We start from the raw sequence: 288,358 nt of genomic DNA, 5'->3' as shown, positions 1-288,358 counted from the left end.
TTCCACAGGTAAATCATTCCAAAGGGCAGGCGCGCCCACAGAGAATGCCCTCCCTCTGGGGATCACCCGCCGGCATTCCCTGACCAGCGGCACCCTAAGGAGGCCCTCCCTATGGGAGCGCACAGGACGATGGGAAGTTGATGCCGGCAGCAGGTGTTCCCTTAGATAGTCCGGACCCAAGCCATTTAGGGCTTTATAGGTCATCACCAGCACCTTGAATCTCACATGGAGGGCAACTGGAAGCCAATGCAGCTCACAGAGAAGAGGTGTTACACGGGAGTATCGGGAGACTCCCATCACAACTCGCGCAGCCGCATTCTGCACCAGCTGAAGCCTCCGAGTGGTCCTCAAGGGCAGCCCCATGTAGAGAGCGTTGCAGTAGTCTAACCGGGAGGTCACGAGTGCATGAGTGACTGTGCGTAGGGCATCTCGGTCCAAATAGGGGTGCAACTGGCGCACCAGGCGAACCTGGGCAAAAGCCCCCCTGGTCACGGCTCCTATATGATCTTCCAAACTGAGCCGTGAATCCAGGAGAACACCCAAGTTGCGAGCCTTATCAATGGGGGGTAACACCTCACCCCCCATAGTTAACAATGGACAAAACTGGTTAATTAAGTCCAGAATTTATGTTGCTACGTTTTGCACCATTTTATGACTTTTCTTTGCCACCCACATTTGTTAAGCGAATCACCGCAGTTGTTAAATTAGTCACATGGTTGTTAAGTGAATCTGTCTTCCCCATTGACTTTGCCTGTCAGAAGGTCGCAAAAATGGATCACGTGACCCTGGGACACTGCAATGCGAGTCAGTTGTCAAGCACCTGAATGTAAATCATGTGACCCCGGGGATGCTGCAACAGTCATACGTGTGAAAAATGGTGATAAGTCACTTTTTTTCAGTGCCATTGTGTCTTCAAATGGTCACTAAATGAACTGCTGTAAGTCGAGGACTACCTGTATTGGTGTACAATTCTTATTACATCTTCTTACCCATCTCTTTAATTTACACACAAGCTGATTTATGACCATAGCCGAGATAACAATTTCTGTTGCTAAGCAAAGCGGTTGTTAAGTGACTTGTGCCCAATTTTATGACCATTTTTGCCACAGTTGTTAAGCAAATCACTGCAGTTGTTAAGAGAATCACATGGTCCTTAAGTGAACTCAGCTTCCCCCATTGACTTTGCTTGTCAGAAGCCAGCTGGGACGGTCTCAAATGGTGATTGTGTGACTTTGGGATGCTGCAACCTGTTATGGTTCCGATTGATGAGACCAGTAAAACAAAACAAAAAAGCAAAACAGTTTCTTTAAAGAACATATTTATTGGGCTACATAGTATGGGCATGATCAAAAGTGAAACCAAGACTCCCAAAGGTTACAATGCTACGAAGTAGAACTTCCCACCCCAGTAATATGTCATAAATCATATTCCCCAATTAACTACTTTATCGGGCTTTCTAACAGAAGCTTCAGCTTCCCGCCAAAATGCAAGCAGCAATGACCTTGGTTCCCACAGAACAATTTATTGTTTTGACTAAGCTAAAAAACACTCATTTCCCCCCTCCCAACTCTGTGGCAACCGAAAACGAAAGGAAAATGGCTTCAGCCAAATTCGTTTGCAGTGTTGACACAACCATTGTAAATACATGCTGGTTGCCAAGCTTTTTGATTGTCTCCTCTGAATGGTGTGTACATGTTGTTTATCTCTATGTGCCTGTTGATGGCTGATTTGTCTGAGTCCAGGCTTCTAAGAATTCTCTAGAGTTTTTCAATTTAGCTTGGTCTAGACAATGCTCAGTTTCCCCATTGGAACTAGGGTTAAGTCTCTCCATGTACCATAAAATTAAGTTTTCATCATATCTTCTTACTGCTAAGTGGTATTCATGGATGTGCTCTATAGCTTTTCTTAGTTTGTTGGTTTCCTTCCTGGACTATTTTACTACATGTTCTTACTGATATTTGGGGGATCCTGGGGGGGGAGTATTTAGTTGCCCACATTTGCATGCCCCTTGCTCTCTGTGACTCTTTATTTAATTTTTTATTTAATGTAGTTATCTATTCATTGATTACATTTGTATTTCACCCATCTCGTTGTCCAAGGCAAGGTTGCTCTGGTGTGGATAGATCCCACCAAATCAGGGACCATTCCAGGAATAATATGATGTTAACGTTTGAGAGAGCCAATCGGATTCCTGCAAGCGATGACCTCAGCGAGGGTTGGCAGAAGCAATGCCCTTGTGGCCATTATATATGGAAGAAGCATTAGCTGAATGGAGAGTGATATATTCTGCTGAAAAAAAGAAAGCCATTCTCACGGATACTGGAAAGATGAGCAAAACGTATCTTCGCTCTACTGACCTCTCTTTATTCATGCTTATTTGGCAGGCATCCAGTCTGATTTTTTTCCAGGAGGCTTAAGAAAAGAGGATATCTTAATAGGAAAACAGTAGGACAGAAATGAATAGAAATGATGGCTGCTGGAAGTGATGGTTTTGAACCAATGTGTGCCAGCCATATTTATCTCTGCTTGTATTAATGATGGATAAACCTCTCACCACTCACGTTAAGGATGTCTTTGATATTTATCAGCTCCAAGCATGATAACAGTCACATGGAAACAGAGAAGCAAGATGGATTCATAGCTAGCCGAACAACTATAGCTGAAGTGTCACCCTCAACTGATCTTGGTACATATGGAGGGAACAAAGCAATGCGGCGCCACAAGGTTCTGTCGTTTCCACACACCCCACACCCCCAAATAATACACTATGTCATTATACCAAATAAACAGTTACATTTATTTAGTACAGTTCTATACGGAGCCCTTGATGCTTTCTGAGCTTGCTTGTTTTCTTCCAGATATTTCATTACCCAACTAGGTAACACAATCAGGGCTGGAGAGGGAGTGAGGCTTGCCTTCTGTTTATATAAAAGTGGTTTGCCCTGTCCATGTTGGTGGGAGTATTCCTGATGATTCCTTGATTAGATTGTTTATTGTTGGGCTGTTTGTTTGAATTCGTAGTACTTTGATTGGAATATTGTTTATTGCTTTATTGTTGGTCCTTTATTAACCTTGGTGTTAATCTCTGTTTATTGGGGCGTTAATTACTGGCAAGATGTTTTGGTCTTTTGTCTCCTTATTAGCTTTTTTATTTATCTCTTTTGAACGGTGTGTAGATGTTGTTTATCTCTGTGTGCCTGCTGATGGCCAATTTGTCTGAGTACCAGGCTTCTAGGATGCTCAGTTTCCCAGTTGTATTTATCCCAGCTGTAAGAGTGCAGTTATATTTTTTCACTTTTTTGTCGTTGTTACAGCAGTTTTTATGTTTTCTTGTCTTCTCTTTGCCACTGTATGCATCACTATCACTATTATTTTGGGGTTTCGTTCTTTCGTTCTTTTTCCTTATTAGTTTAAAAAGGAATTAAAAATAAATAAGGTTCTCTCCTAGGCCCAGTGCTTTTCAACGTCTTCATGAGTGATTTAGATGAGGGAACAAAAGGGAAGTTTTGCAGATGACACCAAGTTGGGGATTGTAAATACACCAGAAGACAGGCTCAAGATTCAAAAGGATCTTGACAGACTTGTACATTGGCCTCCTCAGGGTGCCTCCAGTCAGGGAATGTCGACTGGTGGCCCCCAGGGGGAGGGCCTTCTCTGTGGGTGCCCCGGCACTATGGAACCAACTGCCGGTTGAGCTCCGGATGGCATCGGACCTCCGATCCTTCCGTCGCGGGTTGAAGACCCACTTGTTTGAGTTAGCTGGTCTGGCCTGAAGGGGAATATGGGTTTTTTTAATTGGTTTTATTATTTTACTATTGTTGTATTTTAATTGGGCATGGTTTAATTTTCTTTTAATTTTTGTATACCTATTTATATATGCCCTGTGAACCGCCCTGAGTCCCTAGGGAGAAGGGCGGTATAGAAATCCAATAAATGAATGAATGAATGAATCTAACAAAGGTCACTGAGAAAAACGTTGTAAATAAATTACTTCTACTACTCCTTCCAGATTCTTCTTGCTGTTTCTGTAGCACTTATAATTTTTACCCCCTCTTCTCTGTGGCAGCCTCTCAAATACTGGAATATTGCTATCATGTCATATCCTAGTTCTTCTTTTCTCTAGCTTAGCCATATCCAATTCCTGCAACTGTTCTTCATATGTTTTAATCTCCAGGCCTTTTATCATATGAGTTGCTCTCCTCTGCACTTTTTCCAAAATCTACAGCAGGGATCTTCAAACCTGGCCCTTTTATGACTTGTGGACTTCAACTCCCAGAATTCCTCAGCCAGGCATGCTGGCTGAGGAATTCTGGGAGTTGAAGCCCGCAAGTCAGAAAAGGGCCAAGTTTGAAGACCTCTGATCTACAGTAATAAGCCACAAGCATGACTTTCCTTGAAACAGAGCAATGAAGGAGTCTTCCTACACAGTAGCCTATTGCACGTTGGGGGTTAGTAATCACCGTTTTGCCTTTTTAAAGGATGAATTCACACATTATGCTAAGCATGGGTGGATAACTGGGACATAGGCCCCAAACCAGTTGAAGGACCATGGATTGGGTGGCTTTCTGATGATACAATGACATCCCCCAGAAAAGCTCAGAAAGAAATCAAAGAAAAAGCAAAACATGCATGAAAAAAAAGTGGAAGAAAAACAGAAAAGAAAGATGGCTTCCGATATTCTTCACGGCAGTTATAAAGTACAGATATATTTTAACCTCTCTCTCTAAAGTTACAGCATCATTACTTTTCTTCCTGTAATCTCTCCTGTCTAATCCTCCAAATCATAAATCACAAGTCCATTTTTTTTTCATTTTTTAACGCAAAAATCCACAGGAGGCTTCCAGTCAGTAATAAATGGAGATAGTGCCTTTTCTCTAATCAAAGAAATCAATTTATAAAATCTGTCAGCTTCAGTAACCGTCCCTCCATAGAGGATGGTGTCAGATCTTTCCATTTTGGTGCACAGCAGTGTTTCTCTACCTTCGTGACTTAAAGATGTGTGGACTTCAATCCCCATAATTCCCTACTCACCCAGGCTGGCTGGGGAATTCTGGGAGTTGAAGTCCACACATCTTCAAGTGGCAAAGTTGAGAAAGACTGACATACAGTAATCTTGCCAGAGTATTCATATATTGGAATAATCTTCCATGAAATAATTTCAGCCTGTTTTGTGTGTTATCTTTCAGCAAAAGACTAGAAGTGAACTGGGGTTTTGGCCTCCCTTAAGTCCTGTATTGATTCCCATTCATAATTTTGAGAAACAAGCCTTTATTACTCTATAGGACAGGCTATCCTGCCTTTGTTACTTTGTTACTTTATAAGTAACAAAGAGCAGTGAACACACTACTACTCCTTCCTCCTATTTTCCCCACAGCAACAACCATGTGAATGGTTGGGCTGAGAGAGAAGCGCTGGCCTAAAGTCACCCAGCCAGCTATCATATCTAAGGTCGGACTAGAATTCACAGTCTCCTGGTGATTGGCCCAAAATCACCCAGCTGGCTTCCATGCCTACGTTGGGACTAGAACTCACAGTCTCCTGGTGATTGGAATAAAGTCATCCAGCTGGCTTTCATGCCTAAGGTAGGACTAGAACTCACAGTCTCCTAGTGTTCGGCCCACAGTCACTCAGCTGACTTTCATGCCTAAGTTGGGACTAGAACTTATACTCTCCTGGTTTCCAGGCCAACGCCTTAACTACTACACCATTTGTCTGCTCATTTGTTTTTTTTTACAAATAAGAAGAAAAAGATGAGCAAATCACATATCATGCGGTGTTTCTCAACCCTGGCAGTTTTAAGATGTGTGGACTTCAACTCCCAGAATTCTCCAGCCTGCAATGGGATGACAGCCTGCCACTAGGTCGATTTGGTGCTGCCGCATCACCTTCTGTTCCCTGGGGGGGGGCGGCCTTTGGAAGGAGATCAACCTAAATCCCAGCCTTTCAATAGGAAGATCCCATAATTCTCTTTTTTTTCCCTTTTAAAAATGCCCTTACGCAGAATTCCTTGATCCTCAAAGGGACTGATCCAGAGAATTTGCAGGAATTTCTACTCTGGTTGTTCCTCTTCATCATTGCAGCTGCGTTTCTGAAATCCCATTTTTCCCTGATTTGTTTTGCTCGGTGGCACCATGTCGACAGAATGCTAATGCAACAAAGTTATTTCGTCGAGGGAATGAGTTTTGTCCTCCTTGTCATGTTGGACTTATCTGCTCTTTCCATAGCCACTCAGTCGTGATTTTATCTTGTCAAGTAACAGCTCCCCGTAGACTTCAAGTTAAGTACGCTTTTTTTTAAAAAAAAAAAGAGAGACAGAGAGAGATAGCTTTTCTTTTCTTTCCTCTTTTCCTTCCTTTGAAGGGTGAAAGAAAAATCACGCCGTTGTTACCATCCAAAGGGCAAGCTGTATCTAAGACAGCAAATTATCTACGTATTTTTATTTATGTTCAGGCTTCATAGCTCTCCCGTTCCCTCAATAGATAGGGCTTAATTACTTTGGCATTTACTGATCCAACACAATGCATTAGCAGAATCTTAAAACATCTTAAGGCTATTAAGCGAGCTGAAGATTTAGCCTAATAATGTGTCAGCATTTGAGTTTCCAAGAACTTATCATCGGAATCGTGGCTACAAATTCAGAGAGAGAGAAAACTCCAATAGAAAAGAATATTTGTAGCTCAGGGCTGAACACCAGGAATCCTTGGTGCTCTCTGAACAGGTGTTTTGTTACCCAACTAGATAGTATCATCAGTGTGAGTGTGGAGCTTGTTCTGCTGATACTCAGCAGCTTTCCCTGCCCATTTTGTGGCATTATGGTTTTCTCCTTGGTAATTCCTTGATCAGGATATTGTTTTCTGCTTGATTGTTTGTCTGGTGATAAGCAGGAATTAGCAGTTCGTTGTTGGCTGCTGAGGAGGATTGTTCTGGTATTTTTTGTGTCCTTTGCATCTTTTTTATTGTCTCTACTGAAAGGTGTGTAAATGCGCTTTATCTCTATGTGTCTGTCGATGGATGATTTGTCTGAATGCCAAGCTTCCAAGAATTCCCAGGTCAGATAAAACAGAGAACAAACCCCACACTCCCTCACACTGGTGAAATTAACTAGCGGGGTAATGAAACAAGCAAACCACCAGACTCAGATTCCAAAACCAGCTTCCTTCATCTCTTGCATATGAATTGAATAATTTGACTGACATCTTCTGTATCCTTCAAAACTCCCAGAACTTCTAATATGGGATCATATGGCCAATGGTGATAAAGGACTTACCAATAGAAGAGAATATTTGTAACTCAGGGTTGAACTATGGAGTCCTTGGTGTTGTCTGAGATGTGTGGTTTTCTTGCAGATGTTTTATTACCCAGCTAGGTAACATCCCTAAAAGGGATGGTTGTGTGTGGAGAGGAAGAGGAGGGGGACGACGAGGAGGAGGAGGACAATTGTGGGGTCCTTGGTGCTCTCTGAGCTTGGTTGTTTTTTTGCACATGTAACATCATCAGTACCAGAAGGGAGTGGGGTTTGCAGAGAGGAGAAAAGGGTGGGATCCTTGGTGCTCTCTGAGCTGGGTGGTTTTCTTGCAGACATTTCATTACCCAAGTAGGTAACATCATCAATGCTAGAAAGGAGGAGGAGGAGGAGGAGGAGGAAGAGGAGGAGGAAGGAAGGAAGGAAGGAAGGAAGGAAGGAAGGAAGGAAGGAAGGAAGGAAGGAAGAAAAGGAAGGAAGGAAGGAAGGAAGGAAGGAAGGAAGGAAGGAAGGAAGGAAGAAAGAAAGAAAGAAAGAAAGAAAGAAAGAAAGAAAGAAAGAAAGAAAGAAAGAAAGAAAGAACGAACTATGGGGTCCTTGGTATAATAATAATAATAATAATAATAATAATAATAATAATAATAATAATAATAATAATAATAATAATAATAATAATAATAATGTTGGAAGGGACCTTGGAGGTCATCTAGTCCAACCCCCTGCTGCAGGCAGGAAACCTTATACCATTTCAGGCAAATGGCTGTCCAGTCTCTTCTTAAAAACCTCCAGTGTTGGAGCATTCACCACCTCTGGAGGCAGGTTGTTCCACTGGTTAATTGTTCTAACTGTCAGGAAGTTTCTCCTTAGTTCTAGATTGCCTCTCTCCTTGACTAGTTTCCATCCGTTGCTTCTTGTCCTGCTCTCAGGTGCTTTGGCGAATAGCTTGTCTCCCTCTTCTTTGTGGTAGCCCCTGAGATATTGGAAGACTGCTATCATGTCACCCCTCACCCTTCTCTTCTTTAAACTACACATACCCAATTCCAGCAACCGTTCCCTATATGTTTTAGCCTCCAGCCCCCTAATCATCTTTGTTGCTCTTCTCTGTACCCTTTCTAGAGTCTCGACATCTTTTTTACATCGTGGTGACCAAAACTCGATGCAGTATTCCAGGTGTGGCCTTACCAAAGCATTGTAAAGTGGTATTAGTACTTCACTTGATCTTGATTCTATCCCTCTGTTAATGCAGCCTAGCACTGTGTTGGCTTTTTTGGCAGCTGCAGCACACTGCTGGCTCATATTGAAGTGATTGTCTACTAAGACTCCGAGATCCCTCTCACAGTTACTACTATTGAGCAAGGTACCACCTATACTATACCTATGCATTTGATTTTTCCTGCCTAAATGTAGAACCTTACTTTTTTCACCATTGAATTTCATTTTGTTAGTGCCCAGTGTTCGAGTCTGTCCAGATCCTTCTGTATCTTAAGCCTATCTTCTGAAGTATTAGCTATTCCTGCCAGCTTGGTGTCGTCTGCAAATTTGATGAGTTCCCCATCTATCCCCTCGTCCAAATTGTTGATGAAGATGTTGAAGAGCACTGGGCCCAGAACAGAGCCCTGGGGCACCCCACTACACACTTCCTTCCATGTAGATGCAGTTCCATTGAGGACCACACACTGAGTACGGCTTGTCAGCCAGCTACGAATCCATCTGGTGGTGATGCTAACCCACATTTTTCTATCTTATCAAGTAGTAGGTTGTGATCTACTTTATCAAATGCCTTACTGAAGTCCAAGTAAATTATATCTACAGCATTCCTCTGGTCCACTAGTTTTGTCACTTGGTCAAAGAATGTAATAAGGCTTGTCTGGCATGATCTGTTTTTGACAAACCCATGTTGACTTTTAGTGATGACTTTGTGTGCATCAAGGTGTTCGCTGATTTGTTGTTTGATTATCTTTTCCAGAATCTTCCCAGGTATTGAGGTCAGGCTGATAGGTCTGTAGTTTCCTGGATCTATTTTTTCCCCTTTTTTGAAGATGGGAACTACATCAGCTCTCTTCCAGTCCTCTGGTAGTTCCCCAGTGCTCCAGGATCTTTGAAAAATATAGTTCAGTGGTTCTGAGATCACGTCTGCCAGTTCCTTGAGAACCTTGGGGTGTATTCCATCTGGTCCTGGTGATTTGAACTCGTCTAGCCTGGACAGGTGCTCACTTACCATTTTCTTGCCTATCTTAACTTGCGTTTCTATTCTGTTTTTTATGGCACTGATTTGGGTAGGTTGGACTGTTTTTTCCCTTTGTGTAAAGACAGATGCAAAAAACGAATTAAATAGTTCTGCTTTCTCCCTATTGCTTATCACCTTCTTGCCACTTTCCCCCACTAATGGACCCCCACTTGCAGACATTTCATTATCCAACTAGGTAACATCATCAGTGCTAGAAAGGAGGAGGAGGAGGAGGAAGAGGAGGGAACTGTGGAGTCCTTGGAGCTCTCTGAGTTGGTGGGTTTTTTGCAGGCGTTTCATTACCAAATTAGATAACATCATTGGTGCAAACCCCACTCCTTTCTAGAACTGATGATGTTACCTAATGTGGTAATGAAATGCCTGAAAGAAAACAAGCAAGCTCAGAGAGCACCAAGGACCTCACATAACGGCATTAAAATGATTTCTAGAAGCACCCCTTGAACCTTTTCCCTCTTTCTTTTTAAAAGAGGTTGGGACTTGGCAAAAATGCAGCTGAAAGAGCTTTTTCTGGCCTGGGAGCAAAGATTGGGAGAGGTTCCCATGTTAATATCTACAGTACTAGTCACCCACAGCTTCTGTCTCAGGAGATTCCTCTACTGCACACACCAGGAGAACTGCCTGCTGGTTTGGAAGAATTTGAGAGACAATCAGTGGTTTTAAAAATAGAAAGGGACCCGGGAGAGAAGGCAAATACAGTGACTGAACGATCAGTTGGATCGAGTCTGTCTAACACGTTGTTGTTGTTGTTAGCTGCGAAGTCGTGTCTGACCCATCGCGACCCTATGGACAACGTTCCTCCAGGCTTTCCTGTCCTCTACCATCTTCTGGAGTCCATTTAGGATCACGCCTACTGCTTCAGTGACTCCATCCAGCCACCTCATTCTCTGTCGTCCCCTTCTTCTCTTGCCCTCAATCTTTCCCAGCATTAGGCTCTTCTCCAGTGAGTCTTTCCTTCTCATTAGGTGTTGTGATTCAGGGTCAGCCTGTGGGTTCGGCATTTGGGTCGGATGATTCAGAGGAGGAGGAGGGGGGTGTTGGAGAGGTTGCTGAGGGTGTTGGAGAACTTGCTGATGAGAGCCCTCAGCCAGGCCCCTCCCACCTGGTTACAACGCAGACCCAGCTGTGTGAGCCTGACAGCGTGGATGAAGATGACCCACAGCTGGCCCTGTTCAAGGACGCCCGACGCAGGAGGCAGTCAATCAGGAGTAAACAGAGGAAGGCAATGGGGCACCTCGGAAGGAGGCAGAGAGAAGCCACGCCCTGAACTGTTTAAAAGGGTAATGCGTGGGAGGGTTGGTTTGCTGAAGGCAACCGTTTGAATAGCTCCTGTTTCATGGTTCGTGTCTTGTTTTGCTCTATTTGCTTTTGTGTTCATAAATTTGGCAGGCTTAGTTCCAGCCTCTTGCCTTCTTGTAAAAGGGTTGTCCCTGCCTTATCTGCAGGGGCGGTAGTAGGCTGGTACAGAACATTAGGTGGCCAAAGTATTTGAGTTTTAGCTTCAGGATCTGGTCTAACACATACAGCACTTCAAACAATTTCATTTGGGGATCTACTTTAAAACTCATTTGGGATTCAACAAACCTATCTTTGGAAAAGAAAGGATTCTGTTTTGCATCCTTTCGAGACTCTTAAAAAGTGCAAGCAAGGACCTTAGTACTTCTAGCGCGAAGACACACAGATGTTTTCCAGATACACAACCCCAAGCTTACACAAAAGGAGGGATACAGCTGAGTAACAATAAGTTTTGAAATCACACACAGTCCTTTCCAAAGGAAGCACCAACACTAATAGGTGCAGAAAGGACCTTGGAGGTCATCTAGTCCAACCCCTCTCCTATAGGTAGGAGATCCTACCTATACAAATGGTTGTCCAATCTCTTCTTGAAAACTTCCAGTGTTGGAGCATTCACAACTTCTGGAGGCAGGTGGTTCCACTGATTAATTGTTCTGATTGTCAGGAAATTCCTCCTTAGTTCCAGGTTGTGTCTCTCCTTGATTAGTTTCCATCCGTTGCTTCTTGTCCTGCCTTCAGGTGCTTTGGAGAATAGCTTGACTCCCTCTTCTTTGGGGCAGCCCCTGAGATATTGGAAGACTGCTCTCATGTCACCCCCAAGGCTTCTCTTCAAATTAGACTAGACCTACCCAGTTCCTGCAACTGTTCATCATATATTTTAGCCTCCAGCCCCCTAATCATCTTTGTTGCTCTTCTCTGCACTCTTTCCAGAGTCTCAATATTATTTTCGTATTATGGTGAGTGATAGAAGTAAAGGAAAAGTCTTCAAAAATTTAATATTGAAAGAGAAATTTAAAACTGAAATTGTTGCAGTGGAAATTTACTGAGTGGAGAAGCAATTACAATTGCTGGGAATAAGGAAAAAATAACATAAAAGGAAGAAGTAAGATAAACACGTATGCAAAAATTAGCTGGGTCTTAGAGTGGAAAAAGGAAGAAGACAAACTGCTGTGTCCGGTCGGTTGGGCGAGTGAACACGCTGAGACGGACTGCTGTTAACTTGTTTATTCAGGTACATGTGGCCGAACTGGCCCTACCTGCCCCGTCGCTGGTATTTATATGCCCGGCGTGCCCGGCGCTGTCCAACCCGCAGCCTCAGGTTTCCCACGCTGTCCCTGGTCACCCAACCCGATGTCCAGGAATTCCCGCCGTGCGGCTCGGCCAATCAGCTGGCCGGACAGGTGTGTACCTTACACAAACAAACAAACAAAAAAAAACCAGCTGTAAGAGGAAATGGCTAGCCAGGAAAGGCATGCTGAACTGAAAAACAGAAAATAACCTATTGTTCTAAAAAGGGGACATAAATATCCACAGAGTTTAAAATAACCATTTAATTTTTGTCATTATTATTGTATATGTGAATATAATTTAGTATGTTAGCAGGAAATGTGTAAGAAGCGAACGGAAAGAGTGTAACCTCATAGTACCTCAGCCAGTGGGGAAAGAGGAGGGATGTGGCGGCCGGGGCAGGGCTGTATAAAGAAGGGAATATTTTGGGTTGAAACTTTGGAGAGAACCAAGCTTTGATAGCTTCTCTCCCCGCTTGTTGCAATAAACGAAACAAAAGGCCTTCACTGTGTCTTGGCTGGTTATCGGTCAAGCGAGCTTGACTCTGGTCACGAAGGAAAGTAGCCAGGAGCACATAACAGTGACAAAAAAAGCCCTGAGAATTTATTGAAGCTGCACGCTTCCAGCTATAATATCCATCAGTTACTACGAGGGTCATCTCTCTTTATAAAACAGAAAACCATTAATTTTTTTTCAAAAATCATCAACCAATGACAAGGCCTTTAAGATGTCAAGGAAACCCAGCCTCCTGACACCAATTATTTACTGAGTTTGCATTCATTTATTACAACTGATGACATTCCAACAGATCCCCCTGTGATTCTCTTGAGATATGTGTTTATCTCGGGTTTTCTCCTGGCGCTGTGGTTAATTCTGAAATGAGTTCCCATCCATGTCAGTTTCTCTGCCTCTCCTATACAAACACGCATATGCAATGTCTGCTTTGAAAATTTAGATAGCAAATTTTCCAGAATGGAAGAAAGTTGTGATAAACATTCCTGAGGATATAGGTAATGCACCAACCATATGAAATATTAAACCTAAATGATCTCATCATCTACGTGAGAGAGCCATTTTGGTTTAGTGGTTAAGACACCTGGCCACAAACCTGGAGATAGTGAGTTCTAGTCCCACCTTAGACATAAAAGCCAGCTGGGTAACTTTGGGTCAACCACCAGGAAATGGTGAGTTCTAGTCCCAACTTTGGCATGAAAGCCAGCTGACTTTGAGCCAATCACCAGGAGACTGTGAGTTCTAGACCTGCTTTAGGCATGAAAGCCAGCTGGGTGACTTTGGGCCAATGACCAGGAGACTGTGAGTTCTAGTCCCGCCTTCGGCATGAAAGCCAACTGCATGAGTTTGAGCCAACCACCAGGAGACTGTGAGTTCTAGTCCTGCTTTAGGCATGAAAGCCAGCTGAGTGACTTTGGGCCAATGACCAGGAGACTGTGAGTTCTAGTCCTGCCTTAGACATAAAAGCCAGCTGGGTGACTTTGGGTCAACCATCAGGAGATTGTGACTTCTAGTCCTGCCTTCGGCATGAAAGCTAACTGGGTGAGTTTGAGCCAACCACCAGGAGATTGTGAGTTGTAGTCCCGCCTTTGGCATGAAAGCCAACTGGATGACTTTGAGCCAATCACTGTCTCTCAGCCCAACCCACCTCACAGGGCTCTTGTTGTGGGAAAAATGAGGAGAAAGCATGGACTATTATGTATGTTCATCAGCTTGAGTTACTTACAAAGTAATAAAAGTGGGATAAAAGTCTTTAATAAGTAAATAATATATGTATTGAATATTGATGTAAGGTGCAGCAAGAAGAAAGTGGGATACTTAAATAATGATTTATTTAATTCAAAATCCTTGCTGGTTCTCCCTGAGTCATAAAGGGTCCCTCTGAAGACCTACTTGGTCTACACTCAGTTTGAAATTCACAAGAAGATAACTTTTAGTATCCGAATATCCATTTAAAGTGACTTGTTCTTCTACCTTCTTTATGGAATCCATTAGTCAATCTTAAACCCATTCTGAGTCGCCTCCGGAAGGGGGCTATAAAATGAAAAATATTGAGATGTTGCCAAAAAGTGGCAACAGCCTCTGAAAAGGTTCGGGGGAAAAACATACACACTGAAAGGTGGAATGGAAAAAAAAACGGGGAGAGGTAAGGTAATAAATCATTCACACAGAAAGATTTTGGAGGAAGAGATAAGAGTTATATAGGAGCTGAAAAGAGCTGATTGGCATCTCATGGACTCCGGGAAGCAAAAGGCTCTACTACAAAGTGGAGAGTCAGCAGGCTTTTCTTTGATGGTTTAGCAATCAACCTGTTCTGTGGGAACAAAGTAAATCAGCCCAGCACCTTAGTTCCAACAGCTTTTATGTTAGAATCTGAACTCTGAACCCAGACTACTGGTTGCTGAAACCGGCAGCACGGTGGTTTCAAAACCTGAAAGACGTCCAGGTTCCCATGTGCAACTTTGCCTCACAGGACACACATATAAAAAGGAGTGAGGCCTTCAGTTGCATGAGTTTCGCCTGCCATCTTTTCAGACTTTCCTGCTGAAATTTTAGGAGTACGCTTGCGGTAGTTGTACACCTAATAAAGAAAGAAAAAAAAAGAGTGCAGGCTTTGTCAGCTTTCTCCAGCAGACCAGGCAGGAAACATGAGCAGATGAGCTAATTCTACTTTACTATGAGGCTGTGTTTGTTGTGATTCAGGGTCAGCCTGTGGGTTCGGCAGTTGAGTCGGACGATTCAGAGGAGGAGGAGGAGGGGGGTGTTGGAGAGGTTGCTGAGGGGGTTGGAGAGCTTGCTGATGAGAGCCCTCAGCCAGGTCCCTCCCACCTGGTCACGAGGCAGACCCAGCTGTGTGAGCCTGACAGCGTGGATGAAGATGACCCACAGCTGGCCCTGTTCAAGGACGCCCAACGCAGGAGGCAGTCAATCAGGAGTAAACAGAGGAAGGCAATGGGGCACCTCAGAAGGAGGCAGAGAGAAGCCACACCCTGAACTGTATAAAAGGGGAATGCGTGGGAGGGCTGGTTTGCTGAAGGCAACCGCTTGAATAGCTCCTGTTTCATGGTTCGTGTCTTGTTCTGTTTGCTTTTGTATTCATAAATTTGGCAGGCTTAGTTCCAGCCTCTTGCCTTCTTGTAAAAGGGGTTGTCCCTGCCTTTTCTGCAGGGCCGGAAGCAGGCTGGTACAGAACAGTGTTAACAAAATCTTGCAAGTCTGAAAGTGCAAATCTCCCAATGTCTCTTTTACAAACTGAGGAACTAGAGAAGGTCCCACCTGAGTTTCTTTCTCTGCCTCTTATGCAGCTTCAGGTTATGCCTTCTCTTCTCTGACTGTTCCTTCATCCCATCTTTACAGAGTTACGGAATAACAGAGTCGGAAGGGACCTTGGAGGTCTTCTGGTGCAACTCCTGGCTGAAGCAGGGGACCGTACCACTTCATTTTGGATAAACAGCTGCCCTGTCCCTTCTTAAAAAAGAACCTCCAGTGATGGAGCACCTGCAACTTCTGGATCTTCCAAGATCTTCCCCACCTAACTTTACAGTCCTTGATCTTGGAACAAATGTTCTTTGCAGGTGATTATATCTTACCAACCATGGTAGATTTTGATAACGCTAAGCAAAACTGCCACTGGTTGGGACTTGAATGTGCCAGGGCAAGAATGGTTTCCCCTGTTGTTCTTTACCTTTAGACAGAATCTTGGCAGATTAAAGCAACTATCAGCATAACTATAGGTAGCCTCTGGGAACAGCTAGGGAAAAACCGTTTTAACTCTCTTCCTGTTGACCAAATTTTCGAAGCTCTGCTGCCTATATGCCCTCAGGACTGCAGCCCCCTCCTACCAGGAATCCAGACTACATTCCACCACAGAAGGTAATAATAATAATAATAATAATAATAATAATAATAATAATAATAATAATAATAATAATAATAATAATAATAGTAATAGTAATAGTAATAATAATAATAAGTTGGAAGGGACCTTGGAGGTCATCTAGTCCAACCCCCTGCTAAGGCAGGAAACCCTATACCATTTCAGACAAATGGCTGTCCAGTCTCTTCTTAAAAACTTCCAGTGTTGGAGCATTCACCAACACTGGAGACCACTGGAGACCACCAAGAACTCCCAAGGCTGTGGATTATATTGGAAATTGGAGGGGGAGAAACCCACACACACCACACTTGAAGAAGCCACTGACTAGTCACTTCTATGTTACTCCCCAGAAAACATGCAGATGTATCCACCTGACTCATAGTTATGATGATTGCAGTGTCCCAGGGGGTCATGTGATCCCCTTTTGCGACCTTTTGACAAGCAAAGTCAACGAGGAAGCCAAATTCACTTAACAACCGTGTTACTAACTTAACAACTGTAGTGATTCACTTAACAACTGTGGCAGGAAAAATCATAAAACGGGGCAAAAACCAGTGGTGGGTTTTAGCCGGTTTGCACCAATTTGGCAGAACCGGTAGCTAATATTTTGTTGCCCAGGTCCAGAATGGACTTCCGGAAGCAGCATCCACACAGAGAACTGGTTGTTCACATATCTAAATCCCACCACTGGGCAAAACACACTTTGCTGTCTTGGTTAACAACAGAAATTTTCAGCTCCATTGTGGCCGTAAGCTGAGGACTCCCTGTAATAGGTTAACAATTTCTATTTCTTGCCCCTCGAAGTTTTCAGGACGCTTAAAATTGGCTGGAATCACATGACTGACATCTAAATGGGGCGAAAGCCACTTGGGAACTGTCTTACTTACTGACAGAAATTTTGAGCTCGATTGTGGTCGTAAACCGAGGACTGTCTGTCATTTCTTTCTTTTCGTCCTTTTTGAGAAATAAGAATTCAAGCCTGATCTGTGGGATTTTGTAAATTAAATGCCAGCCAGGGGAGGAAATTCACCAGAGAGCAAACCGGTGCAAAAGTGAAAGAATATCAGCGATCTTCTTGCGGTGAAGGCTCAACGTTTATTTCCTGTGGAAGAGATCAAACCCATAACGAGATCAATGCAAGGAGAGACCCCCTCAGCATTATAAGGGGTCAAACTTCGAAGTGACTATTGTTAACAAAAGCAGGTAATAAATGCCCTGGTTTATTTGCCCTGTCTGGTCACCCTTTAAAGCTTGAATTTGGTTAAGTTAGAGAATATGTCAAATTACAGCCATTTTAACAATGGGAGGCTTCCGCTGGAAGCCTTTTGCCATTCTCCTATTGAAATTGGAACAGAAAGGAATAAATGTCTTTTTTTTTCTTAATGTGGCCTAGCTTGTGCCCTGGAGGTGGGGGAAAGGGGTTACATTATGATGAAAACTGGAAACTGAACAGGGACATAAAGAATCAAAAACCTTCGCCCACTCTTGAACGAAGACCATAATTCAGGCATTGGAAAAAATAATTTAGGGTTTTTTGTGTTTTTTTAACAAGGTACCCTAAGGAGGGTGACAGGGTTATCCACAAGGGAGAGATTTTTTTGTCCAGAAAAAAGTCAGCATGGTAGGTGCAGTCTTGCAGACAGCCCCAAGCTTTTTAAAAAAAATATATTTATATCCCGCTTTTATTATTATTATATAAAAAAAACCCTCAAAACACAGTTTTGATATTCTGATATCAAAAAGTCATATTCCTTCCTCTTCTTATTTTCTCCACAACAACAACCCTGCCAAGTGGGTTGGGGGGTGGGGAGAGAGAGGGACTGGCCCAAAGTCACATAGGTGGCTTTCATGTCTAAAGCAGTGTTAAGGAATTTGTTGTGCAGAGGTCTCCTTGTGCTACCAAAGAGTTGCACAGACAAGGAAGGGCACTGAGAGCAGTAAAAGTCACACACAGAAATACACTGAGTTCTAAAGGCAAAAAGTATTTTACTTTGAGGTGGTGTAAGAACAAAAATGCACAGTCAAAAATAAACAGTCCAAGTCATACACAATAGCAACAGTCCAAGGAGTAATCCAAACTACAAAGTCTTCTTACCGGTCCAGAGGTCAATACACAGTTCAGCTTACAACAGTAGTAAACCAACAGCAGAGCAAAAACAGTAACAGTAGAAAGCAGTGAATTCAGAGAGAGAGAGAGAAGCTACGTTCCTAGCTTCCTCTTATGGCCATGAGAACACTTACACACCCATTGGCCAATTAACTTCTTAAAGCCATAGCATTATGGTTAATATATTTTCAACCCAACATTGTAGGCTAACACCATATGCCTAACATTCTCCCCTTTGGGTAGAATAATATATAACTCTTACAATCTTATGCACATTCTTTCACAATTAGCATTGTGTTTCACAGCACTTTGTACCTTCGTAAAATGATCTGCAATATTTACATCAGATGAACAATACTCTAGCTGTATTAATTTATCTTTGACACATTGTCTGACATTTAAATAACGAAGATCAGTATGTTTAGATCTTGTTCTTACTGCAGCACTATTAGCCATCTTTATCGCAGCTTGATTGTCCTCATACACAATAAATGGATCATTTACATTTAAACCCATATCTAACAATAATTGTTTGTACACTAGCAGTTCTGTACATAACACTGATAGACATGAAAATTCAGCCTCCATTGTAGATAAGCTTATGTGTTTTTGTCTAATAGACTTCCATTCAATCAAAGAATCACCCAACATTACAGCCAACCCTGAGGTAGATTTACGACTGTTTGAATCAGAGGCAAAACTCGCATCTGCATATGCAGTAAGGATTAACTCACGATTTGGCTCTAGATATAACGAGTAGTGAATAGTTTGCTTCAAATACCTTAATACTCGTTTAGCTGATTGCCAGTGTCTAACAGTAGGATTATTGTTGTACCTAGCTAATTGATTTACACAGTAAGAAATATCAGGTCTAGTCCAATTACTCAGATACATAAGACTTCCTATCAAAGATTGGTACATAGTCTTATCAAATACAGGACTCTCAACATTAGTGTCCTTAAAATCCATAGCCATCGGAGTTTTTGCTGGTTTACACATTTCCATATTGTATCTCTTTAATAACTGAGATATCTTACTGGCTTGCGACACCTTAAAACCCCTATTTGTTTTCACAATATCTAACCCCAAATAGTGGCTAATTTCTCCAAGATTTCTAATTGTGAATTTATTTTGCAATCTTGAAATGATAGTTTGTGCTTCTAACTCAGTTTTTGTTATTATTGCAATATCATCTGTGAATAATAAAATAAAAGATAATGCTCCGTTGTGTTCTCTTCTAAACAAACAAGGATCAGCATTACTGGCTACAAAACCTAATGCACTTAACTCATTAACTAAACATGTATTACACTCATAGCCTGATTGTTTCAATCCATAGAGGCTTTTCTTTAATTCCCAACAATCATGGTTTCTATCATTGGTCAATCCTGGTGGTATTCTTCAATAAATAGTATGTTGCAATGGAGCATGTAAATATGCAGTTTCAACATCTACATGGTTAACCATATATTGGTTTTTAGCCGCCCATACTAAAGCTGCTCTTAAAGTAGTTGCCCTTAGACTGGGTGCAAACACCTCGTCATAATCCTCAGTAGTTTGGGCAAAACCTTGTGCAACCAAACGTGCCTTATGGGTTATAGTTCCATCTACTCCCTTCTTTATTTTATATATCCATTTACAACCTATAGCTTGCTCACCAGGTGGCAGTTTTGCTTTCTGATAAACCTTAAGATTCTGCAAAGACTTCAACTCCCTGTTCATTGCAGCTTTCCATGATGCCTGTTCCTTTTCAGGATACATCCTGATCTCATCATAGTTAGAAGGTACTGAACTAACTTGACATATTACACTGGCTTCATAGCGATCAGGTGGATGTCTGATGCGCGTTGAACGCCAAGGAATTACAGGGTTTTGAGTTTCTGACTCCTTTCCTTCCTCTGATTCATCTATTATCTCCCCTATCTCCTCTTCATCTTTTATATTTACAGGAGATGTATTATCATTACTAGTTACGTTATCAGAGGAGTCCTCAAACACTAGAGGATCAGTATTAACAGTTACTTGCTCTAACCTATCCCAACCAACGTGCTCAAGGAATTTTGCACTAGCACTGTTATATACATTAGTTGTGCCTCGTTCCCAGAAACGATAGGATCTGTGGTTAGCTTCATAACCTACGAAGTATAATTGCCTAGCCCTATGTTGGCCTTTACTCCTGAGTTGTGCAGGAATGTGGACCCAAGCTGGGGTGCCAAATGTGTGCAGGTAATCAAGGTTTGGTTTTTTACCATGCCATATAGTATATGGTATTTTACCAGTAGAAGTATTAACAACTATATTCAGAACATGGTTTGCACATTTTGCTGCCTCCCCCCACAGTCTATCTGTTAAGCCAGAATCTCTTAACATCGTTCTCATCATGGCTTGTAACGTTTGCCCACGTCTCTCAACAAATGCATTATGTTGAGGCCTATAAGGGGCTGAACGTTTATGCTCAATGCCAGCTGATTGTAGCATATCAACAAAACACTTATTTGTAAATTCAGTACCATTATCAGTAATTATGCACTGAACCTTTCTCTTTGTTTTTCTCTCCACGAACTTCAGCCAGTTTGCAAATTGTTGGAAAGTATCTGCCTTTGACTTAAGCAGATAACAAAATCCATAACGAGAGTAGTGGTCCAATATACTTAACATATAGCATGACCCTCCTAAACTTGGTTTCATGGGTCCAATTAACTCAGCAAACACAACTTCCAAAGGTACAGTTGTTTTGAAGCCGTTTATCCTGTTTGCAGGAGTTGCCTTGCTCTTTTCCTGATTACAGGCATTGCAATTCAAATACTTACTACATGGCTTCAGTTTAACTCCCTCTACTAATTCCACTGTTTTACGTAGTGAGTTAAAGTTTACATGCCCTAACCGCCTATGCAATAAATGTATACATTCATCATGTGGCTTCTTGTTCTCACATATCGAGTTAGCTTTAACTGTACTAACCTGGTTACTTGTGAGAACGAATAAACCATTTTTCAAATTTGCAGTTACACAGGTTCCATTCCTCTCAATAGTGCATTGCTCCCCTCTGAATGTTACCACAAACCCAACCTTAACCAATTCCCTTACAGATAACAAGTTGAATCTTAGTTTAGGTATATATAACATAGGTAACTGTTCATCAATGCATGGACAATAGGAATTACCTTCACCAGAGGCCTTCATCCTCCAACCATTGGCCAGTGAAACATATTGGTTGCTATTTTTCATATTAACAAACCTCTCTTTCACTTTAGTAATGCATTGTGAAGCCCCACTATCAACAACCCACAATTCATTGTTTCTGGATGTTGGTTCACCAGAAATAGCCAAACCAATGCCCTTCTTAGCCTTCCCACTGCTATTCACATTCTGTTTTTTACCCTTTCTACAGTATTTAGCAATATGCCCTTTAGCCCCACAAGAATAACATTTCTTGACGTTGTAAGCAGTGGTGAATTGCTGCTTCTCTCGTGGCTGTGTCTCTCTCAGCTGGTCTCTGTCACGCCTCCTTCTGGACTCTTCCAGCAGTCTCCCAGTAATGTTAGTCAATGTCAGTTCCTCTCTGGTCAGGAGTGTAAGGTGTATATGTGCACCCACACTGTCACGAACATAAAGCCTTCGCAAAACGCCCCAACACCTAGCAGCAGACTCCTCACCACGAATATGGACAAGCTGCTGGTCATTCAGTGTTAGTCCAATAATGCAAAGAGCTTTCTCGTTGCTTCGTTTAAAGTTGTCTAACTTCTGTGCATCCTCTTCGTCATCTGGATCCCAAGCAGTAGTATCTGGTGGGTTATTTACAACAGCCCATAGTCCTTCCTTGCGCAAAAGCAAGCAGCATTTTGTGGACCAGGAAACATAGTTTGTCCCATCCAACCGGGTTATCCAGGAGATGCCTGACAACAGTTCCTGTGCCATTTTACACCAAATACAAACTCAGCTAGGAATACTGTGTGTACTAACTCTCAGTACAGGCCTGGGCCCATAACCAGTGTTAAGGAATTTGTTGTGCAGAGGTCTCCTTGTGCTACCAAAGAGTTGCACAGACAAGGAAGGGCACTGAGAGCAGTAAAAGTCACACACAGAAATACACTGAGTTCTAAAGGCAAAAAGTATTTTACTTTGAGGTGGTGTAAGAACAAAAATGCACAGTCAAAAATAAACAGTCCAAGTCATACACAATAGCAACAGTCCAAGGAGTAATCCAAACTACAAAGTCTTCTTACCGGTCCAGAGGTCAATACACAGTTCAGCTTACAACAGTAGTAAACCAACAGCAGAGCAAAAACAGTAACAGTAGAAAGCAGTGAATTCAGAGAGAGAGAGAGAAGCTACGTTCCTAGCTTCCTCTTATGGCCATGAGAACACTTACACACCCATTGGCCAATTAACTTCTTAAAGCCATAGCATTATGGTTAATATATTTTCAACCCAACATTGTAGGCTAACACCATATGCCTAACAAGCAGGACTAGAACAAACAGCCTCCTGGTGATTGATCCAAAATCATCCAGCCGGCTTTCATGCCTTAAGGTGGGACTAGAACTCACAGTCTCCTAGTGACTGGCCTTAAGTCATCCGACTAGCTTGCATGCCTAAGGTACTACTAGAACTCGCAGCCTCCTGGTGATTGGCCCCAAATCATCCAGCCAGCTTTCATTCCTAAGGTGGAACTAGAACTCACAGTCTCCTGGTGGTTGGTTCAAAGTCACCTGACTGGCTTTCAAGCCTAAGGTGCAACTAGAATTCACAGCCTCATGGTAATTGGCCTCAAATCACCCAGCCGGCTTTCATGCCTAAGGTGGGACTAGAACTCACAGTCTCCTGGTGATCAGCCCGAACTCACCAGCTGGCTTTGATGGCTAAGGCAGGACTAGAGCTCACAGTAGCCTGGTTTCTAGGAGTATCCACAGGTAAGAGTCAATAAGATCCAAATGGTGATCATACCTGTCAACTGACGCCTGCTCCTTCCTAGCCATGAGTGACATCAATGTATGTGCAAATACAATGAGGTGTCAATTACAAAGTTGTGACCCACGTCTGGATTTTCTTGACACCCCCTACAAACAGCCTTAATGGACATGTTTCAGGAGAGGCCTACTCTGAAACTCTCTTAAAGATGTTTTGGTTTGGATTTGTCAGAAAAATAATTTGGGATTCCAACGTGAGCCAGGGTTGCACAAGAATAAATAAAAATGAAATCCAAAGAGCTATGAGTAATTGAGAAATATTTATTCCCCAAAGCACAGAGGTTTGCCTTGGGGAGCAGATGTGGAGAAATGGGGGTACAGAGACATTGTTTTATAAGGGAGCTTGTGCTGGGAGTGGAAGTATGTACGTGCTGATTCTAGGGCAGACATGTCAAACTCGTGACATCACATGATGTCGTGCCGGCAATGGGGTGGGGGCAGCTTCCGCATGACACATCAGGCCTGTGGGCTGGCAGTTTGACACCCCTGTTCTAGGGTGACCCTTGAGGGGCATGGATGTGTGTAGGCATGGGTCGTCTATGATGTTTATTCTTGTAAACATGTGAGACCATTTTAATTCTTGTCGATCAGAAGGTCGGCAGTTTGGCAGGTCGAATCCCGAGTGCCGCGTAACAGAGTGAGCGCCTGTTACTCGTCCCAGCTTCTGCCAACCTAGCAGTTCGAAAGCACGTAAAAAATGCAAGTAGAAAAATAGGGACCACTACGGTGGGAAGGTAACAGCGTTCCGTGCGCCTTTGGCGTCTAGTCATGCCGGCCACATGACCACGGAGACGTCCTCGGACAAGCGCTGGCTCTTCGGCTTTGAAACGGAGATGAGCACCGGCCCCTGGAGTTGGAAACGACTAGCACACATGTGCGGGGGAACCTTTACCTTTACCTTTTTTTTAGTCTTTACAGACCTTCTCCTTTGCTATGTGGATTAGGTCTGGGTAACTTATTTGGGGGGTTGAGGAAGTTTGAGTAAAAGATTCTCCCCCCATTTGCTATATTTACTGGACTGTCAGTTTCAGCTTGACTGTCAGCTTTCTAGACATTCTCAGTCCATTGTGGAGTCTGATAACGTTTTAAGGGAAGATGGAACGTATAAAGAATAATATACGTGTTGGTCCTAAAACTTCCCACAGATTCCTACACTGAGGTAGAGATTGGACCTGAGGGTCCAGACAGGCTTCCAACTCTATGATTTATGGCTTCCGCCCTTGAGGGCTCAGCTGAGGCCTCCTGGAATCCATTCCTTTCAAAGAAATACATATCCTAGCTCAGGGTAGGCAACCTTGACTCTTTTATGACTCGTGGACTTCAACTCCCAGAATTCCTGAGCCAGTCATGCTGAGGGGAAAGGGAGAGGTTTCCATACTGAGCCATGCTGGCTCAGGAATTCTGGGAGTTGAAGTCCACAAGTCATAAAAGAGCCAAGGTGGCCTACCCCTGGCCTAGGTGTTTTCAAAAGGCGATGACAGATCACACTTCCGAAGCACAGCCCTCATAATCATGAATTTGAAGAGTGTAACCTCTCCAGAGAACCTCATGTGGAGCTTCTAAGTGCTTATAGAGTACAAGTTGGAAATATGTGCTGGCTTTTTGAGGGGTTTTTTTTTCCCCTTTTTTTCTTTTAACATCTTCCCCTGGTGTCAGGTCAGTCTGCTGTTGAGTATCACCTTGAAAGAGAAAGTGCCAAGCAGCGGTAGTTTCCCTGCCAGCATTTTTAGTCCACCAGCTCTGTCTTCCAAAAAGGTAATAATTCTTTGTCAAGTCTAGCCGCTTTCAATGGCATGAAAGCCATTTATCAGATGACTCGTGTCAGGAGCCATTTCTTGCTTGTACAAGGAAGATGAATACTCCTTGTGTCCGGCTCCTCATCTATGCTGGCTTGATGTATTGGAAAGCAACCCAGATCTCCAGCAAACTTAACACGTTTTGAGTTTTTCTCCTCCCTTTCTCCGCTTCTACCTCGTCACTGGAAGTTTTCAAGAAGAGATCGGACAGCCATTTGTGCAGAATGGTATAGGACGGTGATGGCAAACCTTTTAGAGACCCAGTGCCCCAAAACCGCCCCGCCCTGCCCCCCGCCTCGCCCACAGGGACACCCACCACCTCCACGGCCCACTGCAGCAGATTTCCCAGGTGGCCCTGCAGCGCCACGGCGGCCACACCCTCCGCCCGCGCTCCGCAGCATCATCTGCGCACGACGGGGCGCGAGGGTGGAGTCTTGTCCCTGCTGCCCGGCTGCCATATCTTTGGCTGCGCTGCTCCGCGTGGGCCGCGCCCGGGGACAACTCTCCTCTGGGGGGGGGTGCTGCTGGTGAGGAAGGGGCTGCAGGAGTAGGCGGGGTTGGGCGACGGCACGCATGCCCACAGAGAGGGCTCTGAGTGTCGCCTCTGGCACACGTGCCATAGGTTCGCCACCACTGGTATAAGATCTCCTGCTTTTGGACTAGATACCTCCAACCATGGGGTTCTGCAGCGGTCGTAAGTATAAAAAAAACGGTCATGTCACTTTTTTCAATGCCGCTGTACTTTCGAACGGCCGCTAAAACAGTTGTCAGTCGAGGACCATCTGTATTCTGCGTGGTGATTCCTCCATCCGTTACCTTTTCTGCTTCTGTCGGAGCTTGGAAAGGGGAAAAACACAAAAAAAAAACCATAATTGCTTCCCTTTCCCTTTTCCTCCAGCAGCAAGGAGAAGGTGACAATTTGTCTTCTCTACCCCTGAAGGAATGTCTGCCATTTCCTTTTACATCAAAGGTAACACTACCGGCTTAGCATCCCTTGAGAAACCGACTCCAGCTGCGGGCGGGATCCAGAGAACCTTTTCCCGCCCTTCCCCGATCTATTTCTCTGCTCAAATGGCATTGCCTGTCCTTGGAGGGTGTGATTCATGATCATTAAATCATGCTGCGGTGTGCAGAGAATGTCATTAGGCTTTGTTGCCCACGCAGAGGCCACAAGGGTAGGGGTTAGTGAGTAATCACTGCTGGAGATGTTTTCCCAAATGGCTATTTCTTCTCGGAGGGACATCCCTTTCCGTTAATTGAGCGGATGGCGGATGGCGTCGCTCAACCCACGGCAAACACACATTTCTGGGTGTTGGGAGAGATGGTTTGCCTTTCTGGACATCTGACTCATCCTTACTCATCTTGTAAACGAGAAGCCTCTGGCAATTTTGGCAGCTCAGCTTTGCGGATGGGTTCATAAATAATGTTTGATCTTCCCCCTGTACCCCCCTCAGGGTCCAGTGCAAGGACTTGTCCGGGGAGAAAATGTATTCGTTCCTTCTGCTTGTCCTGTCTTCAAACCCAACTTTTCTTGGCTTTTATACTTTATAATTATATGCAACTTGCCTTCAGAAATCGTGGGCACTCCTTCACTGGAGGTTTTTAAGAAGAGGCTATGCTGGCTCAGGAATTCTGGGAGTTGAAGTCCACGAGTCATAAAAGAGCCAAGGATGCCTACCCCTGGGCTAGACAGGCACTTGTCTGAAATAGTATAGGTCTGTGGTGGCGAACCTATGGCACGCGTGCCACAGGTGGCACACAGAGCCCTCTCTGTAGGCACGTGCACCATCGCCCCATTCTTAGGCCTTCAGCTGGGTTTTATAAAACCTTTTTCCTTTAGGCCTCCGCCGACGTGTGCAAAAAAAATAATACCGTATATACTTGAGTATAAGCCGACTCGAGTATAAGCCGAGACCCCCAATTTCACCCCCCAAAACTGGAAAAAGTTATTGACTCGAGTATAAGCCGATCCGCCGTTCTGCAAGCCTGAATACACAGGAATACCCTGTGTGGCCGCGGCTCGTCGGCAGGTCTCCGTTCCTCCTGCCGACCTTTGGGGAGGTTTGGGCGCCTCCCCAAACCTCCCCAAACGTCGGCAGGTCTCCGTTCCTCCTGCCGACCTTTGGGGAGGTTTGGGCGCCTCCCCAAACCTCCCCAAACCTCGGCAGGTCTCCGTTCCTCCTGCCGACCTTTGGGGAGGTTTGGGCGCCTCCCCAAACCTCCCCAAACCTCGGCAAGTCTCCGTTCCTCCTGCCGACCTTTGGGGAGGTTTGGGCGCCTCCCCAAACCTCGGCAGGTCTCCGTTCCTCCGCGCAGACCTGCCGACCTTTGGGGAGGTTTGGGCGCCTCCCCAAACGTCCCCAAACCTCGGCAGGTCTCCGTTCCTGTTTGGGGAGGTTTGGGCGCCTCCCCAAACCTCCCCAAACCTCGGCAGGTCTCCGTTCCTCCGCGCAGACCTGCCGACCTTTGGGGAGGTTTGGGCGCCTCCCCAAACGTCCCCAAACCTCGGCAGGTCTCCGTTCCTGTTTGGGGAGGTTTGGGCGCCTCCCCAAACCTCCCCAAACGTCGGCAGGTCTCCGTTCCTCCGCGCAGACCTGCCGAGGTTTGGGGAGGTTTGGGCGCCTCCCCAAACGTCCCCAAACCTCGGCAGGTCTCCATTCCTGTTTGGGGAGGTTTGGGCGCCTCCCCAAACCTCCCCAAACCTCGGCAGGTCTCCGTTCCTCCGCGCAGACCTGCCGACGTTTGGGGAGGTTTGGGCGCCTCCCCAAACCTCCCCAAACCTCGGCAGGTCTCCGTTCCTGTTTGGGGAGGTTTGGGCGCCTCCCCAAACCTCCCCAAACCTCGGCAGGTCTCCGTTCCTCCGCGCAGACCTGCCGACCTTTGGGGAGGTTTGGGGAGGCGCCCAAACCTCCCCAAAGGTCGGCAGGAAGAACGGAGACCTGCCGAGGTTTGGGGACGTTTGGGGAGGCGCCCAAACCTCCCCAAAGGTCGGCAGGTCTGCGCGGAGGAACGGAGACCTGCCGAGGTTTGGGGAGGTTTGGGGAGGCGCCCAAACCTCCCCAAACAGGAACGGAGACCTGCCGAGGTTTGGGGAGGCGCCCAAACCTCCCCAAAGGTCGGCAGGAGGAACGGAGACCTGCCGAGGTTTGGGGAGGCGCCCAAACCTCCCCAAAGGTCGGCAGGAGGAACGGAGACCTGGGGAGGTTTGGGGAGGCGCCCAAACCTCCCCAAAGGTCGGCAGGAGGAACGGAGACCTGCCGAGGTTTGGGGAGGCGCCCAAACCTCCCCAAAGGTCGGCAGGAGGAACGGAGACCTGCCGAGGTTTGGGGAGGCGCCCAAACCTCCCCAAAGGTCGGCAGGAGGAACGGAGACCTGCCGAGGTTTGGGGAGGCGCCCAAACCTCCCCAAAGGTCGGCAGGAGGAACGGAGACCTGCCGAGGTTTGGGGAGGTTTGGGGAGGCGCCCAAACCTCCCCAAAGGTCGGCAGGAGGAACGGAGACCTGCCGACGTTTGGGGAGGTTTGGGGAGGCGCCCAAACCTCCCCAAACGTCGGCAGGTCTGCGCGGAGGAACGGAGACCTGCCGAGGTTTGGGGAGGCGCCCAAACCTCCCCAAACGTCGGCAAGTCTCCGTTCCTCCGCGCCCTGCCTGCCTGCTTCTTTCCGCTGCGGAAAGAAGCAGGCAGGCAAGGCGCGGAGTTTGGGGAGGTGCGCGCGCACCTCCCCAAACCTCCCCAAACTTCGGCAGGTCTCGGACGGCGGTGGCTTGGGAGAGGTGCGGGCGATCCCGGAAGCACCAAAGCCTCGGCCGCGCACAAGTCCTCGGTAAGTTTTTTTTGTTGACTGGAGTATAAGCCGAAGTGGAATTTTTCAGCCCAAAAAGTGGGCTGAAAAATTCGGCTTATACTCAAGTATATACGGTAATTCAATCAATCAATTTCAATTTCTCACGGGGAAAAAAAAGATCTTGCAAAGTTGGAATTGATTGATTGAACTTTTTAGTCCCACCAAGTCTGCTGTTACTACCTGTCACGACGTCCTCTGCCAGGAAACAAAAGCACTTCCAAAGGAACGGGCAACAAGGTGAATCACTTGGAAAGGGCCAAGGAACTTGGGGCCTAGCTTCTTGCTTGGTACCCGTAAGCGCAGATATTTGGTTGACAGATACACCCACTCCCCGACCTTGGGGGTGGCGAAGGGCTCCCTTTTCCTGTCTGCCTGCTCCTTCACCCGTGCCTGCGCTTTCACCATCGCCTCCCTAGCGGTTTTCCAGGCGGCCCCCATGTGGTGCATCCATTCCTCAAGCCCGGTGGGTGTCGCCGATCCCTGTCCATACTCCGGAACAGGGACAAAATCATACCCCGCCACCACTCGGTATGGTGTCAAACCCGTGCTGCTATGCACGGCGTTATTGTGGGCGACTTCCGCGAACACCAGGAGGTCTGCCCAGTCTGTTTGCTGAAACGACACATAACTCCTGAGTAACCTTTCCACCGTGGCGTTGGCCCTTTCAGCGGCCCCGTTAGTGCTTGGGTGGTAACCGGAGCTGAGGCCCTGGGTAGAGCCGATGTGTCGTAGAAACTCTCGCCAGAACTGTGCTGTAAACTGGACCCCGCGGTCCGAAATAATCCGTCGGGGAACCCCGTGCAGCCGGTAGATGTGAGTCATGAACAGTCGTGCCAACCGTTTGGCGGACGGCAACCCCTTGCAGGGAACGAAGTGCGCCTGTCTGGAAAATAGGTCGATGACCGTCCAGATTACTGAATACCCTCTGCTGTCCGGCAGCCCGACAATGAAGTCCATGGCGATGTCTTGCCATGGTCGTACGGGGTCTGAAACCGTCTGTAGCAAACCCAATGGCTTCCCGACGCGGGGTTTTGCTGTGGCGCATACGTGGCATCCCCGAACGTGGTGTTCCACGTCCGCCTTCATGCATGGCCACCAGAATTGACGGCGTGCTAAGTGTAACGTTTTCAGGAAGCCGAAGTGACCGGCCTGCCTGGCGTCGTGACAACGGCGCAAAATGGCGGGGCGTAGTGCCTGAGGCACATACAGCTTATCCCCGTGCCAGGCCAAGCCGTCACGCATAGTCAGAAGTCCAGGATGCTCCTTCAGCCAGGCGTCTGTAGCTAAGGCCTCGTCCATGGCACGGGACAAATCGTCCCCCACGCTGCAGACTGCCTGGGACACGCTCGGGGATGCACTGGGCGGAATGAGTTCTTGTATAACCGCTTCTCGTTTGGTGTCGTATTGCGGCAGCCGTGAGAGTGCGTCAGCAAGGAAGTTCCGCCCCCCCGGTACGTACTTCAGGACGAAATTAAAGCGCCGGAAAAAGAGAGCCCATCTGACGTGCTTGGGCGCCAGTTTCCTCGGGGACTGCAGAACCTCCAGGTTCTTGTGGTCTGTCCAGACCTCGAAGGGATGGACAGCCCCCTCCAGAAGGTGTCGCCACGTCTCCAAGGCCGCGCGCACAGCGAACGCCTCCTTCTCCCAGATTGCCCATGAACGTTCCGCCGATGACAGTTTTTTGGAAGAATAGGCACAGGGTTGCAACACGCCCTTCGTGTTCCGTTGCAACAGCACAGCCCCTACCGCGACATCGCTGGCGTCAACTTGGACCACATACGGACGGTCGGGATCAGGATGTACCAACACCGGCTCCTTCGCAAACAGGGCCTTCAATGTCTCGAACGCCCGTTGACACGTGGTGGTCCATGCCAGCTTCAACCCTGGACGTGGTTTCACCCCGGAGTCCCACGTCCGCAACAGGTCCGTCAGCGGCAGGGCTGTTGCTGCAAAACCTGGAATAAACTGGCGGTAAAAGTTCGCGAACCCCAGGAAACTCTGAAGCTGTCGCCGCGTCCGCGGCGCCTGCCATTGCAGGACGGCTTCCACCTTGCGAGGGTCCATTTCTATACCGCTCGCCGACACGCGGTACCCCAGATAATCCAGCCTCGTCTTGTGGAACTCGCACTTGGTGAGCTTCACATAGAGGCGGGCAGCCAGCAGCTTTCGAAGCACCTGGCGCACGAGGGCAACGTGCTCCTCCATAGTCTTAGTGTATATCAGAATGTCATCCAGGTACACTAACACCCCGCGGTACAGGTGCTTGTGAAGCACCTGGTTTATCATTTGCATAAAAACGGCTGGGGCCCCCTGGAGTCCGAACGGCATGACACGGAACTGGAAACTGCCCAGCGGACAGTTAAACGCCGTTTTCCACTCATCCCCAGCTTTGATCCGCACCCGGTAATACGCCTCCCGTAGGTCTAGCTTCGTGAAGATGCGTCCCGTCGACAGGTGTGCCAGAAGATCTTTCATGAGTGGCAGCGGATACAGATGTTCAACGCAGACCGCGTTGACGCCTCGGAAGTCGACACACAAGCGAAGCGTGCCATCCTTCTTCTCCCGAAACAGTATTGGCGCTGCTATCTTGGATCGGGCAGGTTGGATAAACCCCCTCGCGAGGTTTTTGTCGACGTAACGACGTAGCTCTTGCATCTCGCGAGGCGTTAGCGCGTACATGCGCGGTTTCGGCAGTTTTACGCCCGGCTCCAGCTCGATAGCACAATCCGTCGTTCGGTGGGGAGGCAGAGCGTCGCACTCTTTCTCGTCGAAAACCTCTGCTAGGTCGGTGTACACCTGTGGGAAGCAGGCTTCCGCCACCCCCTCTGCCCCTTGGACCCGCTCACCACCAGGCCGCTCTGCAGGGCCCACATATGCGTGTGGTGGTGGTTGTGGCCCTGTCCCCAACCGCAAGTGCCGGCAACCCTCCCCCCACCAGATTGTGGGACCCCACTTGTCGAGCCATGTCAGTCCCAGAATCACTGTCTCCGTCATTGATGGTACGACAAGGAAGCGCAAAGTCTCCCAGTGGGTCCCCATCTCTAATCGAATAGGACCCGTCACCCGAGTGACTGGAGCCCCCCCCAAAAGGGATCCGTCCACTTGCTGGAAACGAAGAGGAGTTGGCAGGCGGCGTACCTCCAATCCCAGCCGAGCAACCACCACTTGGCTGATAAGGCACCGGGTGCTGCCTGTGTCGATCAGTGCTGGGCAAGCCTCCCTACGTCCCGTACGCGGGTTGATGAGTACGACCGGTACTGTGAAGGGCACCACTGGGTCACTCACCATAGGGTCCTCCTCCTCCTCCAGGCTCTCGTAGGGCTCTGGGTCGATGGCCTCGGGTGGTTCTGTGCCGATTGCTGCTGTGGTCATCAGGGATGCCAGCTGGTGAGCTGCTCTTGATCGCTCCAGCGACTTCCGTGCGGTAGGGCCTTTTCCGGTGGGAGTTGCTGCGGCGGCACGAGGTGCCGGCAGGGGGCAAGCGGCCACTCGGTGCCCCGGCTGATCGCACCGGAAACACCTTATAGCCGGTCTTGGAGGCGGCACAGGTGGGCTTGCCGTTGGGGCCACGGCCTTTCGGCCCTCCTCCTTCGGCCTTTCGGGGGTCCTACGGGTCCCGACCACCCCCTCCGCCTTACCCCTGCATTCGCGCAGCCGGACGTCCAGTTCCACGGTGACCCGGTACCACTCCAGCAGTCGCTCGGGCACTCCACGCACCACGCACGCCCTCCGCAGCGCGCCGTCCAGCCCCGACTGGAAGTGGTGAACCAGCAAGCGTTCCGGCCAAGAGCGGAGCTTACGAGCCACCCGGCGGAACTCAGCAACATACTCCGCTGCGGGCCTGCCTTGTTGTCGCAGCCCCACCACCTCCGCCTCGGCTCTGTGGGTACGGGCCACATCCTCGAACTGCGTCCGCAGTGACTCCAGGAACAACCCGACGTCAGCAAGCTCCCGGGCATGCTCGCCGTACAGGTCAGCCGCCCATGCCGCGGCCTCTCCCTGCAGGCTTGCTGTGATGGCCACCACCATGGCCCATTGGGAGGTATAGGCTGCACCATACTGGTCCAGGTGGTGGATGGTGTGGCTTAGGAACATGGCAAGCCGGTCAGGATGGCCGTCGTACGTAACCGGCAGTGGTGGAGGGCCCCAGAACACTCCCGGGCCCCAGGGGTCCCCCTGGGCCCTGGGCCCCCTTGTACCTGGCGCTTGGTGCCGCCCGCTCCATGGCCGGGCGGAAGCCCCGGCCGTTGTTGCCCACCTGGTGGCCTCTGCCCGGTCTGACACCCCGGGGCGTTGTCGTTCGGCCTGAACAGCTCCCACCTCCGTCAGCCGTGATGGCGGGGCCCGAAACCTTGGGCCTGCCAGGCGGAAACTGGGCTGGCCCGCCTGGCCGGGTGTCAGCCTCTGTAGTGACCAGCGCCGCGACTCCTGAGCCGGTCCCGCAGGTGACCAAGGTGCAGTGTCTTGATAGCCAAACTCCCCAAAACGGTCCCGCAACACGTCCATCGTGTAGGCCCCTGGGGCCGTAGAGTAGCTCCACTCCTCGCCTTCCTCCTCCGTCAGCCGCCGTTCCCTCCAAGCCGGCACACCAGCCCGTGGACGGCCCTCACCACGGTCTTGGTCCCAACGCTCCAAGGGAGGGCTTTGCCACCCTCCCCCGCTTTGAGCCAGAGACCCTACCTCCCAGCTGTCACCAGCTTCAGCCGAGGCTATAACCCCCTTGGTCTTCGGCCGCACTGCTGGCCCCTCTGGCTCGCCAGGATCAGGGGGAGTTGCATCTGCAGCCCCAACAGCCCCTTCCTCCTCGGCTGCCAGATCAAGCCCCGATGGATCCTCTGCCATGCCCAAAGCGTGAGTAACAGCAGTAGGTATCCTAGAATAACGCTGACTTACTGTCACGACGTCCTCTGCCAGGAAACAAAAGCACTTCCAAAGGAACGGGCAACAAGGTTTATTCTTTCTCCAAAACAAACTGCGGTAAAGTCAGCGTTGAGGCTCCTAGCCTCACCGCTCTTTTAACATGTTACCACACCCTAACCCCACCCCTTCAAAGCAAACCGGCATCCGCCCGCCTCCCCATAAAAACCCCACCCATCACCGTGCATAGCCACCACCCACCGTGTGCGCTGCTGCAGCCTGTCAAGCCCCCTTCCAGGTAAGTATTGTCCTTCCGCTCCCTCGCGAGCCCCATGCCGTGCTGGCGTTGCGGTCGTTAAGCCCCCCCCATGTCCAGTAACAGAGCGTGGCAAAACGGGCACAGTCGCACCCCCCTCCACAGTAAGCTGGGGCGTGCCCATCTGCTGGGGCGAGTCCAACTGTTCGCTGGGTGCAGCCTGTTGCCGCCCGGGCGCCATCCGCAGTCCAGGGTCCGGCTGCCGCAGTCCAGGGCCCGGCGCCGGGCCGATGGGCGCTTGGCGTCGTCCCCGGTGACAAGGTGAACGCGCGCCCGCTGACCGTCCGGGGCTGGGCGCGCTAAACAGCTGTGCGCCGGGCAGCTGCTCGGCGGAATCGCGGCAGCGCGCTTCGCGTAGCCCGGACGAAGCCACGCCCTCCAGGTAAGCGTCCGAGGTCCGGGAAAGGTGCCGCCTGGGCGCGCCGGTCAGCCGAAGACTGGCCAGCTGTTCGGCGGAGCTGCGGCGGCTCGATGTGGCGGAGGATGAAGCCACGCCGTCCAGGGAAGGAGGGGGGTGCCGCTCGGGCGCGCCGATCAGCTGGGGACCGGCCAGCTGTTCGGCGGAGCTGCGGCGGCTCGATGTGGAGGAGGATGGAGCCACGCGGTCCAGGAGAGGAGGGGGGTGCCGCTCGGGCGCGCCGATCAGCTGGGGTCCGGACAGCTGCTCGGCGCGGCTGCGGCTGCGGCGGCACAGCCAGTGTTGAGGCCCGAGCGGACGGGAGGCCGGCGGGGCTCGACACTACCACAGTTATGCCCACCCAATGGGACACACCCACCCAATGGGCCATGCCCACCTGGCACCTGACAATGCATAAGTGGGTTTGGGGTTGCAGTTTGGGCACTCGGTCGCTAAAAGGTTCGCCATCACTGGTATAGGCTCTCCTGCTCAAACAAGAGTTTGGTCTAGAAAACCTCCAAGGTCCCTTCCAACTGTATTCTATTCTATACATCGGTCAGGGTATATGAGCTAATTACAAAGGAAACACATATTGTCTGTGGAATAAAGAAATTACTAAAATATCCTTTTCACATTCTCCCCTTAGTGAATATAAGCTATTTCAGCAAAGTTTGTTTAAAGAAACTAATGTGTTTTCAAGGTGTTTTCCAGAGAGGCCAGAGCAATTTCCTTTTAAAAAATGTGTTGATGTCCTGACAAGCCATCGTCACACCTAGAAACCAGAAGATCGTAAGTTCTAGTCCCTCCTTAGGCATGAAACTCAGCTGGATGATTTTGAGCAGGAGACAGTGAGTTCTAGTTCCCTTCTTAGGCATGAAATCTGGCTGGGTGCCTTTGTGCTAATCACTTTCTCTCAGTCCGACCCACCTCACAGGGTGGTTGTTGTGGAGGAAGAAAATGTCTTGGATATGTTTGCCACCTCAAGTTATTTGTAAAAGTAACAAAGGCAAAATTACAAACACATAGTAAATAAACCCAGGCTATCCTTGTACTATATTACAGTTTCTTCCAGAATTCTCCAGACTGCAGCCCTGGGCTGGTTGTAAATTCTAGAAAGTTTCCTTCGTTAAGAGCAGCAGTTTAAAAGCAGTTTGATCCCAAGCAAATATTGCCCTTGACTACGACACAATGAGGATGCAGACTTCACAACTGTGAGAAGATCTGTTGACAGGGCCAAGCCAGGGCATTGTAATCACAGCAGTCGAGCCAGGCCTTGTTTTGCAGCCCCCTTCTTCCAAAGCGAAGGTGAGGTGCCAATCACATTAGCAGGGGGCTTCAAACTTGGCCCTTTTATGACTTGTGGACCACAACTCCCAGAATTCCTCAGCCAGGCATGCTGGCTGAGGAAATTCTGGGAGTTGAAGTCCACAAGTCATAAAAGGGCCAAGTTTGAAGGCCCGCTGACATTAGCATTCCCAGAAGACCATCAGGTAAGATTCTCTTCCCACTTTAGACAACACCTGGCATTAATCTTGAGACTGGTGTGTGTGTGTGTGTGTGTGTGTGTGTGTGTGTGTGTGTGTGTGTGTGATCTGTCAAGCCGTTAATTTCTTCTGACAATGTCGGAGAAGGCTACTATCTGTCTCCATCATCGCCACCCCCAAGCCTTTAGTTACTCGAGCAATTGAAATAGCTGATCGTTGCACCTGCCCTTCCAAAATTTAAAATAAAGCAGAGGGAAGGGGGAGGAAAGCTGGGCGAGGACACGTAAGTTGCTTATTTTTGCATCCTGCCCGTCAGATATCTGCTCAGCTCTGTAATTGCCAATGCTTTTGTGGAATTGATGTGCCAGTGGCTACAACTCCATTGGGAACATTTAACGAGAGCCGCTTAGACTGTATATTTCCAGAGCTGGGGTGGGGTGGAGCAGGGTGTGTGTGTGTGTGTGTGTGTGTGTGTGTGTGTGTGTGTGTAGATAATTTCCTTTAAGGGAATGACCACTTCTAGAGAAAGCTCTTAGAAAAAGGGAAGCCTTGAATGCAAAAGTAGGACTGTTCGGCCAGGAATACATAAATATTTATTTGTTTGGATGTTTGTTTATATCCCGCCTTCATTATTTTTGCAAATAACCCACAGCAGCAAACATATCCAAACCACCTGCCTGCTCCTATTTTCCCAACAACAACCCTGCAAAGCAAGTTGGGCAGAGAGAGAATGACTGGCCTAAAGTCACCCAGTGTGCTTTCATGCCTAAGGCAGGACTAGAACTCATCATCGCCTGGTGATTGGCCCAAAGTCACTGAGCTGGCTTTTAGGGCTATGGTGGGACTAGAACTCACCATCTCCTAGATATTGCCCAAGGTCACCCAGCAGGACTATAACTTACTCTCTCCTAAAGATTGGTAGAAGGTCACCTAGCTGGCTTTCATGGCTAAGGCAGGACTAGAACTCCCAGTCTCTTAGTGCTTGGCCCAAGAGCATGCAGATTCATGTCCAAGGTGGGACTAGAACTCACCATCTCCCGGTTTCTAGCCTGGATACCTTAACCACCAGGTTAAAATACCCGAAAGATTCTGAAGAGCATATAAAGTAAATTTTAATCATGAAGTATAAAGTCCGCCGTCACACACGGGATGGAGGACTTTTGCTTCGAATGGCTATAAAATAGAATAGGAAGAGGGCACAGTGGAGAAGATGTTAGACCAGGGGTCTTCAAACTCGGCCCTTTTATGACTCATGGACTTCAACTCCCAGAATTCCTCAGCCAGCATGCCTGGCTGAGAAATTCTGGGAGTTGAAGTCCATGAGTCATAAAAGGGCCGAGTTTGAAGACCTCTGTGTTAGACGGTTAGAACAATTAACCAGTGGAACAACCTGCCTCCAGAGGTGGTGAATGCTCCAACACTGGAGGTTTTTAAGAAGAGACTGGACAGCCATTTGCCTGAAATGGTATAAGGTTTCCTCCCTGAGCAGGGGGTTGGACTAGATGACCTCCAAGGTCCCTTCCAACATCATCATCATCATCATTATTATTATTATTATTATTATTATTATTATTATTATTATTATTATTATTATTATTATTATTATTATTATTATTATTATTAATCTTGTTTACATGTCCAGGGATTATATTTGTTTATGTGGTATTTGCCTTCTGTTTTGCAACCATCGTGAGTCTCAAAGAGGCACACATTAGTCATAGTAAAAGAAGTGAAAGATCGTTTGACACAAGCTTTCTGGAGGTGGTTGGATGTATGCACATGACAGGATTATCTTGGCTACCAGTCAGGAAGATTTATTGTTTGCTTGTTTATCACATTCATATGGTGGGCCATCTCACACAAAACGACTCTCGGCAGCATACAACAATTACAGGCGGTTCTCGACTTACGACCACAATGGAGCCCAAAATTTCTGTTGCTAAGCAAGAGATTTGTTAAGTGAGCTTTGCCCCATTTATGAGCCTTCTTGCCACAGTTGTTAAGCGAATCATTGTTGTTATTAAGTTAATAACGGTTGTTAAGTGAATCTGGCTTCCCCAGATTTTGTGGCTTCTCCGAAAGGCACAAGATATGATCCTTTGACCCCGGGACACTGCAGCCGTCATAAATGTGAGTCAGTGGCAAATCATCTGAATTTTGATCGCATGGCTGTGGGGATGCTTCAACGGTCGTAAGTGTGAAAAATGATCATAAGTCACTTTTTTCAGTGTCACCGTAACTTAGAATAGTCACTAAACGAACTGTCATAAGTCAAGGACTACCTGTAACAAAAGCAATAAATATGACGTGATCTGTGCTTGGTCACTCAGTGATCGTTCAAAGTTATGACAGACCTCCCTGCGGCTACTTATGACCCAGATTCAAAGTTCCAATGAGCAACTCAACCCCACTTGGATGTTGAGTGATTGTGCCAAATTTAAGGCCATTTACAACATCCCAGGGTTCCAGAGTCACATGACCACGGTTTATGATGGTTTTGCTGAAAACCAGCATTTACTTCCAATTTTTGGCAAAAGCGCACCCATAGCAAGCCATCAGTGTGCTTAACGACCATGGATTTGATTTACAGTATGATCACAATGATTATGACGTTATTATCCATTCAGTCATGTCCAACCCTTGGCGATTCTATGGCCCAAGATCTCTCCACATCTTCCGATCTTTTACTGCAGGGGTCTTCAAACTTGGCCCTTTTATGACTTGCGGACTTCAACTCCCAGAATTCCTCAGCCAGGCACGCTTGCTGAGGAATTCTCGGAGTTGAAGTCCACAAGTCTTAAAAGGGCCAAGTTTGAAGACCCCTGTTTTACTGCTTTTTTGAGTTGATCTATGCTCCGCCTGTCGTCAGCTTTGATGGTGTCCAGCCACCGTGTTCTTCGGTGGTTTCCTTTTACCGCTAACTTTTTCCAACATAATTGCTTTCTGCAGTGACTTCCTTCACGAGACATGGCCAAAATAAATGGGACGCAATTTTGTGATTTTGCCTTCCACTGCAAAAAAAAAAGTCGCAAAATGAAGTCAGTTGTGTGAATAACCAGATTTACAACCATGATGGGCAGTCACCATTATGGTAATAAGTTGAGGGCTATCCCAGTGGTGCTTTTTCAAGAAGCAACTGGACTTTCTTGTTTTTCTTTGAAGACCTTTCGCTTCTCACCCAAGAAGCTTCTTCAGCTCCAGCTTCTTGGATGAGAAGCGAAACGTCTTCAAGGAAAAACAAAGAAATTCCAGTTGCCTCTTGAAAAAACACCTTTGGGACAACCATGGCCTGGATGACTGAGAACCTCCATAGACAAGTTGTGGACTACCTCTAATCTAGAAGTATCTGGTTGGCCACTGTAAGAAACGAAATATAGTAGAATTGTGTCCCTGGCTTGATTCAGTAGGACTAAGACCATCAACAGAGAAGAAAACGAAGTCACCAACAAGGTCCACCAGAAAAGATCCTTGTCTGCAGTGGATACTTCTATGACAGTGGCTGACCTGTCAATCTTCCGGCAATAGGATAATTCGGAGATTTGTCTGTAATTGCTGAGATATCATAGATGTCCTCATTCTTTTGACAGGTCCTAGATGTTTTGCTAATTCAAGAGACGTCTAGTAAATTCTCCTCTGTTGGGAGGAGGGACAGTGATGGAGGACAAAATGAAAATAGTTGGGGTGCTTCTGTTCTGCTTTCTCTCCTGAGTCCAGTGGTTGTTCTAGAGTGAATTTTTCACAGTCCAGAAACACAATATTTTTATTCCAAGTAAATAATTTGGGCCCACAATCAGCAAGTAATATGAAATTCCAAAGCCATCCTTGAAGTCAAGAAAAAAGTAAAGTTAAAAAAAGTAAAAAAAACAAACACACACATACAAGGACATATTTGCACTTTAAACAAAAAATCAACACAAAAAAACCCCACAGAAGGTCAAAGGAACCACACTGCTCTAAAGCAATTCATGAAAATTGATGGATTGTAGATCAGGGCTTGAAGAATACGTATTAATGACCTGGCACCTTTAGAAGCCTCTAAATCAGAAATAGATTTTGGAATGGTGAAAGGGAGCATTTTCCAATATGGAGATCCTGACAGGCAAGGTAAATTCTTCATCCCCTTTTTTTGCACAAATAGGTTTTGTGTGTGTGTGTGTGTGTGTGTGTGTGAAATCTGGACTACCTAAGAAGGAACATAAATCTCCCTTCAGGTTTCTAGTTGTTACAAAATATAGTGATAACTCATGAAGTTGAAGCCTTGGGAGTGACCTTCTAAAAATGTAAAGAGAATCAGAATCAGAATAGAGTCGGAAGGGGACCTTGGAGGTCTTCTAGTCCAACCCCCTTCTCAAGCAGGGAACCGCATACTATTTCAGACAAACGGTGGTTGTTCTTAAAAACCTCCAGCAAGGAAGCACCCATAACTTCTAAAGGCAGACTGTTCCACTTGTTAATTGTTCCCACTGTCAGGAAGTTTCTCCCTCCCTTCCTTCCCCTCACTCTGTCTTTCTCTCTCACACACACAAATGCGTGCATACCACCTACAGTATAGGAAAGTCCCAAACTACAAACCCATTCACTTTTATCACAGCAAACACATTGTGTTTTTAGGATTGTTGTGCTGGTTCTTCCAGAGAGTTCCTTTATCATTTCATTCCTTCATTTCCTCATCAGATTCATACCCCACATCTTTTCAAGAGGGGAAAGGAAATGAATGGAGTGCTTCAATTCCTCACCACCTCACCGCCTCACAGGTAAGGGGTCCAAAATCAGGAAGCATACATGACTAAGGGAAGACTTGAAATCCTAGGCCAGGGGTAGGCTGCCTTGGCTCTTTTATGACTCGTGGACTTCAACTCCCAGAATTCCTGAGCCAGCTGTGCTGAGGGGAAAGGGAGAGGTTTCCAAGCTGAGCCACGCTGCCTCAGGAATTCTGGGAGTTGAAGTCCACCAGTCTTAAAAGAGCCAAGGTTGCCTACTGCTGTGACCTCCTAGCCCAGGGGTAGGCAGCCTCAGCTCTTTTATGACTCATGGACTTCAACTCCCAGAATTCCTGAGTCAGCTGACTCAGGAATTCTGGGAGTTGAAGTCCATGAGTCATAAAAGAGCCGAGGTTGCCTACCCCTGTCCTAGCCCAACACTTTTATCATGACAAATAATATCTAAAATAACAACAAATGCCCATGTAGTCTGTCATTTCTGAAATGGTGTCACCAGTGCTATACAGGCAGTCCTTGACTTACAACAGGTTAGTGACGACAATGCTGAAAAATGTGACTTATGACTGCTTTTCATACTTAACAATCATTGCAGCATCCCCATGGTCACCTCATCCAAATTCAGATGCTTGGCATCTGAATGACTGACTCATATTTATGACCATTGCAGCGTCCGGAGGGGATCATGTGATCCCCTTTTGCCACCTTCCGACAAGCATAGTCAATGGGAAAGCCAGATTCACTTAACAACCGTCGTGCTAACTTAACAACTGCAGAAATTCACTTAAGAACTGTGTCAAGAAAGGTCATAAAATGGAGCAAAACTCAAGAACCGTCTCGCCTAGCAATAGAAATTTTGGGCTCAATTGTGGCCATAAATCAAGGACTACCTGTACTTTTCCACCATGAAATACTTCTATTCAAGGGGAGGGCAGAGAGAGACAGAGAGAGAGAGTTCCCAATTTCCATCCTTGTGTTGTTTCTGGTTAGGGATGCAACCCAACCACTCAGAAGCCTAAAGAGCTGGAATTCGCAGGGCCCAACTCAGTTCCTTAAGCTCCATCATTGCCGTTAATCCAAAGTGATTGCTGTCAGACAACATTCTTTTGCCTCAGCTCCCTATTGCCACTGGGACACTCCACTTCCTGATCCTGCTTCCCATCCTGTCTGAACAGATCCTGCATTCGAGAAGATTTCAAAAACGCCCCGAGCGAGTCGCTCGGGCTTCTGCACTGCAGACCGTCTTTTATTACAAAGTCATGAGTCAGCATCTCCAGAGAGAGAAGGGGGTTTTTTGGGGAGAGAGAGAGAGAGAGAGAGAGAGAGAGAGAGAGAGAGAGAGAGAGAGAGAGAGAGAGAGAAGGGAGGGAAGTTTTTTTTAGAGATGGGGAAGTTGTGGGGAAGGGAGGGGAGAGAGGCTAGTGGGATAATTCTCCACTGAGATGTCCCAGCTACTAAAATCGTGATAATATTGTGGCCACGGAGTCCGTAAATGTAAACAATGGTCTTTAAATTCATGGTCGCACATCTGAAGCATCCAGATTTCTGAAACGAAGAATGAATACTTTGGGCGAGCTTTTTTTGTTTTTTTGTTTTTTTTTTCTATTTTCTGCCTCTCCTGATCAGACTGGCTGAGAACCACGATTTTCTCCCCAATTGAAATAATTGTAGATTTAAAGATTGTGCTCTACTCAACAGATGGAAGCAGGTCAGCTTAAGAACAGCTGTGCTCATACAACATGCCCCGTGGGTAGAGATAATAACAATAACAACAACAACAATAATGATGATGATGATGATGTTGGGAGGGACCTTGGAGGTCATCTAGTCCAACCCCCTGCTCAGGCAGGAAATCCTACACCATTTCAGGCAAATGGCTGTCCAGTCTCTTCTTAAAAACCTCCAGTGTTGGAGCATTCATCGCTTCTGGAGGCAGGTTGTTCCACTGGTTAGTTGTTCTAACTGTCAAGAAGTTTCTCCTTAGTTCTAGGTTGCTTCTCTCCTTGACTAGTTTCCATCTGTTGCTTCTTGTCCTGCTTTCAGGTGCTTTGGAGAATAGCTTGACTCCCTCTTCTTTGGGGCAGCCCCTGAGATATTGGAACACTGCTATCATGTCAGCCCTCACCCTTCTCTTTGTTAAACTACACATACCCAATTCCAGCAACTGTTCCCTATATGTTTTAGTCTCCAGTCCCCTCTTCTCTGTACTCTTTCTAGAGTCTCAACATCTTTTTTACATCGTGGTGACCAAAACTGGATGCAGTATTCCAGGTGTGGCCTTACCAAGGCATTGTAAAGTGGTATTAGTACTTCACGTGATCTTGATTCTATCCCTCTGTTAATGTAGCCTAGAACTGTGTTGGCTTTTTTGGCAGCTGCAGCACACTGCTGGCTCATATTTAAGTGATTGTCCACTAGGACTCCGAGATCTCTCTCACAGTTACTACTATCGAGCAAGGTACCACCTATACTATACCTGTGCATTTGATTTTTCCTGCCTAAATGTAGAACCTTACTTTTTTCACCATTGAATTTCATTTTGTTAGATAGCGCCCAGTGTTCGAGTCTGTCCAGATCCTCCTGTATCTTAAGCCTATCTTCTGGAGTATTGGCTATTCCTGCCAGCTTGGTGTCGTCTGCAAATTTGATGAGTTCCCCATCTATCCCCTCGTCCAAATTGTTGATGAAGATGTTGAAGAGCACTGGGCCCAGAACAGAGCCCTGGGGCACCCCACTACACACTTCCTTCCATGTAGATGCGGTTCCATTGAGGACCACACGCTGAGTACAGCCGGTCAGCCAGCTACGAATCCATCTGGTGGTGATGCTTTCTAACCCACATTTTTCTTTCTTATCAAGTAGTAGGTTGTGATCTACTTTATCAAATGCCTTACTTACATCTCTTAGCTGTGTGCCTTCAATTTCACTATTGACATAAAGGTAGTCCTCAAGTGACAACAATTCATTTAGTGACCATTTGAAGTTATAACAGCACTGAAAATAGTGAGTCAGGACCGTTTTTCACACTTACAACCATGGCAGATGATCAAAATTCAGACGCTTGGCAACTGACTCATATTTATGACGGTTGCAGGGTCCCGGGGTCATGTGATCCCCTTTTGTGACCTTTTGACATTAATGGGGAAGCCAAATTCACTTAACAACCGTGTTACTAACTTAAACAATTGCGATGATTCACTTAACAATTCTGGTAAGAAAGATCATAAAACAGGGCAAAACTCACTTAACAACTGTCTCGCTCAGCAACAGAAATTTTGGCCTCAATTCTGCTCATAAGTCAAGGACTACCTACAATGTATTAGTTATGTTTCCATTGTTTGTTATGAAACTGCGTGATGTTTTACCATTTTAAAAATAGAGATATTTTAGGAAGTTTGCCACCATAAATTAGTTTTTGGGGGGGGGGGGGGTTAAAACTTTTTTAATGCTGTAAGCAATGTTAGTTTATTGTATCTCTACATCTTGGCTTCACTTCTCAGTGAAGAACCGGATAGAAATTTAATGGAAAATAAAAGGAATCCATATATAATAATCCAATAAACCAGAGGTCCCCAACCTTGGCCACTGTATGACTTGTGGACTTCAACTCCCAGAATTCCTCAGCCAGCCAAACTGAAGGCTTCAGCAAACTCTGGATGCCATGTGGGTCGGCAATTCATTCTCAAAATCCTCCCAGTTCACAAGAAGCTAGGCAGAGTGACCAGCAAGCAATGTGAACCTGTTTCTACCTGTAGATTCAGTGTTTTGTATAATTCTTTTGTTTAATCTGTGTAGTTTTAATATTGTAATACATTTTAATTATTTTTCTGTATGTTATATAATCTGTAAGCAGTCCAGAGTTGCCTTATAGGGAAAATAAATATTTAATTTGAATTTAGATAGATAGATAGATAGATAGATAGATAGATAGATAGATAGATAGATAGATAGATAGATGGATGGATGGATGGATGGATGGATGGATGGATGGATGGATGGATGGATGGATGGATGGATAGATAGATGATAGATAGATAGATAGATAGATAGATAGATAGATAGATAGATAGATAGATAGATGGACGTACAGACAGACAGACAGACAGACATTTAGATAGATAATGAATGAGAGAAAGAGAGAGAGAGAGATGATAATAGAGATGAGAGAGAGAAATAAGGAGGAGGAGGACTGTGGGGTCCTTGATCCTCTCTGAGCTGGGTTATTTTCTTGCAAATGTTTCATGATCCTAACTAGGTAACATCCTCACTTCTAGAAGGGAGTGTGGCTTGTGGAGAGGAGGAGGAGGAGGAGGAGGAGGAGGAGGAGGAGGAGGAGGAGGAGGAGGAGGAGGAGGAGGAGGAGTCTGGCATCTGGTTAGCTTGGCAGTCTTCCAACCATCTTTTCCTGGTCCACTTCTGACCTTCTTGCATTTAATTTCTATCTTTCAATGTATACAAATGAAGAGTTAAGAAGCCAGCCACCTCCCACTTGCCTCCTTGGAGATAGAGAGAGAGAAAGAGAGATTTTTTTAAAAAAAATCTCTAGCTAAGATTCTGCTTCCCTGCTGCACCCGTTGCCTGAAGGGATTCTTTTCTCTACGAGGAATAGAAGAAAAAAGGAACATCATCAACACTCTGGCAGATATCTTGATTGGATAATGCCCCCGCTGGTCTTGAAAAGATGGGCAAATGCATCATGATTTCCAGAGGGACTTTGAAAATAGCTTTTAACCATGTTTCCGAAACTGATCCATTCCCCATTTTGCAACCTGCGACCTATTTCTCTGCCTCTTGGCTCAGGACACATCTTCCCGTTTCTCTTCTCCTGCTCTGATGCTCAGCCACAAAGCATTTCATTTCTTTAAGTTACTCTTAGGCATTATGAGCAAGTCCTAGGCTGTGTTAACAGGGGGAATAGAATCGAGATCACATGAAGTGTTAATACCAGGTTACAATGCCTTGGTAAGGCCACGCTTGGAATACTGCATCCAGTTTTGGTCACCACGATGTAAAAAAGATGTTGAGACTCTAGAAAGAGTGCAGAGAAGAGCAACAAAGATGATTAGAGGACTTACAGGGGGCAAGGTGCTGCTTTAGACACCAGGAGACCGTGAGTTCTGCTTAGGCAAGAAAAGCAGTTGGGTGACTTTGGGCAAATCACCAGGAGACTGTGAGTTCTAGTCCTGCTTAGGCATGAAATCCGCCCAGGTGACTTTGGGCCAATCACCAGGAGACTGTAAGTTCTAGTCCTGCTTAGGCATGAAATCCGGCCAGGTGACTTTGGGCCAATCACCAGGAGACTGTGAGTTCTAGTCCTGCTTAGGCATGAAATCCGGCCAGGTGACTTTGGGCCAATCACCAGGAGATCGTGAGGTCTAGTCCTGCTTAGGCATGAAAAGCAGTTGGGTGACTTTGGGCCGCATAATGCACTTAAGAACTGCAATGATTCACTTAACAACTGTGACCAAAAAAAAGTCATAAAAATGGGGCAAAACTCACTGGACAGCCGCCTTGCTTAGCAATGGAAATTGTGGACTCCCTTGTGATCCTAAACCTGTGGTGGCGAACCTATGGCACACGTGCCACAGGTGACATGCAGAGCCCTCTCTGTGGGCACACGCGCCGTCGCCCCAGTCCTAGGCATTCAGTTGGGTTTTATAAAACCTTTTCTCTTTAGGCCTCCTCCGCCATGTGGGGGAAAAAAAAGGTTCAATCAATCAATTTCAACTTGATTGAATCGCAATTGATTGAATCACAAAGTTGGCATTGATTGATTGAACTTTTTAGTCCCACCCAGTCTGCCGTTAGCACCGCAGCCACGCCCACCCAATGGGCCACGCCCACCCAATGGGCCACGCCCACCCGGCACCCGACGATACATAAGTGGATTTTGGGTTGCAGTTTGGGCACTTGGTCTCTAAAAGGTTCGCCATCACTGTCCTAAACCAAGGGCCATCTGCACAGATTTTATGCCTATAAACACCCAAATTCTGGATGGAACAGATTCAGAAGGATGCCCAGTAATCCCCTAACCTCACGTTAGTTGGGATCTTTTATAAACATGATCTGGGGCAGGGAATGGGGGTGAAGGAAGAGATTAGAAAAACTCTCGGTAGGAATTGCTGCATTGCACCAGCTTATCTGAATCTTCATGACCTTTTATTTTAATATACTAGCCGGGCGAGGGTATTTTTAACGTGGCATTGGACAGGAAATGCCTGCATTTTACGCACAGCTCTGGAAGTAGATAATCTCTGGTAATAGTGCTTTGATCAAAGTTCCACCACACGCACACATACACACAAAGGATTAGGATAATGTTGGCCCATTTCCATATTGGAGGAGGGTGATTATCTGAATTTTTTCTCTCTCCCAAACCCCTTCTGATCATCCGTGGCTCCAACAAGACGGCCAAGCCCTCATCCTAAATTCTTTCTACGGCTTTTAAAAAAAGTGTAAATATCCCAGGAGAGATTTAGGCCAAGCACATCAGGCTTGCCGTTGGTACAAACTCAGGAGAACAGGACTCAGAATCTAGCCGATTTGCTTATTTTTAAGTTTCCACCTCTTTCCCTCTTCCCAAGCCACGGAAAAGCTGTTCACGTTGACTGTGAAGAGCTGCAGTGCTCACCCGAGTCACGGGCTTCTGTCATGAGTTTCATCCCAAACACGTTTCTGTAATGGCAACTATATCGTATTTCCCCCTGTGTGCTAGATCAGGGCTTTTCAACCTTTTTGCCCATTGTACCACTTTTAGGATATGGCAACATCCAAGCACCACCAGTCACCTATCAAGGTGTCAAAAACTTGATGACCCCCCAAAAAGAAGGAAAAAGGTGATAAAGTACAGGTAGTCCTCGACTTACAACAGTTCGCTTAGTGACTGTTCAAAGTTACAATGGCACTGGAAAAAGTGCCCCCCAAGCCACAGCCAAGCAAGACACCTGCCTGCCCGCCTGGCAGCGCTCTTCCTCCTGTCCGAGGTTTTCATTGTTGTGAGCATTTCTGTTGAGGATTGGCAGTGGGGGTGGGGTGGGGGGTGTTTGCTTTTTATTCCCCCCCCCCATCTGCTGGGTGGTTGCAGCAGGTGTTGGTCACTTCACATGACCCTGGGACACTGTGACCGTCATAAATATGAATCAGTTGCCAAGCATCTGAATGTAAATCAGAAGACCCTGGAGATGCTACAACATTCCAGGTGATCAGCGCTTCTTCTAGGCTCAGAAGTGCCAGGATCAGTGCCAAGCTCCAGCTGGAGCCTGGCGCTGATCCTGGCGCTTCCGCTGAGCCCTGACATCCCTGCAGCTCCAGCCATCTCTCGCTCAGGCTTGTGCGGTGCTGCCACCGGTTCAGCTCATTCCCCTCCCCCGCTACCACTTTTCTAGGATGGTCGCGTACCATCTGCCAGGTGCCAATGTACCACAGGTGGTACCCGTACCACTGGTTGAAAAGCTCTGTGCTAGTATATCAAGTTCTCCCTGTTCATTCCCTAAATTTGGAGCGTTAGTGTATAGGCATTTAAATTCTTTGTGGCTGACCCTGGGTATGCTTCCATCACCTCCTATTTTGCATCTGAGTTTTTCTTCTTTCTCAAATGAGACTCCTACGTGTCCCAGGATAATGGTATAGGATCCAGTCTGGGTTGCTCACCGGGACCAGAGATTTTTGTCTTCTGAGCCTACGTACCCATCCTCAGGGAACTTCTCTCTAGTAGAGTGTGTGCTTTGAGCTATTGTGTGTGTAGAAGAAGAGACTGGACATCCACCTGTCTGAGACAATATAGGTTCTCCTGCTTGAGCAGGGGGCTGGACTAGAAGACCTCCAAGGTCCCTTCCACCTCTATTCTATTGTAGTATTTATATGGCGCCTATTATATGTGGCTTTTTAGATATTGATTGGGGTGTTGATAGATGGCTATTAAGTCATTGGCTGTCATTTACTTGCGCTGCCCAGCCCTCACCTCCTAAGTCAGGGGTAGGCAACCTTGGCTCTTTTATGACTCGTGGACTTCAACTCCCAGAATTCATGAGCCAGCCATGCTGAGGGGAAAGGGAGAGGTTTCCAAGCTGAGCCATGCTGGCTCAGGAATTCTGGGAGTTGAAGTCCATGAGTCATAAAAGAGCCAAGGTTGCCTACCCCTGTTCTGAGTTCTTGATCAGCTGGTGGTAATTTTTTTGTTGACTGACAAAGGGCTTCAATCACTTCCCTGGCTGTTTTTGTGCCTGCTCATCCAACAATCTTAATAGTGGTTTTTTGCTTTCTCTTTACTCTCTACCTCCTTATTTCATTGGTTATCTAGTGGTTTTTGCATGGAATGAAGTCCTAAAAGTTGTGAAGATTGGTCACCATCCCCCTATACCATTTCAGACAAATGTGTATCCCGCCTCTCCTTTAAAACCTTCAATGATGGAGGATCCACAACTTCTGAAGGCAAGCCGTTCCACCGGTTAATTGTTCTCACTGTTAGGAAATTTCTCCTTAGTTCTAGGTTGCTTCTCTCCTTGATTCGTTTTCATCCATTGTTCCTTATTTTATGACTCCACATCTGTTAAAATATCTGTTAAAACAGCAACCTTGATGGGCTGTGAAACATTTGCAAGAAAAGCACCAACCTCTGAGACAGTCCCACAATCCTCTTCCTCCTCCTCTTCCTCCTCCTCTTCCTCCTCCTCTCAACAAACAACCACTCCCTTCTAGCACTGATGATGTTACCTCATTGGGTAGTGAAACGTCTGCAAGAAAACAGCCAAGCTCTGAGAGCACCAAGGACCCCACAGCTCAACTCTGAGCTGTGAATATCCCCTTCTATTGGTATTTTACACATCTCTGCCAGTCCCAACTCCTTTCTCCTAGTTTGAAGTTATGTCGACACCTCATGCTGCAAGTAAATGAGAAAATAAACTTAAATGACGGGCTGTCATCTCAAACTCATTTGGGGGTCAACAAGCCTAATTAAGCTCATGTTCAATAGCAGGCAGCCTCTTTTTGGAAATCTTATCTTTTTAAAAACAAACAAAAGAAAACCCAAAACTCAGGGACAAATGTTATAAAATCAAGCTGAAAAGCTGAGTGACTGTGATAACACCAGCTTTTAACATAAAACAAAACGAACAGGTATTGTAACTCAACGCCAGGCCAAGAAAACATTAAAAGGGCCTATTTTTATCTATCTATTCACTTGGTAATTTCCCATCTAATTCTTATTTCGATGCTTGCTTTTGTCATCTTTTCACCTCCTAAATCCCGAATTGTAATTTGCCTGTTTTGTGATATATGAGAAACCATTTCTTCCTCTCTCTTTTTTTTTCCATTATGCACGGCAGGAGAGGCAGAGCTTGCTAGTTTTTTTCTATTATTTTTTTTTTAATTTTCTTTTTCGGTCTTGTGGACTTTCCCTTTGAGAAAGATTACATGCTTATCTTAATTAGGAGATGAAAATGGAGGGGATTTTGGACTGGCATTAAGCACCTTTGATCGAACCTCACCTCGTTTATTTCTTTGCATTCTGGAACGGGGGGGGGGGGAAGAATTTCAAATATTTCTGGATTGTTTCCTACAATAGGTATTGATCAGAGTCGCTGCGACATAGACAGAGGAGAAAAGTATATGAGCCGTGACTCTAGGTTCTTTGAAAATCTATACTAGAGACCCAGTATGGCCAAATGGTTAAGGCACTAGGCCTAGAAACTGGGAGACGTGAGTTCTAGTCCCTCCATAGGAATGAAAGCTGGCTGGATGACTTTGAGCCAATCAGCAGAAGACAGTAAGTTCTAGTCCCTCCTTGGGCATGAAAGAGCCAGTTGGATGACTTTGAGCCAACCAGCAGGAGACAGTGAGTTCTAGTCCCTCCTTAGGCATGAAAACCGGCTGGGTGACTTTGAGCCAATCAGCAGGAGACAGTGAGTTCTAGTCCCTCCTTAGGCATGAAAGCCGGCTGGGTGACTTTGAGCCAATCAGCAGGAGACAGTAAGTTCTAGTCCCTCCTTGGGCATGAAAGAGCCAGTTGGATGACTGTCGGGCCTCGGGAGCCCGACACTCGAGGGGGGGGCCCTCCGCCTCCCCAGCACCCCCCGCCTGCCGCCCGCCGGACCTGCCTGCCTCCCCGGCGGTCCGCGAGGCTCCCGAGGTCGCGCCGGACGGAATCGGCTCCGTAGCGGCCCGGAAGGCTCTGGGGACCGCGCCGCCGCTTCGACCGTCCTCCTCCACCGCCGCACAACAGCTGACTTCGCCTGGCGGCGTATCGGCGGCACGGAAGGCTCAGGAGGCCGCGCCGCCGCTTCAGCCGTCTTCCTCCACGGCACAGCAGCTGTCTTCGCCTGGCGGCGCGTCGGTGGCCCGGAAGGCCGCGCCGCCGGCCCGGTTGTCTTCTTCCGTGCCACAGCTGACCGGCGGAGGCTCGGCCCCACTCATGGCGGCCTGGGAGGGTACAAGAGCTACGGCTGATAGCGGGACCGCCGTTTCGGGAGCCCGCTGCACAACGCCGGCCCTTCCCCGGCTTTGGCTACCGGGACTACGTTTGGCAAGGCAGGCCGAGACACTGGACAGTCGGGCGCAGGGCTGTATGGCCTGGGAGCCGGCAGGTCCGTTGGGGGGCGGGCCCCTTCCCGCCGCAGTGCATGGGTGGCTGGGAGCCTCGGGCGTGAACGACCACGGGGGGTTTCGGAGTTGGGCGCGGCAGGGAGGTGGTGAGGGGGTGGAGCACGGTGGCAGCAGCGCGCGGGAGGAGGCTTACCTGGTTGGGCGGCGGGCGAAGGGACTTGTAGGGGAGGGGTGGGAAAGTTATAGGGAATGGGAGGGCGTGGACGTGTTTGGGTGGAGTATGGGTGGGTGTTTTGGGTGTGTATATAACAGCGTTGGCAGCAGGTAGCGGCCAACGCTGGCTTTGTTTCTTGTTGCGGCTGTTGCCTTGGAGAATAAAGTGCTTGCAGATCGCAGCGGAGGTCTCTCGTTCCTGTGTTCGGCACTTTGCCCTGCTTGCTGCAGGACGAGCTTTGACAATGACTTTGAGCCAATCAGCAGGAGACAGTGAGTTCTAGTCCCTCCTTAGGCATGAAAGCCGGCTGGGTGACTTTGAGCCAATCAGCAGAAGACAGTAAGTTTTACTCCCTCCTTGGGCATGAAAGAGCCAGTTGGATGACTTTGAGCCAATCAGCAGGAGACAGTGAGTTCTAGTCCCTCCTTAGGCATGAAAGCCGGCTGGGTGACTTTGAGCCAATCAGCAGGAGACAGTAAGTTCTAGTCCCTCCTTGGGCATGAAAGAGCCAGTTGGATGACTTTGAGCCAATCAGCAGGAGACAGTGAGTTCTAGTCCCTCCTTAGGCATGAAAACTGGCTGGGTGACTTTGAGCCAATCAGCAGGAGACAGTGAGTTCTAGTCCCTCCTTAGGCATGAAAGCCGGCTGGGTGACTTTGAGCCAATCAGCAGGAGACAGAGAGTTCCAGTCCTGCCATAGGCATGAATGTCAGCTGGGTAATTTTGGGCCAATCACTCTCTCTCAGCCCAACCCACCTCACAGTGTTTATTTATTTATTTATTTATTTATTTATTTATTTATTTATTTATTTATTTATTTATTTATTTATTTATTTTTATAAACCGCCCTTCTCCCGAGGGACTCGGGGCGGTGTACAGAGTAAGGTAGGCAAACATAATGAAACAGTACTGGAAAAAAAAACAATAAACAAAACAAACTGGGACCCCAATTAGAGCTATCAGGCCAGGCCGTACTGCTGGAATAGGTAAGTCTTCAAGTTGCACCGGAAGGTGCGGAGGTCGGGGGCCATCCGGATTTCAGTTGGCAAGCAGTTCCAGAGGGCTGGCGCACCCACTGAGAATGCCCTCCCCCTGGGGGCCACCAGCCGACATTCCTTGAGCGGTGGCACTCTGAGGAGGCCCTCTCTGTGGGAGCGCACAGGGCGGTGGGGTGTTGACATTGGCAGAAGGTGTTCCCGTAGGTAGTCCGGACCCATGCCATGTAGGGCTTTGTATGTCATTGTTAGCACCTTGAACTTCACCCGGAAGGCAACTGGAAGCCAGTGCAGCGCACGGAGGAGAGGTGTGATATGGGAGTATCGGGAGGCTCCCAAAAGTGTCCGTGCCGCTGCACTTTGCACCAGTTGAAGCTTCCGAGTGGATCTCAAGGGCAGCCCCATGTAGAGAGCGTTACAGTAGTCTAGGCGAGAGGTCACAAGGGCATGGGTGACTGTACGTAAGGCATCCAGGTCCAGATAAGGCCGTAGTTGGCGCTCTAGTCGAACCCGGGAGAAGGCCCCCTTGGTCACAGCTCCTATGTGATCTTCCAGGGAGAGCTGTGAGTCTAGGAGGACACCCAGGTTGTGGGCCCTATCAACAGGGGGTAGTAACTCATCCCCGATGTTAAGGGATGGGATGCTTTGAGTAACCTGGCTTGCCGGTACGTACAGCCATTCAGTCTTTTTTTTTTATTGAAAAGTTTTATCATACATTTTATCTTTGACAGTCCCCCCTACCCCTCCCCTATCCCTCCCTCCTTACCCCTCCCCCCCTCCCCACCCCCCCCCCCGACTTCCCAGAGCTGAGTACAAGGTATAAAAAAGAAAAAAAGAATTTTTTTTGTTTTTTTTATATATTCTATATTAATAGTGTTTGTAGTTATCCTATGTGAGCTAGAGAGTGATAGATTTTAGAGTCTATGGTTGTTAGCATATGGTTGTACAGCCATTCAGTCTTGTCCGGGTTCAGTTGAAGCCTGTTCCTCCCCATCCATTCCCGGACCGCTTTCAGGCAGCGGGACATTACGTCGAGGGCATCACTGATGCTGTTTGGAGTTGAGATGAAAAGCTGGGTGTCATCAGCATACTGATGGTACCCTACTCCAAAGCTACGAATGATCTCACCCAGCGGTTTCGTGTAGATGTTGAACAGGAGAGGCGAGAGGACCGACCCCTGAGGGACTCCGCAAACGAGTGTTGTTGTTGAGGGGATAAGAGAAAGTGGAAGGAGTATTGTGTGTGTTTGCCGCCTTGCGTTACTTACAAAATAATAAAGGCGGGATTAAAAAATTACTAATAAATACGTAAATAAATACGTACCTCGATGTCCATTGATTCAAGATTGGCTTTGTGTGTCCCTGTTCCTAAGGATTGGATACCCATTTCTCTTCCGTTTCAGTATTTCTGCATTGAAACAAGCTTTCATAGTCATAAGGACTAGAAACTTGTGCTTTTAAAATTAAAGCTACGAGTTTGTTTGTTTTTTCCTTCCCAAAGTTGGATTCTGAAATGGAGACTGTTCTTTTTACCTTCTCAAGGATTGTGCTGGATACATTGAATGCATTCCGTTCTAAGCCCCGCCCACCGCCGAGCCCTGTGGTGTGGCTACTTTATTTGATTGCAGTTTGCGTTATTTTGCCACTTGCAACGCTGCAGCCAAAGGTTTCGTAATTCTGTTGGTCTCTGATGATTCAGCAAAATTTGCTGCTCCAGAGGTAGAGCAGAGATGGACGTTTAATTGAATGTTGTATCCCAGAGAAGAGCTTGGAGGTGTCCACAGGACACGTCCAAAAATTCAAGATCACATGTGTGATTCGACATATAGCATATAGCTGCCCTCTTCAGTTATGTGGACATGCCTGGAAGGAGATGTAGTTGGCCAAACAGGGTTTCTCTGTGACATGGATTTTTTTCCATCCAAAACAGGCCATTTCATTGTCAGTTAGTTTCAAGGTCCAAGCCAACATGTTCGTATCTGTATAAGATCACATAAGCATCCATCGCTTTGTGGAATATTGCTCTCTCACATAGCCTACTGCAATGTAAAGAAACTTAATAATGTAAAAAGAATAACAGAATTGGAAGGGACCTTAGAGGTCTTCTAGTCCAACCCCCTGCTCTGGTCGAAAACCCTATACCAGGGGTCCCCAACCCCCGGTCCGTGGACCAGTATCAAACCACGGTATACCAGTAATCGGTCTGCACAAACAAGCAAAGCCCCATCCGCGAGATGCAGGTAGCACACAAAACCACACACCTCCGGTCCACAGAAAAACCTCCACAGAACCGGTCCCTGGTGCCCAAAAGGTTGGGGACCTCTGCCCTTTACCATTTCAGACAAATGATCATCCAATCTCTTCTTAAAAGCTTCCAGTGTTGGAACATTCACAGCTTCTGGAGGCAAGTTGTTCCACTGGTTAATTGTTCTCACTGTCAGGAAATTTCTCCTTAGTTCTAGGTTGCTTCTCCCCTTGATTAGTTTCCATCCGTTGCTTCTTGTCCTGCCTTCAGGTGCTTTGGAGAATAGCTTGACTCCCTCCTTTTTGTGGCAGCCCTTGAGATATTGGAAGACTGCTATCATGTCACCCCTAGTCCTTTTTTCTCATTAAACTAGACATACCCAATTCCAGCAGCCATTCCTTATATGTTTTAGTCTCCAGTCCCCTGATCATCTTTGTTGCTCTTCTCTGCACTCTTTCTAGGGTGTCAACAACTTTTTTACATCGTGGCGACCAAAACTGGATGCCGTATTCCAAGTGTGGCCTTACCAAGGCATTACAAACAACCACCATCCACTACTCTTTAAAATTGGTCTATTTAAAACTGCATTTTGCATTCCTTGGTGCCTCCACAAAATAGGTCAGTCTCTAAATAATAATTAACTTTGTATATAGAACAAAACAGCTATCAAGGAAGGAAGAGTGGGTTTAACTTGGTTTTAACCTGCGCTACGCCAATGATGCTAGCTTGATAAGAGCTGTGGTGGCGCAGTGGTTAGAATGCAGTACTGTAGGCTAATTCTGCTGACTGCCGACTGCCAGCAGTTTGGCAGTTCGATTCTCACCAGCTCAAGGTTGACTCAGCCTTCTATCCTTCTGAGGTCAGTAAAAGGAAGACCCAGCTTGTTGGGGGCAACAGGCTGACTTTGTAAACCGCTTAGAGAGGGCTGCAAAGCACTGTGAAGCAGTATATAAGTCTAAGTGTTATTGGGAAGGAAGGAAGGAAGGAAGGAAGGAAGGAAGGAAGGAAGGAAGGGAGGGAGGGAGGGAGGGAGGGAGGGAGGGAGGGCGTAATGGTTAGAATGCAGCACTGCAGGCAAACTCTGCCCACAGCCTGGAGTTCAATCCTGACTGCCTCAAGGTTGACTCAGCCTTCCATCTTTCTGAAAGTTGGTAAAATGAGGACCCAAATTGTTGTGGGGTAAGAGGCTGACTCTGTAAACTGCTTAGAGAGGGCTATAAAGTGCTCTGAAGCGGTATATAAGTCTAAGTGCTATTGCTGTTGCTATAGCCAAAAAGGCAAAGGACCTGCTGGTCCTAGTACAGATAGTCCTCGACCTACGACTACAATTGGGAACAGAATTTCTGTTGGCGGTTTTTAAATGAGTTGCATTCTATTTTATGAATTTTTTTGCTGTAGTTGTTAATCGAATCCTTACAGTTTTAAGTGGATTGTGCAGTTGTTAAGCGAGTCTGCTTTTCCCATTGACTTTGCTTATCAAAAGCCTGCTGGGAAAGTCACAAATGGCGATTACATGACCTCAGGATGCCGCAATCATCACAAATACGTGCCAGTTGCCAAGCGCTTGAATTTTGATCGTGTGGCTGTGGGGGGAAATGCTGCAATGGTCATAAGTGCGAGGACTGGACAAAAGTCACCTTTTTCCAGTGCCTTTGTAACTTCAGATAATTGCTAAACGCATGGCTGTACGAGAGGATTATCTGTAATTAAAATCAAAGACCAGTGGGGGGAAAAAAAGACTAACATTAATTATAAAGCAGACCAAACTAATGTCAACAGGTAGAACAACCTGCTTTAAAATTGGCAATGAAGATATCAAAGTGGTGGAGAGCTTCTGCCTTTTAGGGCAAAAAAGACTTGATAGCACATCATCAATCAAACAAACTTAAATATGTGTCAAGCGTGAAGGGTCAGGACCACACATTTAAGTTGCAGTTAAGCTGATTTATTGCTCATGCCTTAGTGTGCAATTTTCATTTAGTGACTGTTCAAAGTTACAACAGCACTGAAAAAAGTGACTTATAATCAGTGGTGGGGTTCAGCCGGTTCGCACCACTTTGGCAGAACCGCTAGCTAATTTTTTGTTGCCTAGGCCCAGAATGGACTTCCAGAAGAGGCCTCCACACAGAGAACCAGTTGTTCACATATTTGAATCCCACCACTGCTTATAACTGCTTTCCCACGCTTACGACCACTGCAGCATCCCCACGGTCGCAGGATCAAAATTCAGATGCTTGGCAACTAACTCCTATTTATGACAGTCCTGGGGTCATGTGATCACCTGGGGAAGCCAGATTCACTTAACAGTCATGTTACTAATTTAACAACTGCAATGATTCACTTAGTAACTGTGGCAATAAAGGTCGTAAAATGGGGCAAAACTCACGAGAGTGAAAATTCGTTCTCTGAGCTTGTGGGCTGGTTTCAGAATGTTTCATTACCAGGCTAGGTAACACCTTCAGTGGAGTTCAGGGGATGTCGGGGCTTCGGGTGTGGGTGTGTCGAGTGAGGGTCTTGTGACGGGTCTCGTGAAGCTCACTTAACAACTATCTTGCTTGTTGTTGTTGTTCGTTGCGAAGTCGTGTGTGGCCCATTGTGACCCCATGGACAATGTTCCTCCAGGCCTTCCTGTCCTCTACCACCTTCTGGAGTCCATTTAAGCTCACGCCTACTGCTTCAGTGACTCCATCCAGCCACCTCATTCTCTGTCGTCCCCTTCTTCTTTTGCCTTCAATCTTTCCCAGCATGAGGCTCTTCTCCAGTGAGTCCTTCCTTCTCATGAGGTGGCCAAAGTATCTGAGTTTCAACTTCAGGATCTGGCCTTCTAAAGAGCAGTTAGGGTTGATCTCCTTAGGACTGACCGGTTTGATCGCCTTGCAGTCCAAGGGACTATCTTGCTTAGCAACAGAAATTTTGGGATCAATTGCGATCGTAGACCGAGGACTACCTATCTCCAAGAATTTAGTCAACTGACTGTCAGCACTAACTTGGCACTAAGTAGGAGTTAACGGAATTCAAGAAGGACTGGACTTGAACCACTTGTGGGAACATAATGACCCCCGGCTGATTCCTCATTTGACTCCACCTCCAGGCACTGCCCGTCCTCCTACAGTATGCTAAATTAAGATCTTCTCTCTGGGGGGGGGAAAAAAAGGCCAACCCTTTCAACCTAAATTGCAACCTAAATATGATGCCAAAATCTTTGCAGTGAGCCATCTGGGGTGCTGGATGGAAACGCTTGCCCCATCTGCAGACCAAAAGGGACTTTGTCGTCCGGCAGGACAAACAGTCTGTCTGACATTTCAAGGCACAGCTGCGGCGGCTTTTCCATGTGCAGTTCAACTTGCGTCCTGGAAACTTCCCGGCTGATGTTTTTCCCTCCTTGGTGTTTTCCGCTTCAGTGTGTTAGTCAGTCTGATGCCCTCATCTTCCAGAATGGGCCTCGCCGTTGGCAGTAAATGCATTATTAACTTTCCATTTCTGAGCACAAGCAATCAAAAATTAATAAACTCATACCAAGTCTTTCCAGCTCAGCTTCTTCCCTTCCGCTTCTCTCCCGCCCTTTGTGTGTGTGGGGCTCTCCCTTCCCTTCTCCCCGCAACCCGCAACCCGGCACTTTTGTTAACAAATATTATTGATGCAATCCACTCCTACAGCTGTCACAACTCATTGCTCCACAAATGCCATTTCACGTGAGTGAGTGGGTGAAATTTTCGTCTCCGTGTCTTAATCCAATTCTTTGCCTTTGTTCCATCAGGGGCTTGGCAAACCTCTGACCTCTATACAGTAAGTTCTATTTTTATTGGAGATTTAATGGATCCCTGCTTTAAAGGAATGGAAGGAGAATAAGTAATGCGTCCTTCAGATTGCGATTGGGTTTGGCAGGAGCCAAATGCTGTAAGATGAACATTTCTAGCAAAATATCATGTTAACCCTTGAACGCCAAGCGTGAGCCCGTAGCAGTGTTCAGCGTCAGGCCTTTTGCAGCTCAATCAATTGTAATTTTTAGATTCTGGGTGCCATAAATAGGAGCTGTTAGTCATACGTACACAGTGGGAAGGCTGGAAATTGGCAGAAAGAGAAATAACAGCCATAAAATACTGTAAAAATTACCTACTTCCTGGATGATCTTTGCAAAATAATTTTACACAATTACATGGGCTTTCTTGAACCAGTGAGTAAATGTTCTTGTTTTAATGCTGGAGATAGTAATACTGGAGAATGCAGATAGATAAATTGGTATAAAAAGGTAAAGTTTCCCCCGCACATGCGTGCTAGTCGTTTCCGACTCTAGGGGCCGGTGCTCATCTCCGTTTCAAAGCCGAAGAGCCAGCGCTTGTCCGAGGATGTCTCCGTGGTCATGTGGCCGGCATGAGTAGACGCCAAAGGCGCACGGAACGCTGTTACCTTCCCACCGTAGTGGTCCCTATTTTTCTACTTGCATTTTTACGTGCTTTCGAACTGCTAGGTTGGCAGAAGCTGGGACGAGTAACAGGCGCTCACTCTTGTTATGCGGCACTTGGGATTCGACCCGCCAAACTGCCGACCTTCTGATCAACAAGCTCAGCATCCTAACCCACTGAGCCACCGCGTCCCTTGGTATACTGATACACATAACCTTTACCCTTGGGTGGGTAATAGGGAAAATGAGCTTTAGAGGAGAATATTTGTAGCTCAGGGTTGAAATGATGGTCGCTTGGTGCTCCCTCAGCATGGTTGTTTTCTTGCAGATTAGGCAACATCATCCGTGCTAGAAGGCAAAGGTGTTTGTGGAGAGGAGGAGGAGGAGGAGGAAGAGGAAGAGGAGGAGGAGGAGGAGGTCTAAGGAGTCCTAGGTGTTCTCTGAACTTAATTTTTTTTTCTTGCAGACATTTCAATGCCCAACTAGGTAACATTATCAGTGCTAGAAGGGAATGTGGTTTGTTCCCTGTCAAACAGTAAACCACAGCCTAATCAAGCAACTACTAAGAAGGAAACTACATTCCCACCAACACTAACAGGGCCACCTGTTAGGATCTTTCCCCCCCCCCCTCTCTCTCTCTCAAAAAAAAAAAGCAAGCCACTGTATATAAACAGAGAACAAACCCTAATCTCTTTTAGCATTCAGGATGTTACTTAGTTGGGTAATGAAACATCTGGAAGAAAAGGACCAAGCTCAGAGAGCAACGCAGAAAATGACCTTGACAAAGATAAGCCAGGTGTCATGTTTCCATTTGCTGTTATGAAAATGACAAGGAGGAAATCACAGGTTAAGTCTAAAAGTCATGCAGAAGTAGCTGGAACAGACACTTCCCTAATTCATAGAGGCACAGAGGCACAACGCTTAAAAGATCCTATCACTATAGTTGCTCTCCAGTTTGGTCTAGTGCAGGGGTAGGCAACCTTGGCTCTTTTATGACCCGTGGACTTCAGCTCCCAGAATTCTTGTGCTGGCTCAGGAATTCTGGGAGTTGAAGTCCACGGGTCATAAAAGAGCCAAGGTTGCCTACCTCTGGTCTAGTGGTTAAGGCACCAGGGTAGAAATCAAGAGAAGGTGAATTCTAGTCTGGCCTTAGGAACAGAAACTGGCTGGGTGATTTTGATCCAATCACCAGGAGAAAGTGAATTCTAGTCCTGCCTTAGGCATGAAAGCTGGCTGGGTGACTTTGGGTCAAGTACCAGGAGACTGTGAGTTCTAGTCCCAAGGTAGGCATTTAAACCAGCTGGGTAAGCTTAGGCCAATCTCTCTCTCTCTCTCTCTCTCTCTCTCTCTCTCTCTCTCTCTCTCTCTCTCTCTCTCTCTCTCTCTCTCTCTCTCTCTCTCTCTCCAACTCATCTCACAGGCTTGTTGTTGTACAGAAAGTAGAAGGAGGAAGGAGTATTAGATACGTTTGCCCCCTTGAGTTACTTTTAAAGACAATGAAGGTGGCAAATAAGTAATAAATAAATAATCTTAGCCTTCCTGGTGGAACTGAAGCTTGGTCTGCTCCACTTGAGAATTCTGACAGCTTCTTTAAGCACGGAGGAGAAACTGAACCTCTTAGAATAATTATAGTTCTATCATCTCTTTTTTTTTCCCCAATAATGGTTTTTGGGCTATTGCTGACAAATTAAGATAAAGCATTTGTCATCCTGAGCAAAACTCCTGGGGATTTCATCAATGGCTCCGTGAATTTTATTTTGTTTTCCCCCAGCAGCAATATGAAAGCCGCATGCAAACCTCCTTTGTTTCATTTTCCGGTCTAACCTAACCATGGCGTTGAAAGAAAAATCTTCATCAGGGTCCAGTCCAAGCTGGGAATAAACAGCATGGAGACTGCTTTAGGAAGAAGTTCATAGTTTACTGAAGAGGAGAGCCAGACAGAAATGTGGCTCTGGGAAACCTGATCACATGTTGCTGCGACTGGTGGGTTTTTATACCTTCCTGGACTTTTGTTTGGAGTTGTTCCTGTGGCATGAACTTTGACCTGAGTCTGAGTCTGCCCCTCTGGTATTCTGATGGTGGGTTAATCCTATTATGTCCCAAAGATCATATCCTGCTTCCTTGGAGGGGGTGTGGCTGATGGCTATGTCCTGTGTTGGATTTTTTTGGTGTGAGGGATTGTTGATTCTAGACCCGTGGTGGTGAACCTATGGCACGCGTGCCACAGGTGGCATACAGAGCCCTCTCTGTGGGCACGCGCGCCATCGCCCCAGTCCTAGGCCTTCAGCTGAGTTTAATAAAACCTTTTCACTATAGGCCTCCGCCACCGTGTGCAAAAAAAAAAGGTTCAATCAATCAATTTCAACTTCTCGCGGGAAAGAAAAGATCTCGCAAAGTTGGAATTGATTGAACTTTTTAGTCCCACCCAGTCTGCCGCTACCACCACAGCCACGCCCACCCCAATGGGCAACACCCACCCAATTGGACACACCCACCCAATGGGCCATGCCCACCCGGCACCCGACGATACATAAGTGGGTTTTGGGTTGCAGTTTGGACACTCAGTCTCTAAAAGGTTCACCATCACTGTTCTAGGCCATCTTTGTCTTTCTAGCCAAGCTTCCTGATTCCAATCTTTCTGACAAGATCATCACATCTGCATTTCTGCAGACCTGGTTTCTGTTTGGGGCAGAGAGACTTAGGGGGCGGGGGTTGGTATTCTGCCTTTAAGATCCTTTGGGGAAATACAACATTCTGCCTTTTTAATATTTCCCAAAATATTCTCTTTCTCTGGATTCTTCCCACAGTGGGATATCTCTGCAGTCTCCCGCAGGTACAAATAGGGGCATCGAAATGGAGATTTTGCCTTGAATGACTTCAGAGCTTCCTGCCTTGAATGTCTCAGTGTAAAATGCAAAAACAGCAAAGTTTTCATGCACGGTGTCTATGCATTTATAGGCAGTCCTCAATTTACAAGCATTCATTTAATGACCTTTCGTACTTACAGCAGCACTAAAAAAAAGTGACTTATGACCGCATTTCAGCTTACAACCTGTTCTGTCCCCTCCCAATGAGTAGCCTTAAAGAGGCTCAAAAGTCCAGCAGAAGCAAACGCAGGCTGAATAAACGGAAGCTGGTCTTTTAACAGTTAAACTCTTTCCCAAAGTTTGACTCATATAGCACTTTTGTAATTACCAGGCGATGTTCCAAGGTCTTTGGCAGACGGCCAGCAGCTTCAAAGTCCAGATGTAGACAGGCAGACACGTTACAAATTTCAAGAACAGTTTGTAATTACACGGCACTCAAAACGCCAACAAATTGTTCACCCCGCCTTTCCTGCGCAGCCACACCCCTTTTATACTCTGTAGGGTGTGGCCCTACGTCTCCCGGCCACGCCTCTTGGGACGTTGCAATAGTTGCTGCTGCTGCTGACAACGTATCCTACGTCTTTCTCTTGCATCCAATAGGGGCTTCCCCCCGCTGCTGCCGGCCTCTGCTTGCTGTTCTCTTTCCTCCTCTGTTTGGCTGGGGTCCATATGCACGTCAGCCACAGTCAGTTCTTGCTGATTCACCAGGGGAGTCGGCCCCTCTGGCACATTGCTCGTGTCAGTTTTCTCCTCTTCCATATCATCCTCCAAGTCATCCTCTGAGTCAGCATGTGAAGATAAAGCACCCTCCGGGGCCGGGGTCACAACACAACCGTTACAGCATCCACGTGGTCAACATGATCAGAATTCAGACGCTTGGCAACTGGTTCACGTTTATGACAGTTGCAGTGTCCTGGGGTCCCCTTTTGCGACCAGACAAGCCTATGGGGAAGCCAGATTCACTTAACGACCGTGTTGCTAACTTGACACCTGCAGCCATGCACTTAGCAACTGTGGCGAGCGAGGCCATAAAATGGGGCAAGCCACACTTAACAACCGTCTCACTTAGCAACAGAAATTCTGGGCGCACTCGTGGCCATAAATCGAGGACTACCTATATTTCTTCCCCACGCCCAGATTTCTAGGCAACCATGCTTAGCTGTAGGAAGTTTTGGTTGGAATTCTCATTTTTGTTGATGGAGACCTTGGCGCTAATTCTACCTCATTAACTTAGCAATCTGAGTTGATCTTCCCCATCCTTCATTCTGATTCGTCATTTTTCAGCTGTTGCTCTTCCCTAAACTTTGGTTCCTCTTAAATACTGAATCACAGAGGCACAGATGTAGCAGGAACATAATTACATTACGTCTGAATTGGAGCGTGCAGAACTTCCTTTTTCAATTTGCAGTTCCCACCACCAAATCCTGTAAAGGGCTATTCCTGATGCGTTGTTTTTGTTGTTGTTGTATTTATTGCATTCTAAGACTGTGGTTCTTTTTTTTTCTATATGATTTATGATCCAGCAAATCCCAAAGCTACAGAACATGAGTGTATCCTCAGATCTGAGGCCCACTTAATTTAGCATCCTGTTTTTTGTAAAGCACAAGTGGTTTGTCTATTTTATATGCCATGCTGAAACACATTTTTTCCTCTCATCGTTAATAACCCTATAGCATCCGTGCTGGATCAGGGAAGACCACTCACTGGTAGCCTAAGGGGTTGTGCAAGCCTGTCCGGATCAAACACATATACTAACGCCTAGAGCCTAACTCACAAAATCATCACTATATCTGTCTTATTGGTATTCAGTTTGGTCTCTCACTTCTAGTACTTCTAGCTGGAAGACACACAGAGGTTTTCCAGAGACGCAACCCCAAGCTTACACAAAAGGAGGGATACAGCTGAGTAACAATAAGTTTTGAAATCACACACAATCCTTTCCAAAGGAAGAACATACAATAATGGGTGTGGAAAGGATCTTGGAGGTCTTCTAGTCCAACCCTCTGCTCAAGCAGGAGATCCCACCATTCCAGACAAGTGGCTGTCCAGTCTCTTCTCGAAAACCTCCAGTGATGGAGCATCTACAACTTCTGGAGATAAGCCATTCCAGCGATTAATTGTTCTCACTGTCAGAAAATTCCTCCTTAGTTCTAGGTTGCTTCTCTCCTTGATGAGCTTCCATCCATTATTTCTTGTCCTGCCCTTCAGGTGCTTTGGAGAATAGGATGACCCCCCCTCTTCTCTGGGACAACCCCTCAAGTACTGGAAGACTCCTATCATAGCACCCCTAGTCCTTGTCTTCATTAGACTGACATACCTAGTCCCCTCAGTCCTTCATCATATGGTTTGAGAAGAACTGTGAAATAAATTGGATTCCAAAATAAGTTGGAATCTTGCAAGAAGTCGGTAGTACAACCCCAGAGGAACTGAACAAAATTCCCACCATGCCACCACCTTTGATAGCACCAGGAGAATAAGAATAAAATCCCATCAAATAATGCTCTCTTCTCTCATTGCCCCAACACCGACACACCCACCAACAATCCCTGTGATGTAAGCTTGGCTGAAAGAGAACAACTTGTCCCACATCACTGAGGGAATTTCAATGGCTTAAGGGGGACTTGGATTGGTGTCAGTACAATGGCTTCACCACCACATCACATGGTCCATCATGCTGTAGGAAGACAGATTGTTGCAAGAACTTAAGCCAACATTTGATTGATTGATTGATTGATTGATTGATTGATTGACTGACTGATTGATTGATTGATTGATTGATTGATTGATTGATTGATTGATTGATTGATTGATGGTTGGTTGGTTGGTTGGTTGGTTGGTTGATTTGTTGGCATACCATATCTTCCATGAAAATGGACAATGTGTTTTCATTAGCTGGACTTAGGGATTAACTGGTCTGTGTAAAAAACTGCTGTCATGGCTATAGAATAGTGTTCCTCAACCTTGACCACTTGAAGATGTGCGGACTTCAACTCCCAGAATCCCCCAGCCAGCTTGTCCACACATCTTCAACTGGCCAAGGTTGAGGAACATTGACATACATGATCCATAACTCATCTGGATCATGAGTTAATCCAATATGAATATTTGCACAAAACACTGAATCTCGAGCTACTGTACAGCCAAATGCCCTGGAATCATATAACACACCAAAACCTAACCAAGGCTAACAGTAGCCAAACTCAGTCCATTGTGTGAATACAGCCGCTAGATCCCTGATTTAGCACTTTTGTGTGTCCACAGCCAAGCTGGCGCCAGATCTGAAGGCTCGGAGAAATTCAGATGATACAATACAAGATCATGGAGGACCACAAGTCGAAATACATCGGGATGAAGCTGTCCCAAAGAATCATCCTAGCAGGAATTAGAAAGCCAGAAGATTCAACTCTGTTCATGCTCTTGAGCCATGCTCTCTCATTCATAACTACCACCTAGCCAGCTGAGGGACCACCTAGAACAGTGTTGGCAAACCTTTTAGAGACTGAGTGCCTAAACCACACCCCAAAACCCACTTATTTATTGCAAAGCGCCAGGGCCGCATAAGCATTGTGGTGCCCTGGGGTGGGGGGGGGCATGGATGCATGGCCCACTGGGTGGACGTGGCTGCAGTGGTCACAGCAGACTGGGTGGGCATGGCTGGGATGGGCACGGCCACCTCGATGTTGCTCATGGGGGGGGGACACCTGTGGGGGCCGGGGAGGGTTGGGGGAGGTCCAGGAGGTCTCTGGTATGTGGGGCGGTGGGCAGGAGACCCAGCATAGATGGGGGGGAGGCACACAATGCTAGCCGGGACTGGGGGGCCATGGCGACAATGGGGATCCAGCTTTCCCCGCTCGGGGTGGCCTTTGGCTTGCTGGGCGTGGGTGTGCTCTGCCACCTCTACTTGGGCTTGCTAGCCGGCCGCTTCGCCTCCTTTGTGCTGGGTGGGGCTGCCTAGTGGACCTGCGCAAGCCGCTGGCAGCGGCGGCACACGTGCCCACAGAGAGGGCTCTGGGTGCCGCCTCTGGCACGCATGCCATAGGTTCGCCACCACTGACCTAGAATGAGGAAGTCACTAACTTGTATTGGGGGGAAAAATGGAGGGCGTCTAATGAAGCATCTTAAATAAACTGCATTGCAAACTCTGCCAGAATCAATCAGACACTCGGAATTTTCAGCTGTAATTATGTGCTAACAAGATAAGCAAAAGTGTTAACCACAAGAATGCAGGTCAGCTGCAAAGGATTAACAATTAGCACTGGAAGCACAACATTTTTAGAGAGCAGACAGGCTAAAATATCAGTTGAGCTACTGAATTTTAGGGCTTTCTTCAAACCACGGGATCCATTGTGTGGGGAAGGCAAACTTCCTTCACACCGGTCCTCCTTATAGATTCAAACATGCATATGAATTAAAACCCAATCAACAAGGCTAACTGTCTCAGTCTCATTGCCTGCTACATCCTATCATACAACTAATAAGCATCTGCAATTGTAATATGACCAACTAAATAAAAATATGATTTGCATAGGTTTATAAAGAGGGCTTGTAAACCCACCCATCTTTTGACTTCTGTTTCTTTGCCTCTAGGAATCCGTCAATAAACCAATTTGTGCTTTGCTGTAATTGAATCCTGCTCTCTCGTTCAAACATATCCTTTGGGGAAAATTTCTCTGCACCTGGATGGGTTTAAAAGGTAACTGGAGAAAATCCGTGGATGATGCTCACATCTGTCAAAGGTTACCAATCTCAAGACTCTATGCTGCCTCTGGGTTGGGGATAGCATAGCCCAAATACCCCATGGAGAGGAACAGTGGCAGGATAGCATGAACATCCCTGAAGGCTCCGACCGGGAGGGGAAAAAAATGCTGGAATAATTTGGACCTTGGCCTGAGGTAGCAGGCTACTTTGATGTGGTCAGCTTGAACGAGTGCTTAGATGTTGGCCTAGAAATCAAGAGACTCTGAGTTCTAATCCTGCTTTAGGCATGAAAGGCAATTGGGTGATTTGGGGGCCAATCACCAGGAAACTTGAGTTCTAGTCCCGCCTTAGGCATGAAAGACAGTTGGGTGACTTTGGCCAATCACCAGGACACTGAGTTCTAGTCCCACCTTAGACATGAAAGGCATCTGGGTGACTTTGGGCCAATCACCAGGAGATGCTGAGTTCTAGTCCCACTTTAGACATGAAAGGCATCTGGGTGACTTTGGGCCAATCACCAGGAGACTGTGAGTTCTAGCACCTCGTTAGGCATGAAAGACAGTTGGGCGACTTTGAGCCAATCACCAGGAAACTGAGTATTAGTTCCATCTTAGGCATGAAAATTGGGTGGGTGACTTTGGGCCAATCACCAGGAGACTGTGAGTTCTAGCACCTCCTTAGGCATGAAAGCCAGCTGGATGACTTCAGGCCAATCACTCTGTCTCAGCCCACTTCACAGGGTTGTTGTGGAGAAAAATAGGAAGAGGAAGGAATATTAGGTATATTCACCACTTTTATAAATATAATAAAGGCAGGATATAAATAAATAAAAATGTGGTTGTTGTCATTGTTATACTCACTGTTCTCCTCACCAACGCATTGACATTTGTATTCTCCCTTTTCTTCTAGGAGTTCAAGAAGCATCAATATGATTAACCTCTGACATTATTCTCACAACAGCCCTGTGAGGTAGGTGGGGCTGAGGTCAAATGACTGACCCAAAGGCATCCTGGGAGCTTCTACCTATTTGTGACCAAAGGTGGATTATTAATCTGGATCTCACTGCTTCTGGTCCAGAACTGTCTCAACTATTCCATAGCTGCTCAAAATTAGGATGCCTTTTTTTGTAGCCCATGCATTTAACTAAACAACCTCCATTGTAATCCACATGAAAAAAAACTCCACTGTTGTTCTGATTCAAAGCAAAGTGATTTGCTTGTTAATTATCTGGAAAACACTACTATGAATATGTAGTATTTGTCTCTTAAAATATAAAACAAGTTTGCTTCTTTTTTCTTTCTTTCTTTCTTTCTTTCTTTCTTTCTTTCTTTCTTTCTTTCTTTCTTTCTTTCTTTCTTTCTTTCTTTCTCTTTCCCACTTCCCCTTCCTTCCCCTTGTTTCTTCCTTTCCTGCTTTCTTGCTCCTTCCTTCCTTCCTTCCTTCCTTCCTTCCTTCCTTCCTTCCTTCCTTCCTTCCTTCCTAGAATATAGAAGGTACAATACATATAGAAGGGGAGGATTGTGACAAAAAAAATGGGATTTTCAAGGGCAGCCTCCCAGGTTGAGATCCATTTTCCCAATATTGACAGGCCGTTTTCTCTGGACATGCCAGGCTGAATTGCAAAATTCTTTTAGGTGGAAAATTGCTTAAGTTGCTCTAAAAATAACCAGCATCCAAAATGTTAAGGGAGGAAACTGCAGGGGACAAAAGCTGGACATGTCAACATAGATTCTTCCACAAAATAATCCAAATCGCTTTGCAGCTGATCAAATGGATTTTCTCAGCCAAGACTGAACTGTCCATTTCATTTGCTCTTAGAGTATTAATCTGTGCTGCGGGATTTACACCACAGATTTTTAAAAAAGGGGGTATGGTCTTTGATCACAAGAGGGGAATTGCTGTTTTGGCTTTTTACACAGACACACAAACACACAGAGAGAGAAACACACAAAGGGAAACAGAGAGAGAGAGAAAGAGAGAGAGAAACCAACATACACACACAGTGAAAAGAAACAGACACAGAAACAGACACACAGACACAGAGAGACACAGAAGCAGATTTATTTATTTATTTTTTATTTTAATTCCATTTATATCCCGCCCTTCTCCGAAGACTCAGGGCGGCTTACAAGCTTAGCAGTAGCCTTCATTCTATGTATATGCCTGCTTATTAGGGCTTTCACACACACCCCAAGCGGCATTATTACAAAGTCAGCTTAATTGCCCCCAACAATCTGGGTCCTCATTTTACCTACCTCGGAAGGATGGAAGGCTGAGTCAACCTTGAGCCTGGTGGGATGCGAACCTGCACTAATTGCAGGCAGCTGGTGTTACTTAAGGAGGCATTAGCCCACTGCGCCACCAAGATACACAGACACACAGAGAAACAGAGAGGGGGAAACAGAAACACAGAGAAACAGAGAGAAGGACCTTGGACTCCTCATGGACGATCACTTAAACATGAGCCAGCAGTGTGCAGCAGCAGCCAGAAAAGCTTATACAATCCTTGCTTGCATGAACAGAGGCACAGACTCAAAATCACATGAAGTATTAGTACCACTTTATATATCCTTAGTAAGATTTACCTGGAATACTGCATCCGATTTTGGTCGCCATATTACAAAAAAAAAAAAAACATGTTGAAACTTTGGGAAAAGTGCAAAGAAGAGCAACTAAGATGATTAAAGGCCTGGAGACAAAAAAAAACATATGAAGAACATTTGCAGGAATTGGCTATAGCCAGACTAGAGAAAAAAAAGGACCAGGGGGGACACGATAGCCGTATTCCAGTATTTGAGGGGCTGTCACAGAGAAGAGAGGGTCAACCTATTTTTCAAAGCACCCAAAGGCAGGACCAGAAGCAATGGATGGAAATTGATCAAGGAGAGACTCAACCTAGAAATAAGGAGAATTTTTCTGAGAATGAGAAGAGTTAACCAATGGAAAAGCTTGCCTTCAGAAGTTGTGGGTGCTTCATCACTTGAGGCTTTCAAGAAGAGACTGGACAGCCACTTGTCAGAAATGGGATAGGGTCGAAGAGAAGGGTGAGGGGTGACATGATAGCAGTCTTCCAATATTTATTTATTTATTTATTTATTTATTTATTTATTTATTTATTTATTTATTTATTTATTTATTTATTTATTTATTTATTTATTTAATTGGATTTATATACCGCCCTTTCCTGCAGGACTCAGGGCGGTTTACAGGGTATTTAAAACAAGAAATACAAAAGTTAAAAACAATTAAAAATAATTACAACAGTCCCTGAAAAAGTAAAAAAAAAACCAATTAAAATTAACATTAAAATCTCAGGGGCTGCCACAAAGAAGAGGGAGTCAAGCTATTCTCCAAAGCCCCTGAAGGCAGGACAAGAAGCAACGGATGGAAACGAACCAAAGAGAGAAGCAACCTAGAACTAAGGAGAAGCTTCCTGACAGTTAGAACAATTAACCAATGGAACAACCTGCCTCCAGAAGTGGTGAATGCTCCAACACTGGAAGTTTTTAAGAAGAGACTAGACAGCCATTTGTCTGAAATGGTATCGGGTTTCCTGCCTGAGCAGGGGGTTGGACTAGATGACCTCCAAGGTCCCTTCCAACTTATTATTATTATTATTATTATTATTATTATTATTATTATTATTATTATTATTATTATTATTATTATTATTATTATTATTATTTGAGCAGGAGGTTGGACTAGATGACCAACAGGGTCCCTTCCAACTCTGTTATTCTATATTCTATTCAGTCTTTCGCCTCTAAGAAGTCGTTTCCAGCAAGGGAGAAGACGTTTTTGCACTTGTGTGTACCCGAAGCAATGTTAGTCTTAATTCCATGTAATTTTTTGCCGAGGAGAAATCTCCGTCTGCCTGTCTCAGCTCATCCATCTGCTTCTTTTGTGGTTTTAGCTAACTACATGGGTCACTGTCAAGAATTTGCCAAGCTTGGACATGCAACAGAAATGGAGGATGTTAATTTGACAGCCCTTCTCCCTGAAGGTCGGCTGAGGGAGAAGACACTCGTGTTAGTTTATATAAATCATGATGTAAATTATACGCTTTTGTCCTTTCGTATCGCCACACAAAACGGCGCAAGGAGGTCATCTGTATCATTTGATCCATGATGTCAGGTTGAACTCCATTTCATTTTGATGTCAGGCTGGCTTTGTCAGTTTTCTGGGAGGAAATGCCCTCCCCCCAAGATCCAGATAGCCCCCCCCCCGCAATGGCATTCCAGAAGGCTTTGAAGATGTAATTATTCCCAAAGTCTTGGGTTAGGGCAGGGGTCTTCAAACGTGGCCCTTTTATGACTTGTGGACTTCAACTCCCAGAATCCCTCAGCCAGGCACGCTGGCTGAGGAATTCTGGGAGTTGAAGTCCACAAGTCATAAAAGAGCCAAGTCTGAAGTCCCCTGGGCTAGGCGTGTAGGGAACCCCTTAGCTGTACTTGATATTTAATTATCGTATTTTAATCCTGCCTTTATTACTTTTATAAGTAACTCAAGGTGGTGAAGATGCCTAATATTCCTTCCTCCTCCTATTTCCCCACAACAACCCTGTGAGGTGGGTGGGGGTAAGAGAGAAACTGGCCCAAAGACACTCAGCTACCTTTCGTGCCCAAGGCGGGACTAGAACTCACTGTTTCCTGGTGATTTGCCCAAAGGTATCCAATTGGGTTTCATGCCTAAGCCAGGACTAGAACTCACCACCTCCTGGTGATTGGCCGAAAGTCACCCAGCCAGCTTTCATGCCTAAAATGAGATTAGAACCCACAATCTCTTGCTTTCTAGACCAACACCTTAACTACTACACCAAACTGGCTTTCACATATGTTGTACTGTATGTGAGATAGGTTGCCTATGTTTTGGTATCAGCTGTTCACTTGCTTATTATTTTTATTTTCTTTTTATTTTCTTTTTTTGTGCTGCGAATCACCCAGGTTTAGTCTGGAGTGGGGCAGTGCTGAAATCAAAAGTAAATTTAAATAAATCATGCAAAGAGAGAGAGAAAGAGATTGGGTAGGTATCTATTACAGAGGGAAATACAGGCAGTCCTCGAGTTACGACCACAACTGAGCCGAATAATTGATGCTGCTAAGTGAAACATTTGTTAAGTGAGTTTTGCCCCATTTCACGACCTTTCTTGCCACAGTTGTTAAGTGAATCACTGCAGTTGTTAAGTTAGTAACACGGCTATCAAATGAATCTGGCTCTCCCATTGACTCATAAATATGAGTCGGTTGCCAAGCGTCTGAATTTTGATCGCATGACCGCAGGGATGCTGCAACGGTTGTAAATGTGAAAAATGATCCTAAGTCACATTTTTCAGTGGTGTTGTAACTTTGAACGGTCGCTAAATGAACGGTTGTAAGTCGAGGACTACCTATAAATGGCTTTTTAAATTTCTCCACCCCATTGGTAATCAGAGAAACTGCCTCAAGACCATTTCTCTGACCTTCTCCAGAGGAAGGAGAACGTTCTCCCGCCATTTCTGAGGCGCAAAGCAACTCTTTCCTAACACTGTAGTGAAGGAAACAAAACCATGAAGGAATTCCTCTGGGGCAGCTTGTCTTGGGATTTCACAGACGCGAGGGAAGTTGCAGGCCAACCAAGAGATGAAAAAGGATATTTTATTTAATTTGCCTAGAATTAAAAATTAAAGATAGCCGTTAATTCCCCATCTGTCGAGAATTTAATCATTTCCCAATTCTGCTCCATTAAAAATACGTTTGTGATAACAATTTTCTGAGGTTTGGGGGGGGCTGCACCTGGGAATGGTGAGGGGTGTGTGTCCAAGGACTTGCAGGATAATTGGGGGCTTCTGGTTCGGTGCCTCTAGATTAAAAAGATGAGAACCAGCGGATTATTACTTAGAATCCAGTTCTCAAGCATTCTGGGAAAAGAGTCTGCCACAATTTCTCAGAAACAAAAGACTGAAAAACAGTTTTAATTAAATCCAGGAGAACAAGTCCATCAAAAGATATGTAGCACTATTTTTTTTATTTGGTGCCAGAAATATAATTCCACCGAACGGCAGCCAGACAACTTTGAGCTTTGAGATAAGGGGGGGGGGAATAGAAAAATTAATGCTTTGAAAAGTTTGGGGAGAGTAAAAATAGGGCTTTGGCTTTGCTTGGAATTCAGACTGCAAGATTAGAGGGGAGAAAATACAACACAGTATAATTATTAGAATAGTAGAGCTGGAAGGGACCTTGGAGGTCATCTAGTCCAACTCCCTGCTCAGGCAGCAAACCCTATACCATTTCAGACAAATGGCAGTCCAATCTCTTCTTTAAAACCTCCAGTGTTAGAACACCCACAACTTTTGGAGGCAAGCTGTTCCATTGGTTAATTGTTCTGTCAGGAAATTTCTCCTTAGTTCTAGGTTGCTTCTGTCCTTGATTAGTTTCCATCCGTTGCTTCTTGTCCTGCCTTCAGGCGCTTTGGAGAATAGCTTGACTCCCTCTTCTTTGGGGCAGCCCCTGAGATATTGGACCACTGCTATCATCAAGAAATGCTATTTCTGTCTCCCTGCTCGCATCAAACTCCCTACAAATATTGAAAGTGGGATGTTCCACACATCATCTATGAAATTTATCAGTTTGCAGTTAAGTAAGTCACTAATATTGTGTACCTTTTGCAGGCACCAAAATGAACTTGTTCTAATACTACCTGGAGGCTGAATTCACCTGTCCTTTAGCAGTAAGTGAAAAGCTGTGGTTCAGCATACTACGGATATCCAGCCAGGTTTACATTAAGCAAGTATATACAGGTATCCTTGACTTATAACCATCCAGCCAGGCTTACATTAAGCAAGGATATACAGGTATCCTTGACTTATAACCATTCAGCCAGGCTTACATTAAGCAAGGATATACAGGTATCCTTGACTTATAACCATCCAGCCAGGCTTACATTAAGCAAGGATATACAGGTATCCTTGACTTATAACCATCCAGCCAAGCTTACATTAAGCAAGGATATACAGGTATCCTTGACTTATAACCATCCAGCCAGGCTTACATTAAGCAAGGATATACAGGTATCCTTGACTTATAACCATCCAGCCAGGCTTACATTAAGCAAGGATATACAGGTATCCTTGACTTATAACCATCCAGCCAGGCTTACATTAAGCAAGGATATACAGGTATCCTTGACTTATAACCATCCAGCCAGGCTTACATTAAGCAAGGATATACAGGTATCCTTGACTTATAACCATCCAGCCAGGCTTACATTAAGCAAGGATATACAGGTATCCTTAACTTATAACCATCCAGCCAGGCTTACATTAAGCAAGGATATACAGGTATCCTTGACTTATAACCATCCAGCCAGGCTTACATTAAGCAAGGATATACAGGTAAGAAAGAATGACCCTTGACTCCGTAGGCGTTAGAGAAAAGATACTTTTACTAGAGACATCGGGTGCAGCGTGAGCAAAGCAAGTTCTGAAGGCAAACCACACAAAAATCATATATCGAAAGCCATTCCCAACATCCACCCCTGGGAAAGTAGTCCATTCAGATTCTGTTCTTTTTTATTTCTTTTTTTTTTGTCCCCTTTTTAAGACTAATAGGTAGAATAGTCCATTTCTGTAAATATAGGAACTTTGGGCCAAAAGTAGAAAGGCAGTAAGTCCAATAAATCAGTATGATTTAGTAGAAGGCTTTCTCTTTTCTCTCCCAATGTAGACAAAGGCCGCTAAGGAAGGTGGGGGAAAAAAAATCCCTTCCCTCACTGCTCCTCGCAGGGGGAAGCAAATTGAAGAAGCTTTTGACAGAGAAAGTAGACAATTAGGAAAACAAAAAGGCAATTCTCACCCAGTTTTCAAGTGCTCTCAAGTGCTTTGTTGTGTTTTTGGCTTTGGCAGGAAACGGCTAAATGATGGGCCATGGGAGTGGCCGATCCTTTCTTTTTCGGTTCGGAGAGTAGCTCCAAGCCAACGGGAGGGCCACCTCTCCCCCACTCATCGCCACTCCAGGGCAACTTTTGACCCCTTTACAGGGACCACCACTCCACCCCCTGATGAAGAAATCCAGGCGACACGAGGAGCGAATCCCATGCACGTCTGGGAGCACCGAAATTCCGGAACCGGAAGCCCAGATTCTGTTCTGATATTTTGGGAAATTGATGCCTCAGACGCTGCGGCAAATTCCTTTCCCAGGGCCGGCGTCCTTGAAGGTAGGCAAATGGCTCAGTTTGGTGCCTCTGGATCCTGTTAGTGTCCATACTGCCCAAATTTCCCACGGCATTCTTTAACACCTCCAGCACTCTTCCCCCTCCCCAGTGCCCCCTCCCCCTTGATTATGGCAGTTGCTGGTGAGCTTCAAAGAAAGCCGAAAGGTAGGCGTCTGGCACCGTGTTACTAACTTAAGAACTGCAGTGATTCACTTAAAAAACGTGAAGTCGTAAAATGGGGCAAAACTCGCTTAACAAATTTCTGACTTAGCGACAGAATTTTTGAGCTCATCTGTGCTTGCAAGTTGAGGACCACCTGTAGTGAGATTGTGTTGTGATACCTCGCCAGCCAGTGGATCCGGCAGCTGAGTCTGAGGAATCAGATGAGGAGGAGGAGGGGCCTGGAGTGACATCAGAGTCAGAGGAAGGCTCTGAGGAGCTCCAAGACTTACAGTTGGCTGAGGAGCCTGGCCCCTCTACTCGCGCTCAGGCTGAGACACAGCTGTGCTGGGAGTCTGAGTTGGACAGTGATGAAAAACATTTGGAACTAATCCAGGATGCACGAAAGCGCAGGGAAGATAAGCGAGTAGGATGGAGGAATGCATTGGGGCGGTTCCAAAGGCAAAGGAGAAGGCATTAGGAAGCCACGTCTTGGCTGAATAATAAAAGGGAAGGTGTGGGAGGTGCTGGTTGCCAAAGGCAACCGTGTTGAGGATCAAGTTTCTGTGGACTGTGTTTGTTTGCCTTGGACATTGGCTCACCTCTGTGAATAATAATAGGGGTTGGTTTTTCTTGTGGTTCCCGCCTGCTTGTTGGAAGAGGGGTTTTTCCTTGTGAGTGTAACAAAGACTCACATAGGCTGGGACAGAACAGATTATTAAGTGACTCTAGCATTTCCCCCATTGATTTTGCTGGGCAAAAGCTGGCTGGGAAGGCCACACATGACAATCAGGTGAGTTTGGGATGCTGCAAACTGTCATAAATACATGTCATTTGCCAAACATCTGAATCTTGACCCAGAAAAGGACAAATAGATAATTTGTGGCCTATGTCAAAGAAAGCATTTGAAAGCATTTGTTTATAATAGTATGTTTCTGCCTAGTTTTTTTTTACATATAGAAGGAAAAGCTGAGTATCTTAGAGAAAACATAAAAGGGAATAGGTGACATGAGAAGTATATTTTGGTAAAATAAAAAATCTCGGGACCTGGAATGAATGGATCCTGAATGAAAGCAAAATAGAGTGGTGAGCATGAAAGGAAACACATTAAGTTAATTTGGTCATAGAGGGAAGGAAGGAGGTTCAAATAATAATAGGAAGTTAAGAAGGAGGCTCAGTGGGTTAGGATGCTGAGCTTGTTGATCGGAAGGTCGACAGTTTGGTGGGTCGAATCCCAAGTGCCATGTAACAGAGTGAGCGCCTGTTACTCGTCCCAGCTTCTGCCAACCTAGCAGTTCGAAAGCACGTAAAAATGCAAGTAGAAAAATAGGGACCACTACGGTGGGAAGGTAACAGCATTCCGTGCGCCTTTGGCATCTAGTCATGCCAGCTACATGACCACGGAGACGTCCTCGGACAAGCACTGACTCTTCAGCTTTGAAATGGAGATGAGCACCGGCCCCTAGAGTTGGAAATGACTAGCACGCATGTGCGGGGGAACCTTTATACCTTTACCTTTTAAGAAGGAAAATGTCTATGGAGATCCTCAGTCACTCCTCCTCTTCCTCCTCCTCCTCCTCTCTTCCTTCCCCCCTCGTCTTCCTCTCTTGCTTTTCCCCTCCTCCCTTCCTTTTTTAAGATAAAAAAGACTTAGCAGGAACGCCTCCATTAACAGACGAAGAAAACAATAAACGAAGCAAGGTAGTCATTCCATACGTTGCAGGAATATCGCAAAAACTCAGGAGGATCTTCAACCAACACAACATACCTGCACACTTCAAACCAGACGCTTGTCCACCCCAAGGACAAAACACCCGGACACAAACTGAGCAACATGGTACATGCAGTGCAATGCAGTGAGACATTTGCAGATCTGTACATTGGGGAAACAAAACGACCACTTTGTAAACACATGGCACAACATAGGAGAACAAACCCATCAGAACAAGAGTCAGCAGTCCATCTGCATTTAAAACACAAAGGCCGCTCTTTAGAAGACAGCAAAGTCCACATTCTGGACAGAGAGGATCGCTGGTTTAAAAGAGGGGTCAAAGAGGCCATTTAGGTCACAACTGAACAGCCCTCTCTCAACAGACGGGGAGGGATACAACATCAACTATCTCCAGTCTACAACATGGTCCTTTTAGCTCAGGGGTGTCAAACTCAATTTCATTGAGGGCCGCATCAGCATTGCGGTTGCCCTCAAGGGGCTGGGTGGGTGTGGCCAGGGTGGGTGTGGCCTACTGGGTGGCCGTGGCTAGAGTGTGTATGGCCTACTGGGTGGGCATGGCCAGCTCTACATCGTTCACATCAAGGGTGCCTATGGGGGCCTGGGCAGGAGTGGGACAGATCTGAGGGTCTCTGGCAGAAGGAGGGTCTCTGGGCCAAGGCAGTGGGGGCCGGTCCCTCACTGTTTCCAGGATGGCTTCACGGGCCACATGAAACCACTTTGCGGGTCGGATCCGGCCCCCGGGCCTTGTGTTTGACTTGTCTGTTTTCGCTGTTCCAAGAAGGCTCCACACCCATTTGCACCACTCAGGTGACCCTGGAGACACAGATAAGCCTCCAGGTAACTTGAATGACTATCTAAAACATCTGGAAGCCACGCCCACCCCATTACCATCCCGATACGTTGCACGACATCACGTGACATCGCGAGTTTGACATGTCTGCTCTAAAAGAATGCAAATGACCAGCTGTCTGCAAGGAGTATAAATCTTTCCATTCCCCATCATCCAGTCAGAGTTGAAGAAGCTTATAACCATACTCATAATAGTAAAGTTGGAAGGGACCTTGGAGGTCATCTAGTCCAACCCACTGCTCAGGCAGGAAACCCTATACCATTTCAGACAAATGGTTGTCCAGTCTCTTCTTAAAAACTTCCAGTGTTGAAGCGTTCACCGCTTCTGGAGGCGGGTTGTTCCACTGGTTAATTGTTGTAACTGTCAGGAAGTTTCTCCTTAGTTCTAGGTTGCTTCTCTCCTTGATTAGTGTCCATCCATTGCTTCTTGTCCTGCCTTTGGGCGCTTTGGAGAATAGCTTGACTCCCTCTTCTTTGGGGCAGCCCCTGAGATATTGGAACACTGCTATCATGTCACCCCTAGTCCTTCTCTTCATTAAGGACTTCTCTTGGATGAGAAACGAAACGTCTTAAAAAAAAACAAGAAGAAAGTCCAATTGCCTCATGAAATAGCATCTTTGGGATAACTATGACCACACCTGACAGTTTTCCATAAAAGGGAAAACAGGTAGTCCTCGTTTAGCAACTATGTCATTTAATGACCACCGTTATAATCATGGTGAAAAAGTAACTTCATGGCCAGTCTTCACACTGATGACCTTCACTGGTCTGTAAAGCAAAGAAAAGCTAAAATCCCATAGAAGACGATATTGACCACTCAGGATTGGCGGGTCAACTGTGCTAGTATGGGACAAGCTACTATAAATAAACAGGGAACAAACCCCACCTAGCACTGATGATGTTACCTAGTTGGGTATTGAAATATCTGCAGGAAAACAACCAAGCGCAGAGAGCACTAAGGACCTCAAAGCTGAAGTCCAATAAAAAGCACAGTAATGGTTTCACTTAATGACTGAGTTGCAGTCCCAATTGTGGTCACTAAATGAGGACTATCTGTGTATACTTAGGAAAGCGATGTGAATAAAAAAGCAGAAGCAAGAGGGGAAAAATGATAAAATAATAATACAAAAGAGATTAAAAAGAAAAACAATGTCCCTGGCAAAACAAGAGAAATTCATATAGCTAGGGATTTGTCATAGACAGATAGGAAATTCTATATAAGACCTTCAATAAATGATGAATATATTTTACGGGAATCGCTCATACATAATTTATGCCTATAAGCAACTTGTTCAAAAGTTGCAAGTAACATCAGTTTTTCAATGAGCTGAAGAAAATATACTAAGGCAAAGCAACATTGTCTTAGGAGAAATTGCTTGCAAAAATGTTTTTTTTTAGAAAAAGACTGCACAACAGTGGATATATCCACGAAGAAGCTATACAAAATGATACGTACTACAGATAACGTGCCAAAAATCCAACTCAATTTTTCTCCAGATTTTTTTTTTTAAAAAAACGAACTCTATTTTAAATCAGAAATGTGGAAAACTAACCACACTCAAAATCAGTATAGTTACATCTCCTTACTAACTCCTTCTTCGAGATGGGACAAATCTAGCATGACAGCAGACGGCAGCAGTCAATCTGAAAAAAATGAGAGACTTGGGTTTTCAGTACCCTTAAAACCAGAGCCTGTTCTTAAAAAGGAATACAGAATCAAGCTGGAAGGGACCTTGGAGGTCTTCTAGTCCAACCCCCTGCAAAAGCAGGAGACCCTTAAAAACCTCCAGTGATGAAGCATCCACAACTTCCGTAGGCAGTTCAGTTCCACTGGTTAATTGTTCTCACCGTTAGGAAGTTTCTCCTTAGTTCTAGCTGACTTCTCTTCTCGATTAGTGTTCATCCATTGTTTCTTGTCTTGCCTTCCAGTGCTCCTCAAATATTGGAAACCTGCCATCATGTCACCCCTAATTCTTCTTTTGTCTAGACTAGCCGTACCCAATTCCTGCAACCGTCCTTCGTATGTTTTAGTCTCCAGGCCCTTAATCATCTTAATTGCTCTTCTCTGCACTCTTTCCAAAGTCTGAATACCTTTTTTATATTGTGGTGACCAAAACTGGATGACGTATTCTGGGTGTGGCCTTCCTAAGGCTTTCTAGAGAAGTACTAGTACCTCATGTGATAGAATAGAATACAGCTGGAAGGGACCTTGGAGGTCTTCTAGTCCAGCCCCCCCCCCCCCGCTTAAGCAGGAGAACCTACAATCAAGAAGGATCTTGATTCAATCCTACTGTTAATGCAACCAAGGATTGCCTTGGTTTTTTTGGCTGCCCACACACACTGCCATCTCCTGTTTAAGTGATTATCTATTACAGGGGTCTTCAAACTTGGCCCTTTTATGACTTGTGGACTTCAACTCCCAGAATTCCTCAGCCAGCAGGCCTGGCTGTGGAATTCTGGGAGTTGAAGTCCACAAGTCATAAAAGGGCCAAGTTTGAAGACCCCTGATCTATTAGGACTCCAAGATCCCTTTCACAGTTACTGCTTTTGAGCCAGGTTTCACCGAATCTGTTTCACAAACAGCTCAATGGTTGTGAAAGGTTATCTGGAAGTGTAATGTTTGCATTTAATCATGGAGGGATGTGGTCCGCAGAAAGTGGTTCCAAAAAAGTCAAGATGGCAGCTGACCCTTACCGTTCTTTTAAACCTGTGATATCCATGATGCATTGTAAAAGGGGGCAGGTCTTTGGATGAACAGTGTCAGCTGCTATCTTAAATTTTTTGGCCCTACCTCACAAAAGCGCTTGGCTACTACTCTATAGCTCCAATCCTTGATGCTTAGCCAAGAAAGTCAGCCTGTTGAATGAGCTTTGGGTCAAACTCTGTTGGATTAATGGCAGGTTCCAGGCCTGGAGTTTGCAAGCCATTCTGAAAATGTAAATAAACTTTTTCTCCCCAGCTTCTCTTGGTGGTTCCTTCCATTTATTCTTTTAAAACATCTCTGAAGGCTTTTTTTGCTCCATCAAGCCTTGAGGGAGGGTAGCTGCAACTTTTTTTGCCCAATCAGATGATTCTTTGAATATTTAAATTCCCAGTTTACTTATGTTCATATGGCAATGCATGCTCTTCAGTTTGAGTCTTCATCGTGTTTCTGATGATGTTTATCTTCTCTATTTATCTCATCTGCTTTTAATCCGAGTTACAGCTTCAGGTCCCAAAGATGCTTTTTTCAGGAGGCAACTGGGCTTTCTGGGGTGTGTTTTTTTAAAAAGATGTTTCGCTTCTCATCCAAGAAGCTTCTTCAGCTCTGACTAGATAGTGGGGAGTGGAAGGATTTAAATTGCTTGCAGATGGTCATTTGCATTCCTTTAGAGAGTCATCGAAACCATTTGGAGGTTTGGAGGGACAACCATACCTGGATGACTGGTCACCACAATGTAAAAAAGATGTTGAGACTCTAGAAAGAGTACAGAGAAGAGCAACAAAGATGATCAGGGGACTGGAAGCTAAAACATATAAAGAACGGTTGCTGGAATTGGGTATGTCTAGTTTAATGTAGAGAAACACGAGGGGTGACATGATAGCAGCCTTCCAATATCTCAGGGGCTGCCACAAAGAAGAGGGAGTCAAGCTACTCTCCAAAGCGCCTGAAGGCAGGACAAGAAGCAGTGGATGGAAACTAATCAAAGAGAGAAGCAACCTGGAACTAAGGAGGAATTTCCTGACAGTGAGAACAATTAACCAGTGGAACAACCTGCCTCCAGAAACTGTGAATGCTCCAACACTGGAAGTTTTTAAGAAAAGACGGGACAGCCGTTTGTCTGAAATGGTATAGGGTTTCCTGCCTGAGCAGCGGGTTGGACTAGATGACCTCCAAGGTCCCTTCCAAACTTTATTATTATAATTAAAATAAAAATAAAATTTTCCTTCGTGTTCCCCCAGGGAGAAGACAAATTACGTCTCGAATAAGCCATGAATCATGAGATTAAATGAATCATATAAAGATTGACGGGCAAAGAGGCCGTCAGTCCGCCTAGCTTCAGCAGATAGGACAGAGAAGTTGAAAGCGAAGTTCCGGTATATTGTTCTGGTCCTGTTGTTCTTGTTGACAATTGGGCAGGTTTGCCAAACTGTGCACAGCATCTGTCAGGAGGCTGGGATGCGCCCCACAGAGAAATGTGTAAGAAAATCTCAGTTTGCTGATGTCACTGCACCGATCAGCTTAGAGACTCAGCAGCTTACAAGATTTAACTCCAGGCACGTGCAAATGCAGAGATCTCCATGGGGTCCTCCCAGCCCTTCCTCCATGTTTCCACCACAGATGTCACAAGCGTGCGAGGTTTTACAAGCTGTTTTCCAACAGCTACGGGGATTTGTTTGGATGGCCTTCGAGGAACAACACAGGAGCCTCTGCTTTGCAGGCAGGAAGTTGATTCATGAAAGGTTTACATGAAAATCCACTCTGCTGGACACCAACAGGACTTAAACCTCGGAGCGGATAATCATAGGATTGCGGTAGTAATCTGCACATCATGATGAAGGATGACAGTTGAACATCTGGATTATTTAAGCCATTGTTTTTCCTTTGGAGTGAGGGGTAGGAGTTTGCTTCCTTGCACATGTTCAGGGATGGGATAGGCCACAGGGGTAGGCAACCTTGGCTCTTTTATGATTCGTGGACTGCAACTCCCAGAATTCCTCAGCCAGCCATGCTGAGGGGAAAGGGAGAGGTTTCCAAGCTGAGCCTTGCTGTCTCAGGAATTCTGGGAGTTGAAGTCCACAAGTCATAAAAGAGCCAAGGTTGCATACCCCTGGTATAGGGTGATGGTGTGTATTCCACCACTGGATGTCCCAAAGGTGCTTTTTTCATGAGGCAGCTGGACTTTATTGAGGGTGGGTTTTTTTGGGGGGGGGTTGGGGGGGTTTGAAGAAGCTTCTTCAGCTCTGACTGGATGGTGGGGAACGGAAGGATTTATACTCCTTGCAGACAGCTGGTCATTTGCATCCTTTTAGAGAGTCATTGAGGCCACTTGGTGGTTTACCTGTGTCATCAGGGTCACCTGAGTGGTGCAAATGGGTGTGGAGCCTTCTTGGAATCGCTGAAAGGACTGTGTTGTAGACTGGAGATAGATGATGTTGTATTCCCCCTCTCCCCCCCCGTTCATGGGAGTGTTGCTTTCTTCATGGTAGTTCCTTCATTAGGTTGTTCTTTCCTGGTTGTTGATCTAGTGTTAATCCCTGCTCATCTGGTTGTTGATTGGTAGTCAAGAGGTGTTCTTTTTCACTTTTTTATTGTCTTTTATGAATGCTGTGTAAATGTTGTTCATGTACCTGTTCATGGCTGGTTTGTCTTCATGCCAAACTTCCAGGATTCCTCCTCAGCAGGCTTCCTTCTCGCCAGCCATCAACACTCAGAGAAGCAAGGATTAACACCAGACAAAAAAGCAGTGAACAACAGCGTAATCAAGGAACTACCATAGAAGAAAAAATACGCCCACCAACACTACAGGCCAAGCTATTCAATATAAACAGAGAACAAACTCCATATTCACTAGCACTGGTGGCGTTACCTAGTTGAGTAATGAGACATCGGCAAGAAAACAAACAATGATCAGACGGCACCGAGTTCAATTTTGAGCTATTCTGTTCCACTGGTACCAGAACACAAAGTTTGCAGGAGATAGAAAACTACTGTTGTATGGTACAAAAAGGCAGTGCAACCAATTACATTATCCTCACAAGAATCCTTTGTGGCAGGTTAAGCGTGTGACAGACCCTAGTTTTTGGTTTGGTACAACATTACCTTAAAATATGTGGTTAACTGACTCCATGTCAAAAGGCCTAAATGAGCAGAATGTCTTCCGTTTTTATGCAAAGATACAACTGCTGAAAACTACAGACTACACCAGGGGTAGGCAATCTTGGCTCTTTTATGACTTGTGGATTTCAACTCCCAGAATAGCTGGGTCAGGAATTCTGGGAGTTGAAGTCCACGAGTCATAAAAGAGCCAAGGTTGCCTACCCCTGGACTACACCATCATTGTTCCAAGAAAGGTGGAACATTAAGACGTTTTTGACAGACCAGAGACATTGAAATTGGAGTATTTGCTTGATTGAATAAAGCAACGGTTCCCCCAATGATGCTGGGTTCCGATGATCTCTGTACCACTGTGGTCCGTGGTCATAAAGAAGAAGGGGGAAAAAAAATAAAGGCAAAAGAGACCTGACTAACTATATCCAAACAGAAACATTTCCTGACGGCCTCTATATAACTATTTCTCTCCACAACGCTCTCTGGATCTGTATGGAAACTCAGGACCTCACTTAAGGAAGTAGTAAGTAACTAGTCTCCCTAGGTTGACTGCACTGATATTAAAATTTGTTTGTGTGTGCCTGGGTAGGGGTGCAACTAAAAGAAAAAAAGAAAATACGTGGAACATAATAGAGGACAAACGAACAGACAATAAGCTCCTTTTCACATTTAGAGATTTGGCCCCATTCATTTTATAGAGGAATTTTTCATGCAAACCTTCCCTGTGTGTAGGAATCAATGGTCACACAGCTACCCCTTGTGCTTCAGAATGGCACAATCTTTATAGATTGGTATTTCTAGGATTTGGGCAGGAAGAGCCAAACCTTTTTTTTCTTTTTACCTTTCCTAAGACTTTCCTGAAGGAAGCTGGTCTTTTTTTTTATTGAAAAGTTTTACAGTACATTTTATCTTTAACAATCCCCCCCTCCCTCCACCCACCCCTTCCTAACCCTCCCTATCCCTCCCTCCCATTCCCCCCTCCCCCCCCCCGACTTCCCAGAGCTAAATACAAGGTATAAAAACGAAAAACAATCATAAACATCCATATGCTAACAACAATAAACTGCTAATTCTATCGCACTCTAGCTCATATGAAATGACTACAAGCAATACTGATATTACATAAAAAAGAGAAGAAGAAAAAGAAAAGAAAACTTATTCAAATGCTAAGTGAAACTTTTTAGTCCCATATTTGTTCTGGATATAATCAATCCACTTTGTCCACTCCATAATATAACGTTGTTGCGAATGATCTTTCAAATAAGCCGAAATCTTTGCCATTTCCGCCAGGTCCGAAACTTTTAGAGTCCATTCTTCTATAGTCGGCAGTTCCTCCTTTTTCCAATATTGACCTATTAAGAGTCTTGCTGCTGTGATTAAGTTCAACATCAACTTAATGTCCACAACAGTAGCATCTGTAATTATGCCCAATAAAAACAATTGCGGACAAAACTTTATCCTTTGCTTGAAGATCTTCTGCATATTCCACCAAATTTTTATCCAAAAAGCCTTAACCTTTTTGCAGGTCCACCATATATGAAAATACATTGCATCTTCGCCACCACACCTCCAGCATTTAGGTTGATAATTCGGATACATACTTGCAAGCTTTTTAGGATCTAAATGCCATCTATAAAACATTTTATAAAAGTTCTCCCTTAGGTTTTGGGCTTGCGTAAATTTTACGTTCCTCACCCAGATCTTTTCCCACGTGTCCATTGTAATAACTTCTTGAATATTCTGGGCCCATTTTATCATACAATCTTTAACAAGTTCTGTTTCTGAGTCAATATCTATCAATGCAAGATAAATCCGTTTGATATGTGCTGGACCCTGGTTTCTAATTTGCTTTATCAAATTTTCATCAGTCATTGAGAAACCAATTTTCTGATCTTCTTTCCACCTGGAACGTAATTGAGTATATTGAAACCAAGTTTGAACGATCTTCTCGCAAGAGATTGTACGGCTTCAAACACCAGACGTTCCTTTCCAAGCTTAAGATCTCCTTATACGTAGTCACATCATGTTTGAAGCCAACATTTATGTTTTCTATTGCATGTTTCTAGGATTTGGGCAGGAAGAGCCAAACTTTTTTTTCTTTTTACCTTTCCTAAGACTTTCCTGAAGGAAGCTGGTCTTGTTAGAAGTGCTTCACTGGGCAGGTTAGGACGTCAGGGTGTTCATACTGACTAAGATCTGCTTAGTCACCAGGAGACTGTGAGTTCTAGCACCTCCTTAGGCATGAACGCCAGCTGGGTGACTTCAGGCCAAATAGCGCTCTGTCTCAACCCACTTCACAGGGTTGTTGTGGAGAAAAACAGGTGGAGGAAGGAATATTAGGTCTATTCACCACCTCTGTAAATATAATAAAGGCAGTCTATAAATAAATAAAAATGTGGTTGTTGTCATTGTTATTCTCACTGTTTTGCTCGCCAACACACTGACATTTATATTCTCCCCTTTCTTCTAGGAGTTCAAGAAGCATCACTATGATCTGAGATTATTCTCACAACAGCCCTGTGAGGTAGGTGGGGCTGAGGTCAAATGACTGTCCCAAAGGCATCCTGGGAGCGTCTACCTCTTTGTGACCAAAGGTGGATTAGAATCTGGGTCTCACTGCTTCTGGTCCAGGTTCTTTCTTTCTTTCTTTCTTTCTTTCTTTCTTTCTTTCTTTCTTTCTTTCTTTCTTTCTTTCTCTCTCTCCCTTCCTTCCTTCCTTCCTTTCCATGGTGGCACAGTGGTTAGAATGCAGTACTGCAGGCTAATTCACTGCTCACTGCCAACAGTTCGATCTTGACTGACTCAAGGTTGACTCCGCCTTCCATCCTTCCGAGGCTGGTAAAATGAGGACCCAGATTGTTGGGGGCCATAGGCAATAGGTAAAAACCAGATCGAGAGGGCTGTGAAGCACTGTGAAGCGGTATATAAATCTAAGTGCTATTGCTATAAAAAAGGATCAGAGTTTGATCACATGATTGTGGCTGCCATCTTGATTCTTTTGACCCTTGCAGGCACCCCTGCAATAGATTCTGAAATGCGATTCCTACCAAGCCATTCATTTCTCCCCTCAAACTTTTCAATGTCGTTGTAACACAATTCACCTTAAAAAAAAGTAATACTGAAGAAAAATAAATAAATGGGGGGGAAAATCATCTTTGCCTCCAGCTAATATTCCACGGGAAATGATGTAGCAATTTTTTGACAGCCTGGAAAGAAAATAAATTTCAGATATTGTCACATATATAATGTAGGGAGTGGGTACGAAAAGATTAAATTTGCAACTGCAGAAAAATTGAGGCACATACAGACGCAATTTATTTTCCCCTGTTAAAATTGCTGTAATAAATATTTTTACAAGGGAAAGATAGGCTCACCTGACTGGATACCTAATTGAAATTAAAAAAAACACCTTATTTCTGAATAAATATTATAATAGTGTGGAGTGTCCCCCTTGCATTCCATAATAATGGCTGCTGAGGTCAAAGTTACCCCAGACCCAAATAAAAATACTTATGACCCAGGTTCAAAGTTCCAATGGCTGCTCCTGCCCCTTGCAGTCATGTGATTTCATTTTGGGTGCTTGGCAACTGGCCAGCATTTATTACCACTTGTAGCAACCCATGGTCACGTAAGCATGATTTATGATGGCTTTTTCCCCCCAGAAACCAGCATTTCTCATTTCTGTGGTCTCCCAAGCAGTAACATGCCCATGTATCATCACTGCTATGCAAGCTGCATTATCAGCCAGTCAGCTCCCAAGTACAATTCAAAATACAGACTAGACTAGACTAGACTAGACTAGACTAGACTAGACTAGACTAGAATAGACTAGACTAGACTAGAATAGAATAGAATAGAATAGAATAGAATAGAATAGAATAGAATAGAATAGAATAGAATAGAATAGAATAGAATAGAATAGAATAGAATAGAATAGAATAGAATAGAATAGAATAGAATCTTGAAGGGATCTTGGAGGTCTTCTAGTCCAGCCCCCTGCTCAAGCAGGAGAACCTATACCATTTCAGACAAATGGCTGTCCAATGTCTTGTTAAAAACCTCCAGTGATGGAACAGCCACAACTTCTGGCAGCATGCTGTTCCACTGGTTAATTGTCCTCACTGTTAGGAGGTTTCTCCTTAATTCCAGGTTGCTTCTCTCTTTGGTCATTTCCAACCATTGTTTCTTGTCCTGCCCTCTCCAGGGCGTTTCCAGGCTGAAAGGATTAGCCAGTGATATCACAGTTGCTTAGGGGATGCCCAATAGTCGGCTTCTTTCATGTTCCCAGCAGGAGCTGGAGTAAAGGACAGGAACTCACCCAATCCCATGGTAGTAACACTCGGGTCTTGAATGCAGGCTTGCTAACTTGCAACCCAGTGTCCTAACCACCTGAACCACCATGCTCCTAAAATACTCGTTATTACCTCTAAAGGCTGATATGGCAGAGAGCCTAGATATCTGAGAGAGAGAGAGAGCTCTCTCCAGCTGCTTCTTCCAGCACAGAGAGAACATTCCAGGGTCCTTCAGGGTCTTCTGGGGCAGGGATAGGTAACCTTGGCGCTTTTATGACTCGTGGACTTCAACTCCCAGAATTCCTGAGCCAGCATGGCTCTGCTTGGAAACCTCTCCCTTTCCCCTCAGCGTGGCTGGCTGAGAAATTCTGGGAGTTGAAGTCCACAAGTCATAAAAGAGCCAAGGTTGCCTACCCCTGATCTAGGGCATTTCAGTGTATTAGTTAAGCATTACCTCAGGGATAGGTAACCTTGGCGCTTTTATGACTCGTGGACTTCAACTCCCAGAATTCCTGAGCCAGCATGGCTCTGCTTGGAAACCTCTCCCTTTCCCCTCAGCGTGGCTGGCTCAGGAATTCTGGGAGTTGAAGTCCACAAGTCATAAAAGAGCCAAGGTGGCCTACCCCTGTTCTTGGGCCTAGGAAGTGTGTCTTCTCAGTTGCAGTCCCCACACTCTGCAATAGCTTCTCTCCAGAAAGGAGAGCAGCGCCCTCTCACCAGGGTTCCTCAAAACTTTGAAAACCTGGCTTTGACCCAGACCTGGGGTCCTTGTTATTTGTTTAATGGGCCCCCTCTTTTGTGATGTTCTTCTTCCCTTTCAGTAGATTGTTTTAGCCTGGGCTGCCAGTCTGTTTTTGTTTCGTTTTGTTTTTCAAAAAGATTGGCCAAAAAAAATAAAGTGCTCTAAGTTGTGTTATATAGAAGTCTGCTCCATTCTTTTCTTATCGTCTAGTTCCCTCTAGTGTGTCTTGAGGCCCCCTTGTCATAAAATCCCCAAAAACGAGAGTCCAGTTTCCTTTGAGAAAATGACTTCTAATTAAATCAAAGCTATAATTCCAAATCACTCTGAACCACCAATCCGTTGTCAGCTTTTTCTGATATCCATTATTTGAGCACCATTTTGCTTCTAATCCAAAAACTCATATATTTCAAAGCTGTGGGTTGTTTTTTTTTTGGTTTTTTTTTAAATCAAGCTGATTCCTCCTTTGGGGGTGGAGGTAAATATATCTGGTAAATATAGGAAAACCTTGCTGACCTGAAGGGTCTTTATCTCTCTAATGCAACAATCAACCAATCAATCAACCAATCAATCAGTTCCAAAAGATAATTAAAAATGAGACTCAGTCGAGCTAAATGTCCATAAAGGGCAGAATTGGAGGGGAGGGGTGAGTTTGGTGGAATCCCTATCCCCAACCCCTCAATTCATAAGCTGGCCACCAAAAAAGCAGGTTCTGCGGTCTACTCGCAAGGAATGGTTGTTGGAATCGTGTGGATGATCCCAACACTCTCACCTTCCTCCAGAGAGATTTCGCTGGAGGAAAAAGAAGCAACGGATGGAAACTAATCAAGGAGAGAACCAACCTAGAAATAAGGAGAAATTTCCCGACAGTGAGAACAATTAACCAGTGGGATGGCTTGTCTCCAGAAGTTGTGGGTGCTCCAGCACTGGAGGTTTTGAAGAAGAGACTGGACAGCCATTTGTCTGAAATGGTATCTGAAATGAGTCGGGGGTTGGACTAGAAGACCTCCAAGTTCCCTTCCAGCTCTATTATTCTGTTTATTCTGGTCTTGGCATTTTCCTTGTCTGATACACCGAAATCTGAATCATATTTGGTCTTCGTGAACTTGGTGAAGGACCTGGGCCTTCATTCCTAACCTTTTCTGAGTCATGATACTGCTTGGTTTTATTTTACCCTGAATCTCAACCTTTTTATGTTATGCCTGAAGGAAGAGCAGAAGAAATTGCAGCATAGATCTTCAAAAAGGAAAAAAACAGAAGGAGAACGCCGTGGCCTTGAAAACAAATAATCAGATCAAAGCTTCTCACAACCATCATATTAGAGACAAGGAAATCCCAGAACTTTTACATTTGCTTTGAAGCCCGCACTGTGTATCAGGTGGGGTCAGGCATGAGTCACCATCTATCAATAAATGGGAAGATGGTGATTCAAGAAGCTGTGGTTTTTACGGGAAAAATAGAGTTTTTAGAGATGTGAGTTTTCTCACTTCAAAGTCAGAAGTTCTGGTAAAACGAACTTCAGTTTGTCAACTTGCTAGTGAATTGTGGGGTGCTCGCCAGCCAAGCTGAGGCACATTCTAAAATTCACAAATAGCATGGCTGGGTTTGCTGGGGTTTATAGGAATTGTAGTCCCAACTTATTTCGAAAACAGTAGGCTGGAATATATTTTATTTATTTATTTATTTATTTTTAATTCCATTTATATCCCACCCTTCTCCGAAGACTCAGGGCGGCTTACAAGCTTAGCAGTAGCCTTCATTCTATGTATATGCCTGCTTATTAGAGCTTTCACACACCCCCAAGCGGCATTATTACAAAGTCAGCTTAATTGCTCCCAACAATCTGGGTCCTCATTTTACCTACCTCGGAAGGATGGAAGGCTGAGTCAACCTTGAGCCTGGTGGGATGAGAACCTGCACTAATTGCAGGCAGCTGGTGTTACTTAAGGAGGCATTAGCCCACTGCTCCACCAAGGCTCTTGGTGGAATATAACAGGTAGTCACCCAAAAAGCAGTTTCAACAGTGGATAATAATAATAATAATAATAATAATAATAATAATAATAACAACAACAACAACAACAACAACAACAACAATAATAATAATAATAATAATAATAATAATAATAACAACAACAATAAAGAAGTTGGGAGGGACCTTGGAGGTCATCTAGTCCAACCCCCTGCTCAGGCAGGAAACCCTATACCATTTCAGACAAATGGCTGCCCAGTTTCTTCTTAAAAACTTTCAGTGTTGCTCCTGGGAGTTGCAACTTGAAAACTTGTGAAGGGCTGCCTCCGTGCTAGGTCAGTTGAGAAGAGGCGTAGAAGTATAGAAACATAAAAAAAACTGACAGCAGGAGAACCTAGTGGTCCATCAAGTCTGCCCTTTGAGTTTATTTGTTTTATGTTTTATTTGTTTATTTATAATTATTATTTTTATATTTAGAATAGAATAGAGCTGGAAGGGACCTTGGAGGTCTTCTAGTCCAGCCCCCTGCTCAAGCAAGAGAACCTATACCATCTCAGAAGAAGTGATTGTCCAGTCTCTTCTTGAAAACCTCCAGTGATGGGAGCGCCCACGATTTCTGGTGGCAAGCTGTTCCACTGGTTCATTGTCCACACTGTCAGGAAGTTTCTCCTTAATTCCAGGTTGCTTCTCTCCTTGATCAGTTTCCAACCGTTGTTTCTCATCCTTCCCTCTGGTGCTTTGGTGAACAACCTGGCCCCCTCTGCCTTGGGGCAGCCCCTCAGATACTGGAATATTTCTATCATGTCTCCCTTAGCCAAACCTAAGTTCTGCATTTATTCTGTTCTGTTCTGTTCTACTCTATTTTCTGTTCTATCTTCTGTTCTGTTCTGTTCTGTTCTGTTCTATTCTGTCCTGTCCTGTCCTGTCCTGTCCTGTCCTATCCTGTCCTATCCTATCCTATCCTATCCTATCCTATCCTATCCTATCCTATCCTATCCTATCCTATCTTCTTTTCTTTTCTTTTCTATTCTGTTCTGTTCTGTTCTGTTCTGTTCTAGTCTAGTCTAGTCTAGTCTAGTCTAGTCTAGTCTAGTCTAGTCTAGTCTAGTCTATTCTAGTCTATTCTAGTCTATTCTAGTCTATTCTATCCAGGTGACTTTAGGACCTGGTTCCTTTTTACCTATTTTCCTTCTTAGCTATCTTTGGAAAGGGACTTTTAGGCAAAATTCCTGGGTCTTTGTCCACACTGCTTCCATGCCTGCTTCATCTTTAGGTGTGGCAGCTTCAGCTTATTCTCACACAACTCCTTTTGTGCTGGGAAGCTAAGCAGGGGCAAACGTGGTAAGTATTTGAATGGAAGACCACCCCAGAGTGTGGGAACGGCCAGCTTTTGGCCTCCCAACCTTCAGCTTTCCCAAACGTTTCTTATCGGCCTCTACGTGAATTACAGTGATGAGCACACTCTCCTGGTTCGCACAGGATGGCATGTGGGAGGTTTGGGAAACGCTATGATAGAGCTTTCACATATATCTTTTAGTATCTTGTTTTTGTAATGATCTCATAGGCACCTGAGTAGTTCTCACTATGTATCCAATTATCACTATGTATCCTATTTTTTTGAGATTGATGGGGTTTATGTAATGTTGTATTTGGTATTCAGAAAAAGGAGGTGAATAAAAGTTCAGCGGGAAGTTGCTCAAGGTTTTTTGGGAGAGACGAGGCTGCCTGGCTGGTTCAGAGCATCTCTATCGACCCAGGTCTCAATTCTTTTCCCTACACCAGAGTCCCAAAACTGGGTATCCAACTGAAATTGAATAACGTACATTCCTAGCAGATCATAGCTACAGATAACCCTCAACTTGAGAGCATGGAATTTACAGTCTTAAGTCACGTCATTTGTTAAGCAGGTCATCCTACAACTGATCCGATTTTACGTTATATTTCGCGGCAGTCATCAAGCAGGCATGAGTTGAGTTACAAGCTTCAATTTAGCAGTCCTAGAAGGACTTTATTAAACTTCTTACATGGAACTGTGGAAGATCAAACAGGATACTAAGGATGGCTCTGAAAAAGAAACTCTGTTGAAATAATAATAATAATAATAATAATAATAATAATAATAATAATAATAATAATAATAATAATAATAATAATAATAATAATAAGAAGAAGAAGAAGAAGAAGAAGAAGAAGAAGAAGAAGAAGAAGAAGAAGAAGAAGAAGAAGAAGAAGAAGAAGAAGAAGAAGAAGAAGTAGTTTGAAGGGACCTTGGAGGTCATCTAGTCCAACCCCCTGCTAAGGCAGGAAACCCTATACCATTTCAGACAAATGGCTGTCCAGTCTCTTCTTAAAAACTTCCAGTGTTGGAGCATTCACCACTTCTGGAGGCAGGTTGTTCCTCTGGTTAATTGTTCTCACTGTCAGGAAGTTTCTCCTTAGTTCTAGGTTGCTTCTCTCCTTGACTAGTTTCCATCCATTGCTTCTTGTCCTGCTTTCAGGACAAGCGAGTTGTGTTGTGTAATATAAACTAGCTCCTTGCCATCTAAGAGGTTCTGACATGTATCTGTCTGTCTGCCTCTGTTTCTCTGTCTGTATCTAGCATCTATCATATACCGTGATTCCCCAAAAGTTAGAGCCAGCCCAATAATAAGGCCTAGCCTGATTTTGCGGGGTGAGCCTAAGATAAGCCCTACTCCAAAACTAAGCCTTAGTTTTAAGGTGAGGCGCACCCCTAAAAATCAAGCTAGGGCGGGGGTAGAGGAGGGTGAAGCTGCCCCACGCGGCCCGCACCTGCTTACCTTACCGGTAGGACCACCACAGCCAGGCCTCCCACACCCAGACACCTAGCGCACCACTGCTTGACTTCTGTGGCTGGACACCATGTGGCTTATTGCGGTATTGCTGCTCCTCCCAGCAGGATGCGCCATGTGGCCTCCCCGAAGCACCACGTGGCCTCCTGTGGCAAGCAACAGAAACAGCCCAAAGTGGGTGAGCAACAGAAGCGGCCTGAAGCACCATGCGGCCTTCTGCCGGGAGGAGCCTCAACGGCGCAATGTGCCAATGGCATCTGGCCACAAGTGGCGGCAAGCGGCGGCAAGCGGCCACAGAAGACATCAAGCAGTGGCGCGACAGGTGTAGGGCCGTGGATGGCCTGGCTGCAGTGGTCCTAAGGTAAGACATTCTCCGAAATTAAGACCTAGTGCCTCTTTTGGATGCAAAAAAATATATGAGACCAGGTCTTAATTTTGGGGAAACACAGTATCTATCTATCTATCTATCTATCTATCTATCTATCTATCTATCTATCTATCTATCTATCTATCTATCTAATCTATCATCTATGTATCTATCATCTATCTATATCCATCATCTATTTATATCTATCATCTATCTATGTATCTATCATCTATCTATATCCATCATCTATCTACATCTATCATTTATCTATCATCTCTCTATATATATCCATCATCTTATATCTATCATTTATCTATCATCTAGCTAGCTAGGTAGCTATTTATCTAGCTATCTATATCTATCATTTATCTATCATCTATCATTGTTCTGTACCAGCCTGCTACCGGCCCCGCAGCAAAAGCAGGGACAACCCCTTTTACAAGAAGGCAAGAGGCTGGAATTACACCTGCCAAATTTATTGCTACAAAAACAAACGGAACAAGAAACGAACCAAGAAACAGGAGCTTTAAGAAACAGGAACTATCCAAGTGGTTGCCTTCAGCAAACCAGCCCTCCCACACATTCCCCTTATATAGAGTTCAGGGCGTGGCTTCTCTCTGCTTCCTTCCGAGGTGCCCCATTGCCTTCCTCTGTTTACTCCTGATTGACTGCCCCCTGCGTCGGGCGTCCTTGAACAGGGCCAGCTGTGGGTCATCTTCATCCACGCTGTCAGGCTCACACAGCTGGGTCTGCGTCATGACCAAGTGGGAGGGGCCTGGCTGAGGGCTCTCATCAGCAAGCTCTCCAACCCCCTCAGCAAGGTCTTCAACACCCCCCTCCTCCTCCTCTGAGTCGTCCGACCCAACTGCCGAACCCACAGGCTGACCCTGAATCACAACAATCATCTCTATTTAAGCCTAGGTAGATAAAATGAGGACCCAGATTGTTGGGGGCAATATGGTGACATTGTAAACTGCTTAGAGAAGGCTGTAAAGCACTATGAAGCGATATACAAGTGCTATTGCTATCTATCTGTCTGTCTGTCTGTCTGTCTGTCTGTCTAGCATCTATCTATCTATCATCTATCTATTTCTATCATCTATCTATCTCTATCATCTATCTATCTATATCTAGCATCTATCTATCTATATCAATCATCTATCTATCTATTTATCTATCAATCTATCTATCTATCATCTGTCATCTCTATCTAAGCCTAGGTAGATAAAATGAGATTATTGGGGGCATTATGGTGACATTGTAAACTGCTTAGAGAGGGCTGTAAAGCACTGTGAAGAGGTATACAAGCCTAAGTGATATTGCTATCTATATATCATCTGTCATCTCTCTCTCTCTCTCTCTTTTAAATCTTTTAAATCAGAGACTGAAATGACTTTCAAGTTGTACAAAAGGACGTTTCTGCCCTCTTCTGGCAAACGAGCTGCATTACAATCCATCTCTTGGATATTATTGCACCAACGTTGTTCGTGTGTTCTGAGAATCGTGGGAATGTCTTCCCAAAACATCTAAAGAAGAATATATTGAGGGTAGCTAGCACAACTGAATGGCCTATTTAAAGAATCTACAGTTCTTTTTAGCATGTAGTATACAGATAGTCTTGAACTACCTGCATTTCTCCCTGGGACTTAGCTTTCAGCTAAAACTTTGGTCTAGAAATCAGGAGACTGTGAGTTCTAGTCCTGCCTTAGGCATGAAAGCCAGCTGGGTGATTCTGGGCCAGTCTCTCACAGCCCAACCTACATCACAAGATTGTTGTTGTGTGGAAAATAGGAGAAGGGACATTAGATATGTTTGCACCTTGAGTTACTTCTAAAAGTAAAAAAGGCAAGATAAAAAAACTAATAAATAAATAAAATTAAGGCAGATAACTTTTCACCCAAGTTCATTTTTTTTCCTCATGGATGGATAAGAAGATGGAATCTGTATTTTTTCCCCATCAATTTGCTCTAGTGGGAAAATATGCCCATCTTCTTCTCCCTTTTTCTTTTCTTTTCTTTTGTTTTCTTTCTTTTCTTTTCTTTTCTTGGTAGGAGCTGTTTTGAGAGAGCAGTTTTGATCAAAAATGCAATGTTTCTCAATTTTGGTGACTTTAAGATGGGTGGACCAACTCCCAGAATTCTGGGAGTTGAAGTCCACCCATCTTAAAGTTGCCAAGGTTGACAAACAGTGATTCAGAGGATAAGTGTGAATTACATTGACCAATGAAAAGATTTAACATTCTCAAGGACACTTTTTAGAGGGACGCGGTGGCTCAGTGGGTTAGGACGCTGAGCTTGTCGATCGGAAGGTCGGCAGTTTGGCGGGTCGAATCCCGAGTGCCGCGTAACAGAGTGAGCGCCTGTTACTCGTCCCAGCTTCTGCCAACCTAGCAGTTCGAAAGCACGTAAAAATGCAAGTAGAAAAATAGGGACCACGACGGTGGGAAGGTAACAGCGTTCCGTGCGCCTTTGGCATCTAGTCATGCCGGCCACATGACCACGGAGACATCCTTGGACGAGCGCTGGCTCTTCAGCTTTGAAACGGAGATGAGCACCGGCCCCTAGAGTTGGAAACGACTAGCACACATGTGCGGGGGAACCTTTACCTTTTTTAAGGACACTTTACATGCAAGCCCCCCCCAAAAAAAATCAAGAAGGCATGTAAAAAAGAGGTGGAGCTTTGGTCATGCAATTTTGGCTGCCATTTTGACTTTTTTGGGCTGCACCTCCCCCAGATGTCCCAAGAGGCTAAAGTTCAACAGAGACACACACACAACATGTACACAACTCCTGTTTTGTTCTGTTGTTTGGCTCCAACGCTTTCTTCTTTAGCTTGATGATTAAGAATTGAGGAACCATCAAAGATACATGATTTTATTCCTTCCCCCGCCCCAACGTTTGAGAAAAAATAAGATGAAACCAAAGACAAGTTTTCTCTTTGTTTCTCGCTTTTCTTTCTTTTTTGAAATGTACAAGGAAAATTACACATTACAAGGAGAATTTCAACCAAGGTCCAGTTGCTATAATACAAGATAAGGGGAATCCCATTCGATGCATTTTTAAAAAATGGGGGAAAATCATAAAATTGTACATCTGTACCAAAGGCATTATGAAATATTCTTTGGAGCAAGAATAAATGTGCAGGAAAGCCAAGACGGGTTCAGCAAATTAAAAGAAACTTTGTGATCCACCAAGCGACCCCAGATAATAATGCTCGGCTGAGTGTGACCGGTAACCAGCATTGAACCAACTTCTCCCTAGGGAAGTCACCCATTTTAAATCATCTCAAATAATCATCCAAATCAACCAATTGGGAAAATTAGATCTCATCTGCCATTCAACCAACTGGCTTGGTGCCTCAGGCAGAAGCAGTGGTGTCCACAAGGTGGTAACTAAGAAATGAAGGAGCTCCCATAAAAACAAGGGACACTTCAATCGCATTGCCATGGCTGCCATTTTGACTTTTTTGACCATATCCTGCAAACATCCCCAAACAGAAGCGATCACAACCACAGTTGTAGAATATACAGTTGTTGAGAATGAGTTGCTCACAGGCAGGTTTTTGGATCAATATTTCTCAAGCCTGGTGACTTTGAGGCCCATGGACTTCAACTCCCAGAATTGCCCAGCCAACCATGCTTCGGCTGGGGAATTCTGGAAATTGAAGTCTAAAGGCCTTAAAATCACCAAGCTTGAGAAGCACTACTCTGGGTTAATTTCGACCCAGAGATAATATGCTGTGATCCAACTACAGCAAGGGTCTTCAAACTTGGCCCTTTTATGACTTGTGGACTTTAACTCCCAGAATTCCTAGCTGAGGAATTCTGGGAGTTGAAGTCCACAAGTCATAAAAGGGCCAGGTTTGAAGAGCCCTGAACTACAGTTAATGTATATTAGTTGCAGATTCTGGATGGTTGGGAATAGAACAGGGTAAAAAGAGCTTTAACGTTTATTCCTGTTCCCATCTACAGATTCACACAGTCCATTTGGCATGGCATGAATAAGTAGTCAATCATTGCCATGAAAGCCAGCTGGGCGACTTTGGGCCAGTCTATCTTTCTCAGCCCAACCCACCTCACAGGGCTGTTGTTGTGGGGAAAATAGGATGAGGGAGGTGTGCTGGATATGTTTGCTGCCTTGAGTTATTTGTGAAAAAGGTGGGATATAAAGAAATAAATGCCTAAGATGCATTTATAAATAAAGAAATAAAAATAAGTCATGCGAAATCTCTCAGCAACGTATATGGAAACTCATACAGGTTGGCCCTCGATTTATGACCCATCATTGAGCCCAAAATTTCTGTTGCTAAGCAAGACATTTGTTAAGTGAGTTTTGCTCCATTTTACAACTTTCTTTGCCGCAGTTGTTAAGTGAACCCCTGCAGTTGTTCAGCTAGTAACATGTTTGTTAAGTGAATCTGGCTTCCCGCATTGACTTTGTTTGTCAGAAGGTCACAAGAGGGGATCACGTGACTCCGAACACAGCCACTGTCATAAATATGAGTCATTTGCCAAGTGGCTGAAATTTGAACTCTTGACCATGGGGATGCTACAATGGTTGTGTGAAAAACCATCATAAGTCACTTTTTTCAGTGCTGTTATCACTTTGAGCAGTCACTAAACAAATTCTTGTAAGTCGAGGACTTACCTGTACATTGTTCTGCCTCATTGGATACACGTTATTTTCCTAACATTGTTAGCAATCAATATATCTTGATTTTTCTCATATTACATATAACCTAGTCCACAAAAGTGCTTGTCTGATGCTTCCAGAGGAAACCTTTAAAACAAAAGATTTTGAAAATACAGGCAAATGTAGCCGAACATGGCTTAACAGGGCTTAATTTCAGAGGCATTCTCTGGCTAAGTTTGCAATGTTTCCAAATGCAATTTTTTTAAGGAAGCATTGCAGATTAGCACATTTATTTCTTTATTTGATTCCTATATATTCTTATTTTCCCTTTGCAAACGTGACGTAGGTTATTTTAACTTTATTTCTCGTTTTTCTTGAGAAGAACGCTGTTTGGTAATAGAACCCATGTTTTTACATTCACACATGTCCAGTTCTTGGCAAAATCTTTCTTGGCTCCCCAGAAAAAAAAACTGGACAGTCTTTATACATCAGCACTGGCAAACTTCTAGATGCATGGACCAACTCTCATAATGCTCTGCTCAGTGGCTGCACTGGCAAGGAATTCTGGGAGCTGAAGTCCGAGCGCTTACAAATTGCTGCATCTTACTGGTAATATCACACTCAATTGATCTGATGGTCTGCGTGCCAGTTTCTTCCAACATCTCCAAAGCCCTTAATTTCATCTGTGTGTCAGACATAAATTTCCATCTACTAACATAATATCTATTTGCCTGTTGCAAGCTGCTGAGCTGCTAAGCTCACAGACGGATGACATTCGTGTTAAATTTTAGTTCTTTAGTCTGAAATCCACAGGTTTTTCTTTCCTGCTAATCAAAGGTGTCTATGGGATAGGGTAAAAAAAAAAGACGAAATGGCAGCCACAGTGCAAAGCTCCACCTTTCCTTTTTTTTTAACTTGCTCATAATAACAGGTAAAGCTTGATTGCACCTTTGCAAGTATCCTCTTGACCAGCGGCCCCCAATGTCTTAGGCACCAGGGACCGGTTCCGTGGAGAGGAGTTTTTCCACGGACCGGAGGAGACATGGTTTCACATGCTGCCTCCATCCCACAGATGGAGCTTTGCTTGTTTGAGCGGATCAATTTCTGGCCCAGTGCTGGTCCATGGACTGGGGGTTGAGGACCCCTGCTCTTGACCACACCTTGTGACACCCCTGATGTTCTTACTAGAGCTGGTTCTGATGGAACAGATAGACGGGTCTTTATTTTTCAAAGAAGAATTCATACAGTCTAACTCAAGGTTCTCCAAACCTGGCCACTTTAAGACTTGTTCTCTTCAAGCCAGGGTGGGAATTCTGGGAGTTGAAATCCACAAGTCTTAAAGTGGCCAAGTTTGGGGACACACACACACACACACCGGTCTAATGTCTGGATCGATCCTACACAAAGTGCTTCTTTAGCAAGGAATGAGATCAATGCAACCACGTCAAAGTTACAAACAGGCGCTTGGAGTTGCACAGGTGGTATCGTATGAACTTTGACAGCTGTAACGGTGCAAGGTACAATCCCCCCGGAGCGTTACACTGTATATGGCCTGGGTCCATGGAAGCCAGTAAGACAAGTATCAAAAGTTCACAAAGTCCCATAAATTTGCAAGTCAGCTTCCAGACCATACTCAAGGTGCTAATTTCACCTTGAAAGCCCTTCATGGCCGGGGACCTGCGCATCTGGGGAAAGATTAGTTCCCCTTCATGAGGTCCTTTTTTTAAGACCAAAAGGTATACAGATGACCATCAGCTAAGGCTATTATGAATAAATCAGGCAAAAGCGATTTTTTTTCCTGCAAGAACACCAAAGTTTAGGGATGAGTTCTCGTAACTCAAAGCATTTCATCCCTTTCCAGAAAGAAAATTCAGAAGTGTGTTTCTGAATGAAAACAAGACCCGCCAGCTGTTGCTTTACAAAATTATGAACTGCGGTGTAGTCTTTAGGCATGGCTTATCATTCTAGTTTGAAAGATGCTTTAGAAGAGGAACAAAGAGCTGGGGAACATTTTAAAGCCACCTTCGTGGTGGGGTCTCCAAATTGGTTGACCTGGAGCAATTCTCCTCTTCAGCCAGCAGGTGTCAGGCTCTGCCAAACAGAGAGAATGGGACTTGTAGTCCAAAGCAGGTGGTTGACAAAGATTGCTTTTAGAGAAAGCAACTCATTTAGGAGAGATGTGTTGGTTTGGGCATGGTTGCATCAACAGATCACCACACATAAACACAGCAGGCAGAAGAAATTTGCCTCCTGCTTTTAGACTTGTGAGAAATAGATGGTCTCTTCTCTTTTTTTGGTGATTGTTCCATGGCTCTTCTCCTAGAGGCAATGTCCCTGTCCTTTTGCAATATTTAAAAGAGGATGCAGTCTCTATAGATTCACAGCCCTCATGAGAAACACCAGTGCATAAATAGAAATAGAACATCAGCAGGCAGGCCTCGTTGCCATATATATATTGGTGGTTTCGATCTTTTTTTAAAATAAATAAATAAATAAATAATAATAATCAGGAAACAAATTCCTCTAGTTTTGCGTTCTGGTAAAATATCGATCTGACTAAAGTATACAAAAGCATTCGTGTGCAGCGATGGGGAGAGAAGGATTTTGTCATTTACAAAGCCAAGGCATGCAATTGATGTGTTCAGCGTTTCAATCCTGAATACATTGTAGGATGGTGATGATGGGATTATTTGATTGCACGTTTGTTGTATGTGACTTTGGTGAGAAGATGCAACCATTTTAGATCTTGGGGGGGGGGACAGGCAACCTCTGGAAAGAGGATCTATATATTTTTTTAATAATTGTTTTATCAATCAGCACCCAAACTACGCCTCTCCTGTCTGGTGAAGGAGTCAAAAAATACTTCAGTTGCACAACTAAAGGGACCAGCAATGAGATAGACTAGTTGAGGGGTCTTCAAACCTGGCTCTTTTATGACTTGTGGACTTCAACGCCCAGAATTCTGGGCGTTGAAGTCCACAAGTCATAAAAGGGCCAAGTTTGAAGACCCCTGATGTACAGCCTTTTGTTTTAAGAGAGTTACTCCAATGAGTGAGGTGTCTATTTTTTTGCATATTTCCTATCGCAAGATCAGTATTTTTCAACCTTGGCAACTTGAAGATGTGTGGACTTCAACTCCCAGAATTCCACAGCCAGCATGGGATTCTGGGAGCTGAAGTCCACACATCTTCAAGTTGCCAAGGTTGAAAAACACTGAACTAGATTCTTAAGGTGTGGTGATTAGAACTGTCTGTAAGTGTGTACACAGGGATATTCTTGCGTCGGCAGTTAGTTCGAGTTATGTTCTTAATGATTCTAAGTTTGGCACTTTGTCTTACAGAAATTGCATGCTAGGCTAACCCATTCATTGAGCTGTTCTCCTTGCTTCCATGTCCTTTCCTGTTTAGCCACCTTCAGCTTACAGCCTATTAATGTAGAAAGGTGATTTTTAACCCCTGCAAAAAGCTCTAATCTCCCTTTGCAGACATCAGCCCATTTTCTGACCTGAAGACTGTAACCAGACATACTAATGTAGTACCTTTCCAGATTCTGTTGTTCATCAGATTTGTTAGGTAACTTTTATCTACTAGTAGAGGGAGAGAGAAAAAAATAATCCTTCCCTGTTCAAAAGAAAGTCAAGAGGAGATGCAATTCCTTCCCACAGTTGGAGGCTCCAAGGCAACTCTAGCCATACCTAAACATGGTATCTACAATTTGTTGTGTCTACAGATGGAGTTGTCCAAAGATGCATCTCCTTCAGAAAATCTGTGCAGGATTCAATCTGGGTTGGTCACCAGAACCAGAAGTTTAGTCTTCCAAGCTGGAGCCCATTTTCAAGGAACTTCTCTCTAGCAGACTGTGTGCTGTTCTTTGTGTAGTATTTATATGGTGTCTGTTGTGTGTAGCTGTTTTAGATGTTGATGTCTGACTATTAAGTCACTGGCTGTTGTTTGCTTGTGCTGCCAAACCCTCGCCTCCGAAGTACTTGATAAGCTGGTGGTAAATCACCACTCCTGCTGACTGATGTGGGACCTGTTTCCCAGGCTTCAATCACTTCCCTGGCTGTTTTTGTGCCTGCTCGTCCAACAATCTTATTAGCTGCAAAACTGAACGTATGTCCTTGTTCATTGCAGTGTAAGCCTACCATACAACAGCCTATGATTTAATAGCCAGCCATCAACACCTTAATCAACATCTAAAAAGCCACATACAGCAGGCACTATATAAATACCACACCCAGAACAGAGTGTGTGCTGCTAGAGAGAGGTTCCGTGAAGATGGGCTCTAGTATGAGTCCTAAAGCTCAGGAGACAAAATCTCTGGTCCTGGTGATTGACCCAGATTCAATCCTGCAACATTATCTTGGGACACATATATTCATTTGTGAGAAGAAACTATGTTGAAGAATCTATGTTGTTTATGCAAAACATCAACTTGGTGTGTCTCTGAACCATAAGTCACTTTTATGACTTGGTTCAGAATGTAAGCATTGAGCCTTGAAGGTGAAAGACAATATTTTAACACAGTTTTAGTTACCTAGAATTCTGTCCCTCTCTTTCCTTAACACTAAACCCTCTTTCATTCCTTCAGATGTTCAGAATGCACGTGAATATGAGCTACAGTATAGCATAGTGTGTCAGAGATTGGCAGATCCATTTTTAAATTCCTGGGTCAAAGATCTTTCTCTGCTAGGGCACTGTAGGCAGCCCAAAGGAAACCTTTGTTCTTCTCATGTTGAGTTTGCACTCTTAACAGGACAATGACTATCTAAAATTTTAATTAAATATGAGATGCCTTATCTTATCCCAGTTATAGTCAACAGAATTCAGACCATTCAAAGAGAATTGCCCTCTGGTCAACATCCATGGGGTAGCAAAATCCACCAAATTGACTAAGATAGGTAACGCGATTATGTCCAGCATGATGGAGTTGCTTGCTAGCATTTTACACATCAGAATACATTTTGCAAGTGCATTGAGCAAGCCTCTGGTAGCACAGGTGGCTTTAACCAGAGTTTTCTGCCTAGGCAGGCATGCATTAAGGCAAAAGCTAAGAATTTGCTTTTACATATTTGTGTAAAATAAGGGTATTTTTAGAAAAGCTTTCTAGGACATTTCAGCAAGGAACCAGGTTATGAATACTATTATCCCAAGACTAAAAACACCAGGTAGCAAAAGATTTGGTTGGTCTCTTGAAGGACACACCGTTTAGGCACACAATTTTGTGCCTGGAGTCAACATCTTGAAAAGAAAAAACAACAACAATCAAACACAAGTGATCTAGCGCCACTGAAGGCCAAGGTTGAATTTGGAATTCCATCAGTGTTATTGCATTGCATTGTGCCTTTCATGTCAATCGCAGATCAAAAATGATTGGCAGTAGATGGCCCTCTCTCTCTCTCTCTCTCTCTCTCTCTCTCTCTCTCTCTCTCTCTCTCTCTCTCTCTCTCTCTCTCTCTCTCTCTTTGTTAAGAAAGGTCGACAAACAAAATGATCCAGAAGATATTGTATAATCCAGAATAAGCAAAGTCCTGGGAGCTTCGTACAGGCCTCAGTTTGCAGAAGACAAGAAGCAATTAACCTGAGATTCGTTCCTCAGTGTTGCAAAGATTGACTGTCAGGTTTGGAATTACAGGAGTCAAAATGTGACACATCTGGAAGGCACCAGATTGAGGAAAGCTAAGCTACCATTACAGTGATGCCTCAAACTACTTACTCCTTCAAACTAACATGACTACAATTCCCCTGTATAATTCTTAACCTTACCAGGTTGATCAGACAGGAAAACATGACCAGATGAGCTAATTCTACTTCATTACAAGGCTATGTCGACAGAGTCTTGCCAGCTCTGAAAGTACAAGTCACATACTGTCTCCTTTACAGCCTGAAAAACTAGGAAATGTCTCTTCTGAGCCTTTTCCTCCACCCATGATGGAGCTGGGGGCCATGCCATCTCTTATCTGACTCTTTCCTAATCAGCATCTCTTTGTCTGTCTCCCAAGGTCTTTCCTCACATACAATTACAATAGTTTATCCAGAATAAACATGAGAGCATTGCAGAAGGCAAAAAGAAGATTTCAGGGCAGGCATTCAGCTTCTACTTCTTTGCCATGCCACAAGTCTTAAAAATCGGGCTGTAAAACTGGAGCTTATTTTTGCCAGGATGGTATCATAAATTGGCTTATTTAACAGACACAACAGTGTCGTGAGTGGTGACATCACCCTGATTAAAGCCCAGCCCCGTCTGCTAATGCTAGGCCAGTGTTGCTTATCCTTGTCAGGTTTGAAGCTATGTGGACTTCAACTCCCAGAATTCTCTAGTCAGCCTGCTGGCTGGGGAATTCTGGGAGTTGAAGTCCACATAGCTTAAAACTCGACACGGTTGAGAAACAGTGGCCTAGGCCAAAATATACTGGTGGGCTTGTGGATCCCTTGCCGACGAATATCACGGGCTGCAGTTGGTTGTTAAATTCATGCACTAAATAGACACTCTTAAAATTTTCCTTCTAAATTTATGCATCCATGAGAGGGGAGTGGGAGGAAGAACCACAATTGATTAGGTTAGTCATTCAAGGAATTTCAACAGGTTTTTAATAATCCGTTACTTATCACATTGACCATTGTCAACTCTATAGTAAACTCTGATTAGGCATCCCCCCCACATGGTATCACTCAAGAGATAGTAACTTCTTGCAAGCTCCATCCGAGAGGGCTTGCTTTCAAAGGGTTTTCATTTCATTGACTTATTTATCCAGATCTGATTAATTTGTAGGATTTCTAGGATTAACCGAGAAGGGTTAGTGAAAGTGCATGCCAGCTATGATCCTGATTTCCCCTACGTTAAAGAACAATAGATTTCACTTAGGCTTTTAAAACCTTCTACATTTTTATTCGGCTGCTTTAGACTCACATAATTCAGTCTCTCTTTTTCTTCCTATAAATGTGTCCCAAAACAAAATCACTCAACTGTGAGTTATATGAAAGATTAAGTAGATCCCACCCATTAAATGCCCACTTCTGAATCTTTCATACCCAAATCCAGTGCTTTTTTTTTGTAAAAGAAAAAGGTGCCGGAACTCACACATGTCATACAACCCGCCTGGCCTACCCTACAAGGTTCCATCCAAAAAAAGGTGCCGGAACTCCGTTCTGAGCGTTCTGTGAGAAAAAAAGCCCTGCCCAAATCCTTTGAAATTAATCAATCGGTTTCCAGAATATTCGAACGTTTACGCAGCAAGAGCTGTGGTATGAAAGAAGAGATTAGAGATATCCTTTAGAAACTTCCAAGGTATCCTTGAAAGTCTACTGACTGTTGGAAGTTGCAGAATTAAGTAACTATTCAATTTCACATCGTGAATCGTTACCATGCAGACATGGCAGTCGACGGAAATAAAAGCAACCCGTGGAATTGAGCTGTTTCCTGTTTCAAGAAAAATGGATTTGAAATGACAACCTACGATCAAGTCAATCTAAGCGAGGGGAAGACAGAAATGGACTTTCCAGCCCCCATGTCTATGATAACCCGAGTTCAGGGGTCAGCAACCTGAAACAGTGAAACAGCCACTCGGAACCAGTTCCCTCACAAAAGGAAAAACTGGGAGCCGCAAAAAATGTGTGCGCATGCACGTAGATGCGCGCATGTGCAGAACAGGGTTTGACTGAAGAGTGGAGACAAGGCGAGATATGCACCTACCCTGCATATTTGAATTGATTGGTTGAACTTTTTTAGTCCCACTTTTTTTTTTTTGGACTGCACATGGCATAGGACTGGGAGCCACAGGAGACGGCTGAAAGAGCCGCATGTGGCTCCGGAGCCGCGGGTTGCAGACCTGTGCCCTAGTTAGAAGGGATGTTGTGGACACATCTCTTTGTTTTTTCTCAGTTTACTCTCTACAGGAGCTACACCAGGCTTTGAAACTGTCCAGCAAGAAGGAAAACGGGGCTATATTCAAGCAGATAAATGCAGACCACAAACTGAGAAGTAATCCACCAGGCAAAAACGGAGCAAGGAGCCCTAAATTTAGCAAACATTAACCAGAACTCCAGAGAGCATCCATCCTGCTCTGGGAGGCGCTGAAAGGATTTTTTTAAAAAAATGTTTTTGGAGAAAGTGGAGCAGTGTTCCTCGACCTTTGGTCAGCTGAAGATGTGTGGACTTCAATTCCCACAATTCCCCATGGCTGGGGAACTCTGGGAGTCGAAGCCCAGGCACTTTCAAGGAGCCAAGGTGGAGAAATATTGTGCTAAAGCCACGAGGCACAACGCATTGCAGAGGTCATCCCTTCCTACCACCTACTGGTTAGCGCCCGAACAACTCTTCTTCCTTCTACCGTCAAGAATTCTTCTCATCTTTCCAAGGACGGAAGCTTATTCTCAGATTCCTGCCGTAGGATTCTACGCAACTTCTTTTCTTTCCATCGTTTTGATCTTGCCAACCTGTCTATAAGCGTCACAGTGACTGTAGCAAGCCAGGATGAGGGCAAATGGGTGACCTGGACATCATTACATCATTACCCAAAGGGTGCGCAAATATCACAGCCTAAGTCCACAACTCGTGCCATTTCTATGATGACAAATGTCACTCGTCCCCCGCGGAGACCCATAATTAGGAGGTGCGAAGCAGGAAGCTGTCATTACAGACTGGGTCGATATTAACCTAGATATATGCAAACGCAGAGTTTAGTGTTCTCACATTCTTGGCTTTCCATCTTAACAGTGGTCACAGCATCCTAAGCAAGATAAACCTACCTGAACCTCTGAGTGTACACACCGAGAACTGGTTTGATGCCTCTACCCTTCAAATATTTTATTTAACAACCAAAATCAAACTCAAATGAAATCAGCCTTGCTTCAGAAATAGACTGGGCAACCATTGACTGAGATGATATAAAGTCTCCTGCCTTGAGCAGGGGGGTTGGACTAGATGACCTCTCAGGTCCCTTCCAACCCTGTGATTCTAGGTTCTCTTTGAGATTTTGCTGTCTTTTTAAAAATTCAGACATGTTTCTTTCAAGTTATGGCCCTAATCCCGATCTAAAACCTCAACGCCGTTTTCCTTTCTGCTACTAAGAATTCATGGACGTGCCATTTGGACATGTGGCATGAACTGTTTTAGATTCCCACTCCGTAACTGCTGAATAATAATTATTATTATTAAGCCACCATTCCTCAACACTTATGATAGATATGTTTCTTCTTCTCCGAAAGCATTATTTTTTTTAAAAAAAAAAACACTAGCGTGGTCTCTGTGTGTGATTCGAAACCTCAGGGCCGTAACGTCTTCTCATTCAAAACTGATTGTTTACCTGTGACACAACCAAGCTCTGACACAATGCCTGCGTAGTAGAGAAGGCTACTACGAGTTGCAGCTATCTACCCAAGCGTATGAAAAGAATTTCACTTATCCAATTTAGAAAGTCATGAAGATAAAACCATGGACATTGCAAGATGTCCAAGTTACGCGTTCCAGGACTCTCTTGCTCTTTGTAGGTCACAGGTGCCCCATCTCTTCCCCCACCCCCAAGGTAAACTATGATTAAGTGCCCCCTACTTCCGGGTCCCAGAACATGACCTTCCCATCTGCTGAAGAGGTCCTACATGTAGACCTGTGACTGCCTCATGTTCTTGACATTATCTTCAGGTGGCTTTCCATGGTTTCACTGTCTTGGGGTTGACCAGCCTAGATCACCAAAAGGCCCTTCACCTGTGGCTGATCTTGGCGGAGGGCCACAGGGCGTGCAGAGGTCAGAATCTGTGTCTGACTCGCCTTCCGCAATGTAAGGTCTGATTTTGGCCACCGCGGTGTAGCAACCGTTGTTCAGGATGTCCAAATTTTCTTTGGACTGAGAAATGCTGAAGCCGCTGAAGGAACGCTCCAGTTCCTCGTGGTCGACCGACGGGATGGAAATAGAGGTGTCGCTGTCTCTCAGGGCACTTTCGGGGTGTCTAGCAGTCACATCTTCATTCTTGGCATACTCGGAGCTGGCTCGGTTGCCCCCGTTGTAGGCCGATAAGGAACGCTCATGGGACGGCGGCGGTGGGATTCTCACCAAGGAACCGGGATCGCCCACTGGGGATGTCCCATAGCTCGGACGGGGATAGTGCTGCCAAGAGGTGGAGGGAGGACATGAGTTGTTTGGCATCGTTGTAGCTGGTGGGGCAGAGAAATTCTTCTGGCCCATGGAACTGGTTGAGCGGATGATCTTGATAATGCAGCCGTTTTTATCAATGTGTTCCCGGCTGTCCTCTGGACTGTGATAAGGTGGTGCTGGCTCAGGCTCTTTCGAGCCAAAATAGGCCTCTGTTTCGGTAGGAGGGATTCCCATCCGTTGCATGTAGATGTTGACCAAGAAATCCAACTTCTTCTCCATGGAGAGAACCTGGGAAATGGCCCACAGACCCCCAAGACACAATTAGCCACATTATTTTAGATCTCAGCTACCTTGATTCAGCCATCAAGAATCTCGAGGACAGCACCAAGTTTCCTAAAGATTAACAACTGCCAGAGTAACACTGAAGGAGGTTGTTTGTAGCTCAGGATTGAAATGTGGGGTCCGCAGTGCTCTCTGAGCTGGGTTGATTTCTTGCAGATGTTTCATTACCCAAACTAGGTAACATCATTACTGCTCAAAGGGAGTGAGATTTTCAGAGTGAAGAAATCAGAATGGGAGGAGGAAGAGGAGGAGGAAGAGGAGGAGGAGGAGGAGGACTGTGGGGTCCTTGGTGCTCTCTGAGCTTGGTGATTTTCTTGCAGATGTTTCATTACCCAAACTAGATAACATCATCAGTGCTACAAGGGAGTGGGCTTTGCAAGGAGGAGGAGGAGGAGGAGGAGGAGGAGGAGGAGGAGGAGGAGGAGGAGGAGGAGGAGGAGGGAGTCCTTGGTACTGTCTGAGTTTAGTTGTGTTCTTGCAGACATTTCATTACCCAACTAGGTAATATCATCAGTGCTAGAAGGGAGTGGAATATGCTCCCTGTTTATATACAAATAGTTTGGCCTGGCAGTTCCTTGACTAGGATAAGCCACTTATGTATAAACAGAGAGCAAACCCACTCCCTTCTAGCATTGATGATGTTACCTAGTTGGGTGATGAAAGGTCTGCAAGGAAACAACCACACTCAGCGAGCACCAAGGATGCCTTGACTGCCAGAGTGACGTAACAAACTTCCAATTTCTTGGGGGAAATATCCAAATTAAGGAAATGTTATAAATTCTTCCATGTTTTTTTTAAGTAACTCTTAGCATTAATTGTTTTTTAAAACATATTAGCTCTAATTCACATCTCTTGTTTGCGTCTAATCAACCTTGGCTTCCAGCAAACACTGCCTCATAGCGAGCAGTGGATTGGCTTCACTACCACCGTTTTCACTTAAGGACTGCTGTAGAAAACATTGTTAAGATCAGGTCCGATCATATAGTGACCTGCTTTACAACCATCACAACTTACAATCATAATTGCAGGACTCAATTATGGTTGTTATTCAAGGTCTACCTGTATACCTACACCAGGGGTAGGCAACCTTGGCGCTTTTATGACTCGTGGACTTCAACTCCCAGAATTCCTGAGCCAGCTTGGCTCAGCTGGGAAACCTTTCCCTTTTCTCTCAGCATGGCTGGCTCAGGAATCCTGGGAGTTGAAGTCCACGAGTCATAAAGCAGCCTAGGCCTAGGCCAGGGGTAGGCAACCTCGGCCCTTTTATGACTCGTGGACTTCAACTCCCAGAATTCCTGAGCCAGTTTGGCTCAGCTTGGAAACCTCTCCCTATCCCCTCAGCATGGCTGGCTGAGGAATTCTGGGAGTTGAAGTCCACAAGCCATAAAAGAGCCAAGGTTGCCTGCCCTTGACCTAGACTGACTAGCCACCCAGTAACCTGAAGGTGAAGGTGAAGAAGGGACAAAGGAGAAAAGAGCATCCCCATTTCAATATATTTCAACCATTATATTGCAGAAATGGGTTTTTTGTTTGTTTATTAAAATTTATATGGCTGCCCAGCTCACTCTCAGTGGCTCTAGGCGGCTTACAAAGATAACAACCCAATATAAAAACAATAAAAAAGCAATAGCCCCGCCCCTCCATTTCCTGCTGACAAGTGAGCCATTTGATGGGCTCCATTCCACTCTGGGGTCCCCAGACTCACTGGCCACTTCCAACTCTAGGGCCTTTCAAATGAGTGTCAAATTGGAGGACAATCTTATTTCCACAAAGATAATAAGGGAGGGAGCCACTACAGAGAAGACCCTTCTTCTTGGTCCCACTAGATGGACCTCCTTAGGAGAGGGGACCTATAACATCCCCTGCCTCCCTGCTCTGGTGGGTCAGATAGATGTTACTGTAGAAGTCAGTCTGTCCAATAACCTGACCTTAAGCCAGGTAGGTGTCATGGTTCTGACTGATGAACCCAACTGAGCACACACCTTTGAGACATTCCAATCTCTTAATGTAAAACTGTACTAACGAAAGTAAAACCAGCTCTGGCAAGACCCCTCCCAAACCCATATAGTAAAAGCATTGAATTTTCCCTCCCTTCCTCCCTCAGGTCACGTTGCCCAATCAAGCAGAAAAAAATACTGTTATGAGAAAGTGTCTCTGGGTCTAGCCAGACACCTGGTGTAACGTCCTTGAGTCTCAAGGTCTGGCTTCTTAATCTTTGAAGTCTGCATTCCAAACCTCCTCCCTCCCGCCCAAGTTCGTTGGCAAGCTGAGAAGCAATATTTGTCGCACCAGCAAAAACCATGCTTCGAAACTTGACAGTAGGGCTTAAAAGGTGATAACCAGCACCTTGATTTGGACCCGGAAGCAAATCAGCAGCCAGTGGAACTCTCACAGGAAAGGGGACAAATAATGTTGGAATCGTACCTGTTTTTCCACCTTGCCAAGTCTGCCCATCATACTTGGATCTTCTTGCAGTTCCCCTTCAGCCGAGCCTTTGGTGCGGTCTTTGTCTGTCAGTGATGGTCCACGCCCAACAATCTGGTCCACTCTGTGGAGAGCAGAGGTCCCACCCAGGAGAAACAAAACAAAACAAAACAAAACAAAATCAAATGAGCAAGCTACAATCAAAGAGATCAGATCTCCATCCTTATCTTCCAGATCTTCAAACATGTATTGTTCCTCCAGCCTTTTATTGTCCAATGATCGACAGGCAAATACAGGTAGCCCTCAGCTTACAGTGGGGCCCCAAATTTCCATTGCTAAGCAAGACAATTGAAAAGTGAGTTGTGTCCCATTTTTATGACCTTTTGGGCCACCTTTGTTAAGCAAATCACTGCAATGGCCTCCCCCGTTGACTTTGCTTGTCGGAAGCCAGCTGGGAAGGTCGCCAATGGTGATCACATGACCCCGGGGGCATGCAATTGTCGTAAATGCATGCCGGTTGCTGAGTGCCCGAACCTAGGGATGCTACAAAGGTCATGAGTGTTAAAAATCAGGCATAATTCACTTTTCTCACTGCTGTTGTAACTTCGAACGGTCACGAAATGAATAGTCGTAAGTTGAGGGCTACCTGGATTCCACCAGCTTTACTTTTCTAATGATTTAACAAAAATAACATCAGGCAAGTAAGTAATTACTCAGATGCAAAGTAATGCGCCTCTTTATTTCTCCTTGCATCTTATAGTTCAAAACACTGTTTCCCTTTCTTAGAGATTAAATCTGGCACAATATGCACAGCAAATTTGCCCCTTGAGATCAAACCTGCATTGTTTTTCCAAACCTTCTTCAGTTTTTCGTCTCTATTTATTTAACGTGGATTATATTGCTCATTTTAAGTGTTTAGAAGTAACCCAGAAAGAAGCCCAGGAACGTGGGTAGTTTTCCATTGTATGTCACAGTTCTAAAATAAGTAACGCGCGCACACACAAACACACACACACACACACAAAGAATAAATTTGGAAGTTCAAATAAGTAATACTATTTACTTGACATTGCTGGTGATGTGATAAGGATAATTAGTAATGCTGGATCAACTTCGGTGGTTTCCAATATCCGAATCTCACACTGTATTCTAGGTTGTAGGGGGAAAAATGATTTTGAAAACAGTAGCGCCTGCAATATTTCCCAAAGTTATTTTGTTCCTCACTATCCTTTTTTTTTTTTTGCTTTTTCACATGGCCATGTATCCTAAAAAAATGTGTGGTTTTTTTAATGATTTATATTACAGGAAAAAAAACACAAATCTAAATCTAACTTTTTGCACAGGTCACTATTATCAAAGATGGGAAACAAACTTATTTTTTACCCAATATACTTGCATATACAACATATAATGCCCTTCAGTTAATACCTATATATCAGCGTATTTCAAACTTGGCAACTTGAAGATAGGTGGACTTCAACTCCCAGAATTCCCCAGTCAGCCCTGCTGGCTAAGGAATTCTGGGAGTTGAAGTCCACCCATCTTCAAGCTGCTAAATTTGATAAATGCTAACTTAAGAGTCTACTCTGTCTTCCATGAATAAACCAGCTCGAATCTTAGTTTTGCCTGAGAGTTTATGGACTGAGTCCTTAGCCTTTTCACAGAACTACAATTCATAAGCTCTATTTTAATAACAAGATTAAAAGGGGCAATTATAGAATGTCCATATCCTCTCTCCCAAAATGAAAGTACGCAAGCAAGGAGAAATGATAAACCATTAAGGTATAAACTGGTTCCCCCAGTTTGGGCCATAAACAATTAAAAGTAATCGCTACTATGAGGATTTTGTTCAGAAAATGAAATTTTCTGAAAACCACAAAGTGATTTTCTGAGGAATGCTAAGAAATGATTGCTGGCTTGAATGAAAAGAGGAAGAATTACAAAGAGCTATCAGCTCACTTGAAAAATAAAAATGCTTTTGCGGGCTTTGTTAGTCAAGAATTCAGAAAATGGTCAAAAAAGGGAGACACTGTTTTGCTGTCCAGATCTGAGTTTGTAAATTATCTGAAGGTGAGACTTTAGGCAGGAGTCATCTATCATTTTCTTAAATACGATAAATAAAATAAAAAATATTCTGAACTCTCTAGAACTGTAGGAAGTTTCCATGAATATGAATTACTAAAAATCAGCAGTCATGTCCCTTTACTTATAAAGCTATATATATAACCTTTAGCAGAATTTTAAACATGGGCTTTGACTTAATGGACATAATCAATTTTATTTCTTGGAGTCTTTTTCTAAAGATTTTTAGAAAAATCTAAAGACTTTTTTTTGAAAAGTCTTTTTTCTAATTTTTATATGGCAATTATCTTACCTCCCCTTGCATGATCTTTAAAATCTATGTGTTTTTTTCCAGGAGACCCCTTAAATTGGCAGAGGAGAGGGGGAGAATGGAAAATGGTTTATGATTTCCTCAGAGTTATTGTTTTACGCATGGCTGTTGTTTTATTTAGAATTTTTAAAAAAACAAATTGGAGAAGATACCAGGAGTCATTTTCAGTTTGGGGATGCCTAAATATGTGTTAAAAAAATAAGTAAAGGTATAGTAAAGGTTCCCCCGCACATGCGTGCTAGTCGTTTCCGACTCTAGGGGCCGGTGCTCATCTCTGTTTCAAAGCTGAAGAGCCAGCGCTTGTCCGAGGACGTCTCTGTGGTCATGTGGCCGGCATGACTAGACGCCAAAGGCGCACGGAACGCTGTTACCTTCCCACCGTGGTGGTCCCTATTTTTCTACTTGCGTTTTTTACGTGCTTTCGAACTGCTAGGTTGGCAGAAGCTGGGACAAGTAACAGGCGCTCACTCCATTACGCGGCACTCAGGATTTGACCCACCAAACTGCCAACCATTTGATCGACAAGCTCAGCATCCTAACCCACTGAGCCACCCCCTTATTATAGACCCATCTGTCTTAACCTCAAAAACTTAATTAGCCCCGGTCAATTTTACTTTTGCATAATGTGCCAGATTTATACAGGTAAACTTCTAAAAACCCCAAATGACAATAACCAGGAATTAAAACCACAAACAAAACAGTATATTCATCATTCTGTAACAAAATTTGTTGTCTGGAGCAGAATTTAAACAGTACTTCTTCCACAGCTCTGGAGCAAAGGCGAGTTCCATGCACAAGGCGTGAATGAGTTATGAGTTCAAGGTCAGGCAAGGAAAGGGGGGAAACGGATTAATGAAATGAAACGTTTATGAACATCTCAAAAAACTAAAAGTGCTCCCTTGATTACACATTGTTAACACAAAGCAAAGGAAGGGTCAAGTCATCTGGCTGTTTCAAGTCATACCAAATTGCCTTACTTTGGCAGAAGGATGCTCAGAAATTTGTATGCAAATCTTTTAAAAGAGCTAGGTCCTCTCTGTGACTCATTAAAGCAGCTGTGTATTGTTCACTTGCAATATCCGTCTTCTGTGGAAAGCATTTGGTCCCCAGGCTCACACCTTTGCTTCACGAACAGCTAGCAGGAAGTGAGGTGGCTGTGTGTATCACTGTCATGGGCTGTGCAAATTCTTCAAAAGAGCTGTGCCTTCTCTTCGACTCATTAAAGCAGCTGTGTATTATTTATTGGCTGGCAATATCTGTATATTGTGGCACGAATTTGACCTCCAGGCACACATGGCTGCTTCATACACAGCTCCTAGGAAGCGAGGTAGTTATACATGTCAACGCCAAGGGCTGTGCAAATCCTTTAAAAGAGCTGTGTCCCCTATTTGACTCATTAAAGCAGTTGTGTTTCATTTATTTATTTATTTATTTATCTTGCAATAGCTGTATACTATTTCAAGCATTTGGGACTCCAGACCCAATGGCTGCTGGATGAACAGCTTTCAAGAAGCAAGGTGGCATATACGTCAATGCCGTGGGCTGCGCAAATCCTTCAAAAGAGCTATGTCTTCTCTTTGACTCAGTAAAGCAGCTGTGTATTATTTATTTATTTATTTTTGCAATATTTATTCTACTATTGCAAGCATATGGACTCCACGCTCCATGTCCAACTTCCAGGAAGCGAGGTGGCTATGTGCATTCAACAAATGAAACAGCCTGAAGCAACTTCTATAACATCTGCACATGCCTCAAAAAAAGTTCCAGCTGTTTTAATGTTTTTTAAAAAAGTCTTTTCTATGTACATCTTCTATGCACATTTTTTTTAACAACGCAATTACTTGGACCTACATTTGTTCTGGCCCTTGACCATTCATGACCACATTTATGGTGGTTGTTACTGTATCTCTATTTATCACAATTTTATTTGGAAGCACAATGGCAAGGGGACAATTGCACGGCTTCACAGAATTAACTAGGCCATTGCTAATGGTAGAAGAGTTACACTGTTTTTCCTTTACTATGCATATTAAGTAGCATCTCTTGAGTGCCATTTGTGGCCATGAGACTTCTACTTTCAAGGTTAGACATCTCACCACAAAACATGGGGTGAGCAACAAATCAGGCTGACACATACGACTCATCTCATTTCCATGACGAAAGCGAAAAGGTACGGGCAATCCAAATTCTAGAAAATGCAGACCTTGAAGGAGTCAAGTTAGGAAAATAACGTTTACGGTATTTACTTCAATAAGGATGACCACGCTTGGTCCACCTTGCCTAGCAATAGCAATAGGACTGAGACTTATATACCGCTTCATAGTGCTTTATAGCCTTCTCTAAGCAGTTTGCAGAGTCAGCATATTTGGCCCCCAACAATCTGGGTTCTCATTTTACCAACCTCGGAAGGATGGAAGGCTGAATTAACCTTGAGCCCTTTGGAATCGAACTGCTGGCAGTTGGCAGAGTTTGCCTGCAATATGGCATTCTAACCACTGGGCCACCACGGCTCTTTCAGAGCAGGAAAGGCAGGGAACCCATCAGAGTGGGAAGGGAGGGAATATTACAGGTCCCCTCTCTTAAGGTGAGCCATCTAGAACAACCCTTTGGGCACCAGAAATCAGTTCCATGGAAAACCATTTTTCCACGGAGCAGGGTTCAGGGTTGTTTTGTGTACTACCTAGAGAGGCTTCCACAGAAAAGAGGGGGTTGACCTATTCTCCAAAGCACCAGAAGGCAAGACAAGGAGCAGTTGATGGAAACCAATCAAAGACAGAACCAGTCCAGAATTAAGGAGAAATTTCCAGAGAGTTAGAACAATTAATCAGTGGAACAGCTTCTGCCTCCAGAAGCTGTGGGTGTCATTGGATGGCCATTTGTCTGAAATGGGATAGGGTGTCCTGCTTGAGCAGAAGGTTGGACTAGAAGACCTCCAAGGTCCCTTCCAACTCTGTTATCAAATCAACAGGAGTTTGGCGGCACTCCAATCTGCAATATACTTTTAGATCAGACATAGCAATAGCAACATCACTTAGATTTATATACCACTTAACAGCGCTTTACAGCCCTCTCTGAGCGGTTTACAGAGTCAGCCTCTTGCCCCCAACAATCCGTGTCCTCATTTTACCGACCTCGGAAGGACGGAAGGCTGAGTCAACCTTGAGCCTGTCAGGATCGAATTGCTGGCAGTCGGCAGAGTCAGCCTGCAATGCTGCCTTCTAAGCACTGCGCCACCAGGGCCCTTCCTTCCTTCCTTCCTTCCTTCCTTCCTTCCTTCCTTCCTTCCTTCCTTCCTTCCTTCCTTCCTTCCTTCCTTTTTTCCTTTTCCTTCTGGGTCCTCATTTTACCGACCTCGGAACGATGGAAGGCTGAGTCAACCGTGAGCCAGTCAGGATCGAATTGGTGGCAGTCGGCAGAGTCAGCCTGTAATGCTGCCTTCTAACCACTGCGCCACCAGGGCCCTTCCTTCCTTCCTTCCTTCCTTCCTTCCTTCCTTCCTTCCTTCCTTCCTTCCTTCCTTCCTTCCTTCCTTTTCCTTCCTTCCTTCCTTCCTTCCTTCCTTCCTTTTCCTTCCTTAATCTTCCTTTCTTCCTTAGGACTTAGCAATGGCACTTAGACTTATATACCGCTTCACAGTGCTTTGCAGCCCTCTGTAAGCAGTTTACAGAGTCAGCATATTTGCCCCACCCCCAGCAATCTGGGTCCTCATTTTACTGACCTCGGAAGGATGGAAGGCTGACTCAACCTTGAGCCAGTGAGGATCGAACCCCTGGCAGTTGGCAGAATTAGCCTGCAGTCTAACCACTAACCCAGGGGTAGGCAACCTCGGCTCTTTTATGACTCATGGACTTCAACTCCCAGAATTCAGGAATTCTGGGAGTTGAAGTCCATGAGTCATAAAAGAGCCGAGGTTGCCTACCCCTGCACTAACCCCTGCAACCGTGAGCTGATTTCATGCAGAGCTTGGCCTCATTTCAAACCTGTATGCCAGAGAGTAATGCAAAACTGCTACCCTTGTTTTGCAATCTGCCACCTGGAAGAAGGCAAAGAGGATCTCAGGTGGGGGGTGGGGGGGAGAGAGAAAAGACTAATCCACCTCCTGAAAAAGCATCTCTTCTACTTGTTGACATTACCTTGGCATTGCTCCCTGCCCTAGATTAAACCATGAACGGATGCAGCTAATCAGGGAAAGAATCAATCCAGCAGAAATTTCCTGATAATTAGAACAACTGAGCTAGCTTGTTTTCTTGCAGATGTTTCATTAGAACAATTAACCAGTGGAACGACTTGCCTCCAGAAGTTGTGGGTGCTCCATCACTGCAGGTTTTTAAGAAGAAATTGGACGGCCCTTTGTCTGAAACGCTATAGGATCTCCTGCTTGAGTAAGGGGTTGGACTAGAAGATCTCTAAGGTCCCTTCCAAGTCTGTTATTCTGCTTTCATTTCCAAGACGGGTTGGTTGTGGACTTAAAACATCTTTGCTTTTCTTACACACAAGTGGCATTCTCCTTACGTTCCCTGAGATATTTTTAAATAAGGGGCCGTAAAATAAGCATTCCTTCTGCTCCTGAGGTTATATTTCTCTATTTTTCTTTTGACAAGTAGTAACGGATGGAAACTTATCAAAGAGAGATCCAACTTAAAATTAAGGAGGTATTTCCTAAAAGCGATTAACTAGGAGAACGGCTTGCCTCCGGACGTTGCGGAGGTTTTTTAAGAGATTGGACAACCATTTGCGTGAAATAGGATAGGGTCTCCTGCTTACGCACAGGGCTAGACTAGAAGACCTCCAAGGTCCCTCCCAACTCTGTTACTCTTGTGATTCTGTTTAATCTCATTTTAATTTTTATACATTGTGTGTTGTTTATAGCGTTTTAATTGCCCTGTACACCGCCCCGAGTCCCTTCGGAGAGGGGCGGTATATAAATCCAAATAAATAAATAAATAATTGATGTGATTCTGTTCCGATGCACTCATGTCAAGGAAAAAATGATATTTAATTTCACCCTGATCAATTTCCACTGAACGCACAAAGGGGGGGGGGAAAAACCTCTTTTGAAATATTGCTTTTCTTTCTTTGAAATGATACCCGAAAGAAATGTGGATTGTTGACACGGTGCATTTTATCTCATGCTACATTACATTCCATGCTTACAGAAACATGCAAAGAGGAACATCTGTGTCTCCCGCCTCTGCCAAAAGCAGTTAGCAAAACCCAAAAATTGCTTGAGTGGAGTCCAGCCAAGAAGGGAAAAATAAAGAGAGGGAAAAAGAAAGATAAATGATTTTTTTTTCTTAATGAGAAGCAGGGAAATTATGTTTTTTTTTCCAAACACTGCCTCCCGAGCACATCCGAGGCACTGGTGCCAACCCCTTTCATCTGTCAAAGGTTGCACAAATGTTCACCAATTTGCCTTGAGGGGCAAACTGAAGAGGAGGAGGAGGAGGAGGAGGAGGAGGAGGAGGAGGAGGAGGAGGAGGAGGAGGAGGAGGAGGAGGAGGAGGAGGAGGTCTGTGTGGTCCTTGGTGCTCTCTGAGCTTGGTTATTTTCTTTCAGACGTTTCATCACCTAACTAGGTAACATCAGTGCTAGAAGGGAATGGGGTGGAGGAGGAGGAGGAGGAGGAGGAGGAGGAGGAGGAGGAGGAGGAGGAGGTCTGTGTGGTCCTTGGTGCTCTCTGAGCTTGGTTATTTTCTTTCAGACTTTTCATCACCTAACTAGGTAACATCATCAGTGCTAGAAGGGAATGGGGTGGAGGAGGAGGAGGAGGAGGAGGAGGAGGAGGAGGAGGAGGAGGAGGAGGAGGACTGTGTGGTCCTTGGTGCTCTCTGAGCTTGGTTATTTTCTTTCAGACGTTTCATGGCCCAACTAGGTAACATCATCAGGGCTAGAAGGGAGTTGGGGTTTGCTCTCTCTTTATATATTAATGGATTATTACTAATTATGCTAAAGGTAAAGGTAAAGGTTCCCCCGCACATGTGTGCTAGTCGTTTCCGACTCTAGGGGCCGGTGCTCATCTCCGTTTCATAGCCGAAGAGCCAGCGCTTGTCCGAGGACATCTCCGTGGTCATGTGGCCGGCATGACTAGACGCCAAAGGCGCACGGAACGCTGTTACCTTCCCACCGTAGTGGTCCCTATTTTTCTACTTGCATTTTTACGTGCTTTCGAACTGCTAGGTGGGCAGAAGCTGGGACGAGTAACAGGCGCTCACTCTGCTACGCGGCACTCGGGATTCGACCCGCCAAACTGCCGACCTTCCGATCGACAAGCTCAGCGTCCTAACCCACTGAGCCACCGCGTCCCTTACTAATTATGCTACTGGATTATTATTACTTATTCATTACTTCGAAAGGGTAAACTTTCTTGCTGGGTTTTAGTAAGAAGGCCTGAAAAAAAACTCTATTCTATCCTAAATAATATGACCATGCTTTCAAACCAAATGAGTAGCACTGTTTCATCTCTCCTTCTATTATTTGAGGTAGGGTAAAAATGCCTATAGGTAGTCCTCGATTTATTGTGGTAACTGAACCCAGAATTATGACACTAAGCCATTGCGGTTGTAAGTCCAGGCATCCTGTGACCAGACGCAACTAATTATACAATATGTTTTGCAGTGGTCGTTAAGCGAACACCTTGGTAACAGGTTGAAGATCTATGCATATGATATGTCTTCTCTTCCATAAAAGAAGGTCAACAAGTAGGAAACACTCACTACATTTGCAGCTGATGTTCCAGGAACATCTGGCTAGTCTGCCGAGGGAGCTTCTCAGTCATCCAGGCAGAGTTGTATGAAAGATGAATTGTGACAACTGGAGGTCTTTTCTTTTGGGTTTCAAGAAGCTATTCAGAGGAGCAGTGAAACATTTCAAACCAAAACAGAAATGCAGTCCAGTTGCCGTGACTCAACTTCCAAACTCTTGGCTAGTTGAAACTCTTCCCCGATGTATTTCAGCATCGTTGTACAGGTAGCTCCTCGATTTAGGACCACAATTGAGTCCAAAATTTCTGTTGCTAAGCAAAGACAGTTGTTAAGTGAGTTTTGCCCCGTTTTACGACCTTTCTGGCCACAGTTGTTAAGTGGTTAAGTTAGGAACACGGTTATTAAGTGAATCTGGCTTCCCCATTGACTTTCCTTGTCAGAAGGTCGCAAAAAAGGGGAAATCACATGAGCCCGGGACGCTGCGACCGTCAGTTGCCAAGCAACTGAATTTGGATCACGTGACCATAGGGATGCTGCAATGGCCGTAAACTGTGAAAAACAGTGATACGTCACCTTTTTCAGTGCCATTCTAACTGTGAATGGTCACTAAATGAATGGTTGGAAGTCGAGGACTATCTGTCTGTGGTGATTCTCAGTCATCCGGGTCACAAATGTCTGGAAGGTGCTTTTTCCAGAGGCAACTGGACTTCCTTTGTTTTTCCTTGAAGACCTGTCGCTTCTCATCCAAGAAGCTTTTTCAGTTCTGCAGAACTGAAGAACTAGAGAAAGCTTCCTGAAGGAGAAGCGACACGTCTTCAAGGAAAAACAAAGGAAGTCCAGTTGCCTCTGGAAAAAGCACCTTCGGGTCAAGAACTACCTGTTAACGGGAGCCCATTGTTCTCTCTCTCTCTCTCTCTCTCTCTCTCTCTCTCTCTCTCTCTCTCTCTCTCTCTCTCTCTCTCTCTCTCTCTCTCTCTCTCTCTCTCTGAAGGAATGGCGTTTATCAGCGCCAAGGCTGCATGTCACCGCAATAGAAATTACAGCAGCTAAATGCATTCCGTGCATAAAAAACATAAACCGTCTTGAATGATTTCACCACAATGAAAATCAGACTATTGCGTAAGTGCTCTTGGCCATGTCTAAAGCTGCAGGGTGTGAAGACCCATTTTCAGTGCCTCTAAAAATAAAAAATTAAGCGCATCCAGCAGAGCAAGCCATTCGGAGGGAAATGAATCGGCAAGAGGTGATCAAGAGCACCACTTGAACACGGCATGAAACGTTTCGACAGGAAGCATACCCAAAGCTCAGAACAAAATTGCCTATTATCCTAACCTAGGCGAGTATTGGGGCGATCCTTTGGCTGAATACTTCTTATGCCGGGGAGTTGAAGAGGGTGGGGGACCCACAATCATATCTATCCTGGCAAAAATAAATAAGAAAAAACAAACACACCAGCAAAACACACAATGAAGCAACATGTCGGAGAAAGAATTGATTTGGGAAACTTTGCAGCAGGAGAAAACGTTTGAAATCGAGACGGCCAAGAAAAGAAACCAAAAAGGGGCGATTATCTTTGCTCAGATAATAATAATAATAATAATAATAATAATAATAATAATAATAATAATAATAATAATAATAATAATAATAATAATAATAATAATAATAATAATAATGCTTGTAAGCCGCCCTGAGTCTTCGGAGAAGGGTGGGATATAAATGGAATTAAAATAAAATAAATAAATAAATAAAATAATAATAATGTAAAAAAAAGAAAAGAGTATCGAAACAATCTAATCATTTGGCATGGTTGTCAAAAGCGGTGGACTTTTCAGCAACAATGGAACAATCCTTCTTTGGGAAGGATCCAAAGGAACTCCTTGTTAAAGGATTCCTTGTTTGGCAATGAGCAGGCTAAGTATGAACGGACAAGTTGGAAAATGTATGAAAATATCCCATTGCAACCACAACAAAATCCACAGCTTTGTGCTCCTCTTACTGATGAAGTATTCGAGGCCATTCACGGCTCTAAAAATGAAAAATCCATATTGCTGCAATGAATGGAAGGGAGATCAAACCCGTTAGCTTGAAAGCCAATACACATATATACGGGGTAGAACGAGAGACAGGAGTGACAAGACCTACTTGCAAAAATAGTAAAAGGAGGACAAGGAGAACACAGAAATGCTACACTCTGTTGTAGAATCAGCAGCTGAAATTGAAAGTAGGTTAAAAAGTTGAACGTTCTCTCAGCCCTAGGAAGGAGGGTATGGCAAACCACTTGCCAAGAAAACCGCAAGGGACAATCTCCCAGAATCGTACACAATTGAATGGATACATCAAAAAAAGAAAAACTCCCTTCTGACCTCTTATGGGTAGCTTTGGATCCTCCAACAGAGGCTTAAGAGTTTGAGGGTTCTGCGCAAGATCTTAGCTTAAGCAGGGGGTTGGACTAGAAGACCTCCACAGTCCCTTCCAACTCTGTTATTGTGTTATATAGAATGCATACAGACGCAAATTTTAATTGACTCATCGAATTCATGGAGTAAGTGGCTCCCGGTGGCTACAAAAATATGTAAAATAAGAAGGTGAGGCTTTTGAACAGCCAACTACATTCTTCATCTTGACTTCTACAAATGTTCCTACAAAGGTGAAAATTTTAAAATCTCCCAGAATCAGAAAGTACTACAGGTAGTCCTCGACTTATTACCAGAATTGAGCTCAAAATTTCTATTGCTGAGACAGTTGAGTTTTGCCCCATTTTATGACCTTTCTTGCCACACTTATTAAAGAATCACTGCAGTTGCTAAGTGAGTAACACAGTTGTTAAGTGAATCTGGCTCCCCCATTGGCTTTGCTTGTCAGAAGGTTTCAAAAGGTGATCATGGGACCCCGGGACACCGCAACCGTCATAAATACTTGCCAGTTGCCAAGTGTCTGACTTCTGATCATATAATCATGGGGATTCTGCAATGGTTGCAAATGTGAAAAACGGACATAACTCACTTTTTTAGTGGCATTATAACTTCAAACAGTCTCTAAATGAATAGTTGTAAGTTGAGGACTACCTTTACTTTCAAGTATATTGTCCAGTCAGGAGAGCAATTTGCCCAGCTGATGTTCTTGCTTTTTCTTGTTTTACAAAAATTTAAACAATATGCCAAATATAATTTCCATTCCTGCTAAGGTTTAGTTCTCACTTCCTGCATATACCCCAAAAAGTATGCTAGTTTCAAGGACAGCCCAATGCAGACCAGAGGAGATGGTCTGTCCACATTCAAACAACCACTTTCACTCTTCCTGGCATACTGAACATCTCAACATTGTGCTCCAGAATACCAAAACCTACCTAGGTCGAGTACAAGTAATAAGAGATACCAGAAACCACCAGAGATGAAAAAGGGAAGACTTGCCTGGACTGAAGATTTTTAATCCGGGAAAGCATGTCCAGATGTCCTGCTGAATACTGTTCAATGACGTCCATCACGTCATATGGTCGCAGGCTCTCCTTGAATTTTCGCTTGGAAACCAGGAACCGCATGATGCTAAAGCAGAAAAATCAGAGTGACAAGCAGAAACCTACAGTGGTTTATTCTTTCTAACTGTCCATCTGTATTAGGATGGTGTCACAATGGGAAACTAGAAATCTATTGCCTCTTAAACCAGCGTTTCTCAACTTGAAAATGTGTGGACTTCAACTCCCAGAATTTCTATGCTGGCTATGGAATTCTGGGAGTCAAAGTCCACAAGTCTTCAGGTTGCCCAGGTTGAGAAAAACATTGTTCTAAACAACAAAGCTTTCAATACCTGATAAAGCTATTAAATGTCAACCTTGCAAGGTAGTCTAGGTAAGAGAACTTGATTTACAACCATCTGTTTAGTGACCATTTAAAGGTAGAACAGCACTGAAAAGTGACTTATCACATTTTTCACACTTACGACTGTTGCAGCATCTCCATGGTCACATGATCAAAATTTGGATGCTTGGTAACAGGCATGCTTTTATGATGGTTGCAGTGTCCCAGGGTCATGTGATCATCTTTTGTGACCTTCTGACAAGCAAAATCAATGAGGGATGCAGATTCATTTTACAATCGGGTTCCAAATTTAACAACTGCAGTGATTCTCTTAACCACTGTCGCAAGCAAGTTTGTAAAATGGGTCAAAACTCATTTAACAACTGTCGTGTTTAGCAACAGAAATTTTGGGCTTAATTGTGGTCGTAAGTCAAGGAGTACCTGTACACCAAATCACACAGTCTCTCCCTCATATTTCTTTCCTTCGAGGTTGGCACAGTCCCTTATTCATTAATAACAGTGGACTTTTGAGCTCCACTTCCTGTGGTCACAGTTTTATGTAATACGGACCCACGGCTTACCACACTGCCCGGATGCTGGCTTTAAGACCCGGTGTAAGGTCTTCTGTCAAAAATTCACAGTTGCAGCTCTTGTTGTCAGGATCAGCCATGTCTTCTCCTGGGAGGCATGCTTCTAGTTACAGGAGGGGAGAAAGGGGTGAGAAGACAGATGTTCAACAGGGACAGCCTCAGGCTGGGGCAGAAAGAACAGAAACACAAATTAGCATGAAAAGCAGGCAATGAAGAAGATGATGTTGGGAAAAACATATTTATGCATTTTCTGCTGAAAAGTTCATCTGGAGAAGCACTTAGTTTTTACTCGCTGTATTTAATGATCCATTTTGTGGCTGTCCAAAGGCCGCTGGATGGTTTCCAGAATTAAAAGGAAATTAAAAGGTGCAATTTATAACTGCAAAAATGCTATATTAAAAGAAAAGGACTAAAGAGAGTTGTATTATCCTAAGAGGATGAAAGCACACATCACATTTCCCTGCAAAATCAGGAATAGAAAAAGGATGTCTTGCCTAGAATGACGTTTGCGTTTCAGACAATACCTGGTTTGATAACTTATGCCCCAGTTAAACAGTGGGAAAAAGATATATCTAGGTTTGTGTGACGGGGGGGGAAGAAACACGAGTTAAAGATAAGGAGTTAGAAGATGCAACGGAAAGTGGAGGAATTGGGCTTACCTGATTTGAAATTATATTTTGCAGTTGCTGTAGGTAGTCCTCATTTTACAACCATAATTGAGCCCAAAATTTCTGTTGCTGAATAAGACATTTGTTAAGTGAATGTTGCCCCATTTTACGACCTTTCTTGACACAGTTGTTAGGAGAATCACTGCAGTTATTAAGTTAGTAACATGGTTGTTAAGTGAATCTGGCTTTCTCTTTGACTTTGCTCATCAGAAAGTCACAAAAGGGGATCATGTGACCCCAGGGCCCCATCATAATAGCAATAGCACTTAGAATTATAAACCACCCCATAGTGCTTTACAGCACTCTCTGGGCAGTTCACAATATCAGCATGTTGCCCCCAACAATCTGGGTTCTCACTTTATCGAGCTTGGAAAGATGGAAGGCTGAGTCAACCTTGAGCCAGTTGGAATTGAACTCCAGGCTGTAGGCAGAGTTAGCCTGCAATACTACATTCTAACCACTGGGTCACCAGGGCACCGTAAGTGCTAATTAAGATAATTTGTGGCAACAAAGGTCGTAAACTGGGGCAAAACTCGCTGAACAACTACCTTGCTTAGCAATAGAAATATTGGGCTTAGTTATTGTTGTAAGTTGAGGACAACCTGTAATTTGCTGCTTTCTCCTTTCTCCCAACAAAATATCTCCAGACATACACAGACCAAGCCTTGCATGGATCATCATCCGCCTCACCTTCTGAATTCTGACGGGACGTGGCTCCCTTGATGCGGAAAGCTTGCCTGGCCCGAGTTTGGTCTCCAAAACTCCAGCTCTTGGGGACTTTACTCGGGCTGTCTTCCACGCTTTGGTCTGCACTGGGGGATCTTCGGACACCTGGACCCTGAGGAGAACTTTTACTTTTCGTGGTGGCACCTCGGGGGCTGGAGAAGACACGATCTTTCAAGCTGACCTTCTGACTGGACACGGAGACAAATCAAAACGAGACAAAAGAAAAAAGGGAGACAAGCGGGGCAGGGAGTCACTTCCAAAAACCACCACAAGGGGGGCGCTCCCTTTTAGCCATTCAAAAAAATCAACAGTCTTTCAAAGCAGCAGCAGTAGAAGCAGGGGCCGTGGCGAGATGTGGCTTTGGGTCATTGCTGACTTGAAAAGGCGTCTCGGGAAAGGTTTCCATGGTCAATGAATGGAGATGGAGGGGACACCCATTAAGGAAGGAAGGAAAGAAAGAAGAGAAAGAACCGAGGGGATGAATGAATGGGAAAACAGGAGGTGGTCCGGTCAGATGGAATACTGTAGAGTGCAGATGGAACGTCGGTCATGAAGATTTAGATACGAAGCACTGGGTCCGAGCAGCTCCGTGCAAGGGGAATCACCCAACTGTCGAAACCTGGCCTTTGATTTCTGATTTTCGCTCCCCGAGATATGCCTGTCAAGAGCCATTTCTGCCCCTCTTCCACTTTAAAGAACCTGGCTCCTGTGAGCAAGCAAGAAGGAGGACTGAGAAGACATCTTGCAGACCTCTCTCATTGTTCTGTACCAGCCTGCTACCGGCCCTGCAGAAAAGGCAACCCCTTTACAAACGGCAAGAGGCTGGATTTACGTCTGCCAAATTATTTACTACAAAAACAAACAAGACACGAACCAAGATACAGGAGCTTTGAAACACTATCTGAGCGGTTGCTTTCAGCAAACCAGCCCTCCCCACACATTCCCTTTATAAAGAGTTCAGGGCGTGGCTTCTCTGTGCCTCCTTCCGAGGAGCCCCATTGCCTTCCTCTGTCTACTCCTAATTGACTGCCTCCTGCGTCGGGCGTCCTTGAACAGGGCCAGCTGTGGGTCATCTTCATCCACGCTGTCAGGATAACACAGCTGGGTCTCCACCAGGTGGGAGGGGCCTGGCTGGGGGCTCTGCGGAGCCTCAAAGCCATCATCAGCAAGTTCTTCAACACCCCCCTCCTCCCCCTCGTCTGAGTCATCCGACCCAACTGCCGAACCCACAGGCTGACCCTGAATCACAACACTCATATCCTGGATATAAACTATGTCAACGCCTTCCCTCAGGGTGGCCCTGTAGGGCATTGTACAACAACTAGACAACTAGACACCGGGACAAATGGAGGGAGGAGGGTTTGCAGGGAGGAGGAGTGGGGGACGGACTGTGCGGTCCATGGTGGTCTCTGAGCTTGGCTGTTTTTCATTAACCAACTAGGGTAGCACTGATGACGTTATCTAGTTGGACGATGAAACATCTGCAAGGAAACAACCAAGCTCACAAAGCACCAAGGGCCTCAGACGATGATGATGATGATTACTGTTGTTGTTGTTGTTAGTCCTCCTCCTCCTCCTCCTCTACTTTTCCTTCTCCTCCATTCCCCACTCCCTTCCAGCACTGATGCTGTTACTTAGTTGGGTAATGAAACGTCTGCAAGGAACCAACCGAGTTCAGAGGTCCAAATAAGATGTAACTGGCCACATAATACCTCCTGGTGATTAATGCCTTTGTATACAATGGAGAAGCATAAGGCGATTTCCGTATCTTACTTGCTTCCTTGCCACACAATATCCATTTCTCCACTGATGGAGACATTCATTGGACATTCAGAGATACACTCCTACTGCAGGTTTTCCTCTGACTTGATTCAAACACGCCTGATGTGATTGAAGACCTTTTACAAAATCATCTTGATCCTCACAAACACTAGCCAGTCATACTCTTCACCAGTTCTAAACGCTGGTTTGCTTTCCTGCTATACAATATTGACTTCGCTTCCTAGTTGTAAAAAAAAAGGAGTATAGAAAAATCTATAATATAGAGAGATCTACACTATTTAGGACAGCTTTTTCCAACCCCCCACCCCACCCCACTCTCCTACATCCCCCATAACACCCAGCAAGCCCAAATCTTGAGGGCAGCTTGATTATAAACCTATGATTGCTCACAAAGCTGGTTTGAACTCTGCTGTCTTCCTGGGGATTCCATAACTGGCTTTGGATAACCAATCCAGGGAAAATGACTGACAAACCATAGGTCACTAAATTGGACTAGCGTGCAATGAACATCCTTGCTTGCCAAAGTCCTCTCTTTTATTTCTTACCTCAGGGTGCAGGCGGGCTCTGAAACAAGACATCATGCTAGTATCATGTGACCTCATTTACCGATATTACAGTTAAAATCCTGGGAATTTCCAGGTGGGTGGACTTCAACTCCCAGAATTCTCATCCATAGTCACGCTGACTGTGGAATTCTGGGAGTTCACGTCCACCCTCCTGGAAATGCCCAAGGTTAGGAAACCCTCAGATAAGGGAAAGATCATTTCTCAAGGCACAAGTCTTGCATGCAGAAATCCCTAGCTTTACTGCCTAGCCTTGTTAATTTGAACACACTGTCAGGGATCCAAGGATGCTAAAATCCATGCTTTTCAGAATCCAATTTGGATTCTTAAAATTTCCCCTCTGACTGGGAAATCTGGAAGTTGCACAAACATCCAGAAGACTCGAAACTGGAGTCCCCTTACGACCCACCATTGAGCCGAAAATTTCTCCTGCTAAATGAGACAGTTAAGTGAGTTTTGCCCCATTTTGCAACCTTTCTTGCAACGGTTGTTAAGTGAATCACCGCAGTTGTTAAGCTAGTAACCCGGTTGTTCAGTGAATCTGGCTTCCCCATTGACTTTGCTCGTCAGAAGGTCACAAAAGGGGATTACATGACACCGGGACACTGCAACCGTCGTAAATAAGAGTCAGTTGCCAAGTGTCTGAATTTTGATCATGTGACAAAGGGAATGCTGCAACGGTCATAAACGTGAAAAAGGTCATAAGCCACTTTTTTTAGTGCCATTGTAACTTTGAATGGTCACTAAACAAATAGTTGTAAGTCAAGGACTAGCTGTACCTAATGTCACATTAAGCGTCCTTTAGCCAGATAGCTACAATCTGAGCTAAATAGCTACAACATTGAGGTAGACTTTGGAAAGATGGTGATATTGGAAAGCACAAGTGAATGAAGAGGAAGACAAAAGAAATGAAGCCTAAATTAAAAGAAGTTTTAATTTATGCAAAGCTTTTTTTTTGCATAGACACTTTGAATAATATCTCTCATGGGGCCAATAAACATTTATGTGTATTAGGTTTGTGTATTAGTGTGGATAAAAGTACTTACAGGGGAGATGTGACAACTTAAGTCACAGTTTGTCAACCTTGGCAACTTGAAGGTGTATAAAATACAATAGAATAAAACAGAATAGAATATGGAATGGAATGGAATGGAATGGAATGGAATGGAATGGAATGGAATGGAATAGAATAGAATAGAATAGAATAGAATAGAATAGAATAGAATAGAATAGAATAGAATAGAATAGAATAGAATAGAATAGAATAGAATAGAATAGAATAGAATAGAATAGAATAGAATAGAATAGAATAGAACATATGGAATTGAATGGAATGGAATGGAATGGAATGGAGTGGAGTGGAGTGGAGTGGAGTGGAGTGGAGTAGAGTAGAGTAGAGTAGAGTAGAGTAGAGTAGAGTAGAGTAGAGTAGAGTAGAGTAGAGTAGAGTAGAGTAGAGTATATGGAATGGAATGGAATGGAATGGAATGGAATGGAATGGAATGGAATGGAATGGAATGGAATGGAATAGAATAGAATAGAATAGAATAGAATAGAATAGAATAGAATGGAATGGAATGGAATGGAATGGAATGGAATGGAATGGAATGGAATGGAATGGAATGGAATGGAATGGAATGGAACGGAACGGAACGGAACAGAATAAAATAGCAGAGTTGGAAGGGATCTTGTCGGTCATCTAGTCCAACCCCCTGCTCAAGTAGGAGACCCTATACCATTTCTGACAGATGGCAGTCCAGTCTCTTCTTGAAAGCTTCCAGTGATGAAGATCCCACAACTTCTGGAGGCAAACTGATTGTGCTCACTGTCAGAAAATTTCTAGGCTGAATCTCTCCTTGATTAGTTTCCATCCGTTATTCCTTGTCTGGCCTTGTCTGTGTGGAGTTCAACTCCCAGAATTCTCCATGGCTGGGGAATTCTGGGAGTTGAAGTCCACATATCTTCAAGCCACCAGCATTGAGAAACACTGACTTAAGTTACAACATTAGGAAGATTTGCAGCATCATTTTTAGTGCACTGTATGGGTAACCTAGGCAAAATATTTTAAAAGTATTATTTTTCTATAAGTTGTTATTTTATGGCTTCTGGTATTATACCAGTCGCCTATTTTCCACAAGACATGATTTCTAATGATCCTATCTCATGCCTCATGCCTGTCATCTTTGATTCCTAAACCTGGTGAGCATAAAAGAACTTCATGGGGCTATTTCACACTGTGAATTAAGTGAATTGCATAACGGAAAAACTGCATAATGTAATACAGGTAGTCCTCAACTTATGACCACAATTGATCCCAACATTTCCATCGCTCACCGAAACGGCCGTTAAGCGAGTTTTGCCCCATTTTACAAGCTTTCTTGCCACAGTTGTTAAGCGAATCACTGCAGCTGTTTCAGTTAGTAACACGGTTGTTAAGTGAATCTGGTTTCCCCATTAACTTTGCTTGTCAGGTTGCAAAAGGGGAACACGTGACCAAGGGGGACACCGCGGCTGTCATAAATACGAATCAGTTCTCAAGTATCCAAATGCAAATCAGGTGACCCTGGGGATGCTGCAGTGGACATAAGCGTGGAAACTGGTTGTAAGTCACTTTTTTCCCAGTGATGTTGTAACTCTGAACCAGTCACTAAACGAATTGTTGTAAGTCAATGACTACCTATAATTGTTCTCAGAAAATTTCTCCTTAATTCTAGGTTGAAGCGCTCTTTGATCAGCTTCCATCCATTCCTCGATGTCAAAAAAAAAGTGGAAGAATACATCCATAGGAATAGAGGAAATGGTGTGTTTTTTTTAAATCCCATTTATATCCCGCCCTTCTCCGAAGACTCAGGGTGGCTTACAATTTAAAGCACAAATCAATGTGCTTAGCAATAGCCTTCATTCTATGTATATGCCTGCTTAATAGGGCTTTCGCCCCCCCCCCAAGCGGCATTATTACAAAGTCAGCTTAATTGCCCCCAACAATCTGGGTCCTCATTTTACCTACCTCGGAAGGATGGAAGGCTGAGTCAACCTTGAGCCAGCTCCTTATTTAAAAATATCCCAGGGAATGTTTGGAGAATGCCATTTGTGTTTAAGAATATGAAAAATGGTGACGCCTACTGCTAACTCTCTTTGGAAATGAAAGCCATTTATGACGGTCGCAGCGTCCCAGGGTCATGTGGTCCCCTTTTGCAACCTTCTGACATGCAAAGTCAATGGGGAAGACAGATTCGTTTAATAACCGTGTTATTAACCTGTTTAGCAATGGAAATTTTGGGCTGTGGCTGTAAGCCGAGGACCACCTGTAGCCACTGAGAATGTGGCCGGGATAAACTGCTGAGAGGGACAAAGCGAGAGGGGAGCAAATATTATGAAACAGAAGCAGGTGCTACTGAATCTGCAATACATTAGAGGTTTGCAAAGACATTTTATTTTCGCTCGAATTTAATAAATTGGCTGACGAGCCCGGGTAATTAATTGCAGCTTTCAACAGTTCTGAATTTCTCCTTTGTTCTTGTTGCTGAAGTGCAGCTTTGTGGTGGTTTGACGAGTCAAACACCATTTTATTATATTCTGTTGCCATTTGCGAAAAAGGAAAACATCTTTCCTCCCGCCTCTAATGCAAAATGCATATAGTTCCAAGATTTTAACAGAGGAATTGGCACATTCCTGGCAGATGGCTGAAGGAGATTCACAAACCTGACAAGCATACACGGACACACAAATAACATAGCATAGAGCTGGAAGGGACCTTGGAGATCTTCTAGTCCAGCCCCCTGCTCAAGCAGGAGAACCTATACCATCTCAGACAGGTGATTGTCCAGTCTCTTTTTTAAAACCTCCAGCGATGGAGCGCCCACGATTTCTGGGGGCAAGATGTTCCACTGGTTTATTGTCCTCACTGTCAGGAAGTTTCCCCTTAATTCCAGGTTGCTTCTCTCTTTGATCAGTTTCCAACCACTGTTTCTCATCCTCCCCTCTGGTGCTTTGGTGAAGAACCTGGCCCCCTCTGCCTTGTGGCAGCCCCTCAGATCCTGGATTACTGCTATCGTGTCTCCCCTATTTCTTCTTTTCTTTAGACTAGCCCAACCCAAATTCAAAGATTCTAGGACACCCTCTCCCAGCCATGCCAAGAATAAATTTAAGCTTTGATTATGCTGGCTTCCTTTCTATTATTTAGAATAGCCCCATCACCATTTTGCCTCTGTCCCTGTCTAAGGAGATTCTCAGTCATCCATGGTTGTGCCAAAAGGCAACTAGAGTTTGTTTTTCCTTGAAGACGTTTCGCTTCTCATCCAAGGAGCTTCTTCACTTCTGCCTGAAGGGCGGAGGATGGAAGCATTTATATTCCTTGCAGTCATCTGGTCATTAGCATAAACCTCCAAGTGGCCTCAACGACTCTCAGAAAGAGTGCTAACAACCAGATGACTGCAAGGAATATAAATCCTTCCATCCTCCACCATTCAGTCAGAACTGAAGAAGCTCCTTGGATGAGAAGCAAAATGTCTTCAAGGGAAAACAAAGAACAGTTGCCCTTTTTAAAAAAAAAAAAGAAACAAGAAAAGCACCTTTGTAACGTAGGTCCTTCTTGCTATAACATTAAAAAAATGACAATAAAAAAATTAGGTAGGTATATTTTAGAGAGAGAGAGAGAGAGCTTCTGTCGTTTTCAGTTAATCTGGGATGCCTTCAGGAACCAAGCTGGATTTCCAAAATGGACACTCATCAACCAATCAAGCATTTGTGACTATCTCACAGGGCCTTGCACCAACAGGTCCACCCTCAACTGAAAAAAACAAAAACCCGCCACACGGAGGGAAGAATTAGCAGCTGAAGCGCTACCAGATGTGCATCCTAAGAGTGTGACTTTTACAGAAAGGAAGGAGCTTGGTCACAATAGTTTTTTTAGATCTCGTCAAAGTTACGGGGCGCACGTTTTCCTTACCAATCACGTCAGGTGAAGCAAGCTGATTTAACTCTCTCAGAGTCAACCAGATAACCAACACTGCATGATCTGACAACCATGTCCGAACCCTGGTTTGCCACAGCTGAAGTCATGCCCAATTCCCACTAAAGGGGGACCTGGCAGTTAAAGTAAATTCAGACTAATGTATCTCTTCCTCCTTAGTAGAAGTAAGAACGGGGGTCCCCAAACCCTGGACTTCATCCCACTACTGGTCCACAGCCTATATGAAACTGGGCCGTACAAGCGATAGGCTGGGGCGCACACGCGCAGCTACACTAACATAAGTGGTGCCCCCAAGGCTTCTCTTCTTGTGTGAGTGGAGCTGCGTGCGCACACTGTGTGCCGGCCTGCTGCTAGCGTGGCCCCAGTTCCCCTGTCCTCCTCCCTCAGCCAGGCCACCAAGCCACCGGCTCCCGAAGCTCCAAAAGCAGAGCCGTGAGAGCACAGGCTGAGTGGGATGAGAGGGCTGTGGTCATTGAGACTGCCTGCGCAAGACACCCAATCCACTTTCGGGGCATCGGGCAGCCTCGGTGCATCTGAAGGAGTGCGAAAACCTCGCCCGCAAAGACTTCTCTGCCCTTCAGGTGAACGATCTGGTGCTGCTTCAGGCCTTCAGTCCCTTTGCAAAAGCTTTTGGTGCAGAGAAGCCTGAAGGGGCACAGAACCGCACCCCAAAGACTTTTTGTTCTATCTTGCATGAGTGAAGCTACACGCACCCACGCACCCACGCCAGCCCACCGCTTGTGCAGCCCAGTTCCCCTCCTCCCCCACTCAGCCGGGCTGTCAAGCCACAAAGGTTGGGGACCATTGTGCTAGAACAGGGTCCCTGACACCCCCCAGTCCGTGGAGCAGTACCGTGCCGCGGCGTGCCAGCAACCGGTCCAGACAAACAAGCAAAGCCCCATCCGCGCGATGCAGGCAGCACACAAAACCATGCAACCTCCGGCCTGCAGAAAAAACTCTCTCCACTGAAACAGACCCTGGTGCCCAAAAGGTTGGGGACCTCTGTGCTTGAAGATCCATAGGAGGGAAAAGCCCTCCATTTTTTAGCTTCTAAAACAAGAATTATCTAGGGCAGAGGTAGGCCATCTTGGCTCTTTTATGACTTGTGGACTTCAACTCCCAGAATTCCTGAGCCAGCATGGCTCAGCTTGGAAACCGCTGCCTTTCCCCTCAGCATGGCTGGCTCAGGAATTCTGGGAGTTGAAGTCCACGAGTCATAAAAGAGCCAAGGTTGCCTACCCCTAGCCTAGTCCGTGACTTACCATTACAATTGGGATCACAATTTCAGTTGTTAAGCAGGGCAGCTGTTAAATGAGTCACGCCTGATTTTATGAACCTTTTACCATTCTTCTTAAGAGAATCACTGCAGTTGTTATATGAATCACAAGGTTGTTAAGCAAATCCTGCTTCCCCCGTTGATTTTGCTTGTTGGAAGCTAGGTGAAAAAAGCGCAAATGATGATCACATGACCCCTGAGGATGCTGTGATTGTCATATTGTGACATTGCCAAGTGTCCAAATTTTGGTCATGTGACCACAGCGTTCTGCAACAGCTCAAGGTGTGAGAACTAGTCACAAGTCACTTTTTTCAGTGCTGTTGTGACTTTGAATAGTCACTAAACAAATGGTTATAAATTGAGGACTTGCTGTATTGGAACTACAAAAGCATAAAAGAACAAACTTTCCCTTTAATACAGGGGGTTCTTGGCTTACAGCAGCTCATTTAGTGACCATTCAAAGTTACCACAGCAGTGAAGACCCTTTTTCACACTTAATGACCACTGCAGCATCCCCAGGGTCAGGTGATCCAAATTCAGACGCTTGACAATTGACTCATATTTATGACGGTCGCAGTGTCCCGGAGTCATGTGATCCCCTTTTGTGACATTCTGGCATGCAATGGGGAAGCCAGATTCGCTTAACAACCGTGGTACTAACTTAACAAGTGCAGTGATTCACTTAAGAACTGTGGCAAGAAAGATTCATAAAACCGGTGTGTGTGTGTGTGTGTGGAAACACTCATTTAACGAATGCCTCACTGAACAACAGAAATTTTGGGCTCAATTGTGGTCATAGGTCGAGGACAACGTGAATTACGCGGCAGATCAGAGTGCGGCGTTGTTGCTTTGCAAATTAATACCAGTTGTCCTTGAACCCTTAAATGTTTTGCTTTTCTCCTGCCTGGAAAACATTTTTTGCTAAGTTACACTCCCCGAAGCAAATCGGCCTCTTTGGCAGACCCTGCATTTTTTCCGTCTGCCGGGAAGAGAAAGATGCTGCCAACGTCTTTCACTGAGCACAGCTCACCTCTATTAAGCAGATGAATGGGCAGAACAGAAGGTAGCAAGAAAAGAAAAAAAGACACAGAGAGAAGAGAGAGAGAGAGAGAGAGAGAATGAGCGTGCAGCTTTGGATCGGTTCGGTGCAAAGCGATTGCTGTGGTACCTAGAGGTTCTTGAGCAGCATCCACAAAAAGATTTTCTGCACGAAGTGGCTTGACTGGAAATGAGGGGAGAGTAAAAAAGTTAGACCAGATGGCTCCTACCCAAGCAGACACGTTTTCTAGAAGCAAGGGGGAGGGCTATGTTGAACCGAATAACAGAGTTGGAAGGGACCTTGGAGGTCTTCTAGTCCAACCCTCTGCTCAAGCAGGAGCACATAATATCAGACAAATGGTTGTCCAATCTCTTCTTAAAAAAACTTTAGTGATGGAGCACCCACAACTTCTGAAGGCAAGTGCTCGAGAAATTCCTCCTTAGTTCTATCTAGGTTGCTTCTCTCCTTGATTAGTTTGTATCCGCTGTTTTTTGTTCTGCCTTCAGGTGCTTTGGAGAATAGCTTGACCCCTTCTTCTCTATGCAGCCTATCAAATATTCAACCAAACCCAACAAAACCTCAAGTAAAGCTAATCTTGATCTTAACTTCTGTTCATTACTTCAATCCAAAAATGAAATAGATTTAAGTTAAATTAATTAATTAAAATATATGATTAGATTAGATTAGATTAGATTAGATTAGATTAGATTAGATTAGATTAGATTAGATTAGATTAGATTAGATTGGAAAACATGCAGAAGCAATTTTTACAAACAAAAAAAAAGCCTCTATGTCTTAACAATTTATTTCGAGAGACCTAATAAGAGGTTGTTATTTGGGATTACAATATGGAAATTTATTAGCAGTGTTAGTAGTAGCCTAGTTTGCAATTCTTCTTTAACTGATTTATGCTTTATTTTTTTCCCAAAAAAGATAGTAATTGCCTCTAAAAATTAGTTAGATTAAAGCACCCCCAGGATCCTGGAAAGAGGTATTCCAGGGAAGTTGGATGATGTACCCCCAAAAGTGGAAATTATCAAATAGCTAAAATACATTCACACTAGGGATTGTTTTTAATACAGAGGGAGTCAGAGAAGCACTAATTTAATTTTCTATTAAATTACCCATTCCCATCCCGATACTTCTGGATTCATTCGATTTCACTCCAAATATTCTTAGCCAGCATGGCTTCATCTATTACAGAGGTGTCGAAACTAAGACCTGTGGACTTCAACTCCCACAATTCCCTAGCCACCCATGCAACCTAGAGAATTCTGGGAGTTGAAGTCCACAGGTCTTAAAATTGCCTAAGTTGGACACCCTTGCTCTACAGGATATTCCGTATCTTTTACAAAGCATCTGGCTTGGCTCAAGGACCATCATGTTATTTCAGGTAACCTGTTCTAATAGATTCTAGAAAGCATCAATCTAGAGATCCACATCAAATAATTTATGATACCAGCTTATCTTCATAGCACACCAGACCAATGAGTCAGGCTATCTAATTTGGCCAGTCCTTATGAGTATATTAAAATGCTCAAAAAGCAATAACCAAAATAAAACCAATTTTGTCAAAAGTGTTTTTGTTGTTGTTTTTTTGTTTTGAGGACTGCATTTGTGGACTGGAGCTTCACCACCAGCTGGTCTTCACTTCACCCATTGTTCACTTCCTGCACAGAAGATTCCAGAAAGTGGATCAAAACCTTGTTTATGTCTAGAACAGGGGTCTCCAAATTTGGCGACCTTAAGGCTTGTGGATTTCAACTCCCAGCATGGCTGGCTCAGGAACTCTGGGAGTTGAAGTTCACAAGTCTTAAAGTTGCCACATTTGGAGATCCCTTGACCTAGAACAGGGGTCTTCAAACTTGGCCCTTTTATGACTTGTGGACTTCAACTCCCAGAATTCCTCAGCCAGCATGCCTGGCTGAGGAATTCTGGGAGTTGAAGTCTACAAGTCATAAAAGGGCCAGGTTTGAAGACCCCTGATCTAGAATCAAAACAATTTCTCCACATCTATTAAAATTCTGCGTATATTTCAGACAGACATTTGTCTAAGAGCTGAATAGGAGATGCCCACATACGTGTACGCACGACTAAAAGTTTGGAGAAAACGAAACACTGCCCACACTTTTCAGCAGGAAAGGGAACCGTGCATGGCAATGAACCTTTTGGAGGCAGTCCTCAGCTAACAACCCGCAATCAAGAACAAAATTTCCTATGCTAAGTGAGGCAGCAGCCAGGTGAATCGTGGCTGATTTTTCAACCTTTTTTTGTTGTTGTTGTTGCTATGGTTAGGTAAATCACTGCAGTTGTCAAAGGAATCAGCTGGTTGTTAAGTGAATGTGGTTTCCTGTGACTTGGCTTGTCAGGGAGTTGCAGAAACTGATCACATCACTCTGGGACACCTCAACATCATAAATACACGCCAGTTGCCAAGCATCCAAATCCTGATCACGTGATCGCAGGGATGCTGCAATGGTATAAGTGCGAAAAATGGTCGTAAGTGACTCTTTTCAGTGTCATTGTAAGTTCAAACAGTCGCTAAATGAGGTTGTAAATCGGGGACTACTTGCAGTGGATCATCTATCATGATTATCCAGAGATGATCACCTAACAAGACTGCAGAAGGTCCATTCTCAATCAGAGTAGGGATGGAAGAGTCCTTAGAGGTCTTCTAGTCAAGGGGTCCTCAACTTTGGCAACTTTAAGACTTGTGGACTTCAACTCCCAGAATTCCTCAGCCAGCTTTGCTGGCTGAGGAATTCTGGGAATTGAAGTCCACAAGTCTTAAAGTTGCCAAGGTTGAGGGCCCCTGTTCTCGTCCAACCCACCGCTCAAGCAGGAGACCTTATACCATTTCAGACAGGTGGCTGTCTTGTCTTTTCTTAAAAACCTCCAGAGATGAAGCACCCACAACTTCTGAAGGCAAGCTGTTCCACTGGTTAATTGTCCACACTGTTAGGAAGTTTCTCCTTAATTCCAGATTGCTTCTCTCCTTGATTAGTTTCCATCCATCGTTTCTTGTCTTGCATTCTGCTGCTTTGGAAAATAAGACGACACACACACACACCCCTCTTCTTTGCGGTAGCCCCTCCAGTACTGGAATACAGCTATCCTGTCACCCCTAGTCCTTTACTTTAGACTAACCATACCCAATTCCTGCAACCGTTCTTCATATGTTTTTGCCTCCAGGCCCTTAATCATCTTAGTTGCTCTTTTCTGCACTTTTTGCAAAGTCTCGACATCTTTTTGGTAATGTGGTGACCCAAAATGGATCTCTCCATCAAGACTAGCCAGGATCAGGTCAACAGATAGTCTAAACTCTTTCTATGACTCATCCAGTTTTCCCCAGAAAGTAGACAAAGTGATCAGAACAATCAAGAAAGAGGTGGGGATGGTGCCTTCCTATCCCATGGTAAAATTGAGATTCCAGAAACCATGGGGATGCTGCCAGGGTTATAAGAGTGAAAAACAGTCATAAGTCACTTTTTTAGTGCCGTGATAATTTCAAATGGTCACTAACCGAATGGTTGTAAGTCAAGGACTACCTGTAACTAGATAGTCCTGATCTGTCACTGTAGCTAAGTTGAATCTATATGCAATGCACTAGCATCTTCAAGTCAGGGCAGAAAGAGGCAAATTAAGAATATTAAGAATTTTTATCTTGAAGAAGTCTTGACTTTAGCTTACAATCTTTGGAGGTATAAATGCAGCCTGCTTACTGACTCAACACCTTCCAGAGTCACTGAGATAGAACACAGAATCATAGGATTGGAAGGGAGCTAAGAGGCCTTCTAGTCCAGCCCCATGGTCAAGGCAGGTGTCCTTCTACCATCACAGACAACGAATCTCCAAACTTTTCTTGAAAACCTCCAGCCATAGAGCACCCACAACTCCAGGAAGGAAACTATGTTGAAGTCCGCACTTTCTTAAAGTTGCCAAGTTTGAAAAACATTGGGCTATACCAGGGATAGACAACCTCGGCTCTTTTATGACTCGTGGACTTCAACTCTCAGAATTTCTGAGGCAGTCTGGCTCAGGAATTCTGGAAGTCCACGAGTCATAAAAGAGCCGAGGTTGCCTACCCCTGGGCTCTACCCACTGAGCCTTCATTCGACCCACTGTTCATGAATGCTAGAGACCTAACGGCAGCCATTTTGCCCGATCCACATTTGAAGCGGTTGAGCTGCTGTGGCTCCACCTCATGTTACCGTGGGTTCAGACGAAAGCCTGACTGGAACTAGGATTAGTTCTATTAGCAAAGCTGCCTCCCATAGATATTTAGGCCTTTCGCTTGAACTAAAACCTGCAGTCTGATTTTCAGCACTCCGCCAACCATCACCCAACGTGGAAGGCGGATAGTCAGGGGACCCTAGGTGCTTGGAACAAAGTTGGCAAGGAACTGATGTAGCCGGAGAGAACCCTGCCTTTCTTTGCTCAGAAACGGGGACGCGTGACAAATGTTGGTGGTTATATGAAAGTCCTTTCTTTCACTGTTGTTGGGACCAAAAGAAAGGTAAAGAGATACAGGTGAGGGAAGAGAGGATTATGGGAAATGATCACCATTTCGTTGTCACTTCGGAATCGCCTTTCCCAGCCTGGTGTTCTCCCACTGAGCAGCACTATAACTCCCATCCTTCTTCAGCCACCATGATTATGAGCTGAAGACAGATGGGGCACAGCCCAACACACCTGGAATACAACCACTTGGGGAGCCTGGTTTAAGTCCTTAATTTAGGGAATCGAGACCCATTATGCCAGCTCTCCTACAAGGGCTGGATCTTCCTTGTACTTTTTCATTTTTGATAATGCAGTGCCAGATCTCAGCAGTAATCTGGAGGCGGCTGCAGAACCTGTGTTACAACTCCCCCCTGCTAAAAGTCGTATTGTCACGGGAAAGGCAGAAAAAGAGGATCAAAGACCCACTGCTACGGGTTGTCCATACACGGCATGTGGACATGGTTTCCTAGCACGAGATGCGAGCGGGTTGAACATTCACAATGTTTGTTTGAATGGCTCTCAGATCCTTGTTGCTAGGATGCATCACACACATGACATAAAGAGAACGGGCACACCGACATAAAAAGAAAGAGAGTGAAGTGGAAAGGCATAAAGGATAAATTTTGGTAAAATATACAGACCTTGGAGATGATTCTGGCTGTTGTTCTTTCCTTAAAGAGAAACAGAAGTATTTTTATTTATTTTATTTTAATTCCATTTATATCCCGCCCTTCTCCGAAGACTCAGGGCAGCTTACAAGCTTAGCAACAGCCTTCATTCTATGTATATGCCTGCTTATTAGGGCTTTCACACACACCCCAAGCGGCATTATTACAAAGTCAGCTTAATTGCGCCCAACAATCTGGGTCCTCATTTTACCTACCTCGGAAGGATGGAAGGCTGAGTCAACCTTGAGCCTGATGGGACTCGAACCTGCACTAATTGCAGGCAGCTGGTGTTATTTAAGGAGGCATTAGCCCACTGCTCCACCAAGGCTACAGTAAGTATGTTATTCATTCATTCATTCATTCATTCATTTACTCACTTACAGATAGCCCTCAGCTTACATCCACAACCGTGCCCCAAATTTCTGTTGCTAAGCGAGACATTTGTTAAGTGACTTTTGCCCCATTTCACGACCTTTCTTGCCACAGTTATTAAGTGAATCACTGCAAGTGTTAAATTAGTAACATGGTTGTTAAGCGAATCTTGTCAGAAGGTCGCAAAAGGGGATCACATGAGCCCAGGACATGGCAACGGTCATAAATATGAGTCAGTTGCCAAGCGTCTGAATTTGGATCATGTGACCACGGGGATGCTGCCACATTCATAAGTGTGAAAACTGGTCCTAAGTCATTTTTTTTCAGTACCAACTGCAACTTTTGAGTGGTCACTAAACAAACTGTTGTTAAGTTGAGGACTTCCTATATTTATTAAATTTCTATGCTGTCCATCTCATTGATCCAGCGGCTTACCGTAAGATAAAAAGTAAAAAAAAAAGTAATACAAGTCAGTTAAAATTAGAAGAATTAAATAGAAATTTGAGCAATGAAGCCACGTCTGCAGTGAGGAAAAACATGAATCAGGAACTCCAAACAAAACTGAGTAACAAAACAGAGGAAAGACTTATAGGCTCATGCAAAGAGGGTCTACACCAACTCGCTCCCACCATCTTACCGCCAACTCACCATAGCACAAGTCTCCATGGGACAACGTAACGTAAGAAAGCTGTTGTCTAGATTCATTCGTCTCTTAATATTATTAGTAACATTATTAATATTATTAATAATAATATTATAGTTATCTCGTATTGAGTTGTCCCATGGTGACTTGTCCCACTGCAAGCTGGCCATGGAGAGCTGGCCACAGCGAGTTCTTCTATTCCAGTGCAAAGATACCCCCCAAAAAAGACCCAAGACCCAAACGGGTTAAGACAAGATAACCTTTATTGTCACTTTTTTGTGTGAACACACTGACACACGTTAAAAAAATGCTCTCAAAAGAATCCACCCAAGGTAACATCACTATCCGGAACAGAATGCTTTAACCAATTGTCTGTTGCAATGATGACACAGCAGTTTCTCACCAGCAGCAAACTCCGCCCCCCGGGTTGTTCTTAAATCTAGCTTCATGTAATCCATTTTAGGCTCTAAGGATCGAACATTAGCAAACAAAATAGACGGTGGGGACACTCTCCACATAGATTAGCTTTTAGCCTAGTTCAAGGGTAGGCAATCTTGGCTCTTTTATGACTCGTGGACTTCAACTCCCAGAATTCCTGAGCCAGCCATGCTGAGGAGAAAGCGAGAGGTTTCCAAGCTGAGCCGTGCCGACTGAGGAATTCTGGGAGTTGAAGTCCACGAGTCATAAAAAAACCAAGGTTACCTATCCCTGAGGTAATGCTTAACTAATACACTGAAATGCCCTAGAGCAGGGGTAGGCCACCTTGGCTCTTTTATGACTCGTGGACTTCAACTCCCAGAATTCCTGAGCCAGCCATGCTGAGGAGAAAGCGAGAGGTTTCCAAGCTGAGCCATGCTGGCTCAGGAATTCTGGGAGTTGAAGTCCACGAGTCATAAAAGAGCCAAGGTTGCCTACCCCTGCCCTAGGCAGAGTATGGACATTTGCAGTAGCTATTTAAGCCCACTGGCTTACGCAAGGGAAGTAGAAGGAGAGATGGCTGAACCGGAATTCAGAGACGACCTTGAAATTCAGTCAGAGATGACCTTGAAAAGAAATACAGAAGCTAGTAGCAAAACATGAATTAAGTTTGGAGAAAGTAGGAGGGATGAGAGAGGAACTTAAAACTGCACTCCTTGACTCTCTATGGGGGCAATTGCTGTAAGGGTTTCAAAAGTCCGTTATTATAAGCTATTTTCATAAAGCAGACTTGCAGGGGCTCTTAATGGGGTCTGTTTCCTGATTTAGCTTATCTCAAAGGGCTACCTCAGCATTGCTGGCTGTAATATTCTGGAAGTTGAAGTCCACACATCTTAAAATGGTGGAAGGTTGGGGAACATTGTCTTATACCAGGGGTAGGCAACCTTGGCTGTTATGACTCGTGGACTTCAATTCCCAGAATTCCTGAGCCAGCCTGGCTCAGCTTGGAAACCTCTCCCTTTCCCCTCAGCATGGCTGGCTCGGGAATTCTGGGAGTTGAAGTCCACAACTCATGAGGGGGCCATAGTTCCCCCATGCTGGCTCAGGAATTCTGGGAGTTGAAGTCCACGAGTCATAAAAGAGCCAAGGTTGCCTACCCCTGCCCTAGGCAGAGTATGGACATTTGCAGTAGCTATTTAAGCCCACTGGCTTACGCAAGGGAAGTAGAAGGAGAGATGGCTGAACCGGAATTCAGAGACGACCTTGAAATTCAGTCAGAGATGACCTTGAAAAGAAATACAGAAGCTAGTAGCAAAACGTGAATTAAGTTTGGAGAAAGTAGGAGGGATGAGAGAGGAACTTAAAACTGCACTCCTTGACTCTCTATGGGGGCAATTGCTGTAAGGGTTTCAAAAGTCCGTTATTATAAGCTATTTTCATAAAGCAGACTTGCAGGGGCTCTTAATGGGGTCTGTTTCCTGATTTAGCTTATCTCAAAGGGCTACCTCAGCATTGCTGGCTGGAATATTCTGGAAGTTGAAGTCCACACATCTTAAAATGGTGGAAGGTTGGGGAACATTGTCTTATACCAGGGGTAGGCAACCTTGGCTGTTATGACTCGTGGACTTCAATTCCCAGAATTCCTGAGCCAGCCTGGCTCAGCTTGGAAACCTCTCCCTTTCCCCTCAGCATGGCTGGCTCGGGAATTCTGGGAGTTGAAGTCCACAACTCATGAGGGGGCCATAGTTCCCCCATGCTGGCTCAGGAATTCTGGGAGTTGAAGTCCACGAGTCATAAAAGAGCCAAGGTGGCCTGCCCCTGTCTTATACCAATGAGAATCAGAGGAGGTTTCTCTCCAACATCTTCCCATCCCAGACTTAATTCATATTTGTCCCTCTTTCCTCTCCAACCACTCACCTCCGTGGTTCTCTACAATTCCCCTTCGCTGGGATTTACAACTTTGTTTTCAAGAACTTCTGCATAAAACCATAAAAATCCTGTTTCAGCTGCTAAGCTTATTTTCCCAGAAGTCAGTCTAATGGCCATTACTAACCTGAAAGTTAATCCTGATTTGCTCTTTAGGTTTCTCAGGAGCTCGAGCTGATTCAAAGGTGGAATGAGCCTAAATTGGAAAAAAGGACAAAATCAATTTCAGGCAGAGAGAGGGAGGAAGGGAGGGAGGGGAGAAGGAGAGGGAAGGAGGGGGAGAAGGAGAGGGAGAGGGAGAAGAAGAGAGAAAACAAGGGAAACCACCTCGTGGAAAATTCTTCCCTCCCCTGGGTTTGTGTGTCTGTACCATATCTTACAAATACAGAAGAACAGGAGGTGAATTAGGAATTGTCCATTTCTAGATGTTCTCCAAAAGCAGGATGAGCTAAAACTAGCATGAGAAAGGAGGGAGGTGTCCCACCATGGATGACTGACAGGGAAATATATGATGGTAGTATATAGTACGATATATAGCAAGAGCAAGAGCACTTAGAGTTGCATACTGCTTCACAGCGCTTTACAGCCCTCTCTAAGCGGTTTACAGAGTCAGCATCTTGCCCCCCCCGCCCCACAACAATCTGGGTCCTCATTTTACCGACCTCGGAAGGATGGAAGGCTGAGTCAACCTTGAGCTGGTCAGAAGCAAATGGCCAAACTGCAGGCAGCAGAAGTAGCCTGCAGAACTGCATTCTAACCCTAGTGAAATGCTTGATCCCTGCTAGATCACTCTCGTTCTGTCCAGACTGCATGATCCCCAATATTTTCAGCCACAGTGTGATACTGTGCAAGACCTCTACCTCAAATCTGTTTGCCACCCCCTGGGGGTGGTGGTCACAGCCCACTGTTTGAAAACTCCTGAAAAATAGACTGAATTTCCTTGCATGAACTTCTTTTTTCACCATGTCCAGGAACCGATTCATTATTCAGATTTGGAATATAATGTGAACATCATTAGCTGACCATTCATTCATTCCTTACCTTGAAATTCATCAGCAAGACTGAATGGCTCATTAAACCAGTTAACAAATTGCCCCCCTCCCCAAATTTGTTTTAAATGAATTAGTCCCGACCATACCAGATTGTTGCAAAAAAGCAGGGTAACACGTAAATGACCAACACCTTCATTATGACATAAACTTAATGAGAATTCATATAACTTTCTTCATTTTGTCTCGATTCTGGAGACTTTATTCACATTCCTTCCAGAAGATGTGATTTTGTTAGATATACCATGCTTTTGAATAAGAAAAACTGGGCACAAGGAATCATACAATCACCAGAATAAAACACAGAACATGCAGCTGAACATGAAAAATTTAACAAATTTCACCTGGTCTGCAGGCTTTATTTGAGGCCCTGAACACAGAGATATTTTTTTTCATCAGTTACTATCAAGACAATCTGACTTCTTTTTGAAAGCTAAGGCTACCAGCTCTGGGTTGCAAAACCTCAAATGACCACTAGATGCTGATAATGGGACACCACAGATGTGGTCCTTTCCTGCCACCTAATGATAGCCTGTAGTTTGGCAGTCCAGATCTGAAAACATTGATTAAAGTATATAAAACAAAGTCTTGGACAGTGCTCAGCGAAAGACACACTGAGTTGTTACCGGAAGCACACACAATAATCAGGCAAAGTCAATATCGCTGATCATGCCTCAAAGCAATCATTTACAAAGGAAACACAATGTGGGTGGTAGAAAGAAGATACACTCCCACAAGTACACACATGCACACACCACAAAAAGATATTGGCTATTGGTTGTGATGAAGCCGGTGTAAAAGGAAAAGTGAGAGTGAGGAGGCAGGAGGCAGGAGAGTCAGCAAAGGTCAAAGAGAGATGTTAGATCATCTGACCAAAGCTGTCTCTACAGGTAGTCCTTGACTTATGACCACAATTGAGCCCAAAATTTCCATTGCAAAGCAAGACAGTTGTTAAATGAGTTTTGCAAACTTTCTTGCCACACTTGTTAAGTGAATCACTGCAGTTGTTAAGTTAGCAACACGGTTGTTCAGTGAATCTGGCTTCCGGCTAACTTTGCTTGTTGGAAATTCGCAAAAGGGGATCACATGATCCCAGAACATTGCAACTGTCACAATTACATGCCAGTTGCCAAGCATCTGAATTTTGATCACATGACTGTGGAGATGCTGCAAAGATCATAAGTACGAAAAACGGTCATCAGTTAGCTTTTCCAGCGCCGTTTTGAACAGTCTCTAAACAAATGGTTGTACGCTGATGACGTAGTCAAACTCAAACTGTCTTGCTTAGCAACAAAAATTTTGAGCTCAATTGTGGTCGTAGGTTGAGGACTATCTGTCTAGGGAGATTCTCAGTCATCCGGGTCATGGTTGTCCGAAAGGTGCTTTTTCCAGGAGGCAACTGGACTTCCTTGTTTTTCTTTGAAGACATTTCGCTTCTCATCCAAGAAGCTTCTCCGGCTCTGACTGAATGGTGGGGAATGGAAGGATTTATACTCCTTGCAGACAGCTGGTCATTTGCATCCTTTTAGAGCAGGCATCTTAAACTGCCAGCCCGCGGGCTGGATGCATCACGCCAAAACCGTGTCCACCCCATTGCCGGCAATGGGGAAAAAGTCGCCATACGTCGCACAACGTCAGCTGACGTCGCGAGTTTGACATGCCTGTTTTAGAGTCATTGTGTCCTTAGGGTCTCCTGAGTAGGGCAAATGGGTGTGAAGCCTTCTTGGAACTGCTGAAAGGTCTGTGTGGAACTGTGCTTTCTGCAGGATGTTTCCTCCCTTGTGTCCCATGAACACAGGGATTATCTGTATGACGTCTTGCAGATGTGCACCTATCTTTATCCATGGGGAGAATGAGCAAAAACAACAGTAACATTCATCTCTCTATGACCTTTCAGCTTGCTGTGGGGTGGGGTGTGTGCGGGGGGGGGGGGGCGAGTCTTTGCAAACCCAGGTCTGACAGAGTTTGAGAAGGGCCCGCCCTGCCTTGCATCTGACAGAAATTTATATCTGTGTACAACCAAAAGGAGATGACAAGGTGACCAGTAAATATTGAATGTGAAAAGCAAGGAGATGAATTCACACAGTCCTCGGCTTACGACTGTTCACTTAGTGAACATTCAAAGTTACACAGTTCCCACTCCAACCCTAAAGGCTACTTATGACCCAGTTTTTAAGTTACAACTGCTGAAGTGTCCCTGCAGTTGTTCACCCTGAAGACCTCCACAGGGATGCTACAGCACCCCTGTTGTGTACTGGGTTCTTTTCTTGAAGGAAGAGACGAGGCGAGTGAGTTCAGGCAGGAACATGCTTTATTCGAAGTGCAGGAAGTGAACTGGGAAAACAGGGCTGCGATGCAGCAATTTATACCCTGGCCTCTAGGTGGCGGCCAATAGGTTTAAAGCATCCTATTGCCGCCCTAGAGGCAGCCAATGGCATTTCCGGAGACGGGTTGTCTGAGGAGCTGGGAGCCGTTAGCCAGCTTCTTGCTTAAGCAAACCTTCCAGCATTCAAAACCACATGGTACACTCAGTTTAAACAAAGCCCAATACATTACAGCCCACTCCCAGCCCCCCACCCATCCTGCCGGGTCCCCACAGGTTTTTGGCCTTTTTCCAACAAGGCCACTCAGCCCCCCCCCCCAAAAAAAGGAGCCTAAAGCTGGGCAACCGAAGCTACCAGAACCAGGGGGATGATTACAGTCTATAGACAAGGCCTACTTCCCACCTGTGAACCTGTCCTTATTACTATTCTTTTGTCAAGTAGAATAATGGCTTTTGACTTTTTGCCTTCTTGCAAAGCATTGACTACTATCGGGTCTATGGAGATTCTCAGTCATCCAGGTCACAGTTGTCCCAAAGGTGCTTTTACAGGAGGCAACTGGATTTCCTTGTCGTCGTTTTTTGGAGACGTTTTGCTTCTCACCCAAGAAGCTTCTTCAGCTCTGACTGGGTGGTGTGGGAGTATGAACGGATGTCCAGAAAACATTGCAGGCTACAAGATCCATTTGCGCTTCAGTTTGAGATGCAGATAACACAGACTCATCCCCAACAGCCTTGCGCCCGTCTTCAAGGGAGAAAGGACCCAGGGCAAAAAAACATCCTGCAGCCAAGAAGGCTCCACACACAGTTGCACTACTCAGATAATCCTGAGGACACAGTTAAATCTCCAGGTAGCCTCAACGACTCTCTAAAAGAATGCAAATGACAGCTGTGTGCAAGGAACTTTAAAGATTCCCCAGCCATGGGAGCTGAACTCCACGCATCTTAAACTTTCCATATTTAGAAAAAGCACTGATTCAATCCAGGGACAATATCTTAAAAAGGACAGTACACTTATATGTGTCTGGTCAAAGCCACACAGGCATCAGAATGACATCTTCCATGTTGTGGTATCATCACACAAATTATACTAAAAGCCTGATTTGCATTATATCATGTCATGAGTCATGCGGCATTCCTTACTGCCTTCAAATACAATAGACCCGATTGAGATGATACCATAATGTTTTTAGAGGCCAGGCTGTAACTTCTGGTTTATTGTTGTATCAGCATGCTGGCTGGGCAATTTGGGAAAGTGAAGTCCACCACACATCTTAAAGCTGCTGAAGTTGAGAAACACTGCACTAGAGTCCTGGATTTATCTGCCAGATCTCAGCTCCATTTTTAGCCCAGTTTAGCATTCATACAAACTCAATAGATAAGAAAGTATAGTTTGATGAGTTTTCTATTTCAGGAACACACAGCGTGTAGCGGGGCAGGGAGAGTGTTCAAAAGATATTTAGCTCCATTTGGCTGTATACCAGGGGTGTCAAACTCAATTTCATTGAGGTCCACATCAGCATTGCGGTTGCCCTCAGGGGGCCGGGTGGGTATGGCCAGGGTGGGCGTGGCCTACTGGGTGGGCGTGGCTGGAGTGCGTATGGCCTACTGGGTGGGCGTGGCCAGCTCTACATCGTTCGCATCAAGGGTGCCTATGGGGGCCTGGGCAGGAGTGGGACAGATCTGAGGGTCTCTGGCAGGAGGAGGGTCTCTGGGCCAGGGCCAAGGCAGTGGAGGCCGTTCCCTCACTGTTTCTAGGATGGTTTCGCGGGCCGCATGAAACCACTTCGCGGGCCGGATCTAGCCCCCGGGCCTTGTGTTTGACATGTCTGGTTTAGAATAACAGTTGTACATTGTTTGCTGGCTGTTTTAATAGTATACCTATATCTATCTATAGAGAGATGCATATACTCTCTCTCTCTCTCTCTCTCTCTCTCTCTCTCTCTCTCTCTCTCTCTCTGTGTGTGTGTGTGTGTGTGTGTGTGTGTGTAGGTGCGGATGGCTCAGCAGTTATAGATGCTGAGTTTGTCTGGTGAAAATTTGACAGCTCAGGTTTGAGACCTGAGCACTATGTGATGGGGTGAGCTTGCGTTCCTTGCCCCAGCTTCTGCCCAACTAGCAATTCGAAAGCATGCAAATGTGAGTAGATTAATAGGTACCACTTCAGTGGGAAGGTAACAGTGTTCCTCACGGCATATATATGGGAAATCTAGATCAATTACTAGCGTACGAGCCCTACCTTCAGTTAAAAGGTCTCCACTCACCAATACTGCACTTCCTGACCTCTTACAGTAATTGCAAAGAAATCGTTGTATTCCATCCCTCAGATGGAATGGGGAATTATTGTTTTCTGCCCAGTAAATAGATAAGAGAGAGAGAGAGAGAGAGAGAGAGAGAGAGAGAGAGAGAGAGAGAGAGAGAGAGAGAGAGAGAGAGAGAGAGAGAGAGAGAGAGAGAGAGAGAGAGAGAGAGAGAGAGAGAGAGAGAGAGAGAGAGAGAGAGAGAGAGAGAGAGAGAGAGAGAGAGAGAGAGAGAGAGAGAGAGAGAGAGAGAGAGAGAGAGAGAGAGAGAGAGAGAGAGAGAGAGAGAGAGAGAGAGAGAGAGAGAGAGAGAGAGAAGTGGACTGGATGGCACCAGAGTACAGCTGTAACGGCATATGGGAATGACCTTGGGAGACAGGGGGAAAGCAGCAGCTAGGGAAATGGTGGATAAGAGGCAGCTGAGTCTGCAGAGGCAATGGGGACATGGAAACATATCAGAAGGAACCATCCCTAGTTACTTAGGCTGTAAAGGTGAGGGGGGAAGAGAAAAAATACTTTCAGGGTTGAAAAATTCTGTTAATGCAACCTTACAATATAGTAGAGCTTATACCTCTGGGCGAGCTTCTTGTCTGGACTACCTTGCAAGGCTGACCCAGCTAGCACAAGATAGTTTAATAAGCTAAGGCTTTGCTCCCACACACATTTAGCCTAGTTACTTAATTAACTACTTTTCTAGGTGTTCTAAATACAGTTCAGCTGCCAACCCAGTCAAACTCTTGACTCCACACACTTCAGGCCATGCCACAGAAAAAATAACACAGGTTAACACAGGTGGGGTCCTTGGTGTTCTCTGAGCTTGGTTGCAGACATTTTATTACCCAACTAGGTAACATCATCAGGGCTAGAAAGGAAAATAAGACCCAGTCTTATTTTCGGGGGAATGTCTTAGTTTGCGGCCACCTGCCCACTCCATCCCACCATCTGGTTGACCGCACTGGTGCTGCCGTCACGAGTTGAGGCGAGGCAGGTGGGGGAGTGGCCTGGCTGTGGGGGCCCTGAAGTAAGCGTGTGGGGGTGTATGGGGCAGCTCCCCACCTGCCTCACCTCATCTTGTGGCAGTAGCACCAGTACGACACGTGCTTTCCTGCCCCATTGCAACAGCGAGCAACCAGACAGTGGGACGGAGTAGGCAGACTCTTAACTAGGACTTATTTTGGGGGTAAGGCTTATATTAGGCGCATACCCAGAAAATCAGGCTAGGGCTTATTTTCTGGGGGGGGTCTTATTTTCGGGAAAACATGGTACAAACATTCCCTTCTATTGCTACTAAACTTAGGACAGTAGCCGTACAATTAACATCTAGTTAAGCATGTTGATATAACCCCAGTGACTACACAGAGGAAGGAAATAAGGCTAAAGATTATGGATGGAGGCAGGAGAAAAAGGGAAGTGTGCAGTGGGGTAGAAAAGCCATCAACTGAGCAAATATGGGAGACAATGAAGAAGTTTGTAGGAAACAAAGCTACCTAGAGCAGAGGTCTCCAAACTTGGCAACTTTAATACTTGCAGACTTCAACTCCCAGAATTCCTCGTGCTGGCTGGGGAACTCTGGGAGTTGAAGTCCACAAGTCTTAAAATTGCCAGGTTTGGATAACCCTGCTCTAGAGTGAAAGTAATTTGATGGCTAATGGACCAATATCTGTGTTTACATCGTGCCAGGCCAGGCTAATGGCAGAAATCAAGTATTCTTCTAATTTAGGGAAAGCCAGTGACCAGAAATAGCTGTGTAAATTCAAAATAATTCAAATATTTGCTGGGTTAAGCCAACTGAATTCCACCACTGTACTCACCTGCTGTCTTCTACAGTAGCTTGAAAATATCTTTTCTTAAGCTGTGGGTCACAGGATGAAGTCAAAAAAAGTCAAGATGGCTTCCACCATGGCGTGTCTGAAGTTTCCATCTTGATTTTTTTAACCATACCCTTCAGATAGTTCTGTGGTCACAATGCCCAGCACAATTTGATATGCATGTAAAAGAATACACAATCCTTGGTTTGATGATCCACACGAGGTGATTTTTGCCTTATTTTGTCGAGAAGCTTTGCCATTTAGGGGCTCTTGTTTTACACGCAATACAGAAAAGCTGAGTGAGTTTCATTCCCAAACAAACTGACAACAACAACAACAACAACAAAAGGAGAGCCACAACATGACATACAAACACCCATTCACATGCACTGCATACCTGGAGGCACCATAGGTTTGCGTTTGTGAGCTTTCAAGTATTTTCAGAAAAAGGAGAGGAAAAATGGGGAGGAAGGAAAAGGAATACATAAACAATATTTTCAAATGAAATAGGAGGAGGGGGAAAAAAGAACAAGGAAAATTAGCATTAGAGGCAATTAGGTCCCATTGACTGGGCAAATTCCATACATGAATCAGCTGGTGAGTATCAACGTGCCTGAGAGATTATACTTTGACAGACAGGTTATAAATATTTTTAATAAACTTATCAACCATGTCAAGTGCAATTTGAGGCTCCAAAAACTGAACCATACCCTACTTCAGAGTCATAATTAAGAACACAAACTCAACAGTATTAGAATGTATTACTGGGTATGCTAGGGGTGACATGATAGCAGCCTTCCAGTATCTCAGGGGCTGCCCCAAAGAAGAGGGAGTCAAGCTATTCTCCAAAGCGCCTGAAGGCAGGACAAGAAGCAACGGATGGAAACTAATCAAGGAGAGAAGCAACCTAGAACTAAGGAGAAATTTCCTGACCGTTAGAACAATTAACAATTAATTTCCTGACAGTTAGAACAACCTGCCTCCAGAAGTTGTGAATGCTCCAACACTGGAAGTCTTTAAGAAGAGACTGGACACCCATTTGTCGGAAATGGTACAGGGTTTCCTGCCTGAGCAGGGGGTTGGGCTAGATGACCTCCAAGGTCACTTCCAACTTTGTTATTCTGTTATATAGGTAGTCCTCAACTTACAAACATGATTGGGACCAGAATTTCTGTCGCTAAGCAAAACAATAACAATAGCACTTAGACTTATATACCGCTTCATAATGCTTTACAGCCCTCTCTAAGCAGTTTACAGAGTCAGCATATGGCCCTCCAACAATCTGGGTCCTCATTTTACCAACCTCGGAAGGACGGAAGGCTGAGCCAGCCTTGAGCCGGGCAGGATTGAACTGCTGACAGTGAGCAGAGTCAGTCTGCAATACCGCACTCTGACCACTGCACCCCCACGGCTCTTCCGAAAAGAGTTGTTAAATGAGTCGTGCCCAACTTCAGGACTGTTTGCCATGGTTGTTCAGCAAATAAGTGAAACAAGTGGTCGTTAAGTGAATCCAGATTTCCCCCATTGATTGCTAGTCGAAAGGCAGTGGGAGCGGGTCACAAATGGAGATCACGTGACTCTGGAATGCCACGATTGTCATAAATACATGCCGGTTACCAGCTGTCTAAATTTGGATCATGTGACCCTGGGGATCCTGCAACAGTTTTAAGTATGAGGACCCATCGTAAATCACCTTTTTCAGTGCTGTTGTAACTTCAAACAATCGCTAAAGTTTACAAATGGTTGTAAGCAAAGGACTAGCTGTATGGAGGACAAAGTTCAAGTTTTTTAAACACCTATTTATTGGGGAATACCCTAGTCCAGGGGTAGGCAACCTTGGCTCTTTTATGACTCGTGGACTTCAACTCCCAGAATTCCTGAGCCAGCATGGCTAGCTTAGGAATTCTGGAAGTTGAAGTCCACGAGTCATAAAAGAGCCAAGGTTGCCTGCCCCTGCCCTAGCCCTCAATGTCCTGTTCAGCTTTCCTGCAAAAATGTTTTTTTCTTTTTTCAGAGCAGTATCTTCATCCTGCTCTTTTCATACCTATCTGTCAGGCTCCTAGTGAAACAGGGCTAAACATAGCTAGTTATTTTATTAGAGGAATAAGCCATGTAAAATAGATAAGGCTTAGTTACTATGGTATACGAGAGAGTGTGCAAGATTTACACTCATTACATTACATTCTTCCTTCCCCCAAAAGACTTCGTGTTCTCATTTTCCACCCACAAGCTACATATCGATGACAAATACATTCTCACTTTCCTTGCTCTTTCCTAGTTTTGGTCACCACAATGTAAAAAATGTAAAAAAGACATCGAGACTCTAGAAAGAGTACAGAGAAGAGCAACAAAGATGATCAGGGGACTGGAGGCTAAAACAGACGGTTGCTGGAATTGGGTATGTCTGGTTTAATGAAGAGAAGGACTAGCAGTGTGACATGATAGGAGTGTCCCAGTATCTCAGGGGCTGCCCCAAAGAAGAGGGAGTCAAGCTACTCTCCAAAGCGCCCGAAGTCAGGACAAGAAGCAATGGATGGAAACTAATCAAAGAGAGAAGCAACCTAGAACTAAGGAGAAATTTCCTGAGAGTGAGAACAATTAACCAGTGGAACAGCTTTGCCTCCAGAAGCTGTGAATGCTCCAACACTGAAAGTTTTTAAGAAAAGATTGGACAACCATTTGTCTGAAATAGTAGGGTAGGCAACCTTGGCTCTTTTATGACTCATGGACTTCAACTCCCAGAAATCCTGAGCCAGCATAGCTGGGAGTTCTGGGAGTTGAAGTCCATGAATCATAAAAGAGCCAAGGTTGCCTACCCCTGGTATAGGGTTTCCTGCTTGAGCGGGGGGTTGGACTAGAAGACCTCCAAGGTCCCTTCCAACTCTGTTGTGATGGTGGTGGTGGTTTTATTCATTAGGCTCTCTTTTGGCCTCTGAGTCTTGATATATCTCCCACCTCAGATCAGTCACAGAATCCATCTATGACTGCTGGATGGCCAGCACATCCCTACATTCATCTCCAATGTTAGAAACCTCTGATAACCAGACTATCAAAATATGAGCTGAGCTAATTAACCTTCAATTATTCAATCATTCAGCCATGTCATTATAGCAGTCACACATCTCCTAAGCAAAAGATTTCTTACCTATGTTGAAGGCAAGAAGCAATGGATGGAAATTAATCAAGGAGAGAAGCAACCTAGAACTAAGGAGAAATTTCCTTAGGAGGTTAGGAGCAGGAGGTTAGACTAGAAGACCTCTAAGGTCCCTTCCAACTCTCTTATTCTGGGTTTTTTTTCTGATTAATCACAACAAGCTAAGCCACTGACCCACATCATGGCTGGGTTTGTTCCATACATAAAAGTCAAATCCAAAAAAAAAAAGTCACATTACGGTTTAATCTGCAAGAGCTGGCCAATTTATCAACACTAATCACTGACAAGCTATCATTTCTGCAGAAAAAAAAGCTGGTATGGTACAATATGGTTTAGGTGGAACTCAATCAATCCTGACAATGAACCAAATATCAAGATGGAGTAACTGTCTTGAACAGGGTCCAGTGTTCAAGTCTGTCGAGATCCTTCTGGATCTTAAGCCTATCTTCCAAAGCATTAGCCAATTTCCCCAACTGGGTGTCATCTGCAAATTTGATGAGTTCCCCTTCTAACCCCTCGTGTAGATGAAGATGGAGCCCACAGATCTTCTGCTGAGCTCCAGGCTGATGAGAGGGTAGCAAGAAATAAACCAGATTAGAGGTTTAGGGGGGAGGGAAGCAAAAAAAAACCCACACTAAAAAGCAGAGACATCACCCTGCCAACAAAAGTGCGTATAGTCAAGGCTATGGTCTTCCCAGTTGCAATGTATGGCAGTGAAAAGAGAGGGGGCGGCTGGCCCAAGGTCACCCACTCAGCTTTCATGCCTAAAGCAGGATTAAAACTCACCATCTCTTGGTGATTGGCCCAAAGTCACCCAGCTGCTTTTAATGCCTAAGGCGGGACTAGAACTCACAGTCTACTGGTAATTGATCCAAAGTCATCCAGAGGGCTTTCATGCCTAAGTCACAACTAGAACTCACCATCTCCTGGTGATCGGCCTAAAGTCATCCAGTTAGCTTTCATGCCTAAGGTGGAACTAGAACTCACAGTGTTCTTGTGATTGCCTAAAGTCACCCAGGCAGCGTTCATGCCTAAGATGGGACTAGAACTCACAGTCTCCTGGTAATTGGTCCAAAGTCACCCAGTGGCTTTCATGCCTAAGGCAGAACAAGAACTCACTGTCTTCTGGTGATTGACTCAAGGTTGCCTACCCTTCTGGCTTTCATGCCTAAGGTGGGACTAGAACTCACTGTCTCCTGGCTTTAATCACTAGAGCATTAACATTACTGCACTAAGCAGAGTTGGACTCAATGCTCCAACTCAAAATTCTAATTCCGAACCTACCCAATCTGTTTTTTTCTTTAAATCAGGAAGTCCCTTGTCCAAGGATTAACTAGCTTCTAGTCCCCTGCTGCATTAATACCAGGGCTAGAAACTTTAAACTTTAAAAGATTCCCCGTTTCCTTGATTAGAGCACAGACACAGTGCGTGTATTATGGAGATTTTATTTACCTTAATCATGCAGCTCCTTAACTGACTCTGTGGTGACTTATTAAAAGAAAGCTGCAAAAATTGCTTAACGTACATCCTAAGTGGATTGCTTCGTAAGGTTGAAAACGCCGCCTGTGATGAAAAAGCTCTCCAGGGGCTGACAAGCATTAATTAATCTTCTCCCGTCTCACGTTAAGCTTTATTAAACCTAATTACTAGGAGGAAAATGAAGCCCATAAAATCTGGCGAGTGGGAAATAATGATGGAATGCCACAACGGGGGTGTTTCCAGAGACAACGTCTGCTGAAGCATCGTCATGACTTCTTTCATACCTGGGAAGGAAATCCAGGTGATATTGTCCTCCATTTCTGACCACCTGGTGGCTTCATGGCTTCTTTCACACACTGCTTTTTCCTTACCCCACCCCCCACCCCCAAAGAAGGAAAGTTTGCACAACTGTGTTCACACACAACACATTTACGATAAAGTCTTCCTTGAGCAGAACCCAATTCCTGGAGACACCTTGAAATTTCTTTCTTAAGAAAATTCATACAGGTAGTCCTCCGCTTAATGACCAGAACTGAGCCCAAAATTTCTGCTGCAAAGCAAGACAGTTGTTCAAGTGAGTTTTGCTCCATTGTATCACTTTCCTGGCCAGAGTCGTTAAAGGAATCGCTGCAGTTGTTAAGTCAATCACCCGGTTTTGTTAAATGAATCTGGCTTCCCCACTGACTTGACTTGTCCGAAGGTCCCAAAAGGAGATCACGTGACCCCTATCATAAATATGCAACCGTCGTAAATATGGATCGGTTGCCAAGCGTCTGAATTTTGATTATGTGAGCAAGGAGAGGGGCGTTGCAATGGGCGTTAAACGCTCGTAAGTCTCTTTTTTCAGTGCTGTTGTAACTTTGAATGGTCACTAAATGAATGGTTGTAAGTCAAGGACTCCCTGTATTTTATTCTATTCTAGAGCACATTGCACTGATGTAGAGTGGCATTGTGTGAATGCTCTCCAGATGTTGTGGTTGCTCCAATATTGGAGGTTTTTAAGAAGAGATTGGACAACCACTTGTCTTGAAATGGTACAGGGTTTCCTGCTTGAGTGGGGTGCAGGGGGGTTGGTTTGGACTAGAAGACCTCCAAAGTCCCTTCCAATTCTGTTATTCTGTTATTCTGTTATCCTCATACCACGTTCTTGGTTGGAATATTATGCCCTTTCAAGTTTTGTTGTTGTTTTTTAAGGAAAGAGAGTCCTGATGAATATTAGTAGGAATATCCTGCTGTTCAGAATAGCCATTCAGTGGGATGATCCATCTAAAACTGTAGGAGTCAAGGGTGGTTTGTGGGAATCTTGCGCTGAGTTGGGGATCGACTTAATGACAAAAAAAATCATACATTCTGTGACTGCCAAATACATATCGCCTAGTGGTCTCCCATTCAAACATTGCTCAGAACAGCTCCTGAAATTATAATTTGGAAACACTCTCAAAGCATAGCTCAGAGCTTTTAAACATTGATACAAACCATGTCCATCCGGTCACATCTACCAGTTGGCAAGGATTCACCTGTCCAATTTATGCATTTATTTATTTATTTTATTTATTTATTTATTTTAATTCCATTTATATCCCGCCCTTCTCCGAAGACTCAGGGTGGCTTACAAGCTTGTTTGTTTGTTTTTTTTATTAAATTGATAAGTTGCCCATCTCGCTATTCAAAGTCTTCTCTACCAGTGCAACCAGAAAAGCAAGGGACATCAGCAGAGCCCCGGCAGAAATGCAGCCTTTTTGGCCCAGAAGTGAATTTGATCACAACAAGTCTTACTGAGGACTTCTGAAGGAGATTAAAAATTCACCACCCCAATCAATTATTCAGAGCTCGGCTTAGCTTAGGTGCCTGAGAAGCTCTATAAAAATAGATCAAGGGCTGGTTTCTTGCTAATCGTGAGCAAAGTGATTATATCAACGCTTCCAAATACATATCTTGGCATATCCGGGCTGCCGAAGCAAGCAAAAAAGAATGAAATAAGCCAGGAGAAACACAGCGGTCTGTGATTATCTGATAAACTCTCCATGAACCAAGGTTCCCTGTGCTGAAATCTTTCACGTCTGACTGGCCTCCACTGAAGGGCATCATCTTGGTACACACTCATCCAGAAGGATAGGGATGATTTGGGCCTTATCCAGGATTCCTGATCTGATTTTGTTTTTGTTTTTAAACAAGGAGACAAGATTACATTTGCTCTTACTGAAAAGGATACCGTGCTGCTTAGGTGCAAAGACAGCTAGTTTGGTATAGTGCAGTGGTAGGCAACCTTGGCTCTTTTATGACTCGTGGACTTCAACTCCCAGAATTCCTGAGCCAGCATGGCTCAGCTTGGAAACCTCTCCCTTTCCCCTCAGCATGGCTGGCTCAGGAATTCTGGGAATTGAAGTCCACGAGTCATAAAAGAGCCAAGGTTGCCTGCCTACCCCTGGTCTAGTGCTTAAGGAACCAGGCTAAAAACCAGGAGACTGTGAATTCTAGTCCTACCCGAGGCATGAAACCAATTGGGTGAATTTGGGCCAATCATCAGGGGATGGTGAGTTCTAGTTCTGCTTTAGGCATGAATGCCGACTGGATGACTTTGGGACAATCACTAGGAGAGTGTGAATTCTAGCCCGGCCTTAGGAATAAAACCCGGTTGGGTGACTGTGGGCCAGTCATTCTTTCTCAGCCCAACCTACCTCACAGGGTTGTTGTTGTTGTGGGGGAAAGCAGGAGGAGGGAGGAGGAGTATTAGATATGCTTGTTACCTTGAGTTACTTACAAAGTTAAAAAGGCAGGATTAAAAAAAAATCTAATAAATTCAAAAATGAATTATTCATTCATATGTAAAAAGCAATTTGCTATACGCTAAAAACGCGGTGGCTCAGTGGGTTAGGACAATGAGCTTGTCGATCAGAAGGTCGGCAGTTTGGTGGGTCGAATCCCGAGTGCCGCGTAACAGAGTGAGCGTCTGTTACTCATCCCAGCTTCTGCCAACCTAGCAGTTCGAAAGCACATAAAAATGCAAGTAGAAAAATAGGGACCACTACGGTGGGAAGGTAACAGTGTTCCGTGCGCCTCTGGCGTCTAGTCATGCCAGCCACATGACCACGGAGACGTCCTCGGACAAGCGCTGGCTCTTCAGCTTTGAAACAGAGATGAGCACCGGCCCCTAGAGTCGGAAACGACTAGCATGCTTGTGTGGGGGAACCTTTACCTTTACCTCTTTAAAAACTGCAAAACAAAGTTGTGCAAGGAAAGAAGCTAATTACCCCTGAGACATTCCTCCTTCAAAAGACACTAAGCACACCTGATAAAAGCCACAATGATGTCAGAACGAGGTTGCATGGATCATGGCATCTTCATGCAAATGGTATGCAATGGCTTCATGACTCCGCCCCCCAAGGACCTGTTGTCTATCCTTACGGAACATAGACCATAAAACCCCAACCATGAGCCACAAATATTCTCTTCTATTGATACCTTGCAGATTTTATCCCCCCCCACCAGCAGAAAGAGCTGCATATATAAAACAGAGAATCTGTGATGACCCAAGGCACAGCACAGAGGCAACGCAGAGTCAGCTGGCAATTCAAACCGCCCTTTAACTGCTCCAAATTTTCTCCAAATGCTCCCACGTTTCTGGCAAGCCTCCAAACCAAGGAAGACACACACACACACCTTCAGCCGTCTCTGGCTGCAAGTAGTTCCACGTACAGTCTGATTAGAAGAGGAATTTACTCAAGGCCACGGAGATAGCAAGGAATGACACATACACCAGAAACCTAAGGCGTCTGTGTGAATACAAGCTTGCCTGAGCAGTTTCAGAAGAGAAGCCAAAATACAGTCCGAGGTCTTTGAACATCCAAGCAACGTTGTCAGTCAGTCAAATGGTCGGAGTTTCTAGGTTTCCGAGCAGAAATCACAGATCAAGAGAACAGCAACAAGACACAGAACTCCCAAGGAATCAGCGTTTGTTCCCGACAAATGCCTCTCCCCACAGCATCTCCTTAAGTTTCAATCCCCAGGTATACCTTGTGGAGAGGGGCGGGGCACTCTCCACCTGAGTAGTCAGGCCTGCATGTGTTGTTCCCTCCTTCTCTCCACTCTCCGTGCTCTAGGATCAGGTGGGGGTGGACCTTGCTCATCACCTGAACTCTGTCTCCCCTGTTCATCCTGTCCCAATCCTGAAGGGCCCTGGCCTGCCTCGGCCTGCTCTTCCCCACATTCCTCTGAAGCCACAGACACCTCTCTCTCACCCTCCATAGCGCCCCGTTCCTGCTCATTTTCCTGTGCAGATTCAGGCTCCAATGGAGGCATCACAGAATCCTGCAAAAACCTCCATCAAAGGCACAGCAATGCCAACTCTATTCTGTGCGCACATTCATAATACAATAGTCCTCGACTTATGGCAATTCATTCAGTGACTGCTCGGAGTTACAACGGCACTGGAAGAAGTGACTTATGACCACACTTACGACCATTGCATCCTCCCCGTGGTCATGGGATCAAAATTCAGACGCTTGTGGCGACTGACTCATATTTATGACGGTTGCAGTGTCCCGGGGTCACGCGATCCCCTTTTGCGACCTTTTCACATTAATGGGGAAGCCAGGTTCACTTAACAACCAGGTTGCTAAATTAACAACTGCAGTGATCCACTTAACAACTGCACTGAGAAAGGTCGTAAAAATGGGACAAAACGCACTTGATAATGTCTTGCTTCGCAACAGAAATTTTGGGCTCAGCTGTGGTCGTAAGTTGAGGACTACCTGTGTTTTCATGCTGCTCACTCTTACACCCTCTGAAACAAACGTCTAAAGCAGTGATGGCGAACCTTTTAGACACCGAATGCCCAAACTGCAACCCAAAACCCACTTATGTATCTTCGGGTGCCGGGTGGGCGTGGCCCATTGGGTGGGCATGGCCCATTGAGTGGGCGTGGTCCATTGGGTGGGCGTGGCTGCAGTGGTAACGGCAGACTGGGTGGGAGTAAAAAGTTCAATCAATCAGTTCCAACTTTGCGAGATCTTTTTTTTTCCCATGAGAAGTTGAAACTGATTGATTGATTGAACCTTTTTTTTTTTCACACAGCAGCGCAGGCCTAAAACGAGAAAGTTTTATAAAAGCCAGCTGAAGGCCTAGGACTGGGGTGACGGTGCGCATGCCCACAGAGAGGGCTCTGCATGCCACCTGTGGCATGTGTGCCATAGGTTCACCACCACAGGTCTAAAGCCTTTTTTTTTTAATGAGAATGGACAGAGAAAACCAGAAGACATTATATCTGCCTGGCCTTATAAAACCCCACCAAGACCTTGTTTGTTCGTTTAATTTTCTTAAAGGCACCTCAGGCTATTTTCAGATTGAAGCAGTCAAGCTTACAGATTGCTATTCCAAGAATGGCTCTACATTAAGGAAACCACTGATCTGGAAACCAGACCGATCCTATTTACTCAGCATCCCTGAAAATATCCCAAATTTTCTAAGCTCGAGATTCCATACTGAGTCATTTGCCGACAAATTACACAGCCTGTTTCTCAACAAGGAGGATTTTGGAAAATCTCCAGATGGGTCTATTGTTGGGAGTTTCCCATAATTTGTCTCTGCATTCCCTGGATGACCATCTCTTATTATCAAAAAAAAACACGCAATGGCTGTGTTATAATTTAGGAAACCAGCACATTCCAATAGCCGTTTCCTCAGCCCCTCTCCAATGGTATTCTTATTAGCCAAAAATATCCAGATTCATTTCACCAGCTAATTGCTATTTGCTCTATTTTTTAAAAAAAAGAAAATTCTTTTGCTCGCTCATTTCAATTGCAATTCTGAGTTTTAAGTCCTATCTGATAAAGCCCTCGTGAAAAAAAAAATCAAGGTTATTGTTCAAGGTATAAAACTGCATTATTTGCATGCATGTAAATTATTGTTTAAGGTTTTTATAAGAATGTGTGGCGTTTAGCTTTACAATAAAAGTTCCTACGTAGCCTAATCTACAACTCAAAACACAGAAAACAACAAACAGCTAAAACACAAAATAAAGGCAATGTGTGTATACTGCCGCAGCCCCAATTTGGAAGATGAAAAATAAAGCTGATTGAACAGAGGAAGGAGGTAAGCTTAGTCCTCGACTTAGGACCACAATTGAGCCCAAAATTTCTCTTGCTAAGTGAGACAGTTGTTGAGTTTTGCCCCAGTTTATGACTTTCCTTGCCCTAGTTGAGAAGTGAGTCGCTGCAGTTGTTAAGTTGGTAACAAGGTTGTTAAGTGAATCTGACTTCCCCACTGACTTTGCCTGTCGGAAGGTCGTAACAGGGGATCACGTGACCCCTGTACACTGCAACCGTCATAAGTACATGACAGTTGCCAAGAGTCTGAATTTTGATCACGTGACCATGGGGGATACTGCAAGAGTCTTAAGTGTGAAAAATGGTCATAAGTCACTGTTTTCAGTGCTCTTGTAACTCCGAATGGTCACTATATGAGTGGTTGTAAGTGGAGGATGACCTGCATTTAGCACCTTGTGGCTTTTCCAAAAGGTCCTGAAGTCATGGTTTTGTCAGTGAGCTTGAGGACCACGAATGGAGAATGGAGCAGATCAAGTGGTTGATTTGCTTGGTTTGCTGCTGCCATGGGGGGTGGGGGTGGGGGGGCTTGAGGAAGGAGTTAAGGGTGGTGCCTTATGGTTTTCATGCTCCAGATTTTTATTGTTGTAAGCCACACAGAATCAGCTGTGTGTGACTGGGACAGCAGCCATAAACCCTAAATGCACGCACATCTGACTGTAAAGCTCTGGTGTACGCCTCCACCACCTAGACCAGTTTCTTCAATCTGATGTCCTCCTTGTTAGCTGTTGTAACTCAAAACCAAAATAACAGAGTTGGAAGGGACCTTGGAGGTCCTGTAGTCCAACCCCCTGCTCAAGGACGAAACCCTATACCTGTCAAGAATGAAACTTTGGCAGCTACGTGCCTCTGTGTTTCAACTTGCCTTTAGATTACGGGGTGTGGGAGGTGTTACTTTCAAGTGCATAGATGGAGAAACGAAAATCCCAATGTATACATGGTTGTACTTTGACAATAAAGGTTCATTCAGGTCAGCTGAAGACCAAGTGAGCTTGAAGCCTTGTCAAGGACTAGAACTTACCTTCTCTTCATGATTGGCCCAAACTCACCAGTGGCTTTCATGACTAAGGCAGGACTAGAACTTACTGTCAACTTCTGAAACGAACCTGGGTGAAGCCATCTTTGTCGTTTCAGACAGGAAGGCGGTGCAGAGAGTGGTGAGGATGGCCAAAAAGATCATTGGCAGTTCCCTCCCTTCCATCCAGGACGTGGCACATAAGCGTTGCTTGAGCAGGGTCCGTAAGATTATCTGGGACACTACTCATCTTCTTCACGACCTGTTTTCCTTGTTCCCTTCTGGGAGGAGGGGGCTTCGTGGTATCCGTAGCAGAACATCCAGATTCAGCCATAGTTTCATTCCATACAGCATTAACCTTGTGAACTCTCAGGCTTTCTCCTTCCGTTATATATTATATATCTGTTATATATTCAAGTATTTAATATTTTATTGTTATGTATATGTAGGGGGGGACGCGGTGGCTCAGTGGGTTAGGACGCTGAGCTTGTCGATCAGAAGGTCGGCAGTCTGGCGGGTTGAATCCCGAGTGCCGCGTAACAGAGTGAGCGCCTGTTACTCGTCCCAGCTTCTGCCAACCTAGCAGTTCGAAAGCACATAAAAATGCAAGTAGAAAAATAGGGACCACTACGGTGGGAGGGTAACAGCGTTCCGTGCGCCTTTGGCATCTAGTCATGCCGGCCACATGACCATGGAGACGTCCTTGGACAAGCGGCTCTTCGGCTTTGAAACGGAGATGAGCACCGGCCCCTAGAGTCGGAAACGACTAGCACACATGTGCGGGGGAACATTTACCTTTTTATATGTAGGGGTGTGGGTCTATACATAGGTTGTATATAGTATGTTTTAGATGTGTGTCATGTATGTGTTTCACTTTGAGAGGGGGTAACTAAATTTCATTTTTGATGTGTGTTGTTGTGCCCACAGTATAAAATGACAATAAAGATTATCTAAGTTGCCACAGGTTTTTGCGGGGGAGGGAGAAGGAAAACAACAGCATTACTAGACTAAACACGGAGCGGTCCCGTGGGAACCAAGGTCATTCCCACAGGAGCTGGAAAGTGGAGAGAAGAAGTTTCACGGAGCCCGTCAATTGCTTTTATTGGGTAGCGTGTTCAATAGCATAGCAGAGCGGAGGGAACTATTACATTTAGTTACACTGAATCCCTAAGGAGAATTTTAGAGTTGGCTTCACTTTTGACCCTGCCGATATTATGTATCCAATAAACATGTTCTTTGAGGAAACTTCAAGCCTCGGTGTTCTGATTTATTTGGTTTCATTAGTTGGAACCTTGACACTTACCATATCCTGGTGATTGGTCCAAAGTCGCCCAGCCAGCTTTACTGCCTAAGGTGAAACTAGAAATTACCATTCCTTGAGAATTGGTCCAAAGTCACCCAGTTGGCTTTCATGCCTACAGATGGACTAGAACTCACCGTCACCTGGTTTCTAAACCACTACCTTAACCACTACATCACACTTGCTCTCTAATAAATGTTGTGATATTGTTCATTTTGTTTCATTGTCACTTCTTGGGGATTTTTCTCCCCCCCCCCCCAATTTCTAATTTTTTTTCTAATTTCTAATTTTCTGATGGTTTTCCAATCTTCCAATCTCCCATCCAATATTAATCAGGCCTGAAATTGCTTAGCTTCTACATCCAAAGAGTCAGATTCTGCTCCTTGCTCATTCAACAAAAGAAAGAATTTACAAGTATCCATTATCACCAATCAACTACAACCATTTCTATAGTCAGCTAAAGTTCTCTTAGTGCAGTTGAGTCGATAAATCTATGACTACTTTCCCCAATCTTGTTCTCTCCCAATCAGGGGGTTCTTTCTTCCCCAAATTCCCAATCAGCACAGTCCAGGGAATTCTGGGAACTGCAGTTCCTATATACCTGGAAGACACATGCTAGAGAGGTCTGCTTTATGCTGTGACCATCATTCTGCCTGAAGATTATTTTCACAAAGAATTGGAAACCGTGTTCTCTGTGTGTTCTGCTTCCCACTAAATTTCTTGTCAGAAACTGAAATTATTTAGTTACTCTAAGCCACTGTTTCTCAACCTTAGCAACTTTTAAGATGTATGGGCTTCAAGTCTCCCTGCCAGCTCACGTTGGCTCTGGAATTCTGGGAGTTGAAGTCCATACATCTTAAAGTTGCTGAGGTGAAGAAATGTAACTCTAGGCCAGGGGTCTTCAAACTTGGCCCTTTTATGACTTGTGGAGTTCAACTCCCAGAATTCCTCAGCCTGCGTGCCTGGCTGAGGAATTCTGGGAGTTGAAGTCCACAAGTCATAAAAGGGCCAAGCTTGAAGACCCCTGCTCTAGGCTGATCAGGGAAGGAATCAGAAAGGATGTTCTACAATTCATTTTCCACATCACGGACAAAAACAGTACAGGTCAAAATGCTAAATGTTACAGGAAGAGAAAAGTCATGGGAAAGAACTGGAAAATGGGGTTATTTATTTATTTTTTACCTACTTTTCAAGGCCAGCCTTTCAGATCGTCTTCAGGTTTCTGACATGGCAATTGTCAGAAAATAAAACCCACCGAGAACAGGTGTAGAAAAATAAAGACGGTGGCCAACGCAAGACGGAGAAACATAAATGTGCAAGAAAAGAAAAACAAATTAATATAAACCAATAGAAGCAATGGAGAAATAAATCTAAACCCAGCATTTGAAAACAAAAAAGTGACTTCCGAAAACAGAACTTCCCAGTGAGTTTTTAAAACACACACAGACACACACACACAATGAGAACAGAACAGTTTGTCTTGAATGTAACAAAAAAAAATAAGCAAAATGGACAGAAGTATAGGTAGTCCTCGATTTACGGCCACAATTGAGCCCAACATTTCTGTTGCTGAGCAAAACAGTTAAGTGAGTTTTGCCCCATTTTACAACCTTTCTTGCCACCGTTATTAAGCGGATCACGGCAGCTGTTAAATAAAGAAGACAACAGAAATAAATCTGGCTTCCCCGCAGACTTTGCTTGTCAGAGGGTCGCAGATGGTCCCAGGGTCATACAACCGTCATAAATATGAGTCAGTTATAAGCGTCTGAATTTTCACCACGTGACCATGGGGATGCTACAACGGTCACAAGTGTGAAAAACAGTCATTAATCACTTTTTTTTACTGCCGTTGTAACTTAGAATGGTCACTAAACAAATGGTTGTAAGTCAAGGACTACTTGTGGAGAAATCATGGACCCAGAGGAAACGCTTACCTGTACATGGGAACGGTGACAGTTCGTTCATAGTAATTCCAGGTAGAGTGCAAATCGGTTCGGGTGAGGTTGGTGGCGTAGAACCTCCAGGCAGCCTGAGATAAAATAGGAAGGAGAGGCAGATGTGATTTCAAAAAAAATAAAACAAGCAAATAATGAAGTTAACTTGCTGGTGGCGCAGTGGTTAGAATGCAGCATTGCAGGCTGACTCTGCCCACTGCCAGCAGTTCAATCCTGGCCGGCTCAAGGTTGACTGAGCCTTCCATCCTTCTGTGGTCGGTAAAATGAAGACCCAGATTGTTGGGGGCTGACTCTGTGAATTGCTTAGAGAGTGGGCTGTAAAGCCCTGTGAAGCGGCATCTAAGTCTAAGGGCTGTCCACTTTGCAGGGGAGAAACCACATTGTCCTAATCTTTAACTTACAGGTAGTCCTCATCTTACAACCACAACCGTGATGAGAATTTCTGTTGTTAAGCAAAGTGGTTATTAAGCGAACCGTGCCCCATTTTAACAACCTTTTTTGCCACAGTTGTTAAGCAAATCACTGCAGTTCAGGTCCACAAGTCTTAAAAGTTGGCTGGCTGAGGAATTCTGGGAGTTGAAGTCCACAAGGCTTAAAGTTGCCAAGATTGGAGACCATGCTCTAGAACAGACATGTCAAACATAAGGCCCGGGGGCCGGATCTGGCCCACGAAGTGGTTTCATGCAGCCCGCAAAGCCATCCTGGCAACAGTGAGGGAATGGCCCCCGCTGCCTTGGCCCTGGCCCAGAGACCCTCCTTCTGCCAGAGACCCTCAGATCTGTCCCACTCCTGCCCAGGCCCCCATAGGCACCCTTGATGCGAATGATGTAGAGCTGGCCACGCCCACCCAGTAGGCCATACGCACTCTAGCCACGCCTACCCAGTAGGCCACGCCCACCCTGGCCATACCCACCCGGCCCCTTGAGGGCAACCGCAGTGATGATGCGGCCCTCAATGAAATTGAGTTTGACACCCCTGCTCTAGAAGGTTTTGCAGCGTGAATCGATTCTCTTTCAGCACCTTCTTGATCCATTTCTCTCTCCTCAGAGATCCGACTTTCCCTGAGCCCCACCCTCCCACCCACCCCTTCTCTCTGCTTACCTGAATAAGGCCAGCTGCAGGATTCCTCCTTTTTTCAAAGTGCTTCTGACGATGCTGCTCTTGAACCTTCAGCGCAAAGCCGGAACCTAAAATTCCCTGAAAATTAAATTAAATTAAATTAACCAAATAACAGAGTTGGAAGGGACCTTGGAGGCCTTCTAGCCCAGTACCCCGCTCAAGAACCTACACATTTCAAACAAGGGGGTTGTCCAATCTCTTCTTAAAAACCTCCAGTGAGGTTTTAAACCCACAACCCACAACTTCTGGAGGCAAGCTGTTCCACTGGTTAATTGTTCTAACTGTCAGGAAATTTCTCCTCAGTTCAAGGTTTGATTCTCTCCTTGATGAGTTTCCACCCGTTGTTTCTTGTCCTGCCTTCGGGCGCTCTTCTTCATGGTAGCCACTTAGATAGTGGGACACTGCTATCATGTCACCCCAATCCTTTTTTTCCTTAAAGTAGACATCCCCAATTCCTGCAACCGTCCTTCATATGTTTTAGCCTCCAGTCCCCTAATCATTTTCTTTGCTCTTCTCTGCAATCTTTCTAGAGTCTCAATAATGTTTCTATATTTTTTTTTTATTGAAAAGTTTTAAAAATAGAGTTTTCCTTTAAAAAACCCCCTTCCCCCTCCCTACCTCCCCTCCCTACCTCCCCCCTTCCCCCCCCTCCCCCCCTCCCTCCTTCCTTGTAAGTAGTCTCATCATGTTTGAAACCAGCATGTATATTTTCTATTGCGTGTTTTGGGATTGCCCACAATGGTATCTTGCTGCTTAACTTATGTCTATACTTCTTCCAAACTCTCAGCAATGCCTGTCTTAAAATATGCATCCTAAACACAGTATCTACCTTCTTATCATACAGCAAATATGCATGCCAGCCAAACAACAGATCATGGCCCTCAAGATTTAATAACCTCGATTGTGTCAAATTAATCCAATCACTTATTCCTACTAGTGCAGCAGCTTCATAATATAATTTAAAATTAGGCATTTTAAGGCCACCTCTCTCACGAGTATCCTGCATAATCTTAAGTTTAACTCGTGGCTTTTTCCCTGCCCACACAAATTTATTGATACCACGCTGCCATTCCTCCAAGTTAGAGTCTTTCTTAAGAATCGGTATCATTTGAAATAAGAATAAAAATTTGGGCAGGACATTCATTTTCACTGCTGCAATCCGTCCCAACAAAGACAATTGCAATTTTTCCCAACTCTCCAGTTCTTTTTGAATTTTCCCCCATAACTTTTCATAATTATTTTTATATAGCTTTGTATTAGAGGGCGACAAAATCACCCCCAAATATTTAACCCTTTTAACAATCTCAAATCCAGTTAATCCTTCTAAGAGAGCCTTCTGCGAAACTGTCATATTTCTAGCCAAAATTTTAGTTTTCTGTATATTTACTTTAAATCCAGAAACCTTCCCATATTGTGTTATTATCTCCATCAGGTCCACAACAGAGTTCTCTGGCTGGGTCACTGTAACAACCAGATCATCTGCAAATGCTCTCAATCTGTAATCCTGATCTCCAACTTGTATCCCCTTAATTTTTTCCGAATTCCGAATCTTAACCAATAGTATCTCTAATGTTAATATAAATAACAAGGGCGATAGCGGACAGCCTTGCCTTGTGCCCTTCTCAATATTACATACTGTTGTCAAACTATTGTTAACTATAATTCGGGCAGTTTGTTTTTGGTATAATGCCCTAATCGGTTGTAAAATTTTTTCCCCAAAATCCATTTTGTCTAAAACTTTCAACAAAAATTGCCAGTTCAATTGATCAAAAGCCTTTTCAGCATCTAAAAAGATTAGCGCAGCAGAGATCTGGTTGTGCCTTTCCAAAAACTCTAACACATCAACTATATGTCTCACATTGGTTTTCATTTGTCTTCCACTAATAAACCCCGTTTGGTCCCCATGAATCACCTGTTGCAGAACCCTCATCAGTCTATTAGCCAAAACCTTAGCAAATATCTTATAATCTGTATTTAAAAGCGATATCGGTCTGTAATTTTTAACTAAAGTAGCATCCTGGTCTTCCTTCGGAATCAAAGAGATAAAAGCTGTTCTCCAAGACGGGGGCACCTTTCCCCCCCTCTGGATTGTCTGGAACAGTTCCTTTAACGGTTTTATCATCTCTAATTGTAAGTTTTTATAATAGGCCGCAGTCAAGCCATCAGTGCCTGGTGCTTTATCCACCTTCAGTTCCTTAATAGCTGTAAAAATTTCTTCTTCTGTAATCAGTTGGTTAATCCCCTCTTTTTGTACTTGCGTAAGAACCGGGATGCTAGCCTTCTCCAAATACGTATCAATATCTTTTGCATTAATGTCCTCTTTAGTATATAATTTCGAATAAAAATCCACAAAGGCATCCTTAATAAGATTCTGTTGATACACAACCCTTCCTTTATGCTCAATCTTATCTATATTAGATGCCCTTTGTTTTTTCCTCAGTCTATAAGCCAACCATCTGCCTGGCTTATTAGCATTGCAAAAAGTATTATGCCTAGCAAACCGCAGATTGGTCGCCACTTGATCAGCCATTAATTTATCAAATTGTCCTCGTAACAGTCTAATAGCCTCCTTGATCTTCACCTCCTCTGGGTTCAAAATCAAAGCCTTTTCTTTTTCCTTTATTTCATTCTCCAGTTCTTTCCTTCTAGTTTCCACTGCACGTCTATGTCTATTATTCATATATATCAACACCCCTCTCATATAGGCCTTGCTAGCATCCCAAACCATATCCATAGAGGTACCCTTATTCATATTCATCTCAAAAAAATCCTTCATCCGCTGTTTGCATTCTTCCACATTTCTCTGATTTCTAAACAAATTCTCATTTACGCGCCATGAGCGTCTATCTCCTCTTTCCTTATCAATCTCCAACCACACTGGACTGTGATCAGAGATAATTCTTGCGCAGATTTTCACCTTTTTAGTTCTCAAAAGAAGATCATTAGTCAACAAAATAAAATCAATCCTCGAAAAAGATTGGTGTCTATCAGAATAAAATGTATAATCCTTCTCCCGCAAATGTCTCTCACGCCAAATATCTCGCAATTCCAGGTCATCCTTCATTTCAAAAAAAGATTTAGGCAGTCTAGCGTGACTTGGAATGCGTTTAAAGGCTCCAGCCTTATCCAACTGTACATCCATAACTCCATTCCAGTCCCCCATAAAAATAAAGGATTTATAATCCAACTGGGTAAGCTTTGTATGAAGTAAACTAAAAAAGTCAGCTTGTTGTTGATTTGGAGCATATAATCCAACTAAAAGCGTCTTTTTACCTTCAAACAACAGCTCGATCATAACATATCTTCCATGCTTATCTGCTTCAATTAGGTCCGCTGTTAAGGCACTTTTAACATAAACAACCACTCCATTTTTCTTATTCTCTGCAGAAGCAACAAATTGCGTACCCAGCCTCGAGTTCAATAAATACTTTTGATCCAAAACTCTAATATGCGTTTCTTGCAGGCATATAACATCTATCTTAAATTGTTTTAAATATTGAAAAACTTTCTTCCTCTTCTGCGGTGAGTTTAGTCCATTAACATTCCAGGTTAAAAATTTAGTTGCCATGTATATCCTCGAGAAGCTCTTGGACCACAGCTTTGATAGGACTGGTTACTTTAGGCCGTGCTCCTCCCACAGCTTGGCTATGAATGCGATGTGAAGAATCTGAAGACTTTTGCTGATCTTGTTCTTTTATTTTCTTTGCTCGTTTTAAAGCAGCACGCGTCACTCTTTGCTCTCTAGGATCATCCAAAGAGATTGTAGCTTGATCTCCTCCAGCACCATTTTCCTCTGTTTCCTCCTCTTGTTGTTCTTCTTCTCCAGATCCCTTTCCAGCTTCCAAGAGCGTTAATGAGGTTGCTTTTAAGACATTATTGTAGAAATCACGTGCTTGTTTCACAGTAGTCAGCCTATACCTTTTACCTTCATACATCACCATCAGCCCCTCTGGAATCTCCCATCTGAACCTTATATCTCTTTGCTTGAGCTCTTGCACAAGAAATGTATAGTCCTTTCTTCCCCTTAAAATCCTTGGAGGAATTTCTTTTAAAACCAAGACTTCTTGTTCAGCAATCACAACCTTAACATCATAGGCAGCTTGTATAACTTGATCTCTAATTTCTCTTTTTGCAAAATAAACCACCACATCTCTAGGCAACTTTCTCTGTCTGGCAATCCATGAATTCACCCGAAACACTTTATCCATAACTGCTCTTATTTCAGATGCTGGCTGGTTCAATATATTGATATATTATATCAGATGCTGGCTGGTTTCTATATTTTTTTATATTAAGTACAGTATTATTTCCCAGTAGGTTTGTCAATTATTTCTTTCCCTTCTACTCCTTCCTTCTGAAGATCCCAGGCTGTATTCCTTGGGGAATTATACACATGCAAAGAAAAGATCTCTTATCAGGGGTAGGCAACCTTGGCTCTTTTATGACTCATGGACTTCAACTCCCAGAATTCCTGAGCCAACATGGCTCAGCTTGGAAACTCTCTCTTTCCCCTCAGCATGGCTGGCTCAGGAATTCTGGGAGTTGGTCCACGAGTCATAAAAGAGCCAAGGTCGCCTACCCCTGTCCTAGATATTTAGGGACAATGAATCTTAGTTCATCACATTCGATCCAACTAAAGCCCACAATAACAAAATACAAGAAAGCAAGTCTTCCCTGAAGGCCACAAATCAAGATTACGCAATACTTGGATGTGTGATTGAAACATCACAGGTTGTCCTTGACTAATGACCACAATTTTGATCACAACATACAACCACATCTGAGCCGCCCAAAGTCCATCTTGTATGGGAGATGGGAGGCACAAAAAAGTATTATTTTTATTGTTGTTGTTGCTATAGTTATTGTTGTTGTTGTTGTTTTTGTTATGCCAAGCAAGGTGGATTTTAAGCCAGTGGTCCCTGATTTTACATCTTTTCTTATCACAGTCTTTAAGTGAATCACTGAAGGTTTCAAGCTGATTAGGTGGTTGCTAAGCAAATCCAGATGTACCAGATCATCTTATTTGTCTCTTGAGAAACCTATATGCGGGCCAAGAAGCAACAGTGAGAACTGGACACGGAACCACTGATTGGTTCAAAATTGGGAAAGGAGTCCGGCAAGGCTGTATATTGTCGCCTTGCCTATTTAACTTATATGCAGAGCACATCATGAGAAAGGCAGGGCTAGATAAATCAAAAGTTGGAATTAAGATTGCCGGAAGAAATATCAACAACCTAAGATATGCAGATGACACCACTCTAATGGCAGAAAGTGAAGAAGAACTAAAGAGCCTCTTGTTGCGGGTGAAGAAGGAGAGTGCAAAAGTTGGGTTGAAACTAAACATTAAGAAAACCAAGATCATGGCATCCGGCCCTCTCAATTCCTGGCAAATAGATGGGGAAGAAATGGAGGTAGTGACAGATTTTATTTTCCTGGGCTCCAAGATCACTGCAGATGGGGACTGCAGCCAAGAAATTAAAAGACGCTTGCTCCTCGGGAGGAAAGCCATGGCCAATCTAGACAGCACACTAAAAAGCAGAGGCGTCACCCTGTCAACAAAAGTGCATATAGTCAAGGCTATGGTCTTCCCAGTTGCAATGTATGGCAGTGAAAGCTGGACCATAAAAAAGGCTGAGCGCCAAAGAATTGAAGCCTTTGAACTATGGTGCTGGAGAAGACTCCTGCGAGTCCCTTGGACTGCAAGGCGATCAAACCGGTCAGTCCTAGAGGAGATCAACCCCGACTGCTCTTTAGAAGGCCAGATCCTGAAGCTAAAACTCAAATCCTTTGGCCACCTAATGAGAAGGAAGGACTCACTGGAGAAAAGCCTAATGCTGGGAAAGATGGAGGGCAAGAGAAGTAGGGGACGACAGAGAATGAGGTGGCTGGATGGAGTCACTGCAGCAGTAGGCGTGAGCTTAAATGGACTCCAGAAGATGGTAGAGGACAGGAAGGCCTGGAGGAACGTTGTCCATAGGGTTGCGATGGGTCAGACACGACTTCGCAACTAACAACAACAAGCAAATCCAGTTTCCCCCGTTGAGCTGGCTCGTTGGAGGCTAGCTAGGAAAAAAATGAATGGAGATCACATGACCCCAGGACACTGCGGCTGTCAATTAAACACATGCCATTTGTCAAGCGCCCACATTTTGATCGAGTGACCGTGGAGGTGCTGCTCTAATTGAAAGTGCAAAAAAATAGTTTGCAAGTCGGTTTTTTTGGTGCTGCTGTAACCTCGAACAGTCACTAAACGAAGGTCACAAAATGATGGCGGGGTGCTGAGGCCATCGCCAATGTGGGATGGTTGACAAGTGCCTGGATCACAATCACAGATCCATGGGGAGGCCGAGTCGTTTGTTAAATGTGAGGATACTTTTTTCCAGCAGCGTTGTCACTTCAAATGGACACTAAACGAACGGTCGTAAGTCAAGGACTACCTGTAGACCCGTTCAACTTCATCACTGAGTAAAACAGTTCTTTCTTCCAACAAAAATGGCACGATCCAGGCTTGGAAACTATTCTTAGATCAGAGGCAATCCATGATGCTTTCCATCCAGAGTGAGTCACAACCCCGGATATGATTTGGCTTTATTTTCAAGGAAAGGAGAAGACTTTACTTACTGCTGGGAGAGCGAAAAATGAAACCCCAATCAAAGTGAAGGTTGCTGCCAGGAGACGCCCATTCCAGGTTTGCGGATACTTGTCCCCATAGCCAATGGTGGTCAGGGTAATCTGGACGAAAACAAAGATGGTTGCGTGAAATCTTCAAGGTCAATATTGGCGCAGGAGCACAATCAAAACGATCTGCTGTATTTAAGTCAACCTAGGCCAGGGATAGGCCACCTCGGCTCTTTTATGACTCGTGGACTTCAACTCCCAGAATTCCTGAGCCAGCCATGCTGAGGGGAAAGGGAGAGGTTTCCATGCTGAGCTATGCTGGCTCAGGAATTCTGGGAGTTGAAGTCCACGAGTCATAAAAGAGCCAAGGTTGCCTATCCCTGAGGTAATGCTTAACTAATAAACTGAAATGCCCTAGATCAGGGGTAGGCAACCTTGGCTCTTTTATGACTCGTGGACTTCAACTCCCAGAATTCCTGAGCCAGCCATGCTGAGGGGAAAGGGAGAGGTTTCCAAGCTGAGCCATGCTGGCTCAGGAATTCTGGGAGTTGAAGTCCATGAGTCATAAAAGAGCCAAGATGGCCTACCCCTGGCCTAGGCATTAAAAACAAGCTTTTGAGATTGTATAAAGGCGAGTGATAGATAAGATGCTGAAGCTGAGGTTCAAATACTTTGGCCACCTAATGAGAAGAGAGGACTCCTTAGAGGAGGGGTCCCCAACCCCCAGTCCCTGGACCAGTACTGGGCTGCATGTCAGCAACTGGTCTGCACAAACAAGTGAAGCCCCATCCACGGGATGGAGGCAGCAAACAAAACCACGCACCCTCCAGTCCGTGATAAAACCTCTCTCCATGGAACCGGTCCCTGGTGCCCAAAAGGTTGGGGACCTCTACCTTACAGAAGACCCCTATGTTGGGGAAGATAGAAGGTAAAAGGAGAAGGCGATGGCAGAGGAGGAGATGGTTAGATCAGAGGTCTCCAGCCGTTCTCGGTTGGTGACCCGGAGGGAAAGGCAGGGGGAAGCATTTTAGGCACATGCATGCACACAAACGGGGCCATGAGCACACGTGATGCAAACAGGGCAGTACTAGCGCCCTGGTGACACTCACTAGCACCACCCAATTTTTGCTGTGCAGGCACTAGCATTGCCCCGTTTTTGCCACATGGCACCCCGTTTTCACTGCACGGCACCCCGTTTTCCCCACATGGCACCCCATTTTTGCCCCGTTTTCTTTATACAGTGCCCCATTTTCCCCATGTGGTGCCCCATTTTTGCTGTGCAGCGCCCCATTTGCATAGCGGCGCCAACGCTAGCATGAGTGAGGGTGAGTGCACACACAGACACACATGCTCGTACTGGCCAGCCTGTTCCGCAGCCCGGTGGCCAGTAGGCCACAGCCCAGTAGTGGGCCGTGGCCCACAGGTTGGGGCCTCCTAGGTTAGATGGTGTCATTGATGCAATGAAGATGAGAGACAGTGGATGACAGGGGGGCAGGAATGTTGTGGTCCATGGGATCATGAAGAGTGGAACATGAGTTAACGACTAAACAGTTGTTATTAACACGATTGTTAAGTCCATCTGGCTTCCCCAATGACTTTGCTTGTCAGAAGGTGACCCTGGGACATTCTAAACCAGCGGGCCCCCAACCTTTTGAGCACCAGGGACCAGTTCCGTGGAGAGAGTTTGGGGATCCCTGCTCTAACCGTCATAAATATGAGCCAGTCGCCAGGCATCTGAATTTTGACCACGTGACCATGGGGATGCTGCAAAGGTCATAAGTGTGAAAAACATTGTAGCTTCGAATGGTCACTAAAGGAATGCTTGTAAGTTGAGGACTTCCAGTACTTCTGATGCTACTGTCAATGCTGCTAACATCAGATGTTCTGGCTTTGACAAGAGATGGAAATGTAGCCATTTTTTCTCTATCGCTTTTAGAGTTCGTTGATGCTGGGAGGGGGAATGTGGATGAGAGTCCAACTAGTCATAACAATAATAACTCAGCCGTGGGAACCCAAGGTTATTGTGCCCAGAGTTGATAAAGATTTGGCAGGCTGGAAAGCTGGGGAGAAAGCCCCCGCTTCAAGCTAATTGGGGAATGTGATTTATGACTGTTAATTGGAGGAGGGAATTGTGCTTTGCTACTTTGTGCCCAGAGGAGAGGAATTCAGATTTTGGCTTTAACTACGTAGTGCTGATACTTTGTTCCTCGAATAAAAGATTCTTTAAGGTAAACAATGCCTCGAAGTTCTTTTGAAGAGATTCATCTGTCGGAACCGTGACAGCTACGTTGATAGCCAGAAATTCGTGGCCTGAAACTGGCAAGCAAAAGATACTCACCAGGCCCCACCACAGAGCATCTGCATAGGTATCAAAATGGTCGTTTTCTCCTTTCTCAGCCAAGTACACCAGGAAGGAGGCTAAAATTAGGCACAGGAATCCGATATACCAAGCCGTGATCAACTCCTGCAAACAGCAAAAGAGAAAAATGAAGGGAGGAAAAAATATTGCTGGGATACTGGTGCCATGAGAAAAATGGGAGGGACACACATATGGCACAGGCAATTTGGTTTAGAGATGAAGTTACTGGTCTAGAAACCAGGAGATGGTGAGTTCTAATTCTGCCTTAGACATAAAAGCCAGCTGGTGACTTTAGGCCAATCACCAGGAGATGGTGAGTTCTAATTCTGCCCTAGGCATGAAAACCAGCTGGGTGACTGGAGCAATCACCAGGAAACTGTGAGTTCTAGTCGCGCCTTGGGCATAAAAGCCAGCTGGGTGACTTTAGGCCAATCACCAGAAGATTGTGAGTTCTAATCTCGCCTTAGGCATGAAAACCAGCTGGGTGACTTTGGACCAATCACCAGGAGATGGTGAGTTCTAGTCACGCCTTAGGCATGAAAGTCAGCTGGGTGACTTTAGGCCAATCACCAGGAGACTGAGAGTTCTAGTTTCAACTGAGGCATGAAAGCCAGCTGGGTGACTTTAGGCCAATCACCAGGAGATGGTGAGTTCTAATTCTGCCTTAGGCATGAAAACCAGCTGGGTGACTTTGGGCCGATCACCAGGAGACAGTGTTTTCTAGTGAGTTCTAGTTCTGCCTTCGGCATGAAAGCCAGCTGGGTGACTTTGGGCCAATCCGTCTTTCTCAGCCCAACCCATCCCCCCCACCCACCCCGTGTTGTTGTTGTGGAGAAAAATAGGAGGAGGAGGAGGAAGTATTGGGTATATTCACCCCCCTGAGTTCGTTATGAAGTCATAAAGGTGGGATTTTTAAAAAATGCATCTGATGTGAACTTGGAGCAGATTTCAGAGGCATCAGTTACAGATTCAAATGTGCAAGTAAAAGTTTCGGCCACTGCATCTGGAGGTCTACATCATAATTACTACCCTCGCCCAGCACAACCAGAGCGACACAAAGCACAGAACGAGGGGTAGATCCAGACACAGATAAATAACCTCAAAATAGGCTTAGCCCATAAACAGCTCTCCAGCAATAGCTGACAATCAAAGGATCTAAAGATAGACGCCACGATTAAAGAAGGGTTAATGGCAATTCAGGCAGCTGAGTGACCAAGGGATTATAGGCACCGGATGCCAGTTGCGATAATAAATAGGGAGAAAAAAGCTTAATTGAGGGGAAACTGATCTCTGGGCATGTGACGCTTCCATGCTTCAGTAAGCAGGAAGAACAAAGGCATCCATTGTGCATCCAGGTTTCTCCTCCAACTTCTGTTTGCCATGCTCAAAACAGCTTTTTTTTCATCCCAAATGTGCACAGTAACTCTTGAGAAGAGGGAAGGGAAGGGAAGGGAAGGGAAGGGAAGGGGAGGGGAGGGGAGGGGAGGGGAGGGGAGAGGAGAGGAGAGGAGAGGAGAGGAGAGGAGAGGAGAGGAGAGGAGAAGAGAAGAGAAGAGAAGAGAAGAGAAGAGAAGAGAAGAGAAGAGAAGAGAAGAGAAGAGAAGAGAAGAGAAGAGAAGAGAAGAGAAGAGAAGAGAAGAGAAGAGAAGAGAAGAGGAGGAGAGGAGAAGAGAAGAGAAGAGGAGTAGAGTAGAGTAGAGTAGAGTAGAGTAGAGTAGAGTAGAGTAGAGTAGAGTAGAGTAGAGTAGAGGAGAAGAGAAGAGAAGAGAAGAGAAGAGAAGAGAAGAGAAGAGAAGAGAAGAGAAGAGAAGAGAAGAGAAGAGAAGAGAAGAGAAGAGAAGAGAAGAGAAGAGAAGAGAAGAGAAGAGAAGAAGAGGAGAGGAGAAGAGAAGAGAAGAGGAGTAGAGTAGAGTAGAGTAGAGTAGAGTAGAGTAGAGGAGAGTAGAGGAGAGGAGAGGAGAGGAGAGGAGAAGAGAAGAGAAGAGAAGAGAAGAGAAGAGAAGAGAAGAGAAGAGAAGAGAAGAGAAGAGAAGAGAAGAGAAGAGAAGAGAAGAGAAGAGGAGTAGAGGAGAGGAGAGGAGAGGAGAGGAGAGGAGAGGAGAGGAGAGGAGAGGAGAAGAGAAGAGAAGAGAAGAGAAGAGAAGAGAAGAGAAGAGAAGAGAAGAGAAGAGAAGAGAAGAGAAGAGAAATATAAGCGCTTTGCTTTATAAGGAAATGTAATCATCGATGCATAATCTACATCTGTAGTGAGCTGTACTTAATACCAGGGCTTCAATTCTTTCAGTATGAGATTGCATAAATTTAACTTTTCAAGATTCAAAAACTAATTTTTTAGCAATAAAAAGGACATGGCAGATCCACTGCCTAGTCATTGCTTTACATGCATACATAGATACATAGTTCCAAAGAATAGGAAACATTCAACTTTTATTGAGTCTTGTCTCAAATTCAGCTATGTAATTACTCTTTCCCTGAATGTAATCTGTTTTATAGGCTTTCGTATTGGTTTTTTTAAAATATTGCTGTATTGTTTCTTCTCCTTTTATATTTGCTTTAACTGTTCAGAACCCATCCAATTTTATACATATACATATACTGTAGATATATTTATTTATTTATTATTATTTATTTAGATTTATATACCGCCCTTTCCCGAAGGACTCAGGGCGGTTTACAGGATATTTAAAAGAAAAATCAATAGAAAAGTTAAAAGCAATTAAAAAAGATTAAATCAGTCCCTGAGAGAAAAATAAAAAAAAAACCCAGTTAAAGTTAAAATTCTCAGCCTGGGCCAGAGAGCTCAAAGAGCCAGGTCTTCAGGTCCCGGCGGAATGAACGGAGGTCAGGGGCAGTCCTAAGCTCCGCGGGCAGCTGGTTCCAAAGGGCAGGTGCACCCACAGAGAAGGCCCTCCCCCTGGGTGTTACCCGCCGGCAATCTTTAACCGGCGGCACCCTGAAAAGACCCTCCCTGTGGGAGCGCACTGGACAAAGGGAACTTGATGCTGGCAGGAGGTGTTCCCTCAGATATCCTGGACCCAAGCCATTTAGGGTTTTATAGGTCATCACCAGCACCTTGAATCTCACCCGGAGGGCAACCGGAAGCCAATGCAACTCGCGGAGTAGAGGTGTTACATGGGAGTATCGGGAAACCCCCATCACAACTCACGCGGCCGCATTCTGCACCAGCTGAAGCCTCCGGGTGGTCCTCAAGGACAGCCCCATGTAGAGAGCGTTGCAGTAGTCTAAACGGGAGGTCACGAGCGCATGAGTGACTGTGCGTAGGGCATCTCGGTCCAGATAGGGCCGCAACTGGCGCACCAGGCGAACCTGGGCAAAAGCCCCCCTGGTCACGGCTCCTATATGATCTTCAAAACTGAGCCGTGAATCCAGCCGTGAATCCAGGAGGACACCCAAGTTGCGAGCCCTATCAACAGGCTCGGTATGTATATATAGATATAGATATAGATATAGATATAGATATAGATATAGATATAGATATAGATATAGATATAGATATAGATATACATATACATATACATATACATATACATATACATATACATATACATATACATATACACACACATACATAGAAAGAGAGAAAAAAGATAAAAGATAAAAATTTGGCATAATAAATAATAACTTTAGATCAGGCATCCCCAATCCCTGCTACCAGGTCTTGAGCCAATCGGAACAAAGCTGTAGAAGTGGCGGGCAACCACGCACACACGTGCTCCATTTTGCACAAGTGGTGAGCGCACATGTGGAACCAGCAGAAAGGTTGGGGAACTCTGCTTTAGAAAAATCATTACACAAATAACCCTCAACTTACGACCGCAATTAAGATTAGAATTTCCGTTGCAACCCAAGGCAGTCGTTAAGTGGAGCAAAGCTGAGTTTACAACCATTTTTTGCCACCGTTGTTAAGTGAATCACTGCTACTCTTAAATGAATCACAGGTAGTCCTCGACTTCCAATAGTTCATTTAGTGACCGTTCAGCTCCATTCCCAGAATCCTTTGTGCTGCCTAAGAATTCTGGGAATTGAAGTCCAACCTGTCTCCCAAAAACAGCAACCAATTTGGCTGCTCAGATTGACCTCAGCCCACTCAGACCTTGCTATGGGCGTACACCACTGATCCCAGAAGCTTCCAGGTGCCTCCTCTGCGGTCCATTCGAATCATGCGCAGGATCTGCAGGAAGCGCAAACTTCTGAGAGCCGAGGTGGCGAAAACGTTCCCCTGTGAGCCAGCCGCCAGCACAGCGATGGAGGCGATTAACACCATGATGTCTGTATAGAAGGAAGAGGACTATATCAAAGAATCTGCCAGACTCCAAAAACCAAGGACAAATGAGATTCTTCTGAGCAGTTTCCTTTATTGTTCCTCACCTATAGACAGAAATCTGGCCAACGTAAAGCAGACTATTGGCACCATAAAACATATTCTGGGAACTGTTAGGAAGGAGCTGTCTTTGCCCTCTTTCTCATACACAAACTATCTAAGCTGCATTGTTTCTTGCTCCTCTGGAATGCAGCCCCTCCTCCAGGGAATCTGGACTACATTTTAAGGAGGGAGGGAGGGAGGGAGGGAGGGAGGGACTCCAAAAATCAAGAAAGACCATGAGATTCTTCTAAGCAGTTTCCTTTATTGTTCCTCACCTATACACAGAAATTTGCCAGATTAAGCAGACTATTTGCACAATAAAACATATACTCTGGGAACTAGCAAGGAGGAGCCAACTTCATCCTCTTTCTCCTACACAAACTACCTAAGCTGCATTGTGTCTTGCTCCTATGTAACACAGCCCCTCCCTCCCGGGAATCTGAACTATAGTCCAGGGAGGGAGGGAGGGAGGGAGGGAGGGAGGGAGGGAGGAAGGAAGGAAGGAAGGAAGGAAGGAAGGAAGGAAGGAAGGAAGGAAGGAAGGAAGGAAGGAAGGAAGGAAGGAAGGAAGGAAGGAAGGAAGGAAGGTCAAGCTAGGCTCCAAAACCCACAAAAGATACAGTAGCAGGGAACAGCCATGTTCACCCTCTTTCTCATACACAAACTATCTAAGCTGCATTGTGTCTTGCTCCTATGTAACACAGCCCCTCCCTCCTGGGAATCCAGACTACTTTCCACCACAGAAACATTGCTGAGTCCAATGTTTCTCCATTTCCCCATCCCGGGATATACAGTACAAGAATCATTTAACCCCAACTTTTCTTGCGTTTTCACCTCCACCTGAGCTTTGTCCTGAAGATCAGCAGTTCCCCAAACTGGTGCACCCCAGTTTTGTTGAGACAACAGCTCCACACTGATTGCAAATTCTAGCAAAAGCAGTCCTGCCCTCTCTAGCGAGACTCTGATCCTCTCCTGAAGGGAGATTTGAGCTTAGCATCGACCAACTTAGCAATGAAACGGTTCTTACCGATCACACAAAAGGGCTTGCGGGCGAATTTTAATCTTCCTCTCCAGCCTCGGTACCGACAACAGCAGCCAGCGGCCCAGATTCTTACAAAGTACTCTACTCCAAAGACCACAATCGTGACAATTTCCTGCAGGAGAGACAGAGCTCGTTAGTATAGTAGCATAACAACATATGACAATCCTGACACAACAATGGTCTGTTCATTTTTTTGTTTTCCAAGAAACTCTGGTACATCTGAAACTGTTCACGGCAAGGGAGCTTTTTGGAATAATCCCAAAGTTTTTATAAAATCTACTTCAGATGTGTGTTTTTTAATTTGCAACCTACTTCAATCTTGTCCTTCTCAGCTTTATAAAATCCCAAAGAAAAATCTTTTCAGTGGATTGTTTATGTTGCCCACCCACACATAGATAGGTAGTCTTCAACTTATCACCAAATTAGGGCCAGGTTTTCCGTTGCTAAGCGATGTGGTTGTTAAGGGAAACGCACCTGATTTTACAACCATTCCTACCACAGCTATTAAGCGAATCACTGCAGTTGTTAAATGAATCATGCAGTCAAAACTCACCTAACAACTGCCTCATTTAGCAACAGAAATTTTGGGCTCCATTGTGGTCGTAAGTTGAGGACTACCTGTATACTTGATATAATACCCTGTATTGTAGGTATAATAATGCTACAGGGCACTGCATGCCAAAACAATTAGAGACAAAGATTTTTTTTCCCCTGTGCCATCATTCTGTGGAAAAACCTAATTCCCACAGTACTGTCTTATATCTAAGGATATTTACCCATGTAATATGGCTGTATTACTATTACCCTTCTCATCTTTTCTACCACCTTCTCTTACTGGTATCTTATGATTATGTTACTTTGTTGTGTGTATGTACACTGAGACCTTATGTACTGGAGACAAATTCCTTGTATGTCCAATTACACTTGGCCATTAAAATATTCTATTCTATTCTATTCTATTCTATTCTATTCTATTCTATTCTACTCTACTCTATTCTATATAGGATAGGATAGGATAGGATAGGATAGGATAGGATAGGATAGGATAGGATAGGATAGGATAGGATAGGATAGGATAGGATAGTCTATTCTTCCATTTCATTCCATTCCATTCCATTCCTCTCTTCTCTTCTCTTCTCTTCTCTTCTCTTCTCTTCTCTTCTCTTCTCTTCTCTTCTCTTCCATTCCATCCAATTCTTCTATTCCATTTTTTTCTATTCCATTCAATTCCATTCTTCCATTCCATTCCATTCCATTTCATTCATCTATTCCATTCCATTCCATTCCATTCCATATATTCTATTCCATTCCATTCCATTCCATTCCATTCCATATATTCTATTCTATTCTATTCTGTTCTATTCTATTCTATTCTATTCTATTCTATTCTATTCTATTCTATTCTATTCTATTCTATTCTATTCTATTCTATTCTGTTCTCTTCTGTTCTGTTCTGTTCTATTTTATTCCATTCCGTTCCATTTTCTATTCTATTCTATTCTATTCTATTCTATTCTGTTCTGTTCTGTTCTGTTCTGTTCTGTTCTATTTTATTCCATTCCATTCCGTTCCATATATTCTATTCCATTCCATTCCATTCCGTTCTGTTCTATTCTATTCTATTTTGTTCCGTCCCGTTCCATTCTTATTCACCAAATGAATAGCTCCCCTTCCTGGATTTTGGTCTTAGACGTTTGGCCTCCCACTTACCAGGCTGTAAAGGGCCCATTCAGAACTCTCTTCATAATCATCAATGGTGGAAAAGACAGAGAGGACTAAGCAGGAGAAAACTAGCAGGAAACTGGACGGCAGAGAAACAAAATAAAACAGAAAGAGAAGGAAAAAAAAACATTAATTCAGCCGGTGGCAGACTTGTTGGGTTCTATTTTTCTTCCAGGCCACAAATGACAGGTTTGCTTCATATAAGCTGCTTAATATGATTAAAGAGTTAATACGTATTCACACACAATATTGGAAACCAAAACTTTGGGTTGGCATTTTGGACCAAGACACACACACACACACACACACACACACACACACACACACACACACACAAAACCAACTAACCAAGCTTAGCATTTGGTATAAATGGAGTATTTATTTCAACTACCTTCAAGATGGTGGAGCCAAGATGGTGGAGAGGCAGCAAAGGCTGTAAAGAGCTCCTCCAAAAGTAAAAGTTCTATTTTATTTTACTTTATTTTTATTTTAACTTTTTAACCTCTTTTAATATTGTATTTTAACCTACCTCTTTTAAACTTTTTAAACCCATTTTTAACCCATTTCAACCTTTTAAACCATAGTTTTAAACTTATTTAAACCTTCAAGGTAGACCAGAGTAGGAAACTGGTGCTGCATGCTAACACTACTTTTATTATTAGGCTACAGAGAGTCCTCAACTTACAACAGTTCATTTAGTGACCATTTGTACTTGCAATGGTCACAGAAGAAAGTGACTTATGATCATTTTACACACTTATGACCTTTGCAGCGATCGGGTGATCAAAATTCACATGCTTGGCAACTGAGTCACATTTATGACAGCCGCAGTGTTGTCCCGGGGTCACACGATCCCCTTTTGCCACCTTCCGACAAGCAAAGTCAATGGGGAAGCCAGATTCACTTAACAGCCGCGTGTGTCTAACTTTATAACTGCAGTGATTCACTTAATAACTGCAGCCAGAAAGGTTGTAAAATGGAGCAAAACTCACTGAACAACTGTCTCGCTTAGCAACAGAAATGTTGGGCTTAATTGGGGTCATAAGTCAAGGACTATCTGTATAGTAACAAAACAGCCCAAGCCTGAACGCACGTTCCCCCTCACGCCCTTTATATTCATGAGAACTAGTGAGGGTTTTGACTGAGACACTAACTCCAATTACGTTTCTACTGTAGACTTAGCTTTCTTTTATCTAGCTCAGGGGCCTTCAAACATGGCCCTTTTATGACTTGTGGACTTCAACTCCCAGAATTCCTCTGCCAGGCACGCTGGCTGAGGAATTCTGGGAGTTGAAGTCCACAGGTCATAAAAGGGCCATGTTTGAAGGCCCTTGGTCTAACTGTTCTCTCCATTGCAGATCTTCCTCTTCCTCCTCCTCCTCCTCCCTGCTCCTCCTCCTCCTCCCCACCTTATGTTTTAGCTCAGAATTCCCCAACTTTTCCGGTTTTGTGGACCGGCAAAGGGGTGGGGAAAGAGAGGGTGGTTCTGCATGAGCAGGGAGGCAAATGAGCCTGCAGACTAATTTGTCTGAGTGGCGGGCACACGTATGAGCGGCGGGCACAAGTGGGGATCTGGGTGCGTGATCGCCCACCACTTCAGGTGGACCAGTTCTAAACAGCTCACAGACAGTTACTGGGCTGTAGCCCAGGGATTGGGGACCTCTGTCGTAGCTGACCTGGCTAGGTGTACTACATGATCCCAGCCATTTCTTGTCCAAATTTTAGCTCCAGATTAAATATGACATGCAGCCCAGATTGAGAAGTAATGAAAACAACTCCTGGGCAAAGGAGATGGAGTTATGTCATGTTTGCATCCATGAGGGAGACAATTTGGCTTAGCGGTTAAGATGCTGGCCTAGAAACCAGCAGACAGTGAATTCTAGTCCCATCTTAGACACAAAAGCCAGCTAGGTGACTCTGGGCCAATTACTAGCAGACTATGAGTTCTAATCCTGCCTTAAGCGTGAAAGCCGATTGATTGGTTGATTTCAAGCCAATCGCCAGTTCTACTCTCGCCTTAAGCATGAAAGCCAGCTGGGTGACTGTGGGCCAATCACCAGGAGACTCTGACTTCTAGTCCCACCTTAGGGACAAAACAAGCTGAGTGACTTTGGGCCAGTCACTTTCTCTCAGCCCTAGAAATGAGGCAATGGCAAACCCCTTCTAAAAAAAACCTTGCCAAGAAAACGTCAGGTTCCTTTCCAAGCAATTTCTGAGAATCAGGCACAACTGAATGGAAGCGCGGGAAAACAACACACACACAGAGTATGCTGTATAAACACACATACATTCCTGTATACTTCCCTACTTCAGAAAAAGACATAAATATAAATACACAAAGGGGAGGTGTGCTATCTATGGCAAGGGAGGTGTTAAGTGAATGCATCCGTGCACACACAAAGAAACAACTGGAGCTGTGCAAGACATCCCAATTTCTAAACATTGCAGCTCAGAAGATTCAAAATACCCTTTCCATCTCAGATGTTTTGCACTTAAAATACTGCAGGGAGGTCAAAAGTATTCTTCTGACTCTTCAACTGGGAGATGAAATGGAACATCGGCGCTCAACACATTCTGGATTTCACAGGTTTTATGGACCCCCAGACACAAGCGTTGAAAGCCTGATCAGCTGTCTGTTTCCCAAAAACTTGCTCCCTGGATGATGCTACTATTCTCCTAGGCCAGGGGTAGGAAACCTTGGCTCTTTGATGACTCATGGACTTCAACTCCCAGAATTCCTGAGCCAGCATGGCTCAGCTTGGAAACCTCTCCCTTTTCCCTCAGCCTGGCTGGCTCAGGAATTCTGGGAGTTGAAGTCCACGAGTCATAAAGCAGCCTAGGCCTAGGCCAGGGGTAGGCAACCTCGGCCCTTTTATGACTCATGGACTTCAACTCCCAGAATTCCTGAGCCAGCATGGCTCAGTATGGAAACCTCTCCCTTTTACCTCAGCCTAGCTGGGTCAGGAATTCTGGGAGTTGAAGTCCACGAGTCATCAAAGAGCCAAGGTTGCCTACCCCCTGGTCTAGGCTGCCTTTCCAAGATGGATGTGCTCATTACAGTTCCCATCGCTGTAAATAAGACATGGCCAGGCTACCTCGGAATGATTGCAGCTCATCAGCGGTTTTCATATGCTTCAGAAGAGGATCAGGGAAAAAAAAACACTTTCACCAGAGCAAACATGGAAGCAATGTTCTTTTATCTATGACACAACAAGATTTCCAGCAACTGGTTGCCCGGCTATTATGAAACCACCCTTGCTTTTCCAAAAGTGACATCAACAACCAGCAGAATGAGTCAAGCAAGCAAGCAGAAGAAGCCACAAGACATGGCACCTTCTGTGCAGAAAACATGAAAACCTCAGCCTATGCAAACCGCATTAAAGCATTTGTCTGGCTTGGAACAGCATCACTGCTAATTCACCTTCGAATATTGATGAGATTCTCGACGTGTGTGCGATTGGCGCCCTAATAATTTGAAGGTGATTTTTTTTAAAAAAAATTACCTCCAAAAAGGAATGTCTAGGGAGATTCACAGTCATCTAGGTCATGGTTGTCCCAAAGGTGGTTTTTCAAGAGACAGCTGGACTTTTTTGTTCAATTTTGAATTTTGAACAGACCTCTCTCAACAGAGGGGGAGGGATACGACATCATCCATCTCCAGTCTACAACACGGTCCTTTCAGCAGTTCCAGGAAGGCTCCACACCCATTTGCACCACTCAGGTGACCTTGAGGACACACAGAAGGACTTCCAGGTGGCCTCAACGACTCTCTGAAAGGATGCAAATGACGAGCTGTCTGCAAGGAGTATAAATCCTTCCATCGTCCACCATCCAGTCAGAGCTGGAGAAGCTTCTAGGATGAGAAGCAAAACGTCTTCAAGGAGGAAAAAAAAAGAAAGTCCAGTTGTCTCCTGAAAAAGCACCTTTGGGATTCTAAAGAGGAAACTAACCATCACACAGCGGAGCATTTACAGAACAACAGAGTTAGAAGGGACCTTGGAGGTCTTCTAGTCTAACCCCCTGCTCGAACAGGAAGCCCTACCAGGGGTAGGCAACCTTGGCTCTTTTATGACTCATGGACTTCAACTCCCAGAATTCCTGAGCCAGCCATGCTGAGGGGAAAGGGAGAGTTTCCAAGCTGAGCCAAGCTAGCTCAGGAATTCTGGGAGTTGAAGTCCACGAGTCACAAAAGAGCCAAGATTGCCTACCCCTGCATACCATTCCAGACAAATGGCGGTCCAGTCTCTTCTTAATACTTTAAAAGTGTATTGCAGTTCACGAGTATTCTTGCCCTGCTTATGTCACTGTTTCTTAAGTCCACACACTTACAACCATTGCATCATCCCCCAAGGTCATGTGATCCAACTTTAAAAATTTTAAATTAAAATATGGTCCCCCCAAGATGCCCACAGCAGCCCACGAAATCAAAATTATTTGCTAGCTATTGAAAATATTTGCAAAATTCAAAACGTCACTCTCCATTATTATTTTTATTTGTTCAAAAATAAGGCCTTTCATATTTTATTTATGTTAATATCTAATGGGTTTAGTGTTGCTATTATTATATGGTTCAGTAAATACAGATAGTCCTTGACTTGCAACTATTTGTTCAGGGACTGTTCAAAATTATGGTGGCGCTGGATAAAGGGACCTATGGCCTGCAACCTAATAACTACACTACTATAATTCCCAGGGTCTCCTCCACCCACTGAGGCACTGAGCTAAGCAGTTTGACTTCCAATTTGACTTCGAATGTAGAGGTTGAAAGCCTGCAAGCAAGGAAGGAAAAGGAATCTATTGCTCTTTATAATCTGTGATCCGATAGCTGCATCTCAAAAGAGATACCGTAGATCTCAAGGAGATTTTTAAAAAGGCAAGGAAAGCCTTTAGGAGACTAAAGCATCTTCTCCATGTACCTCTGAGGCGTTTTGCAAAGCTTCGAGCAAAGATAGAGACAGGATAGAATGTTTTGAATTTCTTTTTCCCAGGCTATTTGCAGAACCAAGGGAGACTACGTGATAAATTAGCAATGACCATCTGCTGACTGATGGATGTAGACATTCCTTCATATCTCTCAGCCTCAGAGCAGTTCCTCAAAATGAGAATTTTGCTTAGAATGAATCATTTTGGGTTTCGGGAAGATGGCAAAGGACCCGAGAGGGGAGAGATTTGGAAATGCATTGTGGTGTTCAGCATTCTACCCAAAATGATGCACTGGATCAGGGATATCCAAACATGGCAACTTTAAGACAGAAGGAATTCTGGGAGTTGAAGTCCACAAATCTTAAAGTTGCCAAAGTTGAACACTCCTGGACTAGATTGATCTCTGGCCTACCTCACAGGGGTCTTTCTTTCCTTGGAGGTAGGCCAAAAATCAATCTAGTCCATCATTTGGGGTCAAATCTGGGCAGCCCAATATATTTGCAAAACGTCCTTTCAGTTTGATTAATTCTGAAGAGTTTAAAGAGGGTTAATGTTGTTATTTAAAAACAGGGATTCCTCAATATATGACTGTAAAGAAACCTGCCCATTATGTTCAGATGTCATAACAGTTATAAAATGGGTCAGTTATGTAACCGATCTGATTTTACGAACTTTCTTGCCGCAGTCGGTAAGCAAACACAGTTGTAAAGTGATTCAATAGTTAACTATGGTTGCGGTTTTGCCACACGCTGGACGTGTTAACCATTTTCAGCAAAACCACCATGCAATGCAGTCACATGACCACAAAATGCTGCAAATCTTTGTACATGTTCTGAGCATCAGAGCTTCAAATTCAAGACCTCCTTTTTCAGGTCAATCGTAACTTCAAACGGTCACTAAACAACCGCTTATAAGTCGAGAACTACCTGTATGGCTTTAATACCATTAATCAGTTTGCTGTCCAAGATTCCCAAATGCCATTACTTTTTGGTGAGAAGGTTGCCATGAGTAAAAGCATTATTTGATTAACAAAAAAAAAACAACCCAAAAAATCTGGCCACCACGTCCCTGTCTGAAGAACAGGACACTCCTCGGAGGCGATCTGAAAACCAGAAGATCGTATGAATCAGCAAAAGGAAAAAAAAAACGCAGATTCCACAGCAGAAATATCGTAAAAGGGAGCATGAAAGCTTCCAAGATTTAGTGCTTTTTCATCTAAAGCGGTTGCGCCATCAAATACGTGACCGTTCGGGTTAGCATCAGCTGGAATGCTGACACAGTGATGAACTGCAGAAAAATCATCAAAAATATTTGGCTCCGGAAAGACAGTTCAAGGCAATAAAACAAACAAAATTGTCATTTATGGCACACTTGGGGGAAAAAAATCTGCTTAAATCTCCCCAGTGTCCCATTAATTGTATTCCAGACACAATCAAATATCAATAATTCGTCCTTTACTTGAAAACTATTAAAAGGAGGCCTTTTATTTCACCTTTTTTCATTTGTTTGTTTGTGGAACACCTGGTCCCGATCTGGGATCCTGTTCTGCCTTTTGCAAAATCATTACAGCGATTATTCAGGCTTATAATTCCCCAAAAGACTAGGTTATAAATTGGCTTCTCTTAAGTTAATCCAGGAGCGGAGCAACCTAGAACTAAAGAGAAATTTCCTGACAGTGAGGACAATTAATCAGTGGAACAACCTGCCTCCGGAAGTTGTGGGTGCTGCCACGCTGGAGACTTTTAAGAAAAGATTGGATAAGCATTTGTCTGAAATGGCATCACGTATTGTCCAACAAGTTCCATCTCTTTTGATGGGGGGGAGGTATTGCCCCCCCTCAGAAAGGGCCCGCAACTTGGGTGTCCTCCTGGATTCACGGCTTAATTTGGAAGATCATCTAACGGCTGTGACCAGGGGGGCCTTCGCACAGGTTCACCTAGTGCTCCAGTTACGCCCCTTTTTGGACCGAGATGCCCTATGCACGGTTACCCACGCCCTCGTCACTTCTCACCTGGATTACTGCAATGCTCTTTACATGGGGCTGCCCTTGAAGAGCACCTGGAGGCTTCAACTGGTGCAAAATGCGGCCGCCCGGGTGCTTATGGGAGTATCTCGGTACTACCATGTTACACAACTCCTGCGCAAGCTGCATTGGCTTCCAGTTGCCCTCCGGGTGCGATTCGAGGTGCTGGTAATAACCTTTAAAGCCCTGCATGGCTTAGGCCCGGGGTACTTGCGAGACCACCTGCTGCCAATGTCTACCTCCCATCGCCCAGTTCGCTCCCACAGAGGCGGCCTCCTCAGGGTGCCGTCGGCCAGGCAATGCCGGCTGGCGACCCCCAGGGGGAGAGCCTTCTCTGTGGGTGCGCCGACCCTCTGGAATGAGTTGCCTCCAGAGCTGCGGATGGCCCCTGACCTTCGGTCCTTCCGCCGTGACCTGAAGACGTGGTTGTTCCAACAAGCAGGCCTGGACTGACTATGATTTTTAATTAGGCTTTTTATTGGGTTAAATTGTTCTGTAATTTTGCCTTTATTGTTTAATTCTCTTTTAATTTTTTTACTCTATGTTTTTTAAAAATTTTATTGTTGTGAGCCGCCCTGAGTCCTCAGGGAGAAGGGCGGCATATAAATTTAATAAAATGAAATGAATGAAATGGTCTAGGGTTTCCTGCCTGAGCAGGGGGTTGGACTAGAAGACCTCCAAGGTCCCTTCCAACTCTGTTATTGTATTGTATTGTAAGTTTCTTCATGGGTATTAAAATGACCAACAACAAAGGTACTTCAGTATTAAAGTTCTTAGAGGCCACTGCAGAAATTTACAGAGATTCCAGAACACAGAATATAAAATAACAAGAGCTGGAAGGGACCTTGGAGGTCTTCTAATCCAGAGGTCCCCAACCTTTTGGGTACCAGGGACCAGTTCCGTGGAGAGAGGTTTCTCCATGGTCCGAAGGGAGTGTTTTTTTAAAAAAAAATCCCATTTATATCCCGCCCTTCTCCGAAGACTCAGGGCGGCTTACAATCTAAAGCACAAATCAATGTGCTTAGCAATAGCCTTCATTCTATGTATATGCCTGCTTATTAGGGCTTCCGGGGGGCCCCCAGCGGCATTATGACAAAGTCAGCTTATTGCCCCCAACAATCTGGGTTTTGTGTGCTGCCTACATCTCACGGATGGGGCTTTGCTTGTTTGGGCAGACCGGTTGCTGGCATGCCGCAGCCCGGTACTAGTCCACGGACTAGGTGTTAGGGACTCCTGTTCTAATCCAAACCCCAGCTCAAGCAGAAGACCCTACACCATTCCAGACAAATGGTCGTCCAATCGCTTCTTGAAATCCTCCAGTGTTGGAGCACCCACAACTTCCGGAAGCAAGCTGTTCCTTTGATTAATTGTTCCCACTGTCCGGAAATTTTTTCCGTGGTTCTAGGTTGCTTCTCTCCTTGATAAGTTTCCAACTGCTACTTTTTGTCTGGACCTCAGGTGCTTTGGAGAATAGGCTGTACCCCTCTTCTTTGTGACGGAGGGAAGTGAATTGTGTTTAATACGATGTGTTCAGGGGAGGAGAATTCAGATTTTGGCATCCATCCATGAGTGACGACGCTTTGTTCTCATTATTATAGACTTTTTAGAATAAACCATGCCTGAAGATTCTTTGAAGTGTTTCATTAGCCGGAACCATGACACCTTCATTGGACTAGACATGCCCAGTTCCTGCAACCATTCTTAGTATGTTTGAGCTTCCAGTCCCCTAATCACCTTTGTTGCTCTTCACTGTACGCTGGTCTTCTCTAGTGTGCCTGGCTGAGGAATTCTGGGAGATGAAGTCCATGAGTCATAAAAGAGCCGAGTTTGAAGACCCCTGTTCTAGAGTCTCAACATCTTATTATAGCCTACTTTGTGAGTTAAGATTATCAGAGCCAGTTTGGACTAGTGGTGAAGGCACCAGAATAGAAACATCAGAGACTATGAGTTCAAGTCCAACCTTGTCATGAAAGCTAGCTGGGTGATTTGGGGGCAGTTCCCTCTCTCTCAGCCCAACCCACATCACAGGGTTGTTGTTGTGGGGAAAATAGGAGGAGATGTGTTGGATATATGAACCCAATTTATGCAGTTAAAGAATGGCCACGCAAGCATGCTGGAAAGGCTAGAAAAAGCTGAATTATAAAGTACCTTTCAACAGATATTTTATTTTTGCATGGAATAATTGTACCAAAAACAGGCACTAATTTCAGATATTAAAAATGTAATAGTTATTAATCAAGGACACACATTACACTGCTTCACTTTTTTGGAGCAGTAGCTGTTTGTGAAGATCACACTCCAGTCTGCGTCTGATAGACTGGACAGCCATCTGCCCTTAAGACACTCACTGCAAGATTCTCTGCAGCTTTTTAATAACCCAGAAGTTGGAGCAGGGGTTTTAATGAAGTTATTATTCCACTTCAAAACATCACGGAAATTGTGTGAAGAATTAGATCATCTTAAGAAGTGAGAAACAGAAGCTGGCAAGAAGTGACAGTATCTGGGTTCGCCTTCAAAGACTCCACTTTGAAGCATCACATCTGGCGTTTTCGGGATGGCCAAAGATAAAGCAGATCTGCAAAGCATTTTATCTAAGATTCAAGTTACCCGGCTGAAGGACAAAGAGAAATAATAATAAAAAAAATAGTTGAGAAAGGTTCACATAATTCGTTTAGCCCAAGAAAAGACATCTGCATTTGTACAACATGCAAAGTCTATTTGCTGTTAAACCTTGGTGTGCTTTTTCATAGTTTATAGACATTTAGCCATGCACTTTGGAATGAACGCCCTTCAAATGGTGCGGGAGCGTGAACCGATTTCCAGAAAACATTGCAGACTACAGGAGCCATTTGCACTTCACTTTGAGATGCAGACAACACAGACTCACCCCCAACAGCCTGCGCCTGTCTTCAGCGGTGAAGGGACCCAAGGCAGAAGAACATCCTGCAGCCAAGAAGGCTCCACACACATTTGAACTACTCAGGTGATCCTGAGGACACAGATAAACCTCCAAGTGGCCTCAATAGCTCTCTAAAAGAAGGCAAATGACCAGCTGTCTGCAAGGAGTATAAATCCTTCCAATCCCCAACATCCAGTCAGAGCTGAAGAAGCTTCTTAAATGACAAGCGAAACATCTTCAAAGAAAAACAAGATAGTCCAGTTGCTTCTTGAAAAATCACCTTTGGGACAACCGTGACCTGGATGACTGAGAATCTCCACAGCTATTTAGCTATCCATTGCCACAATAAAAAAAAGGATGGGGTTTCAATTACAAAACCACAGCCTCCATCTTGACTTTTTTGACTCTCACGGATGCCTCTAACTGCACAACTTATCAGCAAATCATTTTAAAACATGTACCAATAGATAGATGGATGGATGGATAGTTACTATAGATGATAGATAGATGATAGATAGATAGATAGATAGATAGATAGATAGATAGATAGATAGATAGATAGATAGATCAGGGCTTTTCAACCTTTTCACCCATTGTACCACTTTTAGGATATGGCAACATCCGAGTACCACCAGGTATCTAGCAAGGTGTCAAAAACCTGACCAAAAAAAACAAAAAGGAAAAAAGTGATGAAGTACAGGTAGTCCTCGACTTACAACAGTTCACTTAGTGACTGTTCGAAGTTACAATGGCACTGAAAAAAGTGCCCCCCACAAGCCACAGCCAAGCAAGACACTGTTGTGATTCAGGGTCAGCCTATGGGTTCGGCAGTTGGGTCGGACGATTCAGAGGAGGAGGAGGGGGGTGTTGGAGAGCCTGCAGAGGACAGCTCTGTGGCTTCGCAGAGCCCTCAGCCAGGCCCCTCTCATCTGGTCACTACGCAGACCCAGCTGTGTGAGCCTGACAGCGTGGATGAAGATGACCCACAGCTGGCCCTGTTCAAGGACGCCCGACGCAGGAGGCAGTCAATCAGGAGTAAACAGAGGAAGGCAATGGGGCACCTCGGAAGGAGGCAGAGAGAAGCCACGCCCTGAACTGTTTAAAAGGGGAATGCGTGGGAGGGCTGGTTTGCTGAAGGCAACCATTTGAATAGCTCCTGTTTCATGGTTCGTGTTTTTGTTTTGCTCTGTTTGCTCTGTTTTGTGTCAATAAATTTGGCAGGCTTAGTTCCAGCCTCTTGCCTTTTTGTAAAGGGGTTGTCCCTGCCTTTTCTGCAGGGCCGGTAGTAGGCTGGTACAGAACAGAAACCTGCCTGCCTGCCCGGCGGCGCTCTTCCTCCTGTCCGAGGTTTTCATTGTTGTGGGCATTTCTGTTGAGGATTGGCAGCGGGGGTGGGGTGGGGAGTGTTTGGTTTTTATCCCCCCCTGAGTGGTTGCAGCAGGTTTTGGTCACTTCACATGACCCTGGGACACTGTGACCGTCATAAATATGAATCAGTTGCCAAGCATCTGAATCACAAGACCCTGGAGATGCTGCAACATTCCAGCTGATCGGTGCTTCTTCTGGGCTCAGCAGAAGCACCAGGATCAGCACTGAGCTCCAGCTGGAGCCTGGCGCTGATCCTGGCACTTCTGCTGAGTCCTGACAGCCCTGCAGCTCCAGCCATCTCTCACTCAGGCTTGTGCGGTGCTGCCACAGGTTCAGCTCATTCCCCTCTCCCGCTACCACTTTTGTAGGATGGTCGTGTACCACCTGCCAGGTGCCAATGTACCACAGGTGGTACCTGTACCACTGGTTGAAAAGCCCTGAGATAGATAGACACAGATTTGAGTTGCAATGACCCGGTCTCTCCTCAGGTCATGTGACTGTGACTTATGATTTTTGTTTTGTTTTTTTACTAGAAACCAGTATTTACTTCCAGTTTTTGGCAAAAAAAAAGCCCATTGTGGATGTTGGATTCAGTTAATGACCGCCACAAAAAAGGTAATAAAATTGGGGAGAATCACATCATGACCCATTTAACAACTGGCATGACTTACAACTGTGATTTCAGATTCCATTACAATCATAAATCAAGGATGATACACACAGAGAGAGAGAGAGAGAGAAGAGCACACACACACACACACACACACACATATATATATATGTATAAAAATATATTGATAATTATATATGTGGGTTTACCCCCAAATATATAATTTGTAATATACTGTACATGAGACTCTAGAAAGAACCGAATTTGTTTCTTATTCTTTTAGAGGAAACAATGAATATAAATAAACATTTTAATATTTCCTTCCCACACCCCAAAGGATTGTTGACGCCTCTGGGGAGGCCACTGCGGCAGACAAACAAGTTGCTCGAGAAGAAGAATAAATTGTTATTTTGTTTTAGGCTCTGAATCAGCAACGCAGGAATACATCAAGTGCAGATGTGCTTCTGGTTACATCTGGCTCGGGAAATTTGAAGATAAGCAACTCCAAAATCTGCCAGTCAGCATCGGGCAAGCATGGGCATCCATAGAGGGACAAGTGATAAAAATGCATGCCAGCATCCTAGGCCAGGGGCAGGCAACCTTGGCTCTTTTATGACTCGTGGACTTCAACTCCCAGAATTCCTGAGCCAGCGTGGGGGAACTATGGCCCCTTCATGACTCGTGGACTTCAACTCCCAGAATTCCTGAGCCAGCATGGGGGAACTATGGCCCCCTCATGACTGGTGGACTTCAACTCCCAGAATTCCTGAGCCAGCATGGGGCAACTATGGCCCCTTCATGACTCGAGGACTTCAACTCCCAGAATTCCTGAGCCAGCATGGGGGAACTATGGCCCCCTCTTGACCCGCGGACTTCAACTCCCAGAATTCCTGAGCCAGCGTGGGGGAACTATGGCCCCTTCATGACTCGTGGACTTCAACTCCCAGAATTCCTGAGCCAGCATGGCTCAGCTTGGAAACCTCTCCCTTTCCCCTCAGCATGGCTGGCTCAGGAATTCTGGGAGTTGAAGTCCACGAGTCCTAAAAGAGCCAAGGTTGCCGACCCCTGGTCTAGGACAACTCTACTTTTTATATTCTTGAATGCAACTCACAATAGCTACCCTCCAAGCTAGAACAAACTAGGAAACCAAAGCCTAAAGCTAAAGCTAATTTTCTTTCTTTCATTCATTCACTCAGTCATAAATTCCTTCTCACTTTCAATTTTTATCCCGCCTTTTATTATTTTTATAAATAACTCAAGGCACAGAGCAAGTCAAATATTCCTTCTTCCTCGTATTTTCCCCACAACAATCCTGAGGGGTGGTTTGGACTGAAAGAGACTTGACTGGCCAGAAGCCACCCAACTGACTTTTAAGCCTAAGGCGGGACTAGAACTCACAGCCAGCTGGTGGTTAGCCCACAATCACCCAGTCAGCTCTGATGCCTAAGGCAGGACTAGATCTCCATTTTCCTGGTGATTGGCCCAAAGTCATTCAACTACCTTTCATGTCTAAGGTGGGACTAGAACTCATAGTTCTATGTTATGCTTTTAATTTTCCCTGTAAACCGCCCTGAGTTGTACGGGAATAGGGCAGTATATAAATTTAATAAAATAAAAAATAAAAATAAATAAATAGTCTCCTTGTGATTGGCCCTAAATCATCCAGCCAGCTTTTGTGCCTAAGGCAAGACTAGAATTCATAATTTCCTGGTGACTGACCCAAAATCACGCAGCTGGCTTTCATGCCTAAGGCAGGACTAGAACTCACAGTCTCTGGGTGATTGTCCCAAAGTCACCCAGGTGGCTTTCGTGCCTAAGTAAGGACTAGAATTCACAATCTCCTGGTGTTTGGCCCAATGTTATCCAGCTGGCTTTCGTGACTAAGGCAGGACTAGAACTCACAATTTCCTGGTGACTAACCCAAAATCACCCAGCCGGCTTTCATGCCTAAGGCAGGACTAGAACTCACAGTCTCTGGGTGATTGGCCCAAAGTCACCCAGCTGGCTTTCGTGACTAAGGCAGGACTAGAACTCACAATTTCCTGGTGACTAACCCAAAATCACCCAGCCGGCTTTCATGCCTAAGGCGGGACTAGAACTCACAGTCTCCGGGTGATTGGCCCAAAGTCACCCAGGTGGCTTTCGTGCCTAAGGAAGGACTAGAATTCACAATTTCCTGGTGGCTAACCCAAAATCACCCAGCCGGCTTTCATGCCTAAGGCGGGACTAGAACTCACAGTCTCCGGGTGATTGGCCCAAAGGTCAACTCTGTGCAAATACAAGAGAAGAAAGCAAACGTTTGTCTTCTCTCCCTAAGGGAACGTTGTGATGGAAAAGCAAAACCCCACAGACGGTGATGAAAGATTTTTGACTGTAGGGATTAGTCATGCTAGAGATCTCACCTGGGAATTTCAAACCTGTTTACTCACAGAAGAGGGGGGGAAATGAAGACAAATGGTGGGGTCTACAAACCATCCTCCACCTCCACATTGGATACACATCTTTCCCCCCCCCCCCCCGAGTGAATTGCCCACCAGCAACTGGCTAAGCAGGTCTTCCAATTGAATGGAGAAACAGCTAATGGCTCCCTCCGTGGACTAAAATTGAAGACACCAGCCTTCCTCAACCAGAAACTGTTGGAACTGCAGCCCAGCTGATGCCCCCGAGGGTGGTCGGTTGTAATTATTATTATTTTATTTATATCCTGTGTTTATTGCTTTTATTTTTTTTTTAAAAAAGCACTCAAGGCAGCAAACATATCTAATTCTATATTCCTTCCTCCTCCTATTTTCACCACCACGACAACCCTGTTAAGTGGGTTGGGCTGAGAGATTGTGTCATCCACCTGGCTTCATGCTTAAGGCAGAATTAGAACTCGCCACCTCCTGGTGATTGGTCCAGAGTCACCCAATCGGTTTTCCCACCTAAGGCGGGACTAGAATAAACAGTATCCTGATGATCGGTCCAAAGTCACCCAGCCAGCTTTCATGCCTAAGGTGGAACTAGAACTCACCGTCTCCCAGCGACTAGCCCAAAGTGGCCACCCAACTTTCAGGCCTAAGGCGGGACTGGAACTCACCATCTCCTGGTGATTGGCCTAAAGTCACCCAACCAGCTTTCATGCCTAAGGCAGGACTAAAACTCACTGTCTCCTGGTGATTGGCACCTCACATCACCACAGGGACACCATGCCAGTCATAAAAGCAAGGGCTAATTCATAAGTCTTTTTTTCCCCAATCAAATTGTAATTTCAAATGGTCATTTAATGAGTGGTCATAATTCAAGGACTATAGTGACACTTTTGAATTTTGGTGCTGCAGAAGACTCCTGAGCAGGGGTCTTCAAACTTGGCCCTTTTATGACTTGTGGACTTCAACTCCCAGAATTCCTCAGCCAGGCACGCGTGACACACGCCTGGCTGAGGAATTCTGGGAGTTGAAGTCCACAAGTCATAAAAGGGCCAAGTTTGAAGACCCCTGTTCCTGAGAATACCATGGGGAGGGGGGGGGGAAATAGCTGCTCAAACAAAGCAACTCAAGAGTTCTCACTCAAGGTGCAAATGATCAGGATCAAATTACCCTACCATAGATATAGACAGTTCAGGTAGTCCTCAACTTATGACCACAACTGCATCCCAAAATTTCTGTCGCAAAGCGAGACAGTTGTTAAGTCAGTTTTGACCCATTTTACGACTTTTCTTGCCAGCCTTTTAAGTGAATCCCCATCGCTGTTAAGTTAGTAACACGGTTGCTAAGTGAATCTGGCTTCCCCATTGAGTTTGCTTTTCAGAAGATGATCACACGGCCCCGTCATATGTATGAGCCAGTTGCCAAGCTCATTCTGATCACATGACCGTGGCTGCAAGTGTTCTAAGTGTGAAAATCCATCGTAAGTCGCTTTTTCCAGCGTCGTTGCCACTTTGAACAGTCACTAAATGAGTGGTTTTAAGAGGAGGACTGCACGCATAATTCACACAGTACAAAACCCAAAGAGCTCGTGTGGATTGAGACGTCTGCGTAAAAATAGTGAGAACGATGGATCATTCATTTCGTGACATCATTTGCAAGAGGGCGCTTCACGGGTGCGATGTTACCCTCCCTCTCTTTATTGGATGAGTCCGGACAGCCATCTGCCAGAGGGATGTGCCAATTCCTCTGCTAAAATCTTGGAACTATATGCATTTTGCATTAGAGGCGGGAGGAAAGATGTTTTCCTTTTACGCCAACGGCAACAGAATATAATAAAATGGTGTTTGACTAGTCAAACCACCACAAAGCTGCACTTCAGCAACAGGAACAAAGGAGAAATTCAGAACTCTTGAAAGCCGCAATTAATCACCCGGGCTCGTCGGCTGATTTATTAAATTCGAGCGAAAATAAAATGTCTTTGCAAACCTCTAATGTATTGCAGATTCAGGAGCACCTGCTTCTGTTTCATAATATTTGCTCCCCTCTCGCTTTGTCCCTCTCAGCAGTTTATCCCGGCCACATTCTCAGTGGCTACAGGTGGTCCTCGGCTTACAGCCACAGCCCAAAATTTCCATTGCTAAACAGGTTAATAACACGGTTATTAAACGAATCTGTCTTCCCCATTGACTTTGCATGTCAGAAGGTTGCAAAAGGGGACCACGTGACCCCGGGACACTGCAACCGTCATAAATATGAGTCTGAGTTTTGATCACGTGACGATGGAGATGCTGCAATGATTTGTGTGAAAAATGGACATAAATCATTGTTTTCAGTGTCATTATAACTTTCAGTGGTCACTAAATGAATAGTTGCAACTCGGGGACTACCTGTACCAGTTGCTGCCTATTCATAACAGGCCGCTGAAAAAAAACTCAGAAATGATTTTAACTTATCAGGCTGTCAAAAGAGATAGTGGGAGACTGCACTTTCAAACTTGCAAGATTCCGTTTAATGTAGCCTTGCAATAAAGTACAGGTGTGGTCCTCGACTTACAACAATTCATTTAGTGATCATTCGAAGTTATAACAGCACTGAAAAAAGGGACCTATGACCGTTTTCACACTTACAACTGTTGCAGCATCCCCACAGTCATGTGATTTATATTCGGATGTGTGACAACTGACACACACTTATGACGGTTGCAGTGTCAATGGGGAAGCCAGATTCTCTTAACAACCATGATGCTCATTTAGCAACTGCAGAGATTTGGTTAACCAATGGGGCAAGAAAAGTCATAAAATGGGGGCAAGGTTCACTTCACAAATGTCTCAGTTAGCAACGTAAATTTTGGGCTCAATTATGTTGTACATTGAGGACTAGCTGTGGAATCAGCTTATATGGTCATGTTTCCCGTCTGATCCAATTAGGAAGGCTGACACAGCCTGAGATGTGGGATTCATGTTTGGATGGGAATGTGCCTGGACATGCCCTTCCTAAAATCATGTTCTCCCAACGGTGCTTCTTCACGAGGCAACTGGACTTTCTTATTTTTCTTTGAAGACGTTTCGCTTCTCATCCCAGAAGCTTCTTCAGCTCTGACCGGATGGTGGGGGAACGGAAGGATTTATACTCCTTGCAGAAAGCTGGTCATTTGCGTGGTACATGCAGTACAGTGCAGTGAGCCATGTGCAGATCTGTACACTGGGGAAAGAAAACGACCACTTCACAAACGCCTGGCGCAACATAGGAGAACAAACCCATCAGGACAAGAGTCAGCAGTCCATCTGCATTTGAAAGACAAAGGCCGCTCTTTCGAAGACAGCAAAGTCCACATTTTTATTTATTTATTTATTTATTTTAATTCCATTTATATCCCGCCCTTCTCCGAAGACTCAGGGCGGCTTACAAGCTTAGCAGTAGCCTTCATTCTATGTATATGCCTGCTTATTAGGGCTTTCACACACACACCCAAGCGGCATTATTACAAAGTCAGCTTAATTGCCCCCAACAATCTGGGTCCTCATTTTACCTACCTCGGAAGGATGGAAGGCTGAGTCAACCTTGAGCCTGGTGGGACTCGAACCTGCACTAATTGCAGGCAGCTGGTGTTACTTAAGGAGGCATTAGCCCACTGCTCCACCAAGGGACCCTCAGATTAACATTGGACAGAGGGGGCCGCTGGTTTGAAAGAGGGGTCGAAGAGGCCATCTAGGTCAAAACGGAACAGCCCTCTCTCAACGGAGGTGGAGGGATACGACATCAACTATCTCCAGTCTACAACACTGTCCTTTCAGCGGATCCAAGATGGCTCCTCACCCATTTGCACCACTCAGGTGACTTTGAGGACACAGAAAAACCTCCAAGTGTCCTCAACGACCCTCTAAAAGGATGCAAATGACCAGCTGTCTGCAAGGAGTATAAATCCTTCCATTCCCCACCATCCAGTCAGAAGGTTCTTGGTTGAGAATTTGAAAAGAAAAAAAAATCCAGTTGCCTCCTGAAAAAGCTCCTTTGGGGCAACTATGACTGGGATGCATGACAATTTCCATAGATAAAATCATGTTTTCAACCTGAGCGGTTTCCAGATATATGGAGCATCTGTTTAGCCAAAACAGGAGACCGGATGGAGAAAATTAAAGATCTGTAACTGCTGGTAGAAAAATAACGGGTTGTAATGAAGTCTGCTAGGAAAAAAAAAATCAGTGTCTACCAAAGGAAGCAAAACTGTCTGGAAGAGCAAGTCTCCACCCACATGGTTATGGCTGGATATAAACAAAATAAAAAAATAAGCTGAATGCTCTGGGAATCGGCCACTCGCAAAATGAGATCGAGAATGAACGGATGCTGAGAAACATGGTTTGATAAAAATGGGGAAATTGAGCCCCCCCCAAAAAATACAGCTAGTCCTCGACTTACAACACTTTGTTTAGTGACCGTTCGAAGTTACAACGGCACTGGAAAAAAGTGGCTTATGCCCATTTATCACACTTACGACCACGGCAGCATCCCCGTGGTCACGTGATTGAAATTCAGACGATTGGCCACTTGGCTCATATTTATGACGGTCGCCTGTCCCCGATCGTGGGATCTTGTTATGCAGCCTTCTGGCAAGCAAAGTTAATGGGGAAGCCAGATTCATTTAACAACCGTGTTACTAACTGAACAAGTGCGGTGATTCACTTATCCACTGTGACATGAGAGGTCATATAATGGGGCAAAACTCACTTAACAACCATCTGGCTTAGCAGTGGAAATTTGGGGCTGAATTGTGGTCATTTTGATTCACTTTTAGATCTCTCTCTCTCTCTCTCTCTCTCTCTCTCTCTCTCTCTCTCTCTCTCTCTCTCTCTCTCTCTCTCTCTCTCTCTCCATCTATGTATTTCCTACTTTTATTATTTTTCCAAATAACTCAAAATGCAACACACCCTTTTTCTCTTATTTTCTCTTATTTTCCCCACAACAACAATCTTGTGAGGTGGGTTGGACTGAGAGTCACCCAGCCAGCTTTCATGTCTAAGATGGCACTAGAACTCACGGTCTGGGGATTGGCCCAAAGTCCCCCAGCCGGCTTTCATTCCTAAGATGGCACTAGAACTCACGGTCTCCTGGGGATTGGCCCAAAGTCCCCCAGCCGGCTTTCATTCCTAAGATGGCACTAGAACTCACGGTCTCCTGGGGATTGGCCCAAAGTCCCCCAGCCGGCTCTCATTCCTAAGATGGCACTAGAACTCACGGTCTCCTGGGGATTGGCTCAAAGTCCCCCAGACGGCTTTCATTCCTAAGATGGCACTAGAACTCACAGTCTCCTGGGGATTGGCCCAAAGTCCCCCAGCCAGCTTTCATTCCTAAGATGGCACTAGAACTCACGGTCTCCTGGGGATTGGCCCAAAGTCCCCCATCTGGCTTAGCAGTGGAAATTTGGGGCTGAATTGTGGTCATTTTGATTCACTTTTAGATCTCTCTCTCTCTCTCTCTCTCTCTCTCTCTCTCTCTCTCTCTCTCTCTCTCTCTCTCTCTCTCTCTCTCTCTCTCTCTCTCCATCTATGTATTTCCTACTTTTATTATTTTTCCAAATAACTCAAAATGCAACACACCCTTTTTCTCTTATTTTCTCTTATTTTCTCTTATTTTCCCCACAACAACAATCTTGTGAGGTGGGTTGGACTGAGAGTCACCCAGCCAGCTTTCATGTCTAAGATGGCACTAGAACTCACGGTCTGGGGATTGGCCCAAAGTCCCCCAGCCGGCTTTCATTCCTAAGATGGCACTAGAACTCACGGTCTCCTGGGGATTGGCCCAAAGTCCCCCAGCCGGCTTTCATTCCTAAGATGGCACTAGAACTCACGGTCTCCTGGGGATTGGCCCAAAGTCCCCCAGCCGGCTTTCATTCCTAAGATGGCACTAGAACTCACGGTCTCCTGGGGATTGGCTCAAAGTCCCCCAGCCGGCTTTCATTCCTAAGATGGCACTAGAACTCACGGTCTCCTGGGGATTGGCCCAAAGTCCCCCAGCTGGCTTTCATTCCTAAGATGGCACTAGAACTCACAGTCTCTGGCTTTCTAGCCTGGTACCTTAACCACTAGTCCAAATCGGCTCACAACTTCTGTTAAATTAATAACCAAGGAGTGCAGCTTTCAGCTTCAAGAAATTTGCATTATTTTGCTTTTTTTTTTAATTAGCACCCTGATGACCACTTTGAAGCAACGTCAGCTAGCACAAACATCCTACCTCCACTTTGAATCCCAGATTCTAATTTAGACCTAAAAACTGGTGTTGCAAAAAAAAAATATCCCAATCTATTTTTTTTAAAAAAAATTGTTCTTCCCATCCACTTTGTGTAATATTTTTTCAGGTTGCCAAGTGGTTTGGGCAGAGAGCTCCAGGGCCAATGTAGCATCTGAACTCTTAAAATCCAGCCTCTGAGCATTCACAGAATCAAACTACGCTCTGTCTTAATTGTGATAATTTGACAACAGTAAACTTGCGGTGTGCATCCTGGTTGCCAAGGTAACTTTCCAGTCCAATCCGTAGGTCTGCAGCTCTCCCATGCGATGAGAGAAAAGATGAGAATACATTAACATGGCGTTTTCATCTTCAGGTAGTAAGAGAAATCCAAGATATTTATGAACTGTAGAGGTCATAAATGGATTTTAAAATGTCACTAATGTCTCCTCGCAGCAAAAAAAAATCTTTTTTTTTTCAAATGGCTGTAAATATTTCAACTGGACAGGTAGCAATAAAACATGATTTACCCTCCTATTTATGTGCGCACGGTTTTACTTCTCCCTTATTTTCACATTAAGGCAAATCTTTTTCTCTTCATGTTCCCACACCCTCCCAAAGACGGAAGATCTTCAAAGATAGAAACAATCCCACTCATGAAAAGATGTGTAGAAAGAAAAGAAAAGAGACCGGTTGTGTGCACACAATACACACAACTGATGGGTTTGGGTTTTATCACTGTTTTTATGTAATTTATTTGTGATATTGGGCATTATGGTTTAATCTCTTCTTAATTTTTGTATTTCTGTATTTTAGTATTTATTGCCCTGTTCACCGCCCTGAGTCCTTCGGGAGAAGGGCGGTATACAAATTAAATAAAATAAAAAAAATTAAAAAAATTTCAACACATCAGCTACCATTTCCACAAGACATGCAAGGCTTGTTTAGCATTAATCCACCTCTTTAGGTAATCCTCCAATTTCAACCATTTATTTAATGACAGTTCAATGTTACAGCACCACTGAAAAATGTGACTTATGATCATTTTTTAGTTACAAACGTTGCGGCATTCCCCACGGTCACATGAGCAAAATTCGAAGGCTGGGCAACTGGCTTATATTTATGACAGTTGCGGTGTCCTGGGTGATAGAAGTCAAGGAAAGGTCTTCAAAATTTAATATTGAAAGAGAAATTTAAAATTGAAGTGGAAACTTACTGCCTGGACAAACAAGCTTACCAAAAACTATAAGGGCTGGGAAACAGGAAAGGATAGCATAAAGGCAGGATGTAAGATAAATACGTAGGCCAAAATTAGCTGGGTTTTAAGAGTGGGAAAGGAAGAAGACAAGATATAAAAATATCTGTAAGAGGAAAAGGCTAGCTAGGAAAACTTAACTAAACTTGTTCTTAGGAGCCCAGAACTCAAAACCAACAATTGAATATGTCTAATATTTTATATTATTAATCTACATGTGATGTATGATTTAGTAAGTAGCAGGAAATAGGTAGGAGGCTGTCGGAAAGAGTGTAACCTCATAGTACCTCAGCCAGTGGGGAAAGAGGAGGGATGTGGCGGCCAGGACAAGGCTGTATAAAGAAGGGAATATTTTGGGTTGAAACTTTGGAGAGAACCAAGCTTTGATAGCTTCTCTCCCCGCTTATTGCAATAAATGAAACAAAAGGCCTTCACTGTGTCTTGGCTGGTTATTGGTCAGGCAAACTTGCCTTGGTCATGAAGGAAAGTAGTCAGGGGCACATAACACAGAGTCATGTGATCCCCTTTTGCAATCTTCCACGATATTTGTGGCCATTTTGCGACCTTCTGACAAGCAAAGTCAATGGGGAAGCCAGATTCCCTTAACAACCATATTGCTAATATCAGTGATTCACTTCACAGCTGTGGCAAGAAAAATTGTAAAATGGGGCAAAACTCACTTAACAACTGTTCTTGCTTGTTGTTGTTAGCTGCGAAGTCGTGTCCGACCCATCGCGACCCTATGGACAACATTCCTCCAGGCCTTCCTGTCTTCTACCATCTTCTGGAGTCCATTTAAGCTCACGCCTACTGCTTCAGTGACTCCATCCAGCCACCTCATTCTCTGTCGTCCCCTTCTTCTATTGCCCTCGATCTTTCCCAGCATTAGGCTCTTCTCCAGTGAGTCTTGCTTAAGGAATGGAAATCTTGCACTCAGTCGTGGTTGCAAGTCGAGGACTATGTTATACTATTAAAATTCTTGTTGTCATTACCATCAATTGGACAAAATGGTGTCTTATCCCAAATGGGCTAACAAAATATGTTCAAAAACCAGGGTCCATGGCTTCCATGGATCAGGCAGAAACAGCGAGATCCACATTCAAAGGGTTCAGAATTACTGATTTACTGGCTCAAGCCTATGCACAGGAATCTACTCAGACTAACGGTTTGCATCTGAGTAAAAGTAAATAAGATTCAATGACAATCAAGGGTGTGTGTGGATTCCGACTTCTTGTGACTATGTAGAGACTACACTAATTCCTTACTTGACTCCTCCTCCTGACTCTACCAGTCTTTTTCCTACACAAGGGAATGACACTGGTAGGCTGCTGTTCTGATCATTTTGAGTGTTCTGTGACAGTTTCCCAGCCACTCTTGCAATCTCTTGATCAAGGAAGGAAGGAAGGGAGGGAGAGAGAGAGGGAGGGAGGGAGTCAGACTTAATAATCTCACAAAAACAGAATGTATTACTTAAGGTACGTTGGACAACCTTTATCCCAATCTACCTCACAGAGTTGTATGTATAAGATATATAACTCAATTTATCTTGGCATATGAGTCTCTGATTTCAGGGTTTAAGGCAGTGTTTCCCAACCTTAGCCATTTTAAGATGTGTGGACTTCAACTCCCAGAATACCCCAGCCAGCACTGTATTTGGGGAATTGAAGTCCACACATCTCTAAATGGCTACCGTTGAGTAACATTGATTTAAGGTCACCCCCACATAGAGCCAAAAGATGCTAACTGACACATTTCATTCATTTCCCAAATTTTGATCTGAGCAATTATATTAGCATTTTGCTCCACCCTTTATTCAGCTTCACATTGTCATTGGGCAATGCACAGTTTCCAAAAGAGATTTATAAACTGTCCCTTGAGTCCCAAATTCAAGTCTCAAGCATTAAACAGATGGTTTGTTTCTAGAATTAATTTAATCCTTCTCCTTACATAAAAGCAATAAGCAGAGAAATGCTGCTTCAATTAAATTCTTAATTTGTTGTGAGACTGTTGAAGATCTATGATCATGCACAGCTTCTACTGACTCATAAGTGCTGGGGAAACAGGTCACAAAAGAGGGACCAAATTAAAAAAAGTTAAGTCCCATGGGATAAAAACAAAGTTATTATATAGGAAATGTGCCTATTTTCACAAATTAAATGTTTTAATTTTCACAAGAAACTTTAATTGATCTACGTAAGGCAAAAAGCTAAACACCAGGAGACAGTGAGTTCTAGTCCCACCTTAGGCATGAAAGCCAGCTGGGTGATGATGGACCAATCAATAGGTGACTGTGAGTCATCGTCCCACTTAGGCATGAAAGTCGGCTGAATGAGTCTGGGTCAATCACCAGGAGACTGTGAGTTGTAGTCCCACCTTAGGCATGAAAGTTAGTTGAGTGACTCTGGGCCAATCATGAGGAGTTCTAGTCCCACCTTATGCATGAAAGCCAGCTGGGTGGCATTGGGCCAAACACCAGGAGATCGTGAGTTCTAGTCCCTCCTTAGGCAGTAAAGTTGGCTGGGTGACTTTGGGCCAATCACCAGCAGATTGTGATTTCTAGTCCTGCTTTAGGCATGAAAACTGGCTGGGTGACTATGGGCCAATCACCAACTGGCTATGAGTTCTAGTCCTGCCTTAGAAATGACTTTGGGCCAATCACCAGGAGACTGTGAGTTCCAGTCTTGCCTTAGGCACAAATGCACAGTCTCTCATTTTCCAACCCCCTGCCTTTAACCATTACACCAAACTGTCTTCTCTTGAGATTTCGGTCCCATCCCTATTTATCCCACGCGTTCTCAAGATGAATATATTTTTTTTCCTCGTGAAAACAAGCACAGAACAGAGGCTCATCAAGTCGTCTCTGTATTTGTGTCTTGGGAGTCGTTCACTCTTGCTTAATCACATCCACTTTTTCCAGCTAACCACTTGGACAGCTAATCCTTCTGAGATACAACAGGCAGCCTCCTCGGAGAGAAACACTGTGGGTTCACAAGAGATTCTCAGAGGAAGGACACCGTTTCCTTACAGCAGGTTGGTTCCACTTCCTGCCTCTGAGCAACGCGAAGACTGCCATCTGTCAGTCCATTTTTTTCCCCCTTCATTTTCCTTGCTCTATAAACCAAGGATGAATCAACTCCTTCTGCTTGTCCCCAGGATGCAGAAAGGAAGAAGAAAGAAAATTTAAATAATTACTGAAGGCAGGGGGGGACAATCCTGGAGGAGGGAGGGATTTTCCAAGTTGCACAGTTTAAATCAACCTCGGCCAAGTTTGATCAAAGGTTTCAAAGGAAAAGTACTATAGGTGGTCCTCAGCCTACGATCGAAGTGGAGTCCAAAATTTCCAACGGTAAGCAAGGCCGTTTTGCCCCATTTTGCGACCTTACTTTGTTAAGCAAACCAAGGTCATCAGAGGCAGTTGTTAAACCAATCACAGCAGTTCTTAAGCGCAACAAAGCGCAACAAAGATGATTAGGGGACTGGAGGCTAAAACATATCAGGAACGGCTGCTGGAATTGGGTATGTCTAGTTTAATGAAGAGAAGGAAGAGGGGGGACATTTATTTATTTTATTTTATTTTTTTATTTTAATTCCATTTATATCCCGCCCTTCTCCGAAGACTCAGGGCGGCTTACAAGCTTAGCAGTAGCCTTCATTCTATGTATATGCCTGCTTATTAGGGCTTTCACACACACCCCAAGCGGCATTATTACAAAGTCAGCTTATTGCCCCCAACAATCTGGGTCCTCATTTTACCTACCTTGGAAGGATGGAAGGCTGAGTCAACCTTGAGCCTGGTGGGATGCGAACCTGCACTAATTGCAGGCAGCTGGTGTTACTTAAGGAGGCATTAGCCCACTGCTCCACCAAGGCTCATGATAGCAGTCTCCCAATATCTCAGGGGCTGCCCCAAAGAAGAGGGAGTCAAGCTATTCTCCAAAGCACCTGAAGGCAGGACAAGAAGCAACGGATGGAAACTAATCAAGAAGAGAAGCAATCTGGAACTAAGGGGAAATTTCCTGACAGTTAGAACAATCAATCAGTGGAACAACCTGCCTCCAGAGGTGGTGAATGCTCCAACACTGGAAGTTTTTAAGAAGAGACTGGACAGCCATTTGTCTGAAATGGTATAGGGTTTCCTGCCTGAGCAGGGGGTTGGACTAGATGACCTCCAAGGTCCCTTCCAACTTTATTATTATTAACATGAGGTTGTGAAGCAAATCTAGCTTCCTCCATTGACTTTGCACCTCAGACACTGAACCTTTCACATGTGCTCTGACATTAACTGGCTTAACAGAATGTAATCCAGGTGGTCCTCAATTTACCACCGTTCATTTAGCGACCGTTCAAAGCTACAAGGGCACTGAAAAAGTGACTTGTGACCGTTTTTCCACACTTACGACCGTTGCAGCATCCCCAAGGTCATGGGATCCAAATTCAGGCATTTGGCAACCGGCTCAAATTTATGTCCACTGCAGCGTCCCAGGGTCATGTGATCCCCTTTGGGAACTTTTGGACTAGCAAAGTCAATGGGGAAGGCAGATTCACTTAACAACCCAATTACTAACTGAAGAACTGCAGTGATTCACTTAACAACTGTGGCAAGAAAGGTTGTAAAATGGCGCAAAACTCCGTTAACAACTGTCTTGCTTAACAGTGTAAGCGTTGGGCTCAATGGGGGTCATAAGTTAAGGATTGTCTGCATCACTGTCCCAGCCTGGATTCATAAATATGCTAAACCCTACACTGAGTTTAATAAACCATGGCTTGATGTTCCTAGAAACCATAATATGAATCAACAGATTGGTCAGACAATGGCTATACCCCTCATTCACGATACAACAAAATAGCCCATCTTGTTTTTGACTAGTTTTAACACTTTATGCAGCCAATGAATCTTTACACACACATACACGCTGACATGAATTGGGTTAACACAATGCACCGTAACATAATCTAAATTCCAAAGGCGTTTTTTTCAGGAGGCAACTGGACTTTCTTATTTTTCTTTGAAGGCGTTTCGCTTCTCAGCCCAAGAAGCTTCTCCTTAGAGCCGAAGAAGTTTCTTGGGATGAGAAGCGAAACATCTTCAAAGACAAACAAGGAAGTCCAGTTGACTCCTGAAAAAAAACACCTTTAGGACAACCATGACCTGGAATGACTGAGAATCTCCATGGGCAACATAATCTAAACTCAACCACACGGCTATTAAAACAAAAAACAAAAAAAACCTCCAACCACGATTTTGAATCCTTGGCTTTGGAGGCCCTAATTTTAAAAAATGGAAATTACATTTCGTCCAGAGCCATAAGTTCCCATTAACCACATACCATATGTCCTCCAGCAATCATGAGACACTCTCTTGTCCCCTTCAGGCTCTGACTGTGCATAATCACAGCTGAATTTTAAGATGGATTGGGACTATTTCCCTGCAGGCACAGAATTATAATGCTTAATTGGCAATGAACTCAGTTCGACAAGGAATATGCACCGGCATTCAATCAGTATCTATTGGAAGGATCAAGGTTTGCTCATACGCACAGGGCAGTTTTCAGATTTCTACAGAAGTTGTGTTTCTGCAACTCTTGCTCCAACTTCACTACCGCCCTTGATTTTTATTTTTATTTTTCAAATCACACCAACAGAAATTCAATCAATCAATCAACCAGAATTGAGCTGGAAGGGACTTTGGAGGTCTTCTAGTCCAACCCCCTGTTCAGGCAGGAGACCTTATACCATTTCAGACAAAGGGTTGTCCAATCTCTTCTAAAAAACCTCCAGTAATGGAGCACCCACAAGTTCTGGAGGCAAGCTGTTCCACTGGTTAATTGTCCTCACTGTTTGGAAGTTTCTCCTTAATTCCAGGTTGCTTCTCTCCTTGATTAGCTTCCATCCATTGCTTCTTGTCCTGCCCTCAGGTGCTTTGGAGAATAATTGGACCCCCTCTTCTTTGTGGCAGCCCCTCAGATCCTGGAATTTAATTTAATTTTAAAGTTTAATTCCCACTTGTAGGTTCAGAGATTGGTAAGAAACTTCAGCTTGAAGCTTGGACATAGTTTCATTTCCACGCTGGAGCATGGCATCCCAAAGCAATGTTTTCAAGGTGGGTTTCCGCAGCACACTAAACTAAAATTTGGTTTGGTTTGATTTTGTGTTATTTTATCTAATATTGATTGATTGATTTTCACTTGATCAAAATTCATGACAGCTGCAGTGTCCTGGGATCTTGTCACCACCTTTTGCGACCTTCTGACAAGCAAAGTCAATGGGGAAGCTGGATTCGGTTAACGCCCGGGTTACTAACTGAACCACTGCAATGATTCACTTAACAACTGTGGGAAGAAAGGTCGTAAAATGGGACAAAACTCGTTTCCCAACTGTCTTGCTTGGCAATGGACATTTTGGACTCCAATGTGGTTGTAACTGCAGGATTGCCTATAGATGGCTGGACTGGATCAGTCAGATCCAGCAGAACAAGTTTTATGTTCTATGTTCTGGAAATAGAGAGAACAGGTCCACGGGGTCATGATGTCATCCTATGTCATTTTCATGATGATGTCATGATCCACGTGACATCATTTTGACACCACCGTGGCTTTTATCAGGTCCTATGAATCTCATTTTCTATCACGCACTTTCAAGATCCTTTTAGGTCTAGCTCAGTTTTCTTAAGGTGAAAAATGCCCAATTTTGCCTTCTGTCTTTCTCTGTTTTTCTCTGCACCCATTCCTTCCTTCCTTTCTTCCTCTCTCCTTTCCTCCCTCACTCCCTTTTTTCCTCCCTCTCTTCCTTCTTTCCTTCCTTCTTCCCTCCCTCCCCTTTTTCCTTCCTTCTTTCCTTCCTCCCCTCCTCCCTCCCTTTCTTTTTCTTTCTTTCTTTCTTTCTTTCTTTCTTTCTTTCAAACTTAATTTCTGACTTCTTCGTTTCTCTTGGAACTAAATAACAGAATAACAGAATAATAAAGTGGGAATAAATAAATAAATAAATAAATAAAATAAATAAATAAACCTTTATTGTCAAAGTACAACATGTGTACATTGAGATTAGCTGAGCCTCCCCCCGTGCTCTCTCCCCCCAACACACAGTGACAACAAACCCTCCATCCCACCACACCATGTAAACCAACTACACCACACACCGGTCTCCCAAGTCAATTCTGCATAAGATTATGTCCCATTTAAAAGCCTAACAGCCCACGGATAAAAGCTATTTTTCAGATCTTCTAGTCCAACCCCCTGCTCTTGATAAAGTGTTTGGACACATGCAGAAAAAAGTATTTAAAAGGGATTACGTCCAGTCATTTGGAAATTATCCATTGATGCAACCTAAAACTGCAATGGCCTGTTTAACAAAGGTATGACAGCGCTGACTGTGGTTTCAAAATCCTTTTCACGCCCCCGGTTGTGTGTGTGAAACACAGAGCTATCTTCTTGTCCTAGATCTCAGTTAGGACAGAATGTTTCTGACACAGTTTGGGACAAGAGAGAGAGAGAGAGAGACGCATGCTAGTGCAAAGTGAGGTTATTTTGTCCTGTCTTGCACAAACATAAAGGAGAGGTTTAAAGAGAGAGAGAGAAAGGCACTTTTTAAATAATGGGCAGAAATCAGACAGCAGGCAGTCCACTTGCTAAGACTGCCAATCACATTCTTAGAAGATTGCCACGATGTAAAAAAAAGACGTTGAGACTCTAGAAAGAGTGCAGAGAAGAGCAACAAAGATGATCAGGAGACTGGAGGCTCAAACATATAAGGAACCGTTGCTGGAATTGGGTATATGTCTCTAGTTTAATAAAGAGAAGGGCGAGGGGTGACATGATAGCAGTCTTCCAATATCTCAGGGGCTGCCCCAGAGAAGAGGGAGTCAAGGTATTCTCCAAAGCACCTGAAGGCAGGACAAGAAGCAATGGATGGAAACCAATGAGGGAGAGAAGCAACCTGGAATTAAGGAGAAATTTCCAGACAGTGAGAACAATTAACCAGTGGAACTGCTTGCCTCCAGAAATTGTGAATGCTCCAACACTGGAAGTTTTTAAGAAGAGATTGGATGGCCAATTGTCTGAAATGGTATAGGGATTCCTGCCTGAGCAGGGGGTTGGACTAGATGGCCTCCAAGGTGCCTTCCAATTCTGTTATTCTATTATTCCATTAAAAAGGTAAAGTTAAAGGTTCCCCCGCACATGCGTGCTAGTTGTTTCCGACTCTAGGGGCTGGTGCTCATCTCCGTTTCAAAGCCGAAGAGCCAACGATTGTCCGAGGACGTCTCCGTGGTCATGTGGCTGGCATGACTAGACGCCAAAGGCGCACAGAACGCTGTTACCTTCCCACCGTAGTGGTCCCTATTTTTCTACTTGCATTTTTACGTGCTTTTGAACTGCTAGGTGGGCAGAAGCTAGGACGAGTAACAGGCGCTCACTCTGTTACGCGGCACTCGGGATTCGACCCGCCAAACTGCCGATCTTCTGATCGACAAGCTCAGCGTCCTAACCCACTGAGCCACCACGTCCCTTTATTATTCCATTAAGATGCACCATTTCCATCTTCTTGGAGAACCACCTCCGACCATGGTTAGAGAAAAGGGAACTCTAATGAGATCTGACATTTTGCTGAGTGTTGCAGACTTTAAAGCCAGACAGGACAATTTATCTCTGTCCAAAGTTGCTGGCCGGGTTTACTTTAATGCAAGGAGATAATTAAATAAATGTTCCTTTCTGGACAAACATCCAGCAGACTCTTCAAATAATGGAAGTTGCAAAAGTAGAGGCCTCCATTTTCTCTTTGTTCCTCCTAAATGGAGAATGGGGGAGGAAGATTTTATTGAGGTGTTAGCAAATAAGAGTAAAATCTTTCCAAAATTGCAGTACTAGCCATCATTACTGCCACCATCACCCATCTCTTCTCTCCATCAACATTAGACACTGGGGTGAAGAGACCCAGATTCTGGTCTTTCCTGAACCACAGAAACTGCCTTTTTCAGTCTGGCTGTGGTGAGGGAGACAAACAGGAGGAGAGATATGCGCCTGCAGGCGAGACAGCCATCTCCCAAGTCAATAAGATTTAAAGAGAAAGAAACCCACACATACGATTTTCACATGCTACATTAAACCATCATTTGAATACGTCTCCATTGGCTGGGTTCACGCCACATGCCACGCATGCTGCTGATGTGCAAACCATCAGTCACGGTTTATTAAGGATCCAATGGTGTGCAAACCACCAATCATGTTTTGGTAAGCACACTGTTGGTACACACAAACCATCCATCATGTTTCGCACAGCACAGCAAACGAAAACACAAACAGACGTGAAGTAAAAAGGAAAACGAATGAATCCAATGAGCAAATTCAACCATTTTCCTTCTGGCCTCCTGGCAAGCAGACAGGCATTAAAATTAAGAACAGCATTTATTTCAGTTGACTGCTATTAACTGTTCTTATGAAGGGCATCCCAGAGTAGTAATTTGCCAAGACGTCCACAAAGCAAAATATAAAAACTCGAGGTAGCCGTCTGAAAACAGTACAGGAAGTCCTCAACTTATGACCACAACTGAGAGCAGAACTGATGTTGTTATGCAAAGTGGTCATTAAGTGAGTCGTGCCCAATTTTACGACCTCCTTGCCACGGTTGTTAAGCTAATCAATGCAATTGTGAAGTGAATCATGCAGTTGGCAAGTAAATCTGGATTCTCCCATTGACTTTGCTTGTTAGAAGCTGCTTGGGAAGTTCATAAATGGTGATCACACAACTCTGGGACACAACAATTGTTGTAAATACATGCCAGTTGGCAAGCACCCAATTGTTGATTACATAACCATGGAGATGCTGCATCGGTTATAAATGAGAGAATCAGTCCTACTTTTTCCAGTGGCATTGATACTTGAACAGTCACTAAACAATAGTTTGTTAAGTCCCTGCCAAGTTTCAAGTTGATGGTTAGCAACTATACCTGGACTGTTTTTAATCTCATTTGTCTCCAGTCACCTCCATGCAAATTAGTGGGAAGAGTTTATGTCAGTCCTGCCTCCAGATTTGTTTCCTTACCTCAGGGGTCTTCAAACTTGGCCCTTTTATGACTTGTGGACTTCAACTCCCAGAATTCCTCAGCCAGGCACGCGTGACACATGCCTGGCTGAGGAATTCTGGGAGTTGAAGTCCATAAGTCATAAAAGGGCCAAGTTTTGAAGACCCCTACCTTACCTGACCGGGCTGCAAAGAAGAAGGAACATTACATTTCAGAGGGGTGAACAGCTATGGTCCCTTTAAGTCCTGTGGACTACAACTCCCAGAATTCCTGAGGCAACCATGAATGGCTAGCTCAGGAATTCTGGGAGTTGAAGTCCACAGGTCGTAAAGGGACTATAACTGCCCACTCCTGCATTTCAGCCTAGTTTTTCCTCTTTAGCTTCATTCCCTCAGGAATTATTTTTTTGGAACTGAACTGTAAAAATTGTCTCAGCTGTTTATGGGCTGTCACCAGATAGGACTGGAAAAAGCAATAATGCAATTTTTTCTAAAAGCCAGTAAGGAGTCCAGTTTAAAATATTATGTTCTGAGATCTCCTGGTGGTCTCCTTTTCACGCCTTACTTAGAGCCAACCTACAATCTAGCCTATAGTTCTGAGACCTCCTGGTGGCCTCCTCTCCACATCTTACTCAGATACAACCCACAAACTAACTTATAGTTCTGAGATCTCCTGGTGGTCTCCTTTCCAAGTCCTACTCATAGCCAACCCCATTAGCTTAACCCTAACACACAGCCATATTGAAAACACACAGAAGTGATGGTGCTTTTTTTAAAAAATCGGGATCCTAACAGGACAGGACAAGTACACCTTCCGCAGAGAAAATGCTCTTCATGAACTAAATGCATTACGACCACCATTGAGCCCACAATTTCTGTTGTTAAGCGAGGCATTTGTTAAGTGAATTTTGCCCCATTTTATGATTTTTCTTGCCACAGTTGGTAAGTGAATCACTGCAGCTTTTAAATTAGCAACCCGGTTGTTAACTGAATCTGGCTTCACCATTGACTCTGCTTGTCAGAAGGTTGCAAAAGGGGATCACATGATTCCGGAACACCGCAACCGTCATAAATATGAGTCAGTTGTCAAGCAACCGAATGCAAATCACGTGACCATGGGACTGCTTCAATGGTCATAAATGTGAAAAACACTCAAAAGTCACTTTTTTCAGTGCTGTTGTAACTTTGAACAGTCCCTAAATGCACTGTTAACAACAACAACAACAACAACAACAACAATAATAATAATAATAGTTGGAAGGGACCTTGGAGGTCATCTAGTCCAACCCCCTGCTCAGGCAGGAAACCCTATAGTACCATTTCAGACAAATGGCTGTCCAGTCTCTTTTTAAAGACGTCTAGTGTTGGAGCATTCACAGTTTCTGGAGGCAGGTTGTTCCACTGGTTAATTGTTCTAACTGTCAGAAAATTTCTCCTCAGTTTTAGGTTGTTTCTCTCTTTGGTTAGTTTCCGTCCGTTGCTTCTTGTCCTGCCTTTGGGTGTTTTAGAGAATAGCTTGACTCCCTCTTCTTTGGGGCAGCCCCTGAGATATTGGAAGACTGCTCTCATGTCCCCCCTCGTCCTTCTCTTCTTTAAACCAGACATAACCAATTCCAGCAACCGTTCCCTATATGTTTTAGCCTCCAGTCCCCCGATCATCTTTGTTGTAAGTCAGGGGTGTCAAACTCAATTTCATTGAGGGCCGCATCAGCATTGAGGTTGCCCTCGGGGGGGGGGGGGCTGGGTGGGTATGGCCTGGGTGGGTGTGGCCTACTTGGGTGGGCGTGGCTAGTGTGCGTATGGCCTACTGGGTGGGCGTGGCCAGCTCTACATCGTTTGCATCAAGGGTGCCTACGGGGGCCCGGGCAGGAGTGGGACAGATCTGAGGGTCTCTGGCAGAAGGAGGGTCTCTGGGCCAGGGCCAAGACAGTGGGGGCCGTTCCCTCACTGTTTCCAGGATGGCTTCGGGGGCCACATGAAACCACTTTGCGGGCCGGATCTGGCCCCCGGGCCTTGTGTTTGACATGTCTGTTGTAAGTCAAGGACCACCGGTAACCCAAAACCAGGATCAAGACAAAGAAATCTTGATGAATAAGGAAGATGAACTCCAGAACAGGACTCAGATTTGTACTTAACCCGAGATGTGTTTTGTAGAACAGCCATCTGGAACAAGGGATTGTGGGAGAATTTAAACAATTTTAATTTCAATTTTGCACAGGGCTCCTGAGCATAGCAAGAGTCTGAAATACAGCAACTGTAAATTAGCAAGCCCATAGCACAGCTATGTATTAGTGGCTAGGTTTCAAGAAAAGTAGGACAGACAGAACTAGTGGAAAGTCATGGCATATTTATTTTTGACTTTTGACTTGTTCATAACCAGTCATGTTTTTTACACACTTGTAGTTCTTTGTGACTCAGTAATAAATCTGCCCCTTCATGGATTACTGCCTTGTCGTGGCGAAGGGGCTTGCGTAATTCAATGAAGCTATGAGCTATGCCGTGCAGGGCCACCCAAGACGGACAGGTCATAGCAGAGAGTTCTGACAAAACGTGATCCACTGGAGAAGGAAATGGCAACCCACTCCAGTATCTTTGCCATGAAAACCCTATGGACAGTACCAAAAGGCAAAACGATATGACGCTGGAAGATGAGCCCCTCAGGTCGGAAGGCGTCCAATATGCTACTGGGGAAGAGCAGAGGGCTAGTACTAGTAGCGCCAGAAAGAATGAAGCGACTGGGCCAAAGCCGAAAGGACGCTCAGCTGTGGATATGTCTGGTGGTGAAAGGAAAGTCCGATGCTGTAAAGATTTTTTCTCCATAGGAACCTGGAATGTAAGATCCATGAATCAAGGAAAGCTGGACGTGGTCAAACAAGAGATGACAAGACTGAACATCGACATCTTAGGTATCAGCGAACTAAAATGGACAGGAATGGGTGAATTTAATTCAGATGACCATCAGGTATACTACTGCGGGCAAGAATCCCTCAGAAGAAATGGAGTAGCCTTCATAGTCAATAAAAGAGTAGGAAAATCAATACTGGGATACAATCCTCAAAATGACAGAATGATCTCAGTTCGAATCCAAGGCAAACCATTCAATATCACAGTAGTCCAAGTCTATGCCCCAACCACCAGTGCTGAAGAGGATGAAATTGACCGGTTCTATGAAGCCCTACAGCACCTTATAGAAGTAACACCAAAAAATGATGTCCTTATCATCATGGGGGATTGGAATGCTAAAGTAGGAAGCCAAAAGATAACTGGAATAACAGGCAAGTTTGGCCTTGGAGTACAAAATGAAGCAGGGCACAGGCTGATAGAATTTTGTCAAGAGAATACGATGGTCATAGCAAACACTCTTTTCCAACAACCCAAGAGACGGCTCTACACATGGACATCACCAGACGGTCAACACAGAAATCAGATTGACTATATGCTCTGCAGCCAAAGATGGAGAAGCTCTATACAGTCAGTAAAAACAAGACCAGGAGCTGACTGTGGCTCAGACCATGAGCTTCTCCTTGCAAAGTTTAAGCTTAAACTGAAGAAAGTAGGGAAAAGCACTAGGCCACTCAGGTATGAATTAAATCATATCCCTGTTGAATATACAGTAGAGGTGACAAATAGATTTAAGGAATTAGATCTGATAGACAGAGTGCCTGAAGAACTATGGACAGAGGTTTGCGACATTGTACAACAGGTAGCAACCAAAACCATCCCAAAGAAAAAGAAATGCAAGAAAGCAAAATGGCTGTCTGAGGAAGCTTTGCAAATAGCTGAGGAAAGGAGGGAAGCGAAAGGCAAGGGAGAAAAACATACATATGCCCAATTGAATGCAGAATTCCAGAGAATAGCTAGAAGAGATAAGAATGCCTTCTTAAATGAACAGTGCAAAGAAATAGAAGAAAACAATAGAATAGGGAGGACCAGAGATCTTTTCAAGAAAATTGGACAGATGAAGGGAACGTTTAATGCAAAAATGGGCATGATAAAGGACCAAAATGGCAGGGACCTAACAGAGGCAGAAGAGATTAAGAAGAGGTGGCAAAATTACACAGAAGAACTATATAAGAATGAGCTTAATGTCCATGATAATCACAATGAGGTGGTCACTGACCTCGAGCCAGACATCCTAGAATGTGAGGTGAAGTGGGCCTTAGAAAAGCTGAGCAACAACAAAGCTAGTGGAGGTGACAGTATTCCAGCTGAGCTATTCAAAATCTTAAAAGACAGTGCAGTAAAAGTGCTACACTCAATTTGCCAGCAAATTTGGAAAACTCAACAGTGGCCACAGGATTGGAAAAGATCAGTTTACATTCCAATTCCAAAGAAAGGCAGTGCCAAAGAATGTTCAAACTATCGCACCATTGCACTCATTTCTCATGCTAGTAAAGTCATGCTTAAAATCCTACAAGCTAGACTTCAGCAGTATGTGGATCGAGAACTACCAGAAGTACAGGCAGGATTTCGAAGAGGCAGAGGAACTAGAGATCAAATTGCCAACATACGCTGGATCATGGAGAAAGCTAGGGAGTTCCAGAAAAACATCTACTTCTGCTTCATTGACTATGCTAAAGCCTTTGATTGTGTGGATCATAACAAACTGTGGCAAGTTCTTAAAGAGATGGGAGTACCAGACCATCTTATTTGTCTCTTGAGAAACCTATATGCGGGTCAAGAAGCAACAGTGAGAACTGGACATGGAACCACTGATTGGTTCAAAATTGGGAAAGGAGTCCGGCAAGGCTGTATACTGTCGCCCTGCCTATTTAACTTATATGCAGAGCACATCATGAGAAAGGCAGGGCTAGATGAATCAAAAGTTGGAATTAAGATTGCCGGAAGAAATATCAACAACCTAAGATACGCAGATGATACCACTCTAATGGCAGAAAGTGAAGACGAACTAAAGAGCCTCTTGTTGCGGGTGAAGAAGGAGAGTGCAAAAGTTGGGTTGAAACTTAACATTAAGAAAACCAAGATCATGGCATCTGGCCCTCTCAATTCCTGGCAAATAGATGGGGAAGAAATGGAGGTAGTGACAGATTTTATTTTCCTGGGCTCCAAGATCACTGCAGATGGGGACTGTAGCCAAGAAATTAAAAGACGCTTGCTCCTGGGGAGGAAAGCCATGGCAAATCTAGACAGCACACTAAAAAGCAGAGACATCACCCTGTCAACAAAAGTGCGTATAGTCAAGGCTATGGTCTTCCCAGTTGCAATGTATGGCAGTGAAAGTTGGACCATAAGAAAGGCTGAGCGCCAAAGAATTGAGGCCTTTGAACTATGGTGCTGGAGAAGACTCCTGCGAGTCCCTTGGACTGCAAGGCGATCAAACCGGTCAGTCCTAGAGGAGATCAATCCTGACTGCTCTTTAGAAGGCCAGATCCTGAAGCTAAAACTCAAATACTTTGGCCACCTAATGAGAAGGAAGGACTCACTGGAGAAGAGCCTAATGCTGGGAAAGATCGAGGGCAATAGAAGAAGGGGACGACAGAGAATGAGGTGGCTGGATGGAGTCACTGAAGCAGTAGGCGTGAGCTTAAATGGACTCCAGAAGATGGTAGAGGACAGGAAGGCCTGGAGGAATGTTGTCCATAGGGTCGCGATGGGTCGGACACGACTTCGCAGCTAACAACAACAACAATAAATCTGCTCTGTTTTTCGGTGTTGGAGCCTAGCCAGAGAAATGCTACTGAATATACTCACGTCTGCGTGACCTAGCTTTGCAAGCCATCATAAATTTTGGAGTCTGGAGGGTAAGGTGGAAAGGAGAGGAAAATGGAAGAGGTAGAAAGGATAAAATAAATTCAAAAGTTCCCTTGCACAGATTTTTTCCCCCCCAATAATACCTTCCAGAGGTTTGGGATTTCAATTCTCATAATTCCCAGGCAGCCTGATTCAACATAGATCGAAAAGTTTTGATAGAGGCACCAAGGACAGCTAAAGATAGATCGAGATTTCACGATGGACAAATCTAATTTGGTTTTCTACTAGAACCTCAAGACACATCACAGACAAAGATTTAGTCTGCCTAATATGGTTTCCCCTAGCCAGCATCAAAGATGGAAAGAACCAAGTTAGGGGAAAGGCTGATACCCACAACCACTGTGTGTTGTGTAGCACATCTAGCTGCTTACAGAATTAAACGACCTTCTGGGTTTATATATAGTGAATCTTGAAATTAACAAATAAGCAGGGTTTGCGCCTTAGGCTAAACCACAGGTCTGCAACCCGCGGCTCCGGAGCCGCATGCGGCTCTTTCAGCCGTCTCCTGTGGCTCCTAGTCCTCTGCCATGTGCAGTCCCCCCCAAAAAAAGTGGGACTAAAAAAGTTCAACCAATCAATTCAAATATGCAGGGTAGGTGCATATCTCGCCTTGGCTCCACTCTTCAGTCAAGCCATGTGCACATATTTTTTGCGGCTCTGTTTTTCCTTTTGTGAGGGAACCGGTTCCGAGTGGCTCTTTCACTGTTTCAGGTTACTGACCCCTGGGCTAAACCATGAAATGATTAACAAAGTTAGAATGGAGGAGGAGGAGGAGGAGGAGGAGGAGGAGGAGGAGGAGGAGGAGAAGGAAGGAAGGAAGGAAGGAAGGAAGGAAGGAAGGAAGGAAGGAAGGAAGGAAGGGAGGGAGGGAGGGAGGGAGGGAGGGAGGGAGGGAGGGGTCCTTGGTGCTCTCTGAGCTTGGTGGTTTTCTTGCAGACATTTCATTACTCAGCTAGGTAACATCAGTACTAAAAGGGAGGGTTGTTTGTGGAGAGGAGGAGAATGAGGATTATGGGGTCCTTAGTGCTCTCTGAGCTTGGTGGGTTTTTTGCAGATCTTTCGTTACCCAACTAGGTAACATCATCAGGGCTAGAACAGAATGTGGAGGGAGGAGGAGGAGAAGGAGGAGGAGGAGGAGGAGGAGGAGGACTGTGGGGCCCTTGGTGCTCTCTCAGCTTGGTGGTTTTTTTGCAGACCTTTCATTACCCAACTAGGTAACATCATCAGGGCTAGAAGGGAGTGGGGTTTGTGAGGAGGAGGAGGAGGAGGAGGAGGACTGTGGGGCCCTTGGTGCTCTCTCAGCTTGGTGGTTTTTTTGCAGACCTTTCATTACCCAACTAGGTAACATCATCAGGGCTAGAAGGGAGTGGGGTTTGCTCTACTTTTATATATACTTTTTATATACTAGTGGATTGCCTTGTCCGTGCCGGTGGAAGTATTCTTGGTGATTCCTTGATTAGGCTATTGTTCTCTGTTTGTTTGCCTGAGTTGGTAGTTCTAGAATTGGTGTATTGTTCACTGCTTGATTGTTGGTCTAGTACTAATCTTGGTTTTAATCTCTGCTTATCTCGGTGTCGATTGCTGGCGAGGAGGTGTTTTGGTCTTTTCCCCCCCCCCACTCTTTTCAGCTTTTTTACTGCCTCTTTTGAATAGCATCAGCACTTAAACTTATATACCGCTTCACAGTGCTTTACAGCCCTCTCTAAGCGGTTTACAGAGTCTGCATAATGGTATGTAGATGTTGTTTATCTCGGCGTGGCTGTTGATGTCTGATTTACTCTAGTGTCAGGCTTCCAGCTTTTGGGATTTAGCTTGGCTTAGGATACTCACAGTTTCCTAGTTAAAAACTATGGTTGAGTCTACCCGCGGGTTGTGCAAGTAAACAGTTCTAATCACGTCTTCTGACTGTGAGTTGGCCTTCATCAATCTACTCTGCTGGTCTTTTGTCTCATCTGTCTCATCTGTCCACCCCCTTCTGGCACTGATGATATTAGCTAGCTGGGTAGTGAAATGTCTGCAAGCAAACAAACAACCTCAGAGCATTAAGGAATCCTCAACTTAAAATATTTGAATGGATTTCTAAGTAACCTAGTTACACGTGCTGTCTTAAGACAGTGATAGAATTAAAGAGCTAAGACGTGCCGTGAGCCTAGGATTCTTTTCTCCGTGCTGGCTGGGGAATTCTGGGAGTTGAAGTCCACATATCTTCAAGCTGCCAAGGTTGAAAAAAACTGTGCTAGACCAAGGTGAGTTTTCTCCAAATCTAGAATAGAATAGAATAAACAGATTGTAGAATAGAATAGAATAGAATAGAATAGAATAGAATAGAATAGAATAGAGTAGAGTAGAGTAGAGTAGAGTAGAGTAGAGTAGAGTAGAGTAGAGTAGAGTAGAGTAGAGTAGAGTAGAGTAGAGTAGAGTAGAGTAGAACAGAACAGAACAGAACAGAACAGAACAGAACAGAACAGAACAGAATAGAATAGAATAGAATAGAATAGAATAGAATAGAATAGAATAGAATAGAATAGAATAGAGCTGGAAGGGATCTTGGAGGTCTTCTAGTCCAGCCCCCTGCTCAAGCAGCAGAACCTATACCATCTCAGACAGATGAATGTCTAGCCTTTTCTTAAAAACCTCCAGTGATGGAGCACCCACAATTTCTGGTGGGAAGCTGTTCCACTGGTTGATTGTTCTCACTGTCAGGAAGTTTCTAATACCAGTCTTCTGATGTTCTTAGGATTGCAATGTTTGGTTGTGTGTTTGTTTTAGACAAGAACTCTGAAAACTGGATTCTACCAGATGGTTCATTTTACAAAAGCAAGTATGTTCCTTCACACCTGTGAAAGGAAACAAAATTTCCACTCTATGTATTTTCAACCCATGCATGATTATTACAGCAATGTAACAAAGTATACAAGAGCAGATCTACGGCTGTTATGGATTTCCCCCTCCTTATCATTCCCAACTCCTCCATCACGGAAGCACTGTACACAGTCCTCGATTTACGACCACAACCGAGTCCAAAATTTCTCTTGCTAAGAGAAAGACAGTTAAGTGGCTTTTGCCCCATTTTACGACCTTTCTTGTCACGGTTTTTAAGCGAATCACTGCAGCTGTTAAGCAAGTAACAGGATTGTTAAGCGAATCTGGCTTCCCCATTGAATTTGCTTGTCAGAAGGTCGCAGAAAGGGATCACGTGACCCAGAGACATTGCAACGGTCATAAACGTGAGTCGGTTGCCAAGCGTCTGAATTTTGAGCATGTTGGCTTGTCTTGTCAAAAAGCACCATAGCAAAAGGTGATCACATGACCGTCCTAAGTACAAGTCACTTGCCAAGTATCCAAATTTTGATCCCGTGACCACGGCGATGCCGCAAGGGTCATAAGTGTGAAAAACGGTCATAAGCCACTTTCTTCAGTGCCGTTGTAACTTCATATGGTCACTAAATGAGCTGTTGTAAGTCAAGGACTACCCGCATTGTTGTGCAATGAAAAGCAACTGGCATGCAAGCAGCTGACCGTCTTTTTTTTCCCTCAGACTGAAGAATTGCAGCTTAAACTGCAAAGCTTTTAAAACATTTTCCACTGAAATACTTTAAAAGCTTTGCAGTCGAATCACTCTGCCGAATGCCTGAGTTTAGTTTTTATTTTATTTTATTTTATTTTATTTTATTTTACGGTATTTTATTTTATTTTATTTTATTTTATTTTATTTTATTTCTCTTTCTTCAGGAATAACAACTTCTTTGGAATTAGTTAATAAAACATTTCTCTGGAGCCCTCTTTGCAAACTGGCAGATATCCAGCACGTAACAGCCCCAAATGGATGTTCTTGACATCACTGCCAACAGAAGACCACAAATTTGATATGAAAACAGAGGGTACCCAGATCAGCATATTTTGTTAAGGTTGTTTAGGAAGGAAAGAGGGAAGGGAGGGAGGGAGGGAGGGAGGGAGGGAGAGAAGGAAGGAAGGAAGGAAGGAAGGAAGGAAGGAAGGAAGGAAGGAAGGAAGGAAGGAAGGAAGGAAGGAAGGAAGGAAGGAGGGAGGGAGGGAGGGCAGGGGAGAGGAGGGGAGGGGAGGGGAGGGGAGGAGGAAGGAAGGAAGACTAAATGATTTTTCTATGATATTCAGTTTGAACAAGAAACTGTAATTTAAGTAAGAATCTGTAAAACTAACTCATGGGATCCAAGGAATCCTCAAGATACAATATTTTCCATTCATAGCTACTATTTCAAATTCCTAGTAAAAACTTACTTACTCATGCACATTTCCATGGGCACACTTGTACGCAGAAGCGCAAACAGACACCCTGGCTGAGGAATTCTGGGAGTTGAAGTCCACAAGTCATAAAAAGGCCAAGTTGGAAGACCCTCCCTCTAAAGGTTTAGCATTTCCTGAACATTCTAATACAAGAGCGAGTTGGATCTACTGTTGGAGGCACCAGGCCAGAAACCAGGAGACTGTGAGTTCTAGTCCTGCTTTAGGCATGAAAGCCGGTTGAGTGACTTTGGGCCAATCATCAGGAGGCTCTGAGTCCTAGTTCCACCCTAGGGCCAGTCCCCACTCAATGCCCAACCCACCTCATAGGGTTGTTGTAGGGAAAAATAGGAAGGATGGATTCTTTGGTATGTTCGCCACATCGAGTTACTTGTAGAAATAACAAAGGTAAAGATTTAAATAAATATAAATAAAGATGAAAGATAAAGAGCACCAGCAAGCAAGTCGAGCATAGTTGGGTAATGAAACGTCTGCAAGAAAACAACCAAGCTCAGAGAGCACCAAGGACCCAACAGTCCTCCTCCTCCTCCCTCTCCTCTAGCACTCAAGATGTTACCTACTTCGGTAATGAAACGTCTGCAAGAAAACAACCAAGCTCAGAGAGCACCAAGGACCCCACAGTCGTAGTCCTCCTCCTCCTCCTCCTCCTCCTCCTCCTCCTCCTCCTCCTCCTCCTCCTCCTCCTCCTCCTCCTCCTCCTCTCCCCCGTCTCCTCTAGCACTGAAGATGTTACCTACTTGGGTAGTGAAACGTCTACAAGAAAACCATCAAGCTCAGAGAGCACCAAGGACCCCACAGTTCAACCCTGAGCTACAGAAATTTTCTCCCAAAGATTTAAGGTAGTGTTTTGTCCATGAACACAGGCCTTGTGTTTGACCACTCTTTCTACTTAAAGCCACATAAGTCAGCCCTACATTACCTGGTAGGGACTTTAAGCAGATTTCCAGAAATTACTCACACTGTGGCAATCTGGCCCTGTGACCAGAAATATACCGAATTCCACAAGCAATGGGCTCCAATTTAGGTTTGCATAAATTCAATCCTTAACTTAAGCTCGTTGCTTGATTATCATTTTACTGTAAAGTATGGAGATCCAATGTTGGAGAAGACTTGTGGATGGGGAATTGCTGGCTGGCTGGCTGGGGAATTCTGGGAGCTGAAGTTCACAAGTCTTAAAGTTGCCTGGGTGGGACATCCCCTCTGTAAAACATTATTCTCAGATTTCTTTATTAAGTGTTAGGAAAGTGGCTTTTTTATTTTTATTTTTATTTTTTTACTTTTCCCTTCCCTCCTTCTGCTTTATTTCTTCCCTATCTTGGTTGCCCTCAACTACGGACCAAGCAGTAATGGAGGGTTTGTGCATCCTTGGGAGCAAGCAAGGTTTCCTAGAACCAGGATTGAAATAGTGTAGTTCCCCCCTCTGAAGTTTGAACATGTAGCTACCTGCTAAATGGCCCTTCTACCTGCATGTGGAGGGAGGGGGGGAGAGGAAAAGAATAGTGGGGGATACCAACTGTGAAGGGGAGCGTTTCTCCTTTGGCTCCTGAAGCACAGACCTAAGGGGAGGAAGGGGCTGGAACGGGGTGACTAGGGAAAAAGAGATGGATGGGGAAGCTGGCAAGGATGGCAGAGCAGCAGAAGAGGCAAAGCGGGATGAGGGATGTTTGCAATAAAGGGGAATCCCCAGGGCCGCTCTTGATAGAGGGATGGAGATAGAGAGGCCAGGAGGGATGGAAAAGGCTGGAATTCAGGGAGGGAGGGAGGGAGGGAAGGAGGGAGGGAGGAGAGAAACCTGAGAGGAAGGAAGGGATGGAAGAAGGAGAGGAGAGAGATGGGAAGAAGGAGAGGGATGGGATGGTGGAAGTGGGGAAGGAAGGAAGGAGGGAGGGAAGGAGGAAGGAGGGAAGGAGGATGTGGGAAGGAAGGAAGGAAGGAGGATGTGGGAAGGAAGGAAGATGTGGGAAGGGAAGGGGAAAGAAGGAAGGAAGGAAGGAAGGAAGGAAGGAAGGAAGGAAGGAAGGAAGGAAGGAGGAAGGAAGGAAGGAGGATGTGGGAAGGAAGGAAGGAAGATGTGGGAAGGGAAGGGAAGGGAAGGGAAGGGAAGGGAAGGGAAGGAAGGAAGGAAGGAAGGAAGGAAGGAAGGAAGGAAGGAAGGAAGGAAGGAAGGAAGGAAGGAAGGAAGGAAGGAAGGAAGGAAGGAAGATGTGGGAAGGTAAAGAAGGAAGGAAGGAAGGAGGATGTGGGAAGGAAGGAAGGAGGGAGGATGTGGGAAGGAAGGAAGGAAGATGTGGGAAGGGAAGGGAAGGGAAAGAAGGAAGGAAGAAGAAAGGAAGGAAGGAAGGAAGGAAGATGTGGGAAGGTAAAGAAGGAAGGAAGGAAGGAGGATGTAGGAAGGAAGGAAGGAAGGAAGGAAGGAAGGAAGGAAGGAAGGAAGGAAGGAAGGAAGGAAGGAAGGAAGGAAGGAAGGAAGGAAGGAAGGAAAGATTCTCTGGCGAGCGGGGAGGCTGCGGATAGCCGGCCGGGGCTGGGCTGGGCTGGGGCCGGGCGCGCCGCAGCCTCCCCGCTCGCCCGCTGGCCGGCCGGGGCTGCCTTTACTCACACGTAAGCGTGGTAGATGAACGCCCAGCCGCGGGGCCTCTCCAGCACGTTGTAGAGGAAATTCTGGAGCTTGCGGTAGAAGGCGTTCCTCTTGGGCGGCTTCCCGCTGACGGCCGAGCGGGGCTTGCTGAGGATCGAGCCGCGTTTGCCGCCGCCGCCGCCGCCGCCGCCGCCGCCGCCCTCGCCCTCGGAGCCGGCGATCAGCAGGGCCCCGTCGCGGGAGGACTCGGGGGCGCCGGGGTCCAGCCCCACGAAGCCCACCTTCTTCTCGCCCGAGCTGCCCGGATACACGCCCCCGTTGCGCGACTTCTGCACCATCCTGCAGCTGCGGCGGCGGCGGCGAGGCTGATGGCGGGCTCAGAGCGGGCGCGAGCCGGGCAGCCGCGCAGGGCAGAGCCGCTGCTGCCCGGGGCCGGAGCGGGGCAGCTGCATGGCAGCGGCTGTGACGGGCGGGACTGCGGCGGCCGCGGCGGCTGACTCGCTTCTGGCCAAAGCAGCGGCGGCGGCGGCGGCGGCGCGGAGGAGGCGAGGATCGGCGCCCGCAATCTGCCCGGCCTCCCCTCCGCCTGCTTTGCGCAGCTCCTCCCGGACCCCCCGCGCCCGCCGTTAACTCTTCCCGCGCCGCTCGCTGAAGGTGTGGGGGGGCGGGGGGGCGACGCTTGATCGGAGGAGGAGGAAGAGAAGGAGGAAGAGGAGCACCCCTGGGGCTGCAGGTGACCTGCCCCACTCACGGACACACGCACGCACGCTACTCGCGGGAAAAAAGAACCCCGGATCCAATCTTCGTGCTTCTTTGGGGCGGCAGTCCAGTTCAAATATATTGGCAGATAAGATTTGCGCAAGATTGCAGAGTTGAGATTAACATCCACGGAGGGAAGGAAGGATGGATGGACGGATGGATGGATGGAGAGGGGGAGATGGGTGGGTGGGTGGGTGGGTGATGGATGGATGGATGGATGGATACAAAAGGGGAGATGGATGGATGGATGGATGCCTCGATCGATCGATGGATGGATGGATGGGCGGACGGATGACAGAGAAGGAAAGAGACAAGACACAAACAGATAAAAGGCAATTATGGATCTTGTATATACACATACACATACACATACACATACACATACACATACACATACATACATACATACATACATACATACATATACACACACACATTATATATATAGACTAAATAGTTAACAAGCATTTAACATATATATATATATATATATATATATATATATATATATATATATATATATATATATATATATATATATATATATATATATATATATATATATATATATATATATATATATATATATATATATATATATATATATATAATGTTAAATGCTTGTTAACTATTTAGTCTATTTAATCTAAAAAATTTACACACACACACACACACATATATATATATATAAAGCCTAAATCTGGTTCATGTAAACCCCACTTGGGATTTTTGTATGTGTTTAGTGTGTGTTGCGAACCCCACTTCTCTGGTTAAGGGGCGGGGGGGCTGGGGAGGATGTCTCATGCGATAAGTGAGTCCAAAGCAAGGGTTAATTCGGTAACTACGTGACGCGCGAGTCTCCGAAAAGCGAAGGTGCGGCGGGGTTGCAGACCGTCTGCCAATGGGAAGCTTCCGCTGAAGCCACAGAATGAAAGGGAGGGGGCGGCAGAAGCAGGTTCCCCACGAATCACAAGCAGGAGGGCTAACAAGAGAATCTCACAACCACACGTGCGTCGCGGAAGCAGGAGGCGGTCACCGGTTGGCTCCGGAGAGGATTTGCCCACTGGCAGAAATTTGGGGGGAGGGGGGGTGTCTCACTTGCGTGGGGGTTTCCGAAACCTGTTTCCAGGTGGGCGGGACTTCAAATCCCAGAAATCCACAGCCGGCAGGCCCTCTGCTGAGAATCCTGGGAGTAGGAGTCCACTTACCTGGAAATGCCGGAGCTGGGGAAACGCTACCCAATCGAAACCCAGCCAAGCAATTACGGTTGAAACACTTCCTGCCTCGGATGGGGAAAAGAAAGAGGAAGCAGAGGTTGTTAAGAGGAAGGCTTGGGGAAGTCGTGAGTCCAAAGCAAGGGTTAAACTAGAAGAATTTTATGCCAAGACTTGGGTTGCTTTTGTAGGACAGACACATACATACACCCAGGTGCATAAATTGGTCGGTGTATCTGTCTGTCTGCCTATCATCTATCTATCTATCTGTCTGTCTGTCTACCTATCTATCTGTCTATCCAGAGATAGGTGGATAGAGATAGGGAGAGGGGGGAGAGACAATGATAGATAGATAGATAGATAGATAGATAGATAGATAGATAGATAGATAGATAGATAGATAGATAGATAGATAGATAGATAGATAGATAGATAGATAGATAGATGATAGATAGATAGATAGATAGACAGACAGACAGACAGACACCGATAGATAGATAGATAGATAGATAGATAGATAGATAGATAGATAGATAGATAGATAGATACAGACAGACAGACAGACAGACAGACAGACAGACAGACAGACACCGATAGATAGATAGATAGATAGATAGATAGATAGATAGATAGATAGATAGATAGATAGATAGATAGATGATAGATAGATAGATAGATAGATAGATAGATAGATAGACAGACAGACACCGATAGATAGAGAGATGGATGATAGATAGATAGATAGATAGATAGATAGATAGATAGATAGATAGATAGATAGATAGATAGATAGATAGATAGATAGATAGATAGATAGATAGATAGATAGATAGATAGATAGATAGGCAGGCAGACAGACAGACAGACAGACAGACAGACAGACAGACAGACAGACACCGATGGATGATAGATAGATAGATAGATAGATAGATAGATAGATAGATAGATAGATAGACAGACAGACAGACAGACAGACACGGATAGAGAGATGGATGATAGATAGATAGATAGATAGATAGATAGATAGATAGATAGATAGATAGATAGATAGACAGACAGACAGACAGACAGACAGACAGACACCGATAGATGGATGATAGATAGATAGATAGATGATAGATAGATAGATAGATAGATAGATAGATAGATAGATAGATAGATAGATAGATAGATGATAGATAGATAGATAGATAGATAGATAGATAGATAGATAGATAGGTAGATAGATAGACAGACACCGATGGATGATAGATAGATAGATAGACAGACAGACAGACAGACACCGGTAGAAAGGAAAGAAAGAAAGAAAGAAAGAAAGAAAGAAAGAAAGAAAGAAAGAAAGAAAGAAAGAAAGAAAGAAAGAAAGAAAGAAAAGGATGGATGAACGGATGGACACAAACAACTGGGTTGATACAGGTAAAGGGGCCATAGAATGAAGCAGTTAGTAGCATTCGAAGCTGCTGCTTGCTGCATAGGGCTGCATTTGGGAGATATTTTTCTGGACCTTTTTCCTGTGCGGCTTCTGCCGCATGAGGTCCATTCTGCAACTTCCACCCCCAGCGCTGTCTGCCGGTCCTTGTCTGCTGCCATGATGTCTGGTTGATTGGCTCGCACTGTACCTCCCTGTCTCTCTGGATCTGGAAGTGCCACCAGATTTCAGCCCTGTGATTCTCCACGACCTTCTGCAAAATCTGACTTCTGGAACTTGGGTGGGTCTGGCTGGGCATTTTATGGCTTGCGGGCCACATTCCTGCCTAGCTGATGGCGTCAGTCTCAGTGGCCGCCGGGCATAGGCAGGGGGCGGGGCATAGGCAGGGGCAGGGCATAGGCAGGGGGCGGGGCATAGGTGGAACAGCAGCAACCCTTCACAACAGCCCAAGTTTTTCAGGTGATCAGTTGGAAGGCTTTATAATACCTTAGTAACACCACACCTGGAATACAGGTGGTCCTCCAGTTACAACCTCAACTGAGCCCCATGTTTTTGTTGCTAAGCAAGACATTTCTTAAGTGAATTTTGCCCCGTTTTACGACCACACTTTCTACAGTCGTTAAGTGAATCACTGCAGTTATTAAACCAGTAATATGATTATGAAGTGAATCTGGCTTCCCCATTGACTCTGGTTGTCAGAAGGTCGCAAAAGGGGATCACATGAACCCGGGACCCTGCGACCGTCATAAGTACATGCCATTGGCCAAGCGTCCGAATTTTGATCACGTGATCAGGGGGATGCTGCAAAGGCCCTAAGTGTGAAAAATGACGATCATGTCATGTTTTGAGTTCTGTTGTCACTGAACGAACCGTTGTGAGTGGGAGACTACCTGCACTGCATCCAGATTTGGTCACCACGTTACAAAAAAAGATGTTGAGACTTTGGAAAAAATGCAGAGAAGAGCAACTAAGGTGATTAAAGGCTTGGAGACAAAAGCATATGAAGAACGGCTGCAGGATTTGGGTTTGGCTAGTCTAATGAAGAGAAGGACGAGGGGGGACATGATAGCAGTCTTCCAGTATTTGAGGGGCTGCCACAAAGAAGAGGGGGTCAACGTATTCTCCACAGCACCTGAAGGCAGGACAAGAAAGAATGGATGGAAATTAATCAAGGAGAGAAGCAAACTGGAATTCAGCAGAAATTTACTAGCAGTGAGAACAATTAACCAGTGGAACAACCTGCCTCCAGACGTTGTGGAGTATTTGGGACAACCATGACCTGGATGACTGAGAATCTCCATAGACATTTATCACTGGAGGTTTTTCAGAAGAGACTGTACAGCCACTTGTCTGATATGGTTTAGGCGCAGGGGTCAGCAACCTGAAACAGTGAAAGAGCCACTCGGAACCGGTTCCCTCACAAAAGGAAAAACTGGGAGCCGCAAAAACTGTGTGCGCATGCGCGTACATGCGCGCATGTGCAGAACAGGGTTTGACTGAAGAGTGGAGCCAAGGCGACATATGCACCTACCCTGCATATTTGAATTGATTGGTTGAACTTTTTTAGTCCCACTTTTTTTTTTTTGGACTGCACATGGCAGAGGACTGGGAGCCGCATGCGGCTCCGGAGCCGCGGGTTGCAGACCTGTGGTTTAGGGTTTTCTGCTTGAGCAGGGGATTGGACTAGAAGACCTCCAAGGTCCCTTCTAGCTCCATTCTATTCTCATCATCATAATCATTTTAGCCATTGTCTACCCACTGCAGGATGAACACCTCTTCTGCATGTTTCCAACCAATACACTTTGCAGATGCTCCTGTACATGGTTGTGTAATTTTATTTCAGATTTTTTTCTTAAAAAAAAGACAAAAACTAAGAAAACGGTTAATTGTTCTAACTGTCAGGAAGTTTCTCCTTAGTTCTAGGTTGCTTCTCTCCTTGACTAGTTTCCATCCGTTGCTTCTTGTCCTGCCTTCTGGTGCTTTGGAGAATAGCTTGACTCCCTCTTCTTTGTGGCAGCCCCTTCTATAGTATAGTATATCTTCTATAGTAACAAATGCAATTATACATGCAATTATAAACTTACCTCCTTTTGTATGGTTACAACATAAATCTTTTATTTCTATCATTGAGCCTGTCTGATCATCAAAAATATAAGTTCATTTTTTGTCAGTTTCATGCAAAAATATCTATAAAGGGTTTCCGCTCAGCAATAAATGGAAGTATTCAGGACTCTGAAAGAACAAAAAAAAATTTTTTATATGTTTTCATCCTTATCTTGAGATTTTCCCTTATTGCATATGTTGATTCTCTTCATTGTCTTGATTTAAAACCAAGCCAGTCCATACAGGATAATCCTGAAAACTGCTTCCTCTGTAGGTTTGAGAAGTATTTGATTTCATAGTTTAATGCATTAGTCATATACAGTATTCATATTTAAATATCTTTTTTTTAAAAAAAAAGATCATTTCTAGCTTTTTTTATGTACCATAAACCAGGAGCATCAAATGGGATTCTAAAAACATGAGTACAGTGTCAATTATAGCACCGAAAACATCAGTATTTGAATTTGGCACTTCTGATAACAGATACACACCTCAAAGGGGGGGGGAACATCCAGGTAAATGCTGATATGCACGCTGCAAGTCCTTCCTAACATTTAATTTAGCTGCTATTGAACATTTTTATTTTATTTATCTTGCCTTTATTATTTTCATGAATAACTCAAGCAGTGGGCATATCTAATGCTCCTTCCTCCACCTCTTTTTCCCGCAACACCAGCCCTGTGAGGTGGGTTGGACTGAGAGTGAATGACTGGCCCAAAGTCACCCAGGTGGCTTTCCTGCCTAAAGTGAAACTAGAATTCACAGTCTCCCGGTGATTGGCAAAAGTCCCCAGGTCGGGGTTCAGGCCTAAGGACCAAGAGTCAGTGGCGCCTTAAGTGCAATCCCAAAACATCTGGAGCACCACTTGAACAGCACTGGCATTGACAAACTCCCCATCTGTCAATTGCAAAAGGCAGCTTTATTTGGAACAGCTTCCATCCTGCAAGGATATCATTAACACCCTCAAGCAACTACTGGATAAAAATGTCAAGCCCAGTCTAAACATCTGGTTGACTGTGTGACCCACCACAATAATGATGTTACCTAGTTGGGTCATGAAACATCCACAAGCAAACCACCATGCTCAGAGAGCACCAAGGACTGTATGGTCCTCCTCCTCTGTGCAAATCCCACTCCTTACTAACACTGGTGGTGTTACCCAGTTTGGTCATGAAACATCTCCAAGAAAACCATCAAACTCAGAGAGCACCAAGGACCTCCTTCCTCCTCCTCCTCCTCCTTTCTAGCATTGATGATGTTACCTACTTGGGTAATGAAATGTCTGCAAGAAAACCACCCAGCTCAGAGAGCACCAAGGACCCCACCCTTTCCTCCTCTCTGCAAACCCCACTCCCTTCTGGTACTGATTGCAGTGTATGCCTCCCAGCGTACACAAAGGACAGCACAGCAGGAGGCTGATGGTGCAGATCAGCAGAGGGGTTGGACAGCTCCGGGCGATAACTGCTCACTCAGGATAAGCCTAATGAGTTAAGCTGTTGACAGCCCCAGGCATGGTCAGCCTGGTGGGAAGCCAGGATCTACACCCATTGTCACCTGCACTGGCAGGAAGCCCAGGTTTGAACTGATTGGATGCCATCCACCTGGGCAGGTACAAATAGACGCCAGGCTTCCCTGTTTCCCCAGTTCGTTCTGTTCAGAATAAACTCATCTTTACCCCAGCTCTGTGTCCGTCTCTATGTGAAGCACGCGACCTTACACTGATGATGTTACATGTGCAAGAAAACAACCAAGCTCAAAGAGCACCAAGGACCCCACAATTCTCCTCCTCCTCCTCCTCTCCCCCCCTCCTCCTCCTCCTCTTTGCAAACCACACTCCTTTCTAACACTGGTGATGTTACCTAGTTTGGTCATGAAACATCTGCAAGAAAACCACCCAGCTCAGAGAGCACCAAGGACCCCACAATCCTCCTCCTCCTTCCTCCTCCTCCTCCTCCCATTCTGATTTCTTCACTCTGCAAACCCCACTCCCTTCTAGCACTGATGATGTTACCTAGTTTGGTCATGAAACATCTGCAAGAAAACCACCCAGCTCAGAGAGCACCAAGGACGGCACAGTTCATCCCTGAGCTATCGACATTTCTCTTCTAGCAAGGCACAGAAAAATATTTAAGCGATTTTGCTCCGGTTGTCCAGCATGGGGGAAAACAAACCATTTTGCGCATCACACCAGGGAAATGTACAGCACAGCACAGCATAGCGGATTGAAGCTATGCTTTGCAATGGCCCAGACAGAGCGCTGGGAATTGCTAGGAAGTACCGGTGAAAGATGCCAGGAAACCTTCTCGGTTGCCAAATGGGCAAATAAAAAGGCCTCTCTTGTCTTCCCACCAGGAGGGATTTGGCCAGCAAGGAAGGTGCAGAGTGAAGCAGCAATTTATGCTTTTAAGTGCAGTTCACGGCAACTCGTTTCCCTCCTCAATCAGAGCTGTAGGAACAAGGCTAAAAGGGAGAAGCGCCTTTCTCTTTTTCCTAATTAACACACACACACACACACACACACACACACACACACACACACACACACAAACACACCTGGGTGGTTTGAGCCAATGAGGCACCCAGATTTTCTGTTTTAAATAGTTTTAAAGCAAGAAAGAATATATACAGGTAGTCCTTGACTTACAACCACATTTGGAACCAGAATTTCCTTTGCTAAGCAAGGCAGCTGCTTTGCGTCCCGCCCAATGTTATGACCTTTTTTTTCTTTTTGCTGTGGCTGTTAAGCAAATCACTGCACTCGTTAAGTGAACCACCTAGTCATTAAGCGAATCCGGCTTCCCACATCAGTTTTGCTTGTTGGAAACCGGCTGGGAAAGTGGCAGAATGACAGTCCCATAATCCCAGAATGCTGCAATCATAATAAATAAATAAACAAACAAACAACAACAACAATAATAATAATAATAATAATACCTGGTTGATACCTAGGATGCTGGCAGCAACCCGTGTCAACCATTAGTGCCGGTCAATTTGAGTGTTCGGTTGACTGAGTTTCATGTTTAATGAATAAAAGTTACATAATAATAATAAAGTTGGAAGGGACCTTGGAGGTCATCTAGTCCAACACCCTGCTCAGGCAGGAAACCCTATATCATTTCAGACAAATGGTTGTCCAATCTCTTTTTACAAATTTCCAGTGTTGGAGCATTCACAAGTTCTGGACGCAGGTTGCTTCTCTCTTTGATTAGTTTCCATCCGTTGCTTCTTGTCCTGCCTTCAGGCACTTTGAAAAATAGCTTGACTCCCTCTTCTTTGGGGCAGCCCCTGAGATATTGGAAGGCTGCTATCATGTCCCCCCTCGCCCTTCTCTTCATTAAACTAGACATACCCAATTCCAGCAACCGTTCCTGATATGTTTTAGCCTCCAGTCCCCTGATCTTCTTTGTTGCACTTCTCTGTCCTCTTTCTAGAGTCTCGACATCTTTTTTACATCGTGGTGACCAAAACTGGATGCAGTATTCCAGGTGTGGCCTTACCAAAGCATTGTAAAGTGGTATTAGTACTTCACTTGATCTTGATTCTATCCCTCTCTTAACGCAGCCTACCACTGTGTTGGCTTTTTTGGCAGCTGCAGCACACTGCTGGCTCATATTGAAGTGATTGTCTACTAGGACTCCGAGATCCCTCTCACAGTTACTGCCATACTACCATATGCCAATGCCAAGCAATCAAATTTGAAACTTGTAATTGTGTGTGTGTGTGTGTGTGTGTCTGTGTGTGCTGTAGTGGTCGTAAGTGTGAGGATCGATCATAAGTCACCTTTTTTCATGCTGTTATTAACTTTGAATGGTCACTAAAGAGGTGTTGTAAGTTGACTCGACTTACGACTACAACTGAGCCCAAAATTTCTGTCGTTAAGTGAGAAGTTTGTTAAGTGACTTTTGCCCCATTTTACAACCTTTCTAGCCCTAAGGTGTTAAGTGAATCATTACAGTTGATAAGTTGGTAACCCAGCTGTTAACTGAATCTGGCTTCCCCCCATTGACTTTGCTTATCAGAAGGACATAAAAGGGGATCACATGACCTCAGGGGACACTGCGACGGTCGTAAGTATGAACCAGTTAACAAGCATCTGAATGTGGATCACATGATCGCGGGGAGACTAGAAAGGCTGCGACTGTGAAAAACGGTCATCCGTCCCTTTTTTTTTAGTGCCGTTGTAACTTTGAACCGTCACTAAATGAACTGTTGTAAGTCGAGGACTACCTGTACATGGATACTGAGCTTAGGAGTAACAGAGCATGGAACTGAGGCAGAAAATGCGAGTGATCCAAAGTAGAAACGAAATCTCAGAGAAAAATCGCATTGTATTATTTATTTATTTATCTATCACCGCAGACGGGGACTTGCAGCCAAGAAATTAAAAGACGCTTGCTCCTGGGGAGGAAAGCCATGGCAAATCTAGACAGCACACTAAAAAGCAGAGACATCACCCTGTCAACAAAAGTGCGTATAGTCAAGGCTATGGTCTTCCCAGTTGCAATGTATGGCAGTGAAAGTTGGACCATAAGAAAGGCTGAGCGCCAAAGAATTGAGGCCTTTGAACTATGGTGCTGGAGAAGACTCCTGCGAGTCCCCTGGACTGCAAGGCGATCAAACCGGTCAGTCCTAGAGGAGATCAACCCCGACTGCTCTTTAGAAGGCCAGATCCTGAAGGTGAAACTCAAATACTTTGGCCACCTAATGAGAAGGAAGGACTCACTGGAGAAGAGCCTAACGCTGGGAAAGGTGGAGGGCAAGAGAAGAAGGGGACGACAGAGAATGAGGTGGCTGGATGGAGTCACTGAAGCAGTAGGCGTGAGCTTAAATGGACTCCAGAAGATGGTAGAGGACAGGAAGGCCTGGAGGAACGTTGTCCATAGGGTTGCGATGGGTCAGACACGACTTCGCAGCTAACAGCACAACATTTATTTGGCGTATGGCATATCACACACGGATTAGCAACATAAATTGCATTGTAAAGGAATGGCCTGTGCTTTGAGCGCAACAAAAATCCAAATCAAATCTTGATGGCACTTTCTGATGATTGCTTTGGTGCCCTGGGTTTTGCTTCCTTGTTAAATCCTGGTAATCTCTATTCACCCGGAATGCTTCCAGATTCCCCTTTTCCTTCCCCAGAGTTATTTTATGCTGCTGATTTTCCGGAAAGATTCAAAGAACGAGAAGCTTGAGCAAACTTAAGGAAAGAGGCTGAGACCTCAGAAAGAGCACAGAGAAGACCATAAGAGTTGATCAGGGCTGGAGGCTAAATTGTATGATGAACAACTAAACTAAGGAACTAGGCAGGGCTTTTTTTCTCATAGAACGCTCAGAACAGAGTTCCGGCACCTTTTTTGGATGGAACCTTGTAGGGTAGGCAAGGCGGGTTGGATGACCTGTGTGAGTTCCGGCACCTTTTTCTTTTACAAAAAAAGCACTGGAACTAGGTATCAATAAAAGATAATGTTTGTAGCTCAGGGCTCAAATGAGGAGACTTTGATGTGCTCTGAGCTCCGGTTGTTTTCTTGCAGACATTTCATTACCCAGCTAGGTAACGTCATCAGTGCTAGAAGGGAGTAGGGTGTGTGGAGTTGGGAAGGAGGAGGAGGAGGAGGACGACTATGGAGTCCTTGGTGCTTTCTGAACTTGGTGGTTTCCTTGCAGACATTTCATTACCCAACTACGTAACTTCATCAGTGCTGTTAAGGATCGGGGTTTGATCTCGGTTTATATTAAAGTGACTTGTCCTGTCAGTGTTGGTGGGGATGGTCTTAGAGGTCCTTTGATTGGGCTGTTTATTGTTATCATGTTTGGCCGTTCTTTGATTGGGATATTGTTTACTTCTTGATTGTTTGTCTGATGTTAATCTTGGAGTTACTCTATGCTAATCAATCAAGAAGTAAACAATACTCCAATCAAGGTACTGCCAAGCATGCTAACAGTAAGGACCTCTAAGACCATCCCAAGCGACGCTGACAGGGCAGGGCCCCTCTTTGAGCGATGTTTTCAGGAACCAGAAATGTCTTTAATTAAGGTTTCTAGTCCTCAATGAGGAACTGCAACGTCTGATAGGAACCTGTTCAAAGCAATCAAAGGCAAGCACCGTGGAAAGATTTGAACTCTTATTAAAAGTTATTGCAAGTTAATTAAACTCAGGATGCCTCATTATAATGTGGGGGGAAAAAACCCCACCCCTCTTGAATATGAGGATGAGCAATAACAAGATCATGCCGAGAATATTATGGGGTGCTACGAAATGCTACACGCTACATGGATGATGTCAGCAATCCGTCAAATGACGCTGCCGAATGAAAGAATTCGTTCCAAATCCATCATGTTTGAACTGTATATCAAATGATTCTATGCCTTTCTACGCTGCTGTCTCTCCTCTCTTGGGTGATGAGGACCATGTAGGATAGGCTTTATAGTACTTGCAACATGGATTTTGTAGTACTGGTGCACTGACTAATGAGTCTTCTTGTGTTTTAAATTGACTTTTTCTCAAAGATACAGCTAAGAAATTGCCATAACCCTTAAACCTTCACGAAACGCCTCCCTTTTAGAAACCAGGAATGTTCAGTTGCTCTCAAGCCTCCATGAACAAACCAGACAAACAAACAAATATTCAAATCCAGCGTTGACAGAACACTGAGAATACTGGTAGTCCTTGACTGATGACGACCAAATAAAGCAACTCAAGAGTTCTCACTCGAAGTGCAAATGATCAGGTTCAAATTATCCTGCTGTGGATATACATTACAGGTATCCTCGAGTTACAACCACATCTGAGCCCCAAATTTCTGTTTCTAAGCGAGGCAGTGAGCTTTGTCCCATTTTACGACCTTCCTTGCCACAGTTTTTAAGTGAATCACTGCAGTTGTTAAGTTAGTAGTATATTTGTTAAGAAGTGAATCTGGGTTTTCCGGCAACTTTGCTTGTCAGAAAGTCGCAAAAGGGGATCAGGTGAACCCGGGACACTGTGGCCGTCATAAATGTGAGTCATTTGCCAAGCGTCTGAATTTTGGATCACGTGACCACAGGGATGCCGCAAATGGTTGCGCCTGGGAGAAAATGATCAGTTTCAGTTTCAGTTTCAGTTTTATTAAATTTTTATACCGCCCTTCTCCCGAGGGACTCAGGGCGGTGAACAGGGCATATGATAAAAATACAAAACTACAAAAGTTAAAATAGAATTAAATTAATGCCCAAGATAAAACAATAAAATATACAAATATTTAAAACCCAAATTAACTCCCCATCAGGCCAGGCCAGCTTGTTCAAACAGGTGGGTCTTTAACCCGCGCCGGAAGGAGCGGAGATCCGGTGCCATCCGGAGCTCCACCGGCAGTTGATTCCACAAAGCCGGGGCGCCCACAGAGAAGGCCCTCCCCCTGGGGGCCACCAGCCGGCATTCTCTGACCGGAGGCACCCTGAGGAGGCCCTCTCTGTGGGAACGCACAGGGCGGAGGGGAGTTGACGCCGGCAGCAGGTGGTCCCCGAGGTATTCCGGACCCATGCCATGTAGGGACTTAAAAACCATCACTAAGACCTTGAACCTCACCCGGAAGACAACTGGTAACCAATGTAGCTCGCGGAGCAAAGGTGTAACATGGGAGTACCGGGAAACTCCCAAGACAACTCTCGCGGCCGCATTCTGTACCAGTTGGAGCCTCCGAGTGGTCTTCAAGGGAAGCCCCATGTAGAGAGCATTACAGTAGTCAAGGCGAGAGGTCACGAGCGCATGAGTGACCGTACACAGGGCATCCCGGTCCAGATAGGGCCGCAACTGGCGCACCAGGCGAACCTGGGCGAAAGCCCCCCTAGTCACAGCTGCTACATGATCTTCCAAGGTAAGTCGTGAATCTAGGAGGACTCCCAAGTTGCGAGCCCTATCCACGGGGGGTAACAGCTCACCCCCCATAGAAAGGGATGGAACATTTTGAATGTCCCGGGATGCCGGAATGTACAGCCACTCAGTCTTGTCCGGGTTGAGTTGAAGTCTGTTCCTCCCCATCCAGACCCGAACCGCCTCCAGGCAACGGGACATCACAGCGAGGGCATCACTGGGGTGGTTTGGGGTAGAAATAAAAAGTTGGGTATCATCAGCATATTGATGATACCCAACTCCAAAACCACGAATGATCTCACCCAGCGGTTTCATGTAGATGTTGAACAGGAGAGGCGAGAGAACCGACCCCTGAGGAACTCCACAAACGAGAGACCTAGGGGCCGATCTCTGCCCCCCTGCCAACACCGACTGCGAACGTCCCAGGAGATAGGAGGAGAACCACCGAAGAACTGTGCCTCCCACTCCCAATCCCCTGAGACGCCGCAGCAGGATACCATGGTCGATGGTATCGAAAGCCGCTGAGAGGTCTAATAGGACTAGGACAGAGGAACATCCCCTATCCCGAGCCCTCCAGAGATCATTCACCAGAGCGACCAATGCCGTCTCCGTGCTGTACCCGGGCCTGAAACCCGATTGGTACGGATCCAGATAATCCGCTTCATCCAGGACCAGAGGGAGCTGATGCGCCACCACACTCTCAACAACCTTCGCAAGAAAGCGAAGGTTGGAGACTGGACGAAAGTTGTTCAACACAGCTGGGTCCAAGGCAGGCTTCTTGAGGAGGGGTCTCACCACCGCCTCCTTCAAGACGGTGGGGAAATTACCCTCACTCAAAGAAGCAGATATCACCGCCTGGAACCAGCCTCGTGTCCTCTCCCTAGCTGCATAAACCAGCCAGGAAGGGCACGGGTCCAATAAACATGTGGTGGAGCTCAGCCTCCCCATAATCCTGTCCACTTCATCAGGGGTCACAGAATCAAACTCCTCCCAGATAACATTGACAAGACCGCCCGTGTCCTGATCGTCAGACTCTGCCCAGCTGGAGTCCAAACCGGTCCGAATCCGAGCGATTTTATCCGACAGATGCTGACCAAACTCCTCGGCACGACCCTGTAAGGGATCCCCCCTCACCTCCTGATTAAGAAGTGAGCGAGTCACCCTAAACAGGGCGGCCGGGCGATTATCTGCGGACGCGATGAGGGTGGAGAAGTAATTACACCTCGCCACCCTCATCGCAGCGAGATAAGACCTAATATAGGTTCTTAACCGCAATCGGTCGGATTCGGATCGGCTGGACCTCCAGCAGCTCTCTAGGCCCCGTTTCCGACGCTTCATCTCCCGGAGCTCCGCGGAGAACCATGGAGCTCGTTGGGATCTGCACCGGGTCAGGGGCCGCAAGGGTACAACTCGGTCCAGTGCCTCAGTGGCTGCCCTTTCCCAGGCTTCCACTAAGGCATCCGCCGAGTTGTGAGCGACGGAGGCAGGTGGGGATCCCAGCGCTGCCTGGAACCCATCGGGGTCCATTAAGCGCCTGGGGCGGTACCATCTAATTGGTTCCGTATCCCCACGGAGGGGGGTGGTAAAACGGAAGACCAGCCGCAGGAGGTGATGATCCGTCCATGACAGGGGCATGATAAATGGAGAGCCCCCACCAAGATCATCCAACCATCGTCCAGATAAAAAAACTAGGTCCAGGGTGTGGCCTCCCTCATGAGTTGGTTCAGAAATTACCTGCGTCAGGTCCATGGCCGTCATGGAAGCCATGAACTCCCGAGCCAACTCAGATGACCCTCCCAGGGATGGTAGATTGAAGTCACCCAAAACTAAAAGTTTGGGGAACTCAATCACCAAACCGGAGAGGACATCGAGTAGCTCAGGCAGGGCTGCCGCTGTGTGACTAGGCGAAACGTACACCAGCAGCAAGCCCAACTGCGCCCCCGAACCAAACCTCAAAAAGAGAGACTCACACCCGACTATCTGAGGGACGGTGGTCTCCCGCGGACATAAGGTCTCCCTGATAACTACCGCCACTCCCCCGCCCCTACCTTGAGCCCGGGGCCGGTGTAACGCTCGGAAACCTGGTGGGCAAAGATCAACCAAAGGGACCCCACCCTCTGGGCCCAACCAGGTTTCGGTAATACAAGCCAGGTCCGCATGCTCACCCTCCACCAAATCCCGCACAAGGGGAGCCTTATTAACCACGGACCTGGCATTCAGGTACACCAGCCGGAGCTCAGGAGGCTGCGCATCCTCGCTCCCGGCACCTCGGGGAAGAAACAGAGGGTCGGAGCGCCTCACCGCTTGTAAACAGCGGGGACGGCCCTCCCGGTAACGATACGGCCCTCTGTCCATACGCCTGCTGCCATACCCCAGTGTCGTGGGAATCGGTAATCCCACGACCCGCTCCTGAGCCCCAGATGTAACCACACCCCGCTCCCCCCGAACGCAGTCAGACCCAGGCCTGGCCTGCACCATGGTTGTATGGCCACCCCCCATAGTCAAACAACCATTACCCCCCGCCCCTCTCCCTAACCCCCTAAAAAATTTAACTAAAAAAGTAACCAGGGGCCTCCTGTTAAATTTGGATCGAGAGCCCCTGACCTTACCCGGCCATCTCTCAGGGTCCCAATAATTGGGCCCTTCATTGAGACTGGGAGAGGCAAAAAAGGCGGGACGCACCCAGGAGAGGGGGGCACCCCTGAGGGCGAGCAAGTCCGTGCTGGAGTATCTATACATAAGTCCAACAAGTCCAGATAAGGCAGTCCCATAATGGAAAAGTCCAGTAGGAGGTTCTAAAGGAAGGAAGTGAAACATTCGGGCCATCGACCAACCTACTGCCACCTGGTTGGATACTCCCGGGGGCAGACCCCAACCCGTCCTCCCACGACAGGTCGAGAGTCTGAACCAGGGGGATGGTCCAGAATGTACACCCTGGGTGGGGCATAACCCATAGAGCTCCCACCTCTATGGGAGTGCCGATGTGAAAACAGGCCGCTCTCCCACTGCGGCTTGCACCCAGGTCCGTCCCAGTCCAGAGGGGAAAAGGGAGGCAGATGGAGAGTTAGTAATTGGCAGTCCACCGGAGCTGCTACGGCCATCGCAGACCAGATGGAAAAGCACCGACCACCGCCATATCGCTGCCGATGGAACGGGCCAGCAAGCCCCGAAAACGCCGTCGTCGCCATCACCGTCGAAGGCCGGAACAAGGCAAACGAAGCAGCAGCACCGCCGCCGTCGCCGCGGTCGTCCTCTCCACTGCCCAAGGCAGCCCGAGGACGCCGTCACCGTCGCCACCTCCGCCGCCGGCAGCGGCGCGAAAAAACAATACCAGGGACATCCCTGCCACCAAGCTGACCGGCGGTCGTCCCCTCCGCCGTCGAAACGGCCCGAAGACGCCGCAGCCGCCGAAAGCGGCCCGAGGCAGGTCCAACAGAGAGATCCCCGCCGCCGCCGCCGCTGACATCGCCGCCAACACAGAAGCGCCAAAATAGAGGCGCCGATCAGCTGGAGCTCCGAGGCCACCGCCGATCAGCTGGAACTCCGAGGCCGCCGCTGACATCGCCGCCAACACGGAAGCGCCAAAATGGAGGCGCCGATCAGCTGGAACTCCGAGGCCGCCGCCGATCAGCTGGAACCTCAGAGACGCCGCTGAAAACCGCCGAGAGTCGGCCAGAAGCAACAGCGCTGCTGCCCGAAACAGCAGAGAACGCCGTCACCACCAGCTACAACCCGTCAGGAACAGCCCGAGGCAGCCCGGAGACGTCGAGGCGAAGCAGCCCGGAGACGCCGAGGCTGTAGAAACCGGCAGGCCGAGACCAAACACAGCAAACACAGCGGCAGCACGAACGAAGCAGATGGAAACAGCGGGCGAAGCAGCAGACGGAGCAGATGGAAACAGCCACTCACAGACGGGAGAAAACGAACAGCAAGCTACCTCATTCTTTGCCTCTAAAATTAATAGTCCAAATCCCCTACCCAGGGGCTCAAAAGGACCCCTGGGGGGCTCCCAAGGGACGCCCAACAACTGGAGCTCGCGGAGCTCAGCCCAACACGTCCGCCATCTTGAAAATAGAGCTACTTACATAAATCACTTTTTTTTTCAGCGCCATGGTAAGTTTGAATAGTTCTTAATCAAATGGCTATAAGTTAAGGACAACCTGTAGCTGATTTTAAAACTTGGCCAAAAGAATATGCTCTAAAAATAAAGCATGATGCTTAAATCATAGGGATATTGTCGAATCAAATACAGTATATGGAATTTTTACAAGTTCATTTCATGACATACAGCAACTTAACGTCATGCCAGTTTGTTTCGTGGGCTTCACTAGCTTGACAAAAAAAAAAAAATAAAACGTTTCAAGTGTTTTCTCAACCTTGGTAACTCGCCCTGTACACCGCCCGGAGTCCTTCGGGAAAAGGGCGGTATAAAAATTAAATAAAATAAATAAAATAAAATAAATAAACTTGAAGGAGTGTGGACTTCAATTCCCAGAATTCCTTCTCTTGATATGGCAGAAGAGGCTCCCTTGCTAAAAAAAATCACTGCTCTTCATGAAGCATTTTTGCTTCTTCACCTTGTCAATAGTATCTGCTTTACCAGTAAAAAGGACGATGGAGGATCAAATGGCCCCAGCTCAGCATGGCTACAAATAGCTTCCATATTCTCAGGGTCCTGATGAATATTTTAGAAGTTCCTGCCAATCAGAAGCAGCCCAGAAACGAAACGTGCCTTCTGTTGAGATGGCACGAGAAGAATTTTAGATTCAAGGATCATTTTATTCAGGAACTTCCTGTGACCAGCTTGGATCAACAACTTGACCTGTCAATAGGCAAACAAAAGAGGTACCAATATTCCTCGAAAGTCTGACCACAATTGCATCCCAAAATTTATGTCACTAAACGAGACAGCGGTTAAGTGAGTTTTGCCCCATTTTATGACCTTTCTTGTCACTTTTTAAAAAATGAATCGCTGAAGTTATTAAGTTAGCAACTTGGTTGTTAAATGAGTTTGGCTTCCTCACTGACTTTGCTTGTAAGAAAGTCACAAAAGGGGATCACATGGCCCCTGGACATTGCAGCGGTCATAAATAGGAGACAGTTGCCGAGCCTACAAATTTTGATTATGTGACCATGGGGGTGCTGCAATGGTCATAAGTAAATTTTTTTTAAAAAAAACCGTGTGAGAAATGGTCATAAATCCCATTTTTCAGTGCCATTGTAATTTTGAACAGTCACAAAAAGGATGGTTGTAAGTCAAGATGACATGTGCAATAGCAAAGTTCATTTCACTGCCAGCCTAAATAATTTTTCAGGTGAAAAGTGCATCGTTAACTATGGGGGGTGAGATATTACCCCCTGTAGATAGGGCTTGCAACTTGGGTGTCCTCCTAGACTCACAGCTCTCTTTGGAAGATCATATAGGAGCTGTGACTAGGGGGGCCTTCGCCCAGGTTCGCCTGGTGCGCCACTTGCGGCCCTATCTGGACCGGGATGCCTTGCGCACAGTCACTCATGCACTCGTGACCTCCCGTTTGGACTACTGCAACGCTCTCTACATGGGGCTGCCCTTGAAGACTACTCGGAGGCTCCAACTGGTGCAGAATACAGCCGCGCGAGTTGTGGTGGGGGTGTCCCGACACTCCCATGTAACACCTCTACTCCGCGAGCTGCATTGGCTTCCGGTTGTCCTCCGGGTAAGATTCAAGGTGCTGGTTACGACCTATAAAGCCCTAAATGGCATGGGTCCGGGTTACTTACGGGAGCACCTGCGGCCGGCATCAACTTCCCTTCGTCCAGTGCGCTCCCACAGAGAGGGCCTCCTTAGGGTGCCGTCGGTCAAAGAGTGTCGACTGGCGGCCCCCAGGGGGAGGGCGTTCTCTGTGGGTGCGCCAGACCTGTGGAACCGTTTACCGGTGGAGCTCCGGATGGCTCCCGACCTTCGCTCCTTCCGACGTGACCTAAAAACATATTTATTTGAACAAGCCGGCCTGGTCTGATGGGTTTAGGGGTATTTTAATGTTATTGTATTAATTGTATTGAATTGGGCTGTAATATTTAATATTTTTTTAATTTTTGTATGTTGTATTTTATTGTATTGCCCTGTACACTGCCCTGAGTCCTTCGGGAGAAGGGCGGTATAGAAATTAAATTATTATTATTATTATTATTATTATTATTATTATTATTATTATTATTATTATTATTATTATTATTATTATTATTATTATTATTATTTAGAAAGAATAGCAAACAAGACAAAACCTTTTAAGGTTTGGGTTTGAGTTGGCTAGTTGGATTAGTTGGTGCCCTCAAAGTAATTTGCTAAAGATAAACACTTCAAAACACATAGAACTTCTTTCTCTATAAATATCCCCTACCTGGAAACTTCAAATGGTACAGATAGTCCTCGTCTTATAACAGTTCAGTTAGTGACCATTCAAAGTTACAGCGGCACTGGGAAAAGGGACTTTTGACCATTTATCACACTTATGACCGTTGCGACATCTCCCCTGGTCACATGATCAAAATTCAAACACTTGTCAACTGACTCATACTTATGACGGTGGCAGTGTCCTGGGGTCACGTGATCCCTTTTTGTAAACTTCTGACAAGCAACGTCAATGGGGAAGCCAGTTTCATTTAACAACCCAGGTTACAAACTTCACAACTGCAGAGGTTCACTTAACAACTGTGTCAAGAAAGGTCGTAAAATGGGACAAAACCAGGCTAGTAACATGGTTGAGTAAATCTGGCCTCCCCCTTAATTTTGCTCCTCAGAAGGTTACAAAATGGGGATCACGTGACCCCAGGACACTGCAAGCATCATAAATATGAGTCAGCTGCCAAGTGTTGTGATTCAGGGTCAGCCTGTGGGTTCAGCAGTTGGGTCGGATGACTCAGAGGAGGAGGGGGGTGTTGAAGAGCTTGCTGAGGGGGTTGAAGATCTTGGTGATGAGAGCCCTCAGCCAGGCCCCTCCCACCTGGTCACGACGGAGACCCAGCTGTGTCAGCCTGACAGTGTGGATGAAGATGACCCACAGCTGGCCCTGTTCAAGGACGCCCGATGCAGGAGGCAATCAATCAGGAGTAAACAGAGGAAGGCAATGGGGCACCTTGGAAGGAGGCAGAGAGAAGCCACGCCCTGAACTGTATAAAAGGGGAAAGCGTGGGAGGGCTGGTTTGCTGAAGGCAACCACTTGAATAGTTCCTGTTTCATAGCTCCTGTTTCATGGTTGGTGTCTTGTTTTGCTCTGTTTTATGTTAATAAATTTGGCAGGCTTTATTCCAGCCTCTTGCCGTTTGTAAAGGGGTTGTCCCTGCCTTTTCTGCAGGGCCGGTAGCAGGCTGGTACAGAACACCAAGCATCTGGATCTAGATCACCACAACCACAGGGATGCTGCAACAGTTGTGTGAAAAACGGTCGTAAGTCACTTTTTCCAGTGCCATCCTCACTTTGAAGTCTGCTAAACAAATCAGACACGACTTGGCAAACTGAACAACAACAACAAAGTAGAATTTCTAGCCTATCCTCCAACATATTTGTTTTAAAGTGGCTCTTCCACCCGAGAAACGTCGAAGTGCCATCCGCTGAAAGGACCCACCATGGGCAGATTTGTGCCCTTAAAACGATGCATGGACCGAAAGCGGCCTCAGACGAGGAAGCCAGGAAAGGCAGAGAAAAGCGGCTGGAAACGAATTCCGTTAAGCATGAAAGAGCCATTGAAAAAGTCCAAGGAAATGAAAAGGTCTTTGTCTAAAAACCCAGAAAGTTGAGAAATGGAGCTGATCTCCCTGTGGAAAAGAAAAGAAAAAGCTACTGTCTTCATCAAGTCTCACTTTGCTCATCTTATTCAGGGGGGGGGGGGTTTCCCCCTCTTGCCCCAAGAGAACGGCTTCAGTTCCCATCATTCTGGTTCCTTTAGCGTAGCATAGAAATAGAATAGAATAGAATAGAATAGAATAGAATAGAATAGAATAGAATAGAATAGAATAGAATAGAATAGAATAGAATAGAATAGAATAGAATAGAATAGAATAGAATAGAATAGAATAGAATAGAATAGAATAGAATAGAACAGAATAGAATCTTTATAGAGAATAGAATAGAATAGGAGCTGGAAAGGACCTTGGAGGTCTTCTAGTCCAGCCCCCTGCTCAATCAGGAGAACCTATACCATCTCAGACAGTTGATTGTGCAGTCTCTTCTTGAAAACCTCCAGCAATGGAGCACTCACAATTTCTGGAGGCAAAGCTGTTCCACTGGTTGATTGTCCTCACTGTCAGGAAGTTTCTCCTTAATTCCAGGTTGCTTCTCTCCTTGATCAGTTTCCAACCGTTGTTTCTCATCCTTCCCTCTGGTGCTTTGGTGAACAACCTGGCCCCCTCTGCCTTGGGGCAGCCCCTCAGATACTGGAACACTGCTATCGTATCTCCCTTAGCCAAAGCTAAGTTCTGCATTTATTCTATTCTGTTCTGTTCCGTTCCGTTCCGTTCCGTTCCATATATTCTATTCTATTCTATTCCATTCCATTCCATTCTATTCCATTCCATATATTCTATTCTATTCTATTCTATTCTATTCTATTCTATTCTATTCTATTCTATTCTATTCTATTCTATTCTATTCTATTCAGGTGGCTTTAGGACCTGAAGGACCCATAACTTGATGCAATGGGTGCATCAATGGAATAGACCAGGGGTAGGCAACCTTGGCTCCTTTATGACTCCCAGAATTCCTGAGCCAGCATGGCTCAGCTTGGAAACCTTTCCCTTTTCCCTCAGCATGGCTGGCTCAGGAATTCTGGGAGTTGAAGTCCACGAGTCATAAAAGAGTCAAGGTTGCCTAGCCCTGGAATAGATCATCAGCACTGGAAGATGCCAGTTTAGAAAAAGCTGGAAGAATTCACTAGAGTTGTGGCAGGTCAAATTCCTTTTCTTAACCACAAGATGGAGCTATTGAGTTGTATTGTAATCAACAGCTAAAAAGCATCTCTCTCTCTCTCTCTCACACACACACACACACACACACACACAAAAACACACACAGACAAAGACAAGCAAACAATGGATTTGCATGGCATGCTTAATTAGGTTACTAAGTTAACCTATTTTGGGAGTTAGTGGGAAGCATTAAGCTGCACACTAACTTCATTTGGGAGACTTCACACAACACACCAGTAAAAAAGGACACAAAGACAATTGTGTGTCCAGTGATGGAAGAACAATGAATTTCCCACAATGGAGGAATGGCATGGGGAAAATGTCAGACTTTGCTTACATGGCAAAATTCACCTGTTTCGTCAGGGAAAAAAGAAAAGAAACAATACAACTTTCCTGAAAGATTGGAAACCTCTACGGAGGTTTTGCTGAAGGGATTTTAAAAAGGCCTTGATGATTTAGGGATTTGAAGATTAAGAAAGTCGTGGATGAAATGCGGGTCTGCAGGGACTTGCTAATATCTAAGAGGGTAAAGATCTAAGATTGGAAATCACCATTTCTTAACTTCACTTTCTTTCTAGTTTCTTTCTTTTCATTTTGATTTCTATTTTCTATGAAAAACATTACATTTTTTTTTAAAAAAAGAAAATCTATCTTGTTAAGAGTCAGCACCCACTTGATGGCGTATACACATAGTCCTTGAATTACAACAACACATTTAGTGACCGTTCAAAGTTACAAAGGCACTGAACGGTGTCTTGTGACCGTTTTCCACACTTAACGACCGTTGCAGCATCCCTGTGGGCATGTGATCTAAATTCAGACACTTGGCAACTGACTCGTATTTATGACGGTTAATGTGTCCTGGGGATCATGCGATCCACTTTTGCGACCTTCTGACAAGCAAAGACAATGGGGAAGCCAGATTCACTTAACAACTGTGTTACTAACTTAATAACTGCAGTGATTCACTTAACAACTGTGGCAAGAAAGGTCATAAAATGGGGCAAAATTCACCTAACAAGGGTCTCACTTAGCAACAGAAATTCTGGGCTCAGTTGTGGTTATAAGTTGAGGACTATCTGTAATCAGTCCATCATAGTAATAGTAATAAGTTGGAAGGAACCTTGGAGATCATCTAGTCCAATGCCGCTTGGGGGGGGCGAAAGCCCTAATAAGCAGGCATATACATAGAATGAAGGCTATTGCTAAGTACATTGATTTGTGCTTAGATTGTAAGCCGCCCTGAGTCTTCAGAGAAGGGCGGGATATAAATGGGATTAAAAAAATAAAAAAAACCCTGCTCAGGCAGGAAACCCTATACCATTTCAGACAAATGGCTGTCCAGCCTTTTCTTAAAATCTTCCAGTGTTGGAGCATTCACAGTTTCTGGAGGCAGGTTGTTCCACTGATTAATTGTTCTCACTGTCAGGAAATTCCTCCTTAGTTCCAGGTTGCTTCTCTCCTTGACTAGTTTCCATCCGTTGCTTCTTGTTCGGCCTTCAGGTGCTTTGGAGAATAGCTTGACTCCCTCTTCTTTGTGGCAGCCCCTGAGATACTGGAAGACTGCTATCATGCCCCCACCCTTATCCTTCTCTTCATTAGATTAGAGCCATGGTGCCACCTGTGCCACAGGTGGCATGCAGAGTCCTCTCTGTGGGCATGCACTCCATCGCCCCAGTCCTAGGCCTTCAGCTGGGTTTTATAAAACCTTTTCGCTTTAGGCCTCTGCCGCTGTGTGCAAAAAAAAAAAAAAGGTTCAATCAATCAATCAATTTCAACTTCTTGCAGGGAAAAAAAAAAGATCTCACAAAGTTGGAATTGATTGATTGAACTTTTTAGTCCCACCCAGTCTGCCGTTACCACCGCAGCCATGCCCACCCAATGGGCCACACCCACCCGGCACCCAACGGTACATAAGTGGGTTTTGGGTTGCAGTTTGGGCACTCAGTCTCTAAAAGATTCGCCATCACTGGACTAGAGGACAGACATTTCAATGCCTGGCTGAGGAATTCTGGGAGTTGAAGTCCACAAGTCATTAAAGGGCCAAGTTTGAAGAGCCCTGGCATACGGGGTCTCTTGCTTGTGCAGAAGGCTCCAGCTCTATTCTGTAACGTAACTTTTAATGATTGTAACTTTGAATGCTCACAGACACGTAAGAGGTTCGGAAAGCAGCTTGCCTCAGGCTTCTGATGCCGTCTTCCCAGTTTTGCGCAGACTTTTAAAACCTTTTGAGAGACACCTTACCTTTCACTTTAGGAAGAAGCTTCACTATCTGGATATTCCAGGGGGAGGATCCCAGCCACGTGTCATCTTCTCTGGCAGATGGTGGAACGGATTCTCAGGTTTCCTAGACTCCTCTTGACCTTCAGAGTAGGCAGAAGACAGCCTGGCCTTAAAGCGTTGGGGACTTGGGTAGCATTTCTAATTTATGAGTGTCAGAATATGGAATAACAGAGGTAGAAGGGGCCTTGGAGGTCCTCTAGTCTAGTCCAACCCCCTACTCAAGCAGGAATCCCTCTACCATTCCAAATGGTTGTCCAATCACTTCCTGAAAACAATGGAGCATCCGAGATTTCTGGAGACGAGTCATTCCACTTATTCATAGGTCATTCCCATGTGTGTCTAAGGATAAGAGACAGACAGACAGACAGAAAGACAGACAGACAGACACACACACACACACACACACACACACACCCTTGTTTGCATGATGTACTTCTCTGGGTCAAAAAGAGGAACCAGAATGTATTGTCTGAACACCCTAATCTGGGGTACCCAAATCAGTGAACGCTGAGAGGATACATTTTAGCTCTCGTAAACCCTGCAGTTCATTGGGGTTGTGAGGGCACAACTAGAAAAGAGGTCTCCAAACCTGGCAACATGGAAGACTTCAACTCCCAGAATTCCACAGCCAACCCATGGAATTGTGGGAGTTAAAAGTCCACAAGTTGCCACGTTTGGAGACATCTGTTCTAGAGAAAAACCTACATGGTGGCTGTGAGTTGACATTGACCAATAAGGAATCAATCAGTTAAGGATTCAGATGCCTGCAGGGAAAACTTAAAATGTCCAGATCAGGGGTCTTCAGACTTGGCCCTTTTATGACAAGCTGGCTGAGGAATTCTGGGAGTTGAGGTCCACAAGTCATAAAAGGGCCACGCCTGAAGACCCCTGGCCCAGATGATAGCCACCAGCAGGTGATGGAAGCCCTGCCCCTTTTCACACGCTGTTTTAGCCACCATCTTGGAACTTTTTTGACCCTTCCCCCTGCAAGACACTTCGAAGGAGGCTATTAGCTTCCTTGGCATGTTTGCATTCTAACTGGATGTGCAAACCTACATTCTGGGTGAGCTTAGCCTTCAAATATATATTTTGAGTCAGCCACTCAGAGTCGCTCCAGCGGTGAGATGGATGGCAAGTAAATTTAATAAATAAATAGATAAATAAAATTGGGCAAGCCCAGGATTGAGATTAAGGGTACCAGTGGAAGAGAATATTCGTAGCTCAGCGTTGAATTGTGAAGTCCTTGGTGCTCTCTGAGCGTGATTTTTTTTCTCCTGCAGATGTTTCATCACCTGACTATAGGGAGTGAGGGTTATGGGGGAAGAGAAGGGGGAGGACTATGACCCACAGTCCTCCCCCCCCCAAGCCCTTCTTTCTAGCACTGATGTTACCTAATTGGGAGCTGTGTGTGCTTGGTTGTTTTACTTGAAAACATTTCATTACCCAAATTAGGTAACATCATCAGAGCTAGAAGGGAGTGGGGTATTGGAGGAGGAGGAGGAGGAGGAGGAGGAGGAGGAGGAGGAGGAGGAGGAGGACTCTGGGGTTCTTAATACACTCTAAGCTTGGCTTTTTTTCCTGCAGATATTTCATTACCCAATTAGGTAACATCATCAGAAGTAGAGGGGAGTGGGGTGTGTGGAGTTGAGGAGGAAAACTGTGGGGTCCTTAAGTGTTCTCTGAGTTTGGTTGTTTTACTTGCAAACATTTCCTTACCCAATTAGGTAACATCATCAGTGCTAGAAGGGAGTGGGGTGTGTGGAATTGAGGAGGAGGAGGAGGAGGAGGAGGAGGAAGAGAACTGTGGGGTCCTTGGTGCTCTCTGAGCTTGGTTGTTTTCTTGTAGAAGTTTCATTACCAAACTAGGGAACATCCTCAGTGCTAGTAGAGAGTGGGCTGTGTTCTCTGCTTATCTATAGGTGGCTTGCCCTGTCAGTGTGGATGAGCGTGTTCTTAGTGCTTCCTTTACGAAGGGTGCTGTGTGAACGCAACCTCCAAAAGAAGAACCAGCGGCAAAAGACGCCACCTAAGGAGCTAAACCTCTCCCTCCGCCTACGGACATTACAGGCAAAACAGAGGACGCCAGGATGCTGCGGGAACGGGATGTTGTACCAGTTTTATTGGTAAAATTGAACACGAAGGCTCACGAACGCTGGGGCATGCTTTTCCTTTTAAAGAACTTCCACTGGACCTTAATGGTGAGCATCCAGTCGTTCACGTACAAACTTTTACAAGCCGATGTGTAGACATGCGCCTCGGGGGGAAGATGACGGCATCCGGGTCGGGGCGACGGGTGCTGGGCGAGGCACGGGGCACCCACGATTCATTTGCCAGCCTTCTGAGCTTTCTGTGCCGACTTGGTGACCTTGCCAGCCCCGCCGCTCTTCTTCTCCACGTTCTTGATCACGCCCACCGCCACCGTCTGCCGCATGTCGCGTACGGCGAAGCGCCCTGGGAAATGACAGGGAGGGGAGGGAGGGAGTTAAAGCAGCCCCTCTCTTGCCAACCCTTCAAAACAAGGTCAGGTCAGGTTTGGGGAAAGGGGGGGGGGTTTCTCCGAAAGGAAGAGAGACCTGGCCTTGGAAATCAGAGAGGAAAGATGAGCATCCATAGAAGGGAAGGATTTGCAGAAAAGAGGATGCCTGTTTGAGAAGCGTGAGAAAGAAACTTCAATTAACCCCATCCTTGTCCCAAAGGTGCTTTTTCAGGAGGCAACTGGATTTTCTTGTTTTTTCTTTGGAGACGTTTCGCTTCTCATCCAAGAAGCTTCTTCGGCTCTGACTGGATGGTGCGGAATTGAAGGATTTATACTCCTTGCAGAGAGCTGGTCATTCGCATCGTTTTAGAGAGCCATTGAGGACACCTGGAGGTATACCTGTGTCCCCAGGGTCACTACTCATTACAAAACACTACTGTTTGCACCACTCAGGTGACCCTGACAACACAGGTAATAAACCTCCAGGTGTCCTCAATGGCTCTCTAAAGGATGCAAATAACCAGCTGTCTGCAAGGAGTATAAATCCTTCCTTTCCCCCACCATCCAGTCAGAGCCGAAGAAGCTTCTTGGATGAGAAACGAAATGTCTTCAAAGAAAAACAAGGAAGTCCAGTTGCCTCCTGAAAAAAGCACCTTTGGGATAACTATGGCCTGGATGGCTGAGAATCTCCACAGACAAACCCCAACCTTGATTTTTTTTATAGCAACTTGGGACAGCTTTTCTAGATTCCGTTATAGTCCTCGATGTACGACCACAATTGAACCCAAAATTTCCATTCCTAAGCAACACAATTGCTAAGTAAGTTGTGCCCCATTTTCTTTTGCCATGGTTATTAAGCAAATCACTGCAGTTGTTAAGTGATGCACACTGTTGTTAAGCAAATCCGGCTTCTCCCGTTGACTTTGCTTGTTGGATGTCGGTTAGGAAGGTTAGCAAATGGCGACCACATGACCGCCGGAGGACATTGCAACCGTCCTAAATACATGCTGGTTGCCAAACACCCAAATTTTAATCACGTGACCGTGGGGGATGCTGCTATGGTTGTTAAGTTTGAATACTGGGCCATTAGTAACTTTTTTTCAATGCTGCTGTAACTTCGGTCACTAAATGAATTGTTGTAAGTCGAGGACTACATATAAGTAGTACCCTGTTTTCCTGAAAATAAGATCCAGACTTTTTTTTTGCCTCCAAAAGAAGCACCAGGTCTTATTTTCAAGGTAGGCCTTACCTCACCTCCGGCACCGACAGCCCCACCCAGCCAGTCCACTTCTTCTGGGGGTGAAGTTCTGCAGCTGCATTCGGGCCTGCATTTTGCAGTCAGGCCTTTCTAGAAAGCCAAAGCAGCCAAGTACCAAGCTATGGATTCAATCCTTAGCTCGGTGCTCGACTGCTGAGATCTTGCAGAACCGAGCTACAGATTGAATCCGTAGCTCGGTTCTTGGCTGCACAGGCCTTCCGGAAAGCCCTGTGACTGAGAAATGCAGGCCTGGCTGCAAAAGAGGCCTTAGAAGAAGTGGGCCGGCGAGGAAAGGCCTGGCTGTGAGGTAAGTGGGTGCGGGGCACATAGGGCAGATCCGCACCCACACCCCCAGCCTAACTTGATTTTTAAGTGTGCGCTTTGCCCCAAAACTAGGGCTTATTTTTGGGATAGGGCTTATATTAGGCCTACCCCTAAAAATCAAGCTAGGGCTTATTATTGGTGTAGGCCTTACTTTCGGGAAAACACAATAGGAGTCCAAGAAGGCTTGGAGGTACCAAGGTAAATTGCCAGTGTTGGAGGGGACCATCAAGTGGTGTTGAACTCCAACACATAAAGTACCACTTTAATTTTTCAAAATAAAAATCACTCTAAATTTCACGTTGCTCTCAAATGTCAAAGGATGCTAGTGTTTTGCATCCCCACAAACTTAGAACCTAGCTCTTATGCTAAATCTCACCCTAGTTCAAGCATTCTTGCAGATCCATTCCAATCCCAAATCTTAGCAGGGTCTTGAATGCTCTGGGTCATTGAAAGACAGAGGTTTAAAATATTGGGAGGTTCTGCCAAGTATTGTCTATGTCTTGTGGACTTCAACTCCCAGAATTCCTCAGCCAGGTCTTCAGACTTGTCCCTTTTATGACTTGTGGACTTCAACTCCCAGAATTCCTCAGCCAGGTCTTTAAACTTGTCCCTTTTATGACTTGTGGACTTCAACTCCCAGAATTCCTCAGCCAGGCACGCTGACAGAGGAATTATGGAAGTCCACAAGTCATAAAAGGGCCAAGTCTGAAGATCCCTGGTCTATGGCAAGGGGGTCCCCAAACCTTTTCTTTCATTACCCCGAAACGATTTTATCAGAAAATGTTATCAAACTTCAAAGACCAGTGGTTATGTCAGCACCCTTGTAATGTCGATCGGTCACTAAATAAATGACCATAACTTGAGGACCACCTGCATTATAAAAAAAACAAGACCCTTAAGCGATCTTTACGTCTCTTTAACAAGGTGCCATTGGTAATTTCGTCAATTTTCAACTTGACAGGAATACGTACCTGGGGGTCTTGTGCGGCAATCTTTTAAGTCTGTTAAAAAGGTTTTTTGTGGTGATGGGTAATGGCTTTGTGTATTGTTACACACACACACACACACACACACACAAATACAAAACAGTGTTACCCAATTTGGGATAATTGACCCAGGTAAATTTGGGAAGCAGTGGCCTAAGAGCATAGCAAACTCCGTGTTACAGGTTGTGCCAGCCCCGTCTTACAAGTATCTTATCTCTAAGATACAAAGATGGCATCACAAGGATGAGCACGAACAGGCACCTCTGTCGCAGCCAATCCCACGTAACAAGGAGAACATTCCAAGACTTTTCTTAAAGAAATAATAGGATGCCAGAGGAGAGGGACAAAATACAGGTAGTCCTCAACATATGACCATTTGTTTAGTGACCGTTTGAAGTTGCACTGAAAAAAGTTGACTTAAAACCGTTTTTCCAACACTTACGACCGTGGCAGCATCCCCACGGTCACATGATCAAAATTCAGATGCTTGGCAACTGGCTCATACTTAGGATGGCAGCCGTGTTTCTGGGGTCACATGATCCCCTTTTGCGACCTTCTGACAAGCAAAGTCAAGGGGGAAGCCGGGTTCACATAAAAGACTGCAGGAGTCTCATAACAACCGCAGTATTTTGTTTCAACAACTGCGGCAAAAAGGCCGTAAAACTGAGTCTGACTGTTTTAGCAACCGCCTTGCTTAGGAACAGAAATGGTGGCCTCGGCTGTGGATGCAAGTAGAGGACTGCCTACGTGTGGTCCCTAGGAGTCAAAGATGAGAGCACCGATCTATCAACCAACCAACCAACCATCAATTTCGGACAATCTGGCTAGTGATGGCAGCAATGGGACAAGGAGGCCCACGCATCTCTAGGGTTGCCAAGTCAGAGAAGAGGAATCTCAGAATACATTTCATTAAGTTTCTAGGCATCTATAAGGTAGGTGTTAGGAGTGAAATGTGGCAGCCACGAGCCTTGTCGTTGCGTCTTGCCATTAGAGTAAGGGGGCCGAGGGGGAAGGTAATGATTACGAAGGGGTTAGTTAGAGAAACGAAACTTCTCCAGTTCCACTGAAGCCTGTGAATGTCCAGAGTCTGAAACCTTTTCAAGGACATCTTAACAGGTGTGAAGAAGGAGGCAGATGGTTCCCATAACAAAGAAAACTTGTTTACCTGAGCTACGTGGAAGCTTGGGGGTTTGACTAGGAAAATCATTGTTTTAAGACTATGACCTAATGCCTTGGGACTTTTAGAGTTCGTTTTACCTCGCCATACCATACCATACCATGGGGTGTATTCAATAAGCAATAAGCTTTTCAGAAATTATAAGGATCCTGGATCTTTATTTGGATACTCAAGCGGGCTGTTGACAGTAGGGTGTCGGTCTATGCATATGTTGTATATAGTATGTTTTAAATATGTTGTGTATGTGTACACTTTGAGAGGGAGCAACTAAATTTCATTTTTAATGTCTGCCATTGTGCCCACAGGGGGAAAAAAAAACAATAAAGGTTATCTATCTATCATCTATCTATCTATCTATCTATCTATCTATCTATCTATCTATCTATCTATCTATCTATCTATCTATCTATCTACCTACCTACCTACCTACCTTTCTTTCCTATCTATCTATCTATCTATCTATCTATCTATCTATCTATCTATCTATCTATCTATCTATCTATCTATCTATCTATCTACTTACCTACCTCCCTACCTTAATGATCATTCAAAGTTAAGACAGGGCCCACAAAAGTACTTATGACCTGGTTATGGGGTTCTGAAGATGGCACCCCCATCCCACAGTTACATTACATTTCAGGCCTTTAGCAAATCATGTTATAGAATTCCGCAGTCACATGATCACAGTTTATAATGCCCATGCTTTAGGACCGATGTGTTTGCTTGATAATTGTCACAAAAGAGGGACAATTGGGTCACACAAGTGGGGTTCCTTGACTTATGACATGGAAACCCCAGGCTCCATTATGGTCGTTAAGTCGAGGACTACCTGTATGGATTTCAGTAGAAAGGGTCGGTCAATTACAGTTAGTCTTACTCATTTACTGACCGTTCAAAGTTACAACGGCACTGAAAAAAGTGATTTATGACCGTTTTTCACACTTACGGCTGTGGCAGCATCCCCACAGTCATGTGGTCAAAATTCGGACAATTGACAACTGACTCATATTTATGACGGTTGCAGTGTCCCGGGGTCACTTGATCCTCTTTTGCGACCTTCAGACAAGCAAAGTCAATGGGGAAGCCAAATTCACTTAACCAGGATACAAACGTAACGACTGCAGTGATTCACTTAACAGCTGTGTCAGGAAAGGTTGCAAAATGGGGCAAAACTCACTTAACAACCGTCCCGCTTAGCAACAGAAAAGCTGAGCTCAGTTGTGGTGATAAGTCAGGGACTACCTGTATCTTGTAATGGCATTCACAAGGATTAATAGAAGGAGCCCGGCTCACCTAAAGGTGGGTACTGGGAGAAGCTCTCCACACACATCGGCTTCCCCGGGATCATCTCCACGATCGCAGCATCTCCAGATTTCAAAGATTTGGGATTGTCTTCCAGCTTCTTGCCAGAACGCCGGTCGATCTTCTCCTTAAGCTCGGCGAATTTGCAAGCGATGTGGGCGGTGTGGCAGTCAATGACAGGCGAATAGCCAGCGCTGATCTGTCCAGGATGGTTCAAAATGATCACCTGTTTGGGCAAAATAAATAAATACAAGAATCACCAAATTAGCCTGGGATCGAAGATACGTGATGCTAAAATGATTGCGTTCCACCTGCGTTCTTGGGATTTTTTTTTTTAAACCCTTCGTTTGTGTTATTCCGTTTTGTGGTTTTAATTGTGAACATGTTTGTCCGCCGGCATTTCTCAACCTCGGCCACCTTTAAGACGTGTGGACTTCAACTCCCAGAATTTCCCACCCAGCCATGCTAGCTGCGGAATTCTGGGAGTTGCAGTTCACACGTCTTGAAGTGGCCAGGGTTGAGAAACATAGCCGTACACTGCTCAGAGCCAGCTTCCATTAGATGGACAGCTATATAAATCTATTAAATTAATCAATCGATCGATCGTTGAGGTGTCAGAGGAAGATGGAACGATCAACCACCTTGTCGAGGGTGGGATGGGGGTGTGTGAGCAATGTTGCCCTCTTTTGGACAATTATGGAGGATCATTCGGTTCAAAATGGGAAGTGATACAGAATACAGGTAGTCCTCGACTTATGACCACAATTAAGCCTAAAATTTCTGCTGCTAAGTGAGACATTTTGTTAAGTGAACTTTTCCCCAATTTGTGACCTTTCTTGCCACCGTTGTTAAGTGAATCATTGCATTTATTGAGTTAGTAACACAGCTGTTAAGTAAATCTGCTTCCCCCTGGGAACACTGCAACTGTCATAAGTATGAGTCAGTTGCCAAGTGTCTGAATTTTGATCCCGTGACCATGGGGATGCTGCAACAGTCGCAAGTGTGAAAAACGGTCATAAGTCACTTTTTTCAGTCCGTTGTAATTCTGAATGGTCACTAAATGAACTGTTGTAAGTCAAGAACTACTTGTATAGCTGGTAGTCATTTACCGCTAGTTTTCGGGGGGAAAGCTTCCCATGGCAAACAATGGCTTTGCTTAGCAACCATATTATTCACTTAACAACCTTGATGAATCACTTTATGACCATTGTAAGAATAATTGCAAAACTGGGTCCAGTCACATGGTGACTTAACTTACAACCACACCAACTTAGGACCAAAATTCTGGTCCATATTGGGGTCGTAAGTCGAGGACCACCTATACCTGATTTGGCTAAAGCACGTCGGAAGAGCATGGTCAATATTTGGCCCCAATGGGATACAAATATAGCCCTAAAAATTAGTTGTGGGCAAAGGCTGGAAGGAGGAATCAAGTGAGGGCCTAGCTTGGAATCCTTGCATAGTCATATGTGACATAAACTTGTATCTCCCACAAGATCCCTATAACCTTTTCTGGTTGTTCCCAGGGGGAAAACAAGCAGTGTGGGGAGATTCTTATAACAAAAGTGACAAGACAATACAGTAACTGACTTTCACTATCAAGAAATGGCTCTGATTGGCTTGGTCCTGACAGTTAGGATCCGATGACACAGCTATTCAAAATGGCCACCCTCTGGCCCTCTGCTCACCTGAGAAGTGAACTGGGCTGCTTCCTGAGGTGGATCAGATTTGCTGTCCCCGCAGACGTTGCCCCGGCGGATGTCCTTCACGGACACGTTCTTGACGTTGAAGCCCACGTTGTCCCCTGGCAGAGCTTCACTCAAGGCCTCGTGGTGCATCTCAACCGACTTCACCTCGGTGGTAATGTTCACAGGGGCAAAGGTGACCACCATGCCAGGCCTGAGGATCCCGGTCTCCACACGGCCCACGGGGACAGTCCCAATACCTGTGAACGGGCATAAAGGGTGTCAGATCAATACGACAACCATCAGGGAACACGGAGTTTCAAAGACATCGGAAAGGCTTCTCCTGATAGGCTGATCTTCAATCCCCATCTTCTTTCCATCTGCATCATTCACCTGCACATCTGGAAGGCCCCGTTTTGGTGGCTGTTCCCATAGAATAAATTTTTGTAACAGATTGCCATGGGGGAAAATTGTATTTAAATGATGCGCTTAGAAATTAAGACTTATTTACAAGCAGCAAATTCTGTTGTAGGTTCTAACTAAGTGCTATACAAGTGTATATAAAGAAATTGCTTTTTTAATAGAGTTCCTTGATATAGTTGTGCAGAACTGGGCTGGCACATTAAAGACAAAGGGCTAAATTATTTGCCTGTACTGAAGGAGAAATGCAGAAGTGAGAAAAAGTGTTTCAAAAATCTATTTTACTTTTTCTTTCTTTTTTTCTTTCTTTCTTTCTTTCTTTCTTTCTTTCTTTCTTTCTTTCTTTCTTTCTTTTTTTTCTTTCTTTCTTTCTCTTTCTTTCTTTCTTTCTCTCTCTCTATCTGTCTATCTGTCTATCCTTTCATCTTAACTTTGTAAACTTACTTCTTGCAAAAAGGAAAGACACAAAATGTTGCTTCCAAATTTATGAAGGGAGAAGCCAGCAACATTTTCATGTCAGGTAAAAACCGAGCAAAAATCAAACCCAACCTCATGGCTGCCACAAAATAAAAATTAAAAGAATTGTATTGGCTGAAATCTCGATAAACTTCTGTGTTCTTTATGAGGTCTACTAGAAACAAAGGGCTTCCAAAGCGTTGCAATTTCATAATTCTGGTTTTTTTGTTTTTTGGAGTGGGTTTTTAATGTTTGTAAACAATATTTACAGATGGTCCTGCTTGGTTGCCTGCAGCAGTGTGTTATTATGTTTTGCAATAACAATTTGCTGCCCAGAGTCTCTTTGAAACAAGATGGGTAGCAAATAAATGTAATAAATAAAAAAGAAATGAGGTGATGTAAGACTTAAGACTACCTGTATTGACTGACCCCTTTTGCTGAAATCCATACAGGTAGTCCTCGACTTATGACCATAATGGAGCCTGGAATTTCCATGTCATAAGTTGAGGAACCCCCACTTGCCTGACCCAATTGTCCCTCTTTTGTGGCAATCATCAAACACATTGGTCCTAAAGCATGAGCATTATAAACCGTGATCACATCACTACTGGGACACTGCAACCGTCGTATGAACCAGTTGCTCAGGGTACCCAATTTTGATCCCATGACCATGGGGCTGCTGCAACGGTCGTTAAGTGTGAAAAACGATCACCAGCCATTTTCTTCAGTGGCATGGTACCTTTGAATGGTCATTAAACGAACGGTTGTTAAGTCGAGGACTACCTGCAAATAAGGTCCAGCCTGCAGAAACTTAAAACCGCAGCCACAGGACCAGGCAAGGACTGGCTTTCCCTCAGAATCAGGGGTAGGCAACCTTGGCTCTTTTATGACACCTGGACTTCAACTCCCAAAATTCCTGAGCCAGCCATGCTGAGGGGATAGGGAGAGGTTTCCAAGCTGAGCCATGCTGGCTTAGGAATTCTGGGAGTTGAAGTCCACGAGTCATAAAAGAGCCAAGGTTGCCTACCCCTGCCCCAGATGTTTCCCTCACCTCCAATTTTGTAGACATCTTGAAGAGGCAGGCGCAGAGGTTTATCTGTAGGGCGAGTGGGGGGCAGGATCGTATCCAGAGCCTCCAGAAGGGAGACCCCACTGGCGTTGCCTTCCTTGCGTTCCACTTTCCATCCTTTGAACCACGGCATCTACGCGACAAAAGGGCAAAGGGGTTTTTTGAGCGGGGCTACCTGTACAACCCAAATCTTCCATGTCGGAACAAAGACGCACTTTCCCCCCACAAAAAAAGAGGAAGATCACCACAACTTTTTTGGTTTACATACGTAACTGCTACTGACACTTTTAAACGAGGGATAAAAATTAACACAAACTAAATAAGAAGCAGGGGAAAAGAAACAACAGAAGCTTTGGTGGCACCAGTAATTAGAATGCAGCACTGCAGGCTGACTCTACCCACAGCCAGGCGTTCGATCCTGACCGGCTCAAGGTTGACTCAGCCTTCTATCCTTTTGAGGTCGGTAAAAATGAGGACCCAGATTGTTGGGGTCAACATGCTGACTCTGAAACCCGCTTAGAGGGGGCTGTAAAGCATTATGAAGCGGCATATAAGTCTAAGCACTGTTGCTATTATTGCTGTGGAAAATATCTGGAAGTAGTGAGGAAATTTAAAAATAAAAACATATATGCTTTTAGTATTATTATGTAATCATATTTTATATTTTATGATAATCATTTTATAATCAATTGCCTGAGTAGATGCTTTGAGTATATGGGGAAAAATACAAGCCTCAAGTGGAAGAGGGGGAGAACAGGAGTTACCATGGGGCCCAGTGTGAGTCACCATCTAGGAATTGTTTTTAAGTACCTTCTGGTGCCAAAGAATTGAGGCCTTTGAACTATGGTGCCGGAGAAGACTTGGACTGCAAGGCGATCAAACCGGTCAGTCCTAGAGGAGATCAACCCTGACTGCTCTTTAGAAGGCCAGATCCTGAAGCTAAAACTCAAATACTTTGGCCACCTCATGAGAAGGAAGGACTCACTGGAGAAGAGCCTCATGCTGGGAAAGATGGAGGGCAATAGAAGAAGGGGACGACAGAGAATGAGGTGGCTGGATGGAGTCACTGAAGCAGTAGGCGTGAGCTTAAACGGACTCCAGAAGATGGTAGAGGACAGGAAAGCCTGGAGGAACGTTGTCCATAGGGTCGCGATGGGTCGGACACGACTTCGCAACTAACAACAACAACAACAACCTTCTGGTGCCTGGTACCCCTGGCAGGTGTAGAAGATAGGAGACATCTCTCCTCTAGAATTGATAGTAGGGGAGGGATCTTATTAGTATAATGTAAGCAAACAAGGGCAGAGATAATGTAGTCTGTTTAGGCGCTTCTGATAGATTGTAACCGCCAAAGCCTAAGCCAACGGGGCCATGGGGGAGGGAATGGGGCGTCGCGATACAATGTATAATATGTGATTTTGGAATTTGGGGTGTGGTTCAGTGCATTGCAATGTTTGCCTTCCTGAATCCACCACGCTTTGCAAACCGCTACTTTTTAGACTTTGTTGTGAAGTCTAATAAACTTTTCTATTTGTAACTCAGAGTGGATTTCAATTTGTGACTATTTTTGTGTCTAACATTGCGAATGAGTGTGTGGTTTTGCTCCTTGTTTATATACAGTGGATTGCCCTGCCAGTGTTGATGGGGTTTGGTTTTGTCCTTAATTAGGGAATTATTTTCTGCTTGATTGTTGTTTGGTGTTAATCCCTGCTTATCTGGCTGTTGAATGATGCAGGAGTTGTATTCATTTATTTCCTTCTTAACCACTTTATTGTCTCTGTTCAATGCGGTGTAAATGGGGCTTATGTCTATGTGTCTTTTGATGGCTGGCTTGGCTAAATGCCAAGCTCCCAGGAATTCCTGTAGGACGACAGGCAGAGCCTGGTGGTGGAGTCAAGAGAGGAATTATCCTGGAGTCATTATGTTACCACAAACTGCCTAAGTCCAGCCCCTCTTGAATTCCCTTTCTTCAATGCTGCTAAGCCGGTGCATATCTTTTTTTAAAAAATGGGAGAGGACTATTTCCTCTCATACTAAAGGAATCTCTCTCTTTCAAGTCCCTTTTAAGAAAATTATAAACACTTGTTTAGACCCATTTATTTAGTTATTGGTTAGATTTTTATCCCGCCATAATTACTTTATAAGTTAACTCAAGGCAGCGAACATATCTGATAATCCTTCCTCCTATTTTCCGTACAGCAACCACCTTTAGAGGTGGGTTGGGCTGAGGGACTGGCCTAGTCACCCAGCTGGCTTTCATGCCTGACGTGGGACTAGAATTCACCATCTCCTGGTGATTGGTCCAAAGCCACCCAGCCAGTTTTCATGCCTGATGTGGGATTAGAACTCACGTCTCCTGGTGATTGGACCTAAGTCACCCAGCCAGCTTCTATGCCTGAGGTGGGACTACAACTCACCATCACCTGGTGATTGTCCCAGTCACCCAGCCTGCTTCTCTGCCTGAGATGGGACTAGAACTCACCATCACCTGGTGATTGGCCCAAAGTCACCCAGCCGCCTTTCATGCCTAGGGCAGGACTAGAATTCACCGTTTCCTGGTGATTGGCCCAAAATCACCCGGCCCACTTTCATGCCTATGGCTGAGCTGGAACTCCCAGGACCTGGCTTCTAGGCCAGCACCTTAACCACTATATCAAGCTGGCTGCCTTTTCCACTAAAGCGAGCGAAGAATACAGCATTTAAGTCGCTCTGGAATTATTGGGCTGCTTGAGGTTCAAACACTTTTAAAGAAAGGTTTCAGAGATGAAAGCAGTATCTGGGGTCTTTCTGAAAAAGCAAAGGCTGCAATATTTCTAAAAGGCCACCTTTAATTTTGAAAAACTCTTAACGGCTAACCAGCCAGCAGTAGCCAAGTCCCAGAATAAACCCGAAACGGGAGCGCTCTCTCTCTCTCTCTTAGTTGCCTTCCCAAAGCTTACGTTGGGAGATGGTTCCAGCATATTATCGCCATGCCAGCCCGAGATGGGGACGAAGGGGACGGTGGCCGGGTTGTAGCCGATCTTCTTGATGTAGGCGCTCACTTCCTTGACAATCTCATCGTAGCGCTTCTCGCTGTACGGAGGCTCCGTGGAGTCCATCTTGTTGATGCCGACGATCAGCTGCTTGACGCCCAACGTGTAGGCCAGCAAGGCGTGTTCGCGGGTCTGCCCGTTTTTGGAGATGCCTGCTTCGAATTCCCCTACCCCAGCAGCTACAATCAGGACGGCACAGTCAGCCTGCAGGGGAGAGGGAGGGAGGAAGTCAATTTGCAGAAGACGACACAAGCACAGCTCTAAGGTCCCCCCGCAGTGTGACTTGGCCAGGTGATCTGGCTGCCCCAGTTAGCCTTGTCCCCAATGCAAGCAACTTGCTCTTGGTCTGGTAGCAAAGAATCCTGGATGACCTGGTCTAGTGACCCATTTCCAGCCCCTGTAAAGAAAGCTCTGACTTCTGACCCAGGCAAAATATATTTAAATATCTACAAAGGCCCAATTGGAGATGTCACCACTGCAGAGAGCCCTCCTTTCCTTCCCAGGATCAACCTTGGCCATCTGGGTGCAAAGGGGAAGGAATAAAAGAATACAGAGAGACTGAGGAGAGCCATGTCTCTTGGGGCCAGTCTAGGACTTTGTCTTTGTATGCACAGCTAGTAAAAGGAAGGATTAACTCAAGTGTTTTTCAACTTTGGCCACTTTAAGATGGGTGGACTTTGACTCCCCCAGCCTGCAGGATTGGCTAGAGAATACTGGGAATTGAAATCCACTCACTTTAATGGAGTCAAGGTTGAAAAAGACCCAATTAATTCATCATCCATCTTTTTTCTGCCCGTTATGGAAGTACTTAGGTTTCTCCAAACGATCGCAAGCTATATACTCTTTGTTGACTTTGGTTCAGGATGTTCATACAGCACACACCGACCTTTCCTTTGACTTAGTTAAGAGGTTTGTGAGAACAGAGTCAATTTGGGGTGGGGTGGGATGGGGGAATGATTTTAAAAGATTACAGCACAGCAATCTTTTAGTGAAGTCCTCGGGAACTGAGTGTCCTAGACACCTGTTGGAACTACAAGTCCCACCTGTATAAGAAATACACAAATCAAATATAAACAATGTTTTAGCACATCAGGTGATTGATATTATCAATGAGCAACTGTGGTCCCAGAGAGTTTATTCATTTGATTATTTTGCCACCCATCTCACTTTAAGATGACTCAAAGTTTAACTGAGTGTTTTTTTATAAGCTACTGGAAATGCGCTAAGACACCATTTCAGTTCTCCTATTACCCAAGCAGGGTTTCTTCCCCAATAAAAAAAATTGGAAGGGACCTTGGAGGTCATCTAGTCCAATCCCCTGCTGAGGCAGGAAACATACCATTTCAAACAAATGGCTGTCCAGTCTCTTCTTAAAAACTTCCAGTGTTGGAGCATTCACAGCTTCTGGAGGCAGGTTGTTCCAACAATTAACCAGAGGGTTGGACTAGATGACCTCCAAGGTTGTTTTTATTATTATTATTATTATTATTATTATTATTATTATTATTATTATTATTATTATTATTATTATTATTATTATTATTATTATTATTATTATTATTATTACTATCAGCAATTCCATAAGACTCACCTCCTGAGCTTTGAAGTCTGGCAATCCATGTCCTATTGGAACACTGTTTTTTTATTCACTCCAAATATTTTAACATCATTGTTGAGGAATATTTGGAAATATTACATTCATTTACAGTCCATAAAGGAATGTAAATATAGTAGGAATGATGTTGACACTTTTCACAACAACGATAGGAAAAAAAATATACAGGTAGTCCTCGACCTACGATCGCAATTGACCCCAAAATTTCTGTTGTTAAGCGAGACATTTATTACATGAATCGTACCCCATTTTACAACTTTTCTTGACACAATTGTTAAAAGAATCACAGCAGTTCTTAAGTTAGTAACATGGTTGTTACCTGAATCTGGTTTTTTTCTATTGATTTTACTTCTCGCAAAAGGTGATCACATGACCCTGGGACTCTGCAACCTTCTTAAATATGAGTAATGTCGCCAAGGATCTGAATTTTGATCACATGACCACAGAGAGGCAGCAACAGTCTTAAGTGTGAAAAACGGTCATAAGTACATTTTTTTCAGTGCTGTGGTTTTTTTTCCAGAGCCTCTGGTGTTAACAGTAGTTAGAACGTGGTATTGCAGGCTGACTCTGCCCACTGCCATCAGTTCGATCCTGACCGGCTCAAGGTTGACTCAGCCTTCCATCTTTCTGAGGTCGGAAGGATTGGGGGGGGGGAAATAGGCTGCCGCTGTAAACCACTTAGAGAGGGCTGTAAAGCACTGTGAAGCGGTATATAAGTCTAAGTGTTATTTCTATCTATATCTATCTATCTATCTATCTATCTATCTATCTATCTATCTATCTATCTATCTATCTATCTATCTATCTATCTATCTATTCCAATGTATCTATTCCAATCTATCTATTAGAATGCAGTATTGCAGGCTAACTCTGCATTCCACTGCCAGCAGTTCGATCCTGACCAGCTCAAGGTTAACTCAGCCTTCCATCCTTTTTCCGAGGTCAGTAAAATGAGGATCCAGATTGTTAGGGACAATAGGCTGATTCTGTAAACTGCTTAGAGAGGGCTGTAAAGCAGAGGTCCCCAACCTTTTGGGCACCAGGGACCGGTTCCGTGGAGAGAGGTTTTTCCACGGACCGGAGGGTGAGTGGTTTTGTATGCTGCCTGCATCCCACAGATGGGATTTGTGTGGACCAGTTGCTGGCATGTTGCGGCCCGGTAGTGGTCCACGGACTGGGGGTTGGGGACCCCTGCTGTAAAGCACTGTGAGGCGGTATACATATAAGTCTACGTACTATTGCTATAACTTTGAACAGTCATTAAATGCACTTTTGTTTCAGTTGAGGATATACAGGAGGCCAACACATTTTCAACGCCTTGAAAAAATTTGGGGCAGAGTATGGGCATTTCATGAGCTTTCTCTCAATGGATTCACCCGAAGTGCTTATTAACCCATCCAGTCATCCTCTGGGAACTCACTGAATTCTAAAAATGATGGACTGATTACCTAAAACCCCACTCATCCCCTTGATTCTATGAATAGGAGATGAGCTACTGGAGTAAACATTCCTGGGGGAGGGAAGGAGTTAGACATGCTTCAAATGGATTCGTAAGGGTTTCGCCAACTACCAAGGGCTCCGGGATCTGCCACGACACATAAAAAAAAAAATCAAGTTTGCAAGCTGTATTCCTAAGACAGGTCGTCCTCAATTAACAGCAGTTCATTTAGTGAACTGTTCAAAGTTACCAGAAACTGGGGGGGGGGAAACTGACTTACAACCTTTTTCACATTTATGACCGTTGCAGCGTACTCGCGGTCACGTGATCAAAATTCAGGAAACCCCCCCCCAGCTTGACAATTTGCTTGTGTTTATGATGGTTGCACTGTCCCGGGATCCTGCCTTTTGCAACCTTCTAAGGCAGGGGTCTTCAAACTTGGCCCTTTTATGACTGGTGGACTTCAACTCCCAGAATTCCTCCGCCAGCCATGCTGAGGGGAAAGGGTGAGGTTTCCAAACTGAGCCATGCTGCCTCAGGAATTCTGGGAGTTGAAGTCCACGAGTCATAAAAGAGCCAAGGTGGCCTACCCCTGCACTACCCCTCCAAGGTCCCTTCCATCTCTGTTATTCTGTTAACCCAGGGGTCTTCAAAGTTGGCCCTTTTATGACTTGTGGACTTCAACTCCCAGAATTCCTCAGCCAGGCATGCTGGTTGAGGAATTCTGGGAGTTGAAGTCCACCAGTCATAAAAGGGCCAAGTTTGAAGACCTCTGTGTTAACCAGACAAGGGCTGTGGGTAACCCCAGGACAAACAGCAGCTTCTAGAAGGATTCCCTCCATGTATTGTGAAACACATAGAAATCTTGACATCTGACTCCTGCAAGCGAGAAGGAACTGAGGCAAGTGCAGATTGGAAGAAAACCCCGCCAGAGATCTTTGCCTCTTGCTCTTGTCCCCAGTATAGGATCAAGCTAAGAGATGAATGTCATTGGCCCTTAAAGGCCTTGTGCAGCAGTGGCAGAGCCTTGGTGGCGCAGTGGGCTAATGCCTCCTTAAGTAACACCAGCTGCCTGCAATTAGTGCAGGTTCGCATCCCACCAGGCTCAAGGTTGGACTCAGCCTTCCATCCTTCCGAGGTAGGTAAAATGAGGACCCAGATTGTTGGGGGCAATTAAGCTGACTTTGTAATAATGCCGCTTGGGGGGGGGCGAAAGCCCTAATAAGCAGGCATATACATAGAATGCAGGCTATTGCTAAGCACATTGGTTTGTGCTTTAAATTGTAAGCCGCCCTGAGTCTTCGGAGAAGGGCGGGATATAAATGGGATTAAAAAAAAAATCAATCCATGGTTCTGGATAGCTGCCAATCAAGACTATAAAGGAGAATTTTCAATGCTAGCAGACTAGCATTGAAACCAACCAAGCTCAGAGATCATCAAGGACCCCACTATCATCATCTTCTTCTCCTCCTCCTCTCCACAAACCCACTCCGTTCATGAACTGATTTTTTTTTTAATTTTAATTCCATTTATATCCCGCCCTTCTCCGAAGACTCAGGGCGGCTTACAAGCTTAGCAGTAGCCTTCATTCTATGTATATGCCTGCTTATTAGGGCTTTCACACACACACCCGCAAGCGGCATTATTACAAAGTCAGCTTATTGCCCCCAACAATCTGGGTCCTCATTTTACCTACCTCGGAAGGATGGAAGGCTGAGTCAACCTTGAGCCTGGTGGGACTCGAACCTGCACTAATTGCAGGCAGCTGGTGTTACTTAAGGAGGCATTAGCCCACTGCTCCACCAAGGCTCATTACATTATGATGTTACCTAGTTGGGTAACGAAACATCTGCAAGAAAACCACCCAGTGTGGAGAGCACCAAGGACCCCCACTGTCCTCCTCCTCCTTCTCCTCCTCACCCCCAAACCCCACCCCCTTCTAGCACTGATGAGGTTACTTAGTTGGGTAATGAGATCTCTGCAAGAAAGCAACTAAGCTTAGAGAGCACCAAGGGCCACTCCTTATCAGGGGAGGCAGAACTAAAAGGTGTCCTTCCTGAATTGGTAGTCCAGCGTCGGTGTACTCCCTCGGATATACAGGATCCTGTTGCCCTTGTCTCTAATCCAGGGCCCTCCAGCTCAGCCAATTGGACAATGCCAGAATGGGAAAAGCAGAGTTCAGGCACTGAAGCCAACTGTTGCTGGCTTCCCCGCTTTCTTACCTGTGAAGTCCCCGTGATCATGTTCTTGATGAAATCTCGATGGCCTGGAGCATCAATGATGGTGATGTAATACTTGGTGGTCTCAAACTTCCACAGGGAAATGTCAATGGTGATGCCTCGCTCGCGTTCAGCTTTCAGTTTGTCCAGCACCCAAGCGTACTTGAAGGAACCCTTTCCCATCTGGCAGGTAGGAAAAAGAAGAAGAACACACACACACACACACACACACACACGTTAGATACAGGCAAGAGATGAAGGGAAAATTCTGAGAAGCATCCGACGAGAAAGGTGCGTCTGTCTTTTTGAATCCCAAAGGTGCTTTTTTTTCAGGCGGCAAATGGAGTTTCTTGTTTTTCCTTGAAAACGTTTGGGCTTCTCACCCAAGAAGCTTCTCCAGCTTCTCTGACCGGATGGTGGGGAATGGGAGGATTTATACTCCTTGCAGACAGCTGGTCATTTGCATCCTTTTAGAGAGTCGTTGAGGCCACTCGGAGGGTTACCTGTGTCCTCAGGGCCACCTGAATAGTGGAAAGTGTGGCTGCAGGATGTGAAAGGACCCCGGGCAGAAGACATTCTGCAGCCATGAAGGCTCCACACCCATTTGTACCACTCAAGTGACCCTGAGGACACGGGTAAACCTCCAAGTGTCACCAACAACCCTCTAAAAGGATGCAAATGACCAGCTGTCTGCAAGGAGTATAAATCCTTCCATTCCCCACCATCCAGTCAGAAGCTTCTGGGATGAGAAGCGTCTTCAAAGAAAAACAGGAAAGTCCAGTTACCTCCTGAAAAAAAACACCTTTGGGATAATTATGACCTGGATGACTTGAGAATCTCCATAGACACCTGTGTCTAAACCATGAATTTTGCTGCTGGGTCGCCAAAGAAATGAAATGAAAAAATGAAAATGAAAAATCTTGAATAGACAGGTAGTCCTCGACTTATAACCATTTGTTTAATGACAATGACACTGGGGGGAAAAAAAGAGACGGCCACTTTTCACATTTTCACATAGCTCTGATAGCTCTAATTGGGGTCCCAGTTTGTTTTGTTCTGATTATTGTTTTCAATACTGTTTCGTTTTGTTGCCTATCTTACTCTGTACACCGCCCCGAGTCCCTCGGGAGAAGGGCGGTTTATAAAAACAAACAAACAAATAAATAAATAAATAAATAAATAAATAAATAAATTTACCACCACTGTAGCCTCTGCTGTGTCATGTGATCAAAATCCAAATCAACTGACATGTATTTATGATGGACGTAGCCAGTGGTGGGATTCAGCCGGTTCACACCACTTCGGCAGAACCGGCAGCTAATTTTTTTGTTGCCCAGGGCCAGAACGGACTTCTGGAATCGGCATCCACACAGAGAACCGGTTGTCCACCTATTTGAATCCCACCACTGGGTGTAGCATCCCAGGGCCACGTGATTGCCACTTGCGACTTTCCCAGCCAGCTTCCAAGGAGTAAATTTAAACAGGAGAAGCCAAATTCACTTAGCAACTGCAGCAGTTTGCTGCAAAAAAGGTCGTAAAATGGGAGATACTGGTCCCAATTGCAGTCATAAGTCGAGGACTACCTGTAATCATCTCACTGGCAAGAAGGGGATGGGAGGCTAAATCGTATAAGGCAGGAGTCTTCCAACTTGGCCCTTTTATGACTTGTGGACTTCAACTCCCAGAATTCCTCAGCCAGCGTGCCTGGCTGAGGAACTCTGGGAGTTGAAGTCCACAAGTCATAAAAGGGCCAAGTTGGAAGACCCCTGATATAAAGTATGGTTGCTAGAATTGGGTATGTCTAGTCTAATGAAGAGAAGGACTAGGGGTGACATAATATCTTAGCTTAAACTATGCTAAGAGTATCTTAACATCAATCTTCCTTCGAAACAAGCCGACATCATCAAGAACATTATTAACATGCAACAACACTGCTAAGAATAATTCTCTCTTCAACTCCAGCAGACCTATTTCTATACGGTATGCATCAGGGAGGTGGGGGAAATCTATTATTTAGAAGCAGTTTCATCTGAAGAAGACCTGAAGATAAAAGACCTGAAGATAAATTTCCGCTTCGTGGACAATCAGATTATTTCAGAGGCCCTGCCCCACCCAACTCAGCTAAATTGCACGAGATTAAATAAATAAATAATAAATAAAACCCCACTAACAATAAACTGGTGTTTTTCTCGCTGAAAATCGAGCATGCTAGATTTTGCTGTATCACGAGAAGCCTCTTTGACAGTCCCACCCTTACCCGCGTATCAATTGGTTATGCCCAGGGATGGAGACAAATGAGAAGGCTGTATTTTCTAGCTTCGTACAGTGCCAGCTCTGTTTGACAAACTGGGGGGGGGGGAATCTTTATTTTACTGCAAAGAAGCAGCAGGCATATGATTAAGCCTTTTCAAAGCCAGAGAGAGAGAGAGAGAGAGAGAGAGCATTTAAAGCACTCCATCTGTTCTTTAAAAACAAGCCTCTAATTTATTGCACCTCTTTCTTTCTTTCTCTTTCTCTCTTTCTTTTTCTCTATGTTCCCCCCCCCTTTTTTTTTTCCAGTTCTTCCTTTGATAGTCTTATTAAAGCCGGCCTCCATTTCCTATACATGCAATCAAGTGGAAAAAAAATCCACAGCCTTGCATCAGAAAATGGAGTCGCAAAGCACAGTCACTTGGCTATTAATAGCCGGCTTGCAGCTCGTTGGCAATGCCAAGAAAGGTGGCAAATCAATGCCTGCTTGGCTTAAAGGCACAGATCATGAGAGAAGAAGGCAGGCGGCAAGGCAGGGGTAGATTATTGGGCTAAGCAAAATAGAATAATGTCTAACCTCTTCAAAAGGACGGATTTCAAAATAAGATCTAACCTCTTCAAGAATATCAGAATATTTTTTTTAATGTAACTATCCCTGTTAAAAAAGAACAGAGCAGTGATTCTCAATCTCAGCAAGTTTAAGACGTGTGGACTTCAACTCCCAGAATTCCCCAGCCAGCATTGAGTTCAAAGTTCACACTGGTCGGGGGAATTCTGGGAGATCAAAGTTCACACTGGTTGGGGAATTCTGAGAGTTAATATCCATACATTTTAAAGTTGCCAAGATTGAGAAACACTGGAGTTTTGCGACATCAATAAATAATAATAATAATAAAAAACTTGGATAGAACCGTTGTCAATGAACAAGTTTCTATTTTCTGAAGTAGTAAAAGAAATATCCTGAAATATTGCTCCTCTGTTAAAAACAAACAAACAAACAGGAAAGCATCTCCCACCCGGTAGGTATAATATTACAGTTCTAACTTGGCTTGTTCCTGCCTTAATAAGCCAACATTGTAAGCTATTCAGATATAATACTAGTGACAGTCCTTCTCGTTTCTTTGCCTATATCCATTATTACGGTGTTTCTCAACTCCGACAACTTTAAGATATGAATGAATGAATAGAATAGAGCTGGAAGGGACCTTGGAGGTCTTCTAGTCCAGCCCCCTGCTCAAGCAGGAGAACCTATACCATCTCAGACAAGTAATGGTCTAGCCCAGGGGTCGGCAACCTCGGCTCTTTTATGACTCGTGGACTTCAACTCCCAGAATTCCTGAGCCAGCTATGCTGGCTCAGGAATTCTGGGAGTTGAAGTCCACGAGTCATAAAAGAGCCGAGGTTGCCGACCCCTGGTCTAGCCTCTTTTTAAAAATGTGGACTTCAACTCCCAGAATTCCTCAGCCACCATGGTTGGGGAATCCTGGGAGTTGAAGTCCATACATTTTTAAAGTGCCGTGGCTGAGACCTGAATTAGCAAAAGAGATCAAACAAATGCAATTTAATTCACTGGTTCTGAATAAGGCAGAATTATGGTAATTTTAGCTTAGCTTTGTGACTGAATTAGGAGAATACAGAATATTAGCAAACTGGTGACATCTTTGCTGATTTCTAATTTGTGGCTGAATAAAGTAGCACAGAATATAAACTGACGTTGCTAAGTGCGGGGAGGGGGGGAGAGGAAATCCCACTGTTTTACCAGGATACGGTTTAACTGTAAGCAGACTTGTAGCTAAAGTACAAATCGGTGTAAAACACCCAATTTGCCAAGAAAGCAAGCAAACAAGCCAAACTGGGAAAACCAATTTGTTTTCCTGGCACTGTTATCTTTTCATTTAAAGCAAAGGTGCAGATCTAACTATTTGGAGCGTGAAAAAGCTATTTGCAATGGAGAAGCAGCCCCAATATTAACAACCGATGATCCTCAGAAATTCTGTTATCAGTCGCCTTTGGCCAATGACAGAAGAGTCGGGATAGAGAAGAGCTTATTGTGGTTGCCCCCCCCCCGCCATCAATTCTTCTCTAAAAAGCCAAGTCGTGCAGCTGCGTTTTAATAAACATTATGAAATGGCTTCTTATTCTGCCAAACAGCTCTTCCCCAGTGTCTTGCTAGCAATTATGCAAAAGCAAGACAAAGAAATAAATATCTGACACACCTTTCGGGATTATGCGCCCTCTTTTGGCGGCTCTACATACAAAAATTAACGATGTACAAATTGGGCCCCAGTAAAGGATGGATTTAGGTTCTTTTTTAAAAACATGTGAATAGTGGCTGGGCTGCTTTGCATAATTTATTCAGCTTCTAGAGAAGAAGGAGAAGTGCTTTCGCAGTGGCGCTAAGAACTCGCTTCCTGGGCATTAAAATGATCTTAATTTGCTATTCTGGTCTTTTGCGATGTCACTGCATATGGCTGTCAAACACGGGTCATTTCCCCCAAACGGTCTGTAAACCTTAAGGACTAGAAACTTGCAGAGTGCTGAGAAGAGAAAGCCCACCTGGCAAAAATTCAGATTTGTAAAATATGATCACAACACTGCAGAATTCATGAAATCTACCAGGGAATAAGAGCCTTGGTGGAGCAGTGGGCTAATGCCTCCTTAAGTAACACCAGCTGCCTGCAATTTAGTGCAGGTTCGCATCCCACCAGGCTCAAGGTTGACTCAGCCTTCCATCCTTCCGAGGTAGGTAAAATGAGGACCCAGATTGTTGGGGGCAATTAAGCTGACTTTGTAATAATGCGGCTTGGGGTGTGTGTGTGTGAAAGCCCTAATAAGCAGGCATATACATAGAATGAAGGTTACTGCTAAGCTTGTAAGCCGCCCTGAGTCTTCGGAGAAGGGCGGGATATAAATGGAATTAAAATAAAATAAAATAAATTGAAAATATTGCCATATGGAGTATTTATTATATTTTACTCAAAAGCTTTACAAAAGCAGGATACGCATTTATTTCAGGGAACTGATCAGGGAGAAATGAAGGAATCAAGGTTAGATATGTACCTGTTGTAAAACTAAAAATAAACTCTACTTTCTTCCGGCTAAGATGGGACAGGAGTTTACTCACTATCCTGAATTTAAGCTTCATAAAAAAAGGGGGCTGCCACAAAGAAGAGGGAGTCAAGCTATTCTCCAAAGCACCTGAAAGCAGGACAAGAAGCAATGGATGGAAACTGATCAAGGAGAGAAGCAACCTAGAACTAAGGAGAAACTTCCTAACACTTAGAACAATTAACCAGTGGAACAACCTGCCTCCAGAAGCGGTGAATGCTCTAACACTGGAAGTTTTTAAGGAGGCCGTTCACATTAAACCTTTAGTTTAGTTTTGGCTTGGTGCGCAAAATGAATACAGCTATCTTGGTTTGCAGACCACAGCTCATGGCTTAGCATACTGGATATACCCAGTCAATGGGATGTTAGTCAATATGGTGACCTAGTCAAATTATGGTTTATGGTGTTGTGTGAACTCAGCTGATGATATGGAAGACGGAATCTGGGTTAACTATAATCAGACCCAGTTCTGAAGAACCATGTTTACAAATACGTGCATATGTTTATGTATATTTCGAAGGGTAATAAAAAAAATATCTAGGGATTTTGTTTTTTTAAATAAAGGAACGTGTCATCTTTTGCTGAACGATGTTGTCTTGCTACCTGTAGTATTTTTCCTGAATAACTGGAGAAATTAGCTAGATGTAGGACGCTGAGCTTGTCGATCAGAAGATCGGTAGTTTGTCGGGTTGAATCCCGAGTGCCGCATAGCAGAGTGAGTGCCTGTTACTCGTCCCAGCTTCTGCCAACCTAGCAGTTCGAAAGCACATAAAAATGCAAGTAGAAAAATAGGGACCCCTACGGTGGGAAGGTAACAGCGTTAGTCATGCCGGCCACATGACCACGGAGGCGTCCTCGGACAAGCGCTGGCTCTTCGGCTTTGAAACAGAGATGAGCACCGGCCCCTAGAGTCGGAAACGACTAGCAAGCATGTGTGGGGGAACCTTTATACCTTTATCTTTAGTAGTACCAGCACCACCTTTAACAGAAGAGACTGTTCTAAATCCCTCCTTCCATGAATGAGCTTGCTTAATTTAAATTTAAAAAAACAGATATGGCCCAATTCAAATTAAGCCACAACCCTGAACTGCCCTTGGCTGATCTGGGGACCTAAACATGGTTGATCCCAGTTTAGTCCTTGGAAGAGAGACTCCCGAGATTCCAGAGCTGGAAAGAAGATTAAAAAGTCAAGAACAAAATGGCAAACTCCATCCCTTACAATATCTAGGAAACCGTGCTAGGAGTTCAGCTTCTTTCAAGAATGGCTTATCTTCCCTTTATTTATAGTATCTGATGTGGCCACTACAGATTGCAACGGGCAGCTGCGAAGCCGCCTGCTGTGAAAAAAAAATCCTACCTCCTCATTTTTGCATAGATCCAGAGAGGTTTTCTGCGCACAAAATGAATGATTCGTGTTTTCAATCTGGGGAGTCAGTAGGAACAATTGCACCCCTTTGTAGGTGCCATCCTAACGAGAGGAGCTGGTTGGTTTAGTCCTATCCAACACAGAGAATATTTGTGCCTAAGCAGACGACTTAGAAGCAGCAACGCAAACATTATCAGTGTAAAGAGAGAAAGATCCACAATGGGGCAATGAATGAAATTGTCCCTGCCAGGAAGTACGGTGGAATTTTTCTTATAGAGTTCCAAGTCTTTTTTCTATGCTAGTTGTCTTCTCCCAAACAGGAAGGAAGGAAGGAAGGAAGGAAGGAAGGAAGGAAGGAAGGAAGGAAGGAAGGAAGGAAGGAAGGAAGGAAGGAAGATGGGAAAAGGAATTGGGAAGGAGGGAGATGGGAAGAAGGAAGGGAGGAATTGGGAAGAAGGAAGGGAGGGAGATGGGAAGAAGGGAGATAGGAGAAGGAAGGAAAGAAGGAATTGGGAAGAAGGAAGGGAGGGAGGGAGATGGGAAGAAGGAATGAGAGATGGGAGAAGGAAGGAAGTAATTGGGAAGAAGGAAGGAAGGGAGATGGGAAGAAGGAAGGAGAGATGGGAAAAGGAAGGAAGTAATTGGGAAGAAGGAAGGAGAGATGGGAGAAAGAAGGAAGTAATTGGGAAGAAGGAAGGAAGGGAGATGGGAAGAAGGAAGGAGAGATGGGAGAAAGAAGGAAGTAATTGGGAAGAAGGAAGGAAGGGAGATGGGAAGAAGGAAGATAGGAGAAGGAAGGAAAGAAAGAAGGAAGGGAGATGGAAGAAGGAAGGAGAGATGGGAGAAGGAAGTAAGTAATTGGGAAGAAGGAAGGAAGGGAGATGGGAAGAAGGAAGGAGATAGGAGAAGGAAGGAAAGAAGGAAGGAAGGGAGATGGGAAGAAGGAAGGAGAGATGAAAGAAGGAAGGAAGTAATTGGGAAGAAGGAAGTAAGGGAGATGGGAAGAAGGAAGGAGAGATGGGAGAAAGAAGGAAGTAATTGGGAAGAAGGAAGGAAGGGAGATGGGAAGAAGGAAGGAGAGATGGGAAAAGGAAGGAAGTAATTGGGAAGAAGGAAGGAGAGATGGGAGAAAGAAGGAAGTAATTGGGAAGAAGGAAGGAAGGGAGATGGGAAGAAGGAAGGAGAGATGGGAGAAAGAAGGAAGTAATTGGGAAGAAGGAAGGAAGGGAGATGGGAAGAAGGAAGATAGGAGAAGGAAGGAAAGAAGGAAGGAAGGGAGATGGAAGAAGGAAGGAGAGATGGGAGAAGGAAGTAAGTAATTGGGAAGAAGGAAGGAAGGGAGATGGGAAGAAGGAAGGAGATAGGAGAAGGAAGGAAAGAAGGAAGGAAGGGAGATGGGAAGAAGGAAGGAGAGATGAAAGAAGGAAGGAAGTAATTGGGAAGAAGGAAGTAAGGGAGATGGGAAGAAGGAAGGAGAGATGGGAGAAAGAAGGAAGTAATTGGGAAGAAGGAAGGAAGGGAGATGGGAAGAAGGAAGGAGAGATGGGAAAAGGAAGGAAGTAATTGGGAAGAAGGAAGGAGAGATGGGAGAAAGAAGGAAGTAATTGGGAAGAAGGAACGAAGGGAGATGGGAAGAAGGAAGGAGAGATGGGAGAAAGAAGGAAGTAATTGGGAAGAAGGAAGGAAGGGAGATGGGAAGAAGGAAGATAGGAGAAGGAAGGAAAGAAGGAAGGAAGGGAGATGGAAGAAGGAAGGAGAGATGGGAGAAGGAAGTAAGTAATTGGGAAGAAGGAAGGAAGGGAGATGGGAAGAAGGAAGGAGATAGGAGAAGGAAGGAAAGAAGGAAGGAAGGGAGATGGGAAGAAGGAAGGAGAGATGGAAGAAGGAAGGAAGTAATTGGGAAGAAGGAAGTAAGGGAGATGGGAAGAAGGAAGGAGAGATGGGAGAAAGAAGGAAGTAATTGGGAAGAAGGAAGGAAGGGAGATGGGAAGAAGGAAGGAGATAAGAGAAGGAAGGAAAGAAGGAAGGAAGGGAGATGGGAAGAAGGAAGGAGAGATGGGAGAAAGAAGGGAGGAATTGGGAAGAAGGAAGGGAGGGAGATGGGAAGAAGGAAGGAGAGATAGGAGAAGGAAGGAAGGGAGATGGGAAGAAGGAAGGAGATAGAAGGAAGGAAAGAAGGGAGGGAGGGAGGATGAGAAGAAGGAAGGAGAGATGGGAGAAGGAAGGAAGGAAGGAAGGAAAGAAGGAAGGAAGGAGAGACAGGAGAAGGGAGGGTGGGAAATATAGAAGGTAGGTAGAAAGGTAGGGAGATGAAGAAGGAAAGAGATGGGAGATGGTAGAAGGAACGAGAGGACAAAGAAGGGAAGGAAGGAAGGAAGGAAGGAAGGAAGGAAGGAAGGAAGGAAGGAAGGAAGGAAGGAAGGAAGGAAGGAAGGACAGGATAAGAGAGGGAGGGAAGTATGGGAGGGAGGGGAGGGAGGGCCGATATGAAGGTCAGAGGGATAAACACCCAGAGAAGCCCCCTCATCTTACCTCTGCGGCTTCCTTCTCGAATTTCTCGATGGTCCGCTTGTCGATGCCCCCACATTTATAGATGAGATGGCCGGTGGTGGTGGACTTGCCAGAGTCTACATGTCCAATGACCACAATATTGATGTGGGTCTTTTCCTTCCCCATATTTCCTCTCTTGGCCGAGGCCTGGGCGTACAGGGGGCCGGCAGGGGAGGGGGCAGATTATAGCCCAAAGGGTGGGAAAGTGGCGCAGCGGCTGCGAAGAAAAGCTGTGTGCAAAGAGAAGAGGAGCGATCAGGTGGTTTGTTGTCAGGAGCAACAAGAGCACAACACAAGAGCCACATAACACCATACTGCCAAGCCTTGGGTTCCACAGGCAACAAAACCCGAGTGTGTGTGTGTGTGTGTGTGTGTGTGTGTTAGTTATAACAACATCAAGCCTCTTCCTCAGGCATTACATTTATGGTTTGTGAAATGTCAGCCAGGTTTTCAGATCCAGATTTTGGATCGATCCCTTTTCAAAGTTTTATGAAACTTTTCCTGCCTTCATGAGTAGACCTCACCCTCCCCACCACCCGTCTGTGTTTCACATTCCAAGTTTTAATTGTTTTATTGCATCGAAAAATATAAGCAATAGGATACGGGAATATAGATGGCAACCGGGCGCGGTGGTGTTTGTATGAAAAACACCGGGGCAAGGTGAAAATACAAACAAAAGCTTTAAAGGTAAGAAAGTATACCTGGTGTTTTGACACAATTTTTAAAATGCAAAAATGAACGCCTGGAGGCTTATGCTGTGCAGCTTAGGCGAAGGTCGTCAAATAAAAGGCAATAAAAAAGGGGCAACCGATTCCTTAATAAGATGACAAAAGACCTGATTCTCTAGCTTTATACTAAATCCTTAATACTAATATCTTGTTATTTATGAATATTGAGAGAAGGTGGTGGTGGTGGTGGGGGGGTGTTAAGGGCCTCTTGTCATTCAGCGCAAAGCACCCCACAACCAAATGCAGAGGGATCAATCAATTTCCATCTGCTATCAGATAACTACTTTTTTCTTAAATGCTTTAACTTGGTCCTAAACTAATACAAAATGGGGGTCCCTTGCTTCCTGGTGGTCCTGAATTGAGAAGCTGGGTTGATATGGACAGCACCCCCCCACACACACTTTTTTTTAACACACTTTCCGTTCTGGATAGGATGCAGAAAGGGGAACCCCTAGCTTATCTGAATGCTGAGGAAGATTAATTTAAGCTGCACCCCATTTTTGACCTCGGCACCAAATAAGGAGGCAACCTGAAGCGATCCAACGCAGCAACTACTAGGCCAAGCACTACTAGGCCAAGCAGCCTGAATTTAAGCCGTGGCTTTCTAAAAGCTTGCAACGGAGGGGATGTAACCCAAGGCTGGCTGAGAAAATTACGCGTTTTGTCCCATTTCTTTCAGCACCCCATTTCCCCAACCCTGATCTTTGCTTACAATGGGGGTTCAAATTAGCTGCATCTTCTCCTCCTGACCTAAAGTTGCACGTTGACTAGACTTAGAAGATGACTTAGCCTTCGGCTCCAGTCATCCTTCAAGACAAGGACTATTTTTACGAGAAGATGATTTATTCATAAGCCATCCATTATCTCCAATCCACCCGCCCCCAAAGATGATTCAACTCTGCTCCATTTTCCAACCTGTTCCTTCTCAGTTACTTTATTCCCAGGCAGTTGAGGAGTTTCATTATAAATTTGTCTTCCTACAGCCCAATATGGTGCTGCAAAAGGGAAGGGGGGGTGGAAACCATAAATAGCTTTTTTGCATGAGCTGCCGGAAGGGGGAGGGAGGGAAAGATGGTTACAAGAGCCTTTATTTTCTCCCCCTGGAATACCGCAAAATATAAGCCAATATACGAAACAGATCAAATCAAATAGCTTCAATCCTCTTTTGCAAAAAAATAAAAAATAGGCCTTATATTGCACCTAAGCAGCCATCTCCGCCCGCCCCACCAAAAAAACCCCTTTTCCCCCATTCTCTTCCCTTGAAAATGCAATTGTATTCGTTTTTTGCAAAGGGGTGGGTGGGTTCTCTTAGCTACACCCCCCCCTTTTCTCAGCAACCTGGGAAAGAGGCAGAACAGGTGCATCCCTTAGGAATTTGGCAGGTTCTCAGCCTGACTTTAGAAGGAGGGAGGTGGGGGGGGCGGGTGTTAGAAAGAAAGAAATATATGCAAAGCCCAGATCTCGGTCCAATCTGCCGCCTATATCTCATTCTAGAAGACGCCATCTGTGCAAAATAAATAAATAAATGCATATTTTTTTTAAAAAAAAAGTGCAAAAAAATAAATCATGTATTTTTTCTTTTAAAAAAATCTCTTTAAAAAAAAATTGGCTGGGGTCTCCCGAAGAGGCCAAAATGCGCGTTGACATCAAAGGAAAGGTTCAAAAGCATCTCGGCATCGTCCCTCCCTCCCTCCCTCCCCCCCCCCGAGCCGCTCCAGGGTCGTGCTCGGTTCGCAAGGCACGCGCTTCACTCCCCCCCACCCCACCCCCATCCTTTTTGCCACGGTTATTTTTAAAACCCAAAGCCCCCACCCCGGGTTTAAATTTGAGATCTCGCCTCCATCTCCCCGGCTGGCGTGAAAGGAGGGGGGGAGGGAGGGAGGGAGGGAGGGGGCAGAGCGTGCTCCGCCCGGCCCCATTGAGAAATAAACCCCCTTTTTAAAAAAAAAATAAGGAAAAAAATCCTTTTCTTTGCTCGAGGCTCCCCGGCTTGCAAAACCCCCACCCACCCAAAAGGAACCCGGGTTAACCCGCCCTCACCGTCTAGACGGCTTTTTTTTTTCTTTTTTTCTTTGCAAATCAGGGGCGAGAGAAGCAGGCGGCCGCGCAAGGTCAACTGCAAAGCCCGGGGCGCAAGGAGCGGGTTTTTGCCCACCCTCGCTGGGAAGAAATAAGGAATAATGATAAAATAATGAAGGCGGGGAGGGGGGGCGTTAGAGAAAGGTGCCCTTGCCCTTGCGTGTGTGTGTGTGTGTGTGTGTGTGTGAGAGAGAGAGAGAGAGAGAGAGAGAGAGAGAGAGAGAGAGAGAGAGAGAGAGAGAGAGAGAGAGAGAGAGATCCGCCAAAAGGGAGAGATCCTGTTCGACCCACGAAACCACCACCACCACCCCCGGAGCGGTGGGATCGCTTTTCTCTCTACCGTGACCCCCGCGCCCCCTTTTCCAACACTTGCGCAGCTGGGTGCGTATATACGTGCGTGTGTGTGTGTGTGTGTGTGTGTGTGTGAGAGAGAGAGAGAGAGAGAGAGATGCGCCCAAAGGGAGAGATCCTGTTCGACCCACGAAACCACCACCACCACCACCCCCGGAGCGGTGGGATCGCTTTTCTCTCTACCGTGACCCCCGCGCCCCCTTTTCCAACACTTGCGCAGCTGGGTGCGTATATACGTGCTTGTGTGTGTGTGTGTGTGTGTGTGAGAGAGAGAGAGAGAGAGAGAGAGAGAGAAAGAGAAAGAGAGAGAGATGCGCCAAAAGGGAGAGATCCTGTTCGACCCACGAAACCACCACCACCACCCCCGGAGCGGTGGGATCGCTTTTCCCTCTACCGTGACCCCCGCGCCCCCTTTTCCAACACTTGCGCAGCTGGGTGCGTATATACGTGCGTGTGTGTGTGTGTGTGTGTGTGTGTGAGAGAGAGAGAGAGAGAGAGAGAGATGCGCCCAAAGGGAGAGATCCTGTTCGACCCACGAAACCACCACCACCACCCCCGGAGCGGTGGGATCGCTTTTCTCTCTACCGTGACCCCCGCGCCCCCTTTTCCTACACCTGCGCAGCTGGGTGCTTATATATGTGCGTGCGTGTGTGTGTGTGTGTGATGGAGGGAGGCAGAAAGGGAAGTGTGTGTGTGTGTATGGGGGGGGTTGAGGGCCCCAATCTACAACCTACAGCTGGGGAAAGCCGCTTGCACACACACGCACCCGTCCACCCCACGCCGCCGCCGCCGCCGCCCCGCACCTCTCCTCCTCCGCCTTGAAAAGCCTTCTTGCAACGACCTCGCCTCGCTCGCCCCCCTTGGAAAGGGCAGCGTGGGACAACCCCCCCTCCCCTCCCCTCCCGCCCCAACGGCGCCCCCCTCCCCACACACACACACACACACACTCCTTCGGCAAGGCATGCCCACCCCGCAAGCCAGCAGACGCGGACAAGCCGGCCCGGTCCCGGTCCGGGTCCTTGGAGGCGCTGCGCTGCGCCCGGCCGGAGCTCTTACCGGCAGCGGCGGCTGGAGACGAGAGGCTGGCGAGCTGGGCTCGGAGCGCTTTATTGCGCCGAGCGAGTCCACCTATTGACGGCGGCGGCGCAATGCAGTCGCCCGCTCTCCCCTCCCCTCCTCGCACTACGGCATTGCGGTAGAGAGCGGAGGCGGGGAGGGAGGGAGGGAGGGAGGGAGGGAGGCGGGCGGAATACAAATGCCCGCTAATGGAGGGGGGGGGCACATCGGGGGCACCCCAGCCGGCAGCAGGTGGGCAGCACGCCGGGGCGCCCGGGATGCTCAAGCGGAGCGCGCAGCTGCCTCCTTGGTTGCCCGGTCCGGAAGAACTGGGGGTGGGGGTGGGTGGGAGGAGAAGGATGCGTTCCCACGACCTGCTGAACCCAGGTCAGGGGAAGAGAGAAAGAGCGGGTTTGGTTCTTTTAGGGTTTGGTTCTTTTAGCTTGTAAGCCGCCCTGAGTCTTCGGAGAAGGGCGGGATATAAATGGAATTAAAATAAAAATAAAATAAATAAAAATAAATTGCTGATGGGAGGAGAGTGTTCCGGGGGTGGGGGTGAGGGGTAGGAATGGTAACGGGGGACCTCGCCCCGCCCGTTGGCTTCCGCGATGGTTCAAGGCGGAAAGCTGGGGGTGGGATTCGGTTTTCAAAGGGCCGAGGTGTTCGTCTGAATGCTGCGTTCGGGGCGGGTAAAGGGATCGCAAACGCCACGGACCTGGGTTGCGGGAGGGTTTCGAGCGCCCTTGGGCAAACTCGGAAACCTGGCCGGGTGGTGGCGGCGGCGGCGGTGGTGGTGGAATTTAGCTTCCGGGGGTTCGGGGTGTCGTGTGAATGCTAGTGCATTCGCTCGCGTAGGTTAGGGATCGCAAACGCGATGGATCTGGGTTGCGGGAGGATTCAGCGGAAGGGGCAGATCCAGAAGGGGGGGGGGGAATGAGAGGGGCAATGCAGTGACCGGGGTTCAAGGCGTCATGTGAAGGCAGTGCAGCTAGCTTTGTTAATGTCGGGATGGCAGAGGCGATGGACTTCCTTCTCGGAAGGCTATTGGGGAGAAGAGCTTAAACAGGGCAATTTAAAAGAACCACAACGGCATTAGGAGAGTGAATCAATGCTATATCCTTTTAGCTCCCTCCTAAAATTAATTTTAAAAGGGGGAGTTGGGGCAATTGCCTATGAAGATTTATTGACTAAAGAGGGGGGAGGGTCCTGTCTTGGAGCTAGCTCTGCTGGAGCCCCAAAACGTCACCCATTGATAATTTTAGGAATGTCCATGAAAGAGGAAACAGGTTTTGTTTCAAGCTCATTGAGTTTCCTCATTCAGTGCCACCCAACTCTGAGCATTTCAATCTTGCATGATCCAATCTAAGCTGGTCGTGCACACATAACTTTTTAATCACCTTTATCTAGCCAGGGGTAGGCAACCTCGGCTCTTTTATGACTCATGGACTTCAACTCCCAGAATGCCTGAGTCAGCATAGCTGACTCAGGAATTCTGGGAGTTGAAGTCCATGAGTCATAAAAGAGCCGAGGTTGCCTACCTCTAACCTAGCCTGAAAGGTGGAATAGGCCTAAAGTAGCAATTGAACGCCGCAATTTTAAGAGGTGTGGACTTCAAGTCCCAGAATTCCCCAGCCAGCATGGCTGACTGAGGAATTCTGGGTGTTGAAGTCCACACCTCTTAAACTCTTCAAGGGCCGTCCAGGGAAAAGCACAATGCAGCAATCCAGTCTTGAAGTCACCAAAACCTAAATGACAGAAAATGGGCCTCACCTCCAGGTAAGGGCACACCTGGTTCATCAGCTGCTGCTGCTTAAAGGTCCCAGGTACAGGTAGTCACGACCATAATTGAGCCCAAAATTTCTGTTACTAAGAGAGACAGCTGTTAAGTGACTTTTGCCTCATTTTCCGACCTTCTTAAATGAATCACTGCAGTTGTTAGGTTAGTCGCAAAACGTCTGCAAGCAAACAACGAAAGCTCTGAGACCACCAAATAACCCACAATTTCCCCCCCTCCTCCTCCTTTCCCTTCTAGCACTGATGATGTTACCTAGTTGGGTAATGAAACATCTGCAAGCAAACAACCAAGCTCGGGGAACACCAAGGACCCGGCAGTCTTTTTCCTTTTCCCTCCTCCTCCTCCTCCTCCTCCTCCTCCTCCTCCTCCTCCTCCTCCTCCTCCTCCTCCTCCTCCTCCTCCCTTCTACTGTGTTTCCCTGAAAATAAGACCCGGTCATATTAATTTTTGCTTGAAAAGATGTATTAGGGCTTATTTTCCGGTTAGGGCTTATATTCAGTGAAATGCGGTACTAAATGCATCCATCTGGCTTATTCAGTGAAATGCGGTACTAAATGCATCCATCTGGCTCACAATCTTAACTGAGGCTAATTTTTGGGGTGGCACTTATATTACCACCATCCTGTAAAATCATGCTTATGTTCCGGTTGGGTCTTATTTTGGGGGAAACACAGTAGCACTGATGATGTTACCTAGTTGGGTAATGAAATGTCTGCAAGCAAACAACGAAGCTCAGACAGCACCAAGGACCCCACAGTTCCCCCCCTCCTCCTCCCTTCTAGCATAGCATAGCATAGCATAGCATAGCATAGCATAGCATAGCATAGCATAGCATAGCATAGAATAGAATAGGAATAGAATTGGAAGGGACCTTAGAGGTCTTCTAGTCCAGCCCCCTGCTCAAGCAGGAGAACCTATGCCATCTCAGACAGGTGACTGTCTAGTCTCTTCTTAAAAATCTCCAGTGATGGAGCGCCCACAATTTCTGGAGGCAAAGCTGTTCCACTGGTTAATTGTCCTCACTGTCAGGAAGTTTCTCCTTAATTTCAAGTGATGTTACCTAGCTCATAGAGCACCAAGGACCCCACAGTCCTCGTCCTCCTCCTATCCCCCACTG

General features: G+C 45.1%; 2 protein-coding genes across 4 annotated transcripts; both read right to left on the bottom strand.

Annotated features, from left to right (window-relative positions):
• Window positions 1–107,613: 107,613 nt before the first annotated feature.
• On the bottom strand, window positions 107,614–228,262 carry KCNQ2 (potassium voltage-gated channel subfamily Q member 2; the record flags this gene model as incomplete). 3 transcript variants are annotated; one of them, XM_081323739.1, is made up of 18 exons in its annotated part: window positions 107,614–108,336; window positions 110,815–110,938; window positions 121,240–121,326; window positions 123,321–123,452; window positions 124,286–124,397; window positions 125,653–125,876; window positions 135,450–135,503; window positions 140,462–140,491; window positions 143,974–144,042; window positions 151,721–151,750; window positions 166,307–166,401; window positions 167,429–167,524; window positions 174,068–174,178; window positions 176,403–176,528; window positions 180,538–180,713; window positions 181,835–181,961; window positions 183,560–183,650; window positions 227,946–228,262. In XM_081323739.1, the coding sequence occupies 18 exons, from the start codon at window positions 228,260–228,262 to the stop codon at window positions 107,614–107,616; spliced, it is 2,724 nt and encodes a 907-aa protein (XP_081179865.1). The 3 variants fall into 3 exon arrangements, with proteins under 3 accessions (XP_081179865.1, XP_081179866.1, XP_081179867.1); XM_081323740.1 differs by lacking the exon at window positions 135,450–135,503 and having other exon boundaries at window positions 125,653–125,872; window positions 140,458–140,491; XM_081323741.1 differs by lacking the exons at window positions 121,240–121,326; window positions 135,450–135,503 and having other exon boundaries at window positions 125,653–125,872; window positions 140,458–140,491.
• Window positions 228,263–254,597: 26,335 nt separating this feature from the next.
• On the bottom strand, window positions 254,598–285,545 carry EEF1A2 (eukaryotic translation elongation factor 1 alpha 2). Its single transcript, XM_081325186.1, has 8 exons — window positions 285,447–285,545; window positions 281,215–281,462; window positions 271,962–272,141; window positions 266,594–266,890; window positions 263,637–263,787; window positions 261,713–261,969; window positions 260,016–260,250; window positions 254,598–254,952 (listed from the first exon to the last, which is right to left on the bottom strand). Exons 2-8 carry the CDS (start codon window positions 281,356–281,358, stop codon window positions 254,825–254,827), a joined length of 1,392 nt encoding a protein of 463 aa, XP_081181312.1. The 5' UTR covers window positions 281,359–281,462; window positions 285,447–285,545; the 3' UTR covers window positions 254,598–254,824.
• Between the last annotated feature and the right edge of the window lie 2,813 nt (window positions 285,546–288,358).

Source organism: Vipera berus, assembly GCF_964194415.1.
Source record: "Vipera berus genome assembly, chromosome: 3".
Lineage (NCBI taxonomy): Eukaryota > Metazoa > Chordata > Lepidosauria > Squamata > Viperidae > Vipera > Vipera berus.
Note: the sequence above shows the minus strand (reverse complement) of the source record. Positions and strands in the feature narration are given on the sequence as shown.

What these genes read in the sequence shown, in the direction of transcription:
- EEF1A2 (XM_081325186.1), bottom strand. Translation starts at nt 281,358, where the DNA reads ATGGGGAAGGAAAAGACCCACATCAATATTGTGGTCATTGGACATGTA. An exon ending in TGCTGGAACCATCTCCCAAC is followed by an intron (nt 263,788 to 266,593) that starts GTAAGCTTTGGG and finishes TTTGTCGCGTAG; the next exon opens with ATGCCGTGGTTCAAAGGATG. An exon ending in CTCCCAGTACCCACCTTTAG is followed by an intron (nt 254,953 to 260,015) that starts GTGAGCCGGGCT and finishes GTCATTTCCCAG; the next exon opens with GGCGCTTCGCCGTACGCGAC.